The 286,658-nt window shown below is 43.0% G+C and overlaps 4 protein-coding genes across 8 annotated transcripts in view; 1 reads left to right on the top strand and 3 right to left on the bottom strand.

The window, feature by feature from the left end:
* Positions 1 to 7,624, top strand: part of lhfpl4a (LHFPL tetraspan subfamily member 4a) — a 41,921-nt gene extending 34,297 nt beyond the window's left edge. For 2 of the 3 annotated variants that reach the window (XM_034220732.1, XM_034220731.1), the window contains one exon: positions 6,275 to 7,624. In XM_034220732.1, coding sequence (XP_034076623.1) covers positions 6,275 to 6,279 — 5 coding nt within the window. In that variant the 3' untranslated portion in view covers positions 6,280 to 7,624. Of the gene's footprint in view, positions 1 to 1,435; positions 2,100 to 6,274 lie in introns of those variants that run through there. The other variant, XM_034220730.1, reaches the window with a different exon arrangement.
* Positions 7,625 to 48,822: 41,198 nt separating this feature from the next.
* Positions 48,823 to 97,318, bottom strand: setd5 (SET domain containing 5). The gene is made up of 25 exons (XM_034220729.1): positions 96,847 to 97,318; positions 71,355 to 71,610; positions 68,731 to 68,830; positions 68,106 to 68,368; positions 65,592 to 65,656; positions 65,305 to 65,492; positions 65,110 to 65,148; positions 63,861 to 64,151; positions 61,936 to 62,084; positions 61,695 to 61,812; positions 61,469 to 61,578; positions 60,956 to 61,205; positions 60,759 to 60,833; positions 60,429 to 60,590; positions 59,973 to 60,341; positions 58,492 to 58,752; positions 57,924 to 58,030; positions 57,477 to 57,732; positions 55,560 to 55,616; positions 54,953 to 55,432; positions 54,472 to 54,564; positions 52,284 to 52,540; positions 51,737 to 51,858; positions 51,538 to 51,617; positions 48,823 to 51,158 (listed from the first exon to the last, which is right to left on the bottom strand). The coding sequence occupies exons 2-25, from the start codon at positions 71,423 to 71,425 to the stop codon at positions 50,631 to 50,633; spliced, it is 4,491 nt and encodes a 1,496-aa protein (XP_034076620.1). The 5' UTR covers positions 71,426 to 71,610; positions 96,847 to 97,318; the 3' UTR covers positions 48,823 to 50,630.
* A 1,838-nt stretch (positions 97,319 to 99,156) lies between these two features.
* On the bottom strand, positions 99,157 to 104,344 carry si:dkey-19e4.5 (UBA_like_SF and PTH2 domain-containing protein). 3 transcript variants are annotated; one of them, XM_034220735.1, is made up of 7 exons: positions 104,102 to 104,344; positions 103,143 to 103,256; positions 101,832 to 101,903; positions 101,649 to 101,723; positions 101,158 to 101,255; positions 100,758 to 100,872; positions 99,157 to 100,595 (listed from the first exon to the last, which is right to left on the bottom strand). In XM_034220735.1, the coding sequence occupies exons 2-7, from the start codon at positions 103,248 to 103,250 to the stop codon at positions 100,509 to 100,511; spliced, it is 555 nt and encodes a 184-aa protein (XP_034076626.1). In that variant the 5' UTR covers positions 103,251 to 103,256; positions 104,102 to 104,344; the 3' UTR covers positions 99,157 to 100,508. The 3 variants fall into 3 exon arrangements, with proteins under 3 accessions (XP_034076626.1, XP_034076627.1, XP_034076628.1); XM_034220736.1 differs by having other exon boundaries at positions 103,143 to 103,284; positions 104,102 to 104,314; XM_034220737.1 differs by lacking the exon at positions 104,102 to 104,344 and adding an exon at positions 103,938 to 104,058.
* Positions 104,345 to 104,604: 260 nt separating this feature from the next.
* plxnb1b (plexin b1b) lies at positions 104,605 to 239,587 on the bottom strand. Its single transcript, XM_034220733.1, is given in 39 exon segments — positions 104,605 to 106,783; positions 107,385 to 107,459; positions 107,535 to 107,610; positions 108,136 to 108,200; positions 108,424 to 108,571; positions 108,665 to 108,825; positions 109,287 to 109,424; positions 109,426 to 109,454; positions 111,728 to 111,812; positions 111,903 to 112,006; positions 112,809 to 112,974; positions 115,359 to 115,505; positions 119,813 to 119,879; positions 120,141 to 120,319; positions 120,400 to 120,617; positions 121,236 to 121,336; positions 122,281 to 122,429; positions 122,534 to 122,713; positions 136,035 to 136,277; positions 137,002 to 137,212; positions 138,058 to 138,234; positions 138,459 to 138,595; positions 139,102 to 139,207; positions 139,422 to 139,573; positions 140,191 to 140,357; positions 140,602 to 140,695; positions 141,071 to 141,193; positions 141,532 to 141,666; positions 142,660 to 143,559; positions 144,262 to 144,370; positions 147,865 to 147,973; positions 150,369 to 150,525; positions 154,005 to 154,137; positions 155,809 to 155,909; positions 156,202 to 156,330; positions 163,070 to 163,252; positions 165,926 to 167,096; positions 210,295 to 210,365; positions 239,426 to 239,587. Coding segments are annotated over 38 exon segments (6,756 nt in total). The 5' UTR covers positions 210,321 to 210,365; positions 239,426 to 239,587; the 3' UTR covers positions 104,605 to 106,678.
* Between the last annotated feature and the right edge of the window lie 47,071 nt (positions 239,588 to 286,658).

Here is a 286,658-nt window from a genome sequence, read left to right as displayed (position 1 = left end):
GGTTAGCTAGCTGCACTAACGGCGGACATAAGGAGCTGTTTGTTCCACAACAAGCTGGAGGAGAGTCCTCTCCTCTCAGACTGAGAGGCTCAGGTGAGCTAAATGACTCTCTGAGTGTTTAGATAGTTAACTTTAGTCTAAGTTATCTCAGTGGGTCTCAAACGGTTTGGTCACAAATTATTCAAAAGATTATTTCCGCGGCACACCTTCATATCATCATCATTATCGTTATAAAACAAATAAGTTAATAAAGGAAAAATAGTTATGAAAAACTATATGGCAGTAAAACAAGAATACAGTTTGAAAGAGTGATTTGTGAAATATCCATAAAGAAAAAGAACATCTGCTTACAGTTGTGTTTCATCTGGATGTTGAGAGATGTATCCATAGATCTCTTAATGTTGCTCTTAAAGTGCACCAGATTGATGCTTTTAACTTCAATATTTAAAAAAAATCTTCCAGGGGGAGCATCCCCCCGGACCCCCCTAGAGGAGGTGAGGTCCGCTCCTCACTCATAAAAAATAGCACTTTACCCCTGCCTATATGCCGTGAGCTGATTATCGAGCCTTCATTGTAACAGTCGCGAGTGTACTGTGTGTTTGCGTGTGGGGAGTGTTGCAGTAGAACATTCCACTGCAGTGCCCCTGGTGCTCGCGCTTTTGTGCGTGCTCTATAGTGCCCGTAATAGTGTTCACTGGAGTCCAGCACCTCAGCACCCCCACTCAAAATACTTTCCCGCGCCGCTGTATACACTAGATTTTCAAAAAAATATAAAGAAATATACACTACAGTGACATCTGGCGTAGTTTTTGTAAGACATTTTCACTTCCGCATAAAAAAAGCCTCCCCATGTGACCTCCCGTGTGTGTCGTAACATGGGGGAGAGCGGCCGGTCTAACGTATGAATAAACATGGATCACAATGCTAGTTTTGACACAGAAGAGGTTGAAAATATATACGAATGCATATGATTATAATTATGAGCCTGCTAGGCGTCCAAGAGACCAGGAGCAGCCAAGGATTAGAATAAATAACGGCTATCGGCGAGAAATGGAGCTGTGGTGTGAGGAGAACCAGTGGAGAACAGGGCAGCTGTCTTGGTGAGTGACCGGTGTTCCGGATTAACTGGTTTCCCGATCAACTGGTTTACAGAGGTGGGGCACAGTTTAACCTGGGCGGATCCCATTTTTCCCTGGGCGGATCGCAGTTTATCACAGCTGAAGACTTCTTTACGCTGCTTTCAAACTGTGAGTAAACAACGCACGCTTCACTTGGAGGCTGTCTGAAGGTGTACACAGGTCTCAGATGGAGTTGGTATCACATTAAGAATGATATTCAGTAATTAATCTGGCAACAATAGCTGGTTTGAATGATTTATTGGAGTTTGCAATGTTTTGAACAGACGTCCCCAGTCAACTTGTTTTTCTTTTTGTAGTCCTCGCTGTTCGCGTCCGGATATCGCCATCGTAACCACAACCTCACACACTGGTACTGGATGTGCATCAAAGTCTTCCTACCGAGCCAAATATAGCAAAAGATGTATGTAAACGACAGAAGAAGCGATCGAAATGTGTATTACAGTCGAAGGCCACGCCCCCCCACCTCTGTAAACCAGTTAATCCGGAACACCGGCGTTAGCTACAGTTAATGTTAGCTAACGTCAGTCACATCACAACATTGTAAAGTTAGCTATCATATATCAGGCTATAACTAAAGTAGTATTGATAATATAGTTGTAAGAGAATATTTTAATCTGATCTTGATTGTATAGAGTGTGTTATTGCAAACATGCTTTGCGTTAAAGTCAAAGATCCTCTCTGTAAGTTGAGGTCACAGGTCAAAAGCTTCTCTGCCTTTCCTGTGGGGGAGGGTTTCCTGTCTCCATGCATTTGCGAGACAAACAGATCATTGTCCCGACATCTGCCATTGATTAGGTAAAACGCGGGCTTCTGTGGTTCCGCCTCTTCTCATGTTGGTGCGTGGTGTCTCTTCTTTGTGGCAGAGATGGCTTGGTGGCTGCACAGGGATGTGTGAAACTATGTAATCTCCCCGGCTGTATTAAATGTACTCTTAAATAAACTCTCAGTGCTGTGGCTAAAGACGATCCAGACTCCCTCATTTCACCACAACATTGCTACACAGAAGTTTTCCTCACAGATTGGCGTAACGAACAGGATACCAAAAGATTTTCAGAGCTGGTAAGTGTAATTTCAAATCTATATTTGGACATTGCCTTACCAGACTCTGTGATTGACGGTATCATAAAATTACCTGTGAAACTGGCAGATGCAATTTTTTTGGGTCTCTCTATTTACATCTGTGGAATTTTTTTATGATAACCAGGGGAATCGGTGTTGAATGGAGATTCTGTCCTGGCCGATTTTCCCTGTGATTGCTACTGGGGCAAGTGCCTACAGGAGCAAGCACAGCTCATGTAAAGAACAATAAGAATATTTGGGGCTAATAAATAACCTCGGAATATCGACTTTTACCGATTTCCTCTGTGTGTGTTTCCTGGAATTAAATTACCAGACAATTACACACGGCAAATATTCGGAGAGACCTTAAGGAGAGCATCAGTAAGGTGGAACTTCTGTTCAAAAGCAATGTAAGGATTTGTATTGAAACGAATAGCCGAATTCTGGAGATTTCAACGGTTTAACTAGTTAAATCAATCCACCTCGAGTTTCGGCTCAGCCTGCACGAAGGAGGGCGAATTTCCCCTCCCCCCTGTGGAGAACGGCACACGAGGGAAATATAGCACAGGGTGGTATTTTGTTAATTACACCATTATAAGTTTTGGAACTAAACAAAACAATTATTAATGGGAAGGGTGATACCAAATATTACATCACACTGTGTTTCATAAACTGATGGATTGTTGAATTTGGCTGTTGTTTAAAAAAAAAAAGAGTACTGAATTAATTAAAAAATCTCTGCTCTCGGACGGGATGAGCAGTCCACCGCTAAATTAGCATAGTGGTTTGATTGAGAATAAAGTAGTTATTGCTCTTCAACAGATTACTAGTAAATATGGCTGAGAAGAGCCCATATTAAACAGATATTTCAGTGCTCCCGTTGAGAACTCCGTAATTCGGATAAATTAAACTGGATGAATTTTGGCCAGGGCGCTGATTTTGTTGCGAGTACATGTTTGTTTGTCTAATTGCAGTGTTTGTTTTATTGTACTAACCGTTAAATATGGGTAATACTGCCTCCACAAACGATTCAGTTGGTAAGAGGAAAACTAATTCACGTACCAAGACACCATCTAAAGATCCAATTACAGACAGCCATTACACGCACATGTTTTCTCCTAACATGCCGTCTGGAATTGTTGGAAGAAGCTTGGATTGGTCTAAAGTTATGCCATTTACATCGTTGCTTTGTGAACACTCACAAGAGATTAATCAGAAAGGAAAGATTCAATTTGACTGGCCTCTAACAGGTAGTTTTGATATGGCTGTGTTGTGGCAAGCATTTAAACTGGTGGAAAATAATTCTAATTGCTCATGGGACATAAAATACATGACAGAATGTGTGAAGGCTTGGATGGCAATTGCAGAGAAAAGGGGTTATGACGAGCGGAAGAATGAAAAATCTGTTGGCACCGAGCGAGGCTCCATTGAGCTCAAAGCTTTGATTGATAAGGTTTCCAAATGTGCAGCTAGTTGTCATTTGCTTAGCCTAGAGGCTGCTTTTGATGTTAAATCAGAGAACATGTCCAGAATTAAGGAAAGACACGGAAAAGACGTTGCAGCCGTTGCTAAGTCAGTAATGTACGATTGGTTGAAAAGACAAGGGAAATCTCCCAGCCCGTCTCAGCTCATTTGCATTTTGACAGACGCGGGGCTGCTGGAAGGAAAGCAGGCTGTATCTCTCTGTACGAAAATAATTCCCGCGACAGAACTCTCAAATCCCGTTGTGAGAAACTCCGATGATGATCTGTTAATGACAGCTGCAGCTATCATGAATGAAAATGGGTTGAGATATCAGACAGGACAATATAGAGAATTAGATTCAGGACAAGAGGAGCAGAGTGCAGCGGAGGGTGAAGGGGATTTTTCAGACGACAGCCCGTTGCGAAACCCCCCTCCTCGTATTCCGCCACTCCGTTTACACGATTACCCAGGATCACCCTACGGCAGCAGTTTTCCAAAAAATGTCCAGCGTACAATTATCACGAGAATGCAAACATCTCAGAATAATAATTCTGCTGAAACTGAGGTTCCAGTTTTTAAGCCATGGACACCCGCTGAGGTCATTGATGTCACTAATCACGCTCCCAGTCCCACTAAAAGCCCAGATGAGTATCTGTCATGGTTGACTAATGTCTGCTCGGTTTATAACTGTTTGGTTCATGATGTTAAACAGCTGATAATCTTAACATACAAGGCAGATTGGCCCACGTGCAGAGACGAGTTTACATTTCCTGAGTGTACGCCTGCAGGTGATTGGCCTCCGACACAGACACGCGACATGTGGATTCAGAACATCGCTGCGTTGGCTATTAGAGCATGCGCTAAGACTCACACAGATTTTTCCTAAGTGATGGCTTGCGTACAGAACCCAACAGAAAATGTTCCAGAATTTATCCAGCGTTTCATGACAGTGTGGGATAATAATGCGGGCATTAAAAGGGAGGGCAATGATTTGTTTGCCATACAGACCTTGTTGCATAATTTAATCCCAGAGACAGCTCAAGCCTACATGATGGCGACTCCTGACTGGCAAGTTAAAACCTGGAAACTTACGATCGCCACAATGCGGGCCCTGCATAGGAGCCAGATATTTCTGACTCCCAGAATTGCCCAGCTGCAGCAACAATTGCCTCAAAATACACAGGTTTATCAGAGTGCGGATAACTCCCAGCAGTTTCAGGGACAAAACCGCACACAGCAAAATCAGGGAAGATCACAGGATTATCAAAACAAGAGCAAACAGCAGCAGAATACAAATTCCAAAAAGTTGATGCCATGTCATGTTTGCGGAGCAACGGACCACTGGGCGGGGCAGTGCGAAAAGCGGTGGGGGGTCCAGCAGCACACACAACCCCAGCCCCCCTTTTCCCAGCCCCCCCTTCCCCAGCAGCCCAGACATCCAGCACTAATGCAGCCCCCACACTATGACAGACAAACCCAACAGGGGCAAAATGGTCAGCAAAGTGGATTTAATAGAAGATAGGGATGCCATGGAGAAATAGGATCAGATTCACAGCATTTCCCCATTCAAGCAGCAACAATTCACCTTTCCAATAACCTGCGTGAAGATCCGATGATGCCCGTTGATTTTAGTGGTACGGCTGTAGATATTTTGATTGACAGCGGAGCCACATTGTCTGCAGTACGTACTAAGGAGAAAGTGTGTGAAGCCACTAATAATTTTGTTACAACAATAGGAGTTGCTGGCATTCCTATGTCCGAGCCAATTTCAGAGAGCACGAATGTTTCAATTGAAGGGTCAAATGTGCAACACTCCTTCATTATTTCAGATGGAAGTCCTATTAATCTAATGGGCAGAGATGGCTTGGTGGCTGCAAGTTGCTCTTTAATGGAGTTGTGCAGTGATGCTGGATATTAGCATCGCAAGAGCTTCCTCAACAAAGGAAAAGGGAATTTTCCATCGGATTTTGTCCAAAACATGTTTATGCTGCCTTGTTCGGCAGGATAATCCACACATCACACTACTTTATGTTTTTTTGAAGAATTTTGCGCAATTGCAACCGCCTGAATTAAAAGCTAACGTAAGGCTATAAAGAAACTACATCAGATGGACATGGCTGCACGTCACCACCGCTAAGCTAAAGGCGGCTAATGTTGGGCGTGATGACGTTTAGTCGTCTCATTTAGACACTTGTTTTTATGACATAAATGGCTTCACATCAGTGTTGTATTACTGACAAAATGTATGTCGTAGAGACGTACAACAAAACACTAAAATCTCTACTGCTAGCATTAACCACAGGCTTCCAACCAGAAACACGTTCCAAAAACCAGGAAACCAGAAGTGGTAAAGTGCTGACTCATTTCAGGACTAATTCCTGCAACACTCTATGCAGTTTTTCCAATGTTTTTAAAGGTAAAGCCAGCTTTATATACTACATAATTGATACGACACAGCTCAGTTGAATGAGTCCTGTCTCCTCCGTCCCGTGGCCCCCTCTGCTCTCCTCCTGATCCCCCTCTTCCCTAACACGTCCCTTTCTTTTGCCCAGCCTCAGTGCTGCAGCAGCCGTCCTGACACTGTCTCTCTTCTCTCTCTGTTCCTCCTGCAGATTGAAATCAGGGACACCAGAGATTCACGATTTGGAGTCCAGCGGTTTCACTGAGATTGAATAAAACATGGTCCTCCCCCCTCCCTCCACCCTGCTCCACTCTTCAGGCAAAACCCTTCACCTGGAGGCCAAATCCTGGCAGTTTATAAACCGACCTGCAGTGGAGTACCCTTGAGACTGAGGCTGTTGGAAGAGGAAACATCTTGTGAGCAAGGCTGGATTAGTACCTTTAGGGGCCCCCGGGCACTGAGAGCTCAGGGCCCCTCAACCCACGTACCAACACGCCTGCTATTGTTTAACCTCTAAGTAATTACATTCAATATATTTTAGAATTGACAGGAATTATACAGATTATAATTCATTTCAATACATACATTTAAAAAATATGAGTATTTAAATAAAATCAAATAGATTTAAATGCTTAAAAATAAACTCTACCATGATTCATTTCTGTGAGTGTGCCCAACATGACCAATATTTTTACATTTTCAGTCAATCTGGCATGTCAATCGCACACCTATTTGTCAAAAGCAGGGACGCAAATACATTGTTCAACCAAAGTAGGTCTAGCCTTTTGCCCTTTCAGTCAAAAATCACAAGACAAGGATACAATGGATAAGATCTCAAGACAGTGTATGGCTCAAGAAGACCTAGGTGAGAGTGAGAGAGAGAGAGAGGAGTGAGTGAGTGAGTGAGTGAGTGAGTGAGTGAGTGAGTGAGTGAGTGAGTGAGTGAGTGAGTGAGTGAGTGAGTGAGTGAGTGAGTGAGTGAGTGAGTGAGTGAGTGAGTGAGTGAGTGAGTGTATGCAAGCAAGAGAGATAATGTGTTTGTAAGACAATCCCTCAAATCAATGGATCTTACATTTTAGAAGTGTTTCTTCTTTGCAAAGTCTGTGATAAATTCATCAGAATCCTAACATTGCTCACTAGCTCAACAACATCCTCAGGCTCCGTGACCGTGACTGTTCTTTGTGGTTGCTGGCCTAATTCGTCACTTTTAGCTTTTTTGAAAAAGCAATTTATTGTTGGGAAATGTTGTAATGCAGCCGCCACTCTCTCTTGCTTTTCTTTCTTTTTCTTTCTTTTCGCTGCCCCGCTGGGCGTTCAGCTGCTACCGGCACCATACATTTTTTCAGCTCACGTGACACAATATTAATGTGACATGAGTGTCCAATTGTCAACTTTGTGATACAGTCTAGGATTACAAAAATAAAACATGTAGAGGTATCTATGGGAACAGGGTAAATAAAGACACTTTGAAACGTTGAAAATGTTTTTCCCCAAACATCAAACTTCGATGTGAACTGTGCAATATTAAAACCTTCCATTCAATTCATCCATCTTGAAAAAAGAGTTAGTGTGTGACTTTGAGCCTCCGTCTTCCTCCGGTCAGAGCGAGGTCCCTCCTGTCCTCAGCTTTTTCAGTCATTCACATTTCACTAGATTCAGTTTTAAAGAATCAGACTCTGACTCTTATCAGTTCGGCTCTGATTTAACAGAGGACCCCTCTATGGAGAGATAGTGCTCTGAAATACATAGACTTAAATATAATTATAGGCGGAGTTTGACATTTGCGCTTGGGGGGGCAAACCTTTTTTACTGACGTCAGTACACAGTCCCAACTACTGCGTGGGGTGCTACGGATACAGTAGCAATAAAGCCAGTGTTCACCGCACTGAGTATGACTTTTCCACATACGAATACAACTCGTCCCGTCATGCACGCCTCATGCCCGCCGTACACACATACTCATCCGGAAGGGGCGGTCTCTCCCCCCAACAACAGTGCATTACATAACTGTAAAACCGTTGACCGCAGCCAGTTCCGAATTCTCCTCATTGCAGAAAAACTTCTCTCTGAGGTGGCAGATCCGATAGGAGTCAGTGCCAACTGGAGCATCTTGTATACATTTGGATAGCTGTCCTTTTTAACAGTCTTTCGAAGATGCTCAAGTGCAACAGGTGCGACAGCAGAGGCTTTAACAAGGTCCATCTCTGCTCCAAGAAGGAGAGGGTGAATTTTGAGCGGCTGTGCGAGAGGTTCAATTCCATGCTCGTGCCAGGTCTATGGACTCAGCCATCTTTGACTCAAGTTTACTTATCAATACGAAACCAAAATTAAATGATACCTCCTTTGAAAGTCTCGTTTTTAGTCTTACGCATCCGACCTGGAAAACTTTGCAGCCAATCTTATTTGTTACAGTGTACCGTGCACCAGGTCCTTATTCAGAATTCTTATCAGAATTCTCTGAGTTTTTATCAACTTTGGTACTTAAAACAGATAAAGTAATTATCGTAGGTGACTTTAATATTCATGTTGACGATGATAAAAATAGCCTTACTGTTGCATTTAACATTAGATTCTGTTGGTTTCTGTCAGAGTGTAAATAAACCAACCCACTGCTATAATCACACTCTCGACCTTGTTCTGACTTATGGTATTGAAATTGAGCAACTATTAGTCGAACCGCATAATCCTGCTTTATCCGACCATTTCTTAGTAACTTTTGAAGTACTGTTACGAGACTACAAAGCATTAGTCAAAAGCTCCTGCAGCAGAAACCTATCTGTTAGTGCTATAGCCAAATTTAAGGAAGAGATTCCACCAATACTTAACTCGATAGCATGTCTGCATGTAAGGGAGGAAACTTATACAAAATGTACACCACCCCAAATTGATCATGTTGTTGATCGTGCTACAGATGCGCTGCAAATAAAATTAGACTCTGTTGCTCCTTTGAAAAAGAAGAAAATAAAACAACATAGATTAGCTCCATGGCATAATGCCGAAACCCGCAAAATAAAGCAAAAGTCGAGACAACTTGAAAGGATATGGCGTTCCACTAAACTTGAAGAATCTCGTTTAATTTGGCATATTACTCTCAATGAATATAAGAAAGCACTGCGTAAAGCGAGAGCAGCCTACTACTCTTCATTAATAGATGAGAATAAGAATAATGCAAGATTTCTTTTCAGCACTGTAGCCAGGCTGACAGAGAGCCATAGCTCGATTGAGCCTTCTATTCCCATAGCACTCAGTAGTAATGATTTTATGTGCTTTTTTAACGATAAAATTGTTACTCTTAGAAACAAAATTAATGACCTCTTGCCTTTGACCAGTATAGTGTTATCAACAGCTCCCGGAAGCGTGAGTTCTAATATTACACTAGATAGTAAACTAGAATGCTTTTCAGCCATAAACCTTGAACAATTAAATGCAATGATTCTCTCTTCTAAACCATCAACGTGTATGTTAGACCCAATTCCAACTAAGCTGTTGAAGGAAGTTTTTCCATTAATTAGCACTTCTTTATTAAATATTATGAATATGTCTTTATTATCAGGCTATGTTCCACAATCATTCAAAGTAGCACTGATAAAACCGCTTCTTAAAAAGCACAACCTCGATCCAGAGGTTTTAGCCAACTATAGACCTATTTCTAATCTTCCGTTCCTCTCAAAAATCATTGAGAAAGCGGTCGCAAAACAGTTGTTTAGGGATGGGTACCGAGCCCCGGTATTAAACGGGGCCCGGGGCTGAATTATTAAAGACCGTGGTACCGTTAAGCTCCGACGTTATCGGTCTTTTTATCGGTAGGCTACTGGAGACATGTAAACAATATGTCATGTGTATTATTGCTACACAAACATTATATTGCAGTTTTAGTGTCGCCAACTCCGTTTATAATACGCAAAAAGACTGCACAATGCATCGTTTTTAGTATTTTCGATCTCTCTCCCCCGCCTGCTTGAGAGGGGGCGGGGCAGTTTACACTCACGCAGCTGCTACATGCAGCCACACACACACACACGCACACACACAGAGGATATGGCGGAGAGAACGCGCTCCGAGGTGTGGTTAAACTTTACCCGTCTCGATGTGGACAATCCTCGTTACCAAAAGCACAATAAGAGTTTAGCATGTAAGGGCGGTAATACGAGCATTTGTCTAAACATTTAGCAAAAGTGCTCCACATCCAGACGGAGGAATGCACTGGGTTCGACTGTCTTTCTAGTAGCTCTGTAGCCCCATCCACGAGTAACGTTTCCACGTCAGGTGTTATGTATGCTAGCAGCAACACACGGAGTTAACTACATTATACAAACATGGGTTAATGATTAGAGGTAACTGAGTTATTTATTTTGTTTAAAGTTTCAGCTATTCTGTTTACAGTTCTGTCACCAGATTATTTAATACGATTTGTTAAAACACTGTTGTTGTTTTTTATGTGAAATATTATTTATTTTATTTAAACGTGGGGTAGGTAATTCTGGAGAAACCAGCTCGAGTGGCTCAAATTTGAAAATACACAACCCGGAAAAAATCTGCCACTTCCTTACAGAGCCCCTCCTCCAACACACACGAAGGCGCACATGACCAATGAGGGCACGAGATAAGTTTGTGCACAGATGGAAGGCTGACAGGCAGGTAGGCCATCCAGTTACTTTAGCCGGGCCGGCTCAGATGATTGGTCGTGCTTTTTACAGCGCCACCGCTTCCAGAGATGACATTTTTGTATGGATTTGTTGTCAAAGCGCTTCAGATATTCATTGCTATCGGGATGTTAAGAGCATTCCATGGAATATAACAAAAAGTGTATCTCGAGCCGGTTTCTCAAACACCTACCTCACCTTTAAATAAAAAGCAATGTTAGTTTTGTTCACAATTTGTTTATTTTCATTTTTCATTTAATCGTTTATTTGAATAGGGACAATGCACATTAATGAACACTTTAGACAAATAATGCTTCAAGTGCCGGATTTTAGCTTTGAGTTATTTTCGGTCCGTAGTCCCTGACATACAACATTTAGTTAGTTTACCTTATTTATTTCTCCAAAAGAACCGATAAAGGTACCGTTAAAAGACCGGACCGATAAGCGGTATCGATAAAAGTAGTAGCACCGTTAAAACCTTAACGATACCCATCCCTATGTGTGATTACTTAAAAAACCTGGGGTCCTCACACACTCAAAACATACATAAACATACATACAACAAAATTAAAACAAAACAAAACAGCTCATAATTTCATGCAATTTACAGTGAAATGAAGTGAAAACTAAAATGGTCATCCAATTATCGCCCTCCTAAGGCCAAACAAAAGTAAATACAAGTAAGTGTACATAATAATATATGCATACATAGCCACAGGCACGGTTCAAATTTACTTTAATAATTTGTTAGCAACCTTTTGAAATGTACTTGAGAATTTTCCTGAATGATGTGAACCGGTAAAGAGTTCCAGCTGATCACGGCTTTGTACTGTTTTCTGTCCCATATTTGATTTAGATTTGGGTAATACAAACCTTCCTTCTATTGTATGTCGTGTTTGATAGTTATGTTGTGCATATTGCGCTATAAACCTTTGTGATAATATATCTGGTGAGTGAGTCACTGTAATATTTCTGATAACATTTAATAAAATATAAGTTGACCTCTGTCTGACAGTTAACCATTTCAGTGTCTCCAGCATTTCAGTGACTTTGGTTCTGTAGGAGCACTGCAGTGCACATCGTGCTGCCTTATTTTGTGCTACTTGTAGTTTGTTTAAATCTTTTTCAGCAGCACTAGACCATATAACCAAACAATAATCAAGCTGCGACAAAACCAAAGCATCCAAAACTTGTCTACTGACATCCATAGGCAAATATTTTACAATTATTTTTACAAGTGACACACCCCTTCCCATTTTACATACAACACTATCAATGTGTTTAGAGTCAGACCAAGATAATTTATGATCCAGGGTTATACCTAGCAATTTTGTCTCCTTGACCTGTTCAATTTCAATATGGTTTAAATGTAGTTGCAATTTTGGTTCACCTTTTAACTGATGATTTGATTCACAACATTACCCTAGCCCTAAACCCTAACCATACCCCACACACCAGATACTAACTGGTTTTCGGACCCCCCCAGACCCCCCCAATAAAGCAAAAATGCACGTTTCAGAGTGGCCTTTTATTGTGGCCAGCCTAAGGCACACCTGTGCAATAATCATGCTGTCTAATCAGCATCTTGATATGCCACACCTGTGAGGTGGGATGGATTATCTCGGCAAAGGAGAAGTGCTCACTATCACAGATTTTTTCAGATTTGTGAACAATATTTGAGAGAAATGGTTATTTTGTGTATATAGAAAATGTTTTAGATCTTTGAGTTCATCTCATGAAAAATGGGAGCAAAAACAAAAGTGTTGCGTTTATATTTTTGTTCAGTGTAGTTCGCCCTTCCAGTCATCTGTCATTTGTGTTAAAGCGGTGCATGTGGAATGGCCAGGTCTGTAAGCATGTTGATACACAGTATTACGTTTGAAAATTATTCTCTCCATTATCTTTGCTAATGCTGGTAATAAACTTATTGGATGGCTATTTGTACCAGAAAATGGTCCAGCTGGATTTTTTGCAAGTGGAATAATTTTTGCTATTTTCCATGCCTGTGGGCAAATACATTTATCAATACTCAAATTTATAATATGACAGATAGGCTCTGCAACAAAATTAGCAACATATCTAAGAAATGTACCAACTAAATGATCCACTCCTGGTGGTTTATCTTTACATTTACCTAGTAGACATTCAACATCTGTAATTGTCACTTTTTCTATTTTAAATGTACACTTCTTATTTTTCATAATTAAATCCTTTATTAGAAATGTGGAGTTACTATTTATAGTTTGATTCATATTTCTCCTCAAATGTTTTACTTTATCAAGAAAATAATCATTCAGATGATTAGCAATTTGTACTGGTTTTGTCAAAAATGTCCCATCCACCTCAAGATATGTTGAGGTGGATTTCGGCTTACGGCCCATCATGCCATTCACTAAACTCCACAGTTTTTTCTTGTCATCCTTTATCTCTTTAATTTTATTTCCATAATACAACTGTTTTTTCTTATTATTTAATGCTGTAACATAATTCCTTAACCTTCTATAAATTTGCCCATCTGACTCATAACTTGATGAGAGATCTACATGTTTTGCATCATCTCTTTGTTTCATTAGATCCCTTAATTCCTCATCTAACCAGGGTGCTCTAAAGTTCCTTACAGTCTGTTTTCTAAGTGGAGCCTGTTTATCAATCACCTGCATGAATAACAAATTAAAGACATCAAGAGCATCATCTGGATCGACTTTCTCACAAACATGTTTCCAACATATCTTTTGAACATCCTGTATAAATGACTCTTCACTCAAATATTTCATTGATCTCCTCACAATTACTTTTGGTCCTGCTTTTGGCACCTTTGTCTTTCTCACGATAGTTATTAAATTATGATCAGAACACCCTACTGGAATTGATATTGCCTGAGAACATACATGGCTAAAATTAGTAAATATATGATCAATACAAGTTGCACTGTTTGACCCATCTTTCTTTATGCATATCCTAGTAGGTTTAGTCACCATTTGTACCAAGTTACATGTATTAATTATTGTCTGCAGCTTGTTTTTAAGGGCACAGTGCAACATATTCCAGTTAATATTTAAATCTCTGATAAAATAAATCTCTCTGTCAAGATCACAAACTTTGTCTAACATTTCACATCATTTGTTTAAATAAATTAAGTTTGCATTTGGAGGTCTGTAACAACATCCTACCAACAAAGGTTTCAAGTGAGGTAAATTAATTTGCAACCAAAGTACTTCAATATCAGCAGACATCAAATCATATCTCACTTTAGCTGGTGTTTGCTTTTGAATGTATACTGCCACCCCACCTCCATATGCATTCCTGTCCTTTCTAAATATTCTATATCCATCAATATCCACAGCAGCGTCATTAAATGTGTCATCTCAGTGAGTTTCAGATATTGCTAACAAATGAATACCACATGATAATATTTCCTCTATCTCAGACACTTTATTTCTTAGACTACATATATATTTATATGAGCCAATTTAAACCCTTTACTTGGTAACTTATTCAACATTAAGATGGCAATTTAAATGTTATCTCTTTTTCACTTCCTATCAAAATGAGAGCTGAACTAAAACATACATGTAACACAATTTCAACCGCACACACCATCACATACATAACCCAACATTTATCTGCACATAGATTGCTATAAATGTGCATACTCACTCGCTCAATTAGACGAGCCTCCCGGTAGCTCCCAAAACATTTTAAAATAATAGTATGAAATAGATTCATGGTAATGTCTTGCAACACTAGATCTAATCAATACATCAAAATGACATTTTAGGATGAATAAACAACAATAGAGACAAGTTTAAATTTGTGTCTATTCAAAATCTAATAAACATAAATTCATACTCGCAGATGATGAAGTAAATAACTTCAAATAAATGAGTAGATAACTCATAGACCAGTGAATATTGGCCTACAAGAAAATAAAACAATTGTGGAAATCACCAAATCAGCAAAACTGCAACAATTCCCATTTTCATAATACAATTAATTTCTTCTCCTATATGTATAATCATACCATCTATCAGGTCATGTCCATCAGTCATTTCCCACCTTCATTCTGGTTTGAACTGAAACCGGGCTTATCACTGTTTTATAGAAATGCTCAGCTTCACTACAGTCCCGATAAAGTTTGGTTTGTCCATTGAAGGTTACGATGAGCGTTGCGGGGAACAATAGTCCATGCCTCACCTCAGCCTTGCGCAGCTTCATCCTGACGTCATTGAATAGGGCTCTCTTCCTGGCAATATCCGGAGTAATATCAGGAAATATCTTCACTCGCATGTCACAGAAAAGAATCTCTCCCTTGCTTCTTGCCAGCTTCAAGATAGCTTCCTTAGCTTGATATCTCTGCATAGTGACAATCATAGGTCTGGGTCTCAAATCAGTCCCCTGCCCAATCCTGTATGCAATCTCGACTGCCGGTTCACATGAGAGCTCACTTCCGAACAAGTCCTTTAAAAAGTTTGTCACAAAGGCAATGGGATCTCTCTTCTCAATGTCCGTTTTCAGTTCAATCACACGTAGATTAAACTTTCTGCTTTGAATCTCCATCCTCTCTATTTTGTCTTTGAACTCTTTGTTTTCCTTCATTAGATTGCCATTTGCGGTTTCGAGTATAGCAACCCTACAATCCATGTCGGTTATCCCCTCCTCCATATCACCGAGCTTCTGACAACATGAGTCAAGTTCTCCCTTTAAAGCATCAAGCTGCAGCTGGAATTTCTCGAAAGCAGCCCCTATCTCCTCTCTTATTATGGAGCGTATTAGTACCGACAGCTCCGAGTGGTTCACCTGCGAGGCCCCGCTCTCCATGGCGTTCTCCTCTGCTGCTTGTGTGTCACTCACTCCCGAAAGACCGCTGCTCTCATTCAATGGCACTTTAGCCTTTTTGTTTGGTTTCTTCGGTGGCATTACATTCCCCACATCGTATTTCGCTATAAACTTTGAGTGATCAACTTGCTCATCTGATCATAACCTGATTTCTCAAAAAGTTTGCTATGGGAGCTACACGCTCTCAGACTTCACACACAACTTCCGCGCACGCGCATGAGTGTCCATCAGACATATCCTATTGCAAAGACTAGAGCACTTAGTTGACATAAAGGGAACTTTTTTAGGCTGGTTTAGGTCCTATCTATGTGAACGGTCTCAGTTTGTGTCAACGATGAATCTTCCATGCAAACCAAAGTTAGCCATGGAGTGCCACAGGGTTCAGTGCTTGGACCTATTTTGTTCACATTATATATGCTTCCGGCAATATTATAAGGAATCATTCTGTACATTTCTAGTGTTATGCGGATGATACTCAACTATATTTATCCATCAAGCCTGATGAAATTAATCATCTAAATAAAATGCAAGACTGCCTCAAGGACTTAAAAACGTGGATGACCTTAAACTTTTTTATGTTAAACACGACCAAAACTGAAGTTATTGTACTCGGCTCAAAGATTCTACCTAAATATATATTAACTATGGATGGCATTAATTTGGCCTCCAGTGAGACTGTAAGGAACCTTGGTGTTATATTTGATCAGGATTTATCTTTTAACGCCCACATAAAATTAATCTCAAGGACTGCCTTCTTTCATCTACGTAACATTGCAAAGATCAGGCATATCTTGCCTCAAAACGATGCAGAGAAACTAGTCCATGCATTTGTTACTTCAAGGCTGGATTATTGTAACTCTTTATTATCAGGGTGTACCAAGAAGTCAGTCAAGTCGCTTCAGCTGATTCAAAATGCTGCAGCTCGTGTACTAACCAGAGTTAGGAAAAGGGACCACATTACTCCTGTTCTGGCTGCCTTACACTGGCTACCTATAGAACACAGGATATAATTACATAGAAATCGCCTACAAAGCCCTTAATAGGCAGGCGCCATCTTACCTTAAAGAACTCATTACACCTGCGTTCCAAGAATGCAGGATTGTTGGTTGTTCCTAGAGTCTCTAAAAGTACAATGGGAGCCAGAGCCTTTTCTTATCAAGCTCTACTTTTGTGGAATCAGCTTCAAGTTTGTGTTCGGGCGGCAGACAGCCATCCGTTTTTAAGAGCACGCTTAAGACCTTCCTTTTTGATAAAGCTTATAGTTGATAAAATAATCTAATAAAGAGTGCATTGACATAGACACGTTGTGCCTCTTCACCTATACTCTTTTCCCTCACTGATGGTATAGATGTCATTTGGTTGTGTGTGTAGACAGTGGAAGCAGGGAGAGGCATACACGTAGGGATGGGTATCGTTAAGGTTTTAACGGTACTACTACTTTTATCGATACCGCTTATCGGTCCGGTCTTTTAACGGTACTTTTATCGGTTCTTTTGGAGAAAAAAACAAGGTAAACTAACTAAATGTTGTATGTCAGGGACTACGGATCGAAAATAACTCAAAGCTAAAATCCGGCATATTTACACTTGAAGCATTATTTGTCTAAAGTGTTCATTAATGTGCATTGTCCCTATTGAAATAAACAATAAATAAACAAATTGTGAACAAAACTAACATTGCTTTTTATTTAAAGGTGAGGTAGGTGTTTGAGAAACCAGCTTGAGATACACTTTGTTATATTCCATGGAATGCTCTTAACATCCCGATAGCAATGAATATCTTAAGTGCTTTGACAAAAAATCCATAAAAAAATGTCATCTGTGGAAGCCGTAGTACTGTAAAAAGCAGGACCAATCATTTTAGCCGGCCCGGCTAAAATAACTGGATAGCCTACCTACCTGTCAGCCTTCCATCCATTTGTTAACTCTGTGTGTTGCTGCTAGCATACATAATACCTGACGTGGAAACGTTACTCGTGGATGGGGCTACAGAGCTACTAGAAAGACAGTCGACAACGGTGCATTTCTCTGTCTGAATGTGGTGCACTTTTGCAAGATGTTTAGACAAATTGCTCGTGTTACCGCCCTTACATGCTAAACTCTTATTGCACTTTTGGTAACGAGCATTGTCGTTATCATGACTTCTGGTGATGTCAGAGGGGAGGGGGGGGGGGAGGACAAATTGAGGCTTAAAAATACGAGATTATCCATAATCTTCAGTGTGGTTAGCTGAATCTTCCAAAACTTCCAAATACCTTGTCCTGGACATCGTTTCTACAGTATAAACTGTGCAACAGTACAGTAGGCCCACACAAACTGCAGAACACCGGGGCTTTGGGAACACTCAAATGATTTAATTCCCATTTAAAATCAGGAGACTAAATACGAAGTGTGTGTGTGTGGGTGTCATACTTGCCAACCCTCCCGAGGGAGAGGGTGAGACTCCCGATTTCATTGCCCTCTCCCGGGGTCATATTTCTCCCGCATTTCTCCCGATTTCTGACAAAATCAGATTTACTCAGGACTGTTTCCACTCTGACTTTAATACAGCTACACCATTGTTTGGTTTCCATGGTAGCGCGTCTCTTTAGCAGCGCGCGCAACTCAAAGTCTGAGAGGGTGAGGAAGATAGTCACAGAAAACTGAACAAGAATCGACAACTCGACCCTCTGCTCACTCCTTTCCTGTAAAATACAGGTCCAGCCCACACATACTGTATGCTCCATGGTGCTACAGGCATTGCACTTACAACTACAATAAGCATGTAAATGTTAATCTACAGCTCCGGCGATCCACTAGCACCCGGAGTCTCCACCTGCAGACGCAGCCATCCTCATCAACTACTGACTGTAGCGTCACCTTGGATACGATTCCAAACAACTCACAGACTGCGCTGAAATTGAAATCAGCTGCATATTGGAGCTATCAAATCCTGTCTGTGTGTGAGTGGATATCAGTGTGGATAATCATGTGTGGAACAACAGAAGAATAAATATCATAATATGTAATAATAGTGTGCTTCTTGTCCTGCTCTACTGGGACCAGAGCAGGTCTGCGGCTTTGGAAAGACCCCCAGGGGCCTGCAGAGGCGTCAGAAGTCAGAAGCCAGCTCGGACTCTTTAGTTTTCAGTCTGCAGGTGTTTGTGAGTGACAATGGAGGACTTTACAACACAAATGCTCAGTACCTCTTTTTACTGTCTGTGGGTTGCTGTCTTAGCAGAGCTGGTAGACGGTGGTAAAGACCATCTGGACGGTGAGGATGAAGATTTCCACATGCTGACAGACCTCAGACCAGCCATCTGCTCCCTGTTTCCCTCCTGTCAGAACACGTATTCACTCATTCACTTCAGTGTGTGTGTGTGTGTGTGTGTGTGTGTGTGTGTGTGTGTGTGTGTGTGTGTGTGTGTGTGTGTGTGTGTGTGTGTGTGTGTGTGTGTGTGTGTGTGTGTGTGTGTGTGTGCGCCAGTGCTCTGATGGGGAAGACCTCACACAGGAAGCGTGTTCTTCTACGTGATTACTGGAACTCCTTCAGGTCCACAAGGCGATGTGTTTAACTGGACAACAAACAGCTTGGAAATACTTCCATGGGAAGCATCTCTGCTGATCCTGACACAGAATTCTAAGAATTAATAAAGACATGATCTCTCTACAGCAGCAGAGACTTTCATCATGATTCTTCAAACGGACTCACCTGCAGCGCTCTGCTTCTCTCTAGTGGAGAAAGACAATACTGATGCATTATGACACTGGAACTATACAACATGTGATTTAAAATAATGCCAAGAAACAGAGACAAAGAAATAAACGGCATGTGAAGAAAATAATTGTATATTATGTGGTTTTAGTTTAAATGTGAATAATTTAGAAGGGATTTTTTGTATTTTTTCTATGCCCCCCTTGTTTGAATAGGTTGCACAAACCTGTTTGTGTTTATGTTCTTACTGTATGTTATAGAAGATATGTAGAAAATAAACGTATTGAGGTACGTTCATAACGAACGTAATGTGGAAGAAAATACGTTTCTAGCTAAACGTAATTGAGAATGCAGTTTAGTTCTGTGGGAACGTCATTTTTAGGAGACAGGGTTGCACCACGTCAAATTCCTCGTACGTGTAAACCTGGTAATAAACATGTTTCTGATTCTGATATATAATAAGCGTTAGAAACATTTTGAAAGTACTTGATTGTACTTGTGCTACTAGTCCAAGTAGTACTGAGTTCAACAGTATCAATTTCACTAAGAACTTATTGCGAAAAATGATTTTATCTCTCATCAAAGATGGCAGAAAACATGCATTATTGTACTCAGGGGTGGAGTTTGACAAAGGATTACTCAGAAAGTACACAGTAAAAGTACTTGATTGTACTTGTGGTAGTAGTCCAAGTAGTACTGAATCCAACAGTACCAATTGTATTAAGAACTTATTGCAAAAAATCCTTTTATCTCTCATCAAAGATAGCAGAATACATTCATTTCTGTACTCAGGACAGGAGTTTAAACGAGTATTGCTCAAAAAGTACACAGTAAAAGTACTTGGTTGTACTCGTGGTAGTAGTCCAAGTAGTACTGAATCCAACAGTACCAATTTTATTAAGAACTTATAGCAAAACAATATTTTATCTCTCATCAAAGACAGCAGAAAACATGCATTATTGTAATCAAGAGTGGAGTTTGACAGTATTACTCAAATAGTACACAGTAAAATTACTTCATGGTATTTGTGGTAGTAGTCTAACAAGTACTGAGTCCAACAGTACCAATTTTATTAAGAACTTATGGCTAAAAATCATTTTATCATTCATCAAATATCATTGATTGATTGATCAAATATAGCATAAACTCTTGTAGCCTACTACCGTCAGCGCCGCTTCTCGGCGATTACCGTAAAGACGCTATTAATCGCGCACTCAAAAATGAAGCGCTGCTCATTTGACCAAGCAAATGCGAGAGACGGCTGAGTTGACCGCAGTATTTGAGAGGACATGTCTGTCAAAGAGAGGGGAGAGTTGGTTCTCTAAAGTACAATGTGTAAGATACTTAAAAAAACAGTATCAACAGACTGTGAAGAGGTGACAGTGTTAACGCCATGTTAAAGACTATTTTGTTGAAGGGAATGATATTAAATGTAGCTAGCATGCTAACTAGCTACTCCTGGTCCAGCCATGCTAATTAGCCAGCCCCCACTCAACCAGAGATCTTGTTTCTGCTCGGAGGAGCCCCTCTCTGTTTAACACCATATCAGAAAAGAAATAGGTTACCGTAAAGCAGGGGTGGGGAACCTTTTTCCTCTCAAGGGCCATTTCAATGTTTTCAACATCCTCCGAGGGCCGTACAAATGATTGACCTCTGCTTAAAAATACTAAAATCACAGCCCATTCATTTGCCTTTCTTTCATTCTGTGCAAAGAAAAAGCAACCTCTTAATCCAGATATCTTACCATGACTCGCGCATGCATTCACGTGCACGGTTGTGGCATGACCACCAAAACAGAAATATATGGACACAAGATGTGTGCAAATGTATTTAGTTTCATATCCATGTGAACATTATTTAAGTGAGGGGGACCTAACCTCCTCTAGGGGGGTCCGGGGGCATGCTCCCCCGGGAAGATTTATTTTTAAATGTTGAAGTTAAAAGCATCAATCTGGTGCAATTTGAGAGCAACATTAGATCTATGGAAACATCTCTCAACACCCAGATGAAACATAACTGTAAGCAGATTTTCTTTTTCTTTATGGATATTTTACAAATCACTCTCCTTTCAAACTGTATCCTTGTTTATTAATAACAACTTTTTTTACTGTCATATAGTATTTTATACCTGTTTACTTTATTCTCTTATTTTTTTATAACTATAATGATCATATAAAGATGTGCCTTTACCTCACTGGTTGTAGAAAAAGCTTCTTATATTCGTTAGCATAGCTAGCTAACCAGATGCTAATAACAACAAAGTTATTGACATCAGTATGACAGATCGCCACTGGGCTTTCAACTAAAGACACAGCCACGCAAAAACTGCGGCATGTGTACGGCTCCTTATGGGTACTGCAATTTTTGGAAGTGCCGGAGCGGAGCTGCGTTCTGGTGCTCCCCGTCAGAACTACACCCCTGTCAGACGAGACATATACCACGTGATGACACGTTTGGCTTGTGTTGTGTTCAAGGACCCTGACCTTGGCCAGGAAAAACAGGCACTCACTTGTTTAATTATTTTGCGGTCTAGATTTCTTTAATTTTTTTCTTTTTTGCGTGTGTTTATAAATTACCTCGAGGGCCACACCAAATGGTCTCGCGGGCCGTATACGGCCCGGGGGCCGGAGGTTCCCCACCCCTGCCGTAAAGGTATATATATATATATATATATATATATATATATATATATATATATTATAGATGTTATTTTTAAACCTAATTACCATAAATAGGTTTATTTTACAACAGTTATTTTTAAAGAAGTTATCAGGCGGCGTCGTTACAAACTGCTTGAATAAAGGGCCGGGTTAGCCTTGGGAGAATGTGTTCGGTTGGTGGTGAGGGGGTGAGGCATGTAATGTGAGATGACTGCCTGAACACGTCTGCAGGCTTCACTCCATTACTGATATAAAGTATACTTAACCTAATCTAACCTCTCTAGTGGCGCGTTTCCACTGCAGCGGGTAGCTCACTTTAAGCGTGCCGAGCCGTGCGGGGCCCGTTTTTGGTTGCGTTTCCACTTGGCCTAGTTTTGGCCCGGGGCTAATCTTTCACCTTTTTTCTGGCCCGACTAGATCGTGGTTCTAGGGCCAGGAACAACCAGGCTGAGTCGGGCTGAGTATGCTAAACTAGAGAGAGAATCGCTGGCAAGGGGGCTACAACTACAACAAGATGAACATATTTGACCGTGATTTAATTGTAATACACATTTCAAAATGATGCCGAAGTAACAACATACTGATACCGGTTAGTAAAAACCATGAATTAATGCGAGATGGTCCGCCATATTGGACAACGCCGGACGGCAACCCAAGTAGGACAATATTGACACAGTGGCTTTTGGCAAAGCTCAAAAGGAAAACTCGAGAGAGATGAGTTATTGTTATTACAACGTGACTTCACTATTATTTAACAACTATTTCTATTGGGTTCTTTTATTTGGGGTTAAGTACATTGTCAGAATAAGTGAGAAATTGATTTAACTTCTGTTAGACAGCTATATGCCATACATTTTTGCATACATTCACAGTCAATATTTATTCAGTATAGCTGTCTAACAGAAGTTAAATCCATTTCTCACTTATTCTGACAATGTACTTAACCCCAAATAAAAGAACCTAATACAAAGAGTTGTTAAATAATAGTGAAGTCACGTTGTAATAACAATAACTCATCTCTCTCTCGTTTTATTTTTGAGCTTTGTCAAAAGCCACTGTGTCAAGTGTCCTACTTGGGTTGCCGTCCGGAGTTGTCCAATATGGCGGACCATCTCGCACATGCGCACTGCAGATCGGGCAGAGCTGCAGATCGGGTAGTGACAAGGACATTTTACACGGCCAAATTCCGCAAAGAATATTAAATAATAACAATTGACAGTGAATGTATGTTAGTGGAACTGTATCAGGAAACTGAAGTGTTAATTAAGTAATGTTATTGAAGAACTGAAATGCATAACATTGAAAGTTAATATGTAGGCCTAGCATATCCCTCCGAAATATGGTCGTAGACTTTACTGATGATTTAGAATGTATTGAAACTCCAGACTCAATTTAACAGCTTGTACCTCTTCGGGGGGTGCTGGACGTAGGGTCCGTGACGTCACCCATAGGATTCTGCAGAGTTGCAGAGAAGCCCTTAGTAGGCGGAGTCGGCCACTAACGGCTCGACAGTGACGTCAGAGTTAAACTCCCGCCTGCTCCAAATAAGGGCAAAGAGGCGGAGCCGAGGCGGGACCTGCTGCCACACTGCCACCGAGCTGAAAGTTCCAGAGCTAGCTGAAGCTACCAAGCTAAGCTAACATGCTCCCCATCTACACTACAGGCGTCAAAAAATGCTTTCAACGCTTCGCCCATTCATTTGAATGGGGTGACGTAGGATATTTTCAAACTTCGCCGAACTGCATTGTGGGTAGCATGGCAAGGCGTTGCAAGCATCGCGAGCGTCTATCGGCGTCAAAAGTTGAACAATGTTCAACTTTTGAGGCTCGATGCTTGCTCGAAGCTGGCGTCAGCCAATCAAATCCCGTTTTTGCAAATCCCGCCAGTACAAGCGCTAGCCAATCAAACCGCGTGCAAGCTGGGAGAGCCAGACCGCAGTTCATTTCCTCATATTCCAAACGAGAAATTACGGTAGCAAATCACCCGGTTCTTTCCGACCAGAACTATTTACCGGGATACAAACCGGAGGAACCAGGCATGGAGGGAGGTGGCAGAGACAGTGGGTGAAACTGGTAGGTTTTCGCCTGTTTGGGGAGTTTATATCCAGTTTACTTCGTTTTAACATTGCTATTGCTTTGTATGTCGGGGGCGGGAGATTCATGTGATTGGTTGTTGGTCGCGTTGCTCGCAAAAAATCGCCAAGCTTCAGACACGCCCAGCTTCAAGCTTTTTCGATGCCTGTAGTGTAGACGGGCCGTAAGGTAAGCGGACATGAAACTATTCAGCAAAACTATAAATTCAATGATTCTCTCTTCAAAACCATCAACGTGCATGTTAGACCCAATTCCAACTAAGCTGTTGAAGGAAGTTTTTCCATTAATTAGCACTTCTTTATTAAATATTATGAATATGTCTTTATTATCAGGCTATGTTCCACAATCATTCAAAGTAGCAGTGATAAAACCGCTTCTTTAAACTATAGACCTATTTCTAATCTTCCGTTCCTCTCAAACATTCTTGAGAAAGCAGTCGCAAAACAGTTGTGTGATTACTTGAAAAACAATGATTCATCTGAAGATTTTCAGTCTGGCTTTAGAACACATCATAGCAAAGAGACAGCTCTGGTTAAAGTCACAAATGACCTTCTAATAGCCTCAGACAAAGGACTTGTCTCTATTCTTGTCTTGCTCGATCTCAGTGCTGCATTTGATACTATCGACCATGATATCCTATTGCAAAGACTAGAGCACTTAGTTGGCATAAAGGGAACTGCTTTAGGCTGGTTTAGGTCCTATCTATCTGAACGCTCTCAGTTTGTGTGTGTCAACGATGAATCTTCCATGCAAACCAAAGTTAGCCATGGAGTGCCACAGGGCTCAGTGCTTGGACCTATTTCGTTCACACTATATATGCTTCCGTTAGGCAATATAATAAGGAATCATTCTGTACATTTCCATTGTTATGCGGTTAATGCTCAACTATATTTATCCATCAAGCCTGATGAAACCAATCATCTAAATACAATTCAAGACTGCCTCAAGGACTTAAAAACGTGGATGACCTTACATTTTTTTATGTTAAACACGGCCAAAACTGAAGGTATTGTACTTGGCCCGAATAATCTACGAAACAAATTATCTAAAGATATACTAACTATGGATGGCATTAATTTGGCCTCCAGTGAGACTGTAAGGAATCTTGGTGTTATATTTGATCAGGATTTATTCTTTAACGCCCACGTAAAATCAATTTCAAGGACCGCCTACTTCCATCTACGTAACATTGCAAAAATCAGGCATATCTTGCCTCAAAACGATGCAGAGAAACTAGTCCATGCATTTGTTACTTCAAGGCTGGATTATTGTAACTCCTTATTATCAGGGTGTACCAAGAAGTCAGTCAAGTCGCTTCAGCTGATTCAAAATGCTGCAGCTCGTGTACTAACCAGAGTTAGGAAAAGGGACCACACTACTCCTGTTCTGGCTGCCTTACACTGGCTCCCTATAGAACACAGGATATAATTTAAAATTCTTCTTCTCGCCTACAAAGCCTTTAATGGGCAGGCGCCATCTTACCTAAAAGAACTCATTATACCCTACTGTCCTACTAAGGCATTGCGTTCCAAGAATGTTGGTTGTTCCTAGAGTCTCTAAAAGTACAATGGGAGCCAGAGCCTTTTCTTATCAAGCTCCACATTTGTGGAATCAGCTTCCAGTTTGTGTTCGGGCGGCAGACACCCTATCCGTTTTTAAGAGTGCGCTTAAGACCTTCCTTTTTGATAAAGCTTATAGTTAGGGCTGATTAGATCCAGCCCCTAGTTTTGCTGATATAGGCTTAGTTTGTCGGGGGACATCTTACTTCTTCCTTCTCTCTGTCTATACCTGTGTACTCTCCTGTTCCGATTAACCCAGCTTCCCCAAATTTCTTTCTTTTTGGTGTCTATATACGCTGGGATCCGGAGTCATGGATGATCCTGCGGTCCTCTGTCCTGGATCGCGAGCCCTGGATCTTGAGTCGTAGCTGTGGTCCTGGATCATAGGTCCTGGATGGATATCCTCGTGGATTAATCTTCCTATTATACACATATGCATTTCCAAACATTTGGACTACCTATGTTGCAAATGTATTATCTTTTCAATTTACACACGGCATCTATTGCACGTCTGTCCGTCCTGGGAGAGGGATCCCTCCTCTGTTGCTCTCCCTGAGGTTTCTCCCATTTTTCCCTTTAAACTGTGGGTTTTCTCCGGAAGTTTTTCCTTGTACGATGTGAGGGTCTAAGGACAGAGGGTGTCGTATTGTCATACTGATATTCTGTACACACTGTGAAGACCACTGAGACAAATGTAACATTTGTGATATTGGGCTATATAAATAAACATTGATTGATAAATAATAATGTAAGTTATTGAGTTTTTAGCATAATACTTCAGAATCTTAAAACCCCTTAACGTTTGTATGCAATTGTGCTAAATTCAACACTGGAATCAAGCGACTATTAATATGTTTGCATGACATTAGTTATTTATATTTTGATATCACTTAACTATACGTTTAATACATTTAAGTCAAGCTAAGGTACATGTGATGGTAGCTAGTTAGTGCTCTTACCTGTGAGGCCTCCTCCAAACAGCATAATAACCAGACTGTATCATTAAAACTAAGTACCAGTTCTAGATCCTTGACTTTAGACAAACAATTCAAAAGACAACATGTATTTAAAGACCAATCTTTATTTGAATGTGCTTAACCTGAGATATTAGTTATACAGTAATAGTATTGACAATCTAAAAAAACTGAGCAACTCAACAGTCAACTTTATGTTTCTTATTGTCTACTCTAAAGCATTTATTATTTTCTTTTTCCCCCTCTCATATTCAGTGTGGACGGATTGAGACAGCCTGGTGTCCAGAGAGCTGCAGAGACTTCAGGGAGAAACCTCCGTGTGATGGACGTCCTGTCTGTTGGTTTGGAGAGGACTGAGGGTCTTTCCTCTGCGAGGAGGACCAGGCCTGATGGAGGAGCCCATGCTGGGCACAGCTGATACCAACTGCACAGGCCTAGTCTGTCACTTTATTTGACTACATTTGTTTACTTATACACTTAATAGGTTTACACCTTCTGTCCATATGTGCTTTTTATTTAAAACATTTTTGATTAACTTTTGGTTCACATTTCAATAAATTGTATTTCTATTTGCACTCCTTTTGTCCATTATTCTTACTGAAAATGTTAGATTACACATTCACATCTGACTGAAGATTGGCCCCATTTATTTGTGACGTTGCAAACTCTGGGGTACAAGGCACAAGCGATGTGAAGCTCATAAAGTGAGGCAAATAGAAATAATCAGCTGATGGAGTGTAGATGTGGAAATAGCTGCATTCGATCAGCTGACTGTGTTTTCACAATAAAAGTAGTTTCTTAGTGAATGTCCTGTACTGGTCTTAAAATCTCATAACATCAGCTTTTAATGTTCCTCTTGGATGTTCTTCTTGACCCTCAGAGAAGGAGAAAATGTCGTGTCTTTCAGGCATGTCCTTTCCTAACAAAAATGACAGGAAACATAAAACATATTATTGCAGAACAAGTGTGTTATTTATGAAAGCGGTGTGTTTGTGTGTTTAGGGGCTGTAGATATCATTATTTTGTAATTGTAATGATTTTTTTTTATTTCAACAGTGAGCTACAAAGACGATCAGATTATGAATGAACAGTATGAAGTTCATCAACATTGAAATATATGTTATCAAAATAATATTGAACTGTTATCAAAATGTAGTGCAACTGTAGAAGCTTGCTCTGTTGTCTCACTGAAATAATCACTTTTACCACGTTTTTTACAGACAATATTGAGAGATAAATAGCAGCAGTTCTCACTATGTGTTAAATATCTTTGCCTTCAATACATTAAATTAGAAAGCTGACAAAATCATATTGCTTGTTAACATCTAAATGTAACTTTTTGCATGGAAAAACCCCTCAACTTAACTGATGTGTAGGTGATCTAGTATTTAGTATTGTTTAATGGAATGTATATCAGTGTATTCAAGTCAATACTTCATTCATTTAAACCAATATCTTTCTTGATTCTTTGTACAGTATGAAAAAAGAGTCTCTGTACCTGTGCTGAAGTTCACTGCTGTGAGGAGTCCAGTTCTGTCTCTCACTCTCTGGTCCAGCCTGTCTGCATCACCTGGACACCTTAAACAAACAGATATATATGTAAAGTACCATGTGTACAAACAATATAACTGATTCTCTTCTGTTGAACATGTTGGATTGTGTATTGTCCGAGTCAGGGTCCTTTTTATTTTACTGTAACTTTGGAAGTTGTGTTACCAATGATTACTGTTTATTTGATACCCATTTGGTAATGCAATTAATAAAAACAACAAGGTTTGGGTTCGTTCTTCAGATGACTGTGACGTTAACGTGTACGCTCAATAATGAACTCCAGCTCAACCAACCATATTGTAATATCTAAGTAATCATCTTGAAATATGACATTAATAATTATAATATACACACATCTTATTGTGAGGTTGATTTCACATACACTACTTTGACATTAGCTTGTCTACATACTTGAGCATAGCCAATTTAAATTAACCTTAGCGATGCATTCTTTCACACACACATACGGGTATTGGGCCGAGGGCGACACCGTACTTCCGGTATCCGCCATTTTACGCGAGGTGCAAGCAGGCCGAGGGTTTAGCCGTGTTACTTACTTGTTAGATACAATATTTTGAAGATGGTGAAGTGGTGTAGTTCTGGGACTTGTAGAAATCATCATTCAATGACAGATAGTGATGGAAAATCCAAGTTTTCTTTCTTCAAGTTCCCCAGTCACGAAAAACAGCCAGGACGGAGGGCCCAGTGGGCGAGAGCTTGCACTCGCGTCGATGCCATCACTCACAAGCCGTGGAAACCCAAGGACACCGTGCAATATGTGTACATCTGCTCGGCACACTTCATTTCTGGTAAGTTGAAGTTGTATTTCAGAACAACTACTATGTTTATGATTAATTTAAGATGTCCGCCCCTAGCTGGACCAAACTACTGTTTACCTTCCTCTACAGCAGAATCATAGCATGGTAGCATAACATCATGGTTGGTCTAGTCAGCCCCAAAATTGTAGTTCCTATCTACCAATGACAATGTACATACTCCCTGCTACTTTATTGTCCATCTTTCACAGAGTAAACTGAGCCACACATCAGCTATGACAAGTCATTAATGTGTGAATGTGGAGCTAAAGCGATGTCCAGACATTAACCAGTTCAAGAGGAAATACAGAGAAATTATTTTCTCGAGGTACAGGGATAGGGAAGGTGTTTGACTATGTGTTATGTGTGAGTATGTAGGTGTGCATATGTATGTGTACATATATGTATGTGTGTGTATGTGTATCAGAGTTCCCGTTAGCCGGTAATTACCGGACTGTGACCGGTAAAATATGCGGAAGTCCGGCAAATCTAAATCTCTCCGGTCAACACGTCCGGTACAAATATTTTGCCCTTAGCGCAAAAAGTGTATTCAAATAAACAATAAATAGATTTTTGTTTTTGTTTGTTTAAATAAAATTATCTTTTGTGTTAATAGGCAAGCGCACTGTAGGCCACGGCATAATGTGGAACAAACCCGTTACATTTGTTTCATTCAGTAAGATAAAGTGGGCGCACAATAACAACAGGACGACAGAGAGATGAGAATAATCGGACATGGCAAAACAAGCTAAGCTTAACAATTATTTCTTTAAACCAAGCAGATCTAATGATGATAATACAGACAATGAGATGGCGATACCGCCTGCTGTCAATGAGACCGCAGATGCCTTGGCCCCGGACAGAAAAAAACAAAAATCCCGCGCGTTCAGACTCGAATGGAAAGATAAATTCACCTGGCTGAGGTGCGACATTATAGATGGGGAAGAAATTATGTTCTGCTCGCACTGCGAGAACTCGGGGAGAAAGAACGGCTTCACCAAAGGAGCAACAAATATGAGAACCTCTGCGCTTATTGAACACAGCCAGAGCAATGAGCACATTTTGTCAGTGAACACAATACCACAACAAACCGCAATGAAAGGCCACTGTGAGAGGGCGAATTAAGCGTCCAACGTGAAGCTATGTTCTCAGCTAAAAGTAGTGTTTCACATGGCTAAAAACGACATTGCAGGTAATCAGTATGCAGGGTTGACTGAGCTACTACGAGAAGTGAAGGCTCCTGATTTTGTCACAGGTGATATAATTTACCGGCACAGTGATTCCGTTGATGACATGGAAAAGGCCATAGATGAAGTCCTGATTAAGCAGCTGAACGAAAAACTAAAAAAGAGTGACTTTATCGGAATAATAATTGACGAGACGGTTAATATCACTGTGGACAAAAGGCTGATAATATACGCCAAGTTGCAAATTAAAGTAAAAGTGGAGACGTGTTTTTTGGGAAACTATGATGTGCTCTCCGGGACAGCACAGTGTATATTTGACAAGGTGGATGAGGTGCTCCGCGAGAGGGATGTGAAACTGTCAAGCGTCATTGGCCTGGGCTCAGACGGGGCCAGTGTAATGATGGGCAAAGGTGCTGGAGTTGGTGCTCTTCTGAAGAGAGAGAGTGCGTTTTGTATTCAGGTGCACTGTGTTGCCCACCGAGCTGCGCTGGCCGCGCTAGATGCTGCAAAAGCTGTGGACCAAGTAGGAGTTTACAAGCGCACAGTATCCTCTGTGTACTCATTTTACAAGCACTCAGCCAGCAGGACCAATCGCCTTCGTCAAATGACAGCAACGCTCGGGGATGAAGATGTGAAAAGCCTAAAGCAGCAGTGCGCTGTCCGCTGGTTATCCTTGCACAGGGCAGTGGAGGGTATCAAGCTAAACTGGCCTGCTCTGGTGAAGGAGCTACATGAAGAGGCTGTTGGAGGAAATGCCCAAGCAAAAGGCATCCTTGGTCAAATCCAGCCATACTGCTTTATCGCCTGGACTCACGCACTGGCTGATGTGCTACCTGTTATGACCAAACTGAATTTGGTTTTCCAGAAAGAGGATGTCAATCTGGCCACAATCCGACCAATGGTTCACGCATCAGTTGCGGCACTCACACAGTTGAGGGATTCCCCCGGTCCCGAAGAAGAGAGATTTCAGGCATATTGCCAAAATGGCATGTACAGGGATGTGAATGTGACACACGCAGATGACCGGTCCCGGCAGGCTTTCAGTAATGTCCGCGTACGCTACATTACTCATCTTATAGATGCTTTACACAACCGCTTTCCTGAAGAGTCCCTGAGTATTATCACTTGCTTTGACGTCCTTCTGAACCCATCCCGATACCCAGATGCACAAAGTGGTAAGTAGGCCTTCCTAAAATGGTGTCACAAGTTATTTAAATGTGTTTATTTGCGTTACATAAAACAATTCATTATTTCTCCGTCCCTTCAGCGCTTCAAATATACGCTGAACCAGCCCTCAGAACCATTATTGGTCATTTTGGCCAAGGGATTGCCAGCGAGGATGACTCAGCGCAAGCCAGTGCCCCTCTCATTGATGCCACAAGCGCCCACAGAGATGCCATCCCCGTGATGACAGCACTCCGCGGATACGGAGGCTTGCATTTCTTAACGGCTTGCGAAGTCCTCGTAAGAGATTTAGGCAACATCTATCCTGAGTGGGCCACACTGGCCAAGATAGCATGCGTGATCCCAGTCTCCAGTGTGCCGGCAGAGAGAGGATTCTCTCTAGAACAGAATCAAAACAGCGCAGCGAAGTCGGCTCGGCGAGAACAAGGTCACACGGCTCATGCGCATTGCCAGTTGTGGAGAGACACTCGGGACCTTTGATTTTAAATCCGCAGCTACCCACTTCACAGGTCTGAAACAGCGCAGAAAGTAGGCTAAAACATCATAAGCTAGGCCTTTTGCTCTAGTTTTGTCAAAGAGTTTGTGTTACAATTTGTTTAAAGGCTATTTCATAACAAGTCGGCAGCTGCAAGCTTTTATTAAAATGCTCACGACAGGCCTATACTCTTTTAGTTTGTGAACAAATAATAATCGTTATGTTTTATTTTATCCGACTATATGTAGGCCTAAAGCTGAAGAACATGGGTTTTTTGTTTATTTTATTATGGCTTGCGTAATATAGGCTATATTTATTTATTTTCCGTTACGCACAATATCGGCAGAACTTGTTTGAACTTTTATTAAAAGTAACTTTTCAATAAAAGATTCATCTGAATGCCTTGATTATTTCATCCTTAATATATAGAGTTGTTGTCAATTTGTTTTAAAGCTCAATAAATAACAAAGAAGACCTTTGACCGGGAAATGTCCAATTTGTCCGGAAGATTTAAATCCTAACGGACAGGGTGACCGGCACACATTTTTTCTAACGGGAACTCTGATGTGTATATGTATATATATATCAATCAACAGGTAAAGCAGATCAATAATGATAATGACAAGAATAATAATGATAATTATAATTATTGCAGATCATAGATTATAAATAAATAATTTAGGGACATTTAGGGTGAGATTAAATAAATTATACTTCTTCTCACTCCTTTTCGAACACTAGACATGGCACTGTTTATGTTGCAAATGCTGTTGTTGTAAATGTAATTTTTTGTTTTGTTTTAATTTCTCTTGCATGACTATGCACTACAACATTTGTTCTGTTTAGTAAATTATTTCTTTTACTTGTTCGAAATAAATGTATCAATCAATCAATCAATCAAATCAATCAATCAATTATAATACTTGAGTTAGCTGTCGGGGGATACTAGGATCAGGGAATGTGTACCACCTCATTGACCACCCCAACCAACAGTCTCCCCGGTTGATATTCTGGGATCCCTCAATAAAAATATCCTCCCCTCTGTTATGAACCTTGGAGTGACCTTCAACAGCGCCTTTAAATTTGATAAGCAGGTTAGCACTGTAGTCAAGACCTGCTTTTTCAAAATACGACTATTGGCTAAGACCAAGTCGTTTTTTATCTTTTAAAGACCTAGAAAGGGTTATTAACGCCTTTGTTACCTCGAGACTGGATTACTACAACGCTCTGTATGTGGGTATGGATCAGGCCTCAATTAGACGCCTCCAGCTAGTTCAGAATGCAGCTGCACGTCTTCTCACTGGCCATAAAAAGCGCGACCATATCACCCCAATTCTGGCTTCATTGCACTGGCTTCTAGTTCGGTTCAGAATAGATTTTAAACTCCTTTTATTTGTTTTCAAAGCCCTAAATGGGCTGGTTCCTGCCTATATAGCCGAACTCCTCCATCGCTACACCCCAGGCAGAGCCTTAAGGTCGGCTGATCAGCTGCTGTTGATAGTGCCTAAGACCAGGCTTAAAACCGGAGGGCATCGAGCTTTCGCAGTGGCTGGCCCTAGGCTCTGGAATACGTTGCCCCTCCATGTGAGGTCGGCCCAGACCCTGGGGGTTTTTAAATCAACACTTAAAACTCACTTTTTCTCTCTGGCTTTTGTTTAATTATCTATTCATTTATTTATTTATTCATTTAGTTCTTTATTTTAATATTTATAACATAACATAGGATTTCATAAAGTATTTTTTAAATAGTTTATACATTATTCGAATATAGGAATAGTAGATAGGATTACTTAAAATATAGTACCTTATATTTCATATTTTTTCCCTTTGGACCCTTGTGGTTTATTCTTAAAAACCCTTACCCACCCCCCATTATCCCTCTGCTGGTCTATGGCCTTGTAGAGGGTAACGGGGTACAGAGTCGCTTTGATAAGCGGGGGAGTGCATCTGACGAAGAGATAGGTTGTTGTGATCCCTCTCTCTGTTTCTTATCCTATATCTAATAGAACTGCTCGGGTCTTGATAGATTGAGTGGGGAAGTTCATGAGATCTTTCTAGAGGGTTATCAAGAATAACTTTTATCCAATGACCTTTTCCCTCTCTGTCTGTGTCTGTGTATTCTCTTGTTCCGATTAACCCAGCCAAATCTTTTTTCTTGTTTTGTATCTATATCCACGCCGGGATCCGGAGTCGAGGCTGATCCTCTTGCTGTAGTCCTGTGTCTTGGATCCTCTATCCTGAGTTCTGGATTAAGTCGTAAACGTTCGGGTCGTGGCTGAACCTGTCTCTGCGGTCCTGCCTTGGGTCTCGTCATGCTGCTTCCCTGATTTTTCTCATACTGATATTCTGAACAATCTGTGCTGTTGTATTTGCTGTAAAGTGTCTCTACTGTAGGCTATTTTTATTTTATGTACAGCACTTTGGCTCGACCAAAAATCGTTTATAAATGTGCTATATAAATAAAACTTGATTTGATGACATCAGGGAGGTGATATATCTGTATATATCACCTCCCTGATGACACTTATCTTACTTTAGACTAGAGGAGGCACACTGATATGCATGACTCCAAGTTCTCTTATCTGTTTTTCAGGGCAGCCTTCCAAGGAGCCCGGCCATCCAGATTACATCCCGACCAAATTTGCTACGCCTGGGAAACTACCAACAGCTGACAAGTGCCAGAAACTGAGAAGGTTTGCGAAAATTCATCTATATTCTGATGATATGCCTGGCCTAAATCGAACACTGTAATACTGTTGTGATAGATGTGAAGTACAATTTTACAATAACATACCAGCTGTGGGTAGGTGTTAGTTATCACCCCTGGTAGGGCTGTGCAATTAATCGTATATAAATATAAATGTATCATTTATTTAATTTATGTTTGTATTGGTTTTTCAGTTGAATTATACGTTCAGGGTAATCAACAGTTAAAAAGATACTGTTCAAATTATTATTTGTATTTGTTTTAAAGTTCAATAAATGGATTTTTTCAAAGTCAATGAATAATCGTATTTAATAATCGTGATATCAATTATTGACCCAAATAATCGTGATTATGACTTTCTGTGAGGGTACAACAGCTTTCTTTGGGGCGAAGTTTGAAGAAGTCGAGCTGAAAAGGCTGAGCCCAACTGGCATGACTGGGTTGGAGGCAGCAAGAAGGGACACAAGGAAGTCTTCAAATCCATCAGAGGAGACGGATTGGGGGTCTGCTCGACGAGCTGGCGCGTTGTTGGCAACCACCTTCTCTTTGGGCTTATCACCATAGAAGTTGATGTCGGCCACTCGAGCTGGTTGCACACCTTTCATGCTCGCCTCGTTCCATGTGCAGAGTACATCAGTGCAGGCAGGATCTCTTGCTCCGCCGACTCTGACGATCATCTCCACCTTGTAGAGCAGACCTCCAATATGGGAGCATGACTCACCAAGCCTATAAACACACACATAAATCAACGTAAAAGTTCAACAAACTACAAGTCAATATTCTGGCATTGTTTTCTGTGGGAAAGACATCCACCAAAGGTGAAATGTTTTCATATTTCCAATGATGCCTATGTAATTTAATTGTTTTCGAAGAACAATATACAACAAAATCAAATCAAATCCAATCTTATTTCTATAGCACATTTAAAAACGATTTTCGGTCGAGCCAAAGTGCTGCACATGCAGATAATAAATAACACATTCCTACCGATGTAAACAGAAGACAATAAATTACAACATCAAATATAAAAATCAAACACAGGGAAGTGTCATGAGTCGTGCTCTGCTCTGATTAGAAGGCCAGGGTGAGATTTAAAAACCCCTAGGGTCTGGGCCGACCTCACATGGAGGGGCAGAGTGTTCCAGAGCCTAGGGCCAGCCGCCGCGAAGGCTCGGTGCCCTCTGGTTTTTAGCCTGGTTTTAGGCACTACCAGTAGCAGCTGGTCAGCAGACCTTAACGCTCTGGCTGGGGTGTAGCGCTGGAGGAGTTCAGCTATATAGGCCGGAGCCAGCCCATTTAGTGCTTTAAAAACAAATAAAAGGATTTTAAAATCAATTCGGAACAGAATTGGAAGCCAGTGTAGTGAGGCCAGAATTGGGGTGATGTGGTCACGCTTTTTGTGGCCGGTGAGGAGACGTGCCGCTGCGTTCTGCACTAGCTGCAGGCGTTTAATTGAGGCCTGGTCCATACCCACGTATAGAGCGTTGCAATAATCGAGTCTCGAGGTCACAAAGGCGTTGATAACCCTCTCCAGGTCTTTAAAAGATAAAAAAGACTTGGTTTTGGCCAATACTCTTAATTTAAAAAAGCAGGATTTCACTACGCTGCTGACCTGCTTGTCGAATTTAAAAGTGTTAGTAAAGGTCACTCCAAGATTCATGACAGAGGGGAGGATGTTTGTTTTAAGAGGACCCAGAATGTCAACAGAAGAGGCTGGAGGTTGGGGTCCAAAAAAGATGACCTCAGTCTTGCTCTCGTTAAGGTTAAGAACATTTCTGCTCAGCCAGGACTTCATTTCTGTCAGGCAATCCATCAACTGCTGTAGTGAGTGTTTGTCATTTCCTTTGAGAGGCAGATAAATCTGAACATCGTCAGCGTAGCAGTGGAAGGGAATGTTACGTTTTGTGAGGATTAAACCTAGGGCCAGTATATACAATAAAAATAGGATGGGGCCCAGGATAGAGCCTTGGGGAACCCCACAAGTAAGAGGGGCCTTTGCAGAGGAGAAGGCACCTAGCTGCACTGAAAAACTGCGGTCTGTCAGGTAGGACCTGAACCATGCAAGGGCAGAGCCTGTGATGCCAGCGGACTGTTCAAGCCGGGACAACAGGATGCTATGGTCCACAGTGTCGAAGGCAGCTGTTAGGTCTAATAGCACCAAGACAGCTGGGCTACCTGAGTCGGCGGCTAGGAGCAGATCGTTAAAAACTCTTAAAAGGGCTGTTTCAGTGCTGTGCATTGGTTTGAAGCCAGACTGAAACTTTCATGGATTCCATGTGAGATTAAAAAAGACTGCAGCTGGGCGTAGACTACTCGCTCCAGGGCTTTGGATAAAAAAAGGTAGCTGGGAGATGGGCCTAACATTTGCGGGAATTGAGGGGTCGAGATTTTTCTTTTTTAGCAGTGGCTTGACCACAGCATGTTTGAAGGCAGCTGGGATGCAACCTGAGGTAAGAGAGGTGTTTATGAGTAATAAAATACTTGCTCCAACTGAATCAAAAACATCTCTGAGAAGGCGAGAGGGAATGCTGTCTGAGGTGCAGTTTGTCGGCCGCAGGTGCTTGACAACATCCGAGAGAGAAGAGAGGGATAAAGGCTCAAAGTGGTCGAGGACAGCAGGGCACAGAAAAGGAGCAGAATCTGGGGTAGCACTAGTGTGGGCTAGCCTAAGGGCAGATACCTTTTCATTCAAAAATGTAAGAAACCTATCACAGAGAGTAGTTGATGGCACAACCAAAGAAGCATCACAGGGATTTATGATCGAGTTGATGACATTAAAAAGAACCTGAGGTTTCTGGCTGTTTTTAGAGATTAACAGAGAAATGTGCTCTGTTTTGGCTGCTTTGACTGCCGTCTGGTAGTCGGAAAGACAAGCACGAAGGATTTCTAGGGAGACATGGAGTTTATCCTTTTTCCATTTTCTCTCTGCACGCCTGCAAGCGCGTCTGAGAGCACGAGTACAGTCATTGAGCCACGGCTCTGAGAGTACTTTGGTGCGTCTAAGCGTAAAGGGAGCAACAGAGTCCAGTATCAGGGTACATGTCGAGTCAAACATGGAGATAAGCTCATCAGCACTAAAAGCACAGTTCATCTCTAATTTACAGATCGGAGAAACATTAAAAACATCAGAAAACTGTGAGGCAGTCAAGGGGTTAATCAAAGGCAGACGGCGCGCAGGGGCTCGCGACTCGACCCCTGCGGAAGGGATCGAGGTTGTAAACAGAACCGGAAAATGGTCCGAGATATGTGTTGCTGCACAGATTTCATCCACAGATACAGACAGTCCGAACGATAAAACTAAATCTAAAATGTGTCCTTTTTCGTGTGTTGGGCCAGCCACGGACTGAGTGAGACCAAAAGAATCAAGGAGATTTAAAAAGTCCCTAACCAGAGGTTTGGACTCGCAACACACATGGATATTAAAATCTCCGGAAATCAAGACACGATCATATTTCACCATGATCCCGGACAGAAAGTCAGAAAAGTCATTTATAAAATCCTTATTGCACTTTGGCGGACGATACACGACTGCGCAGCGTATAGGTGAGGCCGGGTTCAGTTCAAAGAGCTGCAACTCAAAGCTAGCTTAGCTAGTTACAGGGTGAAGCAATCGGCATTGGAGGCTAGCTCTAAACACTGATGCAATGCCCCCACCGAGGCCGGTGGTACGGGGGGAGCTGAAGAATGTACAGTCAGGAGGAAGAAGTTCAGAGAACGGTGTATACTCGCCAGCGTGGACCCAGGTCTCCGTCAGAAACATAAAATCCAGTTCATGAGAGGTGAAGAAGTCGTTTAGCAGGAACGTCTTGTTTGCTATTGACCTAGCATTTAATAAAGCCATGCAAAGTTTTTGCTCCGGGCTTGTCGAAGGTGTAGTGCGTCTCAGCTGACGGAGATGTGTGTGTTCAACGCCGCGCGGACCGGGAGCAGCCAGTCGGGCAGGAGAGGCTGCCAGCGGGCTCAGCAGAGGCCGCAGCTCCGGGAAGACGGAGCGAATCCAGCGCTCCCTCACATGGCGTGCAGCGGGAGGGCCGTGACGTCCGTGGTGTTGATACGTCCTGGAAGAAGCCGTCATGTGAGTTTTAAGATGGACCAGTGCACCACCACGCTTTCCCCGTCGTCTGAAGCGCTTTTGGCGAGGCGGGATGCAGGGCAGCCGGCGCAGGCAGGTGGGGATATCCAACAGCAGAGGCAGGGGGAACGGTCCCTGGCCGCCAGAAGCATGTCCGGGCAGTAATATAGGCTCCAGTGAGGGTCTGAGGTGGAGGAGAGCTTGGCGATCATAAAATAACAGAGCAGAGACATTCTGACAAACATAAAATAAAAATATAAACAGGATAGCTAAAAGCAGAGAGCTGGTGGAGCGGCGAGCCGACACAGGCGCCATCTTGAATTCCGTCGCCATCTTTGATTCTAGTGCAGACAAACAAGAATATGTTCATAGTAAAAATGTAGTTTCTACATAATGGAATCTACATACCCAGCTTTGCAGTCACAGTGAGCAGCAACCACATCGCCACGCTGGGTAACGGCTGCCCATGGATGATGAGGCGGTTCATTCACACGGAATGACGGTGTCACGTCAGCTCTCAGGACAGTAAGGGTTGTGTCATCCGGAATCATATGCCTCACTGTCTGCACCCAACCAGATTCCAGCAGCTTGTAGGAGTCTAGTGCTTTATAGTTCTTCATAGCTTCTCTAGTGTGGACACCTTGTTGAAACACAAAGGTAAAACATACACTGTCACCTTATAATTAAACATCAAACATAGTAGGATATACTACCTTTGATTTCACAGCTGGTAAGCATCAATGTAAGGCTTAACACAGTGACAATAGCTACAATACTGGTAGTACCATATTATATCAATGGCCAATGATGAGGTTATGTTTACAGTCCAGGGCCTGTATTACAGTCAGAATCAGAATACCTTTATTAGTCCCACAGAGGGGAAATTTGCATCGTTACAGCAGGAAAGAGCCACAGACAGCTTAATGTTACCTATGTTAAGAAAAAAGTACTAAGTTATGATATAATAAAATATAATAAAAAAACGTGAGAAGTAAGAAAAAAAAAAAGACTTTCCAAAATAAAAATCCTGTAATAGTCTAGGTGTTGCTAAGCTTCCTGTACTGAATATCATAGTCTATTGCCTTAATCAATATCTAGTCAACTCTAAAATACCACATATATGCAATGGCATGATAATATTATTGTGACAAGTGGGGTATTCACCTGGTGTTTCGAGGGTCGTTTTTCCATACATCTGCAGGCAGTCTGTAAAGGCAATCCGACAACCCACACAGCTCTAGTTTACGCTGGTAACGACCTAGAGCACACCCCTCAAGTCCAGAGATGTAATCCGAAGACATGCAGTGATTTCTTCAGTCGTTAATTCAGAAAAAAAACCTAGTGCGCTCTGCCTGGCTACGTTAGCTAGCTGTTTATATTTGCACCTCCAGGAAAATTGCATATTTCGCGCATTGCATTGTGGGTAGCTCGTGACGTCACTGTGTGTGAAATAATACAGTTCCTACCTACATAATAAAATATCTCTCTAAATTACAAGGATTACCTTATTTTATCAACCTCAACAGAAGCCGTTTGTTCTACAGTATTATCCCACTTAACGCTTAACACTTGTCTATTTCGTTTTAACCTTTATATTCTATTATTTTAACTTGGAGGCTACGATTAGCATCGTTAGCACCGATGTAGCTACCACTCGCTTACACGCTAACCCAAGCCTTAACATTCATTACGTAGCTGATAAGTACTCGAATTGTACTTACCGCAAAACCGCATTCATGCACCGTCTGTTTCAACCGCAGAGCGAGTCACAACAATAGTCCGATATATAAGCATGAAGAACAAACAAACACGGTCGGGGTCAAGTTGTGTTCCCTGGATGAACTGACCAGGCAGAGTGTAGCTAGCTTCACGGAGCAGCTAGCAGCAGCAGTCACTTGACAGAGCCGTCACTCAATGTGAATGTCACCCTAATTTATGCAAACACTTTAAGACCTAATATAAATAAAAGGGTCGTGTTAGAAAACAATTCACTCACAGATTCATAATCATGAAGGTGGAATCTAACTATATCGATAATAAAATGTATGGAGCCAGGGGTAGAAACATGTTTTTTTCTGCTGTAAAATTGGACATTTTAACATGGGGGTCCATGGAAATTGCTCCTTTCTGCAGCCATCGCCTATCGGCCAATATATGAACTGCAGTGTGTGGCACTTCCGTATTGGCGTCCCGGCTCTTCCCCAGTTTGCCGCTTGTGCTAAACATAAACTGTATTCTTTACTTTTGTAGAAGATATCAGATACCGTCATGTTGTTTCCATAGCAACAACAACTTCCTGTCAACAGCTCCTGTTTCACCTGCTTAATACCGTTATCATCACTGCTACTGTGGTCACCTATTAGAGCTGCTCATTGGCGCATGATGATAAAATGGCCCAACTTTTGAGAGAACGAAACGTCACAGATTACCCGGCATGCCTGAGAAGTACCCGTATGTGCGCTCATAGCGCATGCGCAACTTTAACCAAAATGCTCGTTCACATCAAGCACGTCAATTTGCGTACACGTAACAGCACCGCGCGTTCATGACAGCATGGTTATTATGATGGATTTGATATTAACGAGGCGGCAGTTAGCAGCTAGCGGCAAGCTAGTAATTATGCTAATGTACACATCAATCGTTATGTACATATATTACGCTGTAAGAGGATCTAGTGATATCCAAGCAACAGAGCTTCATTTAGCATGAAAGCATTATTGCACTGTATATATATATACAGTGCAATAAGCTTCTTAGTGCAATAATAAGCTACAGGGACGTTAATCTAACGTCGGTAATATTAACTTTATTTAATATAACATTTACGGTACAAGATTTACATCATACAGCCCATGAAGTATAATATTTTACAAATGATGAATTACAACAAACATGTGCAATATACATTATTACAGCTCCGTGGGCTGGCAGTAAGGCGATATGGGTCCGTTCTTATTGTGCATCCATGGGTAAAGATAAACTCATGTAGTGCTGAGTGCTGAACAGAGATGGGGTCGTTACTAAAAAAAAGTAATATATTACATATTAAATATTACTTTAAAAAAAAGTAATATATTACACTACTTCGTTACTCTCTATATAAAGTAACTCGTTACTTTACTCGTTACTTTACTCGCAGGGCCGGCCCGCCCCTCCCTACAGGCAGATCACGCAGACTGCGGCGCACCTACAGTGTGCGCGCCGCAGTTTTGCCTCTGCGAGACTCCACTTGCACCCCCAATTACTATTGCTTTAAGGAAGACCAGAGCCATATAATAGAAGAGTTACGACAACGGAAGTCCAAAAACGGTTATCATCACGTGGTTCATGTAGATGAGGATCGTTCCCCGGAAGTTCATGGCAGGCAATGTGAGTGCATTGATAACAGGAGATAGAACTACGATTTTTGGTAATTATTAGTGAATAAAGGTTTTGATTTGCAATATTTATACAACAAATCGATATGTGTATGTATTTACATCAATATGTTTTAAAAAATAAAATAGAATTTGCTAATATTAAGTGATAATATTAGGATTAGTGTGAACAACTAGTTTACATGTTAGGCTAACGGTGCCTTGGTTAAAGAGCCTGTTGCTGTTTATTTATAGCTTTGAATTCTTTAAAACCAATATTATCTTCTTAAACTTGTATGGTAGTCAGGAGCATCACTTTCTAATGTGTATTGATATATTTAGAGGGAGGGGATCTAAAGTAATGCTTTAAAATTCAGATTAGATTAATGTCTACCATTTTCTTAAATTCATGTAATTCAGTAATCCCATGGTAATTGAGGACACAAGTTATCTAAATGACTAATGTCATCTTTATGGCTTTCAGAAAAGACAGGAGACCGACAGGTGACTATCAAAGTACTAGCAGCAGCAGCAGCATGATGATGATGTTAAATGTGTTGTTTTAGGAACATCCATTGCAAATACATGGAATTCAATAAACATTGAATAGCATATCATGCAGTTTGTCTGTGCCTTTTCCTCCGTGTTGTCCTGGTTTGCTGTGCTGCCTCCTAGTCGCCACCATGGTTTGCTGTGCTGCCTGGGGATGCTCCAATCGCTCAGAGAAAGGAGTACGAATGTACAGCTTCCCCACTGACACAGAGCGGAGGAAGCAGGAGCAATTTCACGACCAACAGCAAAAAAATATGTGATTTATATACAAACACTGCATTTGCACTTTTTTCACAAAACGAAAACCACACCATTGGGAAAGCTTAATGTTTTGTTTAATACAAAAAACAGGGAAAGGCTTGAAAAACACTGAGAGTTGAGACTCAGGGTGCAGGGTGAGGGTCTCAGTGCAGGTATTCAGGCTCCATTGAATCCCCCTCTGGTTCTTGTGCTGAAAGAGGGAGTAACAGAGACAGGAGAAAGGGTTATACACACCTATATAGCACACCTATTGGATGGGAAATTGCCTTGGGAAGATAAGGTGTGGTCTTTGTTCCCAACTGAAGTTATGGAACTTTATTATTTGTGAGTTTAACAAAGTATGACAAATGGCATCAGTAACATATGTGATATGAATTTCTATAAAGTTGTCTCACATTCTTAGTCATATTGTATATACAGTATGTAATGAGTATAACATGTCCAGTAAGTATAAAGTGTTTCCTAATACTGTGTATTCAACCACTATGGAATATGTATGTGGGCAGACAAAACTGAGTTGTTCTGTGTGTGAAGTAACCTCAAGTCACTCCGCAGGCACATTTTGATGCAGACCAGTTTGTCAAGACTAAAAAGGGCAAGACTAGGCTGAGAGCAGAGGCTATACCCACCATCTTCGTGCATCGCCCTGTGGTCAAAAAGAGAAGGGCCCCTGCACCACGATTCACCCCGGGACCTGTATCTACAAAGCCCATAGCTCATGATCACAGCGATAGTGTGAAAGGTGACACAGGTATAATAAGTATGAACTCTTAGTAACAAAAGTAATATTTCTTATTTTTAAGTGGTATAATATTTTTAAATGTTCGAACATTTACAGTGCCATGTCTTCTACTTACATTAGTCTCAAAGATTGAGGGAAGAAGGGAAGGGATCACTGCCCTCCACCTGCCAGAGGAGCGCAAACAACAAAAACAAGCAAGGTGTCCCGTCATGTACCTGGAAGTTTGGTTTGGCAAAATGGAGTAAGAGAGGGACTTGAAAAACCTTGGTGGCTGTCTACTCATGTTGTTACAGTTGTCTTGGTTACAGCTCTCAAGTTTTTTTTTTGTGCCATTTCCACATCTTTAGAAAATATGAAAAAATGTAAGTGAAATCAACCTCTTCTCTGGAGAACAAACTTTGATTTCTCTGTCTTGTGAGTTTGCAGTCTTGCAGTTTTGCTCCTCCACCTGTAACATCACTGCCCCTCCACCTGCCATACAGTAGGTTACTAACAAGATTACTTATATAATACAGTGATATAATACATGTTTACTTATATAAAACAGTAGTATTAAACTTACCTTGTGTTTTCACTCTCACTTAAGTCCCTCTCCCTTTGCCATCAATCCAAATCAGCTGAGCTGCAACATTATACAGACAGGTAATAATCAACATAATCACAAGGACACAATATGGCTCTGCTAAAAACACTCACTCTTACACGCACCAAAGTTATATTTATCTAATATTTAACTCCCTCCACCCCCGCATACAATCCCGTTTAGAAGCCCCTCTTCTCTAATTCAACAACGTTGGACCAAATGACATTAAGAGAACGGAATTTACAATTAAAAGGCTGTTCAACGTGTGTTGCTAACTTGCTTCGGTATCCTAGCTTGATCTGTTATCTGTAAACGTTCCCTAAATCTACTAATTTAGGGATAATCCACTGACATCCTTTAATACACATGTTCAATTGAATCAGATGTACTGATAATATCCGCAATATAAATCTTTAAACTTCTTCTTACCTTTAAAAGTCCGTCACGAACGGTCTATTATGCTGCAACTCCACAGCTCTGCTAGCCTTGGCGCTAACTTCCGGGGAACGATTGAGAGGCTCCACGATCCGCCATTGCTGTAAAAAAAGTGGTCCATTGGAGTAAACGGAGATGTCATAACTCTTCTATTATATGGCTCTGAGGAAGACATAACACAAGTCTTTCTTTTTATATGCTCTAAAATAGGCTACCAGCCTACCACAACAAACTAACAGTCTGTGAAACGTCAAGACACTAATTAATGAAACCAGTTCAAGACGCATTATTCTTATCATTCTTTATGAGCGCAGTAACGGTAAGGTATCTAATGACTTATGTATTTAGTATTCCATAACTTAGTAACAGAGATGGTCAAACTAAAGTGGTAGAGACAGAATTCCTACAATGAAGCGGGACATTGAACTGTTCACCCGTGAGAGGGCGATCAACAAAAGAGAGCGAGCGGCCCCGTTGAGGGAGTTTACAGATAAAAAGACTCAGCCATGTTTATGCAGCACTGCACGTGGAGATGTGGTCTTGCAAATCGCGCAGATTACATAGGCCTACATGTATATAAACCTGCGGCGGAAACCCCTCTTGTCTGTCAGTGAGTGTGATTATTTAATAAAAGTAACGAAGTAACCAGGGTTCGAGTTATAAACTGAGCTCTATGGGGGTCTTTAAAACTAACGCATGCACCTTATGCGCGGGTGCACGCACGCGCAGGCGCGCACACAGTCACAGATTGCGCAATAATGTATTGCACACCTTGGAGGTGCAGACTCCAAGTCTCATTAAACATGCTGGAGCTCAGTTCTGCAACTTTCTTCGGAAGCACTTCTTTTAGTTTGAGCTCCGCTTTTTCAACAGCTCGTTTATGAGCAATATGTAAAAAATCGCGGTGTATGTAAAAAGATGTCCGCAAATGCTTCTGCACAGGGCTACTCACACAGTACCATTGGTCCAGGCATCAGTGGCGGTTCTAGACCAATTTGACTGGGGGGGGCCACTGGGGGGCCAGTTATTTTCTGAGGGGGGCACAATAAATGCAGGACGAAAAAGAGAACTAGACAGTATGAAGTAATTGCGCATAAGAAAACAATGCAATAGTTATTGGTATTTGTTTCAGTACACTTATTTATTTCAGATATATCTTATAGTTATTACTGTTAGCTTCAGCTTAGGTTATAGTGCAATGTTTGCACTAACACCATATTTATATAAAAATAAAGGCAATGAACAGTTACATCTCTACTTTACATAAGGGTGTCTGCACAATTTCACATTACAGCAACAAAATCCTGCGGTTTTTGGCAAACCGAGTACCAGAAAATATACATTTAAAAAAAAAAAAAAAATGTTTCATTGTTAGGGGTGCCACAGGGGGGTCAGAGGTCAGTGTTAGTGGGGCACTGCCCCCCCCCCCTAGAACCGCCCCTGCCAGGCATCCACCAAATGCGTTCCATATTTTTTCTCCGAAAGTAAGAGAGTCTTGGCTTCCTTACAGACGAGGCATCCAAGACCACCCTCCTTTGAAAACAGCCAGGGGTTTCTTTCTTTCCAGGATCTCCACTGATTGTGTCCCCAGTTAAGTAGTGGTCCTTCTGTAACAGTACCTCCTGCCTCCTCATGCCACTCCGCTTCGGAACTTTCTACGTGTGTGCAGGTGGTCCCACATTCAACAGCATCAGGTCCGCTAGCAAAGACAGAATCCTCCGTAGCAGCAAGGTTAGTGCTAGCTGCCACGCTAGCAGGTGCATTTTGGTTGTCAAAAGCTGTTTCTTTGTGAGAAAACCAAAACTAGCCAGGCTTGTAGACCCCGTCGGCGGCAGTGACCTTTTTTTGGGCGGCATGGTAATCGTCTGCTAGCCTACGGTACTCGTAGTATGTGTGTATCTTGTCAATATATTTGAATGTGTGTTGATATAACGGTTAATTCTTCGGGCGCGCGTCCCACAGCCTCACAGGCATAGATTGCGCAATATTTTATTGCGCACCTTAGAGGTGAAGTGCAGGCATATTGTCATTCAAGAGAGAATACGATGCGTAGTTCTTTTGGAAAACATTGTTTTGTTTGCCTATTTACCTCGTTAACGTAAATAATACTCATTACATTGAAAATGCATTATTTGTGATCAAAATAATGGTTGTTGGTAATGTATATTAGCGACCCCCACAGATGTTTGATTTCACTGGGTCCGTGGGAGCTCAGGCCCCTCCTTATGGGAGCTCAGCTCCCATTGGCTCCCACGTAACTCGAACCCTGGAAGTAACGCGTGTCGGGGCAATGTTAGTAACTGTAGTGTGATTACTACATTATAAAAGTAACGCGTTACACTACTCCGTTACCAACAAAAGTAATATTATTACAGTAACGCGTTACTTTGTACCGCGTTACACCCAACTCTGGTGCTGAACACGTAACATGAACGTGCCGGGCGGCGCGGTCCCGTGGGTTAGATGCGCGTTCATAATGCAGAGGGAAATAACTCTCAGAATAACGTTATTAGCACATTTTTACAACTTGAGGAACAAATGTTTTTAATAAGGGCTATACAAGTGTTCATACTGAGTAGTTTATTTAGTTTAAAAAAAATTATAGAACTCATTCTCAAAAAAGATAAACGCCATTCTTAAAATGTATAAACGAACATTAGTTGGATTAATATTGATTAGAGTGCTCAATAGAAATAAAATAATTGAGAGAAGAAAGAGATATATTATCTATCAAAACCCAGTTAGATTAACATTCATGAATGGAAATGACAATAAATGAAAATGTAAAACGAAAAAAGCGATCAAGAAAATGTTTCCAAAAAATGAGTAAAATGATTTTTGACCACTTTGTTGTTCACATATATCACATATTTGTAACTAAATGAAACATGAATTGAAACAAAACACGGTATAAACTGAGGAGTGACTCCCGTGAGGTTCATGTGTTTTCTTCACTCCGCTGGGAAACTGCTCTCATGTCAAGAAGCAACAGATCAGTGCATGCACTGCATCGTCCAATCAGTGAGTGATACACGGTAAGGGGGCGGGGCGAGTGTCTGAGGATTTCATCGTCTGGTGGTTCCTCGATTATAGCTCCTCCGTTATCGCTCCTCGCTCCTCGTTCCTCCGACAAAAATAAGGCCATTGGGACGCTACTCAAGATGGCGCAGACAAATCAACTTCCGGTGAGACCAAGGAAATGAAAAATAAGAGAAGTGAGAAAGTATCCTCGAGATTGAGAAACGGCCACGGTACTAACACCGGACGTGGTAAAAATGCTAACTTACTTCCGGGTTTTAGGACGCGTCACTGCGGTTCTCTATTCTCCAGCATTTAATCCGAAAGCGCCAACGCTCTGCCTCCGGCCCGGTACTAGTCCTTCCAAACCTGCTGCTGATGTTCCAGGGTTCTTGCATGATGACGTTTCACACTGGTTGTGTCCATCCTTCACTTTATGAAGTGGATGTTTTGGGAGAACCAAAGCCCCAAATGCTCAAATACAATCTGTAGATAATACTGATTTGTTTGTTTTAAGTTTAAGTTTTGGAAGTCTAGTTTTTGCTTAGGTATACTTTTAGTTTAGCAGTCTTAAAACGCCACACAACAGATTAAATATTTTTGTTTTTATCAGTGCTCCTCTGTTGACTAACTCTTTAATCCAGCCTCTCAAGAGCACCTGCCAGGACCCGCTCCACCCTTTATCTGTCTGTGAGATAACTCCTCAGAACCTCCACCCTCTGCCAGCAGCTTTCAGCACCCACCTGCAGATTCTGGCTAGCTCAACAGTATATTAAAGCCCCCAACCTCCACCTGCAGACAGCAAACAACTCGGCACACATTCTCAAACTTCACTCCTCTGAACTCAGGTGGTTGACGCATGTTATTTCAATATGTAACAACATCTTCGTTGTGTTTTTCTCCTCCAGATATAGCCTACCAGATGACCTAATGCCACAAGGACCATTTACTTCTACAGAAGCTGTGTACCGGAGCTCCTCCTCCCTTCAAACTGAGCGCCCCCCCCCCCAAATCAGTTTCTCCCCTAACATTTAAATGGATATCTGAAGGATGCAGACTTTAGTCTTTGTATTGTTCATAATGATCTCGATTCATTAGCATAAACACATCTGATGGCCATCACTGAGGCCCCTGCTGGCTGAAAGCAGGCTTTGCAGTGTGCTAACAATTAGAGCATTAGGGACATGTATCCATCCTCACTGACTGTTCAATGTAGTCCCAAACTAGGAAAATAAAATGCACTTGGGTAAGATATCTATATGAATTTTAAAAAACTAATTCTAAATAGCATTTCCTCCCTACTTGGATTGGGGTGACGTGCAAAACATACAAGCGAGTCCCTAAAATGACACATCACAATGGTAGTTTTCAAAATACATTACCATCATGATTATTTTATTATCAAAATGCATTACATCTCTTGCTTCTTAAACCTTTTGGAGGGGAACAATTTAATAGTTACTACTATGATCTGTGTAAAAATAAAACAAAGCAACAGATGGTCTTTACAAACAAAGAGAATGTTGAGTCTGCTGTTTGATCAGACCTGATAATCAGCTTCCTTCAGTATGACAGCCGGTCACTCGGACCCTAAAAAAGGAATATCATGCGATATATTCAGTGTACTATATGTTCTCCATACAAGTCTATATCACATTTCTTTCTATACAAGTACACAGGGTCATACATATTGTCCTGTTGTGTCTTTTAAGGTGCTGGTTAATTTTGGGTCAAAACTTAATTTTTTCAATCCGTCAAACATTCATGAAACATGAGTACCCTTCTGTGTTAGTGGGCTGTGGGTGTAGTAGTGGTGGTGAAGGAGGGGGGGGGGGGGGGGGGGAGTCTCGGTCCTTGAAGTCTTCCAAACACAGTTTTTAACTTCTTGTCCAAAATAAAAGTGTCAGAGGGAGGAGAGTCTGAGGTCCCACTACGGTGCCAGGAGGAACGCCTCTTTGTTACGAGTCCGTTTGTGAGGACAACAGTGAAAAAGAAAAATACAGCATTCTATGGGAGGGAAGCAGCTCTCACAGGAGAACATAGCAGCTTTTTACCTTAACACTCCCTCAGATATCACTTCACTGGTGTCCCACGGAATGCAAGGATTGGTCAGAAAAACATGTATATATATATATTATATAAATTGAAAGAAATCTGCAGGATAAAAACAACCCAACATTTTATATAGAAATTAAGTTAGATTATTCTAATGTCTTCCTGCATCCCAACACCATGTATGATAGATAGGAACTTGGAGAAAAATAAATGAGATGTAACCGATACAATGAGAGGATGAATGCAGCCATATGTGGGGAACATAACTGGATTTCAAATTTATTGGAAAAAACAAGAATGCAGCACCATGAATCATAAGACCGGTATGTTTCAAGTACAATGTCAGAGGTCTACGGCAGTCCTCAACTCAAACAGTCCAGTGGGGATGAGAGGACAGAAGAGAACCAAAACAAAACATTGGAACCAACGGAGAACCTCGAGAGAAAAGGCTGCGAGAACAATCATATGGAATGATCCCATGCAGGGAGTCGCCTCCTCCCCCTCTCTAATGCATCTGTAGAACGGATGAATAACATGTCCTCTCTGTTTGCATCATGTCCCCCCCCCCTTCCAAATTAAACATCTTTACTGCAGCACAGACTCGGCCACTCGCCAAATCAAAAATAAAACAACTCTTGCTTTCAGTTATGTATCTGAGCATTTATCATATGGCGACAGGTACGACTTTTTATGTACAGACATTTGTGTGGAGGTTTGAACTTCCCGACATTGGAGAGCCTGTTAGCACAGTCCGGCACATGAGGAACACCGGGGACAATTTCAAGTTACATGTGATTTCTGTTGTTTTTCAGAATGTGTTGTCTTAAATCGCTTTCCCAGCGATTCCCAATGAAGTCCAAAGTCAGTGATTAGCTTTGTGCAGAATGTGGTCATTCGTTTTCTTCTGAAAATAAAGAAAGAAAAGACTGAAAATAATAAAAGGAGGAATTCGTATAGAAGTCCTTGCTCCTCTTAGGTCTGTACATTTCCCCCCCCCCCCCAAACTCAGAGAGCCCCAACCTCACTGCAGCTCCAGGGGTTGGGGGGGTATGCAGCTTCAGCTTCATACTCACTCACACACACACTCACACATACACACACACTTGAACAAGGTCCTAAAAGCTTCCTGACTGTGTCCTAACTCCGGGCCCCTGAAGGGGAGAGTGCTGGAACTGACTGAGGCTCTGCCCCCGCTGTGGGTAGTGTGAGGGTCCGGGGGCCGACAGCAGCCTGGAGCTGGCCTGCCCCGCCTGGCCTGGGCTGCCCGCCTTTAGGGTGTGAGACAGCTGCTGCTGCCCCCCCCTGGAGGCCTGGGCGCCCGAGTCTATCTTAGTCTGCCCGTGGGCCCTGGGGCCCGGGGTCCCTGCCGGGCAGCTGCTGTTCAAAAGGCTCGCTTTTAAGTGACCGCTGCCGTAGCCTCCGTCCACGCTGCTGCTCTGCTGGTTTAGAGCTGGAAGCCTGCAGTCTGAGGAGGAGGTGGGACTGGAGGAGGGAGGGTGGTCCTGGGACGCTGGAGGGTGAGAGGAGGAGAGGCGGGGGTAGAAGCTCTGGCCTGATGAGGGACTATAGGAACCCCGGAATGGAAAGTTGGAGGTCTGCTGGAGGAAGGAGGGGCTGTCCGTCTGCCGCAGGCTTTCTGAGGACTACACACACACACACACACACACACACACACACACACACACACACACACACACACACACACACACACACACACAGTCAGTCTGAGGAACACTGGTGCATGTAATGCTGGTAAACGAGGGAATGATGAGAAATAGTGTTACTTAATATATGAATGCCATTGGACAAATCAAGACCGTACCTGCAGGTAACGGTGTGTCTACTAACTGAACAAAACACAAGCTGTGTACAATAAATAAATAATAATAAAACATTCATAAACATATGAGTTTATGTAAATATATAGGTCAGAAAATGCTTATTAATTCCATATTTACATTTAACTGCTTCTATTATAATCTTATTGTGTGGATGCTTGCCCCACTGATTGAATGTTCGTACCTGCTGAGAGTACACAGAGGGGCTGTTTCTGTGGGGGCTCGTCATGGGAGACACTGCCCCCACCTCATATCGATCTGCATCTGAAAACACAGAAAGGAGAATCAACTCAACATCTTTTTTTTATTTGTTTTTATTGTTAGTACATCATAGTTGTGGCTTTGTGATCGCAGCTTGTCTGCAGGTGAGTTTCTAATCATACCAGATTCCTTTTCTGAGGAGCCTTCACTCCTCTTGTAGCCGCGCTCCATCTTAATGCTGCGCAGCACTCGCTCCAGAACGCCCTGACCCTCCCTCAGACGCTCTACATCAGTGGGCACCATCCTGGAAATAAACACAAATCCAAAGATTAGCTGCCAGCTCTGATCAGGACCAAACCCTGAGCCCCATCACACACACACTACAAACAGAGATCATTGTCCAGAGGTGTCCAGAGTTAGTCATTGACAAACACCCGAGTTATTCAAAGCCAATGGTACAAGTATAATCCAAACTGTTTTTATGTTGCCATGCTGAGCTGGTTTACATTAGATGTCCTGGGCCATGAGGGGCTGAGGTAATCCCCTGACTGCCAATGTGTCACACAGTAAGAAACCGTTTCCTTTAGTATGAAATTCAGAAACTTAAGTCATGAGTAGCTTCAGGCTGAACTGTAAACTCAATTTGATGCTTGGTGAGCAAATCAAATAAATAACTGCTAAATGAAAAAATGATACTATATGTATATATCATTTATATATAATCCTCACCACTGGTTGTTGCTGTCCCGGTGTCGGGGGGGGCCTGACGAGCCCTGCTGGTCTGGAGGACTGAGTTCCTCCATCTGCGGGGCTGAGAAGGAGCTGTGTGGGGAGGGCTGCAGGTGCTGGTGATGGGGATGAGGGGGGTCCTGGCTGTAGTGGAGGCCGGGGCGGGTTGGGGTCCCACCCAGAGACGAGCTGCTGCCGGCGGGCTCCGAGTCGCGGCCGCTGCCCTGCTTCCTCTTACGGTACTCCAGCAGAGACACCTGGTGCAGCAGAGGGGGGGTTGATGAATGGGTGTGCTGTGCAGGTTTCACACACAGCTGCAGTCACACACACTGATGCTGAAACACCCGATGAAACTGATGATGGGCACACTGCATGCACCACACCAGAGCACTCACCTGCTGTTCAACTATTCAATGAGAAAAAGAAAACACAGCGGGATCACCATGGAAATGACACTGTATGCATCTCTGTTTCTGTCCCACACACACCTGCAGGTCGCTGTGTGTATTCTGAATGTTAGTATCATACAGCTTTGACGCAACAGCAGGCAACTGTAATGCACCACGCCATGATGCAACAACTACACAAACACTCATTTCAATGTCCACAGATAGTTTGAGCACAAACACACAACGTATACACACACCTACACTGTTAACAATGAGAGCAGTCATCCCAGCTTAATGTCATCATGACAAAGTTGGAATAGAGGGGGGGTATGAAGAGGCAGGGGGATGCGATGATCGCCTCACATATTGACATGGATGGATCTTTCTGAGTCTGTGTATAATATTACACACAGACTGCAGAGTGCGAGGTCAGGGTATGACGAGCACTGACGTCTTCAGTGGACACACTGCTGGAGGGACCCTGGTAGGGCTTTTTCACCAGCTGTTTCACAGATATGAATTTAGTGTGCATATGTCCGCCCATGTCAATCAAACCAAACCTATAGTTTTGATGTAAAAATATCTCCAACGACTTGCCTGTTACAGTACCATACAACATAGAATAGAGAGTTACAATTTGAGTTGTAGAAACAAGTTAATCACACTTATTTTGAAGAGGAAAAAAAAGGGCAAATGGTGAGGAAGAATCCATACTGCCCATTATTAATTGTCTTCACAGTTTACTGACATATGGTCTGTTTTAATGTTGACCAGATGTGCCTGGTAACTAGCTTTCCTGGCCTTTAGAAACATTTGAAGTGCGCTTACTTTTAGCTTTACCCAATATAGTTGAAATAATAAATCTATTGGATTATTTTCCACATGTCTGATCCAATGATCTGCCATGTGGCCACATAGTGTCACCTCAGCATTTACTGAGGGATGAACTAGGTTATTATAGCTGATAGAACCAGTTGGCTGGCATTGGTATTCAAATTGTAATGACCGTAGTTTTTATTTGAAGACTTCAAATGTATTTGTCTGCTGCCTGGATGACCCAACTCTGGCTAAAGTTATTTTAAGCCCTTTTAATGCATAGTGGGCAACATTTTCTAAAATGCAACTATACATCTGACCTTATAATAACTTATTTGACTGGTCTAAATGTCGCAGAGCATTTGATTATATACATAAAAGTAAAGTTGAAAAATGTATATTCATTATTTTGGCTGGTGAACATATATGCAAATCAATTGTAACTGCATGGCTATTCAGAATTGAAATATTGTAGACTTTGACGATGATGAGTTCTAGGCCACATGCAGTCAACCATTGGTTTGTGTCCTCAGTTACAGGACTGTGTGTGTGTGTGTGTGTGTGTGTGTGTGTGTTCAGCTGCATAAAGATTTCAGCTCAGTGTAATGTTACATTTGAGTGAAGACTGCTAAAACATCCATTGCAAGTGTTTTTGCTGTGAACCACAGTGTAAGAGTAGTTGTGTCAGACGTGGATGGAGCATTGATCGGTTTGGATAGAGCCATGGATGAGATGGAGCAGACATCTCAACACCATGACGACAACTCATGAACCTTCAGCCTCTCGTGTTCAAGGCGATGGATGAACCTTAACACTTCAATGGACTTGACTGAAATGGCATAATGACTGCTGCTAAAAATATTTTCATAATTCGATGTAGATTTGAGAGAGGGAGGGGCATGGGGTGGGTGCTGTATGCAGATGCAAAGAAACAATATTTACATGCACACTTCTAAAGATGTAGTCGTAGGGAGAATATTCACCATATTTTGTACTGGCTTGTATTCACTTCTTACAGCTATAGCCTGGTAATCTGGCTTCCCTGTCAGCAGACTAATGGTATGCTGGTTGGCCCTCTGCCTTGGAAGAAAAGTGGAAGAGAGACTTGGCAAAAAGTGTCAAGGAGCAGCGTGGGGGAGGAAGGGAACTGAGGGAGAGGAGGGGGAGGGAGGGGGGGTAGGGTCGAAGCTACAGAGTTGAAATCATTTCAGATATAAACATAAAATGGTTAAATATTTGTATTGCCTGTTGCTTTTTGGATTTGACCACCTGACATAAGGACCAATCGATATATATATATAAGACAGAGTCAACGAGCAAACACAGAGCAGGAAGCACATCATGATTGGCTCTTCAGTTTGCACACTCAAAGTCATTCGTGCAGCAGAAGAACAGATGAAACGCTGAGAAGCTACCTGACTTAAAAACATTTGTCACATTCTTATTAACGTGTTGAGAACTTGCCTTCTTCTTTTGTGGTGGGTTGCTGGTGTGAGGAGGCGTTCCACTGTCCGGGTAGCCCCCCCCGTAGTGAGACTCGCCGTAGGGGGACATGGAGCCGGGGCCTGCGTCTCCCAGCAGCCCCTGGCCGCTGATAGAGCTGTGGAAGGACTCTGCCGGGGAAAAGCCTCCCTCTGACTGGGAGAGGTGGCGCTCGGGGGCCACGGGGTTCCCCAGGTTTGCGTTGAGGGGCGAGCAGGTGTATATGAGGTTGAACTCTGTCCTGAAGGCCTGCTCCCTGTTTTGTTGTGAGGTAAGGTCTGAGGGACAGGACGCAGGATTCAGGGAAGAGGCCCCTACAGATGATTGGCCCTGGGAATCTGAAGGGCCTCCAGGAAGGGAAAAGTCATCGGAGGTCACAGCCACAGGGCTCTCCAGGCTGGAGGGGAGGGACAGGTCCGGGAACTGAGGCCGAGCGAGGTCAAAGTCTGTCTGGAGACACGGCTGCAGGTGGAGAGAGAGAGAGAGAGGACACAGTGATTAGACACAGCTGAGAAACAAGCAGCTGGAAGTAGTATTTAGCCGTTAGCCTCGGCAGCTAGGAGTTAGCTGCAGAGAGATGGGAGCGTACCTCAGGAGAGATGGACTCGGGCCGGTAAACAGGTGAGGCCTCAGGGGAGGATATGTTCTAGAGAGAAAATCAGAAGTTATTACAAATGTTAAACGCACAAGATGTCTGCTAAATATTAAATAGTCTAACACTGCCTGTAAATATAAAACGTGGTGCAATCAGTGGTTGCGTTAGACTTTTTCGTTGTCCGTCATTTTGACGGACAGGATCGTAACATTTCCGTCATAATCCATTATTATCCGTCAGTTTATTTTTCATGTTTTAATGATGACCCATTTAATATGTATGTGTGGGTACTGAGCAGCAAATGTTCATTCACTCATGTTGTAATGATTCATACAGAACTTTTAAGGGCATGGAGAAACAAAAAGATGAACAGAGACACCGACCGTGTGGTCACTTTTCATGTCAACACGAACATGAATGATTTATTTGTTCCTGCACTGACGGCACAGCAGAGGGGGCAGAGGCCGCTAAAAACACCGCGACCACTGTGCCTAAACAGGCAAATATGAACCATGCCATCGTTTTAAATGAGACAATTACAATCAAAATATGAACAAAACATTTACAAGAACAACTCAATTGACCTGCTGTAGCCTGAACGCTGATTTCTGCATCGTCGTGCACCCTCGGACTAATCCGTTACTCATTTTAGCTTTTCTACAGATGTCGCAGAATATTTTGCCATCCTCCCTCCTCAGCCACTTAAACTCTTGCTCCCACTGAACCCGGTACTCCCGCTTCAACTCCTTGCCACTTGCTTGCCCCTCTGCCGCTGGCTGAACGCTGTCAGTTTTAGTCTTACTGGCTTGTCCTTCATCCTCCACCGCATCAATCCCTCTTTTCACCTGGTTTATCCACACCATCACAATTACTGGGCTTATTAAAAAAGCTTCGGACGATCAGCTGCGATTGCTAAAGCCGGTTAAACAACGAGGTAATCAACGAGGTCAAAAACAAGACTAGACAATAGCTACTTAATATACACACACTCGCCACCAACTGGACAGGGGTGTGAATGACTACATAACAGTTACAGACTACAGTACAGTAGATCGCCCTCAGTCGACCTGGCCACTAAGGATGTAATATAATGTGGGCCGCTGGAGGACATTTTGGCGCTGTTCCGAGTTGTGTTCTAATTCGTCAAAATGACGGACTGCTTTCAGATTTTTACGTCATTGTTAGAAAAAATCCGCCATTGACGGAAAATATTCGGTTAACGCGACCTCTGGGTGCAATATACACTCGTGTGCAATATATCCTATAGCCATTTACGCTTTCTTTTTCTTCCTATTTATTTACAGTCTGTAAACAGTGCCAGCTACAGTCTCTTATCTGTTTTTCCTTATCGTCTTAATAACATGTGCCTCCTTGTTTTACTTAAATGCGAGTCTATTCTTTTTATTTGATCTGCACTCCTGCCGGTTTAATACTGGGAATATTGCTGTTTGCTCAGTTACAGAACATTGATCTCATTGGTATGTTGGTGTCGAAGTTGAGCCGCTCACAGCATCCTTGTATTTCATCCAAAATGAAGATTTAATAGCAACAAACATGAATTGTCTTAACACAGTGGTTTTTCTTCAATGATTAACAATGTTCTCCGAATATTATTTGGAATAGTTAAAAACATTGACTGTAGTCTATGGGATGTTGAATCACTGACCCTACTTTTAGACACACATGTTCACTTTTTAAATAGAGACTCTCATATTATTTACTATACATTACTATCAGCTTGTTAGGTAGAAAAGACCTGCCATATTGCCACAACCAAAAGGTCCATCTGTAGAGGTCATGGAGCTCAGGCCAAACCCCGGGATGGCTGACTTTAACACAGGGACTAAACTGGACTGACCAGGACATTTCAATGAGCCGTGACTGAAAGTGTTGGCGTGGCTGTTCTCTTACTTCAAACTGCAGGGGTGTGTTGCAGCGGCTGGCGGGCAGGGAGGGCATGGGGGAGAAGGCCAGGCCGTTAGGGAGCAGGGAGCCACAGGGGGTGAGGAGCTGCGAGTGGAGGGAGTCCTCTGGAAGCGGGGGAGAGATGGGGGACAGCGGGCGGAGCGGGTGGTCCGAGGGGGCGGGTGTCCTCTCTGCCATGAACTTGGAGCGGCGCTTCTTAAACGGTGCGTTGACATCTGTGATTTCAAAACAGGATATTTGAAAATATTACAAGGATTTATAAAAACAGGAAATAATAAACTACTAGTCACAACGTCAGGTATACAAATAAACAACACTTTCATGTTTTATTTTAGAAAGTTATAGCACCCAGTTCCCTCTTAGTTAAGATCTATAGATATTGACAAGTACATGAGTGATCAGATGGGGGTGTGTACATACCGCCGGACAGGGGGGTTAGGGGTGGATCTGCTACTGGTGCTTTGCTGGGAGGAAGTAGACTCAGTACCGTCCTCCACACTGGCTGAACAGCTCTCATCCTCCACCTGCTTTATCCACCTCTGCAGCAACACAACAGCAAAGTCAGGTTTCAAAACTAAGACTGAAACATCTGTTCAAAAGACATTCAAAAATATTCAGCACATTTATTAACCCATTGCCTCAGAAAGCCTTGAGTTTTTATAAATAAATGACAGCGTTTTAACATATTACAAGGTGATTTAAAGTCACATGTATTCATAAGTCAGAGGTCATATACGCTTTATGAACAATCTAATGTATGCTGGCAAACCAGAAATACAGATTTTTTAACTGAAAATAACCAAAAATAACAAAAATAATGAGCGTAAAGTAATATTTAAATATTAAAACATTGGATTCATGTTTAAATATTTATTTTTTATAGTTTTACAACCGTAAGACAAGCTTGTAGAACTAGCACTCAAAGTGAGAGAAGCTAGAGAAGACAGCATTGATTATATGTTTTTATACTTTTCCTATAATGCTGTTCTGCATCTCTTACCTTCTTGTAGCAGCCATAAGTGCCGTCCATCTGGAGCGGGCGGGGCCGGCGCCTCTCGGGGTTGAAGGGGGAGCCGAAGCGGACGTAGTGTCTTGGGGCGGTGCAGATGAGCGATGAGTGGGAGAGGCCGGGCAGCATGTTGAGGGTGGTGGCCAGCACCGTGGGGTCAGTGGTGATCCGCAGCGGGCGCTCGACAGGCACGTCTTGGTGGACCTTCTCTGCTCCGGGGACCTTATCATTCAACCACTCAGTCACCAGGTACTGAGGAAGGACACGAGTCTTAATAATTAGCTACTGTTACATTCATACTGTTAGATCTATTTATTGCAATGCATATATTATTTATACACCATAACCTGCTATTATATAAAACTGATTTGCTTTTAGATTCATCATGCAGCAAATCATGTGCTTATATTCTTGGACAGGATAATATATATAAAGCATGTCAGGTTTTATTTTTAAAGGTTCTTATATGCTAGTTTTGATCTTATACGTTTGTATGTACAGTGGGGCAAAAAAGTATTTAGTCAGCCACTAATTGTGCAAGTTCTCCCACTTCAAAAGATGAGAGGCCTGTAATTTTCATCCTAGGTACACTTCAACTATGAGAGACAGAATGGGGGGAAAGAATCCAGGAAATCACATTGTAGGATTTTTAATGAATGAATTGGTAAATTCCTCGGTAAAATAAGTATTTGGTCACCTACAAACAAACAAGATTTCTGGCTCTCACAGATCTGTAACTTCTTCTTTAAGAGCCTCCTCTGTCCTCCACTTGTTAACTGTATTAATGGCACCTGTTTGAACTCGTTATCAGTATAAAAGACACCTGTCCACAACCTCAAACAGTCACACTCCAAACTCCACTATGGCCAAGACCAAAGAGCTGTCAAAGGACACCAGAAACAAAATTGCAGACCTGCACCAGGCTGGGAAGACTGAATCTGCAATAGGTAAGCAGCTTGGTGTGAAGAAATCAACTGTGGGAGCAATTATTAGAAAATGGAGGACATACAAGACCACTGATAATCTCCCTCGATCTGGGGCTCCACGCAAGATTGAGATGAACTTTTGTTATTGACCAAATACTTATTTTCCACCATCATTTGCAAATAAATTCTTTAAAAATCAGACAATGTGATTTTCTGGGTTTTTTTTCTTCTCATTCTGTCTCTCGTAGTTGAGGTGTACCTAGGATGAAAAGTACAGGCCTCTCTCATCTTTTTAAGTGGGAGAACTTGCACAATTGGTGGCTGACTAAATACTTTTTTGCCCCACTGTATGTATAGTTTCTTATTTGTAGATGTTGATGAGAGCTGAATCCAACTATTTCATTGTACAGTGCAATTGCCTCTTATTCTGTTTATAAGACAATCAAATATCTTGAATTCCTGCATTTACTAGGAATACACAAAATCTGATATATGATAGAAGAAATCCTCAATTGACCACAGAAAAGACCCTAAAAGTCCTCTCACCTTCTTGGTCTTGGGGTAGCGCAGATTGCCTCTATTGATGCAGTTCAGACTGTCTCCATCGAGTAGATGCAGCCCGCTCTCTCCGTGGACGTGCTCAGCCCCGTACGGGCCCTGAGAGGCCTCGTCGTCCAGAGAGGCTCCCTGGTCAGCGGAGGCCGGCGTCACTGCCACGGCTGCGGCCGCTGCAGCAGCTGCTGCTGCTAGCTGGGCGTTAGCCTGGCGCTGCCGCCGGGCACGCTGGGAGGAACTGGACCGGTAGCGAGAGATCCGACTTTTGGTCCTAGGCTTGTTGGGTCGTGCAGGCTTAGGGGGGGCGGGGGGAGCTGGCAGGGTGGGTGATGAGGTCTTTTCTTCTATCGATGGCACTTCCTGATAGAGAATGATCAAATTGAATAAATAAAATGAAATCAACACATAAAAAAACAACGAACCATTATCACACAGATGGTCACTGACCATGACATAGGAGGTGCGTCGTGTGCTGACCCCCACTCCAGTGTTGGGAGGGAGAGGAGTGTTCCCAGCAGGGTTTCCTGCCCCGTCCTCACTTTCCCCACCCTCCTCCTTCACCTCTGCTCCTCCCACTCTCTTACGCCTCCTCTCCACACTGTGACACGTCTACATGGACAGACACAGACGGTGTCAGAAAACCACCTTACACTTATCTTTAATACAACTGATGTATTGCTGGAACTGGAATGTATTGCCACAGATAAATAAATATCTAGAAAAAGTCAGCTAAATTAGTAAAAACAGCAGTATTAGAAAATAGTTAAAATGCCTTACTCTTTTATTGGAGATGGCGGCCCCATTTTCATCCACCTCTCCCTCCTCCACCTTCGGCTCATCCTGCAGTCTCTCCTAATATCAGACAGGCAGCACATGAGCAACACATTTGACCCAGCTTGGAATATTAGAAATGTTTCCTGCTTTTTAGAAAACGTTGTCCCTTTGAGGAGACATTACTCTACCCTTGTACACACCTCTGTGTCGCTGGCCCCCTGCAGGTCTTTGGCCTCCTGGTGCTGGTCCAGGTTCTGGTTGCTGTCACCAGAGACGCAGCTCTCTATCTCTCTCCTCCGGGCCTTTCTCCGTCGGGTCTCAGCTCCAACCAGAGGGGAGGGGGGAGGCAGGGAGGGGCTGCTGAGCAAGTTCTCCCTTGGGCTCAGGTTGTGCTTCTGCACCGGGCAGTTCTGGTTGCCCTTATGGCAGGCACAGTCCACTTTGTAATTACTGTGGTTTGTTAGGAGAGAGAGAAGGTTGCATTAGAGAACAAAACAATGTTCTGAAGCAGCCAGTTACACTAGTACCCGCTTTGCAGCTGATTGAGCATGTGTTGTTTTTGAAGATTATGATGTTTCTCCACAGGACTTAGCCCACTTATACTTAATGTTCAGATGGTGAGAATGAACCTGCGTTTGTTCTCGCCGATGCATGATTTTTAGTGGATGGTTCAAAGGCCTGTAGAGAGATAGGAATGGAGGAGCAGTACTGACCAGCTGTTAAAGTCGTAATCAAATCCAATGGTGACCTCAGCGTCCTTTGTGATGTGACTGACAGCGTAGATACACAGATGGATCATGCCGTCAGCAATCATATGCCGGACCTGGAGACGGGAATAGATGCATCAGTTAAAAAGAGTCAACGATATCAACCTAATGAAACAGAAAGCCACGGAGAAAGGAAACAGCAGTGGCAGGAGTTGAGAACTTGTTGGCTGACCTCAGCGTTGGGTGTGCAGGACCTTCTGATGAAGCGGGCGTCATTCCCAAAGGTCCTTGCATCAACACACATCTCCGCACCATCAAACTTTGAGTAGAAGAGCACAAACGGGTAGGGTCTGGAAAAAACATGATGACAATGGCATCATCAGCGGTGAAACAACACAGTCTTTGTGTTTGGACCCAAACACTGAATGTATAAAGGGTTGCAGACCAGTGACAGCAATCCAATGATCTCTTACTTTCTGAAGAATTGCCCGTTGACTTCAAACTGCTGTTTGAGCATGACCTTCCCCCGATATTCAATGATGAGTGTGTCTGGTTCCAGGTGCTTGGCTGCGCGGAGGATCTTCCTGTGTTTCTGCACCCGAGTTACCCGCCCCAACTGGAGCTATTAACGGAAACCACAAAACAGTTATTTGCGACTGGACGTTTATGTTATTGAATATGGCATCAATACACAAATGTCTGGTTATATCCATGCAGGCAGAGCATGCCTGCAAACTTAGTAATCAAGATGTAATCAGACAACCTAAAATGATTCATGTTTAGTGCTAGGAAGAACTCACTCTTCCCGTTTGATTTTCAGTCTAAGATCACTGAGTTTGAGTAATTGTTTATATAATGTGTTAGTCTGCATTTTTAAGTTCTGGTTCCCTCTTCTTGAAGTCAACGTATTTTTGGTTGAAACCCTTGGAAAAAGGTCTGTTGTTAACCCACGTGTTTGAGCTTTTCATCTTTTGTTATACAACATAAAATATGTCAGTAAATACCCCACTGGTGAATGTCTGAAACTTCTTAGTTATAGCCTCCTTTGTTACAATTAAGTGGAGACCTTAAGTATCTTCAACATGCCACAGATAAGTCCATTGGAAAACAAAATTGCTTTAAGTCAAAAGAGCCTTTGCAAAGCTAACTTTTGGGTCAGCCTACAAAATAATGTCGTCATCATTGCACCAAAAAATGTTTTGACCGTTGGGGCTCATCCTAATGTTCGGCCTTGATGTAACAACATTCATAATTAAGTAAATCTAACACCCTTTTCACCCCGGTTACACGTTTCATTTGCCCTGTACGATGGGTGCTGTAAGTGATGAAAATGGGGGATGTTGGCTTATCTGGCGCCCGCAGCTCACAGCCAAAGTGCGAGTGAGCAGGGAGAAAGGGAGGGCGCTGTTGTTATTAGCATCTGGTATTAGCTGCTCTAACGGAAGAAGAAGATGTTTCTACAATGATGTGGAGGGAGAGTCCTCTCCAGTCAGAGTGAGAGGCTGATAACTACAGCTCAGTGAGGTAAAGGACTCTGAACTTAGACTAAAGTGAACTATCTAAACACTCAAACAGTTTGGTCACAATTGATGTAAACACATATTTCCAAGGCACTCCTTTATAATTATTGGGATGAAACAGGTTTGAAATCATTCCAATGTATACTATAGGACAGTAAACCAGACATATCGTTTTAAACTGGAGAGATAAAAAAATATGCATAAATAAAATAGTAAAATAAGATATGAATGAACAACAAAAATAAAATAAGTTACATGTATTTGTTATTGGCTATGTTAGGTTATTGGTTATGTTCACATACTTATTTAATTATTAAAATGTAAACCGATCTTTTTCATATGGGTGTTTAGAGTTGTACCCCCTAGATCTAGTCTCTAGTCATTCTGCTTAAAGTGCACCAGATTGAAGCATTTTACTTTAAAATGTTCAAACATTTCTTCCCGGTATGCCTGAGAAGGCAGATATGCTTGTTTTTCTCAACAAGAACTGTTTTTAAATGGTTGGACTGTTGCACTGTTGTAGCTTCAGTGGTTCTCAGGTTACAGTTAGCAGTGAATATAAACAGACTGATTCATGTGAATATTACTGTAAACTAACCTGTGTAAACGTTTCTCGAATAAATGTAATGTTTTTGGTGGAAGAAGCATGTATCATTTTTTTACCCTGCCCCTCAAAGAATCGGAATTGAGAACCGTTAAGAACCGGAATCGAAAAGTAGAATCAGAATCGGAATCGTGGAAATTCAAACGATACCCAACCCTAATTATGGCTCTTCGTTAATACTGGCCAGTGATGTAGCGTATTTTGCAAGGGCAAGGCTGTTTCCCATCATTGGGACATTAGGTTTGAATCAATATATTATTGGGTGGGGGCAGACCTGCATCTGTGAGCCCAGCACGGTGTTGTTGCAGGCCAGCTCCGTGCGGTTGATGGTGTCCATTGCATCGCCTGAGGCATGGAGCTGTGTGGTGCAGGGGGGGGTGGCGCTGCCGCTCTCCGCCTTAGACACGGTGTTGCTGGCGGCGCGGTGCAGCTCCAGCAGCGTCTGGACGTCAGCGCTGTACTGGTTGATCAGAGCCTCCTCGTACTGGTCCGTCCACTGGCGGATCCTGCTCTCCCAGCCCTCCGCTGTGTTCTCATCCAGCACACTGGCCTCCGTCGTGGAGTTCTACGAAGAACACAAGATGGGGAAGGATGTGTCAGAGGTTTCTCATTATATTTTTATCCAAAATAATGACGTTTTGTGGGGCTTTTGAGTTGGCTTTGCGTGGGCATGACGAGACTCTTCAATCAACCCTGGCATTTTCAGGGGATTGGTGGATTTAGTTTCCTCCCTGCACACTGTGCTGGAAGAGCACCTGAAGACCGCCACCCTTTTTAAAGGCACGTCAAAGACATACACCACATTGGTTTTAAGAATAAGACAAGTTACATCTTCAGCTTTTTGTATTGCTGTTGATTATACCGTTGTTCTGTAATATACATACATATCCATATATGATATATATATATATATATATTATAAACATTATTTAAGTGTTTGTACATAGTCCTCAGTCTTAAATGCTTGAATTGTTTATGAGGCATTACAATGTAAGACTGGTAAATGAACACTGAAAACGTTTTTGCATTAAGTCATACTGGGATGTTTGCATGTGGCACCGCCCTCCCTAGAAAAGATTCTACCAGCCGCCACTGTACTGTAGGTATATTTTGATGCTAATCATTTTGTCTGTTTACTTGAGTAACATTTTGAATACAGGACTTTTACCTGTAACAGAGTATTCCTACTCTCTGGTAATACTACTTTTACTCAAGTACAAGATCTGAGTATTTCTTCCACCTCTGTTTATAGAGCTGTGCTCTGAATAACCGAACAGCCCGTTCTAACAGTGCTCCGAGTTCACCAACGGTCCAGTATGGGCCGGAGTTCCACCGGGACACGGTGACTATAAACGAACACACTCCTAGTTAACGTAGCTGCTGAAGTTAGACCGCCATCCCTGAGCAGAATTTAGCTGACAGAGTAGACCGGAAGGCTCGAGCACAAAGCTTGCGCATCAAAAAAAAAAATGACACCCTGCGAGTCATGATTGCATCGACATATTGGTTAACGCCAATCTTACCTTCATCCTCATGGACTTCCTGGAGCCCTCTCTGAAAGCCTGAAAGAAGGGTAATGAACCCATAAGTATTCAATGTCAATGTGACGAGCTTGTAACCAAAAACAACAGCTCCAAAGTGGGGTTTGAACTAGGTGTGTATCATTTCGATATATATATCTTTCCTCTTCATCCACTCTGCTTCACACAGCGTCATACCTTGACTTTTTTGCCCTTTGGCGTTCCATGCGCCTTCTCTGTGCTCTTCTTCCTTTTTTTGGATTTGCTCCTTTTGACCCGGTTGACAGTGAGTTTGATGCTGGTGGGCGTATGCTGGGTGGCGGTGTAAGAGACGGTGGAGGGCGACACCTCTTCGTCCCCACTCTCAGTAGCACTGCTCTCACCAGCTATCAAAAACAACAACAGATAGAACAAAACACAGTCATCAGATAGCCCTTAAACTGTCATGGGGACATTCATGAACCAAAAAGGACAAAACAATGTACCTGAGACATTCTCAGTTTTTCTGTGTTGGCCGTCTGCTCCTTTCCTCCTGTCGAGTCCCCTGCCACTAAAATAGCAATAAAACACATCAGCACATAGCAGAGATGTTCACAAGTCTTTTTTTGCATGTCCAAGTCAAGTCTCAAGTCTTTGGTCACGAGTCCAAGTCAAGTCTCAAGTCTTTGTGGGGTGAGACTTGATCAAGTCTCAAGTCTTTGTTCACGAGTCCAAGTCAAGTCTCAAGTCTCTAAAAAATAAAAGTCTCATGTCTCTTCTGGTTGTAATAAGCCTTCTATTGTCTGCTGCTATCCAGTCTGTTAAGAATACTGCACAGCTATATCTAAGACATTCAAAGCATTTACTGTATTATTATCACTCCTATATCTATTAGCATACAGTATCAGTACTGATTAGTTGTTTGTTATATGATCACTTTAAACAGGCTATTGCAATATGAGGAAAAACATCACACTTTAGCTAAATGCAAACAACTTATAAGCAAAACACTTCAGAATCAGAAATCAGTATCACAAATACTTTATTAATCCCCCGCAGGGAAACTGTGTTAAAAGTACTTAAAAGTAAACATTTGTTCTGTGCCATTTGCAACTAAAAACTATTGCTGCAATATTATCTGAAATATACTGAACTGGTGATATTAAAACATGACCTGTTCCAAAAGAGATATCTACCATTAACATCATTTACCAGCCAAATGCTGGTAAATCATGCAAGTGGCAGGTACTGTATGTTGCACGCACCAGCCACAAATAACAATGGCAATCTATTGAGTGGCTGGTAACATTTCAACATTCACTAGGCTAGCCATTTGGCCAGTGGACAAAAATGTTAAAATTTGACCTCTGCAACCGTATTGTTTAATTACACTGGGTCTCTAATGACATCTTTTAAGTCTACTATAAATAAACATATTCCTCTATCCTCTCACTCAAACCCAGTGTAATGGTAACCTGATAAACCTGTAACATTAACGTTACGTGGTCAACAATAAACCTGTAACCTGCCTATAAACCGACAGATGTATTTATGTATGTAACTATGTATTTTTCTACGTTTAACGTTAGCCAGTAGATGGTGGCAGCGGAACATAATGATTAACGTTACCGACCTTTTTTATGTCATGTCAAGAGTTGGATGTCAACGCCACTCAACGCAAACAAGTGTGACAAGCAAACATTCACTCATCTTTTCAAATATTCAGTTACAAAGCTAGTAGCAAGCTAAGTTAACATTACATAGCTGATGCTGAGCTAAACATGTTTGCTAACCGTCCATATGCGTTAATGTGACTGACCTCTCCGGGTGAGTTTTCAAGTGCCTGATGAAATGTGACGTTGTTGCACCAGCATCCTTGATTTTAATATTGCAGACTTTGCAGTGTGCGCTCCTTTTGTTGGTGCCGCCGGCGTTTTGTTCGAAGTTTTTATAGTTTAACCTAATTACAAGCGGTACAGCTGCAGGTGTGCCGCCGGTCGCCATGGTGTTACCATGATGTTAATGTTAAAGGTGGGGTAGGTAAGTTTGAGAAACCGGCTCGAGATACACTTTTTGTTATATTCCATGGAATGCTCTTAACATCCCGATAGCCGGCCCGGCTAAAGTAACTGGATGGCCTACCTGCCTGTCAGCCTCCCATCGGGGCACAAACTTATCTCGTGCCCTCATTGGTCATGTGCGCTTCGTGTGTGTTGGAGGAGGGGCTCTGTGAGGAAGTGGCAGATTTTCTCCGGTTGTGTATTTTCAAATTCTAGCGATCTCGAGCCGGTTTCTCAAACTTACCTACCCCACCTTTAATACGCCAAAAATAGAAAACACAATGATTGTTCACGAGTCCCAAAACACGAGTCCAAGTCGAGTCTGAAGTCTTTTGAGCAGGAGTCCAAGTCAAGTCTGAAGTCTCTGTGTGTGCGACTTAAGTGGGACTCGAGTCCGAGTCACAGACTCGAGTCCCCATCTCTGGCACATAGTATACATGGGCCATAAGAGTGCACAAGTCAAATTGATGCTATAGTGCACATCATTCAATTGCTGAACAGACTCAAGGTTATTAGGAACAGTAGGATTTTTTTGACGGAACAGAATGACACATTGAGCATTGGAATATATACTTGCAGTTGAAAGGACAAATGGAAAGAGGATGACTACATGAATACATGCTGTATTTTGAGCAATTACAGTTGAGGGATGTAATAGTGTTCTCACTTTCTAATAATGTGTTTAGTTAGACACAAACAAAAGCATGTTTTGTATACAAATAATTAATAAAGATTATCTATCTTCTGACGCTGCTACAATCTGAACAGAGTGGGCTCTTATGAGAGATATAATAAAATGTGTGACATTTGACAATAAAATGATAGTGACCAGGATTTCCAATTGTTACTGCTTCTCTCAAAAGGAAGAACTTTTGCTGCCCTGGTAGGTCCTATCTTGCACTGTATAGAGCTGGAAACTACGCTCCATGATCCGGTGTGGGCACTTCCTCCCCCCCTCACCTGCAGTTGTCACACTTGATGAGCAGGCCGTCGGGCGTCAGGCTGCAGTGGCACCAGCTGGCCACAGCCCCCTCCTCCTCTGACGAGCTGTCGCTGTCCGCTGAGTTGTCCTCGATGGTGTCGTGGTAGCGGGAGCCACGTACCACGCCGTTGAGATCCATGCGGGGAATGATGGTTTGGGAGAGCGGGGAGGCGGGTGGGGTAGGGGGAGGGGGCGCGCCATAGTTGTGATCCTGACAACACACAACGGAAGACTGTTGCATCTTCAAACAACGGGTGTTCGGGCAAAAAGGGAAACGGAAAATGGAGACGAATGAAAATGAGGGCAAAAAACAGGTATGTGAAACAGTACAGCTGTTAATAACAAAAGTAGTCTGTGGTTATAGAGCGGGAAAGACCTAGTGACCAAACTACAAGCAACGCAGATTCTTAGCTGAATCTTGACTGAATTGCAAAGATTCGAAAAACAAGACAAGACTGGATAGATTTAACTGAGTTATTATTTTAGCTTAAAAAAGCTCATACTTGAAACCAACTTATATCTGACTGATAAGGAATAGTACATCCCATAGTAAGGCATGCCATAATTAGAATTGATGAATAGAGAAGAGCGGTATGAACTCACAGCATATGGTAGACCCCGATACCCATGACTCTGTGCACTCCCACAGCTGTGGTTGTAGTTTTTTTCATTCACAGCAGGGCTCGCTTCAACTGACTCAGGGCTGGGAAATAACCAACAGAAAGGGTGTTTTAGGGAATGATGACAAAACTACATTTAGAATTCATGTATTATACAGTGTATTTTCCAGGTCTGTATGTCAACAACTGTAATAGTAAGACATCAAACAGTCACTAGATGGCAGCACAACCCTGAAGTAGCTCTTCAGCCTGGGAGAACCAATGTAGGAAATGGAATGTGGGACGCCATTATGTTATGCAACTCATTCTTCTCTTTAGCTGAGGTCTGAGTGTATAACCTTGCATTTCCCCCCAAATATATGACACTTAAATGTAAAAAAAAAATATATATATACTAAGTTTGTATAAACATTTTAAATCCCAATATTTTGTATTTCTAAGAAAAGATGTTGCATGTCCGCCTAGCGTTTGGAGGAAACAAAAGGGGGCTGTGAACAGGGGGAGTGGAGGGACTGCATTCCACACAACCTCAGTCTCATGTGAGCAGGTTGACCTGCAGAGAGGTGACTACTGTTCTTACTGTGGACATTTCCCCAGACACTACCACCACAAAGCTAGGGCCTGGATGGAGATATGATACAAGCCTAGCCCTGTCCCAGAGATGGCAAATAAACATTTACAGAGATGATAATTAGTCTCTTGAGAGGGGCTCTTCCACCCACATAGAATGTGCAAATTATTACAAGATCACGGAAACGTTTATTACAATATAAAAAACTATTTGTCGTTTCATTACATGTGGCATTTTCACCCTGCACCCAGGCAGACTTTTTCATATCACAATTCCTTTATTAGGAATTTACATAACACGTAGTTTAACATTTATCAGAAATACTTTAACAAGTAATGACAACAATTGAGCGAGGTGGGTGGAAGTTTGAAGTGACTTTAGTAGGGTAAATAAAGCACCAGTTGTAGCATGTTTTATTTGAGTTCAGCACTCCATGAGTCGGTGTTACATTGCTTCATTTCAGACAGTTTTGAGTTCAAGTGCAGCCAGCTGACTGAAGCATAACATCCTGTACTTCCTTTATTTATGTCTGCTAAAGTTCAATCTTGGACTTAATCTTAGGTTTAATTGTGGACTGAACTTCACATCTCTTTGGGTCCCTACAGCAGGATGTTGGGAGGAAGCATATTCATCACAACCCAGGGTGCTACACAGAGAAAGGTGTCAAACGGGAGTTCACCAACAATGCATGGACATATTGCTTTCGACATAACCGTTTTAATACTGTATTAACAATGTACAGGATCAGGATGGGTTGAAACCTATTATCACCACAATATTTGTTTTCTAAAAAGGGAATAACTTAAAGCTAGTTTTCATTAGCTGGGGATCCCTGGTAGTTCCTCGAAACCACTGGAGGTTACTGACAGTAGAACTGGAATGTTATGGCGCATTTCCACTGCAGGGCCTCGCTCGGCTTAGTACGGTATAGTTAGGCCTTGTTAGGACTGACTCACTTTATGCTGCGTTTCCATTACAGTTTAGTAGCTGGGGCAGTAACTATAGTAACAAAACCAACATCAGCTGTTAGCTGTTAGCACTCAGAGCTCACAGCTCCTCATATCTGTTCAGAAACTAGACACAAGTGAAACAAGTACAAACCACAGACTGTCTGTGTCATGGTGAATACAGTCGCTGGTTTATTTATGTCTGTATAGGCCGTTGTTGTGAGTGTGGACAGTCGGAGCATATACTGCGTTAGCTTAGCCAAGCTCCATTTAGAAAACACGCATTTTAAAAGGTGTTTCTCTGCCGTCTGTCTGCAGACTTGTCAAAGCATTCACTCATGGATTTTACTAACCGGTATCAGTATGTTGTTACTTCGGCATCATTTTGAAACGTGTATTACAATTAAATCACGGTCAAATATGTTCATCTTGTTGTAGTTGTAGCTCCCTTGCCAGCGATTCTCTCTCTAGTTTAGCATACTCAGCCCGACTCAGCCTGGTTGTTGCCCCGACAGAACCACGATTTTATGGGGCCAGAAAAACTGTGAAATAGGACCCGCTAGCCGCTACTAGGCCAAGTGGAAACGCAACCAAAAACGGGCCGTGCACGTGGAAATGCACCATAACAGGAGAGGAAAGTTCCTCCTGTTAGATTGGCCATTGTTTATTTTGGCTGTTGTTTTTTCCCCTTAAACCTGATTGCTTGGATATGAAGATGTAGCAACATCAAAAGAACAGTTCATAAAAGGTTTGGAAATGACCAGCAGTAAACACAACAGTGGGTCAAAGGTAAGGTGGTGTTCAGTGTCATAGGACATTTCTGTTTCTTAATACAACATTCAGGTGTGTTTGCTTTTCCAATCCGATTTATTTTTGTTTATTTGGCTTCACACTAACCAACTGCATTACAGCAGACTTTCAGGTGGTGCAGGTGACCAGGTTGAACAGGAAGTGTGTTAACAATCTGTGACACTTGCTCTAGTTAAGCAAGGTTGCCACATCCAGAGATATCAGAAAGTACATTGGGGGTTAAACTGTTATAACAAGTCCAACTAGTCCCAGATCCTGGAGTTGTTAGTCAGTACTCACTCTGATCCAGCAGCCATATCTGAGTAAGACGTTTCAGGTGTGGTGACTCCCAGCGCGATTACTATGCTCATGACGTCCGGCACAGCGAAGCGTGGGAGGGGGGGAAGAGGGAGAGGAGGGGGTGGGGAGGGACAGGATGGGAAGGGGGGTGGGGGGAAGTTTGGAGAGGAATCACAGGGTCCCGAATGCAGCAACAAACCACTCCAGAGGTGGGGCGCCGCTGAGCCGTAGCCCACGGCTCACGGTCATGGGGGGCCTGAGGAGAGGGACACACACAGATAGAGCATCAGATACGGAAGTCAGAGAGAGGGCCAAGGCCATCCCCGAGATCTCACACACACACACACACACACACACACACACACACACACACACACACACACACACACACACACACACACACACACACACACACACACACACACACAGGTAGGGGTGCTGAAGACATCTCAAACGCGTATGGCAAAAAACCAAATGAAAACATTGTTATACGTGTGTGTAACATGCCTGGCGCCAGGCGTCCTACACACTCTACTTAGTGTCATCTGTACCAGCAGTTTTCCAATATGTGAGAACATTTCTGACACGGACCATCTCCTGCAGTGTGCTACGTGTGTGAAAAAGAAACTGATAATGTGCAGACCTGATTATCCAGTCTGCACAATTCCAACACTATAACACTGCATCATTAAGAAATGTGAGCCGTTATCCTGTGCTTTTGCTGCTATGAACTGTCAAAATGTTTGCCCTGAATCAAGACTTTTGGCTCTTCTCTTATACTTTCTGAAAAACTGGATATAAGACAGGCAATCAAGTCACATTATGACAACGAGTTGGTTGGTAAATGACACTCAGCACATTAGTAACATAAGAAACCATGTTGTGCCATTGTACGAGGAGTAGAGCTGCGCAGCGTTCAACAGGAGGGGGAAAGGTAAAAGGAATGAAGAACAACAGACATCATCCAAAAGGTGGATATTTATGGCCCAAATCGTGGACTATTATAGGTAAAATTCCACATCATTTGAAACCAGAAAAACAAACATGGCATAGGCTAGTCAGACACAACTCTGTGACTAGTAAATGACAAACAGAGAATGAAGGCCTGTTTGTCTTTGCTGGAGGTAACAGCAGTGCTCAGTTGAACAATGACAAAGGCGAACCCTCTTTACATGCCTAATGAGGAGCCACATTTGCTGACTCATGATGACAATAAAGGCTTTCATGTTAGAAGCAGCAGAGATTGCCCTAATGTGTGTAAAATGATATATGGTAGGATAGGCCTATCTCTCATTTGTACAGAGGCTCCCAGCATGGAGAGGGGCTGTTTTTTTCCTCTCAAAGAGCAGGAAAACAAACCGGGGCTTTTACAGCTCTGCTTACACTGAGCCTCCCATTAGGATGCAGTAATAAAGGAAACCAGCAGGGGGCGCCTTCCTCCAGACGCCTGGAGGGGTGAGTCACCCAACAAGAGGCCCAGCCCTCATCATGTGACCACATTCTGCTGAAACACTGACCCACACTCCTGTGCTCTCCTCGTCTCTCTCTCTGCCTCCCTCCCTCCCTCAGTGAGACGCAGAGACAGAAGCCACGCTGCAGAAAGAGGAACTGCCCTCTGTTCACACGCTGAGGAGACCATTTGGCTTACAGCAAGGTCATCCCTGGGGCAAATATGTGCAAAAACGTTACCTCACAAATCACCAATGATTGAATTGACTGTACATATCTAAAAAAAGATTCATTAGAATTTGAATTGGGAGGGATGAAACCCTCACACATGGTCACACATGTGTTCTCTGCATTTAACACATCCTAGTACCAGGAGTCTCGTACCAGGAGCAGTGGGCAGCTAGTGTACAGCGCCCGGGGAGCAAGGGAGGTGTCCGGTGCCTTGCTCAAGGGCACCACGGCAGGGCAGGAGGTGAACCGGCGACCCTATAGCTCCCAGTCCAAGCCCCTACTGACTGAGCCACTGCCGGACATTATAATAATGATGTAATAGTCTGGTGTAAGGAACAACAGGCACCCATTGCATGACATTTTGATAGTGCTGCCCTCACTCTCTCCAGCACCGGGGCAACCACAGCCAGGCCGGGGACTTCCAATAATGTCAAGGTCAGTTCAACAGTGCTCACTGACAAGCCTTATCCAGCTGGAGACACTCACTGGGAGGTAGCAACATAAATGTCAGCAAGCTTTGAGTTACAAGGGAGAACATTCTGCTACTGCCATTGCTAGCAAACAGTATTTTGAATGTGTTTAGAGATTTTCACATTTTGTTTTACGACATAACATACGTTCGTAAAATGTCTGAAGCCTCTAAGTGTTACAAAGTTGTCGGTTGCTAACAAGTAATTCAAACATCTTAACGTCATCAAATCGAAAATCAGCCCCCTCTATCGTCCTGGGGACACGCAGGCATGCAACCATGATGTTGTTCCTTTATGGACTAACATTAGCTTTTCACCTCGGACTATGACCGGTAAAATATGCTGAACACCGGCAAATCGAAATCTCTCCGCTCAAAATAATTTCCCCCAGTTGCGCCACTGTATGACAGACAAGAAGAGTCAATACGCTACATGCACAGTCACTTCCTTTCTAATGTCTGACATTTAATGTGGAGAAAGAAATCTATCCTCCTGAAGGGGACATTTTGACCCCTCATGTAAACAAATGCTTAATGCTGCACTATACTTTTGCCGCCACACCCTTGTTGCCAAGCAAGGTGTCCTTTGACACGCAGGCAGTCATATCATTAGCTAGAACTAATCGATATGGACATAAACGCGAGTGAAGTCTAACCGGACGGGAAAGAGAGAGATCAGAGATCAGATCAAAAGCTGCTGACGGAGACACGCAGCTCTGCATGATCACAGCTCCGACCACTGTAGAGAACACCCTCTCTAGGGACAGAGGTAGCAGATACAGCCAGCTAGCGCTTTGCTACCATGGCAACATAAGGATATTTGGTGTTTGTAATAGCTTTGGCTCGGTCTGAACTCTCTGCGAGTGGTGGAGGCTTACATGCTAGTGGGAGTTGGGTTTGCACTTCAGTCTTTTTTCTTTTGGTACCGGTGATATTCAAGTTCGGGTGATGTCTTTTCAAATGAGTGTGATGTATTGCCAGAAACCAAAATGTTCCCAAACCGGAGACTTCAATGATGCTGGAGGATTTTCGAGCTCAACTTTATCTGCGTTCACCATTTCGACAGTTCCTCAAATTACTGACTAAATTTGAACGCATCCCTGTGACCAGCTCTCATAGGATGCCTCTCGTCCAATGAAATGACTTGCTCGCTCTATGACGCGTTGAACCCAATGTGAGCAAATTACTCTGAATGCTGCGACGCAGCACCTGCGATTACTTCCAAGAAGTTGTTCACGTTCTCAATTGTTTACGTTTAACGTTATATTCGTTCGGCACACTTCGGTACACACGTGTACCGAACCGAAAGGCCCGTACCGAATCATTTCGGTACGAATACGTATACCGTTACACCCCTACTAGTTATAAATATGTTTATTCTTTACTGTCGGTTCACTCATTACTGGAACAGCCAGCTGCATGAGAGGGACCGGCTGTCAGGAGAGAGAGAGAGAGAGAGAGAGAGAGAGGGAGAGAGGGAGAGAGGCTCCGTTTATTATGCCCGTGTTATTATCCAAAGTTACTGTACACTTTTGAATAATGTAGTTAATCTACAGTAATCTAGTTAAGACCTTTGACCGGCACTTTTCTCATTTTGTCAGGAAGATTTCAACTTTAACGGACATGTTGACCGGCAAAAAAAGATTCTAACGGAAACTCTGGTTGACGGAGCCCTTTGCGTGCTGGCCAGAAGAAAAAAAGTCATCACTGCACTGCTCCATGGCCTCAATGAAAACAGAGACAAACAGGTGAGGACATACCGAAACAGATTATGGTAACAAGATCAAATGAAGATTTTGTTAACTCAATACAGTTTAAATATGAATCATAAGATACATGAACAGCGTGAAAGGGGCCGTGATGGCATTTGTAATATACTTAAACATGAATTCATATCCGGATCCTTTTCCAAGACCACTGGCTCTTTATTATCCCTATTATTGCTGCCTCACGGAAATAGCCACCTCACTCCTAGCAAACTCACAAAGGGAGTCACTATTTGGGCCTCTTCCAGAAGAACCAGACGGTGAACTAGGAAGGTACATTCCTACGAAGAAGGAAAGCCTTTCTTTACCTCGCTCCCTCCTCCTCCTCCTCCTCCAGCACCTCCCTCCCTTCCTTGTTCGTTCCTCTGGCCATGAATACTGGGCTCAAATTACCAGCAGGCTCAACAAAGTATTTTCACTTCCACCAGAACAGAGGCCATTTTGGAGACAAGTCCAAGGGGGAGACAGACAGAATGAACAGCAAAGGAGACCCTCTCTCTCACATAACTATCTCGCCTCTTCTTTTTTTGTAATACCGACATTAAGTGTTTGGTTAACGTGCTGTTTTACTATCCTTTAACATCTAAATGTATCTCTAGGTTGAATCAGTGAGTAAAATGAATATAGAGGAGACAAAGAAATCCAACCCTGAGAGCATATGCACAGCAGATCAAAGTCACATACACACAAAACCACACCTCGCCTGAGCAGACCTCAGAACAGCAAGTTCTGTAAGCATTAAACAACATAGTGAAAGAGCACAAATAGAAACATTATGCACATACAGATACACTAACCAGAGAAGCTATAGCCCACCACATTGATCCAGTGAATTACTCAAAGCAAAGTCTCACCTTTGCTCCTGAGGCCATAGATGTGAATATTACAGTTATGCAACATTGTCCACAACAGCAACAAATTACAATGACTCAAGTGAGCTGAATTCTATTCTTTTTCAACGCTGCTTGGACCAAAAATGTGGCAGGGAACAGTGACACTGTAATGTACGGAGGTTTTGGGACATTTCTAGAGTACATTTAGTTCTAGTTTCTATCATTCATATCTGAATATAACAACCTAATAAATACTACACAGGAAACGGAAACACCGACACATATGCGCCTCGGCAAAAATACCTCCGCACATTACGGAATCTCATCGTGGAGTTAAAGCTTTCATTTGTCGTTTTCTGAGCTCAGAATGATATTATGGCGCGTTTCCACTGCAGCCGGTAGCTCGCTTTAAGCGTGTCGAGCCGTGCGGGGTCCGTTTTTGGTTGCGTTTCCACTTGGCCTAGTAGCGGCTAGCGGGTCCTAATTCACAGTTTTTCTGGCCCCATAAAATCGTGGTTCTAGGGCCAGGAACAACCAGGCTGAGTCGGGCTGAGTATGCTAAACTAGAGAGAGAATCGCTGGCAAGGGAGCTACAACTACAACAAGATGAACATATTTGACCGTGATTAAATTGTAATACACGTTTCAAAATGATGCCGAAGTAACGACATACTGATACCGGTTAGTAAAAACCATGAATTAATGCTTTGACAAGTCTGCAGACAGACGGCAGGCGAAAAACCTTTTAAAATGCGTGTTTTCTAAATGGAGCTTGGCTAAGCTAACGTTATATATGCTCCGACCGTCCACACTCACAACAACGGCCTATACAGACATAAATAAACCAGCGACTGTATTCGCCATGACACAGGCAGTCTGTGGTTTGTACTTGTTTAACTTTTGTCTAGTTTCTGAACAGATATGAAGAGCTGTGAGCTCTGAGTGCAAGAGCTAACGGCTGTGTTGTTTTTCTGGGGCGCTCATTGAAGATGACGTCACGGCTCCGCCTACACTGCGTTACTATAGTAACTACCCCAGTTCCTAAACTGTAATGGAAGCGCAGCATTAAAGTGAGTCGGGCCTAATAAGGCCTAACCAAACCGAGCGAGGCCTGCAGTGGAAACGCGCCATTATAGGTCTATACATGTTGATACAAGGCTAGGCTGCTGCCTGACTCACTGCTGCTGTTTTGTTAGCCTTCTAACATGGACCAACACAATACAAAGGGAGCATGCACCTGAGCAAACTTATTCACAGTAAGGTTGCAGGGCAGTTTTGTCCCCAATAGGAAACTTTAAAGGGGCGTTATTATACTTTATTCCCTTTATTTCCCAAAATACAAGTAGGAACCTGAATACAAGCAAGATGGTGCCCCTTTACAGTATACCGTTGAAGGTAAAGAGATTGATGAAGGCAGCCTGTCACTCTGTAACTTCCATCAGCGGTTCAATGACCCTAATGTGCATCCGGACATCAGGTGAGATACCTCTACTACTTTCTGTCTATACTATCCTACAATCACAAAAGTCAAAGTATGTGTTACTAAAAAATATATTGTTATGACTGGAGAGGAATTATCCACAATTTTGAGATATAAATAAATAAATACATATTGTTTTAACCATCGAATAATATTTTCCCTAAAATGTATTTACATACAAATACATTTCCCATAGAAGAAAAGTTGCTGTTAATTATAGTTCTTAGAAAGAAAATTCTACAAATAAATTGTTATTTTTTCATAAATATATTCACCCTACAAAGTGAATGTAGTTCATAATCAGTCTTTTAATCTGGTCTAAAACATTAAATCAACTGGAAAGATATCTGATTAGTTAGTTGGATTGTGTCAATCAATGGCCAACAGGTCAGGGTCTGTCCACCATGTTGTTTCCACATTTAGCTTCAAAGTGACCGCTAGATGGGCTATACATACACACAGGAACATACTAACACAGTTTGGGTTTGAACACACTGTCCATGCTCGCAGTGTCCACCTGTGCCTCGCACAACCTCCACAACACTTCCAGTCCAGTGAGATTACACCCGCCCCCTCATTCTGCCCCCGCACACATGCTAGCTGTAGGAAGGATATGAATATCTGCCATTCCCCAGCACTGCGCAGGTCGAGCTGCAGTCTCAGAGAGCGCCAGGAAATTGAAGATGAATAACGGACAAATCAAGACAAAAATAATACGTGGCCAGAGAGAAAGCAAGGCTCATTGTAGATCTTATTTCTCTCACCCAAATATATTAACAATATGACAAGGAAAATATGACCAAACCAAATTGGATTGTACACCCTCACTACTACCCTGTTGCAAATGTCACAAATGATAAACATACAACTTGATGATATGATTTAGTGTGAGTCAATGTGAGAACAGGCCTTGATTAAAAACGTTTTGTTCTCAAAAATATAAACAACAAGATTGGTCTGCACAGACTATTGATGTGTGGGTAAAGCAGTCTTCACACATTACGAGATTTTCTCTTTGCTCACTGTAAGGCCTTGTGGTGAAACCAACTACTTAAGTTTGTTTCTATGGTTACATCCCAAGCGTTGTTGTGCAGCTTCGTACAGCTGTTATCTGACTGGTTGCTGAGGAAGGTCAACTGCAACAGTGCATGACATTAAGGATTTTGGGAGATGGCCCTGTGGGCCATCTAAGCTAATTTACAGATGGCCCTGAGCCCAATGGAGATTGCCCTGAAAAATGCGCGCGGATGAAATGACCCACGAAGGGTTTGGGGGGCTTCCCCCGAGAACATTTAGATTTTTGCAGGTCTTAGATGCTGTCTGGTGCATTCTCTAGACTGAATTATAAGATGAACCACCACAATATTATATTATACAATTTCAATGTTATTCTTCATTTCACTTGTTTGTTCTTGTTTGTATTTGCTCGCTTCATGCCCTGCATAGCTATAAGAAATACTTAAGTTGTTGGTCAAGACACTTTCCATCTGATGAAGGCAGATGCCTTCCCAGATGGAAAAAAGTAGAAAATATTACATTCAGTTATAACTGCCAAAACAAACATTATTTACACTATTATGGCCCGTTAAAAATGTTTGTAATATCTACTGTAAGTTGGTCGAACGAATGCCTCCTCATCCGGAAGCTGACCGAGCAGCAGTCGAGAGGAGCCGAGCGCATCCGCGAAGCACACAAAATGGCGATGTCAAGAGTTCCCGTTAGCCGGCAAATCTAAATCTCTTCAGTCAAAATAATTTCCCTTTAGCGCAATACCGCTTCAGTTGCGCCACTTATGTGACAGACAAGAAGAGTCTGTGACAGACCAGAAGAGTCAATTATAATGTCTAACACTTAATGTGGAGAAATAGATGTCCTGCATGGGTTGATTGTGCGTTGATCTGTTGGTAATGCCTCGGGGTTCCGGTGGGCATGTAAACAAATGCATAATGCTGCGCTATACTTTGCGGCCTCACCCGGTTGCATAGCGACACTTATTGTTTAGGTGTCTTTTAATAAGCAGGTAGTCCTATCATTAGCTAGAACTAGCTGGATCTGATCGATATGGACATAAACGCGAGTGAAGTCTAATCTGACGGGAGAGAGAGATCAGCTGCTGCTGATGAGTCGACACGCAGCTCTGCATGATCACATGCAGCGGTGAGCGGACAAAACACACACCAGGTTAGAATATCACACGTAGCTATTTTAATGACCTCTCAAACTACCGTAACTAGTTATAGATATGTTTAGTTTTACTGTCGGGTCACTCATTACTGATCCGCGAGCTGCATGATACTGGCATAATAGATTGCCCGATCGGGCAACCAGCAGGTGAGGCTTCATTGCCCGAGCTAAACACTAGATGGCCCCGGGCCATCGGGCAGTCCTTAATGTCGAGCCCTGTGCAATCAGGGTCAAAGTTGAAAGATAATTTGAACTTTGAGCACAGCGCTAGATAGGGCTGTGCGATATCATAATCACGATTATTTCTGGTCAATATTGATATCACGATTATTAAATATGATTATTCATTGACTTTGAAAACATCAATTTATTGAACTTTAAATCAAATTAAAATAATAATTTGAACAGTATGTTTTTAACAGTTGAATACCCTGAACTTTAAAGGTGGGGTAGGTAAGTTTCAGAAACCGGCTCGGGTGCACTAACATTTGAAAGTACACAGCCGAAAAGAATCCGCCCCTTCCTTCAGACTTCCTTACAGAGCACCTCCTCCAACACACATGAACGCGCACATGACGTCAGCAGACTGGTGAAAGTGGCCGCCTGTTGCTGGCGAGTCATTGAAGTACTGCTGCAATGCACGCCCAATGAGGGCACGCCCAATGAGGGCACGAGATACATTTGTGCGTGCAGGAGATGGAAGGCTGACAGACGGCAATCCAATCCGTTTAGCCGGCCGTACTTTTTTACTTCCACAGATTTTTTGTCAAAGCACTTCAGATATTCATTGCTATCGGGATGTTAAGAGCATTCCATGGAATATAACAAAAAGTGTATCTCGAGCCTGTTTCTGAAACTTACCTACCCCACCTTTAAGTATAATTCAACTGAAAAACCAATACAAAAATGTATTACATTTAAATAAATAATATCAAAATAATAAATACAGCTTTATTTATATAGCACTTTAAACCTCCAGAGTTTAGTGCTGTACAGGCAAATAAACACAACAAAACATACAAAAAGTAGTACAAGTAAAAACAATAGACAATTTAAAAGCAATAAAAGCTACGCTCTAAAAGATGTTAATACGCTAAGGAGAAGTGGTGGGCTTTAAGAAATAAATACTAAATACCAATAAAGAAGATAAACAAATATTTTGGAGTGCACTTCCACAACCTACTAAACATATATAGATATGATAACTAATGTCACTTACGACCTGTAATGTTTAATTATACTGCTACACGCAGTACTCTTATTTTGGTAACCCCTTATCCAGAAACAGCGAGCTAAGGTGCCGTTTACACGAGAACGCAAACGGTTGTATTCGCTACTTTTCTCTTTCGTATAGCCTGTTTGTTCACACGAGGCCGTAACGGAAACGGACACTGCAGTGTTTCCCCTAGGATGGAGTCATAGCAGCGGTGCTAAGGCACGTGGGCCCAACATAATGTGAGCGCGGAGCGCATGGAATTTTTTAGTGTGCGCACGTGCGAAGTGCGCCCCGCCAATTTGTTTCTATGTGTCTGCCAGCACAAGAAAGGCTCTTGAGGCCTAGTACCAGGGCCGGTTCTAGACAATTTGCTGCCCAAGGCAAGATTTTATATGTAAAGAATAAATGAAAAATCTCTACAAAATACAAATACACTACAAAAACGTATTGACATAGGTGATATACATCAAAATGGCTTCAAATGTATTCATTATTGTATGGATGTCACATCCTCTCGGGCAGTGGTTCTCAACTGGTCAGGCCTCGGGACCCACTTTTTACTTGGTCAATACATCGCGACCCAACATTTTGAAGCACTCAAATCTATTCAACAAAAAATCGTGCTGTAATATATATATATATATATATATATATATATATACGCTTTTCAGCATACAATATTAATAAAAGTGAAGTACAGTGCATATCCCTTCACAGAACTAAAGTATGCTTTTAAAAAGGTTTAATGAGATGATGGAATCAAAGCTGAACTATAGGCCTATAAAAGGCACGCATGCTGAAAACCCAACCCCAGCAGGGGGGTCTGGGGGGATTCTCCCCCAGGAGATTTTTAGAAATACTAACATATTAATAATATGTTATGCCATTGTTTGTTTTTCACTTAGTTCTGACATCTTGCTGCGAGAAGAGTAAAGAGGAGATAGTCTGTGTGACTTACTTTAAATTGTGGGTAAGGGTAGATTGCTCCCATTGTTCTGTGACCTGTCAGTCATCAGACCGGGGGTCATATTTCATTATGTGTTGATTTCTATCTGAAGTTGTAACCATGGATGTATAAAGAAGAGTTCTACCGCAAAGTTATTCTCCGTGGGAACTTCCGGCAACAATCTTGATTCTGATTGGCCAGAAGACTCGAAAAAACATCAGCAAAGATGTTTTATTGAGAAGATGATCACTAGTACCTCATTCACACCAACGGTGTTTCAGGGCCGGTTCGGAGCTGGAGCTTGAAAAGCACCGGGTTTTCCTGTTCACACAGCGGAGCAGCCTCTGAGCTCCGGAATCCGGTTCGTTTCAAGCACCAAAAAATTGTCCGGCCAGAGCAAAAGCACCACATACGTCACGCTTACGTCGAGGCGGGGGCAGGGGCAGAGACAGATCAACTCCTGAACAACAACAAAAAGCCCGCGTTTTATCCAGTTTGTACAACGATGGAGAAACTTAACCAGAGTTTCAGAGTTTCAGTGTTTCTGCCATAGACTGTATATATAAAGGTTTCTGCTCATGGTGAAGCAACGTGTCTGCGTGTTAAGGTGGAACCTGAGCATTCACGTTGATCACCTCTCATTATAACTCATTATAAATCTATAAAACTATAAATATTAAACTTTACTTCACTTGTTCATTTGAGAACAGCTGTTACATACCTGGGTGAAGGCTACAGTTGATTTAAATGAAAGATACAACGTAACTCCACACTCATGGTTCAGTCCACCTTAAGAAATAAGACCGACCTAGGAAGCAGTTGTGTTTTAAAAAAACCTTTATTGACATGAGTACACTTTTTTTATAAGAATATAACTAAACCACAGAAATGACTCCGGAAAAGCTGCAGATAGAGCCATAAGAAATGAATGCAACTGATTTCATCCGCGCGGTTTGGCTTTATGAAGCAGGCACGCAAACGGTTACGTCATGACGCAACGACGCATTGCCAGTCGGACTCTGGGCGGTGTGAAAAGAGCCAGAGCTAAACCGAAGAACTGGTTCTGAACCTGAAACGCTCTAGCACGGAGCTTGAACCGGAGTTGCGTTGGTGTGAATGAGGTATATGTGACAGAAGTTTTCAAAACCGTTTATGGTCTCCGGTACTTCTATTCCAACGCCGACTGCATGCACAGCGCTAGAAAATCGGGCCTTCAAAATAAAAGTTTGACTTTCCCCCCCCCCCAAAAAAAAAAAAAATTCCAATTTTTTTCCCCCCAATTTTTTTTTATTCACTCACACATCCGCGACCCACTCGAAACGGAAAGTGGGTCGCGACCCACCAGTTGAGAACCACTGCTCTAGGGGGGTCCGGGGTTATGCCCCCCCCGGGAACATTTTAAAGTAAAATGCTTCAATCTGGTGCACTTTGAGCACACAATTACTAGAGACCTGATCTAGGGGGTACAACTCTAAAACACCCATATGAAAAAGATTGGTTTACATTTTAATAATCAAATAAGTATGTGAACATAACCAATAACCTACCATAGCCAATAACAAATACATGTGGCTTATTTTATTTTTGTTGTTCATTCATATCTTATTTGATCTAGTTAACATTTATTCATGCATATTTTTGTATCTCTCCAACTTTAAACGATATTTTTGGATTACTGTCCTATAGTATACATTGGAATGATTTCAAACCTGTTTTTATTTATCCTAATAATTATAAAGGAGTGCCTTGGAAATATGTGTTTACATAGTTTGAGACCCACTGAGATAACTTAGACTAAAATTAACTTATCTAAACACTCAGAGTCCTTTACCTCACTGACGGCCCGTCCACACAGCGGCGTGCGTTGAAGCTTCCAACGCTTCTGCCCATTCACTTTGAATGGGGTGACGTCACTTTTAGCCGAACTGCATTTTGGGAAGCGACGTGGAGCGTTGCTGGCGTCAAAAGTTGAGCAATGTTCAACTTTTGACGCCTCGACGGAGGCGTCAGCCAATGAAATCCCGTTTATGCAAATCTGCCAGTACAAGCGCTAGCCAATCAAACCGCGTGTATGCTGGGAGAGACTACGCAGGTCATTTCCTCATATTCAAAAAAATGGAGGGAAAATTCATTATAGCGGTAGTGAATCACCCGGTGCTGTATGATCAGTCTCTGTTCATCTACCGGGATACAAACCGGAGGAGCGAGGCATGGAGGGAGGTGGCAGAGACAGTGGGTGAAACTGGTAGGTTTTCGCCTGTTTGGGGATTTTATATCCAGTTTACTTCGTTTTAACATTGCTATTGCTTTGTATGTCGGGGGGGGGAGATTCATGTGATTGGTTGTTGGTCGCGTTGCTCGCAAAAAATCCCCAAGCTTCAGATACGCCCACCTCCAAGCGTCAACGCATGCTGCTGTGTGGACGCTCCGTGAGCATCTCAGTCTGACAGGAGAGCTCTCCTCCACCCTGGTTGTAGAAACATCTACTTCTTATATCCGTTAGCGCAGCTAGCACCAGATTCTAATAACAACTGCGCCGGTACCGGTGCGCACTCTCCCTCTCACACTCGCACTTTGGCTGTGAGCTGCGGGCGCCTGATAAGCCAACATCCCCCACTTTCATCACTTACAGCACCCATCGTACAGGGCAAATGAAAAGTGTAACCGGGGTGAAAAGGGTGTTACATTTACTTAATTATGAATGTTGTTACATCAAGGCCAAAAATTAGGATGAGCACCAACGGTCAAAAATGTTTTTTCCCCTCCCAGAGCTACCAGCGCACCGCCCCCCAGATCTGGCGCCCTAGGCCATGCCAAAAATCGGCCCTGCCTAGTACATACAGTGGCAATGTCTCAACATTTAGCAAAAATACACCTTTATTGAACATACAGTAACACAATACTACAAATCCACATAACAAACAAAAATGAAAAAGGGTCATCACTATTATTGTAATAACAATTTTTTTTATTAAAATAATAAGTGGCGACCCTTTTTCATTTTTTGGGTACCTGGCTGGCAACCCCTAGTAGCGGCGCCCATATTTCAGCAGCGGCGCTGCGCCGCCACTATTTGTATATAGGGGAAACACTGCCCCGCAAACGATAACGGGTCCCAAGATGGATAGATCTGCAAACGGAACGCTCTGGGGGGCCAAGCGGCTCCGTGTGTACGTCCTATACGATCATTTCCTGATAACGATGAAGCCATAGCCCCACCTCTGCTGCTCACTGCTGTAGCTTGGTCAGTAGCTACTGGCTACTGCTACTGACCATGCTACAGATGTTAGTGCAAAATCTACAGCTCCTCTTCCACAACCATCAGCAACAAGTGGACATGGAGAACTACAGTTGCAAGAAAAAGCATGTGAACCCTTTGAATTCTCCACACATAGCGTTGTGTGTTCCTTCCAAACAACTCAACTTTGGTTTCATCTGTCCACAGAATATTTAGCCAGTAGTGCTGTGGAACATCCAGGTGCTCTTTTGCAAACTTCAAACGTGCAGCAATGTTTTTTCTGGACAGCAGTGGCTTCCTCCGTGGTGTCCTCCCATGAACTCCATTCTTGTTCAGTGTTTTACGTATCGTAGATTCGTCAACAGAGATGTTAGCATGTGCCAGAGATTTCTTTAAATCTCTAGCTGACACTCTAGGATTCTTCTTCACCTCATTGAGCATTCTGCGCTGTGCTCTCGCAGTCATCTTTACAGGACGGCCACTCCTAGGGAGAGTAGCAACAGTGCTGAACTTTCTCCATGTATAGACAATGTGTCTTACCGTGGACTGATGAACATCAAGGCTTTCAGAGATACTTTTGTAACCCTTTCTAGCTTTATGCAAGTCAACCATTCTTAATGGTAGGTCTTCTGAGAGCTCTTTGGTGCGAGGCATGGTTCACATCTGGCAATGCTTCATAAGAATAGCAAATTCAAAACTGGTGTGTATTTTTTATAGGGCAGGGCAGCTTTAACCAACACCTCCAAACTCGTCTCATTGATTGGACTCTAGGTTGGCTGACTCCTGACTCCAATTAGCTCTTGAAGAAGTCTTTAGCCTCGGGGTTCACATACTTTTTCCACCCTGCACTGTGAATGTTTACATGGTGTGTTCAATAAAAACATGAAAACATATCATTGTTTGTGTGGTATTAGTTTAAGCAGACTGTGTTTGTCTATTGTTGTGACTTAGATGAAGATCAGAACACATTTTATGACCAACTTATGCAGAAATCCAGGTCATTCCAAAGGGTTCACATACTTTTTCTTGCAACTGTACATGAACAGTTGAACAGTTGAACTACATGTTGCTAAATCCACCGCGGGGCATAAACAGAAGGGCAACCATGCTCGGGGGTCTTCTTCGCTACTTTTGGTGTATTGTGTGGCGAAAGTACAGCACCACTTACAGGCCCGGCATATGTACTACAGCGTCTCCAGCGCTCCTGAGCGGTCTCGTGTGAACGGAAGACTTTTTTGATATCGTATTTGGTTCGTTTGCGTTTCGTATGCGTTTGCGTGTAAATGGGGTCTAAGAGGCTCCGGCTTGACGAGGTTAGTGAAAGTTGACTGAACGCTAGAGACCGGAGAATAGAGACACGGCAACTAAAGCTTCCCTTGTAACGTGTTTATATGGATTTATTAAACAGACTGCAAGTCACAATACAACCTGGCTTAGAGGGCTTTTAGGGAGGGGTGAAAGCGCACGCACGGGCAGGATGTATAACGCAAGACAAATTGAGAACATCATTGCGAAAGGGAATGCAGCAAAATAATTGTTTTCTTTCGATTATGTTGTTTTCATGATCGTTGCATGGCAAAATCGAGATTAAAATACGATTAATTGCACAGCGCTAGAGTACAATCTTAATGGGAGAACAGAACCGATGGCAGTGCTATTTATGGCGCATTTCCACTGCACGGCTTAGTACGGCTTAGTACGGCTTAGTTAGGCCTTGGTAGACCAGGCTCACTTTATGCTGCGTTTCCACTACAGTTTAGTAGCTGGGGTAGTAATTATAGTAACGCAGTTTAGGCAGAGCTGTGACGTCATCTTCAATGCGAAACACAAAACCAACATCAGCCGTTAGCCGTTAGCACTCAAGCTCACAGCTCTTCATATCTGTTCAGAAACTAGACAAAAGTTAAACAAGTACAAACCACAGACTGTCTGTGTCATGGTGAATACAGTCGCTGCTTTATTTATGTCTGTAGGCCGTTGTTGTGAGTGTGGACGGTCGGAGCATATACAACGTTAGCTTAGCCGATCTGCATTCAGAAAACACGCATTTTAAAAAGGTTTTTCGCCTGCGGTCTGTCTGCAGACTTGTCAAAGCATTAATTCATGGTTTTTACTAGGGGTCGACCGATAATCGGCTTAGCCGATATTCCGCATTTGACCGATAATCGGTCTTTTTTTTATCAAATTGCCGATAAAACTTTGGCTCTGATGCGGCCGTTTCTCTGGCTGCAGTCACCACTCTGTGTCCCACAGCGCTATCTGATAGGCTATTACTGAAGATTTTCCGGGCGGGACCTTCTCAGATTACAGGCAGGTGCGAAAGAATGCAGACACAGACTGAAGCAAGCAGCAGCGCTGAGCGGCAGAGCCATACATGTGTTAAACCGAAGTTCAATAAACATCCCAATCCCCTATGCTGAAGTTGCAAAAACACCACGATCTTATGATCCAATTCTATCAGTTTCCCAGTTACACAGGGACGCGGGAAGTCAGTCAGAGGTGGGGGTGCGTGCAGCGTCTCGCAGCGGAACTGCGAGTGGAGCCTCGCAGTTTTTCAGGTTATATGTGAAGCTCATTAGCTAGCCAACATGTATCTAGCAAATGTTTAGCAAAATATTAGAAGTGAGGCTACTAGACTAACGTTAGGTCTACTGTGATAGCCTCACTTTTAATAGTTTGCAAAACATTAGCTAGCACTAGTGTTTTGCAGTTGCTAGCAGCTTATTGGGATTGTATGCTAGATAGACAGATATAATAAAGCATTATTGTTAGTTAAGCATGTCAGCCTGCAGCCCCACTTCTTGTCTCTCTCTAACTCATTGCAGATGACTGCACTAAAGAAAAGGGCACAGAGAGGAAACCAGTTGTAAGATGTTTAAAAGTTCATTAAACATAATATATGCTTAAATGCATTTCAAAGAAGTTGTGTTGAGTTGTGTTGGAGTTTGTGTTATTCTACATTTTGACACCAAGATTTTCTGATTTTACTGCAAATGTATATCGGTTCCAAATATCAGTTATCGGTCTCCTTGATTACTAATAATCGGTATCGGTATCGGCCTTGAAAAAGCCATATCGGTCGATCCCTAGTTTTTACTAACCGGTATCAGTATGTTGTTACTTCAGCATCATTTTGAAACGTGTATTACAATTAAATCACGGTCAAATATGTTCATTTTGTTGTAGTTGCCAGCGATTCTCTCACTAGTTTAGCATAACCGGTTGTTGGCCCGGAAAGAACCTCGATTTTGGAGAGCCAGAAAAACTGTGAAAAATACCCGCAAGCCGGAACTACGCCTCGTGGAAACGCAACCAAAAACGGGCCGGGCAAGCTTAAACCGCGCTCCGTGCTGTAGTGGAAATGCGCCATTAGATGATGCAAACATCTGGCATCACAGTAGTGTTGTCACGATACCAACATTTTGGTTTTGATACCGATACCAAGTCAAGAATTGCAATTCAGATTCTTTTTCGATACTTTTCTTTTATTATTTTCATGATCAATACAATTGTAGTTTATCTGTTAAGTGTTTTCTTACAACATGGTCTCTTCTTTATACTTGAGTTTATGCGATTTCTTTGATAGTTAACTTTATATTTTATTAACATGCAATAGTACAGTATTATACAGCGTCTTTTTTGTCAACAAGCCGAGGCGCAGCGGCAGTTGCACTCCCACTTGCAGCCACTTGCTCCCCGTTTTCTCACATGCTCTGGCAGCTAGCGCGTGCACGAAAGAGGGGAGGCACTTAGTGCGTGCTTGAGAGGGAGGGACTGCAGGCACGGCTGCAGTGCAGGGAGTGGAAGCAGAGCGCTGAACACACGGCTCTAATTAAAACAGCGCTTTCTCACCGGAGTACTTTTCCCCGTCATTCTTAAAGTATCGATACTAATGAAACGGAGGATATCGCGGTATCTTTCAAGTAGCCGTACACCGTGCAACACTACACCACAGTAAGAATTATTATTATTGTACTTTGAACTTTCAAAGGGGCCTGGGTTAGGGCTGCACAATATATCAAATATGAATCTCGAATCATCCGCCAGAGCAAACTAAAAGGTTGTCCATCTGAGGTAGGGCTGCACGATATTGGAAAAAAACTGACATCGCGATTTCTCCCCCCCCCCTGCGGTATATATTACGGGTTTTTTAACCTGTTAAGGCCCAAAGTCCCGGCGGGTACTTTACTTTTTTTTCACGACACTGTGTCTCAGGGGATCTTAATATTTAAGAACCTATTAATGTGTTATACCAGATTAACGGAAATAATCTCAGATAACTGACGATACAAACCATTTTTACCAAAACAAAACACAAGTCTCATAAGAAGCATCTAAATGACCCCTGAGCGAAAAATGCTAACGCACTTTGGCACAGAACTCAAGATAAAAGATACCCTTATTACTTATCGTAGCTGCATTTACAATATATCCGATTAAAGCTGAGGTTCCACAGATTATTTAGGTATATAGTATCATCACTGAGTGATCTGAACTCGGACAGGGGAAGCAAACACAGACATCACAACACGTACCTTCACGTAGCTTCTAGGGGAGATGTCTCACCGTAGCTGTCAATCTGATCAAAAGACGTGTTCAATGGCATTAAAACGAGAAAAAACGCGGCTGAATCGGTTAATCCATAGGTTTTTAACGTCTCTGTATAAAAAAATGATTTCATTTATAATACATAATTCCATTTTTATGTAAAGATCGCAGAGCAAAAGTTAGCTGCTAATGGTAGCCACCAGAGTGGCTGCTGCTTCCGGTCTTGGCTATGCGGCAGTCCAGCGCAGTCTAACACACACACATTACCAAATAAGGAGTGAGAGTGACGCGTAGCCAAAACCCGAAGCTGCATACACTCTGGTGGCTACCATTAGCAGCTAACTTTTGTGCTCCGATTTTTACATAAAAATGGAATTATGGATTATAAACAATTGCTTCAAAGCCACAGATACATTATTAACCTATGGATCAACCGATTCAGCCGCGTCTTTTCTCGTGTTAATGCCATTGAACACGTCTTTTGATCAGATTGACAGCTACAGTGAGACGATCTCCCGTAAAAGCTCCGTAAAAGGTACGTGTTGTGATGTCTGTGTTTGCTTCCCCTGTTGCGAGATCGGATCGCTTAGATACTATACTTAAATAATCTGTGGAGTCTCAGCTTTAAATCGGATATATTGTATGTGCAGTTTCGATAAGTAATAAGGGTATCTTTATTTTGAATTCTGTGCTAAAGCGCGTTAGCATTTTTTTTTTAATGAATAAAACCGCACGTCCCTGCGGTGTGAATATCGCGGTTATCGCCATGACACGGTATATCGTTCAGCCCTAATCTGAGGCAAAGGAACAAAAAGAAAACTCACTATAATGACGGACACACACGGACACACACCTTCCCCAGTTGTGTTTCTCATGAACATCAGATGGACAGAAGGGAAAAGCAGTCCAGCAAGAGGGACATTCTTCTACAAACACAACTTTGACATGAAGTGCTTTGATTTTAGAAGCTTTTCCCTGGTCGACTGACAGAACTTTATCGGAATTTATCAAAAATTGTGAGAACTAGATTATGACTGTTGCTCAAAATTATGGACAACCGGATGAGATTTATCTCTACTGGATAAAGGCATTTCCCCACTAGGGTAGTCACGAGTACAACGAGTACAACAACAACAACACGAGTAATGCTAAATACCTTACTGCAAAGATTTTGCATCAAAACTATTCCTACCAGTGCAGGAGGTTACCACTCGTCCAATAAAATAAAAAGGTTCAAATGCCAGGCAGTAGACCAACTACCACGATTCTATTGACCCAGAGCGTCATTTGGCAATCTGTCTGGAGGTAAATTGTTGTGTAGCCATTTTATTATTTTTAATATTAGTGGAAAGAGAGGATTTGATGACCTGCCTTTGTCAAAGTTGAAAGGAGAAATTAAGTTTGAAGTCTTCATTGGGAATACGGAGCTTCTGTTTTATGAAATGTTACTGTTGGATATGTCCAATCCGTACATTGCGTTTGATTTATGCCTTTATTCGCAGTGTGATAGATCAGAAAAATTGTCTTAGCCACGAATACTACTGTTTTGTAGTATTAATGACCAAAAACAGCAGTTCAAAAACTATATAGACACGGAAATACATGAAAAAAAAAAGCCTCAATGCTTCAACTGTAGCAGCGATAGGGCTGTTGAGATGCTGAGAGGCCGGTGTCCTGGGAGCGCAGTGTTGGTCGCCATTAACACAGCAATGTCCAGTTGCCTGAATAGACCGGGACCAGACTGGGGATAAGAGACACACAATGGAGAACAAAGGCCAAGTAGGTGCTATCAGAGGGGTGGGGGAGAGAGCAGTGGACAGCAGGGACAACGCGACACAAAATCAATCATCTGTTTCAGAGCAAACAAGCCAACAACCATCAGTTTGAGACTCGCAAACATACGAAAAAAGGAGAGACAACAATAAACCTAGTGTTGCTTGACTACCTTTCTTATTCACTTCTGACTTTCCATTTCCCTCTAAAGGAAAGCTAAAGGCAGGCTGCTTTTATATAAAGAATGAATCGTCATCATAAAAAAAAACTCCAAAACTAAAAAAGGTACGCAAATTAAACCTAGCCTAAATCTTCATTGTTGTCCATTTGAGATTGTTGGTAGACACACAGGCTTCACAATGACAGTACTCCCTGCAAGCCATGTTGTCTTCAAATATGGGGAGGGGAGTTTTCCAAGGACAAGTCTAAAACAGCCGTCTCGTTAGATAAGCTCATGCTCTAGCATAACATAAACCAGAAACACCCTGTGCCTGTCACACGTGATCTTCATGACAAACACGTTTACATGACATTTCCTGGCCGACTGTTTAATCAAAAGCGACAGAAAGGCTTGTCCTGGCTCCAACAACATTAGCAGAACAACAAACATATTGAGACTAACCAATACCAAATTTGTAAGGTGTCGCACAAGACAAAAGTCACAGAGGATTGGCAGCCATTTTGAACTGCTGTAGGGCTTTAACTGTCCTGCTCTGACTGTTACAGGGTCAAAAGGAAAACAACGACTAAAAGATCTTGAGGGGAAAAAAGTGTAAATGTGTTTGTGTATCTTCCCAACAACAACCATTTGATCAAGGTGACAGAGCAAGGCCCCTGTGAAATGGAAAAGCCTGGCCAGAGCCATTTGTTTCCTCTTTTGTTTTTAGCACTGCTGCTGTGCATTACAAAACAGGGCAGCTGTGAGCGCGTTGGTGTCGAGTGGCTTGACTTTGGTGCAAACGCTCTCCTGCTTGTTTTCTGCTGCCCTGCTCCTTATTTGCTCTCTCTTCCCCTGACAACACCCTCTGAGTAAACACACTTGGAAACGTGTTGCACATATTGCAATCTACGTTTCACCTTGAACAAAGTATGTGGTATTCTCGATCATTATTTGGTCTCCTTAGTTACATGAGAAAAAAAGAGACACACACAGGAACGGGGGAGAGGAACGAGAAAGGAATGTGGTGAAGCCTAAAATGTCTGCCTGGAGTTCTAAAGGTGGACCACTCTGATTATTACTGAGCTTTCTCCTGCTATAAGTTCGGCCAAGTATCACAAGAAAGCGAGACAAGCAGCGTGACAGTGAGAGAAAGAAAAAGAAATGAAGGACAAAACATAAGGGTGCAATGAAACAAGAACGAGAGAGAGAGAGAGAGAGAGGAGAGAGAGAGAGAGAGAGAGAGAGAGAGAGAGAGAGGAGAGAGAGAGAGAGAGAGAGGAGAGAGAGAGAGAGAGGATTACGTAGATTGCTTCCTCCGCCTCCTCCATTATTCTCCCAAGAAGCATTGCTTCTCGGCACGAAACAGAATTAACCAGCACAGCCCTCTGCAACACTGCTCCCCCAACGCAGAGAAAAGGCTGTGCCAATTGGAGCAGCTCCAGAGCTTCTGCACCAATAGGAATGCACCGAAGAGGCAGGCGTCAGAGTGACTTGTTTTTAACCCTGTTGTGCAAGTCGGACAGACACACAACACACAGCAGCTGCAGAGGGGAAGATGCAGAGAGGGCTGGGTACATGGACTGTTGCTATATCTATCCCCCATGCTTCTCATATGCAAAGAAAATACAAATAAATACATGAGTTGCTATAAGCCAATACATTTTAGTTAGGTTAAACTACAATTCAAGATTAAATGCACATAATTGATTTAATAAATGTAATATGTTTGATCCGTATACAATACCCACAATACTTGCTTGGTTGACTTGGTCACATACAAGACGCAGGAAACCTTTTTAACATATCAATAGCTACACCTGCTCTCAATGCAAGGATACAAAGTGTCATCAGCATGCAAATGAAAAGCTAAAAGGACAGGGTTCTCCCCCTCCCTTATTCCTCACAGCAACACCCCCTGCTCCCTCTTTTCCGACCGTCTGCACCAAGACAGAATCCTGTCTTCTCTTTTTGGAAATCAGCCAGTATCCTGCTTCGCTCTGTCTTTTACAAGCAGGAACAAAAACCGGGATTACAATTCTGTTGCGAGTATGATCCAGACACACTACAACACAGTGCTGACACATTCTACTTATGTTTTCAAGGGCATGTCACCTTGCAGTTACATTTCTTGGTTTGTAACCACTCTGTGAATGAGAGAGACAGGCTTTAAGTCTTTAGTAAACACAAAACTGGGCCAGGCTAACCCTTGTATGGTCCAATACATTCCTTAGATCCACAATGTTTTAGAGGCCCACATTGGACACACACACACACACACACACCACACACACACCACACACACACACACCACACAACACACGACACACCACACACACACACAACACACAACACAAACAGCACACACCACACCACACCACACACACACACACACACACACACACACACACACACACACACACACACACACACACACACACACACACACACACACACACACACACACACACTTTGAAAGCAGTCCTCTCTCAACGAACGTTGTAACCCAACACCCACAACACATGTATCTCACTCCAACACATAGTCTGAAGCTGCCTGAGAGCACTGGAAAACCAACATGGCGGGTCAGAGCAGCAACAAGCTGCCAAGCACTTCATTCTTAGCTTTCCCAGGGTGGCAGGGTGAGTTAAAACGGCACGTCAGGGTCAGGGGGATGCTGGGGGGGGGGGCTCATGTTTCCAATGGTTCTGAGAGGCCAGGTTTGCATGTTGCAGCCCAGTCTATTAAAAGATGTGAAACATATTCAGAGAATGTCAGTCGCAACCAATGAAAACAAGGATCAGTGCACTGCATCATGGCTTCCAACAGGCATCAAGATCAACCCAAATACTTGGTGCTGGCTGAATGCTCTCAGTGGGGCACAGGTGAAATATTTGTATTTATGGAGCAAGAAACACACAAATACATTATTTCAATCTCAAAGAGTTGATTTTAACCATGTTTTTGGGTGGTTCGATTATCCTTGATCAGTGAACGCAGTACTTTAAAGTGAGAATATATGAAATATGACTGTAACCGAATCACCCTGACACCAGGTATTGTGCAGAAAATAATTTAATCTAAACGAGGAAAGATTTCTGAGAGTATAAATTGTAATATGTTTGGATCTGAAATGATGACAGGTACGACACAACTATCTCTGCAGAGATGTAATCACACATCCGTGGGCACATGAATTGACCTAACCATGTCCGAGGTATTACAATGAGCTGGTTCTCCGTGTACCCGGGCCGTGCTCCGCACGATGCGGGGCTGCGCGCTGCAGCTGAGGGGAGAGCAGCTACAGGCGATGGCGAGGGCAGCCATTAATGCTCTGAAACCGCGGGGTCCTAATAAATATAAAAACTCACAAAAACATAACACTGGGCGCTTTCTAATCTCACAGTCCATTCTGCCCTGTCCCAAACCATGTAGTGGCTAGCTCACAGATCTCAGTGTTACATTTCAACTCGGAATCATTATCCACTATATTTCGGAAATGTATAGATTAATATTGAGAACCAAACTCAATCTAAAAATGGGAAGGGTTACATGTATTGCATTCTCTCATATCAATAAAGGTCTGAATAATGTAATGCCACGCAAGTTCTTTACAAACGCATCCGCTTCGAGGTCGCTAACTTGCTTGAAACTTGTGATTGCTGCATACCTACTCAACAATGATATTCACACGTTGAAATAAAAATGGAGGCTAAAAAAGGAAACAAGAGCTCCCCTCTAAATACCACCCATTTCTCTTAACCGCCACAGAGGCTGGGGGTTGGTAGGTGGGGGAGGTGAAGAAGAGCAAGTCACTACCCAACAGATCTGGTTTTCTGATTGCTGAATACCAAAACACACAGGGAAAGAATAACAAGCACAAATAGAGAAAAACACAACCCAGCCACAGCTCGATTCACACGCCTGAGCGAAATCAGGAATGTTGCCAAAGACAGAAGCATTAACATGAAGTAGTCGAACACCACCATGATGCAGACACTATTATTTCATAAAAATAAACGTATAAGTGCAAAAACCCACTGCAATAATAGATGCAGCTTAAAAAGTCAGGTTTAAACATAGTTAAGGTCCATGCAATGTCTGCAGAAAATAAGCGGTTCAAAATAAGGACACAATCAACTGGAAAACATCCAAAAAGTTAGCTTAAAAGCTAATATAGCATTTGTTGCCTATGGCTGGTCTGCTAACAAACACAGCAGCTGGCTGCTCAGCTAACATGAGTCGTCAATAATGATCTAATTGCAAGTTATGTCATTGATAACTTGAAAAATTCGACAATTTTGGCGTCCCAGAAAAACATTGAAGACATTAATGTCGAAAGGACAGTGCCCAAAATATATTTTGGCTTCCAACTAACAAGTTTGCATATTATCTTAACGATACTGCCTGATTCTGAACTTCCCTACTAAACACATCTGTTGTAGGTCTACCGTATTTACAGGCTCTTACATTTACTTAATTGCATAGATGTGCTGCTGGAGATGTTTGGTCTGTGTAACGTTAGTGTATGTTTAGGCTTTGCGGACACACATTATCGAAACTTGCTCCACAAAAAAAGATTAAAGCAATAGTTCAACACGACACCAATCCGTAGCTTAGAGGGTTTGTGGCAAAACACAATATCCCTATAACGTGTATTGGTCGTCCAGGTCGTACAACATTATAACGTTAACCAAGTGTGACTGGTTTGTTCCTGGTATGAAGACTGAGAAAAACTGAACTGCAGGGACCCTGAATGGAGCAAACGTTACACCAGTCAAACTCTCGAAAACTTGCAGGATGGTGTCGAAAGCTTTGGAGACATGTTTGCTTAAAATAATGTTTTAGCATGATCTATTATAACACTATTAGTGTTGTGGATTTCCACACTAACAAGCTTGCCATCAAAAACAACACGAGGAGCTGATCAAAAAGTCATGGAAGATCAGTCCAGACACAGAGCAGCACTGAGGCAGACCTTCAACATGGAAAGCTTGTTAGCAATTCACTTTAAAATGTGTAAAGATAGTGAGGACAACCAACTTGTTCTAATAAACTTATGTGGACGCTGAGGAGTTAGCCAAGTTGGTTAGCTTCATGGGTACGTTAGGGGGACTGAAAACATGATCAATACTTGTCTGTAAATGGAAGCAGTAACATACATATAGCACTGTTATATTAACAAATATTCAAAGTACTCACCTAAAGAGGCATTCCAAACTTGAACAAACGAGGCAAATGCATGTACAGTGGGAAGTCCTTAGAGTATCCCAACATCAAATCCAACCAGACCAGTAGGCCTGCAAATCGGCCTCGGAGTCTCCTGTATCCTTTGCCCTTAAAAGTAGCTCCCCCTCCAGGGGTAGGAAACAAACTTCTCAGCGTCTCCTACGCATAGGCGGAAAGTTAAATTCCCTGTCCTGTTCAGGTGCACTGCATCCATTGAGTGTCTATTATAGATCCCCGGTGGATAAATCCATGTATTTTAGTGTATTGTATATATACAGTCGCTATTTATAATGGGATATATGCTGCTGTATGTGATACAGGGCTCTGATTCTGTCTCGGGTCCTTACACTCGCAGAGGCGCCCATCCCCCTCCTCACCGGCATCGACCGCGGGTCCCAGCGAAACTGACACACAACCACGCCACGGGGTTTCCCTGGCGACAATGCAGGGGCTCTCTGGCTGGGCGGCCCTTGCTCTGATGTCCCGCCTCTCACTAATGATTCGATATCAATGTGTCAGTCATGTTACACACGACGTATACATGAGAGTCTTTGGGTAATTTACAGCGTCGACGTTTTTTTTCCGCTAACTACGTCAAACGGGGCGGGCTCCTTTTTCAGGAGCGGTACGACATTTCAGTTCCATTAAGATATGTGTTTACTGGTGACTGCAAGCAAGGAGAGCGAGAGGGGCTGAAATCGGGAGACGCTTTGACAACCAACTGAGGATCGGTGCCTCCTTATTTTCTGGAAATTATCGTTATAATATGAGAAATTCCATGGGATTTATTTTAACTCGTTAGTGGGATTATTAATGCTTTTTATTTGAGGGTTGTATGAATCTATTTAACGTGGAAGGAGCTTTCATAGACATTCAGAGTAGCGAGCGTTAGCTACACGGGGTCTCTAGGGCCCAGTTCCAGGGACACCAGAGTCAGGGTTGGCCCAATGGGTCAGCCCCACCTACGGCACGTCAGATGAATGGAGGATGAGGTGTCGCTGTGTAGCATCTGCTGAGGGGTTGGATAGGGAAATTGACCATTGCTCCTGAGTTGCATCAATTGATAACTTCTCCCTCCAGTCCTACCTCTGTTCCCGCTACCGAAATAAGTCTGTTCCGCACACTATGCAGAAATACTGAACAAGTGAACGACACTTCCCGTCAGCAGCGGCTCAATAGAACCATTTCAGGGAGTTGTAAGAGGAAATGGCCAGCTTTCTGTGATGTTTAGCGTAAGGAGATTTGAGACGCGCCCTGGTTTTATTTTTCATTAAATTAAAGTTATTGTCGAGGCTACTAAGCACATCGAATACATTATTTAACAGAAGTAATACATTGTTTTCATATAGCTTTTACAGTCTACTTAACCAAGCCACTATTATAAACAAATAGTGATAATAACGCGATTGGTTTCTTGGCCAGTCATGAGAATCGAGGGGCAACTCGGATTGGCTGTGGAAATAAATGCCAACGTCATTTGTTGCAGAGGTCTGACCATGGATGTATAATAAGAACGGTCTGACGAGCGACGACATTAGACAGCAGAATAATTGTGTTGTGGGGCTTCAATAATTAAAAAGATGTTCATGAATCTGAATCAGAAAAACACAATTAGGGACGTTTGCATTTTATACATTTGGGTATGAATGTATATGATAACGCGCAGGAAGACCGACCAAAGCAGTGATCCGGATGTGGTTTAATAGTATTACACGATATTTTACACCTGTGCTGTGACACTTGACATTAAAACAATGTGCTGTCAAACCATCATAATAGTATCACGCTATGGAAATGATGTAAACATTCACATTATCTTGCATTAGTAACAGGTGTGAACACAAGCCTGCTAAGCCACTGACGACAATGCATATTTGTAATAGATCAATTATATGAAATGAAGGCTACGCCCTACAGTAATAACCAACTTCCCTTGGTTATTTATACTTTCAACTGAATATGCAATTCTTTTCTAGGAATGACTTCCTCTCTGTGGTATCTACTCGGTTGTAGGTTACTAAATAAACACGATCTCCAGAGTTATTTCCAACTGCACGTCATGAGGTTAATATTTACAAACTCCCCGGCCGGACTCTCATGGTCGGCAAGGCCATATTTCACAATGCTGCCATTGTTACTGCGGTGAAAAAGCTATGTAATATGGCCGGTCCTAACCACGCACTGCAATATGCCATTGGCCACCCTCCCCCACACTGCTCCAGCCCCTCTCTCATATGCATTGTCTCTATGTTCAAGTGTGTAAGAACAAAACACGATTCAAGATGGTTGTTACTTAATCTGGAGGCATTTTAATTGTCTCCATACATAGTCTGAAGCACTCACACAAATGGCTGTAAAACATAGGAGGTATCAAAGTGTCGACATGTAACTAAAATTGACAGAACTTTGGGATTCCAACTTGTCTACTGAAATGTACATTTCATATCGCATGCATGCCACCGCCGTTTCTTTATGATCTGTTACAAATAAAATCGTTGACATTAAACCAGGAATTCTGGGAGTGGCAGCTCATGCCCGCAAATATTTGTAAATGAGAACATAGACACAGCTCAAACATCATTTTGTGTATTAAGATTAATAGTGTGCAAGACTATTCACCAAGTCTATAATAATTGTCATACACACAATTATCTGCATTTTGTCAAGCTGTAAATGTTACTTCATTAAAGTAACTTCATTAAAGTGAACTATCCCTCACAGGCAGTCAGTGCATACGTTAGCCCAGCAGACCTTTACTTCATGACGTTTTGGCTCCACATAACCTCTCGACCGCCATCAATTCCAACAGTAAATCCAAACATTTCAATTTAGAGTTTTCTCCCTTTTGCACAAAGAAAAACAATACAACAAAGTCCAGTAACTGCGCATATGGTTCAGGATGGCACACCACAGATTATACAGTATATGGCCCGCCAACAGGCAAATGTATACAATATATAGCCATTTATCCATAATGAGTAATGTTATTGATTCTATAGGATAGGGGTCTTTGGGGGAAACGTTGCATACAGACACAAAATCATTTAAACATCAAAATTAGTGTTCACAGATGATCAGTTAATAGTTTATCCTTCACTCAGGAATAGTGGATCCAACAGGGAAATACTACGTCTGCTATGGGTATAATTATAATTACATCGTGTATTTGTCTAAAGTACATTGCCCCTTGAATAAGCATATTGGTTCGGCCACCAACTCAACTTTTTTAACTTTGCCATATCTGAAACTGGACCACATACTCAAGGTGTTTGAAATGTTCTAATAAGACTTTAGTAAGTAAGTTGCCTGTGTGAAAAGAGAAAGGTCACCAGAAAAAGAAAATTCAACGGCCTACGCCTCGTTACCCTGTGAACAACCGTGCTCTCTCCCCTCCTGCTCTTAAGGCCGGCTAAGCGGCTCAGACAAAGAATGAAAGGGAAACAAATGGCTGAGGGGGTTTGTGTCTGGTGTTGGGACATGTCTGGATTTCCCTTGTTCTTCAGGTCTTTTTGTTGTTGTTGTAAAGGTTGCCGCTTGCATGCCAAGACTCTCCCTGCCGCTGGGAAATAATGCCTTCTGCTGGATGCACAGTGGCACTGCAGAGCAATGCCTCCCCCACCGTGGGGGTCAGCCCCTCAAAGCAGCTTCAGACTCCCAGTGACGTTGTTCACCATCTCTTCCTCCCCAAGAATGGCCAGCACGGTGCGCGACCCAGCTTCCACCTGCCACACAAAAAGGTCTTCATGTCAAGGCACTTGTTAAAACTGAAAAAATACATTTTCTAACCAAAGATTTTAGTACCAATAATTGGACAATGTTTTGCGAATAATTACTAGTGCTTCCGAAAGACAAGTACACACCATATTACTTAAAGAAGGTCCTACCTGGGTGAGCCCTGCATCTTGGACCAGGTAGGCGGGTAGACTGAGGCTCATGGCCAGGGCCTGCAGCTCCAGTAGATGAGCCACATTAGTCCCCTGGACCACCACCTTCTTGGATCTGTATCAACACCATGCACATTGATTTTCATCATTAATGTTCATTAGAAACAAATTCATTATTTAACAATATTATAATCATCAGAGCAATGATCGAAAAAGAAAAATGCAAAGGAAGTACATCTATCCCTACTCAGTTTAGGGGCTGCATTTCTTTTATATTCAAGAGACTAAAGGGGGACTAGCGTGAACACTCCAGGAACTGTAGCATTACTGGATAAACATTTGGGATTTTTGCAAACAGCAGCTGTAGAACATGCTTGCTCCTCTGTTGTGCAGGTCTTACCCACTGTGGTCCCACTTCCAGGCCATCTCCCTCCAGCTGTTCTTCTCTTGTAGAGCCTGGTACAAACCCACAGCAGCGTGCCCAACCTGGGCTGCCACCTGCACACAAACACTACTGATGTCACCACTACATGGGAATCTTTATTTAGGCCATACTGCAAATGGCCTTTATGTGATGTTTCAGACCAAGTTCAAACAACTCCATACGGGAAAACATAACTCAGCTCTCTAATGGAATGCAAACTGTTCAACTAAATTGATATGAAATCCCTACAATCACTGTTTCACTGCAACTGATTTGAGCATGAAATACTCCCACGCAGAGCAAAAGCACAGAAGAACATCAAATATTACAAAGTAACACAAATTAAAACCTTTGTAAAACACCCACAAATATAGCAGCTTTACATCACTGTAAAACCGAGATTCAAATGGAGCTACGCCAAAAAGCCCTTCCTTAGTTTTGGTGAGAGGAGCGGCATTGGAACCAACCTTTCCGACCCCCATGGCCAGGTCCATGTTCACCACAAACACCATCTTGAACATGAGGTCATCGTCCCCCTCTTCCTGAGAGTGGAGCAGACAGAGAGACACTGAGATTTGGCTTTGGACAAACTTCACAAGGTCTAATGTACCAAGGTGTACCTGTGGGGACTAAGGCTATCTTATGGGCACCTCATTCTCCAGCTTGTTGAAGTAGTACATTGCCGCCTCCTCGGCAGACACGTTCCGAGTGTGTAGAAGTGCCTGAAGAGAAGGAAAGGGAAATGGGCATATTAGTTTATAATAATGTGGCCATACCTGTCACTTATGTTGGTTGACAACTGATAAATACATATATTCAGTTATACCTCTTTCTTCATAACTGGTTCACTCACACTGCTCAGTTTATACTGGATCATTATTTAGGATATTCAATTATTGGTCGTTTTAATACATGACTTAGAAGAGGTATCAAAACCACAACACTGGAACCAGTCAAACATTACCACATGCTACCTTTCTAAAGGAACATCTAACAGTTGACCTTGCATGAGCAGCTAGGTGCCACTGGTATGTTAGGTGACGGTTATCTACCCTTTGCATTTGCATATCTATAGTGTTAAAAAGTGTGAAGGACAGACAGGAACAGTCTCGTGTGGCACACCTATGGTATATGCTATATACAAATCATTGTTTTAAAAGCTCACATCTTATGTTATATTTAATTTAGTAGTTAATTCACATGCTATTGCTAAAATGTAAACCAACGTTATTTTGTTTAATAACATAATATAGTTACATGATATTTTTCAGGTTTATAATTTGTTTATATTCATAATTATGTTCCTTTAAGAATCAATGTGTCTAATAATAATAATAATGTAAAACAGTCATTTCTTGCCTGAGACGGTTTTCATACAGGGACTATATCATACAGGTACAACCCTCATCTAAAGAAGTGTGCTTAGCTGCCCACCAGGATGCCAGGTCAAGGTTCACACTGTCGGCTAAGCTACTAAGTGAATACTTCAACTGTAAAGAAAAGAGGACTATGCTTTAGTCTTTTTGTATGTTTTGTTTTAGCTAAGTCTGTAGCTCTCTTTGGTAAGTCAAACCCATCACAACCTGTCCCTGAATACATAAACCATTCTGGAATCATCTGAAGGGGCTACAGCTAGAAACTATGCTCAGAATAAATGTTATAAGGGAATTCTCTATGTAACAGCGGTACATTTGAATGTTTAGCACTAAAGTTGTCAAGTAAAGCAGTGTTCACATCTCATAGTATCGATCAGGGGGAAATGTTGTGCATGATCAAGATACCATTACATTGTAGCCAATAAGGTATAATCAAATGGACGGCGAAGTGCTACCCACTCAGGTTTTCCATACATCTTTCAGTATTATTAACCATCAACACAGCTATGTCATAGCTTATAGAAACATGAAACATTCACAGTAGCGCACATCATTACATGTTGATGTACATGTGTGCTGTCCCACCTGTTTGGCTGCCTCCTCTGGGATGTCCAGCTCTCTGAGCTGCTGCAGGAAGACAGGGTTGACATCCTGAGAGCCGGAGTCTGGGCCTGCCTGCTCTGAAGGCTCCATTCTTCACTGGAACACAGGCAGTCACAATGAACACCTGCTCACAACCGACGCACAGGTCAACACAATCAAACTTTGGAAAAATATACATCCCGTCCACAATCGACAATATTTATATGAATGACTGTGTGCATTTTAGAGAGCACTTCTTATTCTAAAGGCTCTTTCATTGTGCAGGCCTCGAAACGCAAACATGATATTTGCGCACATTGCTGGCTGAATCGCTTACTAACACAAACTGTACAAGCTAATGTAATGATCAGAGGGCCTGCAGCGGTAACATGAACACTTTAAGATTTAAACACATAGGAGCTCTTCTGGTAAACTGACACAATGTACATAAAGTAGTTTAGTTAATGCATTGATATATATTATTTTGCAAAACGTCATACGTTTTGGTTATGATGTTACTTACCAAGCAGGGCCGCATTAATGTAATAAGATATGACACTTTATTCATACGCAAAGGGAGATGTGAAGGGAACGAATAATATCGCTACACTAACAAACAGCCACAAAATAGGTTTTAATGTTGCTAGCTCTGGCTGTTATTTACAGCTGTTAGCTCATGTTACACACCATTACAATTAGCATCGCAAACAAAGCACCTAACGTTAGCACCGTTTAGCTTTGGTTTATACTACCATTTCGAAATATTTCACCAATAATACGAATCACAAATTGCATTACGTTGCTTAACTTCAATGCTTTCAAACAGTCATGTAACGCTCAGGCAACCTTTATTGCTTAAAAGCCGTTGTTAAAAAGGTAGCTATGAGCATAGCATTAGCCGCTAACGCTAACTGGACTAGCTTCCTTCCAGTCAGTTGCAGAAGTAATCCCATGTCAGTTACCTGTTCTGCGCAGCTAGCTAGACAGCAGGAACAACGAAGGCGATTTCCTCACAGTGGTTTTTAGAAGTCTCAATTTTCACCCGCAACGCAACACTTTCCGTTTGAAACAGAGAACATTCAGCGTTACTCCATTTTGGACCCTGTGTTGGTTGGAGGATGCTGCCTCTTGACGAATGTGGCGTTCCAGATATTCTGCTGATATTAGTGATGCGGTGGTGGTCATATGCTGGTGCATTATGAATATGGGCTTCCCTTCATTAAAAACGTGAGGACGAGTGCTTGCTTTAGGAAACATCTATTTTAATAATCGAATCAAAACATAATGGTTGTTTTTACAATGACTGTCCATTCGAATATGTTAACCTGAATAAGCAACACCGTATATTATAGGCTAGGCTACTTGTTTATCCTGTAGCAGCTGAATAGCAATAAACTGTGAAAAGGTCTGTTTAAATGAAGTAGTACACAGAGGAGCCTGGTTTTTTTTGAAGAAGGAAAACAACAACTTTTAAGAATACTTTATTACATCAGCATCTGTGAGAATGTGCACCATCTCTTATTAAACAGGTTAAACCACTACAGTTACATTTTCAATCAATATGTACACTGATATTAACACACACAATAAGAAACATCCTTAAAACTGCTCATTGCAGAGCCTGCTCTACATTGCCAAATTTGTACAGCCTAAACAGGTATAATGTTCCTCTTGAAATGACTTTATTATCACTGAGCTTTTAGTCTTATCTGAAGTGACAGTGTATGACAGAACAAGCCATCCGTTCATGAGTCATTAGTTTCTGTATGTTAAGTCATGTAGTAATAAACCTACAGGCTACATTCTCACATGCCTGGACCCGGGAATGACATACACAAACACTCTTCATTCACTTTCATCGTTTTGGTCGCTGATGACTAACTAGGGCTGGGTACCACACCTCATTACTTTCGAAATCCACGCAGGGTCTGATTTCCTGTCTCTTTGGGTTTCCCCTTGTGTTCAACTGAACCCAGCCTCTAATATCTGCAATTCCTAACCATTACCGAATGGGTACCCAAATTAAAGGGCAGTCCAACCACACCCAGCCCTACTGAAAGCCACCTCGTTCTGTCATTTAAATAAGAAAAACATTTGCTCATGTATAAAAGGTCTCTGTGCTCTAACTGAACAGAACTGTGACAAGATCAGCAATATCTACTGAACCAGTAGTAATATAATCAATATATAAACTTGTATCAACTTGACAAAGCTAAATGCCAGACAGACCTTCAGCAAAGGAAGCGGTGCCACCTTGTGTTCAATACAAGAACTGTTTACCAGCCATGATGTCAACACCAAGAAACCTCAACACGTACCATCATCATAGCGTAGAGGTGAACCATGATTTTAATACATTGTTTAAAACTTAAAAAGGAATGTTAAAATGTACACAGTTAAAAGAAATATGACTGACTAACAAAATAAAGCACTGTGGTGTGCACTAAGATTCCACTTCATGGAGTTTCTTTATGGAATTACTTTTACTTTTCCTCTGACATCATTCCAGTGATTTGTACACTATAGACACATGAATAAGTATAAAGGCGAGAAACTAAAACAGAGTAAACTGACATTCAGTCGGGGAGCAAGTACCTTAAAATGCTCTAATGAGCTGGTTCTGATTTCCAATCTCAATTTCAGAAATGTGTGTGTGTTCGTACTGCGGCTGATGAGAATCTCCAGCTGGTGTTGCTCTGTGTCAAAGACGGCAGATGCTGCACTGCTATACTGGTCATTTTAGCTGCTTGAAATCTAAGTAGTAGTGTTGGTGTTGTGTCAACAGCATCACAGGAAAGCAAGGTACATCAGGCTGAGGTAGAGAGTGGCAGTGACTCAGCCGTTTTCTTTGATTAGAAGGGTGTAAAAACAATGTTGTGACCAAGGTTTCATTCTAAAACATGTCCATTTCAGAGAAAGAATATGGAAGCTTAGGTAATCGTTTTGTGAATACTGCAGTCATCTAAGTAAATAACCAGTTACATCAATGCTTTGTACTAAAAAACAGAAAATTGCCAATACAGAGTGTAGATTGACAAGCAGTGAAATGGACACGCACGCACACACAGAAATAACTAATACAGCAGCGACAAGCACACAAGGCATAAGAGGTACAGCTTCATAAATTCACTCTGAGGGACAACAGTTAGCACACAGCTGTGATCAGCCTGAAGATCAGCTGACTGCAGATCAGCTGCTGTGTAAGTCCAGCAGGTGTTCTTTAGAGATAAACACAGAGAAGTTTCGCTTTCAAATGTCTCTTCATTAGGTTAAGGAGAGCAGGCCTCATTGACTCCAGGGTTCTTGTCAGTGTCCACGCTCTGCTCCTCCTCAGAGCGCTCAGACCACAAGGTGCTTTCAACTCCAACCTGAGTCTTCTGATCCTTAGCAAAGCAAATGTTTTTTCAAAATCTCAGTGCTCCTTGACTTCCTCCTGAACAGAAGGATTCATTTCAGTCTGCCTGTGGCTCTCCTGCTCTCAGGTCCAGCTGCAGGGTGTAGGTCTGGTCCCCCCCCCCTCCCAGTATCAGCCTGCTCTGTCACAAGTCTGTGACTTTATTCTCCACGGCGGCAGCGATCTGCTGCAGTCTGTAGCCCAGCTGCATCTTCTGGGCTGTGGGGTCCTCCTCCAGCGCCGTGATGATCTGAGATCACGCAAGGATGGGAGGAGGGAGAGTGAAGAGGAGGAACACAGATGACAAACACCATCAGAACACAAAAGCACACACCTTCAGAAGCACACAAAAGAGTGTTTTCTACTTTAAAGAACCTTCTGTTTGTTTTCTCTTATCTTAACTAAGTCTCAGAGGGCAAGGGCTTCTGAGACACGTGTGATTTTGGGCTATACAAATGAGTCTAAATGTCAGTCATCTGAACGTTTATGAGAAGAATTACTGAAAGAAATGCAATAAAGAATATTTATACATTTGGGAAGATTACTATGCAGTGGGTAGGCTCTGTTATCCCCTACTGTTTCAGCTTGTTCAACATATTCATTAACAATTGCCCCAATAAACAGTCAAACAGGCAGCAACACATTATAACAACTATTTTTGTAATGTCTACGAAAGTGTCACAATGTTTAACAAAGTCAGATATAAACCTGATTGAAGACATTAAACATATTCTGCAAAAGAAGAACAAACTACCAGCTCCTCATCTACTGTTCAGGTATTTCATTCAGCGTAGAGTGTAAACACAAACCATACAACTGATAAACTGCTGAGTCACACTGAGGGTACACACCTGGTCGTAGTATTTGTTGATGTACTTGTACAGCTCGTGCAGGGCCACCAGGTAGTTTAGCTCCCCAGAGTAGTTCTGAAACACAAAGCAATTAGGTCACGTGTCCTGTGTGTGTGTGTGTGTGTGTGTGTGTGTATTCTGTGCACGTACCCGAGACAGTTCAGCCAGAGCAGAGTTCATCTCCTGGTCACTGGCTGAGATGGTCTGCCTGATGTCCGCATAGTACCTTCAATAACAGCAGTTACAATTAAAAAAGAATACAAAAGTTAAAAGATATCTTCAAATGCAAACCCCACCTGTAACCAACAGTATTTTATACTTCATAACATTTATTTTGTTTTATTACAGAGCATTAATATTAGACAATAACATTGCAACATGGATCGAATGTAAGTCATATTGTTCAAGGAACCGTTTAACACTATGTTTTAATGAGCCTAAAGGGTATTTGTTGGAATTGTGAAAGTTACTTTTTGCCATACTATGTAATCAAACATTTAACTCATCAGGTAACATTTGCTCTAACTCCTATTATTAGCCATAACCTGCCATTTTCATTTTGTGACAGCCAACAGGCTATCATGTCTCACCATAATCATCCCTTACATCACCATACTCATCAACAAGCAAGCGGCATTATCTTTTTTTTACTATACATATTGATAGTAAAGTTGATCTTTTATGCCTAAACTAACCCGTTAGTTAGCCAGTGTTAGTGTTGAGCGTCATCATTCATTCAACATGAACTCACCTTTCTACCATTTGCTTGTAGCGGGGGATGTCTCTGGCATACAGCAGCTTGTTGATGGGAGAGTCCTGCTCAGAAGGACAAGGAGATGAGAACACAAAGGGGGGAGGGGGGGAGCATTTACAGCTGTAACTGTTCCCCCTGTTAAAGTGCGCTCTTGTTTTTCATCTTCAGTCTCTTGTGAAAAAGTAAATACGTTTCAAACTAGACTGCCCCCGAAACAGCTATTGAAAATAAGAGCCCATATAGGATGAAAGTGTGTTCAATCTAAGCTCATGAAGCTCTGCTCACCCGGCCCAGCTTGTGCTCGGCGATGGTGCAGGAGTCCATGAAGGTCTGAGAGATGACGGACAGCACGGCGTCCACGTGGTCCGAGGCCTGCACGTCAAAGATGAACTGAGGGTTCTTCACAATGTTGATCCAGAAACGCAGAGGCAGACTGGAGAGGAAGAGGAGACATCAGACACCTGGCTCCAGCACCTCTGAAGGGCTTTGAGTTCATTGTGTGTGTGTGTGTGTGTCTCGACTGTACCTGTTGGTCTTCCAGATGTGTATGGTCTCCGGGTCGGAGATGCCGTGTTTGGCCGCCTGGTCGTCCAGCAGGTCGAAGAAGTATTTGACGGCCAGCGGGACAGGGCGGCTGGTGCTGAGGATCACTGTGAACAGGTCGTCCACAAACTTCTGCAGCGTCCCCTGGAGAGCGAGAGGGGGGGGGGGGGAGGAGGACGTTTGTTTGTTACTGCTTTCACTGTGTACCTGCAGTGGGTTCATGTTGCAGGATTTATACGTGAATGTATTTTTTATTTTGCACATGAAAACGTTGTGCATTGTGTGCACATATTAAGTCCCAGGCTTTTCTTTTAAACAATACAAATTGTGCAAGAAGAAACTGGATAAAAAAAAAAAATGGTGCAGATTATGTCACAAGACCTATGTGCAAGTAATGCAGATGAAGTAAACTATACATACAATAAATAAGCCAAATGTTCGAAGCGAACAAGTAAATGCAGGAGTTACATGTTAATATAATATGTACTTTATTATTGTAGTAATATATTTATTGTGAAATGCAAACAGATCAATATATCTAGTCAGTGTGTGTGTGTGTGTGTGTGTGTGTGTGTGTGTGTGTGTGTGTGTGTGTGTGTGTGTACCTTCATGGAGAGCAGGCGGGTGAGGTAGATCTCAGGGATGGCCTTGGCCCTCTCTCTCTCCCTCAGACTTCCTCTCCGGTGTTTGGGCAGCTCGGGCTCCTCGCTGGCCTTCACCAGGTGCCACAGCCGCACCCCCCCCCTCATCTGCATCCTCCAGCATCGGGGTCTCTGCACACGAACATGTTTGGAAAGCTTACATTATTACAGTTCACTGACCGGGGACCGTGCCCTGTTTCTCCTTCACATTAACATAAACAGAAAGATCAGCATTGTCATTGTGCACACTCCTTCACATTTCACTGAGGCTGCGTTCACACCTGATAGTCCGCTCTCTGGTGCGCACCAGACCACAGTTTGTCACATTGTTTCATTTCTCAGAAGGTTCGGTTTGTGTTCACACGGGCAAAACTCAAACGGACTATACACTTTAAACACAAGTCATGTGCACGGAAATGCTGTTCACCCATTGGTCAGACATTAAGGGGGTAAAACGCAAATCCCGGCAATTTCTACCGGAGCCTCCGCCATGGAGCATCGGCACTTTCGGCAGGTTATTCTCATGCTGCTGTTAATCTGGAGATCAACAGACGCTAGCGGCCCGCGCATATGATTATATAATCAGACAACGTGCGTTCAAAAACATTATAACACATATAATGAGAGACGTTCTGCAGTCAGGAGGTTTCACCGACGACTGTGTTCTTACTTTTATGTATAGTTTTTAGTTTGATAGTTGTTTTTACTTTACAGGACACTGTTCAACTCTTCATTCTGCTTCACTCTTTCGCTAACGATTTTGAAGACACCCGCGTTCTTGTGACACGTAAATACTACGCTTCCTATGTTTTGGTGCGGACTGCGTTCACACCAGCGATGACTAGGGATGGGTATCGTAAAGGTTTTAACGGTACTACTACTTTTATCGTTACCACTTATCGGTCCGGTCCTTTAACATTACTCTTATCGGTTCTTTTGGAGAGAAAACAATTTGGTAAACTAACTAACAAATTGTGAACAAAACTAACATTGCTTTTTATTTAAATAAAATAAATAATATTTCACATTAAAAGAAAAAACAACGTTTTAACAAATCATATTAAATAATCTGATGACAGAACTGTAAACAGAATAGCTGAAACTTTAACAAACTAAATAACTCAGTTTCCTCTAATCATTAACCCATGCTTGTATAATGGAGTTAACTCTGTGTGTTGCTGCTAGCATACATAACACCTGACGTGGAAACGTTACTCGTGGATGGGGCTACAGAGCTGCTAGAAAGACGGTCGAACCCGGTGCATTCCTCCGTCTGAATGTGGAGCACTTTTGATAAATGTTTAGACAAATTGCTCGTGTTACCGCCCTTACATGCTAAACTCTTATTGTGCTTTTGGTAACGAGCATTGTCGACATCGAGACGGCTAAAGTTTAACCACACCTCGGAGCGCGTTCTCTCCGCCATCTCCTCCGTGTGTGTGTGTTGCTGCATGGAGCAGCTGCGTGTGTGTAAACTGCCACGCCCCCTCGCACACAGACGGGGGAGAGAGAGATCTCTCGTCTGGATTGGAAAGATCGAAAATACAAAAAATAATCATAGACGCATTTTGCAGTCTTTTTGAAATATTAGAAACAGAGTTGGCGTTACTAAAACTGCAATGTAATGTTTGTGTAGTAATAATACATGACATATTTTTTACATGTCTCCAGTACCGATAAAAAGACTGATAACGTCGGAGCTTAACGATACCACGGTCTTTAATAATTCAGCCCCGGGGACCGTTTAATACCGGGGCTCGGTACCCATCTCTAGCGATGAACCGCTCCAGAGTTCACTAGCAAGCGCTCCCCGAGACCACCTATTTTAGCGGACCAGAGTCCGGTTGTTTAGTTCACTTCAGAGGTCTCGGACTGCGTTCACACCGACCCAAACAAACCGCACCAAGCGGCTAAACGCACCAGGGTTCGATTCAACCAGACTATAAAAGGCTGGTGTGAATGCGACCTAATATACACTTCAATGCCACAGACCTAAAGGAGCAGTTTGCGGTTAAGTATCTTGTCAAAGGACTTTAAAATAATTTGATAGCTTGGGCTGGGGTTCAAACCGCTGACCCTCAAATTTCCCCCTGAGCCACAGCCGCCTTTTCTAAAATCAACCAAACCAAAATGTGATTCTAAAATGATTCCATTAAAAAAATAAATAAAAGAATCTCAGTGAAAATTGTATTACAAAAATACTTGTTTCAGAAAAATAACTGTAATTTCACTGTGTATCGTTTAGAAGACGAGACGACTGGGAATCAACCCATGACAGGTGTGTACTGCTGCAGTCAAACAGAGGAGGTGAGTTAGGAGCTTATATGAAGCAAATGAAGGGTGTTGGATCACCATGAGGAGAACCTGCACTTATCATCCCACAACATGTTCTCAGGTTCACTCACTCTCTCCAGCCACGTAGTCGTGGTTGTCATGGTGAATGTGTTTGCTGTTGCGAGGGACCAGCGCCACTGTGGATCCGTCTGGGACCTGATGAACAACACCACATGTACAGTCAGCATCATTAGACCGCAGGGCCCTTTATAACTTGCAGTGTTTTAGTGAAGTGTGCACGCTCACCTTGTAGTGCTGCAGGGTGTTCAGGCGCTTCCAGTTCCCCTGCACCACTGACGTCAGGTCCTCGTCTGACAGGATGAGATGACCGGCCACTCCAGAGCGCCACTCTGAAATAGAGATAATACTTACTGAATATAATATATGTGCAACACATCTCCTATAGGAGTTATTAACAGCTCTTGGTCCATTATGAACGCATCTTTCAGATATACTTGAGTAACAGCAATATTTATGAAATATTAGTTTTGGAACTGGTAGGTCACTGGTATGATTATGTTTATGTAACGGGCACTTTTTGTGAATGAATGACATCAGCCTCCACCTGTGGGGGGGAGGCCTTACATGGATGAGAAAGTTGTGTGTTTTAGGGTTGGAAGGTGGAAGGCCTACAGTTTTACTATCACATTATTTGACACATTGTTCTATAGTGATCACATTATGTGGCACGTTGTTTTAAGCATTAATTTTGTCACCTTATTTTTGACGATTGCCTGATCACAATAGTGATATTTGGATTTTGGATATACAACTCAACTGAAGTTTATTGCTTGATTTATCATCATATTAATGAGCAGAACAAAACAACATCTCCGTGTGTGCCTTTTGGAAATGTGTGTCCCTCCCCGGACCTCATATGGAACTCAGGATTAGGCACTTCAGTTCCCTTATTTATTGCAGCTGCTGCTTTGGTAAATTATGGTTCTTTTTATGCTGTTGTTTGTGGTATTATTGTTGTCTGACAGTAGGGGGCACCACAGTTCAACAGATCTAACAAAAGCCCAGTGAGTGAGTGAGTGAGTGAGTGAGTGAGTGAGTGAGTGAGTGAGTGAGTGTGTGTGTGAGTGTGTGTGTGTGTGTGTGTGTGTGTGTGTGTGTGTGTGTGTGTGTGTGTGTGTGTGTGATCCTCACCCAGGTCCAGGGAGTCTGCGTGGGGCCGGTGGGAGAAGGAGGTGCCCTTGTAGACCTGGTCCAGCAGCTTCTCCTTCACCTGGGTGATGGTGTCACAATCCAGCACTTTGGAGGGCAGCGGCTGGCTCTCGTTCTCTGCTCCACCCTGCACCAGGACGTTCAGAGTCTGGGGGGGGGGCAAAGGGTGAGGGGGGGAAACAGGGAACAACACACTTTCCTGAAGGTCATGCTGGATATATCTAAATACTAAGAAGTGTAAAGAATCATAGTATTTGAACTTATAAAGAACAATGTCAGAAGACAGTAATAAGGAAACAAAATCTAAATATGGAGCACAAGTTACGAAACTCTGTAGATGAGTAGAGCCCAAAAAAACACATCTAAAATAAATCAGTGTCTGTCTGTCTTGCAAGTATGAGTGGGAATGCAATATCTTTTAATCAGACACCCATTTTACCCTTGTTGTTCTTTAATTCATGTTAGGGATGCTCCGATCGATCGGCCGCCGATCGATATCGGCCGATACTCACTCTCTACCGATCGATCGGTGCTCTCTAAAAATGCAGATCGCGAGAGCCGATCGCATGGCGTAAAATACATGACACTTTTCTCTGTGTGCGGCAAAACAAGCTCGCCAAAATGGCTTCTCCGGTCTGGCATTATTTTAAGGTGTCCGAAAAAGACAGTAAAATAGCGGCATGCAACGTGTGTGAAGCAGAAATCCTGCAGCTCCGCCCGCTGTGACGGACCGGTGAGCGGAGCAACACACACACACTAAGAGTTAGACCTAACACACTTAGCTATTGTATCTACCTCTGGAACTAGCTAAACTAGTTATACATATATTTATTCTTCACTGTCGGGTCACTCATTACTGGATCAGTGAGCTGCATGAGACGATACTGACAGGCTGTCAGGAGGGAGGGGGGGGGCGAAAGAGAGCGCTTCCGCTCATTTCTCCCATGTTATTATCCAAAGTTAATGTAAACTTGAATAATGTACTTCATTTGAATGTAATAATTATGTTGGTCAGGGACGTGCACAGATATTTTGGGGGGCGGGTGCTCAAGTGAGAAAAAGGGCACTTCCCATAATCATTTATTTAAAAAAATGTAATACAAAAAGTTAAATATAGTTGCACATCTCTGACTTACTGACCAATTTATTTTAATACCCTCACACTCACGCAATTGTTTAATACTCAACAGAATACTACAAAATAATCAGCTAACACAGAGACAATGGTCTTCTTTAGTATTCACTACGCACAAGAGCAGACAACAAACTAGTACAATTATTAGTTATTAAATGAGCAGCCAACAATCAAAATTATGAAGTTTCTGTTTAAGGACATTACAGGCAAAAATATCGTTTTTTCATGTACTTCATGTTTTCTTTCACTCTAATGGAAATAAAACTTCCAAGAAACACATAAATGGTGTTCGTTTTACTACCATGTCTGAATTCATCTATATATTTAAAGCTAATCTGCATTTAAACTTAACATTTCAGGGGGAAATACTGACTTGACGTAAGTAACTATCTGGAGAAGTTGTGAGGGGATGTGTTTTTTTGTTTAATCCTTTTCACCTGCAATGCCTTGGTAACTGCATGCAAATGTGCGCATTTTAATTAGGCCTAGTTAACGCCTAATTTGCATATCAATGTGGCGATTGTGATGACGTTATTAGATACACATTTTGCTGTATTCACTTTAAGTGTCTCCCCTTAAGTACATTAGCCTGTATGCCCTGATAAATTGCTTGAGCTAACTTATCCATTAGCTAGTAGCCTACCTTAGTTAACTATTTGTTATTGTCTTTTTGCCAATTAGCTGTAAACTCGAGGCACTGGCAGTTTAGTCATTTGTTCATCACCACTCACCTTCAAAATAAGACAAGAAAAGCCGGCATAACATGGGACAGTAAAGTGGGAGGTGCTGCTACCTGTCTGTCTGAAGGGACTGCTGATGTCCACACCACTGTGCAAGAGACGTGGGGGGAGGGAGAGCTATGGAACTTCACAGTCTAATCTCCCGACCTGATATTTTCTATTCAATCAATATATTTTTGGAAAGGGAAACTGTGCGCAAACAGCAGTAGATATATATTCATTTATAAAAATTTAAAAAAGGGGGGGAAAAAGGGCACTTTCTCTGGAGGAAGAAAAAAGGGCAGGGGCTCAAGCCCACTTTGATGTCTATGTGTGCACGTGCCTGGTGTTGGTTGTTGTTTGTGGAAGCGCCAGCGAATGAGCCCCATTAACTGAGTTTTAATCATCACTTTAAATGGAAGATCCCCATAGGCTCCGCCCACTCGATCGGATCGGCCGATACTGATTCCGGCGATCGGCCCCAAAATTGGCGATCGGAACATCCCTAATTCATGTATTTATTATTAGTGTTTCATATATATCTTTTATGTATGTACATCATTTTATTCTATTTTTGTTTTTGGAGGAAAGGAAATGTTTGTTCTTGTTGAATGTCGTGAATTCAAACCCCTACTCATTCAGTAAAAGTAAAATGATTCAAAGAAAAGCTCTCCTCACCAGGGTCTTGTACTCCACGTCCTCCCTCAGCAACCGGTTGTCGTTCAGAGTGTACTTGGCCTTCCCGGTCACAGCGTCCACCGGCCCTTTGTCCACCTGGTGCTTTATGGCCCTGAACAGCATGTAGAGAGACTCCCCCGCTGAGTCCTGCACACACACACATGACATGTCACTTGTTAGACGCTTTTATCCAAAGCGACTTACATACATTCGGTACTTTGGACAATCCCCACAGGAGCAATTTGTCTGAGAAGTGTCTCAGGGACACAACGACATGCTGACTGCAGTGGGACTCGAACTTGCTATCCCCTGATTTCAATTCCAGCACTCTATCCACTTAGCCCCACCCACACACACCCACCCACACCCACCCCCACACACACACACACATCTCGTTTTAAATATTTTATTACATTTCATTAAAAAAAGAGCAACTGTGATTTCCCTCAAGATAAATTAAGTATTCCGAGTGTGATTTTCACCAGAAATGAATTGACTACTTACTAGATATTGGTGGACAGAGACTCATCAGAAATGTTCCCGTGGCACTATATAGAAGTCATTTATTTGGGTCGCAAATTCATTTTCCTTTTAAAAAGCAACACAGATACATCGCTAGAGGGATACATTCATTTATTTCATATATTACCCATTATGCAAAGCAAAGTGAAGTAATAATATTAATAATAATTTCAATTTCTATAGCGCCTTTCACGAAACCCAAGGACGCTTTACAATGGGAAGTAAAAAAAAAAAAAAAAAAAAGTAATAATAATCATACAGATACATAGGCTGAAGAAAACAAAACAGGAACAGGTTGCTGGGTACCGCATATTAGTTGAGGCCAAAGGCCTGAGTGAACAGATGGTGTTTGAGGTGTTTGTTTTATTTTTTTTTGTATCTGTATCCAGTGGCGTTTCTATATGTACAAAAGTGGTGGGGCACAAAAAACTTAGATGTCTATAAGCTTCTGCAGTGAGGTTCATGGCTGGTGAGGCACTGGCACTGACTCTTCAGGTTTACAAATATTATATTTTGACCTAAATCTAATATTATTTTCAAAAGCTTTTTTAGTCTGATGCTTCAATTAATTTTAAACAGACAGTTCAACAGAAGGATACCCAAATGTTTTAATTGTATCATTTAAATATTGAATTGTTCTTTCTTAGTAAGATCCCATTTTCAATAAAATGGTGGTCTTACCTTGACTTGAAGATGAAGTCCATTTGCCTATCCTTCTGGACAAAAATCTCTATTACTTTTTTGTAAAAGTCCTCCTTATGTTCTTGTAGTTTAAAAAGTCTATCATAAATCTAAATGATGGATTTATGATTCGAAAATGATAAAAGTAGGGTAGACATGTGGATATTATCCGGCTGAACAAAACGTGCATTTATCTAACAGGTACGTTTCCCACAGATCTTATTTTGAGCTATTTTCTAAAATCCTATGGAGAAATCTCATTGCTTTTTTTGTCGAGGGAAGCCATGCGCAGCTTACTTCCTGGTTTTAGGACGCGTCTCTCTCCTCCTCTTCACACACCACACTTTTCGCGGCGCACGTACTTACAGCCAATCAGCTCTGAATGATGTGAGATGACGTATGGTGGGGTTGGCAGCTCTATGCCCCTATGGTCATTATTTTGTTGCCACACACATTAAATAGGACAATACTCTGAGCATGCGCAGTGTAGCTTTTACAGTCACCGTTCACTTAGACAGTGAGAGGGAGGGGCATGATCAGGTTTTGTCCCACATGGCTCTAAACAGCTCAATAGGCACACTGTAGACACTAGGGATGGGAACGATTAATCGAATATTCAAAATTATTCAGGTATTCGAATATGAGTTATTAATTTTTTATTTTTGGGAGGGATGCCTAAGTTGATTACATAGTATCAAATTGAATAATTCAATGTATATATATACGACAGTGCCATAGCTAAATGTGTGACGTCTAAAGGTGTGTTTTGCTCCGCTCACCGGTCCCTCACAGCGGGCAGAGCTGCAGGTGCTGATCTCTCTCTCTCTCTCGTGTCCGGTTATACTTCACTCGTGTTTATGTCCAAATCCATCAGATCTAGCTAGTTCTAGCCAATGATATGGCTGCTGCCCCTCCCTACACGCAGATCACGCAGACTTAAACCTCATCTTAGGCCCAAATGTGGCGCAAATGCGCTCCACAGCCGTTGCGAGGTTCCGGTGCTAACAGTTCATGAGCGTGCTCCCCCGCCCCCTGTCAACACTCGCGACACATGGCCAGCCTAAACAACAATAAGCGCTGCTTGGCAACCGTGTGTCGCGGCAAAGTACATAGACATTTTGACTGGAGAGATTTAGTTTTGCCGGTATTCAACATATTTTACCAGTCATAGTCCGGTAATTATTTACACTCCAAGAAGAGTCCTACACAACAGACATGGCAACAAAAAGGAGTAATGTGTGGAAATATTTCGACCAGGTTAGTGAATGCGGTGTAGAGGTCAAACTATGTCAAATTAAACTTATATATACATGCTATACCTTGCTATACCCGCAACCTCCGTTCCAGCTGAGAGGGTCTTCTCTACAGCTGGCCTGATTGTGAATCGCCTCCGCACATGAAAGCTGTAGGCCTATAGCTGTCAAACTGTGATCACCAGTTCAATACATTTGACAAATTCGACTTGGTTTCTATACTTATTTGAACATGTATGTATTTATTTCCAAAAGTTATTGAAAACATTTTTTAATTTTTTTTTTACCCAATTTTTTTTTTTTTTATAGGATATGTACTAGGGGTGTAACGGTACACATACCCGTACCGAAATTATTCGGTACGGGCCCTTCGGTTCGGTACAGGTGTGTACCGAAGTGTACCGAACGAATATAACGTTAAACGTAAAAAATTGAGAACGTGAATAACTTTTTGGAAGTAATCTCAGGTGCTGCGTCGCAGCATTCAGAGTAATTTGCTCACATTGGGTTCAACGCGTCATAGAGCGAGCAAGTCATTTCATTGGATGAGAGGCATACTATGAGAGCTGGTCAGAGGGATGCGTTCAAATGTAGTCAGTAATTTGAGGAACTGAGCTGAAGTTGAGCTCGAAAATCCTCCAGCATCATTGAAGTCTCCGGTTTGGGAACATTTTGGTTTTGCAGTTACGAACAAGGATGACGGACAAAGACAGGTGGACTGAACCAAAGCTGTTTGTCGGCATTGTTCAACTAAAATTGGTTACGCGGCTGGCAATACATCAAACTTGCACACTCTTGAAAAGGCATCACCCGAACGTGAATATCACCGGTACCAAAAGAAAAAATGACTGAAGTGCAAACCCAACTCCCGCTAGCATTTAAGCCTCCACCACTCGCAGAGAGTTCAGACCGAGCCAAAGCTATTACAAACGCCACATATCCTTATGTTGCCATGTTAGCAAAGCGCTACCTGGCTGTGCTACCTCTGTCCCTAGAGAGGGTGTTCTCCACAGCAGGAGACATTGTTAGTGCCAGCAGATCTGCCCTTTCGGCAAGCAATGTGGACAAGTTCATCTTTCTTTAAACAACATGAAAATACAATGACAAGCAAGTCATAATGTCAAGCTGGCTGCTTAGGTACTAGTACAGTTCAGTTCAAATACAGATTATTTCAGTTCATCGACATGCTGCACCTTAATGTTCATTTTATTATATTTTGTATTTATTTGAGTGAATATTCACAGTTTAATAATAATTAAAAACCCAAAACTAATAGTTTATGTTTTGTGAGTACTAGTCGGTAGTAGTACAGTAAAGTTCAAATACAGATTATTTCAGTTCATCGAAATGCTGCACCTTAATGTTTATTTTATTATATTTTGTATTTATTTGAGTGAATACATTATTCACAGTTTAATAATAATAATAAAAAAATATATATATATGTTTTGTTTTGTGAAAAAAAATGCTGCTGTACCGAAAACGTACCGAACCGAACCGTGACCAAAAAACCGAGGTACGTACCGAACCGAAATGTTTGTGAACCGTTACACCCCTAATATGTACAATTCGGTTAACCGGTTAACCGTTTTTTGGGGGGTCGAATATTCGAATATACATTTGCTTTCAAATTCCCATTCCTAGTAGACACTAATTAGAAGAACACAGACTAAAACAGCAATGTACAGACGAATCAGATGATTAAACATGATCTTAAAATATATTTTATATATATATATTTTTTTGTAATCATTATTTTTAATACTTTTTGCTGACACTAGGTGGGGCTGTGCCTAGTGTTGAGCTCAATATATATACAATCCTAAAGTGGGCCATGACGCATAAGGAATACTTTACTTTTAGTACTTTAAGTATATTTTGGTGCCAATACTTTTGTACTTTTACTTAAGTAAAATATTGAGGACTTTTACTTGAACTCTTTTGACTGACATTGCTTTTAGTTGTTTAGTTGTAGCGGGAATAGATGTGATGACTGACCCTGAGGAAAGCATAGAGGCAGATGGACATCCAGTTGGTGAGCAGCTTCTCCACCACCGTCTCCGTCCTGCAGAGAGAACACACAGAGAGAACACACACTGAGAACACACACTGAGAACACACACTGAGAATCCCTGCCAGACATCTCAAGCTTCAAAGTTCAAAGGCTTTATTGGCATATGCACAGATGCTACAGTGTAGATACGGCAACAGCTTAAGTCCCAAGCTCCTTACATAATATATATAGGACATAAAACAATAAAACAAAATTCTAAATATTTAAAATATCTGTGAACACCTTTAACCCCCTCACTCCTCCCCCTCTTACCGCCGTAGCATCAGTTTGGGGTTCTTGGCCACGTACTGCTCAACCAGGTCGTTGAGCAGAGTTTTCAGGATGTCGGTGAAGTACTCCAGCTTGCCGTGCAGCGACACGGTCAGCAGCGAGGCCACGTAGGCCCGGTCTCTGGGGGAGAAGGTCCGCTGGCTCTCCAGAGTGTGGATGAACTGAGGAAGAGAAGAGTGGGAAATCATCCCTCTGCTCAAAGGAAGTGCTTTCTGCACCTCCCGCTGGCGGCGAGGACTACCTTGGTGAGGAAGAGCTTGCTGTTGAGCAGGTTGGACAGCTGCACCAGGCCCTGCTCTACCGTCTGCCTCCGACACTCCTGCACGTCCAGGTCCCGCCTCAGAGGGGACTCCCGGTGGCCGGGGAAGAAGATCCGCTCAGCGTACCTCCGGTAGTCCAGGAACGGGATGCCGGAGCCCACCAGGTCACTGGACATGTCCATCATCTCCGTCATCAGGTCTGAGGCAGGGGGGGAGATATGAGCTTCTACTATTATATCATATTATAATATATACAACATTTTATATAATATATCTTTACTTTATCGTATAAATATTTCAGTCCCGGTACATGACTGTTACATTTTTACCTTGAGACTTGAAGTTATTTCTTTGCATTCATTTATAAGTTGTAACCTTATTAGTTATTTTGCCAAGATTTGAGGCATTCATTGTAAAACTCTATTATATAAATATTGTAAAATAAGCTATGCACTTGCTGCACTTCTGTTTAAACAAACTTTGTTTTCTTGTACCTTAACTGTACAGTTTATTTTTTTTTAAATAAAAAACCCCCATTATATTACATTACATCCAGGTGTGGAGGGAGGAGCTGGCTTATTGACAGGGGTTGCAGGCTTAAATTAAACTCCTGTGCAGCAGCCATGTGGGCTGTGAGGAACATGTTTATGGAGGTGTGATGTGATGACACCATCTCATGAGGACAGAGTGAAGACAAAGTGGATCTGTTGGCCTCCACAACTTCAATAAACCTTCTTCTTCTTCTTCTTCCATCTCTGGCTCTTCCCTCTGCTTCCTCTGTCCTGCTCTCTACTCCGTCATGTGATTGCTCTCTTACCTGTGAACTCTTTCTTGCAGCGGTCTCTCACGCTGGTCTCCAGGTTCTCCAGCTGGATCTGCACCTTCTTGTAGTCTCTCAGCGCCTGCTTACTCTTCCTCCTGACAGGCAGCAGCAGAGACAGGGAGAGAGGACATGTAAACCAGTTTCACACTGGATTAGTGGAAATCCAGAGTGATTGTGAAAAAGTTGAGTCAAGTAATTTGACCCAACCGGTAAGGATCAGGGTTAATCTGGGGGTCATGCTGGGTCAGAATGGAAACACTGGAGGATTGGGGTTACAGAGATGACCCTACACAGGTTTTCCAACACATGAAGGTGAAGGTGGAATGTTTAAAAGTCTGATCTTCCATCTACTAAAGGTCCTTACACACCGAGCCAATTTTCGGCATCGATAGATGTCGGGCTGTCGATGAGCGTCGTGTCGCCCTATTCAGATTGGTGTGTACTGCACCGTTGTGTCTTTACGGCCATGCCGAAACAAGGCCAAGACGCAGGAGACGTGAGGCGACGTTCCGTCGGGACGTGTTCTTTGGGATTCTTTGGTGTCAGTTTGGTGTGTAAGGAGCTTTAGTCCCACCTGGTATGACTGGTGTACAACTGCTATGTAAAAGACATTTGTCATGTGGGCATGACAGATTACATAGTTGCAGAGTATAATTTAATAAATGCCAACATGTTTGTAGGGCTTTGTATATATTAGGTATGCTAAGGTTATGTTTCTGTCTGCTTTTCTTCTGTTTTTTTTTACATCAGATAATAGTGCCGTAACGGAGCCTTCAGTGTGAATGGCCAAAACGTTTTGACCCTGTAACCCCGTTTTACTTATTTAATGCAGGGTTATAGCATTAACTATTAAGTCATCAAGCGGGTCCCGGACCAAAAGGTTTTGAATATTATGGAACTCCAGTCAGAAATAAGAAATCCTTGCGGACTAAGTAGGAACTTGATGGATTGAGTCCCTCTAACTGAATTATACGGTGATCAGAACATGGATTTTTTTATATTTCTGTACTGCACAGAAACATAACACCCCCCAACTGACCTGTAGATGAGCACGATGATGAGGACGATGAGGGCTACGATTGAAGCCCCCACCCCGACTCCAATCTGAGCCTCCAGGGGGAAGGTGGCCAGGCTGAGGGTGTCATACTGAACCTTACCCAGGGAGAAGTTCAGGTTGCCCATTCGGACCTGAAACACACACGCACACACAGTCAGCTTATACAGTCGGACCCGCTTGAGGGTTAAAGATCTGAATGGTTTCCTGTGTTTTCAAAGTGAAAGCACACACTCACTGTGAACTCAGGCAGATTGTCAGAGCCCTCCCTCTTCTTGCCGTTGGGTCCTGGTGGAGGCTGCTGAGGGGGGGGCTCGCAGTACAGGTGGTTTCTGGTCAGGGTCTTCACAGCACACACACCCTCCCCCACCATAACCTCCAGCTCGTCCTTAGTGACGGCCAGGTCCAGGTTCTCCCCCTGAGAACACATGCAGAAGGAACCTACAGTTTAGCTTTCAGAACTTTCCCCTAAAACTCTTCTTCAAAATGTTCAGGCTGCTCCAATTTTTAAATTGTTAATAGTGGTGTTATATTTTAATGTAGACTATGGTTTTAATTGACATAGTTTTTATTATATTTGTATTTACTTCTGTTTTGTACAACCACAATAAAACATAGCACTGTTTATTATTAGGGTTGGGAACCGAAACTCGGTTCCAGATGAGAACCGATAAGAAAATGCCGGGTACCGGGTACCCATACAAAATACACAATTTTGGGTCTGCTTAACGGTTCCTAAACGCGGTAGAACCTGTATTCCACTGGGTCCGTCTGCGCTGCGGTGACCCGGTGGAATACAGGATAACCAGGGGCGGACTGGCCATCTGTGTGTTCTGGAGAATCACAGAACGGCCGGTCGTCAGCGGGTCGTCGGCAGGTCGTTGACGGCCGGCTTGGTTCGCTGACGGCCGTCACCGCCCTTCATTTTTTTAAACGGCATCATGTAAGTTGCGCTGACAGGCAACAGAGGTCCACAGTTGCCCCGCAGCGAGGCTCCCCCGCCCTCCCATAGACAGTTCACAAGCTCAGTCACTTAATAACACCAAAGATGGGTCGCGGTAAACGCTCTGAAGTGAGGCTCCACTACACTAAAAAAGAAAAAGACAAGGCACAGTGCAATGCCTGTTAATAGCTTGCCACAGGCATAGCTCAGCTAAAATAAAGCACAGATATTGTGCAATACATTTGCGGAATGGTGGAATAAGCTCCCCATTGACATCAGGACAGCAGATAGCTTGCACATCTTCCGGCGCAGACTGAAAACTCATCTCTTTCGACTCCACTTCGAGCGATATAATTACTAACAAAGCACTTATATACTAACAAAGGACTGGCTTATCTAAAGCCAGTTGAGTAGCACTTGAAATGTTTAGCTCTATGAAACCTGATGTACTTAAATGATTCTGTTTTCTTCAAGGTTGTGTCTTCCTGGTCGAATGTACTTACAGGGGTAGACATTAAGGGTAAAATGCCACTGGCCCTCCGGGCCAATAATAAAGAAAATTAACACATTTGTTGCAATAGTAGCCTAATTTATGCACCAACTACATTACTACTTGTACTACAACATTTCAATCATCAGTTCTTCCTCATTTTCCTCAATTGTTCATATTTGGTTTATTAAAAATAATGATATTGTGGTCATTGTTAAAAAATGTCTGCTATTATTATGAGTATTATTATTTGTATAATGCACTTTCTGCCTTCCTGTCATTAGGAGTTAGACATATGGCTATGTAATTGATTTGATTAGAACCTTCATTATCCTATACTGCTGGGACATTTCGCCAATACCTTTATATTGTCTACTCTTCACTTACTTGTCAGCATAGGTCGGCATTGATGTACAGAGCCGACAGAAGACCTTGTTTATATTGGCATCATATAGAGTGGTGCAGTGACGCGTCCTAAAACCAGTAAGTAAGCTGCTGGTTCCCTCGACAAAAAGCAATGGGATTTCTCCACAGGGTTTTGGAAAATAGCTGGAAATAAGGTCTGTGGAAAACAAACCTGTTTGATAAATGCACGTTTTGTTCAGCTGGATAATCTCCACATGTCTACCCTACTTTTATAATGTTCGAATCATAAATCTAATCGATAGATTATAAAAGGGTTTTAGGATGCGTCACTGCACCACTAGAAGCCAACTCCATCGATCAAGCTGGCTGAAACTTTCTCTCCCTCTTCTTCTCATGCTCCCTGTCACTCTCCTTTAACTCCTCCGGTGACTTTCTTTTATTTGAAGATTGTTTTTTGCCCGGCTACTGCTGGTATTAAAAACATTTTGGCGAATGGTTAGGTGGCGCGATAGTCTGTAGTGAAGGAGCGCGCTCCCGCTCACGGGAGCCTGCTCGCGCTGGTCAAAATACCAATACCAGAGGACAATTTTTTTTAAAGAAATATTTTTAGTAGCCCGAGCGGGCAAGTGCAAAGTACGTTATGCTGGCCCGGGGTGTCTAAATAGTGCTTCCGGGCCAGCGGGCCATTTATAATGTCGAGCCCTGACTTATTGTAAGTCGATTTGGATAAAAGCGTCAGCTAAATGCAATGTAATGTAATTTGTATTGCATGTACATTTTTTATTCGTAAAAATGTCAGTTAAAGCTTAAAAGAATAAAGATATTTCTGTTATCTAAACCTTTGACCTCTTTCTTTTACAATTTTGGAATCGATAAGAACCGGAATCGATAAGAACCGGAATCGATACATTTCAGACGATACCCATCCCTACTTCCCTCAATATCTCTCTCTCTCTCTCTCCCTCACTCCACCTCTCCACCCTGTGTGCGCTCCTCAAGTTTGCCTGCGTGCTTGCCCAAGTTGGCACAGCGTTACAAATGTGCCACAATACCAACCAATGGATGTAGCCTACAATAAGACCATCAACAGCCTTATGGCAACCTAAAACCCCTCTGATTCCGTAACAACAATTCACGAGCGCCTCCCTCACCTCCCCCCCCCGTTGACAAATCAGATTTCCCGGGAAATGTAAGTTTCGGGGTGGCTTTCGGTAGCACTTGGTCTTTCCGGGACTTGAACTGGTGACCTTCCAGTTGCCAAGCCAAGTCCCTATGGACTTCGCCACCACCGCCCTAGTGTTCAGTGTCAACACTATGGACCTTACAGAGAAATAACACCTGTATCTCTCACTCCTCGCTTGAACTGCTCTGTTTGTTGTTGCGTCATGTGACCTTTTTTTAAGGAGACAGTTTAATACAGAGCGACAGTTGGAGTATAGAAAGCTTAGTGTTATCATAAAGATTTTACATTTCATAGCTGAATATTTTACTGATTTCCACAATGTGAAAAAGGCCAAGTGCCGAGTGATTACGTAACGAGACTTCTCATTTAACGAGACTTCTCATTTAGCGAGACTTCTCATTTAGCGAGACTTCTCATTTAGCGAGACTTCTCATTTAGCGAGACTTGGTTGGACACAGTAACAAACAGAGCAGATCTGAGTAAAAGCAAATAAAAACTAGAGAATGCAATTCCTGAAGAAATTGCTAGTGGGAATGCTTTTTGCTGAAAAGCTGACGCTAAACTGCTATGCTGAAATGTAATGTGCAAGAAGAAAGTGAAGAATTTAGATTAATTATACATGAACACTGGGGGCTTGAATGTGTGATGAGAGAAGAAAATAAATTACAAAGGCTTGGAAAAGCAGCAGAATATTTGAACTGCAAACTTTTGAACTAACTTGATGGCGAGGGATGGAAACGGCATATGATGACAACCCATAATTGACTTAGAGCTGTTGAGGGCTGGACCGTTAACCATTATTCAGAGGGATTCAGAGGGAGAGGACGCTGGCGCTGCTTGTTCGCCGCTTCTCAATCTGAGTTTAAATTTTAGTTTTCTGTGTTGGATCTCATCTTCAAACGTTCAACCCTGTATCTTCTGTTGACTGCATTTCTGTGTGGATTCTACCGGACCCATTGGATCCCAGCAGCCTGTCAGCCAAATTGGACCGCCGCCACCACAGCTGTCAAGCTAGCCGTCAAGCTAGCTGGCGTTAGTTGTGACCACTGGATGCAGCCGATTCGCTGCTCCTCCTCTACCAAGCGGGAGTTGTAGCCTCCTGATCATAAACCGGATCATCAAACTGCTGAGTATACTATTTCCCCACCTTTTCACATCATGCAGACTGTCAAACTCTTCATATGGATCGCTCTACTCTACACCGCCACGAGCGCCTCCCTGCCGCTGAAACACTCTGCAACGGAACTACTGCGTCTCAGATCAAACTTCAAGACCCCCACAGTTCTGCTTGCCCACCGTGACATTCTCCTCAAACGACCAAGATATGTCCATCGTGGATCTGGTCGAAACTCGCTGGACACACAACACAACAATAACACAAACATTCGCTCCTTCTGGTCCACTAAGCCCCGCCCCCCTCGCACTGTCACCTGCACTGTCAATCACACTGTTATCCCCACTGCCCAAAGCAGCCACCAATACGCCATTTGATTACTTGAAATTAGCTATTTTCAATGTAAGATCTCTCACCAATAAGGCCCTGCTGGTGTCTGGGCTCATTGTGGACAGAAAGCTCGACTTTTTATGCCTCACCGAGACTTGGCAACAGCCTAATGACTTCTCCCAGTTAAATGAAGCCGTTCCACCGGGCTTTGCCTATATGTGTAAACCCCGCAACACCGGGAGAGGGGGTGGTCTCGCCTCGCTCTACCGTAAGGCAGAGTCCTGCATCGGGTCGGGTACCGCGGGTACCGTCGGGTACCCGCGGGTACCCGACGGGTGACCCGCAAAAAAGGTGATTCGCGGGTGGTATTTTTTCAAACGCTTTTTTCCGGGTTCGGTTCTGGGTAAAACAAAGATGATGCGGGTCGGGTCGCGGGTATTGCATAATAAATATATTAAAATAATAATAAATTAGTTTAATGTTTAAAATCCTCAGACCTCTCCCCCGCGGGACCGCGCATAATCATAACCTCTGCAGCGCATCAATCTGCTGCTGTGCGCGCCACATTCGAAATGGCTGAGGTGAAGCTCTCTAGCGGAGAATACAGCATTTTAAATAACACTTCCTCAAGAGCGAAATCCAACGTCTGGGAGGCTTTTGGTTTCATCCTAGATGGAGAAAATAACTAACATCCCACGCTTTCTGAGACAAATATGAAACTGCGTGTGTTAATAATTGCACGTTTTCACTGCTCATAGGCTATGCGGGTTCGGGTCGGGTTGCGGATCTTGTGCCGACGGGTCGGGTCGGGTTGCGGAACTAATTGGCAATATGTGCGGGTAGCGGGGCGGGTTCGGTATTGCACGTCGCGGGTGCGGGGCGGGAGCGGGTCTTGAAAATCAGACCCGTGCAGGACTCTGCCGTAAGGACATCAAAGTCACTGCTGTCACTGTCCCCCATCACTCTTCCTTTGAATGTCTAGCTGTTAAACTCTCAGGCCCAAACCCATCATTATTGTCACCATCTACAGACCACCAAAACCCTCTGCTGTTTTTCTCACTGAATTTTCCTCATTATTAACATCTGTATGTGCAATGTCCCCCACTGTTATCCTCACTGGAGACTTTAACATCCACATTGACGACCCATCCAGTGTTTTTGCCAATAACTTCATCTCACTCCTCGACTGTCTTAGTATCACACAACATGTTAACTTTCCTACCCATAATAAAGGTCACATACTGGACTTGATCTGCTCCACTGGCATTACTCCTTGTAATGTCACCGATGCCGAGTTTCCTATCTCTGACCACAAAGTTGTGCTCTTTGAGGTTCACGCCCCCCGATCAAAAGCTAAAGAAGAACGGATCATCTCCTTCAGAAATATCAAACACATCGACCCCACAGATCTCACCACCCTGATCAACTCCTACCCCATCCCTCTTGCATCCTCTTCCCCTGCTGACTTGGTGAGTCACTACAATGACTGTCTGTCCTCCTCGCTTGACGCCCTGGCCCCTGTCAAAACCCGCACAGTCTCCTTTGCCCACACCGCTCCTTGGTTCACCTCCGACCTTCGACGGCTCAAAACAACTGGTCGTCGACTTGAACGGCTGTGTAAAAAGACCGGACTATCAGTACACACCCAAATCTTTGCTGATCACCTACATCGCTACAAGAACGCCCTCTCCACTGCCAAATCCACCTACTACTCCAACCTCATCAGCACTGGCACCGGTAACACGAGAGCCCTTTTCTCAACAGTTAGCCACCTACTTCAGCCCCCCAGAACCCTCCCTCCTAATATCTCCCCTGAATGCTGCACTGACTTTCTGCAATTTTTCTGCTCCAAAGTAAGCAACATCCACCTACAGCTGGCCTCATCAGGCGCCCCCTCAACGGACCAACTCTGGATGGCCACCACGGTCCAACCACCCACCAGCACCCTCTCCAACTTCACTCCAGCATCAGAAGCCACCATCTCCAAGCTCATCTGCAAAGCCAAATGCACCACCTGCCAGCTTGATCCCCTCCCCACTACCCTCATCAAAGCCTGTCTGCCGTCCATTTCCCCCATGATCACAAAAATAATTAACTCCTCCCTCATTTCTGGAACTGTACCCCCCACCCTCAAAATGGCTGCAATCACACCCACCCTCAAAAAACCCAATGCTGACCCAGCTGACCTTAACAACTACAGGCCCATCTCCAACCTTCCCTTCATTTCAAAAACCCTTGAAAGGGTGGTCGCTCAACTCCAGTCCCACCTCGACTCAAACAACCTCCATGAACCCTTCCAATCTGGTTTCCGCTCAATGCACAGTACCGAAACAGCTCTGGTTAAAATCACCAACGACCTCCTCCGTGCAGCTGACTCTGGACTGCTCACCATCCTCATCCTCCTCGACCTCACCGCTGCCTTCGACACAATCTCCCACCCACTACTCCTGGAACAACACATCCTCACTCCCAGGTCGGCCTATGTTGACGTTATGTCAAGTCCCCTGTCGGCTTTTTCCAACGCAAGGGGGGGGGCCTTAGCGTCCATTTTCAACGCAAGGGGGGGGCCCTTAGCGTCCATTTTCAGCTTTCCGGGATGTCCATATGCTTCTATGGACGCTCATGGAAGCACGGCATTCGTTTGTGTCGGCTGCCCTTAAAGGCAATGTGAGCGTCCATTCTCATTGGATAACGGAGAATTGTACACCCGGAAGTAAGTATTCCCCTTACTGTCGATTGATTTTACAGTGATATCTGCACTACTCATCGACGAAAAAACACCAGATTATCCTTGTTAATTACACAACATTGATTGGTTTAAATTGTGTGCAATGCTTTTGTATTTTTCCCCTTCGATTCGGAGAAACAAATATGTTTTTGGAGTAAAGGATGGCAGAAGACACTACCCAGAATCCCCAGCTATCGTTTGGACTACACCATGTGCTCTGTTTGACGTCACGTGATCTTCAAATTTCTCCCTGCAGAAAAAAAAAACATGGCCGAACTTCGTTTTATTCTCGATGGAAAATGCCTATTTTAAAGTTAGTTTGGCCATTAAAATGCGTTTTGATGTCATTTGATGCGAGAAATATGAGTTGTTATTTCAGATTATGTGTGCAGTGGATGTACATGATCTTTAGTTTGCTAGTTATTACGAAGATTACTTCAGGAAATTGCGTCCATAACGTTTTCATTGTTACCAAGGTGGTTGCTAGGGACGCTGCTATCGATATTATTTCTGTTATGTTGTGTAACTGTTTAATGATGTTATCTTTATTGCTACCCCCTTCCCCTGTGTTGGTCCACAGCGCAAACATATTAGTTTAACAAAATCCGCATCTAAAGATAGCCTACGTTATTTCCCCCTGTGCAATTCCAGTCTCACATCTCACAGCACATCGTCATTAACAAATAACGGAAACAGACCGAAAACATTTAAAAAAAATTAGGGCCGGGACTTTAACGCGTTAATTAAGATTAATTAATTACACAAAAATTAACGCGTTAAAAAAATTAACGCATTTTAATCGCACTTATTTTTGCACCGCGGAACGTTTCTCACTGGATGAGTTTCAGGCGTACCGATTATACTGGAGCACCAACTAACGTTCATGACTTCAGACAACAACAAACCACAGTGAACAACAGTGGGAAATGTTGTTTTAAAAAACGGACGGATGGAAGCGTCGATAAGAGCACGGTTGTGTGCAAATTATGCAAAAAGGAATTCGCATATCACCGCAGCACATCAAGCCTCAAGTATCACCTCAATGCAAAACATATAGCAGCTAGCGTGGACGTTAGCCTCTTTTATCGCGTTCACACCATACAGTCTATGGTTCACACCAAAAAGAGCCGGTACTCAAATTAGTTCATGAGAACCTTTTTACCCCCACGAAAGTCCCTGCTAGAGAGCAGGGACTTTCGTGCGGCTCTCTTGTGAGAAAAGAGCTATATTTCTGATTGGCTGGGCGGATTGCAAACCACGCCCCGTAAAACTCCCAAAAAGTTTGGTGAAGCCGCCATTTTATTATCCTCGCATTAGCATTATTAGCATTAGCCCAGCGCAGAAACGCAGAGAGACTAACTTATGGCAACACAAAATAAAACATGGGAGCGGTGGAGATGAGGAGGTGTCGGCGTTCTGGCGATTTACTCGGAAGGCTTCAGTAGAAGCTGCTGGGACTCCCAGCAGCTTCTACTGAAGCCAGTCCCCAACTCCGGGGACTTCCGGCCGGGGACTTTGGGCGGCAGTATACGCCGTGAAGTGGTTTGCGGCCTGCCAGTAAACCCAAAGCAGAAGAAGAAGAAGTGACGTCAGCGGCTTCATTTGTTCTCATGAACTAAGTTCTCATGAACCTTTGTGGGAAAAGTACTGCGGTGTGAATGCGCCTAATGGTATACTAAAATCCATGTGAAAAAAATTGCTTCTCACTGTTCTCAGGTCAAATATTTATATGCGATTAAAAATGCGATTAATTTCGATTAATTAATTACAAAGCCTCTAATTAATTAGATTAATTTTTTTAATCGAGTCCCGGCCCTAAAAAAAATACAATAATACTTTATTCCGAGTGTGCTTGCTTTTCTCTTTGAAAGTCATCACATAACGGCATTGTAATACACGGTTCGGCTGCATTAAATATTACATATCTGCCGTAGTTCTGTATTTATAGAGCCCTGATGAGAAGACTTCTAGACAAACATGAGGAACTGAAAACGTGACGTGGATCATAAATATATCAGCCATTAAACAACATCTTACATTTCTTTTCACACAATACGTCTCCTTGCAGTATCAACACTAATTCGGCTGACTTTTATATTTGATCCAATTGGTAGATAGGCTGTATTTACACCATAAAGGTGCACAGCTGATATAAAGGGACACCTAGTGGTTAAAGCATGTTATTGAATTTCATTATTTGTATTATTAGATATTAATAGGATCCCTATAAAGTATATTAATTACTCGTTATTCTCTACTAATAGTTAATTAAAGACTGTATATAATGACTATTTTGCACATCCCTTTCAAGATTTCAAGATTTTCTAAGGTTTATTGACATATCATATAGGCCTACACAACTATGGTGTAGTTATGCATTGAATGAAAAACTTGGGTCGCAGGTTCCTCAATAGTGCATTACAAGACATCTATCAATATTTGTGCGTACCTCCAGCAATGTTAACTATGTTGAAGCACTTATTTTAACTGATATTATACATAATGTATTATACTCTTATAAGATGTATGTAGATATTTCATCTCCGACCTTGTCAGGTATTGAACAATCAATAAATAAAGAACACAGAATTGTTGAATATAAAACACAGAATTTGTGTGATTATACTAAAGGATTTACAAATAAACACCACTGCATATTTAACTGTTACACATGCTGATGTAATGCAAATGTTCCAACTTGAGATCAATAAAGTATATCTTATCTTAAGCTGATTGATGGCTACTGCCATATTTGCAAAATGTGCCTCTGAACCTTAACAAGTGCATGTTTCAGGCTTATCAATTAATGTAATGTAATGTTATCAATTAACAACAGGGGTCACAAACATAAGACCAGCTGTTAAATAAAGCTCTTCTGACCTTAGCTGGCATGTGTGTATATATATATATTAATGCTGCCCATTATGGGCACAAGCAATTTTCACCCATTTATTAATTATATGTTTTAAATGTGAGTGTTTCCTATCCCCTAAACCTCCAGGGATGTACACAGTTTAATACTGGAAACTTCTTATTATGGGAAATACGAAAACGTCTTTTAAAACTACAACTCCCAGTAGAGACGTGCCATAGATACAGAACATGTTGCGAAACAGAATAGCCAGCATTTGTAGTTCTGGGGACAGGGTGGGGGAGGGGGGACGCGGTGGACCCGTTCAAATCCAGTTTTGGACAGTCTGCCATGATTCCATCCCATTTCAAGTGCTGTTCGAGAATCGGCGTAACCCTCGGAGCACACTCTCCAATCACAGAGCTTGAGGACTATCACGGGGTTTGTCAAACAGAGCACATGGTGTAGTCCAAACGATAGCTGGGGATTCTGGGTAGTGTAGTGTCTTCTGCCATCCTTTACTCCGAAAAAACATTTGTTTCTCCGAATCGAAGGGGAAAAATACAAAAGCATTGCACACAATTTAAACCAATCAATGTTGTGTAATTAACAAGGATAATCTGGTGTTTTTTAGTCGATGAGTAGTGCAGATATCACTGTAAAATCAATCGACAGTAAGAGGAATACTTACTTCCGGGTGTACAATTATCCGTTATCCAATGAGAATGGACGCTCACATTGCCTTTAAGGGCAGTCGACACAAACGAACGCCGTGCTTCCATGAGCGTCCATAGAAGCATATGAACATCCCGGAAAGCTGAAAATGGACGCTAAGGGCCCCCCCCTTGCGTTGAAAATGGACGCTAAGGCCCCCCCCCCTTGCGTTGGAAAAAGCCGACGGGGGACTCGACATAACGTCAACATAGGCCGACCTGGGAGTGAGGATGTGTTGCCTGGAACGCTTGGCTGACATTGGGATCACTGATGTTGCACTCTCCTGGTTCTCCTCCTACCTTACCAACAGACAACAGTTTGTCCAGCTGGGGAACCACAGGTCAGGGTGTTCTCCTGTTTCACTGGGTGTCCCCCAGGGGTCAGTATTGGGTCCACTCCTATTCATCATTTACCTCCTCCCACTAGGCACAATCCTCCGTCACCATGGCATCCACTTTCCCTGCTATGCTGACGACACGCAAGTCTATATCTCAACCAAACCCAACACCGCCCTCCCGCCCACCTCCCTCACCACATGCCTCCAGGATATCAGGAGCTGGATGAGCAGGAACTTCCTGAAACTAAATGGTAGTAAAACTGAGGCCCTGCTAATCGGCTCAAAAAACACCCTCTCCAAAATCGTAACTACCCCACCCCCAAGCATCATGATCGACGGCTTCCCTGTATCCTTCACCAGCCAAGTCAAAAGCCTTGGCGTCATCCTGGACAGCACCCTTTCGTTTGCACCACACATAAAAAACATCACCCGGACTGCCTTCTTCCATATCCGCAACATTTCCAGACTCCGCCCATCGCTTTCAAAATCCAGCACCGAAATCCTGGTTAATGCATTTGTCACATCCCGGATTGACCACTGTAATGCTATCCTCTCTGGCCTACCCACAAAACTACTCAACAGACTCCAAATCATTCAAAACTCGGCTGCCCGGATCATTACCTGTACCAAATCGTCTGACCACATCACCCCCATCCTCATCCAACTTCACTGGCTCCCTGTTCAGCACCGGATTGACTACAAAAACCTTCTGCTTACATACAAAGCCCTCTACAAAGCCCTCAACAACCTCACCCCCACCTATCTCTCAAACCTCCTCCAGGAATACACCAACACCCACTCCCTGCACTCATCCTTAGCCGGACTCCTGACTGTCCCCACCTCCCGCCTTAGCACCATGAGAGCCAGGGCTTTTAGCTGCACCGCACCCAGGCTCTGGAACTCTCTGCCTCCACACATCAAACAGTCTGACTCCATCACGACATTCAAATCCCACCTCAAAACCCACCTGTTTAAACTGGCCTACTCACTCTAAAACACATTCAACCTGCTATCACGGATCCTCCTCTCACTCCGTCACTCCACACTCTTGTCTTGCCTGTTTTATGCTTTTATGCTGCTGTATTGCCTTGTCGGTTCGATTAAATTGTGTTCCGTTTTTGTTTTAGCTGTTTTAACTTTTAAATGCACTGTAAGGCGACCTTGGGTGTCCTGAAAGGCGCCTCGAAATAAAACGTATTATTATCTGAAGCCTGGTGCTGTTTTGACCCTTTTCATAGATGTTACGACAACATCGTGTTTTATGGCGATGGATGCGTTTCCATGGAAACGGCATATGGTGAGATGTCAGATTTGACGTAGAGCTGTTGAGGCATGGAGAGGTGATATACAGGTGAAGATTGTGGGACGACCGGACCGTGTCCATTGGAGCTACAGCGACATCGTGTTGTATGGCAAGGGATGCGTTTCCATGGCAACAGCCTATGGTGAGATCTCAGATTTGGCGTAAAGCTGTTGAGGCATGGACCGGTGATATACAAGCGAAGTTTGGGGGACGATCGGACCGTGTCCATTGGAGTTACAGCGACATCGTGTTTTATGGCGAGGGATGTGTTTCCATGGAAACGGCATATGATGACACCCCATAATTGACGTAGAGCTGTTGAGGGCAGGACCATTAACCATTATCTGAAGTCTGCTGCTCTGAGCATGTCAGTTGGAGTTATGACATCGTGTTCCATGATAAAGGTGTTTATATTTGAGCTAACGACATGTCCAGAGATCAAAGGTTTCCATGGTGATGTGCAGTAATCAGTGAGAGGAGAGCATTTCCATTGTTCTGAATGAGAGATAAACCTCTTACATGTGAACGTTTTGTTGAAGAACCGTAACAGATATCGGTGAAATTTCAAAGCGCGAAGCATGTTAAGGAACTTGAGTATCTGAAGTGTAATTTGTGTGTACTTTCGGGTTAATAATGTGGCCTTTTTGGCAGTTTAACTAAAGGTGTGCGGCTGCTGTGGTGGGGAAAGGTGAGGCTGAATTTACAATGGGCTTTAATGGAGGCATGTTGAAAGTTTTTGTCACTTCATGGCTTCAAGAGGCATTTTGTTTAATTATTTTTGCTTAATCTTTTTTAATTTTTCAAGCTACGAGATGTTTTCCTACGTTTGTCATGAAAAATGATGTCTCAGAAATGTAGGGTTTGGGAATTATGGAAGGTTTAAAAGAAAATATGAAGGCAAAATTAAATCTGTCCTCCACTCTAGCTGTGACATCATGCACTCTAAAATCTGAAGAAGGCCTCTATAACAAGGTCTGAACAATGTTTAATATCTCTAAAAGTACGAATCACATTAAAAAGTTGTGTTGCACGAATAATGTCAGAAAGATGTGTAACATTTTAAAGTTCGAATGAGGTTTCTGAGTGAAAGTATGAAGGATTGAAGAGTTTCTCCATCGACTTCAATGGTTAAAAATGTGATGTATTATGGGATGTATCTCTGGAATTATGAAAGTTATGAATGAGAAAAGTAAGAGCCATCGATTCCCGACCGAGCTGAACATTTTGATGTTTGAATGGAGTTTCTGCGATGTGGAATGTGGGAGAAGAAGAGGTGCAAAATAACCCTTCGCAATAATAAAGAATTTTGTGCGTAGCATAACAGATAGTTGGAATGCTGTATCAGCATTCCCACTAAACAAGTGCCCCCCCCCCCCTGACCTCCAGCTGGATGAAGCTGCCGGGGTTGTAGCGGTATGCCTTCAGAGGGTCCAGCTGGTTGAGCGGGTGCAGGACAGGGTTGGGCTCGTAGCTGAAGCTCTGGGGGTTCAGACGGCTGAAGTCGAAGTGCAGGTTGTCCAGCAGGAACTCTGCGGTGACCTTTGACCCCCAGATGGAGGAGTCCACCATGGGAGAGCGGCACAGGATGAGGGAGGAGGAGTTCACCTCGCAGCGCTCCGAGAACTGATCCCACAGGGAGAAAGGAAGACGTTTAGTAAAGGAAAGAAGTTTATAAATAAAAAAGCAACACACTCACACAGGCTTGGGGGACGAGAAAACCCATTACATACAAAAAAAAAAAAGTGTAATCAGATTACTGCTACATTTATATAAAAAAAATGTATATTTCATAGGTAGACGTAATGCTTGATTGTTCTTTTTTTAATTTAGGCTACTTTTACATTTCTTCAAATGCAGTTCATGAACAAACACCTGATTTATTAAACAAAAATACTGTGTTTAATTAATGTATTAAAGGGGACTTATCATGCAAAATGCACTTTTGATGTCTTTTATACATAAATATGTCCCCCCGGTGTGTCAGGGAACTCACGCAGCGTCAGAAAATAAAACCCTCTCTTTTCCTCCGTATTGCCTAAAAATAGCATGATAGGTGACCTTTAAACTAAATGAGCAGTTTAACTATACTATTCTGGAGGTCTATCCCATAAGAGGAGACATTTTTGATTCTGAATATCTTGTTTTTTCTTTCCTAGGGTCACATTGTTCTGTTGTCTTACATAATACACTTAGGTAAAACACTTCTTATTGATATTTATTTTCTCTTGGATTTATTTGCATTGCATTTGAAATTGAGGTTGTCAAAAATTAACGGAAAGTATTCAGATTACATTCCTTTTATATTGAAACATGTTTTTACAGGTAACTAGTTATTACACACACATACCTGTTTGACAGAGCAGAGGGGGTCTCTAGGACAGCTGCGTTCAGGAGTCTTCCCCCCGTGCTGCTCTACACTCCTCCTCCTCTTCTTCCTCCTGCTCCTCCTCCTCCTCTTACTCTGGCTGATGGACTGGAAGGGGGAGACGGAGACGACCATGCGGGGCTCCTGCACCACATCCAGGTTGTGACCCGACACGTAGATCAGCCGGCCGCCACTAAACAACAGAACACGCTATCATTACACTGCACACTGCTCTGTCAGCTCATACTGTCCTATTGTGAACCAGGAAATGTTGAGTACCCCAAAGTTAGCATCCGGCATAGAAACGGTCAATTTAGACATAACCAAGTTAAAAAGGCAAGCAAGCCAATAAAGCTCCTTTTTATAGAAACTGCCGGATGCTAACTTTCATACAGCTCTGAAAAAAACCGAAGAGACAACTCCACATTTTCCTTAAATCTAAATCTCATGTATGGCAGCGATTCCATTCCAGTGTCTGTTGAATTTCAACACGGAGAAATGTTGTCAGTAGTTTATAGAATAATACAAATGTTTAATTTAATCAAACACATAACTATAATTAGTCCAACCAGAGAAACTGATAATGCTGAAGTGGTCTCTTCATTTTTTTCAGAGCTATATACTGGGCAATTTGCACAATTAGCATAAGCGCGATTAATTCACATTAATTAGCATTATAGCCTATGTTGACAACAGTAACAAAAAAATGGCTTGGTCGATTTAGAAAATGTTGCAGTGGTTTTGAGGGTTATTGAGGATGTTGAATCAATTTCTGAAATGTTCAGGATAAAAAATGGCTGTTTTAACCAGAATATGGCGATATTTGTACTCTGTGCGCTGATTTGATTCATTTTGGGTCGATTTTGAAGTTTTAGAGGACGCTGGATCATTTTGATTGGACAGACTGCTTATTTATTTGAAAGAAAATTGTCCGCCATAGAGGTAATCATTTTCATCTTGTAGTTTCTATATCCAATGGTCTCAACACTTCTCATGGTCGTCAACTGTACACTGTGAGCAGCTGATGGTCAGACTCACTCCAGGAAGCTCTTGGCAGGTGAGGCGTGGGTGATGTTGGGGTTGTGGGTGTAGCAGTAGGCAGGGGTGTGGAGGTGGCGCTGGCTGCTGCTGTAGTGCAGGCTGACCCGGTGGTCTCCGGTCTTATCACTGCTGCCCGTCACACACTGAACACTGGAGCTCTGCACCTCCGACACACTGAGGAGGAACACAGGAGAGACACATTCAGAGAGGAGGTGATACCTCACTACCTCACTGCCCCCCCCCCCTCCCCGCCCTCAAACGGAGGTCAAAGGTCAGGCAGACAGAGGGAACGATAAACGAGGAGGTCTTTATGGTGACAGAGATAAGAGCAGAAACAGCAGCTTTCACATGGAAGCTACTTTGAATCGAGTGTGTGTGTGTGTGTGCGTGTCCCTTACATCTCGCAGGGCACCCCCCCCACTGTGATGGTGAGGTCAGAAGGACGTCCTGTCAGCAGGTTTCGGCCTGTGATGGTCAGGGATGTCCCTCCAGCTTTGGGCCCCCGTTCAGGAGACACCCCCATCACAAATGGGTCCTGAGAAGGGGGAGAGGGTGGAGGGAGACGACTGTAAGTAGGGCTGCATAATGAATCCAAAATATTGTCAAAATTCGCGAAAATGGACTTCACAAAATCCAATTCACAGTCCACAGTATTTTGGATGGCAATATATGTGGAAATATCTGAATGAAGTATAGTGATGCTGCAAAGAAGTACCAGCCTACAAACTGTATTCAACAGGCATCATTTTAATATACATGTATTTTTTATCGCAATGTGAATAATGTTTTAAAAATGATAATTCCCTTCGCAAATCATATCGCAACTGCAATGTTGGTCAAAATAATTGCATAACTTTGTATTGCTCAATTGCCTCGACAGCCTTAAAACTTTATCAACCTAAATACACATTTTCAAACTTGTCAGATTTCCGATTTATCATACTCTATAATATGTTGATGGTTTATGCTGCTCTGCAACAACACAGCAAGGTCTCACCAGACCTCTACTGATCCACTGTGATGTAACTTAATGCGGTGTACCTGGTAGCTGAAGGTCTGGGGGGAGCGCCCTAACTCTCCCCCGCTCACGGTTACAGACACAGGCCCCGCCCTCTCTCCTCCACTGGCTCTGGTCCTGCACACAATCCTGGAGACAGACAGCAGTCCCTGGTCAGATGCTCTTAATAAACATGCATACATGCACCCTGACAATGTTTACTAAAGTCAATCATTCTTTTACAATGACATTTTTCTTGTTTTGTAGTGTTTACTTTAAGAAAATCATTTCTCAATTCTGATGATATCAAGTTAAAGATATGAACATTAAGACCCTCCACCCCCCTGCAGAGGTTGGTGTGTACCTGGAGGAGACCTCGTAGAGGCTGGGGATGACGGTGCAGGAAATCTCTGCGACTGACACAGAGTGCAGGATGTCTTCTGCCTTCTGGCCCAGGTTGGAGCCAGAGATGGTTACCATGGTGCCGCCCTCCAGCAGGCCAGAGAGGGGCTCAATCTGAAGAAGTCATAAAAAAGCTTCATTAAGCTTTCCGGAAGCATGGCATCTCTTAACATTAGCGATTCATCTGTACGTGCCGATTCATTCAAGTTTCTAAACTAATGGTGAAGAAAAAGCTCTATAAGATATATGAGTTTCCCACAAACCTTTAATAAACAATAGGTTACTTGTCATTCTCGTAATGAGAATAGCAATAAATAAATGACAAGGAATTGGTTAAAAGATAATAACTTCATTTACTAACAATGGAAGAATATAGTAAATACAATTTATGGAATGGAAAAAATAACAATGAGAATCAGAAACAAAGTTAATATCTTTAATGAAAGATGGAAAAATGTCTAAGTTATAGAACACAACACATTTATAATGACCAGGTGGTAAGATGTGACAATTCATGTACTTATGAGTAATATATTAATGTTGTATCCATTATGTGTAAGCTATACCTTTTTTATCAATTTGTGTGATTTCTTTCCTCTCTTTTCCTGATTTGTCGATTGTTATGTAGTTATTTTATGTAAGTGTTTCTTTTGTTGTGTATGCCTTGTAATCAAATCATTTTTTTTAATGCAAAAAACTTAAGAACAGTGAGGTCAAGGGTCAGTACTCACCGAGTGGATGACGGGGGCGGGGCATGTCTGCTGCACGGGTTCACTGCAGGACTGTGAATACAAGCAGCTGGCCTGAGCCCCCCCACACCACACACAGCCGTACTTATGGTCTGCGGTGTGGCAGCGGCTGCAGTCAGAGCGGCCCACCGAGCAGTTGTACAGAGTCACTGAGAAACAGAGCACAGGCAGGTCAGGGGGGGTGTGTGTGTGTGTGTGTGTGTGTGTGTGTGTGTGTGTGTGTGTGTGTGTGTGTGTGTGTGTGTGTGTGTGTGTGTGTGTGTGTGTGTGTGTGTGTGTGTGTTGTGTGTGTGTGTGTGTGTGTGTGTGTGTGTGTGTGTGTGTGTGTGTGTGTGTGTGTGTGTGTCAGAGGAAAATACATATTGAGTGTAAAACATTAGAACCTGAACTCACCATACAGATCAGGAGAGCTGTCCACATGGAAGGTGTCCCTCCTCTTCACATACACCATGGCATTGTATTCCTCCACCGGAGCAGAATATGTGTACTGGACAAACAACGGTTTCATTTCAAACGCACTGTGACTAAGTATACACAGTTTAATCCTGCCTAAAAAAAAATCACGAGTTTATCATCATAAATGACATTTACTTGATCAAAGCCTTACACCTGTGTTTGTGAGGAACATATTGGATTTATCTCTCTCACATTGTTGCATATTTGTTGTTATTTTGACCAGTTTTCATTTTCTGCATTCTCTAAATGACAACATTTCAATTTGGTTGAAATATCATCAGTAGCTTACAACAGTTAATTTCCTTCAAGCCTATACATATTAAAACCAGATAAACTGATCTGTTTGCAGTGGTCCCGAGCTTTGAATACACATGGTCTTATAAAGCGTGAGTACAGATGTGCAGACCTGGTGCAGTTGACAGGTGATGTCAAAGTTGGATGGATTCATGTCATCAGTTTCTACGTAGGCGTCCACCACCACCGTCTGCCCCTCGATGACCAACACACACTCATAGTCCAGGTCTGCATCCTGAACACACACACACACACACACACACACACACACACACACACACACACACACACACACACACACACACACACACACACACACACACACACACACACACACACACACACACACACACACACACACACACACACACACACACACACACACACACACACACACACACACACACACACACACACACACACACACACACACACACACACACACACACACACACACACAGTGTTTAGTGACAGCATCCACAGAGTCATCGCTTACATGAGTTGAGGCTGAGAGACAGAGAGTGTGTGTGTGTGTGTGTGTGTGTGTGTGTGTGTGTGTGTGTGTGTGTGTACCTGGTAGAGGTGCAGGTTGCGTGCCAGTAAGGTGATTTTCCTCTCCACTCTGACAGGGAGCAGCGCTGAACCCTGGACCTTCTCCACACAGGGACACGCTGAGGACCCCCAGCTGACATAGGAGCCTTCGTCCCCCTGTAATACACACAGAAACACTCATTATGAGCCAGTGAGGTAGCACAGCTGCAGATCTATTAACTAACTAATGTATGATGTCCTTTATTGTTTTATGTGGAACCTATATGCTGCAGGTCTCCCTTGAAAAAGAGATCTATGATCTCAATGGGACCAATCTGATTAAATAAAGGTTTGAAATGACATGAAACTGTTTTGTATTCATTTCTGATATGTATGTAATATTGTAGTAACAGTGCACTGGCCTAAAGAAAAGCTCCACTGATGTTATACATCCCTCTGTATCCCGGAGTTTTGGAGTTATACTGCACATGTGATAAAGAAGTATAAAGGCTTTAGTATCTCCAGAGGGAGCTGTGATGTTACTTGAGTCAGTGCCGTCTGGGTTTGTAGTTTGAAAAGTTAAAAGTGAGCTAACAGACATCTGTAGTCTGCACATGTTTGCTGCAAGAAACATTAACAGAACACACCTGAATCCAGAGGGTCCAGATGCAGACTCCCCACATGACTTTGCAACACCCTCCCCCCTAAGATGTTTCTCAACTCTGAATGAGATACTGTGTGTCCACAGATAAGTGACAGGAGAGCAATGTTTAATCATTTCATTTCTTAGATATTCCTAAACATGGAGGGTTTGTTTTATCCTCTTTCCTTACACTGAGCCATGTTGGTAAATATTGTGTTAATGTTAACATATTCCATCACTGCAAAAACACACAGCAGAAAACATTCCAAGTCAGTTTGTAAAACTAATACTGATCTGTAAATGTAAAAAGCATGAAAAAAGGAAATGAATGGCTAAAAAACAGCTGCAGCAGAACACACTGGGGCAGCTGTGTTTTATTCCATAGGATCAGTATAAAAAGCAAAAGGAAAAAGAGCCAGGTGTCAGACAGAGGAAGAACAGGAGGGTTTGAGCTGTGATCCTGTCGGTGGAGATTTGACAGGAAGTAGAAGAAGAAGAAGAAGTAGGAGGCTGGCGGCTGAACTCACCGGGAGGAAGGCGTCAGCTGAATCATACAGGTAGTCCAGCTCTGAATCAGTATCCAACAGGTGGGGGTAGGACGGGGGGGCGTGGTCCACCTCACCGTCACCTGAAAGCACGGTGGCAGCAGAAAATGTTGCCGTGTCGTTTTCTGACAGTGCAGTGCTCTCAGTGTGGACGTCCTCTTCTTCTATGGGATCGAGGAGAACCTCAGTGTCGCTGCCTGGGCCCCCTGCCTGAGTGCTGGAATCCTGCGTGGGCATCAGAGTAGTGGTCTGGCTCAGGTCAGGAGGGGGCTCTGAGTCGTCGGGGTCACCCACAGAGAAGGGTGTGGGCAGGGGGAAGCCAGACGAGGCAGGGGTGGGGGGCTCGGCCAGGCTCAAAGCTCCCTCGGCTTCCTGAGTGCTGCTGTGGGGAGACCCCGTCATCACCTCCAGGGGGGTGGAATCCTCCTCATATGGGGGGAGGATCAAAGGCACCACAGGGTCCAGGTCTTCCTCGACACCGTCAGCAATGGTGACTGGCACCAACTGCGTGGCTGCCACGGTGACACTGGGTGTGACACTTTGGGAGACAACAAAAAGCTCCTCCTGCTGGTGGGTAGTGAGCTCTGCGGGGGTGGGTGTTGTGGGTGGAGCCGTGGTAGAAGGGAGGGTGCTGGCAGGCAGAGGTGGGGTGGTAGGGGGGGTGGTTGGCTCAATCCTGGTGGTGGTTGCAGGTGGAGTCGTGGGTGCAGGGGGGGTGGTTGGCTCCTGAGTGGTTGCTACTGTGACGGGGGCGGCGGTTGTCGTTGTTGTAGCAATAGTTGTTGTTGTTAGGATGGTGGTGGTTGTCATGGCAGCGGTTGTGCTAGTTGTGATGACTTTTATCGGTTTGATAGTGGGAGGAGCTGAGGTGGGGAGTTTGAACTGGGAGGGGGGAGGAGGGGGAGACATGAGGAGAGGGTGAGACAGTAAAATAAAAGTAATGGGCTCAGGGAAATGGAAATAAGCAATGAGTGAACTTAAACATGACGATAAACCCAACCTGCTGTTATTGTGTTATTGGTGCTAATGACACAGCATGGTGTGTTGCTGTTGGAGGAAGCTGGGACTGTAGCTGTTGTGCTTATGACATAAAGCCTTTGAAAATAATGAGGCTTTTAATGGCTTACGAGGTACAACAAAACATGTATGGGCGCTGGGGAATGCAAGCATCATATCAGAATAGGAAAATGTACCAAACATGTTCTGATGCATCCAAATTCTCAGAACAAAACACTCAAGTGGTTTTAGTTTAATAACTGAACAGACACTGAAGCGGTTTATGTTTGCTTTGTGTTTTGTCTTGGATCTGAAATGAGTGACTGTTATGTGAAGTTGTTGAATGAAGAGAACGTGCACTAAATAAATAAATACATTTGTATCATATGCTCCAAGACTCCTTAGCTAATGGCTAATTTCTCAGCAGGGGGCAGCAATGCATCAGACAATTTGCAACCCCCCCTTTTGCTTGTGTGCAATCAACTTACAGCACAACTCTTCTCCAAAGATATTAACACTATGCAGGCTGTGTCTGTACGGAGCTCAGAGTGCACTCTGCATCAGATATCTATTGTTAAATGAACTTACATATTGGTTGTAGATGATCACACCCTCCTCACAGGTGGGCTTGTGGGTGCACAGGTGCTGGTGAACGCACCAGTTACATCCCCACCGGCTCAAAACACAGCCCCGGCATCTGCACACACAATAACAGCTGGTTAGATAAGAGGCAGGAAACGATAGACTCTGTCAAAGGTTGAGGCTGCAAGGTGACAAAACGTAAAAAGGGGCCGGGGGGTCAATGAAGCTTTGAAGAGAAGAGCGAGAAGATCAGGTTTAATATATTTTATCTACAAGATAGAAGAGGTGGAGAACAAATGTATAGAGATACTAACAGGCATTTCACACACTGATGTTTAGAGGCCATTTTCTCAACGTCTCTTCACTCTGTTAATAACAATAATAATAGATTTATTTTGTTAGCGCTTTTACAGGTGCTCAAAGACGCTTTACAGATATAGTGAAAAGAAAAGAACAACAAATAAATATATATAGTTAAAGTTAAAGTCAAATAATACAAAAACAATCACACATTAAAAGCCAGATTGAAGAGGTGAGTTTTTTGAAGGTGGTGAGGTCAGTTTAATGGACGTTTATTCGGAATGATCCTCCGCAGCAGAGGAGCCAGAAAAACTGCAACAGTCCTTTAATTTATATCTGACGGTCATTTATGCACCAGTGCGAGTGAATTCTAGCTACATTACCATTATTTAAAGTAAAAGTCACCTCAGGCCAATAATCAGTGGCGTCTTCCGAGAACAACTTGTACGAACACATTTGTTCTTAAATGACACATAAAAATGACATGAGAGAATTTACGGCTTTCACCAGTTTTCTGGCACTGAATGTTCTCTCAGAAATGAATGGAATTCTTGAGCAGTCCAGACCTGTCAGTACAGTGCCTCTCTCCTCTGGGGAAGAGCACTCCTTGTGACTGTTTGAGAATCACAGGCCCTGCATTCACACCCTGGAGGACAACTTCTATACTGAACTGTGAAATCAAATGAGTCTTTTATAGCACTCAGTAAATGGACATGCTATGCTGATGATATGATTAACAGAATACAACTTTGTGTAAACTTATATGAATATAGTATAGCTATATACCGTATAGTTGTATGACAAGCCAGTGAGAAGCTGAGCAGACCGCATCACTCTGTGAGGAAACTTTGAGGAGTATATATAACTTAGTAACTACAGAAATATGACTGTATACAGTTATTCTGTCACCTTATCATCATCATCATCATCATCATCATCATCATCATCATCATCATCATGGCTCGGCACAGAGGTGTACTGTAGGCTGCAGTCCAGTGGACAGAATGTTCTGGTCTTTATGCAGATCTCTCTCCACATCGAGTGTCAGATGGATCATTTGCATGAATGAATTCCTCTTCACTCGTCATGTCTCACATGTACAGCACCACATGCATAGTGATTTTATTTCCTGCATTAAACCCATCCTAGTATTAGGAGCATGTTTTAAAACACATTATATAATGATAACTGTGTCTGACATTGCACCCCTCCCCTGGGCCCCTCATGGTCTTCCTCATAAGCCTCCCACTGACACACAGGCAGCTATAAAACATTATATTATACAGCTATTATACAGCGTCCGGAGAGCAGTGTTGGGGTTTGGTGCCTTGCGAGGCCCAGTAGATGAAGACACAGGACTTGAAGGCAACCCTCTGGTGCCCAAGCCAAGTCCCTACTGAGCAGTTGCCATCCCATCAACACTGTTGGATATGACTGCATCAGCTGTTAATGTGTAACATTATCACGTCCATCTCTGTGACGGTCACATCATGTCCTGAGACTTTGGCAGCTGCATTAATATCTTCTAATATCAAACAGCTAACTAAGTGATGGTGTTCTAGGTTGATGTCATGCTGACACAGAGTGTGACAGGTAGCCTTACACAGCAATTCATGGGAGTCTGACCTACTCAACAGCCTGAACCTGCAGGTTTTTCAGAAAAGGTTTGGTGAATTTAAACTTAGAACGCATATATATATATATATATATACATACATACACATATACATATATATATACACACATATATATATATATATACATATACATATAAATATATATATACATATGCGTATATATGAATACTTAAATGAAAAAATGTTGGGTAAATATTAGGGCCGGGACTCGATTAAAAAAATTAATCTAATTAATTAGAGGCTTTGTAATTAATTAATCGAAATTAATCGCATTTTTAATCACATATAAATATTTGACCTGAGAACAGTGAGAAGCAATATTGTTCACATGGATTTTAGTATACCATTAGGCGCATTCACACCGCAGTACTTTTCCCACAAAGGTTCATGAGAACTCTTTGAACCTGGGGGTGGATTAGGCAAATGAAGCCGATGACGTCACTTCTTCTTCTTCTGCTTTGGGTTTACTGGCAGGCCGCAAACCACTTCACGGCGTATACTGCCGCCCAAAGTCCCCGGGCGGAAGTCCCCGGAGTTGGGGACTGGCTTCAGTAGAAGCTGCTGGGAGTCCCAGCAGCTTCTACTGAAGCCTTCCGAGTAAATCGCCAGAACGCCGACATCTCCTCATCTCCACCGCTCCCATGTTTTATTTTGTGTTGCCATAAGTTAGTCTCTCTGCGTTTCTGCGCTGGGCTAATGCTAATGCTAATAATGCTAATGCGAGGATAATAAAATGGCGGCTTCACAAAACTTTTTGGGAGTTTTACGGGGCGTGGTTTGCAATCCGCCCAGCCAATCAGAAATATAGCTCTTTTCTCACAAGAGAGCCGTACGAAAGTCCCTGCTCTCTAGCAGCTCTCTGCTCTCTAGCAGGGACTTTCGTGGGGGTAAAAAGGTTCTCATGAACTAATTTTAGTACCGGCTCTTTTTGGTGTGAACGCGATAAAAGAGGCTAACGTCCACGCTAGCTGCTATATGTTTTGCATTGAGGTGATACTTGAGGCTTGATGTGCTGCGGTGATATGCGAATTCCTTTTTGCATAATTTGCACACAACCGTGCTCTTATCGACGCTTTCATCCGTCGGTTTTTTTAAACAACATTTCCCACTGTTGTTCACTGTGGTTTGTTGTCTGAAGTCATGAACGTTAGTTGGTGCTCCAGTATAATCGGTACGCCTGAAACTCATCCAGTGAGAAACGTTCCGTGGTGCAAAAATAAGTGCGATTAAAATGCGTTAATTTTTTAACGCGTTAATTTTTGTGTAATTAATTAATCTTAATTAACGCGTTAAAGTCCCGGCCCTAGTAAATATATAAAAAGCATGGAGCCTAATATCTTTTACTTCTTTCGTGATGGAGGTCTATCCTGAACAAAGCCAGCAGCATGGTATTAGCCCAGTGAGCGGAGCAGATGAAGAGGGGAAGGACTCAGAGGACTGCAGCCTTCACAGGCACGCTCTGATGAGATATTTAATTTAGGATACATTGGAACGAAAGCAGCCAGGGTGTGTATGAAAGGGTTCAACGTATTAGAACCAGGTGGGCAGTTGAGAAGAAATGGAAAACAGACGTGAGACAGATGGGTTGATGGACAGAATAAACAGGGTACAGCATGGGGCCTCGGACAGAGAGAGACTGGAGTACAGAGGCAAAGAGATCACGGAGACTCACGGCATGCTGCCAGACAGCTGCTTCACAGCCGTACAGTCGTAGAAGGTGAAATCCCTCGATGTGACCGTGACGTCGCCGAAGCGAAGAGACAGAGGGACGGTGACGAAGTCTGCAGAGAACCAAACACAGAGAGGAAGGCGGCATGAGGAAGAGCTGGAAACAACACAGAGCAACATGGGCTCGGGAAATATTTGGCCAATTTAACATCTCTGATTCAGAAAGTCCCAGATAAGCACGATGTTTCTGTAACACGGGAGAGAAGGTGGGAGAAGGACCGGCCTAATAGAAGCCATGTGCAGCACACAGAAGCATGGATGCATGATGGAATAGTGAATGTAGGTCTTGTTTTCATAGTTACAACAATATTGTGCTCCTTGATTACATTTCTGAGGTCATGGAACAGGAACATATTAAACAGTCAGGTGATCAGACAGAACAGCAGTAATCCAGATAATGTCAATTCATTTAGGAGATAAAACTATAAATACACCCAAACTGTTGGCAACAGTTCCTCATCCGCAAGTGTAGGAAGAGAAAGTGGAAGCAGGAAGTTGTTTTTTTAAACTAAGATTATTGTTTACAACAGTTTGGGTCATTTTACAATTAGCATCTTACAAATAAGATCATTTAAATTCCAACTAATCGGTCTGTATGCTTGTGTTTCTCAGAGGCGTGCTTACAGCATGGTGATTTCAGTTATTGGCAATAATATGAATGATGACTCAAAGTACAGAAATAAGAAGCTGTATGAAAACAGAAAATGTACACATGCCAGACACAACATACAGTAGCCCAGTGCTCCTGTTGCTGCTTAACACACTTTTAATTGCATTTTAATATTACAGCCATGTGGTCCATTTTCATTATAGCAACATTAATGAGTGCATTTTAATCTTCCAGCCCGTTGTGTCCCTGTGGATGGAGGAAAGCCCCCGCTGAAGAGAATTTGGATTATCTAATAATGTTAGTGAGATTGTTTCATAGCAACCATAATCTGAGATTTTGACCCACAGCAATATTGGGCCTATTTACACTTGAAAGTGAAGGGAGACAACATAATGTATTATTTTCAATAAGCACTTTTGTATTTTTCTATAGTTTATTGATTGATATACTTTATTAATCCCCGTGGGGAAATTGTTTCTCTGCATTTGACCCATCCTAGTGTTAGGAGCAGTGTGCTGCCATTTTGAACGGCGCCCGGGGAGCAGTTAGGGAACGGTGCATTGCTCAGGGACACCTCGGTAGTACTTGGTCTTGCCGGGACTTGAACTGGTGACCTTCCAGTTGCCAAGCCAAGTCCCTATGGACTTCGCCACCACCGCCCCGAATGAACCTGAAAAACTGATGTACTGTATGTTAATGTGCAATAGCATGTGAAGTTATGGTTACAGTGAGTAAAGCTCACACAGAGGGCAGCACAGGGGTCCTATTGGTGAATTGCAGAAGAGTTAAAGGCATCATGTAGTAGAGCGAGCCCACAGTTGGCAGACACGTAGCAGAGATATTCTTGTGTTTCTGTATTTTTAGAACAGAACAAAGTTAAAGCAATGTATCTTTAACTTATGCACGCCTGGAAGCCGCTTTTGTTTCCAGGTGTGCAACAATGTTTTGCCTATTTAAAAGTGTTTAAAACATTTTCTGCTAGAGGATGAGGACCCAGTCCAAAACATTTAGAACTTGTGAGAGAGAAACATCAGCAGCGAGGTGAGAGTCTGAACTTCATCTGTAGAGGAACTGCTTCCTTTACAGGGCTTCAGTCCTTTTCTTTCCCAGTGAGCGCTGGCACTAACTCTCTGAAGTTAAGGTAAGCCACAGCTAGATCCTTAAATTCAGCCTGTGTGTCCATATCTCAGTACACCCCCCCGGGCTGATTCTCCCTGAGCCCCGCACCCTGAGAACCACAACAAGCTGCGAGTTTCAGGAATGCAGGCATGGGAACCAGCGTCTGGGGGGGGTGTGTGTGTGTGTGTGTGTGTGTGTGTGTGTGTGTGTGTGTCCTGTGAATGTTTGGGTGATTGTGACCTCTGTAGAGACTTCCATTTTTATTTACAAGCCCCTAAATCTTCTTTAATTAGGCACCGTTCCCTACACTGCTCCCCGGGCGCCGTTCAAAAATGGCAGCCCACTGCTCCTAACACAGGATGGGTCAAATGCAGAGAAACAATTTCCCCACGGGGATTAATAAAGTATATCAAAATTTAAAAAATATATATATATCATTGCCGCTGACTTACTGTAACAGACGGCACACTAAACAATCTCTGAAACTTAGGAAAACTAAATCACGAAAGCATAAAGGATGAATTAGATTTATGGGCACTGAGATTGAATTTATACGCGTACGGTATGTCTGTGCATGCCAACACACACGCAGAGATTTATCTCATTACAGGAAAAACCCTTAACTCGCAAAGGTGAAAAGTTCTCAAAAGCAGTAATTAAACAGCAGCTTGATCTTCTCTGTTCCAGAAACAACAACAGTCAGGGTTGGAGTCACTCACCCTGTCCTGGGGGGACCCTGGGCACCCGGCCTCTGTCAGGAGAATGGCAGGTGGCTCCGCCCTCAGTGACGGAGGCAGGACTGTGGCTGTCCTGGAAGAAGCAGGCGTAGCTCTCTCCTTTCTCCAACACCGGGAGTCCTGCGACGGACACTGACACCTGCAGAGACAAACAGCCACTTCAGGAACATATACTATAAGCAGGGGTACACATAACTTTTTTGCCCTGGTTCTCAAAGGAGCACCTGGAGATGTTGCTTGGTGCTCATCCTTAAAATGAAATAAACTGTAACTTTTGAGGGGGTCTTGACTTTATTTGCCAGACACACGGCACTGAACACACATGCAGAGGTGAACACAGAACACACATGCAGAGGTGAACACAGAACACACATGCAGAGGTGAACACAGAACACACATGCAGAGGTGAACACAGAACACACATGCAGAGGTGAACACAGAACACACATGCAGAGGTGAACACAGAACACACATGCAGAGGTGCACACAGAACACACATGCAGAGGTGCACACAGAACACACATGCAGAGGTGCACACAGAACACACATGCAGAGGTGAACACAGAACACACATGCAGAGGTGAACACAGAACACACATGCAGAGGTGAACACAGAACACACATGCAGAGGTGAACACAGAACACACATGCAGAGGTGAACACTGAACACACGTGCAGAGGTGAACACAAGACAACATTAGCACGACCAGTAATCCTACAAGCTGTCATCACTACCCTCCTGACTGTTCTCCTCACTGTCTTCCTCTCTGTCAGACATGGTAGCTGATGATGTAGGCCTACTACTTTCTCTCTGGTTGAGTCTGTGATTAGCTGCTTGCATCCACAAGTCAACAGCTGGGTTTGGGTCGAAAGTCTCTGTTGTCATCTTAGACAAGTGGATGTAATCAAATAAGTATGTGAACATAACCAATAACAAATGAATGTAACTTATTTTATTTATGTTGTTCATTCATATCTTATTTTACTTAACATTTATTTATGCATTTTTTTTTATCTCTCCAGTTTTAAAGGATATGTTTGGTTACTGTCCTATAGTATACATTGGAATGATTTAAAACCTGTTTATCCCAATAATTATAAAGGAGTGCCTTGGAAATATGTGTTTCCATAAATTGTGACCAAACCGTTTGAACTTAGACTAAAGTGAACTATCTAAACACTCAGAGACCTTTACCTCACTGAGCTGTAGTTATCAGCCTCTCAGTCTGACTGGAGAGGACTCTCCCTCCACATTATTGTAGAAACATCTTCTTCTAATATCTGTTAGAGCAGCTAGCACGGCACCAGATTCTAATAACAACAGCGCTGGTACCGGTGCACCCTCCCTCGCTCACTCGCTCACTCGCATTTTGTCTGTGAGCTGCGGGCGCCAGATAAGCCAACATCCCCCACTTTCATCACTTACAGCGCCCATCGTACAGGGCAAATGAAAAGTGTAACCGGGGTGAATAGGGTGTTACATTTACTTAATTGTGAATATTGTTACATCAAGGCCGAAAATTAGGATGAGCCCCAACGGTCAAAATGTTTGTTTCCCTCCCAGAGCTGCCAGCTCAGCGCCTCCACAGATCTGGCGCCCTAGGCGAACATCTAGCCAGTGCTACGGGCCGGCCCTGAGTTCATATGCAACTCGCAAATATCTTTCTCTCTCTCCTCTCTCCTCTATTTTCTCTTCTCCCTTCTCTCTCTCCCTCTCTCCCTCTCTCTCAATGTTGGTATGCAAATGCGCTTTGTTTCAAATGACCCGGTGCTCTTTTTTTGGCGGAGGTGCGCATGCGCTCTAAGTTCAGGGAGAGCTTGATTTGTGAGCAGAGCATGCAGTTTAAATGCATTTTTGTAAAGACCTGGTCCACTCGTGATGTCGATAGGCAGTGACTGTGTGTGTTAGTGAGAGGGAGAGAAAGCCATAGAAGAGCAAGAAAAGTATAAAGCTCAACTTCTGGCTGAGGCTGGCTGCGTACAAAAGATTACACTATTACAACAATTTGTACTGGATATTTACGATATAGGATTCGAGACATCCTCCGTAAAGCAAGCGGCAATACTTTGATGAAATACATTGCCCAGCCGTATCATGTGGTAGACACCAAAGGTCTCAGTCAGATCCATGTATGCAGACTGTTTAAGAACCTCATGATTATCAAGTGTGCTCTCAGATCAGATATCTAGAGTTTCTTTCTGGCCTTTACCCGTGTTGTTTGACATGACATCACAAGATCTGCGGACAGCAATGGTCTAGCAGCAGACTGGTAGACATACAGAACAACATTCCCAACTGCAACAGGCTGTTATTATGAGACAGGAATCTCTGCATTACTGAGTCTTCTTCATCTATCAATCACATAATTGTTTAGTTATTTCCCCCCCAATTGATCATCTTGTCCGTAAAACCTCAGGAAATGATGAGAAATGCCCATCATTATTTCCTGAAGCCCAAAGTGATGTCATCAAATTGCATGTTTTGCCCACAAGTCTCCCCTAGGGGAAAGGTGACTTTATGGTAATTACAGGCAATTTGGTGCGAAAATCATGCATTCATTTAGCCTATTCTTTAAGTAGTTTATGTAAATGTATAACACAAAATAAATCTCTGTGCTCCCAGCTTTCAGATTCTGAACACCACTTCCATAGTACATACACTGCTGACCTGCAGTATCCTCCTAAGATCCCCTACCCTTCCATTAAAAAACACTCAAATAGGTTCAAGGGTATCTAAAACTCAATACTTATATAATGTATTTGATGTTTAGTCCATGAATATGACTACATTTATTTTAGTATGGGGCACTTCTTTGCTGAATCTGGCTCCCTCATTAGTCTGAATTAACAAATCTCTTATATTTGCTACTAAAGCAGGGTCAAGATTTCTTTGTACCAACTTCCAGAAGCTGCAACGTTAACTGCAGGACTTGAATATCATATCCATGAAAAATTACATTTGGCATAAAACCCTAACATGAAGCCTATTGAGTTTTCTGTTTATACTGTATTTACACTTCCAGGGAAAGATGTGATCCCATCTGCTGTCATTTACACCCACACAGAGTATTCATACTGAAAGTGGAAATGTTCTCTAGTAGTCTCTCCCATGATGGAACACTGTGTGTATTGTGTATATATGTTTGCCTCTGCTGTTATCCAAAGGCACCATCTTTCACAAACATGACTGATATTCGGCTTTTCTCAGTGGGACATGACAGGACAGAGCTCTGATCACTATCTGCTCCTGATGCCCTGATGCCTAACAAAGTCATGTATACACACTCTCTCACACACACACACACACAGACACACACCAGCTAGGCTGATAAGGAACAGTTGGAGGAGTTATGGGGCAGTGATTCATAGGCCCAATCCAAACCGCCCCTACACACTTCCAGTCCGTTGGCGTGTTGGCGTGGAGGATCCGCCACATTAAGAGCCCTTCCGATCCAACAAGTGTTGAGTAGGAGTGGGTTATCAAGCCCTCCAACAGCGAGTCTGCATTGGCCCTGGCTTCACAAAATATGTGCTTCCTCCCTGAACACCTGTGTCAGGATGTGTACAGATGGGGTGAACTATAACACTGGATCTGCTCCTCTGCTGTATCAGACTCACCGTCCTGCTCTCCTCCCGGCTGATGTTGGAGGGGTGGAGCTCCTGCACCGCCAGACACTGCTGCTCCATGTCGAAGCTCCACAGCCACTGACCCGGCTGCTGCCCCCGAGAGCACTGCGCCTGCAACACACACCTGCAGGGAGAACACACCATGTCTGTGAGCAGGCTCTCCATCTGTCTCTCACACTCTATTAAATGCCAATAAAGTCAACCTGAAGCATGAAATCCATCAATCCTACAGTGATTGTACAGCTGCACACCAACCGGATTGTTCACATGTTTTTCTAAATAGTTAGGATTTTCTAGTTTCCACTCAACTATTTACGTAAGGAAGGTGTACAAAAATGAACGTAAAAGATATACTGTGAGTACAGACTGTGTTGAAGCAAACAGAAATTGAAAGGATGAAAGGAGAGTAAACACATCCAGGTGGGGAGGCAGGAGGAGGAGGCCAGGTGTGGAGGCAGATGTGCAAACACACTCCCAGCAGAGCACACACGTTCCTTTAGGGTGACTTGGCAAAACACCATAACGGCAGCACAGAACTTTGGATTTCAGTGATATTCTTTGAACTAGCCGTGAGAAAATACATATTACTGACAGTAAACATTACACAGCAACACAAGGAGTTCATTTGGACTTGATTTTGCATTTTAGAATTCTTAAAAACACATAAACAAAAAGGCAATTCTGCTTAAAATAAAACTTTGAAGTCAAGATAAGTGTAAATAAAGCACTTCTGTACTTAAAAAAACAAGAAAAAACATTCTTTCTCTTGAATTATAATTCAAAAATAATGATTAACAATGATGCATTAACTTATTTGAATACATCTAGCTAGACTTGAAGGTGCTAATGCTAGCTACTGTTAGCAAACCTTAGACATATACAGTATACCTCACTGTGGCTGATTTTGCCACAACAGCCAAACCACTATTGTTTTTAAAGTGAAAGTGTGTGTGTGTCATTCTGTGTGTGTCTGTGGGCAGGTTGTTTCACCAGCATAGCGAATGTTGATTTAGAAAATGGCTGTGGTCTGAGCAACCAAGAGGTCATTTAAACGAGACTGAAACAAAACAAAAGTCAGAAAGGACAGTAAGCAGCAAATCTTTCATATTCCACCAGTGTCCACTCACTGATGTGTGTTTTAATTGTTATTTTAGTCATTTATATTTGTATCTATATATTTCATGCACGCCTCTTTTTTGTTGCTGTAACAATGTAAATGTCCCCTCTGTGTGATGTAACAAGGTATTCTGGTTCAGTCAGCCTGTAAAAACTGAAATGTCTTAACTAAGACATTTGGTTCATATATTCACATTTTCCTTAGGCAAGGCAAGTTTATTTATATAGCACTTTTCTGTACGCGACAATTCAAAGTGCTTTACAAAACAAATTAAAAGACTTAGGAGGAAGTGTTTCATTTTGATGATGATTTTGATGTCTTTTCATCAAGAGTTATCATCGCATTTAAGATGGTAATTTTTCTAATACTTAGACTCATGAGTAAATAACTTCAGAGTTAATACCATGGTGATCATGGTAAACTAAGCACCTGCATGCTTGTTAGCCAGTCCCCAACAAAGTTGTTTGCAGCCTGCCAGTAAACCCAAAGCAGAAGAAGAAGAAGTGACGTCAGCCGGCTTCATTTGCCTAATCTTCCCTCAGGGAACTTATTCCGGTGTGAACGCGATCGGCTCTTAGTTCCATGGGGGAACTAAGTGCTGGGAACTATGTGCTGGGAACTAAGTACGGCAAAGTATTTGGTGTGAAAGCGGCTAAGGTAGTTTGTGGTTGCTCTCACCTGCCCTCCAGGACACACCAGCCGCAGTAGGGGTCGTGTGCCAGCAGGCAGGAGTGGCAGTCTGGGTGCTGCTGGCATTCAGCCACGGGCCTCTTCTGCAGCTGGAAGCAGGACAACAAGCATGTTCAGTCGGGCAAAGCGTGCTCACTAAGCTCCCAGAAATCTGATTAAAAAGAATAGGTGGCCCACTTTTTCCACTGGAACAATGCAAAATGGAAATATGGTCATTAGACTAATCCTAACTACAGGCTGCTACTGGAAGAATAATTGGGGCAGAAACAGAAAAACAAATTCCTTCTCTTCAGCTTTGTAACGGCAATACAGAAAGGTCACATCTAGAATTCAAAACAGGAATGAAACTACAAGACTGCAACTACTGTAATGATGAAGTACCATGTTTTGAGTCATGATGAAGAGATGTTCCTCTTTCTGGTCCAGGATCAGGTCTGCCCCGATGGCTGTGTTCGGCTGAATGGAGATGACTGAAAACTCCTCCACTTCTCCGTTCGGCCCCAGAAACACCTGAGTTAAAGTACACATACATACACACCAAGGTTCAGACTACAGTATGTGATGATACATAGGACCGCTGAGTAAACATTTGCACTAAGCTGAAACTCAAATGCCTTTTGTTATGGCATAATTTCAAACAAAAACATAATAATAGAAAGCTTATTTATTTTTCCTCCTTGCCATCTTCAACACCTTGACATCACATTTGAAAGGACATTAACGGGGGCGGCAGTAGCACAGTCTGTAGGGACTTTGCTTGGGAACCCAAGGGAACTGCCCAGGTGTCATTGAGCAAGGCACCGAACTCCAAACTGCTCTCTGGCGTCAGAACACCGGTAGCCCTTTTGCTCTGCCACCTCTTCCTTAGTATTTCAGGGATTATGTGTGTAATTGTCAAATAACAGCAGATTGAAAACCTGAATTTCCCCTTGGGGACGGTTAAAGGGGATCTTAGTAAACATTTTACCATATCCATTTTAAGTAGGCTATAGTAAGAATTGTACTTGACACATGCTATGTGTTGAGTGTGAAAGGCAACAAATCCATCTCTATCGCAGCTGAGGAACAGTGTGTGATATGGAAAGAAACAAGCTAATAAGTAGATGTTGAGTTAGATGTTGTTATGGTATAAGTATAAGCAGCTCAATCTGAGAAAAACAGAACTCATTCAGTACTCCACTGATGTAGCACTGCACTCATTTGTATATAGCTGTGTCATATGTTAATGTTAATTTGTTATAATAGTTTTTTAAAATAGGTGTCCTAACAGTCCTGTTTTTACTGTATTTGGTGTTGCTACATATTCTTCTTTCTGTGTCTTTGTAAGCACCACATATACCAAAGCAAATTGTAAACCTACTTGGTAACAAACCGGTTCTGATTTGGCATGTTCAAAGTGTTCATGTTCACACAATGGAAAGTAAAACATAAAAAAGGATCCAAATTGATGCAGGAGAACCAGAGAGAATTCTTCTTCTTTGCCAATAGCGGCTAGCATAATAATAATAATAATAATACATTTTATTTCTATAGCGCTTTTCTTGAACCCAAAGACGCTTTACATTTGGGAGGGAGGGTAGACAAACAAAACAAAAACAAAGCCAAAAAGAAACAAAGAAACAAAACAGAAAAGCAGTCAGGAGGAAGTTGGTTGAGAGGGGGGGGGGCTTATGGATACAGAGTTGAAGAGGTGGGTTTTGAGGCGGGACTGGAACAGGGTGAGGGATTCAGACTCACGGAGGTCTTGGGGGAGGGAGTTCCAGAGCTTCGGGGCTGCCACAGAGAAGGCTCTATCCCCGAAGCTCCGGAGTTTGGCCTTGGGGATGGAAAGCAAACCGGCTGAGGTGGATCTGAGGGACCGGGGTGGTTGGTAGAGGATGAGGAGGTCAGTGAGGTAGGGGGGGGGGCCACATGGTGGAGGGCTTTGAAAGTGAGGACCAGGAGTTTGTAATGGATGCGGTGTGAAACGGGGAGCCAGTGGAGTTCTTTGAGGACCGGGGTGATGTGATGCCATGATTTGGTGTGGGTGAGGAGTCTGGCGGCTGCGTTCTGGACACGCTGGAGTCTACTGAGGGATGTAGTGCTGATGCCGTAGAGGAGTGAGTTGCAGTAGTCAAGGCGGGAGGAGATGAAGGCGTGAATGAGTCGCTCAGCTGCAGGGCGGGTGAGAGAGGGACGGAGTTTGGCAATATTGCGGAGGTGGAAAAATGAGGTTTTTACAACTTGACGGATGTGGGGCTCGAGGGAGAGGGTGGGGTCAAATATAACGCCAAGGTTGCGTGCCTGGGTGGAGGGGGAAACAGGGGTGCCATCAATGGTGACTGTCAGGTTGGGGGTTTTGCTGAGGGTGGATTTGGAGCCGATGAGGAGGAGTTCAGTTGTATTGCTGTTGAGTTTGAGGAAGTTGTGTTGCATCCAGGATTTTATTGCAGTCACACAGGATTCGATGTGGGTGAGGGGGGGGTTGTGGGGGGATTTGGATTTGGTGGAGGTAAATCTGTGTGTCGTCAGCGTAACAGTGAAAGTCCAGGTTGTATTGGCGGAGAATCTGACCAAGGGGGAGGATGTAGATGATGAAGAGGAGGGGGCCGAGTACTGAACCTTGGGGAACACCTTGGGTGAGCGTAGCCTGGAGCTGCTAGCTACAGAAAGATCAGCAGCGAGCCAACTCCACATGTTTTTACTTTTCATACCTGTAGTCAATACTGAGTCAAGTGGTATAACTCTGAAGATACCAACGCCTTTACAAAACTTAACACATACATACAGTTTAACTCCACGATTACCGTTAACATACTTTGATGTATACAATGAATGAACACTCCAGAACATAAAGAAAGATTCAGATTATTGTTCCCCAAAAAAAGGGGTTATTTTTTTCATCAACCACAAAACAAACTAGAAATGGAAGTGATGAAAGAAATATAACCAGATAAGAGGTCTTGCACGACAGGATGTTCAGCCAAATGTTGTACCAGAGGTCAGAGCCAGTACACAGCAGACAGCGTCAGTGAGCAGTCTGACTGGCTGTTGGACATGAAATGCTTGTTGCTGCACAAACCCCGCCTTCTTCCACCATGACACACTGAGCTGACCTGAACAAACATCATGGGATGGAGTCCTAGCTGCTCAGCACTGCATCTTAAAAGAATAGTTTTCAGACATTAGAAGGACCCTAAAAACATATTGGCTCCGCAGCTTAACTTAGTTTAGCCAATCACAGCTCATCCTTTCTACAGTCAAATTTTTTTTTTTAAATATTTGTTTTAACCCACAGACATGTCTAAGAAATACTTCCCACTCCCATCTGTCAGTACAAAAAAAACAATCTTTGGCTGACTGTAGACTGAACATGACAAACAGTTCCCATGATTTCAAAAAAGGCTAGGTATTAAACAAAAAACAATGATCCATTCGGCTCTTATCATTTAAATGTGGTTGCACACACCTTCCCATTTATACTCCTATTTTTTGGCCACAGTCTGGCCTGATCCCAGGTCTGTTAGAGTGGCACAGTAACGCTTCACGCTTGGCTGTACTGTTTCCACATATCTTGTGTGAATGTCAACAAAGCTTTGGAATGCAGATACAGATGGCAGATAAGAACTAGAAGAAGATGTTAGGTTTATTTTCCACTTGAGGAAACACTGGACGTTGACCTGACAGAAGAGCCGACAGCAAGCTGTGATTTATTGTGAGAATGAGACAGCACACAAAGTGTAATCCAGAGAGGAGCTGCTGTAATCAGCGGGGAAATAAGTGTGACTCTCCAACAACAACAACAAGCACAGAGTACATTTAATACTCAAATACAGGGAAACAATGGCCACTGTACTCCCTTTATGTGCACTCGGGTACACATCGTGTAGAATCCAACTGTACCAAAACACGAACGTGGACTGTTTCTAACTCAAGTAGCATTTTTCAACATCACTGCTCTTCAAAAAAAATCTGCATCAGTGGCAAGCACGCTAATCTCATCCACTGAACTCTATGGCTCTGGATCATTATTTTTCTTTAAATAAAGACAATTATCCTTCTCTCTGAACTTAACATTATACAAGACTTCAACGCGGACATATTTGAATATCAATGTATACGTTTTTTATAGTTTATTTCTGTGTCACTTTGATTATAACAACCACTAGAGGGCATATGCTGACTGTGAAAGAAGAAAAGAAAGAAAGAAAGAGAGAGAGAGAAAGAAAGAAAGAAAGAGAGAGAGAAAGATCATTTTACACATAGAGTACATGAGGTGATGAGTTAGGGAGCTAACAGAGTTTGAATTGACGGTTCCTCTGAGGAGGACACACTGACAAAGGTTCCATTAATGACGGTGACATGGACAAGCACACTGTGTGCTGCCATGACCCATAGCTCTGCATCATTCTCAATGAGTCTCTGTGTCAGGAAGTGCATGCGTCTGCCAGTCAGCGATGACAGTGCACATCACAAGTACGGAGCTCCGCGCTCTGGCTTGGTGTTAGGCTGCCTCTGTGACGAATCTGTGTAGAAATACATTAATGGCCATCATTGTGCTATTTCTGCATGTGCAGGAGGCCTCTGCCACAGGCCACCATTGACAAAAAATGACACAAAGAGCATACTGTGTGGAGGTGAGCTCTTAGTAAACTCCTCATTTCAAGGGGCCGACCCCGACTCACCACTTAGTCCAGGAGCTAATAATCTAAGTATATATATATAATATATAAACAAGCACAACTCCTGTGTGCTTTTATGCTTCCCAATTGTTACACATGCTCAGCTGACCTCTTCTATTCTCAACATATATGTCTGTTCTCTCTTTGATTGGCTCTGATTTCCTTCTAGAGCAGGACATTCCTTGTCTCCTTCACTGAGACTCCCTCTGACCCCGCAGAGACACGGCCGTGCATGACCCCCCCGACAGCCATGTTGAGGACGATGTCATTTCAAAGGAGCTTCACATGATCCAGCCACAGAGGGGACGCTTCCAGGCTGTCCACCATGAGGGACAGACAGTACTGTTCAGCATGCGGCCAACAGGGACGCCCTATAGAACAGGGTCAGCTTCTGTTACACAGGGAGAAGTTACAATTTACTACTTCCTGTATTCCATAATGGCACTAAACCACAAAAAAGCAATATTGTCCACTCTCACTTCCATAATGGCGGTTGGTGTCAACCAAAATCTAATTTGATAGACTTTAAAAAGACTGAATCTATTAGTACTGATTTACATTTGGTGTAACCAGGTGTCGCTTACCGAAGAAAAAAAACACCTCAAAGAAATATAAACCAAAAAGATGCAACATTTATATAAATAAAATAAGGTAAATATAGTGTGAGAGGTAAGTTAAGAAACTTTAGCATTCAAATATCTGCCAACAATATTTTAGTACATTTTCCTCCTAAATAGACCAAGCATTTTTAACATGCAGGTCAAGTGGCATCTAAATCCAGTGGGCCGCCATAAGCATAATTCATATAAAACATCATAAGGTAAGGGTCAAAAGAACCTTGCTACACTTAGAACACCATAGGCACTGATTGACCAGGCTCTGATGTTTTTTTCAGAGGTCAATGTTCTGATCGTTGTCTGAATGTTGAATTCTTGAGTCTACCACAATGTGAGTCAACTCTCTGCTCCTGACATTATGTCTGGCTCGCTGAGTTCCTCCTGCCAGCCTGTGCACACTGAGTCTGTTGAATGGCTCATGAATGCAGAGCAGCGTGGAGGTGACAGTGTGGAGTTCATGTGGATGTTTGCTGTGTGGTCTGTTACCCAAATACAACTCAAAATGCTGATAAATGCATTCATACATCACCTTATTTGCTTTTCTACCACTCAAATTCATACACTGATCTTATCTAAAGCTTTCTCACACACATAAATGATTAAGCACCTCTACCCAAGTAGTCGAGTAGGCCAGAATATTACTTCATATCTCCAGCAATAACAGACTCTGCATAACATCACAGTAGAGTGTGTGTGTGTGTGTGTGTGTGTGTGTGTGTGTGTGTGTGTGTGTGTGTGGAAACAAATTGGAATGCAAGCTGACAACCTGGGTGTTTCTCAATGTCGAGGAGGCTTGCATGGTAGCATATGTAGGTCTCCGAGTCACTTGCTTCAGAAGCGAGGCAAGAATCCTTCCTAACCTCGGAAAACGAAGAATTGTGGAACAGGCTAATAGGTGTGCGTCATATGCGAGGCCCCGCCTTAAATGGAGCGCGATTTCCGCAAAAGATTTGGAAATTGGTCCGTGCGCAAAGCATTGTGGGGATTTTAAGACCGCGGAGTCTACACATGTGCAGCCTCGAAATTTCCCGCAACGAAGTATGCCGGCCTCGGTAGAATTCCAAGTATCCTGGACATTGGAACAGTCCTTCGGCCGGACTCAATGACGTAGTATCCTTGAAATAGTGGCTCTGGAGGAACCTTCCTCGACATTGAGAAACACCCCCTGTCTGTGCAAGTCTTACACTCACAGATTGTGATTTGATTGGGGTCTTACAATCACAACAATAAGAGCAGACACACTTCGACCATGACATTAAGGAGCATGGGAACACTGGAGTTGTTGTCTTTTTTGTTAACAACCACCATTGCAGCTGAAAATGTATCCGTCGTGACTCAGTCACAAATCATGTTCCCAGACGAGCTGATGTATTGAAGTTTTGTAGCCAAGGGTTACGAGTTACGAATGTTAGAAAATAACGAGGAGGCTTGTTTTTCCAAACCAAGAAGGCAAACTCATATTCTGCCACATTAGGACTGCATGACATATCATTAAGCATCAACATGTTTGCATTCATCATCAATTATATCCATATCACCATAGTATATGAAGCGCAACATTATTCTTAATGTTGCTTACAAAGTGGACAAGATTGATTCATTACGTTTTATAATTTACAAAATATAGGGTACAACTATTCTTCTTCTTATTGCATAACATGTATATTTTAGGCACACAGCTACACTCCTTACATTTTCAAAAATAAAGCCCCATAGCAACCAAAAATCATAATATTAAAAATCATAATTTATCATAAACGTGCGACGATAAGTCAACTTATCGCCAGAACTGACGACTATTGGTGGAATAGAAAAATCTTTAGCCTTTAGCATTGTAAGACAAATAAATGAATTTGATAATATTACAGATTTTCGGAGTATGAACATTGTGGGAAATATTGAGGAAAAAGTATACAACTCAACAAAATATATAAATAAATGATGGTAATATAAAGTGAGATCTTAAGTTACCTTGTGCAGGTTCCCTTTGGAGTCTCCCAGGAAGGCGATGGTATGTCCCGCCCTCACGCTGACAGCCACAGCAGTGAGACGGGCGGACGGACTGTCCAATATGGTCTCTGCTTCCACGGCCGTCCTGCTGGCCATCGGGCTGGGGGTGTGGTCCGAGCCGCAGGGGTACGCTTCCAGAGTGTTCTGATAGAGGAACACAGGTTAAATAACAAAAGAATATATAAAATGCATCCTATACCATATGAAATGTAAACAAACTATGATTTGATTGTGGGGAGAAGCCTCTTTCAAGTCATTTGTTTTCAAATGTTCAGCATGAAAGTCAGCAGTGTTTTCCCTGTGGTTATTAAAACCCTGCCGAATGTATTGTGGCGGGGTTAGGGTTTGACATGTACTTCCTGCTTTAAAGCTTACAGACAATTTGTTTTTGCTTCCACAGTCTGGCAGAAGGGAGTCTTTGCTCTGGCTGCAGGCCGTGTTGTTTTTTGTTCCGGGCAAGTAGAGGCAATGAACTTGAGAGCTGAGCCTGTTGAAGGCTGCTTGTTTTGATGGATTGCATGAAGATGGCCGGTGTGTTGCTATGAATGGATCTGAGGTAACAGAGACTATTTATATGCAGCAGGAAACTGTTCAACATCAAACTGCTGTAATAACAAAGTGTCCACATGTTAGTGCATATTGATAACGTTTATAGAGCCGTTTAGTCTATATTATGGGAACCTAACCATTAGGAGAGAACACACAAGGGTGACTTGCATGCTAAGAATAGCCTAAATTACATTTTGACTTCTAAAATAGTTATGAAGTTATGTCTGGGAACAGGGCCGCTTAGCGTGTCACTGAGAGGCTGTGATTACACTGTACTGAGTGACACACGCAGGCTGCAACCATATGGACATCCAGCACATACACTGAGGGCAGTAATAACTAGAGTTGCATTTAGGCCACTAATATTTCTTTTGAGTCCTGAATCCTGACCACCAATAACAAAGCATGTTCCACACGGCTCAGCGTTTGCGTGAGAGTCTGTCCTCGGTGCAGATGGGCTGTCCTGGCAAACCATGAACAGGGATGAAGCTGCTTTGCTGTTTGTGTGCAAGGATCCAATTGAGCTTTCAAATCTTAATGACACTGTAAATCTCTCTGCAGATCCAAGTATTTCATAACAGTCTCCCTCTTTGTTTTGATTCCCTTTTTTACTTTCAAAAAGCATATCATTCCTGTCCACTTCCTAGCTCCCATTTTCATATTCTTTCCCTCCTGCTCTGCTGTTCATCTGTATCCCTTCATTAATGTGTTTGTCTCTTTCTCCTTCAGAGCCTTGTCTCTTCCCGCTGTGTCTTTATCCGTCCTTGTCAGGCCTTGTTAAACATTACCCTCAACCCCACCCCACTAATTATGGCTAATGCCGCCGATCGATGGCTCCCTGTCCAGCAATCCTATTAAATGACACTACCTTCTCCCCTACAGCCAATCAGTGTGCGGCTGCACAGGTTGAGGGGTCAGTGCTGCTATGTGTCCTAAACACAGGAGGATGTGCTAACCCAATGTGCATTCAAATGCAGTTTACATGCAGAATTCACGTGTACATGAACACAGCATATACAAACAGGATTCCCAGAGTTCCTCTAATCACAGGGTCAATCTAATTAGGTCCCTCCTCCACAGCATTACAACTGGCTGTTACAAAGAGTCAGATAAAAGTCATCCTCACTGATACAAATGACACTTTGCTGGAATTGGACAGATGAAAGGCACAAGATTTGTTTTGGTATAGTAATCAAAGGGGGAAAATCACTCTAAAAAAGTAATAATGATGTTTATCTTCAAAACATAAATATCTCAAAATCCTAATTGTGTTCACTGTTTGAATGCTGCCAGGGAAGACAACTTATTTGTCTTTATTTTAATTGTATTACTAATGTGTGCTTTTTCTTAACATGTATTATTTTTAGGGCTGTCAAACGATTCAAATGCTTAATCAGATTAATCACAGCTTTAAAATGAATTAATCAGATTAATCACCATTTGAACTATGTCCAAAATATGCCATTTCTTTATGTATATTGTTGTGGGAATGGAAAGATAAATGAAAGAAGGCGGATATATCCATTTAACATACGGTATGTATGTTTATTATAACATTTTTCTGCGTGTCAAAATGAAAGACAGCCCACACACCTATCAATCATCAAACCGTGGGGTCTTAATTCATTACGGGTTGATTTCTATCAACACGTAATGTTGTATCGATGTATATAATGTACTACCGCAAAAGTATTCTCCGTCGAGACTTCCTGCAACAACACCACGCCGTTATCTTGATTCTGATTGGCCAGAAGACATTATCAAAGATGTTTTATTGAGAAGACGATCACTACGTGACAAAAGTTTTCAAAACCGTTTCTGGTCTTCGGTATTTCCAGACAAGTGGCTACTGAAATCAATCTTACTAACTGCTGTCTGTGCAATTTACTCTGCGCGAGTTGATGGACTTTATTTTGCTTACTTTAACATCATTGTTCATGGTGGGGCTAAGCCATTTCTTGGTATGGGTGTAGCCTACCCCAGCCATACCCAGGCGCTGCCACTGGTGGGATGTATGGGGCGGGCCATTCTGCACATGCGTTAAGTGCGTTAAATATTTTAACGCAATTAATTCAAAAAATTAATTACCACCGTTAACGCGATAATTTTGACAGCATTAATTATTATCTACCTTTTTTACCTGCTGTGTCACTTTTGATGTATTGCTGTAAATGTCCCCGCTGCTGGACTAATAAATGAGCTCTCATTTCTGATTTCTAACAACTGAATGACAGGCAACACAGAAACAAGCATTCCATCCAGACTCACCTCTGGCAGGTTGGCACAGTTGGATTTGACTTCATACTCGATGTAGGCTGCCTCCAGTCCCAATTCTTTACCCATCTGTGTGTAGCACAAGTCTCTGGTGGAGTTAATCCTGAGGTCCACATCTTCCAGGTTAAACATGCAGAGGGCAGAGTCCTCACTTGGTTGACTAGATGAAGCCGAACGAGTGGAGAAGACACCAAGAAGAACTTCTGATCCCTGACTGTCTGTACCGTCCTGGGTGATCCCGAGCTGGACAGCTTGCAAGAGGTTGTAAACTTTCCCTGCCCTGGAACGGCATGTCAAGGGAACTTCCACGTATGAGTAATAGGCCTGGTCGTCCAAACAGACACGGGACACGTAGGTGCGGTACTCGCGTGACTGTGACTTTAGGTCCCGTCTGTAGAAGAGGAAGTACACGTGGTGACGGTGGGCAAAGGATGCTACAAAATGATGGTCGTATTCTGAGAGACGGCCAGCCACAGCCAACTTAGCGGTCTCCTCGTAAGAGAAGACTGAACCCTGGGCAAGGTTTCGCGTGGAAATGGGTGGGTGGCTGCTAGTGTAACCCCGCCCCACAAACAGTACTGGCTGCCTATCAGGATGAGAGCGAACAACCAGTCCCACAGTGCTGACGTTTGGGTGGTTAGCTGCTACGTATTGAGTATCTACTGGCCTCTCTGTAGAGAAAAGTACCAGATTCACTGAGTCCAGACTTCGTTTCTGGCAGATCCCTTGGTTGACGCTCCCACAGGTAATAAGTTCCATGGAGTACGGGTCCACCAGCAGGAGCTTGTTGTGGTTGCTGGTGAGCTTAGCCTGAGGGCAGTTGCTGTCGGTTACAGGAGGTAAGCATTCCCTGCTGTCTATGACAGGTCCCGTGTCCTCCTGAAGTTCAGGTTGCAGGAATCGATCCAACTGGAACAGGTGATCCCGGGCCCCGATGTAGACCAGACCCACAATGGGGTCTGGATGCAGGGCCAAGTGCTCGAACAGAGTGTCATTCCTGATGAAGGTGGGATAAAGACTGGAGGGGGAAGAGTCTGATGCTTCAACAACACCTCTAGGTACTGAGATGAAGGGCCAGCCGGCGGCTAGCAGCAGGAGAGTCAGCAGTGTTTGGACTGCTAACACCGAAAGACGACACCCCATCCCAGGAGGCATGGCAGCAGAGCTAAGGGACAGAAGAGAGGACAGGATGTCAAAGAGATGTCGCTGTTCACTACAAAAAGTGGTTTTTATGGATGGTTTCCATGTCATAGACCCCCAAACTGATGCTATGGATCCCAATACAATCAGACATTTTGTTGCAGAAACAGTTTCTTGTTGAATTATTATTCATTTCTGTTTCGATTATTTATATTGTGCCAGAGTCTCACTTGACGCCGCTCCACAACAGTATAGTGTTTTTTGACCTTGTCCTTCATGCTGTGTTCCTATAACTCAGGGGTGGGGAACCTCCGGCCCCCGGGCCGTATACGGCCCGTGAGACCATTTGGTGTGGCCCTCGAGGTAATTCATAAACACAAGCAAAAAAGAACAAAATTAAAGAAATCTAGACCGCAAAATAATTAAACAAGTGAGTGCCTGTTTTTCCAGGCCAAGGTCAGGGTCCTTGAACACAACACAAGCCTAACGTGTCATCACGTGGTATATGTCTCGTCTGACAGGGGTGTAGTTCTGACGGGGAGCACCAGAACGCAGCTCCGCTCCGGCACTTCCAAAAATTGCAGTACCCATAAGGAGCCGTACACATGCCGCAGTTTCTGCGTGGCTGTGTCTTTAGTTGAAAGCCCAGTGGCGATCTGTCATACTGATGTCAATAACTTTGTTGTTATTAGCATCTGGTTAGCTAGCTATGCTAACGAATATAAGAAGCTTTTTCTACAACCAGTGAGGTAAAGGCACATCTTGATCATTATAGCTATAAAAAAATAAGAGAATAAAGTAAACACGTATAAAATACTATATGACAGTAAAAAAAAGTTGTTATTAATAAACAAGAATACAGTTTGAAAGGAGAGTGATTTGTAAAATATCCATAAAGAAAAATAAAATCTGTTTCATCTGGGTGTTGAGAGATGTTTCCATAGATCTCCTCATGTTGCTCTCAAAGTGCACCAGATTGATGCTTTTAACTTCAACATTTAAAAAAAAATCTTCCCGGGGGAGCAAGCCCCCCTGGACCCCCCTAGAGGAGGTTAGGTCCCCCCCACTTAAATCATGTTCACATGGATAGGAGTCTAAATACATTTGCACACATCGTGTGTCCATATCTTTCTGTTTGGGTGGTCATGCCACAACTCTGCACATGCATGCGTGAGTCATGAAGATATCTGGATTAAGATGTTGCTTTTTCTGTGCACAGCATGAAAGAAAGGTGAAATGAGTGGGCTGTGATTTTAGTTTTTTTAAGCAGAGGTCAATAATTTGTACGGCCCTCGGAGGATGTTGAAAACATTGAAATGGCCCTTGAGAGGAAAAAGGTTCCCCACCCCTGCTATAACTAGTTATCTAATGCTGGCCTCGAACCCCTCCCTGCTGGGGCCATTTTGTCAATGCCTCATTAGGCAATTAAAGTGTCATGAACTCTGAGAGACATGGTAGATAACATGCTGGACTCAACCAATCATAATCTACCATTGTACGTGACCCGTTTAAGGCTCATTGGTAAGCAGGCAGGAAATACCAGACTAGTACGGTTTAATTGGCAGTACAAAAGACATCATTCCTCATTACAGCTATGCGTGGTTAAAGTCCCTGTGAGCTTAGAAGTCAACAACATACAGTCAAGCTAGGCAAGGCAATGGTGGGTGGATTACACCAGACGTTATCAGGTGAATAACATCTAGCATTTAGTAAAAAAAAGAACAGAATCACTTGAGTTTCTATAGAGAAAGTCTGGTAGATAAAGCCTCTAAACTGTGAGATATAAAACCACACTGATGGATCTACTTCACCTAACCCAACAATCCAGGTAACAAAAAGGTACCAGTGTGTATTCAGTCTCTATAATGCACTGAACAGTACATGGGCGAAGCAAACTTATCCACTTTCACTAAGTGGTCCTAGAAAAAGGGTACTAACTTGTACTTTTGACCTTTTTGATCTGTCTGTCAGTTCTTTCTGCAGATTCACAGTGTAAGAATAACTAATTAAACTATTGGAAGACAAGAAGACATTCTTTTTTGTAACTATGCCTAAACCAATTGACATCCAACTAAAAAGACCTCTGGAGGATACCTCAAGCTAAGTAATTAGGTCAATCTGGGACATTGGATCCTCACCATTGGTTTCCAGCGGTGTCTCACAGAGGCATGTCCCCTCTTGACCACCCAGCAACTTGGGTTAAACACATCCTTCTGAACACAACCTGCAAAAAAGGGGAAGGACAATATACATCAGCACAAATCTTTTGGATACTCAGTGGCAATTTAAAAGAGACGGCATATGATTAACGGAGCGTCCACACTACAGCTTCAAAAAAAGCTTGGAGTTGGGTGTGTCTGAAGCTTGGGGATTTTATTCGAGCAACGCGACCAACAACCAATCACATGAATCTCCCGCCCCCGACATACAAAGCAAAAAACTCCGGGGATTTTATGCGAGCAATATATATATATATATATATACTCCCCAAACAGGCGAAAACCTACCAGTTTCACCCACTGTCTCTGCCACCTCCCTCCATGACTGGTTCTTCCGGTTTGTATCCCGGTAGGTGAAGAGGGTCTGGGGTCATACAAAACCGGGTGATTTGCTACGGCGATAATTAGTTTCTCCTCCATCTTTTTTTGAAATATAGAAATCAACGGCGGGATATCTCTCCCAGCTTAGACGCGGTTTGATTGGCTAGGGCTTGAGCTGTCAGATTTTCAGAAACGGGATTTGATTGGCTGGCGCTGGCTACTCCGGCGGAGACGGACCGCTATGCTACCCACAATTCAGTTCCGCGAAAAGCGAGGCAACGTGACGTCACCCCATTCAAAGTGAATGGGCAGACGCGTTGGAAACTGTTTTTAAAGCTGTCGACGCTGTAGTGTAGACGCAGCGTAAGGGTCACACAAGAAAATATTGTTGGTAGTTATTAACTGAAATTGCTAACTTTAGCTAACAGCACATTGACGACAGAACTCGATTAAAAAAGCATTTGCAAAGTGCCACTATTTGCCATGCAGCAATTAGCTTTGTTCATACATTCATGAAAACATAGATATCAAAAACGATATTACATTTCCCAAGGGCAATACTTTGGGCAGCTATATCCTATGCTAAGACCCCAGGTGTGATATGAAGCAGCAAGTGCAGAGATGAAAAACCTCGGCCATGAAGACATTACCACAAGCCTGAGTGTTTGCTACAAACACAGACCCCAATGGTCCAACACTTTGTATTTTCTTTTGCCTCTCTGCAGTCCACTAAGAGTCGTGGGAAGCTTGTAGCCATTGAAATTCCTGTCAGACCTGTGTGTGACTGACTACATCCGTTTTTGCGTGTAAAAGCCCCTCAGCAGAGGCCAAGTCGAGTAGTGTCAGTCCAAGAGGGCTTTCAGTACCGCACACACTCTGTACCAGCATTCAATCCTCCCTCATTGCTAGGATACAGGGAACAAAACCCTCTGGAGTCCCTGCCAGATAAATAAGTTGCTGTGAGGTAAAAGAAGATGGCATGAGAACCTTAAAAAGTGCACTCGTTTGAGCACTTGAACCTCTTGGCTAGCTGTTTCTTTGTGAAATACTATAATATTAAACAGTGAGTTATGACACTTCATTCTTTTTTTCACTCCATATACAGTAAATCCTCCTCTTCCCCTCCCTTTTATCCCCCTCTTTTTTCTATCCACCTCTCCTCCTCCTTCGCCTCCCAACACCATCACTGGTACAGAAGCAGGATTATCTCCTACGAGTTCAGGCAGATCTCCAGTAGGCTTATCCAAAGGGAGGTTAGGAAGAAAAGACACGCACACACAAACACTTTGTTGTGGCATCTCCTGTATGTGGTAATGGGGGTAAAGGCATGGCACAATGCCAACAATGAAACCCAAGGACACACAAAACAATATACCAGAGCACATTAAGTATGATCAGTGTGAGAAAAAGTTTTTAGAGAGTACTTGTCCATGGACAAGTGAGTTTGGAAATTTACTTGTCCGAATACCTTTTTCACTTGTCCAGAATGGACAAAAATTGGGGCCACTGAAATATTCTTCTTCGCCATCGTATTTTACATTTTACCACGGTTTTTACGACAGCGCTAACGTAAGTGAGCGGTAAGATTTGACTGCATCACACATAGGGTTGGGTATCGTTTGGATTTTAACGATTCCGGTTCTGCTTTTCGATTCCGGTTATTTTCGGTTCTCGATTCCGGTTCTTTGAGAGGATAAAAATAAGTCCCATGACAAACTGGGAGAAAAATATATTTATGAAAACATTAAGTCAAATCTGTATTCCTATTTACAAATCACTTCATACTGTTTAATTTCTTACGGTTATTGAATACAATTATATAAAAATAATCTCTGCATTGTTTAGTTATTTGTGTGGTGCAGTTTGAGAATGTACAATTGGCCCAGTCTCCTCTGATGTTACACTGCAACCTGCCTGTGAGACAGAGTTCAACCACACATGTCCAACACATAGGCCTAATAATAATAATAATAATAATAATACATTATATGTATAGCCTATAGGCCTAGCGCTTTTCTACAACTCAAAGACGCTTGCACGCTTACACATGTCCTGCAATACACATGCTGCAGCTGCCCAGCTGCTCACTGTTTGTAAAAGTAAATAAATAGTATTTTCATTTCAATAATGTACTTTCTATACCCTGCTTCATAAACAATACTGACATCCCTGTGCTCCTCCGAGTCTGGGGGTCCGGGGATGTGAGGACAGCGCGAGGACACAGACAGGGAGGCTGCTTCACTTCATAAAGGAAATGGCGGTCAATATTAACAACACAGGAGCTAAAACGCTTAATAACCTTCATTACGTGTTAGAGAAAGAACATAAGAAAGATGAGGCTGTTAAACGGGCAGCGGATCCGCTGTGTGTAGAAAGAGAGAGAGACGCTGAGCTGCACCGTGCAGCGATCAGCTGATACGGAGCATAGAGAGAGCTGCGGTCCGCGGGGCTCGGCCTCGCCTCCTGTCCTCACAACTCTTATTAATCCCGATACCGGACAATTGTTATTTGTTCCTATTCGGAACCGAGTTTTGCTTCCCAACCCTGCCACTGTGCTACACTTCCCGCCCCGCCCCCGTCTAACTGTACAGAAAGCGGCGAGATGCATTTCCTTAGGAATCAACAAGCAAAATAGAGATGGCAAATCCGGATCCTTTTACGGACTCAGGGTCTTCTGAGTCAGTCATTGAAGAGATCCGGATCATACGAGTCATTTGAGTCATGAGTCAGCATCACCATGACCGTAGTAATCCTATCGGTGAAAACGAAAACTTGTTGCATTTCACGAGCATATTAAACTGACGTTACATTAACCTCCGCTACACAGTGTCTTTTGCTTTAATAAAAAATGTTGATCACAAAAAAAAGGGTTATTTTGCGATTTTGCGAATCTGAGTCTGCTGTTGACTCGTGCATGAGGACGAGTCTGCTGGATCTCTGGATCTGCTGCTACGGTTACGGCTCTGAGTCCGCACGAGTCTGCTGTGTTTTGCACAGTGAGTCAGGATTTGCGAATCTCTGAGTCTGCTGTTGACTCGTGCATGATATAGCTGCGGGAGCCGGGAGCCGGAGGAGGGGCTGCAACATGTTACTGTTAATCTCTCCCCACTTTTGGCCACACCCCCTATGTAAAATGTCTTCCCGGCTGCAGCTATGCTCGTGCACATGACGAGTATGGATCTCTGGATCTGCTATGCACGGTTAGGAGCTGAGTTCCCACGAGTCTGCAGGAAGTTTCACTGATCCGCGTCCCCTCCCCTGAGCCAAACGATAACTTCTGGAAGCTATCCTACTTGCTAAAGGGTAGGCAGATGGACTGGGGTACGTTGTAATGTTATTTTACATGTTATAAGTAGAGTGACGCAATTTATAGTTTTAATTTGTACGTCACACCAGGTGTAGGACTCAAAGGACTCGGGTTAATGGAGAGGGGAGACTCGTCACGACCAGCTCATTTCTAGGATCCGGGTTAATGATCCGGATGAATCAGGACTCGCCCATCTCTAAAGCAGAACCGAAACTAACATTTCTAAACGAACAATGGCGGACACGTACAATTTGCGAATGAGTTCTGCCTTTTGTAAACTGAATGTATCAATAATTTGTCAATAAATCAGGGCGAAAAACGTCACTTGTCCGCCCGACAAGTCAATTGAAAGATCTACTTGTCCGATATTGTAAATAACACGTCCCGGACGGTGGGACGTGTACTTTTTCGCACACTGATGATCATCGTTATCTATATCATTTCAGTGGGAATTAAGTATAAAACTCTCACTTCCTTGCAAATGTTTGTTTTTCCACTCAATGATACCCAATGACCACACCTCAATTTATCAAATCCAAACCACAAGAAAGACTTGCTCCTCTGACCCTCCGGGGTGCGGGAGGGAGTTCTCAGTCCTGCACTCTGTGGTCAGTGTGTGACGGCTCTCAGCAGAGATGTGCTTTACAGTCCTGTGCAGATGGTCCTGACAGAGCACCAACCCAGAGCCTCATGGAGCAGAGGCAGGAAGGACAGGCATGTGAACTTATAGAAGCATAAGAGAAACACAGAGCTTCCTCCTCTCGGACAGTGTCAGATTTGAGCTAGACGTGTCTTTCTCTCAAAACCTGCATGCTTTCGCTCTGCTCATCTAAGAGTAACAGTCCAATCAAGTGCTCATCTATCTTCATTTGCCGAAAGCTGCAAATCAAAAACTAGAGTTCACTGGAGAACCATAACTCTGGCCCGATCTCAGTTGGAAAAGGTTTCTCTTTCCCGCAGCGAATGATCCAATAAGGATCAACTTCATTCAGATTTTGAGACACATGAGAACAAGAGAATGGATTTCGGATTCAATTCTGTGATGGTAAAAATCTCATTTCACCTATGGTGACTTTAAAAGGCTAAAGGTATGGATTTGATGTGATGAGAGAGCAGGAAATGTGGGATTGGAATTGCCTTCATCTAAATGTTCCTTTGGGTAATGGACTTCACCTTGTTCCTGCACTTTCTGCAGAAACAGTACGTTTGTATGATATAGTCGGTATTCCAACAAAACACCAGAGAGTTTGACAAATAGAACAAGATTGTGTGCATTCCTAAAACAACTACAATGTATTCCATCTGATAAGCAACTAAATATAGCTTTCCTGGATTTCAATTTTTAAGCACTAGAAGAAACGAGCCCTACCAACACTGCACCATTATTTGAACACTTTAAACACGCAGGGCTGGTTGTGGTTAATGCCATGGAAATGACTAAGTATGTGCAGAAGTCTTGCCTCCATGTGTTCCCTCCAGAGGGAATTTCTCTCCCACACCCTGCCAGAAACGCTTATGTGACATAGTGACATCACTAGGTTACACTCGCCCTACTATTCAATATATATATTATTGAATAGTGTCAATGTGTTGGAATGCTATTATAGCCAGGGGTGCACATAACTGGTACGCAGGTACGCATGCGCGGCAACAATCTTAAATGCGTACCGTCACTTGTGTCACAAAGCGCATTTGTGTACGAACGTACTTGTGAAGCTTTTCCAGAAGGCGGTTAGATCACCGGACGACAGAGTCGGTCTCCCCCCCCCCCCCCCTTCACTGGAGAACTGCGCTAAAACAGCTGATCACAATGTTCACACTCTGTTCACGAAGTACTCCACTGCCCCCCCCCCCCCGTCGACTTTCCTGAAGTACTCCACTAGCACCCCCCCTCCCGTTGACGTTCGCGATACAGAGGGCTTCATCAAATAACTTGGAGTGGAGCCAGAAGTTGGAGTACCAAACACTGACTCCAGGTACTCATCTGAGTACCTCACTGAGAAAGTTATGTGCACCCCTGATTATAGCACTCCAACACATTACAGGTAAAGGTGCAGGACATCTCTAAGCGGTTGACCAATCCCAACAGAGCCGGCCAGCTAACCAATCAGAGCAGACTGGGCTCTGGTTTCAGACAGAGGGTGAAAAGAGGTGCTGCAGCACAGGCAGTATGAGAACAATAAAGAGCTTTTTGAACATTAAAGCGTTGAAGCAGATATCCATTCAGTCATCCAAATGACAGAATGTTTTCCCTTAAGGAGAGAGGGCCTTCAGAGTGATGACAGGTGAAAGGCTTCAACAGAGCGTTATGCCTAACTAGTGCATTACTGAGACACATGTAGTAGTGTAACCTGTAGTGGATGAACAGGACCAGCAGAGTCAAATCCTTCTTCCCCAAAATCTACCAAGCCCTACCCACCACAAATGGACTGGAGCCTGAGCTGCGGCCAAAAGACTCCAAACACAACGGAGCATTCCTGAGAGGCACATTCAATTGAGCCATCATCCGCTTCACTGAGTCCAGCCTTTCACTCATTCTCAATTCAACTATCCTATATTCTGGAGGAGACGGAGAAGGGGGCAGGCAGGGGGACAGAGCGTTTTGAAGGGAAAAGCTGGCAGAGTGACATTGGTGGATAGAAACAGGGCTGCAGGAAGACAATGGTGAAAGGGGGAGACAGGGGTGTGGGGAGAAGGGGGGATACAGCAAGGGAAATGGTCACAAACAAGTGCTCGCAAGCCTCAATGCTCACTGAGTACTGATGGAATGTGACTAATGATAATAAGCGAGGGAGAGAGAAAGAGAGAGGGAGGGGGGGGAGTTGGGGGCTGTAATTCCAGCAGCTACCCACAATGCCCCATTCAACACCCTCATTCACAGTATGAGGGGGAGGGGAAATGAAGCAAGTTTCTAATTAGTGACATGATTGGGAGTATAAACACACCAAGGTGCGCGATCACACACACGCCTGTAACGAGGAGTCACCTCCTCTGCACACCTAAAACAAATAAACAGCAGACTCGAACACACACACACACACACACACACACACACACACACACACACACACACACACACACACACACACACACACACACACACACACACACACACACACACACACACACAATCTGTTTAACTAAAAGCACACCAATTATTGTTTTGTTCTTATCCATATTGAAATCATTGTTGAAACGTTCACGTTGTAGGTTAGGGTGTGAACCCCGAGACTTTAACAAAGACAAACTGAGTAAGGAGGAGTAAGCAAACATTGTTTTGATCACTGAAACAAGATTAGAAGTGTTTTTCCAGCTACTTTATAATAATGACTCAAACCCTAGCAGTGGGCGCTAAGCAAGCAAAGATGCCTCCAAAGGCCAATGCAGGATGATCAATGCAATAAAAAGAACCCCAGAGTCACAGCTGAAGGCTATAGGCCATAGGGTCCATGGAGGAAGCAGCTGCTTTCCAAAAGTACACCACTGCACTCCTGCAGTTTGCCAAAGAGCACTTTAACTCTGCATAACGCTACTGGGAACATGTTTTGTAGTCTGATTGAACTAAGGCTGAATTAAAGGGGAACAACACGCAGCACTTTGTATGGCAGGAAAAAGGCACTGCACACCAAATAATAACATCATCCCAAAGAAGACATTCTGTGGAGGGAGTATCATGATTGGGGGCTGCTCTGCTGACTCGGGCCTGGACAGTTTACCATCATCCAAATAAATGATAGATATCTCTATCTCTGAGTGTGGTCTATGTGGCAGCAATCTGCCACATAGACCACACTCAGAGATAGAGATATATATCTATCTCTGAGTGTGGTCTATGTGGCAGCAATCTGCCACATAGACCACACTCAGAGATAGAGATATATATCTATCTCTGAGTGTGGTCTATGTGGCAGATTGCTGCCACATAGACCACACTCAGAGATAGAGATATATATCTATCTCTGAGTGTGGTCTATGTGGCAGATTGCTGCCACAGACTGTAAATCCTTCTGACCTTCTGCTTCACAAAAAATATTTGTAGGAAGATTGTGAGTTAGTATTCTAATGACAGTTACTGTACGAATGTCTGCCCGGCTGGCTGGCTGACAAGAAGTTATTTATAGAGAAACCCCTAACAATTGCCGAACACATTCCTCCTCGGCAGATGAACTTCAGAAAGGGGGGTGAGGAGGGGGAGGGTGGAAAATCGTCCTGCGCTCTCTTCCGGAAAACCTCCTTCCAGAAATTAAAACATTAAAGTCCCTTAGGTTCCCTTAATCAGGTCCTTTTAAGGAAGTCCCTGGATGACATGACAGTGGGCTCTCTGGACATGTCTCAGTGGACAGAGCAGAGCTGGGTGGGTAGAGGAAGTTCCCATGGTTGTTACATGTTATGGCCCTCAAGGAATCACCCTGGGGTGACAGAGGTTGAGCCTGGATACAAGACGGATATCCGGATCTCAGGGATCACCTCTACGCATTGATAGGACTTTATCTTTGACCGACGTGTGCATACGTCTCCTGTCTCCTCCCCACCAACCCCTGCTGCTCTCTGTGTGCAGGCTGCTGAGGGCATCCACAAAAAGACACTTCTCGCTTCATTTGAGCGGTTTCCTTTTTCACATTTCCTCATTTTAATGTTTGCTTTGGCACCATCAAATATACTGAACCTCAAGGCTCGGGACTTTCTTTGAAAATACCCACTCGCGCAAAAAAAAAATCAGGCGTAAGAAATGAGTCAAATGTGGCCGCAATAGTCCTTTAAGTGATGTCACCATGATGAAGGGCACACTGTGGTGGAATGAGATGTTATGGGGCATAAATGAGAGCAAGTAGCGGGTCATCAGGGCTATCAAACAGTCCCAGCTGCCAGACAGGAAGCTATTACAGCCTGCAGACTTTATCTGGATCGTAACTCTTATGCGGACAGGTGCGCCTGCCAGCGCACATCATAAAGTATCTATTGTGGTGCAAGCAATAACTTCTCAATGCACTCAGGCAGAGAAACAATAATGCTTCAGGGGAAGATATAACTCTTTCACACTGACATTCTGTTGCTTTGAGACAAAGTATTGGAGGTACCAACGTTACCATTTACCTCTGCAAACACCAGCACACTCCAGAGGCATGACTGTGTATCCTATGGGGAAAATCGAGTTTACTGTTTTTGTTCATTTTACAAACAGGGAATTTAAGTGATGTGAAGCAAAACCAGCAGTAGCGTGAATTTGTTCAGTTATAATTATGGGTGCATTGTTTCTGATAGGAAGCCACTGACTGAACACTCTGGAGTAGGGCTGCACGGTATATCGTGTCGTGACGATAATCACATCGCGTGGACGTGCGATATTAAGTAGGCAAATTAACTCAAACACGTCATGTTACAATTATTTTGCTGCTTGCTACAAAAGGAAAACTCACGCGGCTCTCAGGTCAGGGGTACTTGAGTGAGTGACATGCAGGCTCTGCATGCACAGCAAACCACCGATCACAATCAAATCTCCAAAGCAAACGGACCCGGTGATTAAAGGTAGAGACACTGAATAAAGTGGTTTCATGTGTTTCTCCAGGGCAGTTCGGCGCTGCTAACCGAGCTAGCTCAGCTTGTTGCTCTGATAACTTAAGATCCAGACGTCCGGGACTAAAATCCTTCATCCGATTAAATATAGTTAAAGAAATACTAATTGTATAGCATTAAAGTTCAAGAAAGGATGGTTTGCGGAAAAACCCCCGGTATTTTCTTCAATTCCTGTATTTTTTTATAATATATATCACAGGGGAAGAAATCGCAATGTCAGTTTTTTCCAATATCGTGCAGCCCTACTCTGGAGTGATGTAAGAGAATAAAGTGAGCCGGCAGGCCACACACACATGTTGCTGTGTGTGAAAGTGAAAGAAAGTTATGTAGCAGACTAAATAGAATAATAATGCAGTTATTCATTCAAAATAATTGAATTTGTACAAATAAAAAGACAATGTAATGTGATATTGAATTGCTTTGAAACAGTTCAAACTTTTTTATAAAGAGTAAATGAACAAAAAAACATCTACAGGAACATTAATACATTTGTGTGAAAGAAGTCACTGCGGAGAACTGTGCCGTCAATAAAGAACGTCATTTATCTTAGATCATTTTTTGAAAAGTGATGATCTTTACTAGTTTCCACGTATTAGTTCTGGTTCTATTCAGAAAACTAATATGAGTTTTGTGTACTGCACACAGCTATGATGTAACCTCCGCAAGACAACGGCTTAGGGTAGAGGTGTGCGTGCGTAAAATCCCATTGTTCGGGGCAGTGGTGGATGGCAGCTGTCCAATGGGACACTCACATTAACACAGTGTAGCAGGGTGGGGACACAGAGACCCACACACAGGCTATCATTAGCAACTTAGCACTAAACCCACTCCTGGACTTAACTGCTTAAAGGTCTGAGAGGACGGCCATTAGAGCTGGCCAATATGACCAAATACTTCAACAAAATGACAGAAAAGTGTCTAGTGTGTATTTTCTATCACACCTATCTCTCACTTTCACTCAATATTGGAATGATCATTTGCAATAAAAGTTCCTAAAATGAGAAAATACGGAGAATGACAATTTAATCTAAATTTTCTTCAGTTTGTTTTGTTGGAAGAAAATCTGTCATACGAGAACGCTGAGCACTGAACAACAGTAAACAAACTATTTGGGTCGAGTTTTGTTTAAATCATTTTCTCTTCCAAGTACTTTTGGGTGGCAATCTTTAAGATCCATGACGCTGGTAGAAACGGTACATTTCTCAGGATCATTTCTATACTTATGCTATAAATCAACACCTGCATATCTCTCAGGAGAAAAAGCTTGAAGTCTCTAAAAAGTCTGACATCAGCTGTAATCATGCTCACAATATAAAGTCACGGTGGAGCACCAACGTGCTGGGCAGGGTCAAAACTGAATATGTGAGGGCCAATGTGAGCACACACTGTGTTGCAGAAATGATATGTTGGGTTTCTACATGCTGATTATGGCGGGGAGAAATATGCACACATCAGAAAGAATGCAGAAACTCCTCTAACAGAGGAAAGTAGGGAGGTCAAAGGCTATTTTCTCCTGTTCCCTCATTGTTATCCCAAGTTACACAGCACAGCAGCAGCTGCTTCTACAGACTGAGAAACAGCTATTTACTCAGACTAGATTCTGAGTTTTGATGTTTAATGGTGAAACTCAGTGAAGCAGAAGTACAACACCATAAGAGTACATTATTCAGTCATCAGTCCCTAATGCACCATTCTATTCATATACACTGCCACTGTGAGTCTGAGCCACAGCATTAACAGTATGTGAAAAGTCATACTGAAAGCAGTAAGTCCTCCATGGTCAGTCCGCCTCTCTCCGATAATCAGTGGCAGCTTCACAAGTCTTCACAGGTCGGGGGCATCCGCGTGCATCAAAGGAACAGTTGTACCACCAGAGGTCTAATATATATATTTTTTTTTTTTTAATAATGATGGGGAAAAAGGGGCTGTCAATCATGTTGACGGATTAAAACAGAGTATGTACCACTGTTTCTTTGAGGAGCCTGATGCAGTCCTGATCAGAGTCTTCACGACTTCTGATCACTGTTCAGGCAGAAATGCTCCCCTCTTCAAAACTTTGGCTGAAGGGGCGCTGCCGACTACAGAACAAGCCCAAACACAATTAAAGAGACCATGAAAAGTCAACTGTTCAAGGCATATACACACATTTCTTTGCAAAACTTCATTGTTAAAATGTGTTTATGCACAATGGCCGCTGTGTTTTTATTAGCATCCAATGCTACAGCACAATACAAATCATTCTCTCCTGTGTTGGGATGAAGAGTGAAACATCATTTCTGTTCATCTATTCCCTCCATGCCCTCATAATCATGTTCTGAAATCTAACCATAACAAAAAGTGGAAAATGTTATTAAATATGCGTTATAATCATTTCAAAGGATGAATTCAAATGAAGGATGGTAATGGACTATTACAGACATGTTAAGACCCTGTCGATCACCGTGTACGACATTGACTCTGATCACCTCTACATCATGCTGCCTCCCTGAAATCTCTTCCAGGATCCATTCCGTTGTGTGACCGAGTTATCTTGACCCATTGAATCTTTAAAATGGGAACAGCAAAAATTCAGATGGTTGGTCTCGTCTCAAAGGCTTTCACGGTATCACTCAGCTGTGCACAGAGGTAGCTGTGTGAAGGATGCTACACACATACTGAGCCTTTAGCCAAGCAGCATGGCAGACTGGCAACCAGGCAGGCTTTTCACTCAGAGAATGCACACAATTATCTAGGCAATTTAAAAACAAAAAAAACAAGAAGTAGCTGTTCAACATCTAATGAAAGTTTGCAACAGGTTTTTATGGTAATTCTATAATTCACTTTTTTACCTGCCCATCTTCCTTATTTATTATCAAGAAGGGCAAACGTAATCTTATAAATGTTGCTCAGTATCAGTAACACAACTGTTCACATCATCAGTCCACCTGGTGCACACACCCTCCACCAGCTCCTCCACATCATCCTGGTTCAGAGCTAGTAATTGGAGGCGCACTCACTCTGACTTTTGTTTGATGCGCTGTGTGAGTGACTGAATAAAGCCAGAAGCTGCTTCATATTCATGACTACACACACAGGAGAGGGGAACACACACACAGCCCTCAGGTCTTGACAGCTTGTTAATGCTACTTGGCCTTGCACTACAGGATTTCATGCCGTCAGCACAACGCTGACTCGAAGAATCGAACCGCGAGTGTAGCTGCGAAATCAAGTATGATTGGAGGTTTCCTAGCAACAGTGAGGAAGACAGTATCCCCAGTAACACCAACATGAAAACGTTCCTGTCTCTGCCTGCTGATGACACACACACACACACACACACACACACACACACACACACACACACACACACACACACACACACACACACACACACACACACACACACACACACACACACACACACACACACACACACACACACACACACACACACACACACACACACACACACACACACACACACACACACACACACACACACACACACACACACACACACACACACACACACACACACACACACTGAACTAAAACTGCATTTCAACGGAGCTGTACTTGGCTGTTTCAGAGTCTTATAAAAACACTTTGGTAGACTGCAGTACTGTAAGAGCCAGCTGTCTCCAAGTTTGTTGATGAATCTGTGGATCCATGTAAAGATGACATTTCAGAGATCAGCAGCAAAGACGGGCCACTGCAGACCAACATTTGCTTCCTGTGACATCATTGCTAATATATCATCAGCCATCAGCAGAGTTGGGTGTAACGCGTTACTGTAATAATATTACTTTTGTCGGTAACGGAGTAATGTAACGTGTTACTTTTATAATTCAGTAATCACACTACAGTTACTAACATTGCCCGACACGCGTTACTTCTATAAAATCAGTAATCACACTACAGTTAGCCTACTAACATACATAATTACTAGATTCTCCCTTTGACAGACAAGAGGGATTTGCGCCGCGGGTTTATATTTACGTAACATTTGCGCGACTTGTGCGTCCACATGCAGTGCATAAAAATGGCTGAGTCAACAGCAATAACTTTCGAAGGGTGGAGGTATGCCCAGGGCCGGCCCTAGACTTTTGGGGGCCCCAAGCGAGCTTTGGCTTGGGAACCTCCCTCACTCTAGCGCATCCTCACTACACACAACACAGAACCAACTTTTGTCTTATGATGTTAACATAAGCCCACATATTGTATAAATAAGAATGTAAACACCGTGGACCTAACCTCCTCTAGGGGGGTCCAGGGGCATGCTCTCCCGGAAAGATTTTTTTTTAAATATTGAAGTTAAAAGCATCAATCTGGTGCACTTTGAGAGCAAAATTAAGAGATATATGGATACATCTCTCAACACCCATATGAAACATAACTGTAAACAGATTTTTCTTAATGGATATTTTACAAATCACTAGCTGTCAATAGGAATATCATTCAGAAGAATTATAATTTCATGCAAAAATCTGTCACAAAAAGAGGTTGCACATTTAAATGCAGGTGTTGTTATGGCAACGTCAGTGGCCAAACAGCCACATTTACTGCTGCAAATACGTTCAAACATGCTGTCGACACGTAAAGCAGTGGCAACTATGCCCCCATTTCAGCTGGCTTTTTCTCAGAAATACTGTCACATAACATCCATATATTTCAGTGCTAGGTTGATGCTTAGCTAAGCTAACTATGAAACACTTTAACTGACAGGACTCAGGATCAACTGTGTAAGGTAGCTTCTAGCTTCATGTCGAACAGTAAGTCAACATTTTCCAGAGAGCTTTCTTTGAAATCACCAGGTAACGCTAAAAAACATTACATTTAGATTGTATGACAGTGTTCATTTAATATCTGGCTAGCTATAGCTACTTGCTAACGGTTTAGCTTACCCCCGCGATTCAAAGTAACGTCAACGTAGCTGTAATTTATGCTTTGCTTACATGTTCGCATAACTTGGATGTTTACTGACATTTACATACCTTGTTTATCTGGCTCAAGTGGTGGCTCTGGGGTTGTTGTGTGAGCCACCACTTGAGAATTGTCGTCTTTTTTAAGAAATGTTTTTCTTATGTCCATCTTCAAAAACTCTGAGTCCGACTGACTGTTTAAACATTGTCACAGCTCACAGGATAGGTACCTGTCAGCCAATAAGACAGATGTTTATTTCCATTCAACTCTCTGGTTGGTCTGGTGTCTTGCCTCTGTTGCATTCACTGAACACAGGAAATTACAATCCTGCCGTCCTCTCTAGTGTCATGATGAGGTTCAGGTAAAGCACGGTTAATGTATTATATGATTGACTCAATCATATAATATATGACTTTGAGAGTAGGCACTCTAGGCATATTAACAAAATTAATTAAACATACTTACTGAGATTATTTAATTTAGGGGGCCCTTAGTGGCTGCGGGGCCCTAGGCGGCCGCTTATGTCGCTTAATGGGTCGGGCCGGCTCTGGGTATGCCCATTATTTTGAGTTTGTCCGAAGAAAGGACAGGAATGTGACGGTGAGGTGTAATGTGTGTCCAGGCCAGAAGCTTTTATCCACTGCTGCAAACACAACGTCAAACCTCAACAAGCACCTGCAAAGACAACATGCTAACGTGAAGCTAATAGCTAAGGAGGACCTCCGAATCCAGAGTGAGGATGTCGAGTAAAGTAACGAGTAACACTGTAGGTGCGCCGCATTTGCGCTTCAGATGAGGCTCCCTCCGCAAAATGAAGCACCCTCCGCAAAAAGGAGGAGCCTCCACAGTCTGCGTGATCTGCCTGTAGGGAGGGGCGGCCCTGCGAGTAAAGTAACGCGTTACTTTATGTAGAGAGTAACGAAGTAAAGTAATATATTACTTTTCTTTAAAGTAATATGTAATATATTACTTTTTTTGAGTAACGACCCCATCTCTGGCCATCAGTATACCAAACTGAACATACAATGAAATAATAAACAGTCAGGGTTCCCAGAGGATGTTTCTTGATGATAGAGCCCACCAGCAGTACAACATGTCAATATAAGCTGGCAGTGAAGTACAGTTGATCCGATGGTGCTTAGATCCTGTCAATACTCACCTCCAGTTATGTTGATTTACATTTGACTTCAAGTGAAAGGTGTAAATGGGGGCTTTATCACTGTAGCATCATGGCATCTCCTCATGCTTTCTGGGGAAATAATCTGACCGGTTTAGTCTAGTCGTCTTTTGTTTAGACAGTAAGTACCACCAATGACATCATTTGAACTGATATGGAGAGCAAAAGAGTGAGATCATCTTTTCTGAACTGCTCTGGTCAAACTATTCTTACTCATTCTGTTGGTTCATCATCATGTTCAGTTTTCAATGATGCTACAACGAAGGAGTTTTAAGTTTGACAATGAGATTGTCCACGGTCTGCTAATAACAGCTTGGTCTTTCATTTGCTCATGAATGCAAAACAACATGAAATATTTATAACACTGAGCCTGTTTTTTCAAAGTATGTTGCGGGTTGAATACTGCCGTGGAAAAAGACCCTGAAATAGATCTCCAGACACCTGGGGTCTCCTTTTTATTATTCAGCATTTAGTGTGTCACTGTGGCATTAATATTTCAGATGCACACAAAGCTGACAGCTGAGAGATACGTAGAGACTCATCACAGCAGCTCATGGCCGAACTGTTCAAACTGACATGAATTCAATCAGTTCTTGAATCAACAGAATATTAAGGGTCATTAAGATTATTTCTTAAGACTTAAAGATATTTACTTACATCAGCATCTGAAACTGTTTGCGGTCATTACAAAGACTTCATTGTTCACGTTTTTTTTAAATTGATAATGTCGCTCGTTCTTGGTCCGTTTTGCGACTTGAACCAGCGACCCAAAGGTTCCCAAAACAAGTTCCTAAAGACTTAAGGCGCATTCACACCACAGTACTTTTCCCACAAAGGTTCATGAGAACTCTTTAGTTCTCATGAACTAAGTACAGATCGCGTTCACACCGGAATAAGTTCCTGGGGGAGGATTAGGCAAATGAAGCCGCTGACGTCACTTCTTCTTGCTTTGGGTTTACTGGCAGGCCGCCAACAACTTCACGGCGTATACTGCCACCCGAAGTCCCCGGAGTTGGGGACTGGCGTCCGAGAGTAAATCGCCAGAACGCCGACACCTCCTCATCTCCAACACTCCCATGTTTTCTTTTGTGTTGCCATAAATTAGTCTCTCTGCATTTGTGCGCTGGGCTAATGCTAATAATGCTAATACGAGGATAATAAAATGGCGGCTTCACAAAACTTTTTGGGAGTTTTACGGGGCGTGGTTTGCATTCCGCCCAGCCAATCAGACATAGGAACCTTTTTCTCCCACGAAAGTAGCTGCTCTCTAGCAGGAACGGAAAAGGGGGTGAAAAAGGTTCTGATGAACTAATTTTAGTTCCGGCTCCTTTTGGTGTGAACGCAACATTTCGGAACTATATCGGAACTAAAGTGGGAAAAGTACTGCGGTGTGAACGCGGCTTTAGTTACTGCCTTGCCTTAGTTCACAATTAATCGTGTCATCAAACTCAACAATCTTGAGCCATGGAGAGAACGAGATGTTTGGACTCTGCTGGAGCGGAACCATCAAGTCAGCCGAACAGAATCTATTATTGGAGTCAGTAGTGGGAGAACAGATGGAGGCAATGAGAGATGGAGGAAGGACAGGCTCGGCCCTCTCAGGGGAGAGGTGGACATTTTGGACAGAGATAATAAGGAAGAAGTTACCACAATGCTGCACATGAACACAAACACACTCATGGGAAGCCTGGTTCCCACTGCACTGGAACGACGAGGGTCTGGAAGCTGAGAGAAACTATTTTAGGAACGTCACCAGGATTGACTTCCTTGAGCTGCCTCCTTATTTCCAAAACGACCGGCCTGGCCGATTATCAGGGCCGATATTCCGCATTTGACCGATTATCGGTATGGGCCTTTTTTTTAAAATCAAATTGCCGATAAAACTTTGGCTTTGATGCGGCCGTTTCTCTGGCTGCAGTCACCACTCTGTGTACACGAGCAATGTCCCGCCCACAGCGCTATCTGATAGGCTATTACTAAAGTGTCAATCAACACTGAAGATTTTCCAGGCGGGAGCCAGCCAGAGAGGCGGGACCTTCTCAGATTACAGGCAGGTGCGAAAGAACGCAGACACAGACTGAAGCAAGCAGCAGCGCTGAGCGGCAGAGCCATACATGTGTTAAACCGAAGTTCAATAAACATCCCTATCCCCTATGCTGAAGTTGCAAAAACACCACGATCTTATGATCCAATTCTATCAGTTTCCCAGTTACACAGGGACGCGGTGCGGACGGTGGGGGAGGGGGCTGCGAGTGGAGCCTCGCAGTTTTTCAGGTTGATATGTGAAGCTCATTAGCTAGCCAACATGTATCTAGCAAATGTTTAGCAAAATATTAGAAGTGAGGCTACTAGACTAACGTTAGGTCTACTGTAATAGCCTCACTTTTAATAGTTTGCAAAACATTAGCTAGCACTAGTGTTTTGCAGTTGCTAGCAGCTTATTGGGATGTTATGCTAGATAGACAGATATAATAAATTAAGCATTATTGTTAGTTAAGCATGTCAGCCTGCAGCCCCACTTCTTGTCTCTCTCTAACTCATTGCAGATGACTGCACTAAAGAAAAGGGCACAGAGAGGAAACCAGTTGTAAGATGTTTAAAAGTTAATTAAACATAATATATGCTTAAATGCATTTCAAAGAAGTTGTGTTGAGTTGTGTTGGAGTTTGTGTTATTCCACATTTTGACACCAAGATTTTCTGATTTTACTGCAAATGTATATCGGTTCCAAATATCGGTTATCGGTCTCCTTGATTACTAATAATCGGTATCGGCCTTGAAAAAGCCATATCGGTCGATCTCTAATTCATTAATTTAGAACAATAAATATAACCGTTTTAAAAATAACTGATGAAATGTATATTGACTCAAATGAATGTTGCAACTAAATCTAAATAGTTCTAGAAGGTTTTTTAAAAACTTTAATTAATCCTGATCTTGATGCAGAAAATTCATTTGAAAGTATAAAATGTTCAAACATGCTTGTCCCTATACTCTATTCACCTACTGTCATTATTGTACACAGGTAGATGAGAGAAAAAAAAGGAAAGTAAGAAGCTGGTCTGTTGCTGCAGGCAGCCGACGTGAACATTGTAAAGGCCCGGAGACACCAAGCTGACACCAAAGAACTCAAACAGACGGACCCCGACTGTTGCGTCGCCTCGCATCTCTGCGTCTGGGCGGACGGAGCACTGGAACACACCGCAAAGACTTCAGCCGACGCCCAAGTTGCACGTACGAACTGCGCATGCGTGAGTGGCAATAACTCTCCTTACCAGCAGGCGGCGGTAGTGTGTATTCGTCATTCAAAAGAGGCAACAACCGGAAGACAGACTGCGTGATAACCGAGAGAAGAATAACAGACTGCGTGATATAAACAAACAACAAATAGCGTGTGCGTTCCATTTTCACTCAACAGCGAGAAGCTCACGGGGCTTTCCCGAACCTGTGTCGAGAGCTGGAGTTCAATGAAATCTCAGATTTGCCTTCTTAATAGTTTGTTTGAGTCCCTCACTTCCGTTTCGCTTCTCATGCACTGATTCGCTAGCTGAACAGCCAAGCAGAGTGATTTATTTTGGCGACTGCCTTTGGCTGACTGCCCGCCGATCAATTTTCTGCCGAAAAGGCGTCGGCACGGCTGAAAAGACACGACGGTGCGGGACACACCAATCTGAGTAGGGCGTGTCGACGCTCATCGTCGGCCTGACGCCCATCGACGACCAAAATCGGCTTGTGTGTCCGGGCCTTTAAGCTACTAAAATCACTTTTTATTCAAACTTTGGTTTCAATATTTGGGGAAAATAGTATTCTAAATGTAATGACCAGTTCAAATTGAGATTTTCAGTCCAAAAGCCTTGTGGTTCACAAACAGTACCCTGCATGCATAATGTCAGCCTCCTACGGCAAAATACCCAGACCTGTGGCTGCTGAAGTTTGGGGAAGTTTTTGTTGACCTGCTGGTCGCAGCTAAAAATGGAGGACGCTCGTGAGCAGAGCTGTGGTCAACACCAACTGTATAACCCCGTCTCACTGCCTCCTCAAGACACATTGCAGTGTGGGAAAATAAGACTGCTGAGATGTGAGACTAATGGATGGACATCGCTGGGTTGTGTCAAATTCCTTCTAATGAATGACTTACTTTAAATTCACTTTTAGAAAATGACAGCCCAAATATGTTTAGTCAACTAACCCTAACCCGTGAATAAGAAGGCACTACAATAGTTGTTTCTAAATCTAAAACCAGTACATGAAGTTAAGTGTGTGTCTTTTCAGCATTAAAGCAAAACAGCACAAACAGTGGAAGCTAGTGAAAGACACACCCACTTTACACAGTGTATGCTAAAGTATGACCATGGAACAATGAAGCCAATATATAAAGTGGGCAGTTGAACCATATCCATGAGAAAATGAAAATATTGGATTCAGGATGTTCCCTTTCCACACTGGAAAAAACTTGAATTGTGTCTAGCAAAAGATAAATGTTTAACAGACATTTCTAGAAAAAATAACTATGGACACTGGATAAATCACACACCACAAGCACTGGTTAGCAAGCTACATCAGCCCCGACGAGAAATAACATGTGGACACTTACAGATGTCATGGTAGTGAAGGAGTTAACAAGGAACTGCAAGGCCGTCACTTCATCGTTCACAACAGGCACCCAGGAATTAGACTGTGACCACTGATGGTGGGTTGTGAGCAGAGACAGAAGGAAGTGTGCTGCTAAAAGATTAGGCTCTGAAACACTGAGCTCCTGCAACACACACACACACACACACACACACACACACACACACACACACACACACACACACACACACACACACACACACACACACACACACACACACACACACACACACACACACACACACACACACACACACACACACACACACACACACACACACACACACACACACACACACACACACACACACACACACACACACAGTGTCTGGGCAATAACATAACAAGGGCAGTGCAGAGAGTGAAGGGTAAATGTTAGTATGACTGCTGTGTTGTCTGCTCCTCTGTGTGCTGTGTGCGTGTAAAACACAGAGCTTCACAAAGAGCCTCTTTGTGGTCCCATATGCCTAATGCTGCTTTTCCATAGTGTTACCTTAATAAAACATAAGGGTGTGTGTTAAGGTAAGGGTGTGGAGCCAGAGTGTGTTGGCCAATAAAAACTAAATGAGCTTCTCCAACAGCAGAAGAATGAAAAAAAGGAGTTGGAACCCAGAAGTGCTGCCAGCCACTCCACAGTTTTGACAAGCCGTGAAACCATAACGAGCCTCGGGCGTTCCCCAAGCTGTGTGCCAGATAATGGGATGATACATGGATAACCACCACAAACATGGAATCAAGGGCTCACACAGTCAGAGGCGCTGCAGGGCCCAAACAAATATAACCCATTATTTGTTTAGCAATAATTTAACACTGATTGCTATTGATCAAACCACACTATCAAACATCTATTGGACGTGTTTCATCGTATCTGGCCACTGTTCAACTGTTTATGATTAGCAGCCTGTGCCATAAACAAGCAAAGTGCTATATTTTCTAGAACAGGAAATTAAAACTAAATAAAAAAGGCACATTTAGACCAACATGCACTGATGGCACTATGCTAAACACACCCTCCTGTTGACTTCCACAGCTTGCACCTCTCTTCACCAGGCTCTGCTAAATACCCAGGATTCCTCTTGGAGGTGAGCATCGTCGTGCTGCTACTTCACCCAAGCATTAGTGCTCCAGTTTAGGGAAAGAATTAGACCAACAGCCTTATATGGAGCTCAGGAGGGGGGATTTTAAGAGCTGCTTATAATGCAAATGTAGTAAATATTTCTGGATAACTCATGGGGGAGGGGAGACAGTGAGCGTGCGTGCGTGTTCGCACTTCTGTTCTGAATATCTATGCAAGTTCATATTATCCAGAAACGCCTTAAAGGTAGGTTTCTGTAGAGATATACAGTACATGTGTATGCCGGTGTGTGTTTGTGTATTTCTAGATATCCGAGTAAGTTCATATTGTTCGGAGAAATTAATGCGTGTCTTTTCAGCCGGTGTCACATAATCTGATGTAACACCATGACAACTGTGGCGAGTTCCCTCTCAGGGCAGAACAGAGTAACTCTGTCTGAAGCCATGAGTCACATCAGAGCAAACCTGCTGTGCCACAGGAGACCACCCTGAAGGGGGGGGTCTGCCACCATGGTTTGGGCCACCCTCTGTGAGTGTGCCAGCTTGAAGCAGCTGCTGGCAAAGCATGCTGGTCCAATAGACCTGACACTAGGCACGTCATGGAGACATGTGTGTTTGTGTTCTGGTGCTTCTCTCAACTCTGCCTGTTTTACAAGCAGGAGGTTTTCAATAAGGTGCTGAAGGACACAGGCATCAGGCTGGTTATTACACTGCTGAGGGATGGAGGGGTGGAGGAGAGGAGGAGAAGAGGGGTGGAGGGGTGGAGGAGATCCTTCCACTCACATGTCGGTCAGTCAGTCCCTCTGACAGTCACAGAGCTGCTGGCTTTGCTGAAAACACTGAAAATCATTTGGTTTTCAAATACTTATTTGTATAGTTTATAAATGCTATGATCAATATGTAATTGTTTTAATATATAGTTGATATTACACTGATATCATTACTAATGATAAGTAAATGTTCTTTATCATCATTGAATTGTTGAAAATAACTTTTAACAAAAGCGTAAATAACTCATAAAATGTATGAATGATAGTTATTATACAGTGTTACTCACAATGACAATTTGAGGAATCACTGATTGAACTTCAACATTATTTATTACGTATTAGTTGAACATTCTATTCTGATTGGTCAATTTGGACATTCCAGAGGTTGTTAATTATTGCTAACAGATGCTGCTAAGCAGGATCAAGGGACGATGTGCAGTCATATCAATCCACATAAAGAAGTCCGGTGAATTTAAGGTCAGCTGGGAGCACATGAAAAGGAAAGTGGTTAAAAGACGTCAGAGAAATCAGCAGAAGAAGACAGACAGACAGGAAGTAAGGCAAGGCAAGTTTATTTATATAGCACTTTTCAACACAAGGCAATTCAAAGTGCTTTACAAAAAATGAAAGACATTAAGAAAATGGCATTTAAAATCAGTCATTAAAAAGAAAAGCTAATAAAATAAACATTAAAAGAAAAAGTACATGGATCAAAGTTACAGTGCAGTCTAAGATATGAATAATTAAAAGCAGCGACAACAAGAAAAGTCTTCAGTCTGGATTTAAAAGTAGTCAGAGTTGCAGCGGACCTGCAGGTTTCTGGGAGTTTGTTCCAGATATTTGGAGCATAATAACTAAATGCTGCTTTACCATGCTTTACCAGTAAACACTAAAGGGAACACGGTACGGTCTCTGCCAGTGTTTAAAAGAATACTTCCTGGCATTCGGAAAACGAAGAGTGGAACAGGCGAGCAAGTGTGCAGGTGTGCGTCATATGAGAGGCCCCGCCTTACATTTTCCGCCACAGATTTGGGGAAATTGGCCCGTACGCAAAGCATTGTGGGGATTTTAAGACCGCGGAGTCTATACATGTGCAGCCTCGAAATGTCTCGCTACGAAGTACGCCGGGCTCGGTAGAATTCCAAGCATGCTGGACATTGGAACAGTCCTTCGGCGGCACTCGATGACATAGTATGCTTGAAATAGTGGCTCTGGAGCACATTGAGAAACACCCCCTCTCTCTTTTCCTCCGTACCCACATCTCAAACAATGGGGGGTGCTAACAAGCAGATCCTGAATTTTCGCTCCTATCACGTCATTGGTGAAATCCGGTCGACATGACACATCCCGACCTATCGTCTCCGTATACAGTCGCAGCTATGTGTCTGTATATTTAGCAGGATGTCTGCTGGAGGCTTAAAGTAAAGTTGTTATATATATAATACATATAATGGCACTGTTCTAGCAGTAAACACTTAAGAAAGAACATGTCAAGCTATGTGCTGTATCAGAAACAATGCGCGGCGTAATATGCTGTGTGTTTACAATACATTAGCAAGCATGCTAACACTCAGAGCTAACCATGGAGCTAACGCTGTAGGCTACTGGAGAGAATATGTGTAACGTAATGTCCTTGTGGTAAAACCTGCGAGAGAGAAAGGTTTGAGCTCCATACTGTTTCAGAAATAAAGCTTGAATTGGTTAGGAGCATAACATGGCATTTAATCACCGCAGTGTTTAGCTGAGATCTCCCGGTAGAAATCTCTCTAGCAGGGGAAAGCTGCGTGACGCTACAAAGGGGCGTGGCTAGCAGCAGCCGTTCCATTTAAAGCAGAATCCGCCTGTTTGCAACAGGGCTGCAAAAGAGGGGTATGAGCAGTATGAGGCATGGCTACAATGGGTGACCTGTTTGGTATTTTAAGCAAACAACTTCACAGACATTTGTATAGGTAAGGCCCTACAATACATGTTTCCAATATAGCATAATAGGTCCACTTTAAGTTACGTTGCTGTCGCAGCAGTACAGCCGTTGGTTGGCAGTGGAACAGACTATTTCTCTCTAAGCGGAAGGAATACGATCATTTTCAACCAATATTATGTTTTCGGTTTATTATGTAGGTAGCCGAGTCGGGGATCCTGATCAGAAAGTCTATCTTCATTTTTTATTAATGACCGCCTCGCTGAACATGATCCTTTACTTATCTATCAGGGTGAGACTCACTCCTCTGAACCCCTCTCTGCCGTGCCTTTGGGCCCTCAGAGCTGGCAGTACAGATGCAGGAATGCCCCACACCCCGAGCCCAATGCTCTTTCTTCATTCCCTCCCCATAAATAATGCTGCATCTCTGAAACTCTTCACATTCTCAGTTAAAGGCGCACACAGGGAACCGTTCCCTCCTCCAGCCTCACCTCCTGCTGGGAATAAACAGTCAAATGTGCTCGGCACAGCACGCCTTTAATGGTGAACCGCAAGGAATGGGGTTTCAATTATTTCGGTTTCACTAGACAATAGGTGAACGTCAAAATGTAAAAAGGTCTTTAAAATGTATCTACGTTTGAAAAGAGCATGCCTGTCTTGCTGTGAGAGGCCCACAGTGGAACAGCCTGTTTTAGCTGAGGGTCACAATGTTGTGGATCATGTCAGTGAGTTTGCTGGCTATTGCAGTGGTATGGGTAGAAGAGGACCCACAGTTTGTGGATATGTTCAGGGTTAGGGTTACTGCCCACCGATTCGACCCCATCGGTGGGTTTTTGGCCGAAAAGGCGTCGGCACGGCTGAAAAGACACGACGGTGCGGGACACACCAATCTGAGTAGGGCGTGTCGACGCTCATCGTCAGCCTGACGCCCACCGACGGCCAAAATCGGCTTGGTGTGTCCGGGCCTATAACTACGATTGTAACTGACAGCTGAAAAATCTGACATATATATATATATATATTGCTCGCATAAAATCCCCGGGGTTTTTTGCTTTGTATGTCGGGGGCGGGAGATTCATGTGATTGGTTGTTGGTCGCGTTGCTCGCAAAAAATCCCCAAGCTTTCAGACACGCCAAGCTCCAAGATTTTCAAAATTTTTGAAAAGCTGCTGTGTGGACGTACCGTAAATTACTCCGTTCTCTGCTTGTAATTATGCCGTCAAGCTTCAAAGTTGTATTTATCATCTGAATTTGCCGAAACAAGTTTAATATTCTGAAAGCCAAGACTTTGTTTAATTGAAATCAGATGAAAACAAACTAACGGACCCTGCCGTGTTATCTATGATTACTATACTCTTACATTCATAATTTCAGCCGGAGGGAGGGGGAGCAGCGCTGCGGAAGAGCAGATTGCGAGTGAGAGGTGCCTGTCTTCGTCCCGTTACAATAGTGCTGTAGCGACGCGTCGACTTCAAAATATCGTCGACGACATATTTCCGCGTCGACGCGTCGCTACACACACGTGGGTCACCCAAAGCAACAAGCAGTTCGCAATCGCACTTCAAACACAATGGAGACTGAAACGGCTACCACCTCCTCCTCACAGGATTGCGCACGAAGCCCCCAAACGAAAACATCTCGCCCTAGGTCTTCAAAAGCATGGGAATATTTTTAAATTAGTCCAAAACGCAAAGATATTTATATATTTATATCTCACTGAGACTGCTGCATAGCCTAGCAGAAGCAGCAGCTAGCTGTGGTGGCTACCATTAGCAGCTAGCATTTGCTCTCCGATTTTTACATAAAATGGAATTATGGATTATAAATTCAATCATTTTTTTATACATAGACGTTAAAAACCTATGGATTAACCGATTCAGCCGCGTTTTTTCTCATTTGAATGCCATTGAACACGTTTTTTGATCAGATTACGGTGGTGAGACGATCTCCCGAGAAGCTCTGTGAAGGTACGTGTTGTGATGACTGTATTTGCTTCCCCTGTCACGAGTCCGGATCACTCAGTGATGATACTATAGACCTACATAATCTGTGGAGTCTCAGCTTTAATTGGATATATTGTATGTGCAGCTACGATAAGTAATAAGGGTACTTTTATCTTGAGTTCTGTGCCAATGTCCGTTAGCATTTTTCGCTCAGGGGTCATTAAGATGCTTCTTATGAGACTTGTGTTTTGTTTTGGTAAACATGGTTTGTATCGTCAGTTAGCTGAGATTATTTCCGTTAATCTGGTATAACACATTAATAGGTTCTTAAATATTAAGATCCCCTGAGACACAGTATCGTGAAACAAATGTTTTTTACATTACGTTTTTTTTACATTACGTTTTTTATGAATTGAACAACAGAAAAATAATCGTTAGATTAGTCGACTAATCGATCAAATAATCGCCCGATTAATCGTTTTCAAAATAATCGTTTCCCCCCCAGCACTACGTTACAAGCATGTATTTATCGTGTGATTTTGGAAATAAAAGTTTCATATTCTGAAAGCCAAGACTTTGTTTGTTTAAAATCAAACAAAACACCCCAACCCCGAAAAAATAGTTTTTTACGTAAATCCACGTTTATTTTGAAATGAGCCGTTGCGACTTCCGACTGATTTCGATAGAGCGGGTCACATATGACTGGTATAGGTGCGAAAATTAAACACTTTTTGAAAGAAATATTATGATAAAATATTTTTATATATTTATAATTCTGCAAATATTACGATAAACTCACAGCTATTTCGCGGCCCGGCAGTAACACCTGGACCGGGGGTTGGGAACCCCTGCTGTAAAGTGTGTGTGTGAGGATGTTTTTTGGATAGTCAAGAAATCAACAGTCAAGTCTCACATCTGCAATCTTACGGTCTCATTTATCATCGTGCTGCAGACAGCACAAGGGTCTCTCACACACAAACACACTGCTCTGAATTCACCCACAACATCACTCACATCTAAGGTCTGTGTGACCTGACCTTGGGAGGCAGGCAGCACTTTGCTTTCATCCAGCCCGGAGGTTTAAACAACACCGCACAGTGCAGAGCGGCCGCCAGAACATATACAGCAGCTATTTCATGATATCAACCGAAATATTAACAGTAATCAGGGGGGGAAAAAGGGTTTGAAAAAACAATCTGACCATATCCACTGTGTTTCATCAATCAGAGGTTAGTCCCTGAACACAGAGAAGAGACCTGGAGATCCAGATGTGAATGGTGGCAGGAGATGGCACTCATCGGTGAGAGGGGACTGTTTATACAAAAGAAACAGAGATTGTTCTCATCAGTTTCTCATCTATGGAGTATAAATGCCACTTAAAAATCTAAAACATGGGAGAAAAACAATTGGTATCTTAGGTATTCACAAAGCAACCAATCTGCATGTTGTTCCTGAAAGAGGGCGTGAAGAGACTGGCAAACTGTAGAAAGTGTAGCGTCTTATCCATGAAAAAATGAAATCATGTCAAATATTGCTATGAATCAAAAATAAAAAGGAGACATTTAATAGCACCCACATGACCATGCGTGGCTTTAGCATTTTACATGACAATATTCTTCTACATTCAACCTTAAATATTTGATAGGTGTACACCTATAGCCTGCCTCTAACACTCAATTCTATTTTTTGTAATGCCAGCGCAGGGCTAACAAAGGCCCCGCCTGTATGATGCAGCTCTACCAAAATGACCATACAGTTGAATCTGCACCTCTGTAAAAACATCACCTTAACCATCCTTTCGGCTTGGTGTACCTTAAAAAACTGTCAAATAAGTGTATGTTCCCAACAGGTTGAATTGTAAAAAAACGTCAGTGTTGATACTGACTAGGATGGTGATCACAGTGTACACAATACCTGCCAAAAATCAGTACATCCGTTTCCCCTGTCTCTTCTAAACTGAGTTGAAATTGTCCCAGTATCTCCTTACTAGACACACAGAAAAATGAAATCAATCTTCATACACGGGTATTTCCCAACAAGTTGTGATGTGTTTCTTTAAAAAGGTCACCTATTATGCAAAATGCACTTTTTTATGTATTTTATACATCAATCTGTGTCCCTGGTGTGTAAGGAGACTCACAAAGTGTTATAAAATACAACCCTAAAAACGGGGGTACAACAATACAAGTAAGAGCTAGATTTGCTGCGTCATGACGACATTACTAAAATCGCTAACACTCAGAGCTAACGCTGTACTGGAGAGAATATATGTAAAGAACCAGGATATAAAAGGTTCTGTCCTTGTGGTAAACCCACAAGAGAGAGAAAATGTTTGAGCTCCATACTGTTCCAGAATGCTTGATGTGGTTTGGAACATAATGTGGCGTTAAATCACGGCAGCGTTTAGCTGAGTCTCTGCTGGTACACAGCCTTCTCTTCACAGAGCTCACTGCTTGCATGTGGACACTACAAAGGGGCGTGGCCAGCAGCACAAAAGGGGCATGACCGGTAGCACAAAAGGGGCGTGGTCAGTAGCAGCTTGGTTACATTTAAAGGGCCAGACCCAGAATCAGCCCTTTAGTAACAGGGCTGAAATACAGGGGTATGAGGCATGCTACAATGGGTGATCTGTTTGGTGTTTTCAACAAAACACTTCAGAGACATGTTTTGATATGGCCCTATAATATATTGTTCAAATATAGAATAATAGGTGAGCTTTAAAACGTCCATATTCTGAAGTGAAAAGCTATCTGTGCAACATCATTGTTGGTAATGGAATCAATGAGATGAAACAGCGTTAGGTACACAGCTGCCCGGGCACTGATAAGATGGGTAAAGTGTCACACACATACACCACACACACATAGTTCACACTCCGTTATGACAGGCGGCCCCTTCCCACCGGGGAGGTTAAACCCACAGCTCTCTGAGAGAATAATCCATAACTGGATAGTTTCATAGAGCGAAGGGGGGCTGGTGATCCTCGCCCTCCATCTGCACGTAATGACCGTCCCAGGCTATTCCCAGTGCAGCCAGTTATACCAAGAAGTAAAGACAAGATGCATATCTGTGAGGTGTGTGTGTGTGTGTGTGTGTGTGTGTGTGTGTGTGTGATGATTAGGAGCTGCGACAGGCATGATTTATGACTTATCCCAACCGTCGTGGTGCAATCAAACTGCACCAGTGGTCCCATTCTGCATCCACCTCCTCCTCCCCCAGTGGCAGGGCAAAGGAGGCTGGGAAAAACGTGTGTGTGTGTACTGTTTGAGCACCTCTCACCCCTTCTGTTACAATGCAGGGGATGAAGAGCTACATTAAAAACACAATAGGCACCTCCCTGCCCCCATCAGTCTCCTGCTGTCTGCACCTACCTACCTACCTGCGCGCGCGCGCGTGTGTGCGCGTGCGCGTGTGTGTGCGCGTGCGCGTGTGTGTGCGTGCGTGCGTGCGTGCGTGCGTCAACTGTCAACAAGTTTTTATTAAAGGTCCCATGTCATGGCCATCTCTACTGATCATAGTTCCATTGTTGAGGTCTACTAGAATAGATTTACATTGTTCAATGTTCCAAACTCACATTGGTTTCTCAAACAGCATCTCTCTATAGTATGTGTGTTCACTCTCTGTCCTACACGACTTGTTAGAGCTTGTTAGAGTAGTTCTGGCCTACAAAATGCACATAATGGGGCAACAATAGACATCCAGCCAGAGAATTAAACCACACCCAGAGTCTGCAGCGACTAGACAAGAGCAGACAGAGATGTGTTTGTCCATACTGGGGCAGGGGGGGTTCTGCTCTTAAAGACACATTGTATGACACTCAATCCTGATTACTGCTCTCATTTCCATTAGTGTATACTTTTTTTTCTTTTAAGTGTACTTCTTTCTATACTTACATGTCCCACTACAGATCTTACTGCACCCCTGCTACCAGATGCCATCGGTTTACAGCTTGAGCTAAATACCTTTCCCCCTGCTGATGTCTACACAGACGTGTTCTTCTTGATGAAGCATTATTCAGGGGACCAATCCATAGATAGTTTACCGAGTCCCAATGCTTTCCTATCGTGCCCAGGAGGCCATTAGTCATTCTGTGCTACCTTCACCTTCGATGCTGTAGACAAACCTATTCAGAAGTTTGGCATCGGCTTGCTGCCAGAGTTCATGAACCAGGGACCAAAAAGGAAAACACTGAGTTAGGGACGTTAGGGACCGAAACCCGGTGTGCAGCCCAAAATGTGTGACTCTAAGACTGTGCGTTAAGGAAGCGCACAGACCGTGCATGCTCTCGTTTGGTTCTTTACTCCAGGCCAGTTGGTGACACTTGTAGCTGGTTTGCCACGAAGAAAAAGTGAACAATCGAAGGAGTTTTTTTTTTAAGAAGGATAATTTGCCTTAAAAAGGAATACAAAGACAGACACATGTCTGAACTCCTGGCTAGCAATGTAGAATGTGGATTGATGAATAGGCATTAAAAAATGCTGGACCGAATCGCAGTGGTCAATGGACACAGAGAGCATGTACGAGGCAAACACACGTCTGCATCTGAAAGGGTGGGACTATTAGACCTGGTCCAAATGCTCTGGACCAAACAACAACACAAGCAAGAGTAGAATGCTCAATTGTTTGATCTTGGGAAAGAGCAGTTGGTACCAGTGAAAAGCTTTAGTCTGCACCAAGTCTCTGCAAATAAGACATTTTTCTCAGTGTCCCAAAATCAGCAAGACCTAATTAAAAGGAGCTTCTCTCTGAAGCACTTTTTGTGGTGACATCAGTGTTTATTTCTTCTCCGTCTGAAACGCTCGAGGGGCAGAGAATATTTAGATTGCCTGTAGAGCTCCAGAACAACTCCCCTACACTTCATCCTACCCCTCTTTCTATGTGTGTGTGGGTTCAGGGTGCTGCAGTGGTTATGGGAGTGATATTGAAGGACTGACAGTCTATTTCCGCAGGTTCCCCCACTCACTGTTATCAGCACAGTGTCCTGACAGCAGTCTAAATACGAGGCATTACTCCTCCTTGCTAGACAGAGCCAGACACACGGCAGCAAAACCACCCGGACTGATATCTCACAAATGTCGGCACAGAAAAGCCTATAATACACATTTCATGAACAGAGACTTTAAACTCCATTCCTGTTTTACGATACTTTGTTTAACTGAGGCTATACTCAGCAGTTGTCAGTTATGGCAGAGCTTCAGTGGCAGTGAGTCTGGATGTATGAGTCTCCTCATGCCGTGTTGTGGATGTGTTTGCTGGTCGTTTGGTGGGCTTTGAAGGTGTCTGGTAACAGCTGCACAAGCTGGCATTAAACTAGAGACAGTAATTACACAAGCACACACAGACATCTAATGATCGTGTTAGCACAAACGCACACTACAGTGCGGCTTCAAATCCCAAACGTCTTCATTAATTCTCCCTCACAGCAGGTCAGGTATGTCCTCCCAGCTCTGCGGCCACAATCAAAGCTCTTTATGACCAAAGAAGAGCCACTCCACAGCTAATCAGCTTCCTTCCATCGGCCGGCCCGTCCCCCTTGTCAGTTTCAACAATCTGCGGGGTGGCAAGGTCGCTATGGAGACTCAGTGGCACCCTGCTGTGAGGGTCCCGTTTAAATGCCCCTTCATGCTCACAACCTGGTCTGGGACGTCCCATTTGTATAAATGCGTTGATAGTTTCAAGTGTCTCTGGGCAAGATTCTGAACCCCAAATTACAGCTGAAGGATGTGCCATTGGTTTTGTGTGAATGAATGATTTATTCGATCCCGATGGAAGCCCTGCCATCAGAATGTGTGTGAGAATGTTGACATGTAAAGTAAAACGTTATTTGAAAGGTAAGAAGATGAGCAAGGCTCTACATAAAGACAATATGAATGCTATAGGTTCATTTATCATATTTGGGGCAAGGCACTGAATGAGCAAGTCACATATGTGTAACCAACAAGCCAAGTCCTAGAAGGACTTTACTGTTAAGGCTTTAAAAGCAGCTTGTTCAAATTATTGAAATGATCTTCGGTACATTATAATCCTCATTTGCATTATGGAGTTCCTGCAGACTTTGCACAGCCTGGACGAGCCTTACAGTGTACACTAATGAGGATGAGATGTTTACTTGCCGTAACAGAGACATTTTCAAAAGAAGATGTAGTTTAACTGTGTGGCAGTTCAGCATTTTATTCAAGGTTTTTGGTAACATTGCCGTCTCCACAATTTCAGACTGCGTCTTTTTCATCTCTGCATCCAGCATCTGACCTCTGTCAATTAAGGAAAACATTTCCAAAACCCATCATAAGGCAAACTGTACTGTATTAGAGCTGGCCTGTTATTCCTGCTCCTGTTCTGCAGCCGCTTTTACAGGTCGCCACGCGGCAGGCTGTGAAGAGCCACCAGAAGGCGAGCAGCTGGAACAACTGGACTGGTTTTCCATTGCAATGGGGTGGAGCAAAAGCCCTGTTGGCTTGCTCCCTTTGATCACAGAGCGACACAATTGTCCTGTCGTTTAAACAGAAGCGTTTAGCATGGAGCCCTCTGCACTTACCCTTCTTTTTTTTGTATCAACTTGAGTTGTATTGCTGCCTTGCTCAGCTATTCTCTAATCAATGTGATGCAGCAGTGGACATCACAAGTGGTATACATCTGACCGCACCGGGCCCATGGAAACATCCACAGAATTAAAACCCATGTTTTTGCCCTAACTTGGTCATTTGGGTCAGTCGGCAGCTTCTCCTCGAGTTTCCCTGCTTAACACTTTCTCTCCCAGTGAGGACAGATTCCAATTGGTCAGCCACCTCGACCCCCAGAGACCAGGGATTGTGTAAATGTGTATGCAGTGAGGAGGGGGGAGGCTGCCAAATGGGGTGTGTATTGTCCTTTACTCCCCTGAGGCAGGTGTGTGTGTGTGTGTGTGTGTGTGTGTGTGTGTGTGTGTGTGTGTGTGTGTGTGTGTGTGTGTGTGTGTGTGTGTCAGGTCTACTCCCTGGAGGCGGGCTCCCCTTATTGATCAGCCTCCTGTGTGTTTAACTGTACCCCTCTGGGTATCATCTGGCCTCCATCTCTAATATGTCTATTGTCTAAACCAATCTATTCTTTCTCCTCATCTCATCACCACCCCCCCCACCCCCACCCCCCCCGGCTCATCCATTTCCTCTTCGCCCCCTTTGTTTCTTTAGCTTGCTGTCTCTCTGCGTCTTTGCTCTTTCTCAGTCCGTCTATTAATTTAGTCTGTCTTGGATGGATGGGGGGTGGGGAGAACAGGCAGAGGACGGCTGGTTGAATGAAAGAGAGGATACGGGGATTATTGAGAAGGAGAGAAAGATAAGGACAGTCACATTGGTTTAGACGTGTCTGGAAATACTAGAGTGTAATGATCTTAAAGAGACAGCACACCTTTACTGTTCGGAATAGTATGATGACAATATCGTCACAGATGGGAAAACTATTTCACACAGCCGCTGAGCCAAAACCTCAGCAACGAACAAGCAAATAATCCAAACCAAACAAGAAAAAACCACAGCATAGCTCTAATTTTAATACATTTGCATAGCAAAATCTAGAATGTGATGCCCAGCAGAGAACACATCATTAGGGATGGATCTAAAATGAGGAGTCACATTTCAGTGTTTTTGTTGTTTCTGTCATCGGCTTTGTTCTCAGGGGTTTGGAAAAATGTGCATCCATTCATTGTCGCGAATGACAAAGACTAAAGTCAAATGCCTTCGTAGTTGGGCACGTGTTGGAGATATTAGGGCTAAAGGTCATTCTCTCCAAATAATACTTGTTTCAGCATTTTCAGAAATGGAAGGGAAACCCGTGCATGACCCACTTTTTCACAGCCTCCCCCACCACTGACAGCGGAGAATTCCAACATCAAAAGTGCTACACCCCAGTAAAAGCACTCTACCCTACTTGGGTCCATTATCCTCAAAGAGCAGAGATCTTCTAGGAGAGGAGTGGGCATTAGAAAGGGAACTAAATGGGGAAAAGCTTCAGGCAGCTGGAGAGCATGAGTGAATGTCATGGAAGTGGTCAGGTAGTGATTGAGATTCTGCACCCTGCTCTGCTGTCCGGGAAGCTCAAGATGAATGTAGGTGACTTTAGATTTAAAAAAAGAGAACACAATCAGTGAAATGAGTGAGTGAGTGAGGGCCCCCCCCCCCCTTCTCATTCATAGAAGTCATGTGAAAACACAGACAGAAAAAGGAGGAGAGGTCGACTAAATGACAGGATTTGATTATATTGTTGTGCATGCTGCGAGTGCTCGGCCGCCTCAGGAAAGTCACCTTGTCTGGCTGACGGTGGGTGGGGGGGGAGCTTGGTATTACATCACCTGTTTGTTTAACGCTTTCATGTTCTGTCAGAGGAGGAACAAAGAAAAAGACTCAAAAGCTAGGTTAACGTGGACGGACAGAAGACAAAGAGGAGTAGGGGAGCTTCTTTAACAGGACACCTGCTCTGGTTAATATGTGAGCCGCAGCCCGACTCTTCCTAAAGACTTTGACATCAGGGACATTTGGTCCCAGGGAACAAATGGCCTGCCAGTGATTTACAGTCCTCCGGGGAATGGATTTATCATTAGCAACCACTTTCTAAGATAGCCACATCCTTCTGGCGTACCCACAACAACACACACATCGAGTGATAATGGACCGACAGAATTAAACTCACTAAAAGACCAATTACAAACGTCATTACATCCCTCATGCTCACCTCTGGAGGGAATGCTGCCATTTGATGTTTTTGTTTGCCCCTCCTTAACAGACTGTTCATGGATGAACCCTGCCATGCTTTTCATTCGGATCCATTCCATCATACAGAGCAACGTATTGTCTGTTCAAGTACACATCTGGAATGCATAATGTTACTTAAGTTGAAGTACAGAAGTAATATCAGCTAAATGTGTACATACATCATCAAAAGTAAGTACTCAATATTGCACAATGGCTCTTGATTGTACCTATATTTTTATATAATATTATATTATCCTGTAACATGTAAGGCATTTTATGTCAAGCCAATTTGAGATACTCTTTAAAATACTTTGTTGTATTTGTGTAGTAGAGTGCTGCATCTTATGATGTAAGAGTGTTTAATAAATGTAGCGGCGTAAAAGTACAAGATTTGCTTCCAAAATGTAGTGGCGTAGAAGTATGAAGTATGGTACTTGAGTAAATGTACTTTGTTACTTTCCACCATTGTTTATCCAATTCAACCGTCATGACTTATGGTGTGGTCAGCAGCGTCACTCCTCTATGTGTCTACAGTTTGCATTTGGTGCACCACACCCTGTCATGTCCACTGCTGGAAATGTAAGCTTTTCCACTGGGAGCCTGAAGGCAGCCTTCATTCATCCACACAGACGTGAGAGGAGCACACCTGTTTACAACCAGCCATGCCATTCAAATCATAGGGCTTGTCTAAAATAAACAGTGTGGATACATTTATCTTTACAGGTTATTCCTATCATTTGAATGAAAACTCAGTTTCAGAGAATGATGTTTACCTCTGCTAAATTCTCATCTTCCAAGACAAAGTGAGCAAAGTTTGAACAGCCCAACAACAGCAGATGGTGGAAAAAGTGATGGATGATGAAAGAAATCAAATCACTTCCACTCTGCCTAATTCACCTCAGCTTGGAGAGGCTCAGCCCACAGACCGACACCCTCTTTCCAACAGGAAACAGAGTTTTTGCACCGGTATGAGAGAGGCCCTGCCGCATCACTGCCGTCATCAGCAGCTCTCACCTGGCTTTGAGTCACTGACACCGTCACTGGCAGCACGGTTTAAGCCTGAGAAAACGTTTCCGAACCTTCTCATGCTGATCGGGATTCTACACCTTCTTTAGAGTCTGTGTACGTAAATCAATCAGCGAAAACCCAAAAGCCATACACATTGCAAAGAAGGACCTGCAGCAACCAACAAATGACCCAACTAACTAGAGATGACAAAAGTACACACATCCTTCACTCAAGTGGAAGTACAGATACTCCTGTTTAAAAATACTCTGGTAAAATAGTGAGTAAACTCAGTTGAAATAGCTTTGCTTGCTCCTGGCGCGGTTTGAGATAAGACCCTGCACAGTGGCGGCTGGTGGAAATTATTTTAGGTGGGGCTATTGTAATGGTGAATAAACCACATGGGTAACAGTTTGAGAAATGACCCCTTAAATGATGACTTCTGGTGATGTTAGAGATATGAGAAGACTGATCAATACCTCCATAATCTTCAGTGTGGTTAGCTATGAATCTTCCAACACTTCCAAACACCTTGTCCTGGACATCGTTTCTACAGTAAACTGTGCAACAGTACAGTAGGCCCACACAAACTGCACAACACCGGTTCTTTGGGAACACTCAAATGATGTGATTCCCATTTATTAAACGTGTTTATTTATCACGGGCACATAGTATCTGTCCCCGGCTGTTTGAAGAGCAAGCATGGGAAACAAAAGACAGCGTTTACCTGTTTGCATCCAGCTAGTCACACACAGTTACAATCACACTCCCTGTAATTGACATCATTAATAGATAGTTTCGCTTCTCACCATCATTTGCTGTGGCCCACTGATGTGAACGATCGTAACTGAAAGGCTGCCTGTCAAACGTAAACATTCAGCCACGTGACTCGCAAACTCTCGCGAGAGTTTTACACAAGACGGATCCTTTCTAGCCATAACCCTGCACCGGGCGCTGAAATTGGCGCCCGGTGATCATCGGATCCGACGACGCTGATTGGCTGAAATTATGTTTCGGAGGCATAGTTTACAGATAGCAACAGTCAGCTGCTAGTGGCTGCTGCTGCACTGGTTGAGGGCTCCTCTCTTAGCGCCCAGACGAGAGAGGGTAATGATACACGGGCAAGGCCAGGCAGGAAACATGTGACTTATCAGTAACTTTAGACATCGTAACACAATTTTAAACGAGATTTTATTGTAGATTATACATTTTACTGATACCAATTATATAATATTTACCTTGTTCATTAAAAATTAAAAATAAAAATATATTTTTTAAATATATATATATTTTTTTTTAAAAATGTAATGTGGGAAGAGGTGGGGCGGCACCCCTAGTGCCCCTATGGGCCAGCCGCCACTGGCCCTGCAGTAGCTTCCTGTGACTGCCGTCGTAGGCTAAGCTCCGAGGATGCTGGGAAACGCCTCGAGCTGAGTTCTCATTGGTCCCTCTTTTTTAGAGAAGACCAGGAAATTATGGATACACGGATCGTGTTTTCTGTTTGACATTAGATTGAAAAATGGTGCGCAATGACTAAATAATAATGATCACGCCACAAAATGCGAGTAAAAATAAAGTAACAAACCTGTTTAAATTGTAAGAAGTACAGCGTACAGGCATTTGTATTAAAAATGTAAGGAGTAAAAGAAAAAAGTTGCCAGAAAAATAAATAGTGGAGTAAAGTACTGCTACCAGAGAAATCTTCTTGTGTACTGTAACGAAGGATTTGTACTTCACTACCTCCCAGCTCTGCCGCTAACACATACTAAAGCTAAAAGTCCTAACCTCCGCAGGCTGTGACCCTGCACCATGCAGAGTTCTGATGGAGCTTGTGACTTCAGTTCATCTGTGTCCGCAGTATGGGCTCCTTTAAGCAGGTTTATTTGGTATCACTCCAGATTCTTTATGAAACCCCCTAATGTTAGTTAAGATGCCTGATACGCTTAAAACACACTAATCTGCACCCCCACCCACTATCCGTCAGATGAGCAGTGCGAGGGCCGGGCGTCTATAAGACAGCAGATAATAATAACTTTATTTATATGGCACATTTCAAACAGAGGATACGAGATGTGTTTGAACACATGTTCATGGTGCAGGCTAAAGAGCCGTTTGTTCCTGAGCCATAGCATACCACACATGGGCCAACATTTTTTTTTTGGCAACAGCTGTTGATTTATGCCATTGTAGCAATCAAAGCAGCATGTATGGGAAAGTTGAAATGAGATAGTGACTGGCTAACAGGCACACAGTGCCTTGGCTTGGTGGATAATAGAGGACTGCAATGCTGATGGGAAGGTTGTGGTGCCATAATGCTAAAACCACAGGAGGAACGAACAAGGGATTGCGAGTGTGTTACTAAAAAATAAAAGATTACCAAGTAAGGGACTTTTCTCTTATTTCTCTTCACCGTCCTGTCAGTAATAATCTTACAAACACAAAAATAAGTTAAACTCAAAAACGGTAAAGGAAACTTCAGGTTTTTCTACAGGTCAGATTTATATGACTACCTTACATAAATAATAAGCTGTAATTAGTCTTGTATGCACCCATATGCTAGCACCCGTGCTATAGCAGACTGTTACTTAATGTCTTTTATCATATATTTCCAGGTGGTTTTCATTTGTTGCACCGTTGTCAGTGTTAACACAATACTTAAAGCTGACCCCGCTAATTATCTAAAAGATTATGTTTAATGCTCAGCAAATGAAGGCAGGCATCAGTACTGAAACTCAGGCATCTTCATTCTAATCTAAATCCAGCCCTGTGGCTCAGGGCTGCACCAATAAAAGAAAACAACAATGTCAGACGATGTGTGTGTGTGTGTGTGTGTGTGTGTGTGTGTGTGTGTGTGTGTGTGTGTGTGTGTGTGTGTGTGTGTGTGTGTGTGTGTGTGTGTGTGTGTGTGTGTGTGTGTGTGTGACCAGCTACTTAATGGCACCATGCGATACAATACGACACACCCCACCCCTGTTGCGATACAGTTAGATACGATTTGATTCAACATGATGTGATTTGGCGCGATACGATGCGATTCAACACGATGCAAAATAATGATACAACTCAATATGGTACGACAGAGGCCTTTGTTTTATTCCTCATATGCAGCAAATCATAAATCAACAAAAAAGTGCTTTACATATTTGGTTCTCTCTACTAGTGCATCCCATCATGCCGTTTCTTTTTGACCTTAAACAAAACAAACACTTGGACCTTTCACAAACAGGCCTTTTCACAAGTGTAGTAGTGTTCTCTGTCTCCAGAGTACAGTTCAATGTTATAAGACCTCACAGTTAAACAATTTAAGGATGCGTTGCCTATGATTAACGATGTGCAAATAACAGCTACCATAGAGCAATGCCCATACAGCTGCCAGCCTGATGTGCTTAACACTCATCCAGAGGCCAACTCACCAGTGAGCAGAAAGCACTGGGTTCTATATGAACAATAAAGAATACAAATAACCTTTCACAAACAGGTATTTAATAACTGCTTACAGTAAGGAAGACATTTAAACTGTTATTGGCCGTCACAGGCTGCTGTAAACTAAACACCACTCTCTCTGACAGAACACCTCACTGAGTGATTTCACTCGCGTCTATCTTTCAGGTTTCTCTTTTCAGCCGCAGACCCCATGTCGCCTCTTTATGTGCGTCGCTAAGTTCCTCGTACTACTTGTGTACTTTAAAGCAGCTCGGCATCGTTTACAATTTGCGAGCGATTTTTCAAGTTGTCCGTCTTTCTTGAAAAATCCGAAGTATTGCCAAACGTTTGATTTGTAGGTATTTTTTGGTGCGCTGTGTTTCTCTTTCTCCTCGACTTCCATGTGTGTTGATCACTGAGACTCTCGGCCTCCGTAGCACAAAGCAAAGATCAAAGATCATCTCTGCTGAGTGTTGACAGGATGAGAGGATATTATATGAATGAATCGTTTGTTTACCGATGCAAAGACGTTACAATCATTGCATCGCGAGTTCAACCCAAACTGTAGCCGATGTGCACTCTTTCAACCGGTGCACTCGCATTTTGAACATTTATGCCGGTGCACCGATGTGACCATTCCTACCGTCTACCCATCCTGATCATTTCCCTGTAATCTAATGCTCGGCTGCTCATCTCCGTTTTTTCTTAGCTATGCCTGTGCATGTGTGTGTCACCATTTTATTTTCTGAGAACAATAGTAAACCAGTAATTCACCAATGACGACGACGACAACAACAACTTCAGCATTTCCTTAAATAACAAAGTACCGAAGTGTGTGTTTGTGTGTATAGGCAAGTGTAAGGGATTGTAGATTTAAATGTTTTGCATTTCACATAAGGTCTAGTGTATAACATGTAACAGTGTGTGAAAAACAGTGTACGTGAGGTAGGATAAATGAAGTGAATGAGTGTGTACTGGTCAGCTGATTTAACCCGGTTGGTTGAGTTTGTATGTACAGATGTTTAAACCCCAGCTACACTTACTCTTAAATCACAGGCTCAGCTGATTGCCGAGTTATTGTGGACTTGAGGCGACTCAATCATGACCTCTTGAGAAGTTAGGTACCTAAATATGACCATGTTTAGAAAGCTGGTGCCAGTGAAAAAGGAGCTAGTTGAAGCAATCTGACAACAAGTAAAGCTGTGTTATAAACGAGACATTAGCTCACTCAGCCAGACTACGTCAGAATATGATGCACAATCCCTCTTTTTCTTCTACGAGCAACAAGGGCCTGGGCCTCAGCCTTGCTACTGCAGCTGAAGGACAGCACTGGGCCGTCTGCACCCTGTAACAGCCCGGGCTGAATGATGGCTTTGGGTTAGGGAAAAGCTGCTGACAGTGAGATGGGACGCTGCTCATTTCAAACAGCTGGCTGGATGCACAGCCCACAGAGACAATATATGAGAAGACATAAACAGTTCACCCTCTAACACCATCTGCCTGATTCAACCACAAAAGCTTCCTGGCTTCGTCCTCACTGGCTTATCCTCCAACCGGGTCCTCGGCACTACCCCGGCCTGGGAAGAAATAGTCCTAGCTCCAATTTCACAATGTAATCAAAACACTGGGCTTTGTGGGAGCGCCCAGAGGATAGGAGCCGGGCAAAGTGGTGGGACAGGGAGGAGGAAGACTTGGACAGGGAGGAGGAGAAGGAAGGGGATCAGGCCTTAGTTTATGTAACCAAGGTCAGCTGGAGGAAAAACACAATAATCTTTGGCTGAGGCAAAAACAGTAAAAGCGCAAGAAAGGAGGGCCGACCGAGGAAGGGAAATATGAAAACAAGCAGATAAAAGTCTCAGTGGAGAGGGCTCCGTGTGCCTGGCCTGAGCTTCTAGTTTGGCCTGGGGAGGAGTAATTGGGAGCAGCCGCTGACTCTTTAAATAGCTGCGGAGTGTGGAGGGATGCGGTTAGGAGGGAAGTGGACTTGACACCGCAGGAGGAGGAAACAAATCCCATGAGCCATTGTGTAATTCAGATGAATTGAAGGAAATAGTTTAAATGGCTTGAGTGATCACCCCCTGGACACATATGGCTATTTTAGTGTTAACATCAGCAAAAGGCCAAATAACTATCTCCTCATATGGGAATACAAATGAGTGAAGGCTACTTTTCCTCTGTATGTTTAATTGCTGCATGAGCATTAGTAGGAAAGAAGGAGACATTTGAATTCACTACCTGTAGAAGTTCAGTATTCCTATCATGCTCTTTCCAATCTTTCCATGGCTCCCATGAGGATGTGGCCAAACCTGGGAAGGAGACAAGGCGTTAGAAAATTCCACAGAAAGAATTTTAACAGCGTTATTCCCTAAAAGCCAAAAGCTGGATATAAAGTTCAACCCAAACGCTCTGAGGAACCATAATGTAGACCAGGATAGGAGTGAACAAATGGAAGACTACAAACAGGGCTTGAACAATTTGCAACACCCGACATATCTTCTGAATTCATGCTACACAGGCCTCTGCTTGGCACAACATGACACAGGGAAAATCTATCTTCTAATGGAGTCAAAGGTGCATACTTACGTATCATTCAAAACAACATGAGTCCAGAGAGTTTAAAATGACCTGTACTTCAGAGAAAACTTGCAAATGAATATTGAGGAAATGTTAATGTGTTGCTCATATATAAAATGCTCTCATTCCTTTCAGTCATTGATTACTTATAGAATAAGCACTTCCTAAGTTAAATCCAAAATGCTTGCCAACAATAACCCTTACCCCCAGTTTCCACTGGGTCCGTCTGCGCCGCGCTGCGCCGCATTACGGCTGCGCCGCGGTTTTGGTCCGACCTCCTCTAGCGCCATAACCCACCGGACGCGTCCCAGAAGCGTTTCAGAAGCGTAGCGTCTGAACAGTTTAACGACTTTCAAAAGATGTTAAACTACTGAATGGCTCTGTACTGTACCTACAAGTATTAATTAACTTTAAAACATTAATATGTAGTTGTTACCTTCCACTCCACAAACTGCAGCGACTAAAAACCAGGCCTTGTCCTTTCTGATGTTGTCCTTGTAGTAAGCATTGGTTACATCATATAAAATAGTGTGTTTTTCCACTTCCATGATGAAAACCTCGTCGTCCATTGTGCGTATCGTAGTGGAGGTGTTGTGATGAAGGAGGGGGGTCTGCTAAATTAGTATATGTGGGGGATGGGCCTGGCCCGGATGCTCACCTTTCCACTTCCTGCGAGGGGGGGCTGCCTGCCCGACCTTATGTTACGGCTGCGCCGCGGCAAAAATAGGATTCATCCTAATTTTAGAGAAGTGCTGCGCCGAGCCGCTTCTGGGACGATTCTGGGACGCGTCTGAGCCGTAAAGCGGCGCGTGTGGTGGAATAGGACCCATTGACTAGAGTGGCCGCGATCCTTACGACTGCCGCGGCGCAGCCGTAACATGGCGCAGCCGTAACATGGCGCAGCCGTAACTTGGCGCAGCGCGGCGCAGACGGACCCGTGGAAACTGGGGGTTAGATAGTTTGTTGTGATTGTTCAGGGCTTGCAAGTTTCCTCTATTTCCTGTTTACAATGACAACAGCAACGGTCTTGTTTACCAATAGGGCAACAAGGTCTGCAGTGTAGAAAGTGTTATTTTATTATTATCTGTTGATACATAGCGCATTTTGAATCAAAAATGATTTCAGGTTAAATATCACACTTGTCCCAAGTTCAAACAATAGCTAAAATAGAAAATCAAATGTTGCAGCTTTAGTCTGGACTATATTCAGGCTCATGGGCTAACTTCTATATAAAAAGCAGACAAAAACGTTTCTTTTTGGCTTTGGCAGCCCTTGTAAACTCTCAGTTTACGCTTTTCCGTAAGCACAGGCTCCTGAAGCTGTAAAGCAGCTCCATTCCAGCCACAGGAGATCCAAATGACTGTCATTGCCTAGGAATGCTGCCTTAACTTGTATGAAGCTTGGTCAAACTTCTAGCTTTTTTCAATCTACCCTCAAGGTTGTAAAAAAAAGGAAAAAGTGTTTTTTAGGCTGTATAGCCTTCTGCCAGCTACTCCTACCTCTGCCCTCTGGCCAGGATTCCTTTGGGTCTCGTTTTGGGGAGAGTTCCTCAGGTGAGAAGCTCTCTTCGCTGCAAGATGCTCACTAACTCATGTATTGTTCCCATTAGTCTTTGAGCCAGACTGCGAGGGTGAGGACTGAAGCTGAACTGTAGGAAGACAAGTTTCAAGTTGAAAGCTGTTAGGTGAAGTTGTGTGTGAGATTGATGGGCTGATAGGATTGATGTGACGGGAACAGGAAGGATTGTGGTCATGCTCTGATGTTTGTTCCCCTCAGTGAGTTTCCTACTCAGTGATTTAAATTGACCTGCATCACACAATGGTTCTTCAGGACAAGTAAACAGAGGACAGATAGCAGAGTCTGCAGCACCTTTACTTTGACAACATTAGTGGTAGGGCTGCTCGATTATGGCAAAAATCATAATCTCAATTATTTGGGTCAATAATTGATATCACGATTATTAAAAACGATTATCCATGTACTTTGAAAACATCCATTTATTGAAAAAAAACAGTATGTTTTTAACAGTCGATTACCCTGAACTTTAAGTATAATTCAACTGAAAAAACAATAATTTAAAAAAAAAAAAAAATCGTTTTATTTTGATTATGTTGTTTTCATAATCGTTGCAAGCCAAAATCGTAATTGCGATTAAAATACGATTAATTGAGCAGCCCTAATTAGTGAATGTGTTCAGTTTTGTGCCACTAGCTCTTTTAAGGCCAGGCAAATGAAGAAAACTTATGTAAGGGCATTCACACAATTACAGCCAAGCGCACTCTCTCACGTTGAGGGGCGACTTGAATCCGGATGCATTTAGGCCTTAATAGTCCCCTTTGTGGCCATGAAAGAGACTGTGCCAATTCAAGCCAGGCCTCCTATTGTTAGGTAATGTACAGTGACTCAACTGGTGACATGGCGTGTTCACTCACCCTTGCCAAAAACACTCACCAGCCAAAAAAGGCGGTCAAGCATAAACAACCCCCAACCCGACCAAAAAACTCAATATGGAGAGACATCACACTCAGAGTCCCCTCAAACACTTCTACGGCCCCAAATACCTGGGAATCTTATAAAACCCAGACAAGAAAACGCAAACTCAAATCAGGATAAATTGGGAAACAAAAAGATCACTGCCACAGCACAGCACATATGTTCTGTAAACAGGAGGCTCAACCTTCAAAGTAAGTACTACAAACTAAAACCGTCACTAAAAAGATTCTAGTGGGAAAAACAAACTTCAAAAAGAGGTCATTTCCAGGCATTATATGTCCTAAAATTAGTGTGAGCTTTCATCCTTGACTGGTCGGCCATGGTGTTGAAATTTGGTAAACATGCTAGTACCATAATGTTCTTTTTCGTTTTACTGCCTTCTTAATTTTGTCAGTTCAGTAGAGCTGGAACATGAGTATATTCCAAACACATAAAAAAGCCGGCTCTTCACAGAAGGAAATGACACAACGTCACCGAAACCAACAGTGCCACCATTCGTGAGGTTGCTAAGCTGTCGGCCTTAAAGCTACCATTGACAGGCTGCCTTTGGCTGTGGCCGCTCTGTAATTAAATGCCAGAAATTTCATCTTTTTCCCCTCTCTTTCCCTTGGAAAAAATAAACAGGGTTTAAATACAACTACTGACTCGCAGGCTTGTGGCAGCGAGCTGATGCCATCCTGCTTCATTCCTAAATCCACATCTGGTCATTCAACCTCATAATGAACAAAGGTTATATCAACAAATCCCACCATAAAGAGGCAGTAAAGGCAGCCTAAGTGATCAACTGAAACTGAAATAGTGTTGCGGTCAAATTCCTTAGAGCCAAAGTCGAATGTGTCACTGAATCCAAATGGCAGAAATCTTCCATGGAATTAATCTTTTAACTTTAAAGCAAACTAATGAGACCGGGCTGCTGTCGCTAAGCCTTAATGAGACAGAGGATGAACGCTTTCCAGTGACAGCTTGGTCATTAAGTCTAATGGCGCATTTCCACTGCAGGGCCTCGTACGGCTTAGTACGGCAAAGTTAGGCCTTGTTAGGCCCGGCTCACTTTATGCTGCGTTTCCATTACAGTTTAGGAACTGGGGTAGTAACTATAGTAACGCAGTGTAAGCGGAGCCGTGACGTCATCTTCAATGCAAAACCAACATCAGCCGTTAGCTGTTAGCACTCAGAGCTCACAGCTCCTCATATCTGTTCAGAAACTAGACACAAGTTAAACAAGTACAAACCACAGACTGTCTGTGTCATGGCGAATACAGTCGCTGGTTTATTTATGTCTGTATAGGCCGTTGTTGTGAGTGTGGACGGTCGGAGCATATACTGCGTTAGCTTAGCCGATCTCCATTCAGAAAACACGCATTTTAATAGTCTGCAGACTTGTCAAAGCATTAATTCATGGTTTTTACTAACCGGTATCAGTGTGTTGTTACTTCGGCATCATTTTGAAACGTGTATTACAATTAAATCACGGTAAAATGTGTTCATTTGTTGTAGTTGTAGCCCCCATGCCAGCGATTCTCTTACTAGTTTAGCATACTCAGCCCGGTTGTTGGCCCGGAAAGAAGCTCGATTTTGGAGAGCCAGAAAAACTGTGAAACAGTACCCGTTAGCCGGAACTACCCCTAGTGGAAACGTAACAAAAAACAGACCGGGTTTGGTACGGCACGCTTAAACCGTGCTACGCGCTGCAGTGGAAATGCGCCATAACTGTGTTCTCACACATGACAGCCAGCATACTGTGTCTATGGCCATTTCATTCACTTGCCCCACCATGTTTTCCTAACAGCATGCAAAAAAGGATAAGCCCATAATCGTAATCTGACAACAACACATGGTATATGTGTGCCAGTTCCCCCAACTCATATTGATCATGATTGATCTTTCTTTGATTCAGTGGAGGAAACGCACACTCAGCTATTCCTGCGATGCCTACTTCATTATGAAGGCTTTTAAAGCCTATAAATGTGACAAACATTCCTTAAATATAGAAGGATTCAGATATGTTAAGTATCTCTTATCTAGACACTCCACCTCATCAGGGGTCTAAATATGATTTTAAAATAATGCTGAATTTGCCCCAATCCCATTTCCTTTGGCAGGCTTAGAAACACTATTCTCTGAAACATACCCTTAAGGCCCAAACATACCAAGCAGATGTGTTGCCGCTGTTCAATGCAGGGCCATCAGTGAGCGTCTGTCAGAGTTACCGATGGAAATGATGACCAAAACTACGTCAACACGTTGAGACTTCAGGCATGCTGGCAGCTCATGAGGCAGTAGTTAGGCACAGTAATTATCTTATTAACCAGTTGCGTCTTAGCCTGCTGACAATTGCTAATTACTAAACTAGTACAGCTGAGGCTAGTGTTCTTAGTTGTTCAGGTATTTGTTCATGAATCAAAGCACTGGACACATCCCATCCTGACGGTGAACATGTTTGTGAGTACCATAATCCATCCAACATTTGTTGAAACAGTTAACCCAACACAACAAGTGACAAGCTTTAGTCTTATAGGAAAAGCCGATAGGCTTCTTCCTCTGGGGAACATGAATATCAAAATTCCATGGCAATCCAAATGTTGTTGCAATGTTTAATCTGGACAAAGTGACTAAATGGGACTAACACACATATTGATCTTACTTTTGTAATAGAGAAAGGCTTTTCATAGGGACACAGGGCTGCAGGTTAATCCCGCACTGACAGGGTCAATGATCATCATCTGACCTGGCTCTGCAACATCCTCCCTGCCACTGAACAATGATGGCTTTGGAGACAGGCTTTACTATTTGAAATGGTAATTGACTATCATGTCATTTGAACATTTGTGCAGCATCCTGACTCATTTAAAAAGAGACAGGAAGCTAGAACAGGTTTTCAAAGAGACAGAAAGAAAATAAGTTGTTAGGCAACAGACAGAACCTGCATGGATTGAGCAGAACTACACTTGCCCATTGGATGGTGATGAAAAGATACCTGTGTGACAGCAGCAGTCTCATATGAAGGACTGTGAATGAATAAACGTGGGTTAAATCAACTCCTCTCGTGTAAAGAAAGCTTCAGTAAAAACACTGTCGCACTTTTTCTAGCTCAATTTTTACCGTCTCATGGATTCTCTGGAAACTTCACTGTCACACATCTGCAGAGACTCAAATTCAAAGAGTGAAACCCAGCCCCCATCGCAATTCATGCAAATAGAGCAAGGATGAAGCAAGTGTGAACTTGTTCTTTGCTTTAAGATGACGCTCGATAATGAATCGGATATGAGGGAGCAGAGGCCCAGGGGCAATCAATGAGGATATCCCCCAGTGCCACCGTGCCAAACCCAGGAAGCCTACTGTATTTAGAACAGCTGTTCACCAGGCTAGACTCTGTACATATAGAGCTGTGTCAGTGAAAATTCAACCGTTCACTTTTAAAAGAAAAAGCATTTATCATGATTCATGTTTTCTATGCATATAAATGATGTGTTTAAAGCAGTTTGAAAAATGTTCAACCCGTTTCTTCTCCAAAATCGGCCCACAGTTGACTTGCATCCTAATCTGTCTGATTTGGAAAAACACAGCCAGGCCGACGCCTAATTCACTACATTTCATGGATGTTTGTTTTCATTTCTTCTTGATTATGGGAAGAAAATGACATCACGTCCATGCAATGTTTCCACTACGGTCAATCAGCGGGGGCAGCCATGTCTGAAAGACTACCCAACACTCTTGTTGGATTTTATTATTTAACATTTGATGAAATCCCAAAAGCACATTCACAGGTTTTTTTATCCACTTCTGCTTTTGAAGAAAGTGAGACTGTAAAAAAAAAGGTAATAGAACAATATTGTTTAAAAGGATAAGACCGTACTCTTGCATGTATATCTCTATATCTTCTTCCTCTACAAAGCTCCAATGTTGTCCAAAAACTTAAAAAGACATGGGCACTGTTTTTTAAGATCATGTGATATAATTCAAAGCTACTAAATGGACCTGGAGGTGAGATGTTTTGTCATCTGCTGTCAAGAATGAACTTTAAAACTCAACTTTAAAGCCAACATGGACTTTGCAAATTCAATTTCCGCTTTTATTTCCATTAAAAGATTTGAAAAGCAAACATTAACGGATCAAATCTAGCAGAGATTAGTGTACTGCAATTAGTACGAGACCTAAATGAGGCCATCACTTTCTAATTGAAAGGATAAAGGGTCATGGGGTCATGGGGTCCTTCTAGTAATCAGTTTGGTGTCCATGATCAATAGGCAGCAGACTGCACATGTGTGGTGTGATCAATAAGGCCCGGGTGTCTCTGGTCTGAGCACATGACATCAGCATAGTGCCAGCTGTGGGTTTCAGTATTTGGAGGGAAAATGCTGTCTGACATACAGGTCAATCTGAAGGAGTTACTAAAGCTCAACAGTTTGGAAAACATTATAGTTTTTAGATTTACATTTAATATGCTGATGGTCCAATTAATTCATCAAAACTTTTAGAAGCACAGAACCAAAACTGTAAGACATTAGATGGCTTTGTCACATCGGTTTTACTGTCTCATTCATCAAATATTAAAGGTCCCTTTGACTTGGCCATCTCTACTGATCATAATTCCATAGTTGAGGTCGACTAGAATAGATTTATAGTGTTCAATGTTCCAAACTCACATTGGTTTCTCACACAGCATCTCTGTATAGTGTGTGTATTCACTCTCTGTCCTAAACGGCTTGTTGGAGCTCCTGCCCCCCCCCCCTCCCTGTGAGCCCAGTGTGCTCTGATTGGTCGGGACGTTGCGAGGCTCGTTGCTGTGAGGAGCAGACAGGTTTCCGGGTCGGCGATACAGCGAGAACAAGCAAAACTCATCCTGAGCACACAAGCACTCACAGCCGAAGTAAAAACAATAAGTGTGGCTTGATATTGAGAAAGAAAAAGGTTTATAACGCTGTGAGAATGGGTCTGCGGAGAGCATTTCTCCGTCATCCCAACTCGTCTATTACCAGCGTTCAGGGAGCTCTATGCAAGTCAATGGGGACTCCCTGTTAGTTAGCCAAGGGATCCTGGTGTGTGTGAGGTGCTCCGCGGATTGGTCCATTTGGGCCAATCCGGTCATTTGTTGTTGATCTGGGTGTTCACACGTCACAGAACCCAAGCAAACAATGGGAAATGAGAAATCTCCAACGAGGCGTTCTGGGGCAGCATAGACAGGTCTTTTCTGTGTTCGAGTTTTACTCGCTACAGGGTGTACTTTGAGGGTTTGTGACTCTGCAGACTGTTTACATGCAGAGAAACCTTCATAACACACAAGGGGACGGGTCATAACCAGAAAAGCATGACATAGGACCTTTTAAGAGGTTTTATGAAATACGAGATGATATCCGAGAGGATTATATATCAATTACATTACAGCCAAAAATATCTGCAGGGTTCTCTCAGCATGTGAAGAGTGATTAGTCTCAGTTGTTAACATAGTAAGGGTTAACCCCTCAAGCAGAGTAATGGGATTCACCAAAAGCATTCCTACTAATGGATAGTAAGAAGTGTGTGTGTTAACATCAGAGACAAGTTTCTTATGGAGGCCCCGGCACCATCTTCCTGCTACTGAGATGTAATGCTGTGTGAGAAGTCAATGTAACATAAGCTCATTCTCAAACAGTGAACATAAAGGCAATAAACAATCATTCTGAGCTACTCCAGTGGAAACAGCGTTTAATGTGTTTGTGTTAAACACAGCAATAATGTGAAAACAGGAGGTGATTTGTGCTGTAAAACTTTTACAGCTCCTCCGCTGATCATGGTTAGTGCAGGGTAGCCATGAGGTCAACCACCAGCACAAAACTTCTGTTTTTATAACAATACATAGTTCTCAGCCTGCATCAAATAGAAGAATGTACTATAACCATATCAATACAGTGTGCCCACAACAGTCCACTGTTTATCTCCTCTGGGGGGGGGGGTTCATTGCTGACAGTCTACTATCTGTCAAAGGGAACCAGGAAAATAAAAATGAACAAGAATATGAAAAAAGGGCAGGCTTCATAAAGCAAACATTTGGAACAATTAAATACAAATAAAGGATAGATGCATGTATGTATGGAAATACATTCTGACAGCAATGTTGCTTCAAGTCAAACTCTGGCTAAATCAGGTAACAGAAACAAATAAATCTAAGTTCCAAAGCTGTATTCATGAGTCCTTTAATGTTATTCTTGTAACATCCAAAGACAAATGAATGCACTTGTGCCTGGCTGTGCAACAATGTTAATATTAACAATGAATATTGAATGTTTTAACAATTAAATCAATTCTTTTTTGTTTTTTTAATTGAATACATTTGCAAGGTAAAAGCTGCTAGGTTTGGAATGGCACCATTTTCACATTAAAGTAGAACATGAATAGTCCATGTGCATAATGAATCTATCACTAGTGCAATGAGATTAAAAACAATAGTTTATTACAAATCGAATTCTAGAGTTATTCTATGCTAATATGCTGCCTAGTTCCTTCAGAGAGAGGCAGAGGGGGCAACCAAACCGCTTTCAGTAGAACAGCTTACTAATGAAGGCAGAGGTAACAATAAAGTGTTCTTTGTGTCACCCAACTACACTTTTATCAGCGTGCTGTAATCCGTTATAATGCTCTGACAACTAATTGGCATCACATTTGTGTACCACGTGAAGCAGCAAGAAGAACGTTTGGACAAACTGGACATGCAGAGTGCTGCATAACCCTGGAAACAGAGGCCTGGTTCATTTGCAGCCAGATTAAAGATAGTGAGGTGGAGTGGGTGGAAAGATTATTCCTCGTAAGCAAGAAAGAAAACCTTTAAGCTCCCCATTAATAACATGAAGAGGGTGTTATTTATGAAAGCTGCCTCGAGGCTCTTTGCTATGCACACAGAAGTCTAGTATGTTGTAAGCCATTACATTACAACATCGAGAGCGACTCGAGGCCAGCGAAGTATCCACATACTGTAGATTGTGAAGTAGTCGCACAGTGGTTCTGGTTTTACTCAGCAGGATTAAAGTACAGTAAACCAGGAATGGAACCAAAATGTCGGATCAGCTTAAGGAATGTCTAAATCAAAGCCTTGTAAATCCAACCCAGTGGGGCAACAGTACAGCCTGTATGCTGCAACACTGTGTGCCACGGCTTGGCTTACCAGCAAGTGGCACAGGTTGCCAGGAAACACTGTTGGGCTCACAGGGCGTTCACTTTCAGACTCAGATGCAGTCACATATTCTTAAAAACACTTCACACGTCTCAGTTCCTCTGTGCTGCTAAAGGATTCTTGGAGAAAGACGTTTTGGGGATTTGGGGAGAGAATCTTGTGTCAATGCAAGGATAACAGAGAACCTTGACCCCTGACCCCAGTGGGAGTGGGAACCCACAGGAAGTGTCATGGTAAGACACATGATGGGTAGATTGTACAACTACTGCTCTGCTAAAGCAACATGTCTACTGTGTGTATAAATTACAAGTGACATTTAAACAACATGAGGCGACCAATTAGGGCTGTAGCGATACACTAATCTCACGATATGATACACAGCTCACAATACGATATATATCACGATATTCAGCCAACGATACGAGTCGATTCGATATAATTCGATACACTTATATCATTTTCTGAAAGATTTTAAAGGGACAGTGTGATTTTGGTGACATCTTGTGAGTGTTCCATTGACTTGGATTGAATTAATTCAACTGAAAACTGAAAGCATCAATTATACAATATATGGCTCTGACAGAGAGTCTACAGCTTGCACATGCTGGACAAAATTAGTTTTATTTATTGAAACAGTGCAAACTGTAGCTTACAAGCCTTTGAAACGTAAGTACATAAAGTGCAGTATCACAATGGAGAATTAAAAGGTGCAGCAGGTGGCGGAACACGGGGGATTTGAATGGGACTTGTTAGAAATTAAAATCAATGTTTTGATGGCATAAAGTACCTTAAACATACCGTCAGTTTAAATGCTGTTTTATACTGAAAACCCAGAAGTTCTTGTGCACAACCAGTTGTTAAGCTTTTATTCTGAAAATCCTTCATCGCCGGTTAGCATTTAGCATGTGGCTAATGTACCATTTACTATAGAGGTGAATTTAGTAGCGATATGACACGGAGTGTTGCACACCGAAACCTACTGATTTCAACACTACAACTATAGACGTCGAGATATTATTATTGTTGAATATTAAATGAAGGTACAGTTTATTTGAATACGTTTGTTTACAGACGTGGGTAGCATGAGACAACATCCGGAACTACCGGAAATGATACCAGCCGTGAGGTATTTTTGGAGTATTGATTACAGCGTTTAAAATGTATTAAATGAAATGTCATGAAAGAGATAAGGAGGAGAAAAGGCATGTTTAGTTATATATTTAATGTACAATGTCTGAATCCTCTGTAATGCGCAACAACGAACATTGGAGACGTGGAGGGCCGGCCCCCAGCAGCGCCAACCGGCCCACAGGGAGGAGCCAGCAGAGGATATTTAACAGCTGGAAAGATGGAGCTCGCTCTCTTCCCTTCGCTCACGAGAGCCAGAACACAGCTGTTTTTCTGACTGAACCATCTTCTGCTTGTAACATTACCGCGCTTTTTATTAATTAAAGTATACATTTGAACCTTCTCAGAGACTCAATCAGTCTCCTTTTTAAAGCTTCTCTCCTGGACGCGAGAATAACGAACACAGTTATCAGACTTAATGTATCGATACTAGGGGTGTTGAAAATAATCGTTTCTACGATGCATTGCGATGCGGACGTGGACGATTCGGTATCGATGCAGTGACGGAAGATAATCGGTTATAGCGTAGTAACGTTGCTTCCTGATTTTCCGGCCGCGGCTTTACTATAACGTTTTTTTTTCTGTCACTTTAATATCAAATCGGTCGGTGACGCAGAGATCAGGGAACAGACGTGACAGCGGCACAGCGGCACAGCAACACCAAACACGGAGCAGTCTGCTTTATCCACCAACACAACACCACCAGTCCAGAACCAACAGCAGAAGGACCCGCTCTGAATCACTCCGTGTCGCTGCAACTCAGAGACACAGGGATTTATGTTTTTCAAAAATAATCGCGTTACAATCATGTCAGGTTTTTGGTGGATTTAATTAAGTCTTGGATTGCAGAGTATGAATGTCCTCTAGCAATTTTCAGACGATATATACGTGTGTAAAGTTTGTGAAGGCAGGAGGAAAAAATCTTCCGCGATCACCGTCTCCTCTCTGTTCCTCCAAACCCCGCCCTGAAAATAATGAGTGACAGGCTGATAGTGACCCGATAGAAACTTTATTATTCACTTAATCACTGAGATATAATGAAGCTAACTTAATCTCATACATTCATGGGATTTATATAACAGTAAAACAGAGAATGTAAGTGTGCACCCACATGCAGTATTTTTGTTTGTATATGCTGTTGTAAATACTCCTGTTGTCTGCTGTGTTCAGACTCAAGTCCTGTGTGTGATGCCACATTCAGGACATTCAGTGTCCTTTTTTTAACAGAAGACCGTTGCTAGAAGCTGCAGCTTGACTGCAGAAGCATTATTTTTTTTGTTTTTGAGGATGGAACAACTTCACACACAGATATAGGGAGGCTCAAACTCATGGGTTTGCTGTCCTGGCTCCAGGATGGTGGAATGAGCTCCCCATTGACATCAGGACAGCAGAAAGCTTGCACATCTTCCGGCGCAAACTGAAAACTCATCTCTTTCGACTCCACTTCGAGCGTTAGAACTATTAACGAAGCACTTTTATACTAATAAAGGACTGGCTTTTCTAAAGCCAGTTGAGTAGCACTTGAAATGTTTTTGCTCTATGAAACCTGATGTACTTATATGATTCTGTTTTCTTTAAGTTGTATTTTGTTGGACGAACGCACTTATTGTAAGTCGCTTTGGATAAAAGCGTCAGCTAAATGCAATGTAATGTAATGTCTCATTCACTTAAGAAAAAACCTAACATTATCATAATATAATATAAAAAAAAACATGGCTTCTGTTAGTACTTGTGGGGGAAACTTCTGAAGCAATTGGAAACAAGACTCAGAGAGACACGAGGAGAGCTGGAGCTTTGATGTCAAACACTGAGGGTTTATTTGGAGCTTCGGCCGGAGAATTCACAAAACATATCGTGAGGTCGTCTGACCACACGGATGAGATGCCACAATCAATTCTGAAGAAACCGTCCTCTCGTAGAAGTTTTAACTAGTTTGGATGAGGGTAATCAACATTCTTCACTAGATAGACTAAACAGCTGGGGACACTGAATTACTTGCAGTTGACGCTTATGGCCTCGAAGATGTCACACCTTGGGTTCATCAAGCCCCAAGAAGGAAGCGTTCCATATGTCCCCATAACAATAAACTATCTTTGACTGAGCACTGCCCGGTCATAAACTGGTAACAACAACAAAATGCTAGGGCAGCCCCTCCTTATGGGAGATAGCGGCTGCCCAAAGCTGGGCATCTGTGTCAGAGGGCGAAAGATGACATGCAAATGATTCCCTGACAGTACTCACAGCTGTGAACCTAGAATGTTGGTTGTGAAAGACTTTTTCCATGTGCATTGAGTGCATATAACATAAAAATACTACCAAAATGAATTGTCTACCCTTGCTCTAACTTAAGGGCAACCCAAGTCATGTTACCATCGCAGCGTGACTTGAGTCACTACACCTCAGTGTAGGTGGGGCAATGGATGAAAATTAGGGGTGTAACGGTATCCGTATTCGTCCCGTCACGGTTCGGACGTCACGGTTCGGCACATGCAGTCACACGGCGAATACGCCTTTTCTTTACGAGTGGGAAAAAAGTCTGTCATTCAGGGCAGTATCCACTACACTATATATAATCCAGGGGGCGGTATTGCGCCTAAAAGCTGTTTGCCAGCTGCCCTTAAACAACAAATGAAGAACAAGAAGAAACAACAACAAAACGAACAAAATACAAGAAGAAGAAAAGTTAGTATGGCGATTTCAGATAACACACAGGAGCTAGAACCCACCTGCTTCTTTTAAATCAGCTGTGTGGGAACATTTCGGGTTCCCTGTGGACTACAATAACGATGAAGTGTGCGAGTGGTGGATCGGACGAGGATGGTGTGTCGCCGTTGTTCTACAGTGGTGCGGTATGCTAATGGTAACACACGCCAAACATGCTAAATCACATCAGAAGACATCATCCAGATTTGCCAATCACCGGAGCCCGGCAAAAGACAACAGCAGTTCAGCAGCTGATCCCCGCTGTTTTTAAGAAGCCAATAAACATGAAGCCGTGAGACCAAAATAAATGGCTTTTGGCTTATTATTTATGATGTAATATTTTCAAGACATTCTTTTTAGTTTTACAGCTTGATGAAACCTTTTTGTTTGACATCAGCCATTATAGATAATCTGGCCATCTGAGTGTGTGTGGTACTGTTTGTGGTTTGTTTTTAACTGTTAAATACAGTTAATTATTCAAAATGTCAGAGTTCCTTATTTTTAAACTGAAACTTGCACTACTGTTCAAAATAAATAACAACAAACCTGGAATTATGCATTTGGGACTTTTTTTTGCTTTTTCTTGTTGTACCGAACCCGTACCGACCCGCGACCCCCAAACCGAGGTACGAACCGAACCGTGACTTCTGTGAACCGTTACACCCCTAATGAAAATGTATACTTTTTAAAACAAAAACAAATGTGTCTGTCAGATCCAACCTCGAGCTCGCTGCTGTCACCTCCATACATAGCAGATCAAAATTCTCCAGCAATATTTTAGCCGTTTCACTGGTATGCGGACAACACTCTACCTCTCCTCAAAGACCATGGCGGCATACCTGCCCTACTCTCTCTGCCTATCTAACATTAGACCATGGGTCCAACAGAACTTCCTTCCACTCAACTGCAACATATCAGAAATAGTAATCAGTGGCCCAAACTACCTCACCCATTACACCCAATCTGTTTTTCCGCCTTCAGCTCCTTTACCCAGGTCCACAACCTAGGAATCATCCTGGCTAGGGATGTCCCGATCACCTTTTTTTGCTCCCGATCCGATTCCGATCATTTGATTTTCACAATCTGCCGATACCGATTTTTCCCTATCCGATCTTTATGCAATGCATTAAGAGAACAAAAAAGAGAAAAGTATTCAAGTTGTCCCTTAAGGTTATTTTTTTATTTAAATGACAGTACCCAACTACCCATTCTATCCAACATGGATATAGCTTATTTTTCTCACAGCAGCATTGGATCAGTTCAGTTGTGCAGCATTGGATCAAAACAAAATAAAGCTTATCAGTGGTCCACCACAAAATAACCATGTAAACAAATTGAGTGCAGATAGTGCAGTAACAAAACAAAAATAACTCTACTGGAAAGAGGTAGCTTGACTAGCTTCACAAGTTCACATTCAGTCACAAATAATAAAAAAATAAAAAAATGTGGCTTAGTGCAGAATTCTAGCCTTAAGACTAACTAGTCTAGTATTAATGCAATGAACAACAGCAGCTTAACATTTGTTTGGCCTTTTCACTGTTCTGGGGCAGTTTCTCTTTCCTTTTAAAAGTCTCTGAAAGTGTCGGTTGTTTCAGTGCCGTTACCTGAGTGGCCGCTGTGTACTCGTCGTGTTGGTGTTTGTTTCTCAGGTGGCGTATTAGATTGGTCGTGTTGAACGTAGCTCTGTTCTTTCCACCACGCGGAACCTCCGCCTTGCAAACATTGCATCTGGCTGTTACACTGCCTTCGCTTTCAATTTTATAATACTTCCAAACTGCTGACATTTTCTCTGTCCCGACTCCCGAGTCACCAGCTGAACGTAGCCTCTCGTTAGCTTACTGCTACTATTAGACACTGCGCCAACTCTGTTGCCAGATTTGAGAGAAATAAGCAACCAGGTCTATGAAAACAAGCCCAAAAGAAGCAACACTTACATGATGTTGTGTAATTTTAAACCAAAACTAAGGCCTCAGGATGACTTTAAGACGTGAACATGGTCCTTTTTGTTTTGTAACATTAAATAAAAGAATACAAATATTTTCAAAACAAATTTTTTTCCCGATCCCCGATCTTTTTCTCCTGATTCCGATCTTTTGAAAATCACGTGATCGGCTCCGATCCCCGATCACGTGATCGGATCGGGACATCTCTAATCCTGGCCCTAACCCTCTTGTCCTTCCATATAACAACCACATCATCCAAAGTATTTTACACATCAGGAACAGAATCAGAAACAGGTTTATTACCAGGTAGCTTGCCACGTACCAGGAATTTGATTTGGTATTGTGGTCCATACATAAAAGTAAAACAAAAATTACAGACTATTTTAAGAAAACTATAATAACATTAAAAAATACGGTAAAATATAGCAGTATTTACATTGAAATAGAGTTGGAATAAATTATGTGTAATGATAAAAAAACAAAAACATATTGGGTACATTGTGTGCATTGTCTGCCTCCAACACTCCTTCTCTTTTGCTGCTGCAAAACCACTCCTCCATGCCCTCATCACTTCCAGAATTGACTAATGCAAGTGCATTCTCTACTGCTCATCTCACAAAATCACAATTTAACTTCAATACTTCCAGAACTCCACTACCCGCCTGAATACCACCACTCACTGTAAACACCCTGTAGACTATAAGGACCTTCTCCGCAGCTGAAAACTCCTTCATGCATATCAGACGGATAAATGCCTACCATCCTTTATGATGTTGAGCTCTGGTCATTTGGGATGGTCATGTGTCATTTCTTGGTTACACCTAAATAGTAAGTAGTTCAATTGATCATTTATATATCAATGCATAAAACAACAACATCAGAAGCCTGCTAGGTTTAATACCTTCTTCTGTTGTAATTCTAAATTGAGGCGATCCTGACTTCTCACATTTTCTTTGACTGAAGGATTATTGGGCCCACTAGCACAGTGCTTCTCAAACTTTTACCAGTAATGTACCCCCTTTGAAACATTTTCTCAGCCAAGTACCCCCTGACCGACCCCGAACATTTTTGATAGAAAAAGCCTATATAAATAATTACAATATAGTGATGTTCCATCAGTGTGTGATTTATTAACTCCTTCATGCATGAATTACAACAAAGTAAGGATATTTTCATCTTTATGCATGAAAAAAAAGAACATAACGAAAAAAATAAAAATAAACTGATTTTTCCAAAGAGTTTTTCAATTGAAGTAATATATGTTTAACAAACCAATGAACAAAATTATATTTTATGAAAACTATAAAATACAATACACAAATTTGACATGTGTATATGAGGACTCCCTTGGTGGTTTTATGAATATTTTATATAAAAATGTGTTTTCCATTTAACTTATTGTACTGCATGGTATTTTTTTACTTTATTTTTTATCTCACGTACCCCCTGCAGTACCCCAACGTACCCCTAGGGGTCCGGTCCGCGTACCCCCATTTGAGAATCACTGCACTATAGGTTGGAATAAATTGTGACCATTGTTTATAAGACCGTTTTAAAGTCAACTGAATCATTTCAAAAGGGCATGGCTTTTCAGCGTGCATACCTTAAGCTAGGTAAGGTGCTTTCAGACATCCTTGGAACATTGTTCTGTACTAGTGGAGTCCACCAGCAGCCGAGCAAGGGCTTGAACTTTTAACACGCCTGTCCAACATTCATCTTGGGCTTTCCATAGCAACCCCCTTTTCCCAGGACAGAGGGTCCCTCCCCCAAGGGTGTTTAAAGGGAGTGAAGGGGGGAGGTGAGTCAATTTAGTGGGAGCTGTCTTGAGAAAAAGAGCGTTTCTAGGGTAACTGAGCACTCACTGTTCTCCAAGAGCTTTCATGGTTGCCACTTGGCAACAGTCAGCTGTCGGTATTTCAAAATGCTTCTTTTCACGCTTGCCTGCATGCCTCGGAAAGCCACACACACACACGAGAAACAAAATGTGGCACCAAAGCAGATGCCTCTTGTATTGTTGCCTCTGGTGTCAAAAGCCAAAGCTAGCTGCCTGACGTCATGTAAATGATATTCAATTTCAAGCGCGCTTCTAAGTCCATTCATTTGAAATCACAAGCCAGGAGGAATTGGCCACCTGTCTAACTGTAGCCGTGCAATGCAAAGAACAACTCAGCAGAGCAAAAGTGAAGCCAGAGATCCCCAGTTCCTCGATCTGCCCATAAATCTCCAAGTTTCCTAATTAGAAAGTACCATATTGGCTGAATTTCAGGATAACTTCAAAGTTTATTTTCTAAAGGAGTTGTTTGGATGCCGAAGCATCGACGCTGAAGGTTATCTTCCAGATGGTGGACACTCCCTTTTTCGCCACACCCACTCACCTGTCCTTCCTCAGAGGAGACAGAAAAGGAGTCTGCAGTAAACACCAGCTGCTCCCCAACTGATAGACAGGGGAAGAGACACTCTCCCTCCCCCTCCATCGCTCTCCTCGAGGTACGGCTTCACCTCTCTAAACCTCACAATCCCCCTCTCTGGTTGGCCGGTCTTTCCAGCCTCCTCTTTAACAAAAGAAACAAAAGGAGGCAGGGACACTTTTCCTCTTCCCCCCCTGCAGAGAGAAGGGGAAGGGAGAACAAGACCTGCAGACCACCCCTACCAAACATGCAAAGCACAGCAAAAAGTGTCCACAAGAAATAATGTTGCAAGGCATGCAAACAACTTTCCAGCTTTTGACAGCATCTCTGAGAAGTACATGAGGAATGTGCAGGTGCAGAACTGTAACCTCCGCTTCTTTTGTCTACCGCCACCTTGTTTATACAGGGATTGAATGAAAATCGTACCAGAGGATGCACGTGTGTGGTATGTTGTGTACTAAAGCTGTGATAACTGGTTGGAGTTTGGACCTTGGGAGAGAGGATGTTTTTGTGGGATGGGGCTTATATTTTGGCAGCTTTTCCCATGTAGTCATTTTCCAGTGTAAGGCTGTGTGAGGTGGTCACACACAGTCTTTTCCACTGTAGGAACTTAAAAACACACATAACATGAAGCCATTGTCTCTAGTTGTGCTTTCCTCTCCACTGCTCTTGCCCTACTTACATGAAGAGTTAGTGAAACTAACTTTGGGCTCTGCTCAAGAGGTAATGTCTCAGATACTTTCAGAGGTTGCTGACTGAACTGTTGACTATTGAGCAGATGTGTTCTAACTAGTGGTGCACGATAATTATCGGCCCGATAATTATCGGTCCGATATTAGGAATTATGACGTCATCCCGATAAACCCGATAACAGTATTAATAGCCCCGATAATATACAATATATTTTTTGGGTAAAAAAAAAAGAAAAAAATACTGCGGTGTGGGTGGATTGGGATGAGGGGCGCTTGTTTTTCACTCGGCTCCTCCCGTTTTGCCAGTACTGTGGTATTAGTGGTTTAGGAAGAGGGGAGTTTTTCACAAATCCAGCGCTCCCTAACTCATGCCTGGCTGTGACGCAAATGGTGTGAAGCCAGGACAGTAAACAAACATGTCGCCGGTAGTATGGGACTATTTCAAAGTTTCAGAGTTAGATAGTTCGCTTGCTATTTGTATTAACAAATGCAGAAGTTCCACGAGGAGGGAAAAAGGCAACGAGCTATAATACTTCCAACCTGATTAGTCACCTGAAACATCGCCATCGCTACGATGGTGTGTAAAAAGCATACGAAGACGCCTGCGCTGCTAAACTAGCGGCGAATCCAAAGCCAGCTGCAAAGGCACCGGGGCTTTTACCTATCGACGAGGCTTTTGGAAAAGGCAAGAAGTTTGCCACAGACGACCCCAGGGCTAAAACGATCTCTAACTTCATCATAGAAATGATGGCGCTTGACGAGAGTCAAAACTGTTCTTGGCTTTGTTTTGTTCATAGGAGTAATGCTCATGTCATTTGCTCACTACTAGTCTTTTTTTTTACCACCAGGTGTGCAAAAACTACAGGTACATTTAATATATATATATATTATATTATTATCGGTTATCGGTATCGGTCTTGAGAAGCAGGAAGTTATCGGTATCGGTTTCAAAAAACCAATATCGTGCATCCCTAGTTCTAACATCACAATGACTGCTACAACAACATTAACAGCTATACCATCCATTTCTATACTGCATCTGCATCAAGGAGGTCAACCAATGAAGATCAATGGATGGTCAAATGAAAACATCCAGTCCCTCATTAGTAATTGGGAATGGAAACTGTAGCCAACGGTTGGATAATAAGAGATTCAAAACAAAGATGAAACACAATTACAGAAAATGAAGGATCACAGTGGATACAGAGGAACAAAGACCATAAATTGTTTGAAGTGGCAGTCACTGTTTTGGGCCAACCACCCCTTTCAGTGTCAATGTAGAAGCAGATCACCATCAGCTACACATCTACCCTTGTTGTCTGCCCCAAAACCACTGACTTGGCCTACAGAAACAAAATCACAATATAGTTATAGTTGAATAGATTATTTTAGAAGTGACAAGTGTATGATCCTTATTTCAAACTACAAAATTGGTGATGGAATGTTTTTTAAATCATCTTTTTGGTTAACAGGTTTAAATAAGGTTGTTCTTGTGTTTTCAGTAGGGCTGTCAGTCGATTAAAATAGTTAATCGCGATTAATCGCAAATTAATCGCACATTTTTGATCTGTTCTAAATGTACCTTAGAGGAATATTTTTTCAAGTTTTTAATACTCTTATCAACATATGAGTGGACAAATATGCTTTATGCTAATGTTTATTATCATTTGAACAATGACAAATATTCTCATGAATATTAAACACAACAACCTCTGAACATTACAAATATTTGCCTCAATTCAACCTGGAACCTCTCTCATACAATAATACAATACAAATGGTGTGTGTGTGAGCGTGCGTGCGTGCGTGCGTGCGTGCGTGCGTGTGATGGATCGTTGGAGCTATGTGCAACTCAAGGCATATGCTCGAACGGGAGCTGCCTGGACGCTGCGATCATGTTGCGCGCACTATCCGTGCTGAATGTGCTGACTTTTCGTACAATGTCCCACTGTCTGGCTTCCTGCATAAAGTCAAGTGCTCTGCGCAGTTGTGGCGAAATGTCGCTCCTCTGTTTTCATTTAAACAGCTCCATGTCCGTTAGCACAGCTAGCTAGCACCAGATTCTAACAACAACAATGCACGTAAGGTCTCTCTCTCTCTCGCTCGGGCCACACATACACACACCCTCCCGGTCCTCCCAACAGCCAGTCGGTGCCTGCCGGTGAGCGTGGAAGTGTGGTCTGCCACAAGCGGGCGGCAGGAGCGGGGCTGTCAGCATCAGCTTGTAGATGGTATTTTAAACTCGATGCGCTCTGAAACTACGGGGCGGCCGAGGAAAAAAAAGACATGCGTTAATCGCGTTAAAATAATTAGTGGCGTTAATTTTTTTTTTGCGTTAACGCGTTATTAACGCGTTAACTTGACAGCCCTAGTTTTCAGTCACAGTACAACGCCTGAGGAAGAGCTCGGAATCAGTTGTCTTGTCTTGAACCAAGATTAACACAAGGAAACTATAGTGCCAGATATTGAACCTAAATACTTGACAACCTTAAAAGTGTTCATGAAGACAAGTACAGAATCTATCTGCCCTTGTGTCCGCATTAGGTCCATCCGCACCAGATTTAGATAAAGCTATGGCTAAATCTTAGGTTAAAAGTTGAGGATTTGATGTCTTCAAATTAAGGTAGGGTAGGTAATTCACTTCAGAAACACTTTGTTATATTCCATGGAATGCTCTTAACATCCCGATAGCAATGAATACATTAAATGCTTTGACAATAAACATATACAAATATTTCATCTGTGGAAGCCGTGGCGCTACAAAAAGCTAGACCAATTATTTTAGCCAGCCCGGGTCAGATAATTGGATGGCCTACCTGCCTGTCAGCCTTCCATCTCATGCACAAACTTATCCCGTGCCCTCATTGGTCTTGTGTTGGAGGAGGGGCTTTGTAAGGAAGTCTGAAGGAAGGGGCAGATTTTTTTCGGTTGCTACTTTCAAATGTTAGCTTACTCCATTCTTACCTACCCTACCTTTAATACAGAACAACCATGTGCATGTTCAGTGTCCCCTCCACCCTCAACGACCCCGGGTGGAGGTCTCGTCTTCTCATCATAAGTGCGTTAACAAAGCTCTTCTCATCAATGTCACCCTATCTCACTAGCCGGGCCTCTTTCTCCGAGAGCTTTTTACAAACGGCTGCTTCAGCTCTGCAGACAGAAGGGAAATGATACAGGAGCATGGGTGTGCATGAATGCAGGAGCGAGGGAATACTGAGAAAATGAGAGCTGCGGGAAGTGTCAAGTTTTGAGCTAGGAGCGGTGAATGTGGAAAGGAAGGATAGGATGAAATTGCTATAGAGAGATGTAAGGAGCTTTTAGAGGGGTGTGAGAGAGAAATATACTGCAGCATGTATGCAGGAGGTGAGGAAGAGAAAACTGAAGAAAGGCTGATAGAAGCCACTAGTTTGGGAAGTGTCCCCTAACTATACATTCACATTTCACTATGATATTATCAATGGAAAACAATAACAGACATACAGTTGACTGCTTTTGGCTTAGTTTTCTTTATCTCAACTTCATTTTTTCTGATTGGTACAACGAATGGCTCTAAATACAACCATGTCCAAGAACCTCAAGGTCAGGATATAATCAAAATCCCACTCAGATATGCACTTTTTTAGTACACTGGGTGTCTGCATTCATTCCTGCGGTCATACGTGTTTGGCGGTGCATACAGTACATGTTAAAGTCATAAATCTTGTGCTAAACACAGACAGCCTGTGCAGAAACAGACACTTTGGGGGGCGGTGGACGTCAATTTTTAGAATTGAGCCGCCCCTTTATAGATACTATCTCTTTACGTTTTAGTGATGGGAATTCCGGCTCTTTTTAGTGAGCTGGATCATTTGGCTCGGCTCACTAAGAAGAGCTGGCTCTTTCGGCCCCTAAATGGCTATTCATTTTACCACAGTGCCTCAGTTTCACCGCTGCGAGGCTCCGGCGCTCGCACCCCCGTCAAGGCTCGCCGGCAGTACACTTTCCGTCACAGGAACACACTTTGCTGGTGGCGAAAATAATCCCACCATACTCCTTTGCCCCTCCAACAGAGGGATGTCTTTGTCCTTTTCTTCATTTCAAGCGATAAAAACTCTCGATCTTCTCTGAATGCCCAGGCCAGGCGACGCCACTGACACTGACCTTAGGCAAACGCACCCGCTTCATTCATGACGGAACAATTACAGAGCAAACACACATGCATACACAAAACATGGGCTGCAGGTGGTGGGGGCATGCAGCGTACCCTAAGGAGTTAATAATTTACACTTGTACACTTGCTTCTTCAAAGAGAATTCAACACTCTAATCTATTTTACAACCCTCGGCAGGGCATATATCTGGGTCCACATTTACATATCTGAATAATGAACAGGCTACCCAGTCTAATTAAACCCTCAGAGAATCCTGAGCAGCGTTATCACTGTTCTTGTTATCAAAGAGAATCCTCAGTCCAAACTAAATTAAGCTTTGCTGATTCAGATAATGGACAGAAAAAGACGAGAGCTTCCTTCTGACCAGTTTGCGGTTAAGATTTGCAAAGCAGTAAGCATAGAGATCTGAGGGAATCCAAATGTGACTTCAGCCAGTCACGTCTGAGTCTCCAGGCACAGCAGAACACCTCACAGCAGACTACCCAGCACTGAGATACATCATATATTCATGTCTTTAAAGAGCCTGAACACTACATCAATATGCAAAAACCTAAATCAACCCGTCTGAGTTGTCCTTGTTATCTCAATGTTTGCATGAATGTGCATAATCACGGCATGAATCTTTCACAAATCTCTTGAAGTACAAAACAAATGTACAGTGAACCACAAAGCATGAAAGTACCAACTCTATTAGATGATGCATTAAACACACTCAAATGGAAGTCAACAACAGACACTATAAGATTCAGACTGTGCTCAAATTAGGCTATATTTAATAAGTACTATCTTGAGGTCTCCTACAGAGTGCTGGGGGTATCTGTCGGGGGGGGGGCTCGTATCAGATTCCATGCCCCTCTTTTATCCCTCGTCTCAAGGTTTGCAGCACCAGCATATTGTCCCTAATCTGTGTGCATCTGTTGGTTCTCAAAGCCACATTAAACAGCCAAACCACTCTGATAAGTTTACTGACTTAATGCTCAGTGACATAATTAAATTGAGTATTTAATCTAGTCATGGGAGATGAGGAGCTCTTGACCCCCTGTCGGGCCAGAAGAGCCGGTTCTCTGGTCCTTTTGGGGTGATGCTTTCCAACTGGCAAGATAAAAGCTGGTTGCAGAGAATGTTCACCAATATAGAGTTACTGCCAGATGAGTTCACCTGGTGGTTTCCTGTGAAGCCACCAGAACGTAAGATGTTTGCGAAACAAATGTTCGTAGGGCCAAACTACACATCTATGTCGGTCTGTGATGCCATGTGGGCCTAAACAGATTTAAACAAGGCAGAGGTTGCGCTAGACTTTTTTGCTGCCCGTAATTTTGACGGACAGGATTGTAAAATTTCCGTCCGGGGGGCGCACGCTCGTGAACTGTTATCGCCGTGTTATGCATGCCCACTGCACCTCGCGGGAGCGCTCACAGCGTAAAGCCAAAAGTCAGACATTTCAATGATTTGTACGGCAAAGTTAGGTTTGGAAATGGTATCATTTCCTTTTTGGCAGGCATGCATAACACCGGAGCCTCGCTGCGGGAAAACTTTGGCACTGTTCCGAGTTTGTTCTAATCTCTTAAAAATGACGGACTGCTTGCAGATTTTTCCGGCATTGTTAAAAAAAAAATCTGTCATAGACGGAAAATATTCGTTTAACGCGACCTCTGCAAGACCTAAACAAAAAAATCCAGATATGATCTGGGGATTCTTGTTCTCCAGTCAGGCCATTTTGGCATCATGCGCCACTGAGAAACTTTGATCGTTAGGAACAGGCCCTCACCGCCAACACTGTTTCCAGTTCTTTACATCCATGTTTCTGGTCCATAGTTATCCTTTAAGAAAATTAAATAACTTGAGATTCTTACACAATAAAAAAAAAGGTGTAAAATATGGGGTATGCTTAAAAAGTGTAAAGTGTAAGTGTATATTCACCCTTAATGCGATGGAAGTTAAACACTGTGAATCAAAGCACTTGGAGGAACCATGTGGGATTTGTTCCTTTTCATAATGGAGCCAGTATGTTTATCACAGAGGAAGGTGGATTAAGCTGTCAGAATGCTTCTACAGCACTTCTTGTCTGGAAACCGACTCCCCCCACAAAAGTCTGACATCAGAATTGGTGGGGTCTATGTCCTGCAATTTCTATTACTTTCAGAGACCAACAATCTCACATTAATGTTAACTTTTCTCCATGATTGAGAAAGGAGCAAGGTTTTTCACAAATACAAAGCTATACAAGTCGTCCAGGACCCAACGACTGAAAAATCTGCAAAGTTATTCCCACATTTAAACTAATTCCCGTCTCCAGTGTAGCTGTCTGAATATCAATAAACACATTTCGATTTCAAACCAGACACCACCGTTTGAGCCTGACCTTGCAACAACAGCTCTGTCCTGGCTTCAATGTTAACAGCAACTTGGTCAACAACCATCTCCTCCCCAGCCAGTCACACTATCAAAGCCTCAGTCCATCCTTCATGTCTCCCCAGCTGTTTCTCACTAGAATAACTGCATGAATGTCAAATTGGATGCCAAACAACACAAATCCCAGAAGTGTGTCCTTATCCTCTCAGACACCGGGTGCCCTCGCTAGGCTGATGACAGTAGATGACTTCATTTTGTATTAAGGATGTTTGTTTGGTTGGAAGAGGCAGTGATGAAAGGTTTGGAAACCACATTCTCCCTGCAGGCCCTCCAGCTACCAGACAGAAATGGACACCCTGCCCCTTGCAACTTTTGACCTTTGGCCCCTTGACTGTGGCAGAATTTGTGAGACGAGTCTTTTTTATTGCAGAGACACTTTACCACCTCTGCTGTCACAAAAGACTATCAGTTACATGCCGACATCTGTGAAGGTAGTTGCTACTTAGAAGTCAATGGAAATTAATTCCATGTTTAAGTATTCCTTTGCTCAATGACATAAATGTAAGAGTTTACAACTTGTAAAGTCTTAACCTAAAATGTGACTTATTTGATTACAGATCAAGAAATGGATTGTAACTACCCAATCATGCACACATTAGTTCAACTTTCTGGGATTCGTATCGTTTTTCTTATTTTATTTAAATGAGTTCGTATATCTAGTCTTAATTTCGAAGATGGAAATGTACTGTACAGTGTATTAGTTTTAGCGCGCATGTATGAAATATGCTGTGATATAATGTTAATTAGGTTATTGAATTGTATGAGCTGTATTTTGTGTTGACCTGCCCAGGGACTGCAGATGGAAATGAGCAAGCTGCTATCATTTTGTAAAGCATCTTATCTCTTTGAGATGTATGTTCTTTTTGTACATGGTCCTTGACAACTACAACAATAAACTCAACTAATCACCCATGTTATTCCAATGAACTCCACAGAAGATAATATTACCATTGTTGATTCTTGAAGAACCAATATCCTTCTTCATTGAACTTGCACCATTTAAAATGTCTTCTTTTTCCATCTCAGGCAAATGCAGGTCAAGCCTGTAAAAGGTCAAATGTGCACACCATAATGATGGCATTTATAAACGGGGCCAAAGGTCATTTCACAAGTCCAGGCAGCTCTGAGACCTGGGGTCTGACTTTCACCAGGTACAAGAACATGCCGGCAACTAGCAGTCATTCACTTCAGGGGAAATGAAAACATGTGCTCCACTTAAGACTCAAACATCCATCTCGCTCAATTGCATGCACTCAGATTCTGGCATAAACCACAACCTTCACTTGAGGAAGCACTTAAACTTTACTCATACTTGTCCCACTTGGCTGTTTTTCAGTAGATGCAGCCTATCTTTACTCTAGAACAAAAAAAACAACTAGGGATAGTTTCATGTGGGTCCAACACAAAACTAACAATGTGACAATGCACCAAATGATATTGCTACAAGGGCTCTGTCTGCAGTTAAAAGAAGCTTAGCCTCCAAAACTTGAGAAACTTTAAAACGGCAATGCAATGGCCAAGTGGATAGGTTCCATACCACATGGGTGCAAATGCCCCTCATTCTCTTTTACTATCAAATGAAGGCTCAAACGGCCCCAAAACTACAAATGTTAAATGAGCTCCATTAAGATGTGCAGACAAATCATTCAAGTATGCGCAAGAGCACCATGTCTGGGAACAGGCTTATGTTCACAATGCCACCAACAACCTAAAATAAATGAGCAATCATCATCATCATCATCATCATCATCAACGGGAGGGGATATTCCACATCATTTCCTGGCTTATACTAAGCCACCAATTCTGTTATGGAGGCAAGAGGAGCAGATGGCCATGGGTTAAGAAGGCACTAAAGTGTGAGCAGACCCTCACCCATGGGGGAGAAAACCACAGAGGTCGCTCACTAGCAACCCCTGTGATTGCCTTCAACCAGGACACTTGTAAAAGTGTTAACATAATGAAATACAGTTACGGTGTTAAGAAAATAACAAGAAGACCCCCCTCTGACCTTAGACCTGGAGGAGCATGAGCATGAGCCCCAGCAGGAGTTCCTCCTGGTCATTTCTCATTGCTTAATAAACTCACACCAATATGTATGCAGTTTAACGATTATGAATATGAGGGTTTGGAAAATGAGTAGTAGCACTAAAAGAACCGTCCTCCTTAATGGCGATTCTCTACTCATGTGAGTCTTGCTAAGCTATTGACAAATGAATAATGATATTAAAAGATAAGGTATTTGACGCATTATTTAGATTGTGAACTTATTGTATTAGGATGCTTTGACAAACAGAATATATCTCATAATAAAAGCTGGCCATTCATGTTTTGTATTTTATAGAAAAACGTTGTTATAAGTTCCTTCTCTAGTACATTTTGCAAACAGATGATACAGACATAATAACATGATTTACAGTGATGTAAAGTAACTAAGTAGATTTACATAGGTACTGTACAATATTGAGGTAAATGGTGTACTTTTCCTCCACTACATGTATTAATACCTTTAGTTACTTCACAGATGTGGATGAATGATGTGAAATATAACCAAGTGTTAAATCAGACTTTAGTTCCACCTGGAGTAAATCCACCAGCTACCCTGCAGTATACAAAGTCATTCAAACTAGCTGCACCTTCACCAGCTTTGAGAACACTTTCATGATCAATCATTATAAAACATATCATATATAGTATTCTGAGATGGACCAATCTGCACAACGACTACTTTACTTTTGGTACTTTAAGTATATTTCGATGCCAATAATTTGTACTTTTACTAGAGTAACCTTTTGAATGCAGGACCTTTACTTCTAACAGAGTATTCCTACCCTCTGGTACTTTTACTCAAGTACAAAATCCGAGTAGTTTTTCTACATCTGATGATTTAAAAAATGGATGCATGTGGCTGGCGCGTTAATTACACAATCCTGGTTCATCTCCATAGTAAATCGCAGTGTGTTGGAGCGGCTGAATGCGACCGCTTTCAAGGAGAAGGCAGCTTGTTTTCGGGAAGGTTCTGTTGGATAGACTGGAGTAAGGATTTTGATTTGGTTGTCTGATCTCTGAGCTGTTGTGCCAGTCTATAAAGACATGCTGACCAATGTTGTACTAACAGTATGCCTCTATCAAAGAAGTGTTGAACCGCTTCGCATTACATACCGTCACACCTCATTCTATCAATGATAGCTGGTGCACAGAGCGCCTGGGTGTGTATTGGACAAGTTAGCCAACTATGAGAAGCACTGAGAAGTTCAACAGAAAGTCAGCTAGCTTTAACCAACTCAGTTAATGGAGTTATTAACGCAAAGCCTGGAGGAGAACTCGGTGGCAAAGGGTTGGAAAAGCGTCCATTGATATCGCTTTAGACATGATAGAGAAACGGAGCACGTGGAAACAGGCAGTTTAATCCGAACAGATAAAAACCTGAGTAAAGCGGAGCGGAGGCGGACTACACTACACCGGCCAGACTGCACTCACCTTGCCCGGTGAACAGCTCTCAGTCCCCGGCTGCTCACTCCTCGTTTCAGCGAAGCTACCTCCTCTTCACCGTTTCACTCAGTATCCCATGTATCTGTAACCGGTGCTTGTATGCGCAGACACATTAGCTAAACGTATTTTAAGGTTATTACTCGTCGTTACGAGATAACAGATTCCATTTTCGTTTAGTCCAGACTTGCAACTGTCCACTTTCAACTTTCACTAGTTCACACACCTACCGCCGCCGGGAAAATCTGTGCAGTTATTCCATGCAGTAAAAAGTAGGCTACTGTTAAGTGTAGTTTCTGTCCTCCTGGGCTGCTGCTCCGGCTCTCCCCCACATGTAGTAGCCGGTGAGCGGTGGAAGGTTTGGGGCTGCGCTCAACTCTCAGCAGGGGGAACGAGAGGCGGATATATCAGGCTGCATTCAAGTGCTCCTCGTTTTTTCTATAACCAAGCTAGAAAGTAAAGTAGATACACCGTTTTCTTTTCGAAAAACAGGTAAAATGTGTTTTAAAAAATAAAATGAACACGAGCTGTGTTTATATATCTGCTTGTGTGTGAATGCATAACCTATAATGGTCTAAGAAGCAAACTGTGATATATTAATGGCTGTTTAAAAACTACAGTGGTGTTACCAAGTTGGCAGTAAATACAGTATATTTTGATTTGATCTAAATGTGCCAACAAACCACCGCGAGCACACCTCATGGACCATGGCCATGGAGGGAAACAATAATGTAACTTAATCTAAACTTATTCTGAGCTGTGTCCACGGAAAGCTTTTTTAGCTCTATTTATTTTCCAAGACTGTTTAGGAAATACGAGCATTTACGGAAATCAGTTCCTTTCTTAAGCTTCTACACTTTTCCACTGTGTCAATATGGGCTGCGATGTATCCGAAGTCTAATATTTCCCCTAGCACGTGAAGGCAGCATTACCCACAGGAGAAATGGCTGGTGCATGGTAGACCCCTGGTGGACAGCTGGAGACACGCAGCCCACTTTAGACTGTTAATCACAGCTGGGATGGCTTGATTCCCACAGCTTTGTCACTTCACTGACATTTAATTACACGGGCTTACAGTCTTCTACGTACCCGTCCAACAGCATTGCCTTTTATTAAGAGAGATTCATTGTATGCCTCATTAAAAGAGTGAACGCTATGATGTTAATACTGGTTGAATTGATTACCATTAACATATCCCTCAAGCACCCTTGGGGGTGCATGCCCCACAATACATCCCACTGTGAGTTTCTAAGCTCTGCTGATAAGTTAGCTAAAACAAAGAAACAAAGGAGACCAACAAAGATAAGGTTTTGCTTTTTTCAAACAATCACCAATCTATAATGCAGGATTACACAAGATTGTTTTAGCATAAGGCTGGGATGGCTGGAATGAACATTTTCTGTACTCCATGCAGTGATGGAAAAACTGTTCACATTTGTTACCTGAGTGATTGTACTTAATCCTGATTGTTTTCAAACTCAACTTCAAGTAAAAGTACTGCATCAAGAATCATATCCAAGTAAAAGTATTTAAGTATGATTAGGAAAATGTATTATTTTATTCAAGTAGTCATTGCAGAAAAATATTTTTAAATTTTTTTTTTTTAAACATTCTAAGCACAAGCAGGACATGTTCAGATTTAAGAAGCTGGAACCGTGAAATAATATTATTTTTGAACAAAAAACCTGTTTGCAAAATGTCTGCCAATTACATTTCTTAACCCACTCATGATTTTAGTTACTTCAACATACAGTTGTATGGTTTAATCTATAACAAATTATCCTATTTTAAACGGTTTGTTTTTTTCAAGTATTGTGTTCCAAAATCTGAATACGTTTTAATTAATTAATTCTCCTCCATTTACAGAGGACATGTCATGCCATGACATTAATATCAAAAGAGACCACACAGAGATCGCAAAGCCTGCTGCAAACGGTTGTCTTCCAAAGGCTGCTGGTGTATCTTTGGTCTCTCTTGTGAAAAGAAGCCTTTTATCGCCTCGCTTCATTCTCCTGTGAGGAGGACTGACGCTCCATAATCTTCACTCACTTCAAAGTTTACTCAGCCCCCCTCCACTTCAAAGGCAAGGTGACTAAAGGTCTACTCTGGAATGAATGAATATTTTATGATCACACATGTACACAACACACACATTGAAGTTCAACCCATCTTTGTAGCAGCTTTATACGTGCAGAGCCAGGGGCCCCAGAGCCTTGCTCAGGGACACCTCGGCAGGCCCCAGGAGGTGAACTGGCAGCTCTCCTGGTTTCCAACTCCCTATAGACCAGTGGTTCTCAAAGTGGGGGGCGCGCCGGCATGACAGAGGGGGCGCGAGAGACCAGGAGGAAAAATGTTTTTTTTTTTTATTTAAAAAAATCATATTTAAAAAAATTATTGATTCGAAAATAATATGATACAGTACAGTACTACTACGTCTGGGTCTCTGTGTTTCATTAAAGCTCGGCTCTGTGTGTGTGTGTGTGTGTGTGTGTGTGTGTGTGTGTGTGGTGTGTGTGTGTGTGTGTGTGTGTGTGTGTGTGTGTGTGTGTGTGTGTGTGTGTGTGTGTGTGTGTGTGTGTGTGTGTGTGTGGTGTGCATGCGTGCGCGAGCGAGAGAGAGAGAGAGAGAGCGCACCGGTACCGGAGATCGTTGTTGTTAGCTTCTGGTGCTAGCGAGCTACGCTAACGGATATAAGGAGTTTTTTCAACAACAAAGTGGAGGAGAGTCCTCTCCTGTCAGACTGAGAGACTCAGTGAGCTCAAGGACTCTCTCTGTGTTATCTCAGTGGGTCTCAAACGTTTTGGTCACCATTAATGTAAACAATTATTTCCGAGGCACACGTTTATATGATCATTATAGTTATAAAAAAATAAGAGAATACATTTAAAACAAGTATGAAATACTATATGACAGTAAAACAAGAATAAAGTTTAAAAGGGTGATTTGTAAAATATCCATAAAGAAAAAGTAAATATGTTTACAGTTCTGTTTCATCTGGGTGTTGAGAGAGGTATCCATAGATCTTTTAATTTTGCTCTCAAAGTGCACCAGATTGATGCTTTAACTTCAATATTTAAAAATCTTCCCGGGGGAGCTTGCCCCCGGACCCCCCTATGTGAGGTCCACACACCACCAATAAAAATAGCATTTTACCCCTGCTTACACCTATATGCAGTGAGCTGATTATCGAGCCTTCGTTGTAACAGTTGCGGGTACATTGTGTATGTGCGTGTGGGGAATGTTGCAGTAGAACATTCCTCTGTAGCGACCAGTACATTAATGGGAAACCCTAAATGTTTGAGCACCCTCTATGAAACGTCAAGCTACCCCACAGCACCCCCAAAAGAAATCTCTGGCGCCGCCACTGAGCCTGACTATTTGTGTTGGGGGGGCCCGACTTTTTTTTTTCTCCAAAGAGGGGGCCTGACAGAAAAAGTTTGAGAACCACTGCTATAGACTGAGCTACTGTCCTGTCCATCCTCTCCACCCGCTGTGGATAGACAACAGAGCTTCTTCTTTACACACTGATGTAGCTCCTCTCTCATTTTGTTTAACCAGACTCCACTCTGTTTGGCTCCTTCCATACTTTGTACAATTTGCACGTATTTAAACTCACACTATCACACTACTGCATTTAAATTAAATGAATAAGTTAAAAAAAACACTTTGCAGAGTAGGACATCATTTATCTATCTACACTGAAAAGAATATAACTGCAACACTTTTGTTTTTGACCCCATTTTCCATGAGCTGAAATCAAAGATCTAAGACTTTTTCTATGTACACAAAGGGCCTTTTTCTCTCAAATATGTTTCACAAATGCATATAAATCTGTGATAGTGAGGACTTCTCCTTTGCCGAGATAATTCATTCACCTCACAGGTGTGGCATATTAAGATGCTGATTCAACAACATGATTATTACACAGGTGTGCTTTAGGCTGCTCACAATGAAAGGCCACTCTAAAATGTGTACTTGAGTCTCTTCTGGCCTCACACAGTGCAACACATCTCCTTCACATAGAGTTGATCAGGTTGTGGTCTGTGGAATGTTGGTCCACTCCGCTTCAATGGCTGTGCAAAGTTTCTGGATATATGCAGACCCTCAATGGGTCTCATGTCCTCAAACTGGGATGTTTTCAGCCTCCAGGAATTGCGTACAGATCCTTGCAACATGGGGCCGTGCATTATCATGCTGCAACATGAGGTGATGGTCGTGGATGAATGGCACAACAATGGGCCTCAGGATCTCCTCACAGTATCTCTGTGCACTCAAAATGTCATCGATAAAATGCACCTGTGTTTATTGTCCATAACATACGCCTGCCCATACCATCAACCCCCCGCCATCAGCTGACATCAGCAAACCCACAAGGCCCCAATACACGCTGTCTGCCGTCCTCTTCACGGATGGAAAGTGGTTTCTAACCGATTGTTGCAGCATCTGACGGGTGGCTGGTCTCAGACGATCTTGCAGGTGAAGATGCCCGATGTGGAGGGCCTGGGCTGGTGTGTTTGTTACACTTGGTCTGCGGTTGTGAGGCCGGTTGGATGTACTGCCACATTCTCGGAAAGGCATTTGGAGGCAGCTTACGGTAGATAAATTAACAATCAGTTCAGGGGCAACTGGTGGACATTCCTGCAGTCCATTGCACGCTCCCTCAAAACTTACCACATCTGTGGGATAAAAGTGCACGTTTTAGAGTGGCCTTTCATTGTGAGCAGCCTAAAGCACACCTGTGCAATAATCATGCTGTTACATCAGCATTTTGATATGCCACACCTGTGAGGTGGATTAATTATCTCGGCAAAGGAGAAGTACTTGCTAACACCACATTTGTGATCAATATTTGAGAGAAATGGGCCTTTTGTGTACATAGAAAAAGTCTCAGATCTTTGATTTCAGCTCATGAAAAATTTGAGCAAAAACAAAAGTGTAGTGTTTATATTTTGTTCAGTGTATCTTTCTGTCTGTCTCTCTATCTATCTATCTATCTATCTATCTATCTATCTATCTATCCATCTATCTATCTGTCTCTCTATCTATCTATCTATCTATCCATCTATCTATCTGTCTTTCTGTCTGTCTGTCTCTCTATCTATCTATCTATCTATCTATCTATCTATCTATCTATCTATCTATCTATCTATCTATCCATCTATCTATCTATCTATCTATCTATCTATCTATCTATCTATCTATCTATCCATCTATCTGTCTGTCTTTCTGTCTCTCTATCTATCTATCTATCCATCTATCTGTCTTTCTGTCTGTCTCTCTATCTATCCATCTCTCTCTCTCTCTCTCTCTCTCTCTCTATCTACGTATCTATCTATCTACATATCTATCTATCTATCCATCTATCTATCTATCTTCTTAGTGTTCATTATCTAATATTGTATATGGTGTATCTGAACTTGCCTGTGGGTATGGTTGCATATGTCTCAGTGTGTAATATCAGGTATTAATACAGCATATAATATGAGAGGTATAGAAAGCCAGATAGCTAAAAGCAAGTGAAGAAAGCATGATAACCCAAATTCCAGTATCAGAAAACCAAAGGACACTCAAGTTCACACTAATGGATACACACAGTAGTGTAAATTAACTAAGTACATTTACTCAAGTACTGTACTTACATGTAAGTACAATTTGGAGGTACTTACATTTTTTGCTATCTGTACTTCTACCCTTTAATTCAGAGGTAAATCGTGTACTTGTACTCCACTACATGTATTTAATACCTTTAGTTGCTTCACAGATGTGGATGAATGATGTGAAATATAATCAAGTGTTAAATCAGACTTTAGTTCCACCTGGAGTAAATCCACCAGCTACCCTGCAGTATACAAAGTCCTTCAAACTAGCTGCACCTTCACCAGCTTTGAGAACACTTTCATGATCAATCATTATAAAACATATCATATATATTATTCTGAAATGGACCAATCTGCACTATGACTACTTTTACTGTCGCTACTTTCACTATATTTTGATGATAATACTTTTCTACTTTTACTTGAGGAACATTTTGATTAGAGGACTTTTACTTGTCACAGAGTATTCCTACACTCTGGTACTTCTACTTTTACTCAAGTAGAAGATAGGAGTACTTCTACCTTTACTTAATTACACATACATTAGCTCGTAATACAACAGGGCGGAGACTTGCCACCATTTGTCAGCTAAATAAAAAACACTCTATGTGGGTACAGACCGTCATAAGAACTCTGTGGGGACCCCTCGGTCTGCACTGTGTGTGTGTGTGTGTGTGTGTGTGTGTGTGTGTGTGTGTGTGTGTGTGTGTGTGTGTGTGTGTGTGTGTGTGTGTGTGTGTGTGTGTGTGTGTGTGTGTGTGTGTGTGTGTGTGTGTGTGTTTGTGTATATTTCTCAGCACAGGCCTGTATTCATAGCAGGGCCAGAGTGAAGTGAGTCTGAAAAGTGTCCATTCATGTCCATGTGAAAAACACTAAGCCATTCAACCCACCACCCAACACACACCCACTTATTTGAGAGGAGACGGGGGGCTAATGGGAGGCTGGGAGCAGAGGATTGCTGGTTGGCAGTGGATGGTGGGGGGAGGTGTGGGTCAGAGGATAGCAACACCCCCCGCCCTTCAGAGAATCTTCTTCATCACAAACCCAAACACTCCCCAGTCTCAGCTCTAATGTGCTTTAATACATTACTGATGGGAATTCATTTAAAGGGGCACTTCAAAAAGCTGTTTCTCACCACCTTCTGTCCCTGAAGTCTCCTGGAGAACTTTATATGGGGAAAAACTTAGTTACAAGCAATACATCAACACATTTCTAAGATGCCCAAATAGTTTAAGAAATCCCTAAAAATGCTGGACAAACATCTTGTTAAATTGTAATTAAATCAGGCGATCCAATTTATCGCGAAAATGTATAACACCCTGCTAACCTGTCACTGACCTTCAAGCTCAAAATATACATATATATATCTTTTTTTTAAAGATTCAATAATTTTCCAAAATGAAAAAGACATTTAAAAAAATCTACCTATATCCCTCAGTTGCTTTTGCCTGTGCTCCTACAGGCCAATCACGCAGGCTGCATAGGGTCCCGCCTTGCGCAGGGGGGCCCGCCCAGAGGGCCTCAGCTGCTGTGCGCAGTTGTATTTTGTATGGCTTCGCATTCTAACGGAGCGTCCACACTACCATGGCCGTATCTACCATTGAGGTCACCGAGGTCCGGACCTCGGTAATATTTTCCGAGCTGTGTGACAAAACTTGTGAAATAATTACACTAAACGGGGTTCTTTGTAGTACTTCCATTTACTGACCATGGGGGCGCTGCATAACTACGTAGCCTCGATTAAAGCAAACAGAAGAAGACGTCATGTATCAACAAATCACCGCAGCCCGGACTTGTACTGGAGCAGCGGAGGAGTGATGAGGTATCTAGAGATCTGAGTCCAGCGGGCTGCTTGTGTTTCTGCTCATCAGGACATCATATGACCAGCAGATCCTGTGTGAACGCTCTACGTTAGTCAGTGGACGTCCGACAACATGCACACTAACTTATATTGCAGATATAGGCTATACTTTGGTTTAAATTGCGTGAATAAACTAGCTGGAGAGCTAACGTTAATTACATTCATCCAATGTCAGAAGGATTACCTTTTAACAAACGTTGTAATGCTTTTCTTTTATTTCAATTTGAGTAAAACATTGAAGATATAACATTGTATTGTTTTCTTTTTACACTGACTCAGATATAATGAAAAGACTACGTCAGCTCAGCTTTGGTAAGAGAGAGAGAGAGAGAGAGAGAGAGAAATATGTAATGTGTCTATAACAATAGTCTTGTGATGATGTCATAATAACATACAATTGTATAAAACACAATTTGCTTACATCTTTGTTCTCTTTTGAGAATCAAACAAATCAGATTTAAATAAAAAAAGAATGCAAACAAACAAGTGAAATGAACTAAATTGCTGAATTGCTTTTGATTCACTGGCAGGAGCGACAAGTGAAGAGGAGCAAAAAGTGAACAACGAGGGAGAGATTGAACAAAGAGAAAGCGTAGAGGACAGAGAGAGTAATGAACAGGAAGAAGACAGAGAGACTCAAGAAGATGGAAGAGAGGCTGTAGGTTATGGAAAGGAGAGAGACATGGAAAATGAATGTTGACCAGTGGCGAGCCGTCAGGGCCCTCTGTGAGGGCCTAAGATATTCTACAAAATAATATTTAAAAACATTAAAACAAATTATATATTTTTTAATATATTTTTTTAGTTATATTTTTCATTAGTTTTACCAAAATAACTTGATTTAATTGTAATTAAAATAACATTTCCAAAGAAATAAATCCTTCGAATCTGCCTATTCAGTTTCTGTTGGAATGTAAAGAGTTAAATGAAAGAAGCTCGTCTCTGCAAGTTACTGTGAAGAGAGGAGCTGTTGGACGTCCAGGCGGTCCAGCTATGAATTCACAGAGGGCCCCGCTATAGTAACTGAACGAGAGAGTAATGTCAAATGACAATACAATTGACCAATCATATCTTCCCGCTAAATGGGTGGGTGTTATTATCACGGACTTTATGACAAGTTCCGCCCGCTGTGAAACGTTTCTTGTTTCCATAGCAACAACAACTTCCTGTCAACAGCGTTAACTCGCCTTCAAAATAAAAGCATGCCAAATTACACTTAAGACATACAACTGCAACGAAAGTAACAAACACAATGCAATATCCTTTTCAATTTCAAAGAACACAAATAGGGTTATTTACAGGTGTTGTTTTGTGTGGTAGAGGGTCGCTTTCATTGATGCGTTTTGCACCCCGGGCCGTTGTTTTGATATTCCGCTGAAGTATAGGTTGATGATATTCGCTCTTCTTTTTCTGACTCACCTATACTCACCGCTGGGTCACCAGACCCTCCTTCCACCAACACACTAACCTCCTTTTCCCCTCTCTCTCCAAGTGAGGTTCTTACCCTCATTACTTCTGCCCGCCCTACCACCTGTCCTCTGGACCCTATCCCTTCAAACCTCCTTCAGACTATCGCTCCTGATATTCTACCGTTTCTCACCCATTTCATCAACACTTCTCTAACTTCTGGTCACTTTACTAACAGTGTCAAGGAGGCAAGAGTAAACCCTCTCCTAAAGAAACCCACTCTCAACCCGTCTGATGTTATAAACTACAGGCCTGTCTCTCTCCTCCCGTTCCTGTCTAAATCACTTGAAGGCGCTGTCTTTAAACAACTCTCCTGTTATCTCAATCAGAACAACCTTCTGGATCCGCACCAGTCTGATTTCAAGGCAGGTCACTCCACAGAAACTGCTCTCATTGCTGTCACGGAGGAACTGCACACTGCCAAAACTGCATCCCTCTCCTCTGTCATCATCCTGTTGGACCTGTCTGCTGCATTCGACACGGTGAATCATCAGATCCTCCTTCGCACTCTCCAAAAACATGGAGTTTCAGGCTCTGCTCTTTCCCTCCTGACCTCATACCTGAAAGACAGTACCTACAGGGTGATTTGGAGAGGGTCTGAGTCCGACCCTTGACAATTAACTACAGGGGTCCCTCAGGGCTCTGTTCTTGGTCCCCTCCTCTTCTCCCTGTACACAAACTCGCTCGGATCAGTCATTAGCCCGCATGGTTTTTCTTACCACTGCTACGCTGATGACACCCAATTAATTCTGTCCTTTCTCCGCTCAGAGACCCAGGTCGTCGCACGCATCTCTGCTTGTCTAGCTGACATCTCTCAGTGGATGTCTGCTCACCACCTCAAGCTCAACCTTGACAAGACTGAGCTGCTCTACCTCCCGGGAAAAGATTGTCCCACTCTTGACCTAACAATCAACATCGGCACCTCAGTTGTTTCCCCGACTCAGACTGCAAGGAATCTGGGTGTGACCCTAGATAACAACCTGTCCTTCACTGCAAACATCGCTGCTACAATCCGTTGCTGCAGATACACGCTTTACAACATCAGGAAGATACGTCCCCAGCTGACACAGAAAGCGACTCAGGTTCTGGTCCAGGCTCTCGTCATCTCACGCCTAGACTACTGCAACTCCCTCCTGGCTGGTCTACCTGCATGTGCCATCCGAACTCTGCAGCTCATCCAGAATGCAGCGGCTCGTCTGGTCTTCAACCTTCCTACATTTTCCCACACCACTCCGCTCCTCCGCTCCCTTCACTGGCTTCCGGTAACTGCTAGAATCCACTTCAAGACACTGGTACTTGCTTACCATGCTGCGAATGGATCTGGCCCTTCCTACATCCAGGACATGGTTAAACCGTACACCCCAGCGCGTGCACTACGCTCTGCATCAGCCAAACGACTCGCTGCGCCCTCGCTGCGAGGGGGGACCCAAGTTCCCATCGGCAAAAACACGTGGGTTTGCTGTCCTGGCTCCAAGATGGTGGAATGAGCTCCCCATTGACATCAGGACGGCAGATAGCTTGCACATCTTCCGGCGCAAACTGAAAACTCATCTCTTTCGACTCCACTTCGAGCGTTAGAACTATTAACGAAGCACTTTTATACTAATAAAGGACTGGCTTACCTAAAGCCAGTTGAGTAGCACTTGAAATGTTTGGCCCTATGAAACCTGATGTACTTATATGATTCTGTTTTCTTCAAGGTTGTGTCTTCCTGGTCGAATGTACTTATTGTAAGTCGCTTTGGACAAAAGCGTCAGCTAAATGCAATGTAATGTAATGTAATGTATACGCTGTGACGTAATAACTCGAGGGAAGGGGTGGGGGTCAGAGGGCCTAGGTATAAAAGTCACGGCTCGCCACTGATGTTGACAATGTTTTGTGATCATTTTAGCCTCTTCTGCATGTCCAGATCATTAATAGTAACAATCAACTGATTCTTATTATGTATTACACTTTCAAAATAATTGATGCTGACATTGTCAGCCCACTGACATGGTTTGAAATCGATATATTATCCAATTTGTGACCCCCCATAGGACTTAAAAAGCACCATAACTAGATCATGAAAATCCCAAAAATCTCGGGAGGTATCCCCCAAACCCCCCTAGCATGTTTGGACCTCGGTATTTAGGAAATCCTGGATACGGCCCTGCCTGCTGGTACTAACCTGGTGATAAAAGAGTGCCAATTTCTATTCTATTTCTATTGGCTGGGGCGAATTGCAAACCACGCCCCGTTAGACTCTGAATTTGTTTGTTAGGCAGCCATTTTTTTTCCTCGCTACAAAACCACATCCACACCTGAGCGAATAGGTTGTTTGTACTTTAAAAGCATGACTACACGTACAACACCGGAGCGGTGGAATGATGAGGAAGTGTCGGCGCTTCTGGCAATTTTACTCCGAGGACGGGATGCAGCAGCTTCTACAGAAAGCAGTTCCCAACTCCAAATGTTTTGAGCGATGTTCGCAAAAGCTACTTGAGCTGGGAATCGTGCACAGTGCACACGGATGCCGGGTAAAAATAAAGAAACTCAGGCAGGACCTATAAACAAATTAAAGACCACAATAATAAGAGTGGTAACGATTTTCTATTGTTATTATATATATATATATATATATATTGCCACTGTTTTTAATACTGACACCTAACTTGCACTAAGGTGTGTATACCCCCTCCGTGTAGTTCTTCTTCTCTCGTTTTTTTTTGTACTCGCCGTGAAGTGGGTTTTGCGGCCTGCCAGTAAACCCAGAGAAGAAGAAGACGAAGTGACGTCAGCGTAATCTTGCCTCAGGGAAAGTCCTGCGGTGTGAATGCGGCTATGGCACTAGTCCCCTGGCGGATTCAGTGCCGTGGTACTTTAGTGCCGGCACTAAAGTACCGCAAGTCCTGCGGTGTGAAAGCGGCTTATGATGATGGGTGGAATGCACCAGCAGCAGCAGAGCCTGGGGTAGCAGTGGCTCAAGGTGCAGAGGAGGAGGGCACTGACATCAGAGAGGGTTTGATGCGCTACCTGAATACCTAAATATGCATTGTATCGTATTCATTGTATTGAACATAAATACATCTTTTTTTTTTGTTTGTCAAATGTCTTAAACAAATGTTGTTATCTGAATTGAATATTTAGTAAATATTTGAATTTCAAGCACCATAATAAGAACATTTGAGGAAATATCAGATCATGAAAAGAAAATCTTTCTAATCAATTAAGCGAATATCAAAGCTAACTATAAACATAAATACTAAAGTGTAAAACACAGCAAAACTATATTCATAAATGCAAGTGTAAAATAGTGTGGACAATTGTAAACATGGATGGAGGCTAAAGTATCCACAACATAAAATAATATATTAAAATATAACCTCAATCTTTCTTCTAGACATGTTAAAAGCTTGCTTGAATGGGTTATAGGTTTCTTCTTTTGTTCTTTCGTCTTTGCAATATATAAGGAATGTGTTGTTTGAGTCTAGTAGAACGAGGGTATTACAATTGAGCAATTTCTACTACATGTATTATGTATTTATCATGTATTCTTAATACTATTACAAAATAAATGTAATAATGTTTTAGAGGAGGACCTCAAGCTAGCAAACTCAATTTCTTGCTTTAAATCTCTTAAAACTAAGGGGCTTTTTCCTAACTGATGGTGTTTGTTATTGCTTTATAAATTCATGTATGTTTATATCTTCTCTAAATCAAGATTATGTGAATCAGATGTTTTTCTGTTGGGTGCAATTCATTATCAACAAGAGATAAGATAAGTCAAAGAAGTACTTTATTGATGGCAGTATAAAAATACAAAAAAAATGTTTTATCGAAAAGGCATGCCATTAAACAATATAAATAAAAAATGTAAAACTGTATTGCAGCCAGCATAAATATACATGGCATTGTAAAAATAAATATAAAATGCACATTTTAAAGAAAATAAATAAGAAAGTACAAATGTTGCATTTAAAAATTAACTAGATAAAACATATATAATATGTACAATAACTATTAAGGTTATTTGAAGTATCACGGAGGAGACGGGCCACGTCGGCTGCCACGTCGGCTGCCACGTCGGCTGCCACGTCGGCTGCCCAGTCCCCCTAGCACCTCGCCAAGAGTGCGCAGGAAGGCTAGGTTGAAGGTCTCTGCTTGAGCGGCCTCCTCCCTTCTCAAGACGGCCTCCTCCCTTCTCAACTCCAACTCCAACTCCCATCTCCGCTCAGCAGACGCTTTGGCCCAGTCCAAGTGCCGTTCCTGCTGGGCCATGTGCTGTTCATGGTGCCGTTCCTGCTGGGCCCGATCCTCTCCTCCTCGTTTCCTCTTGCCTGGGTGACAATAAGATAATAATTAGCAATAAGGAAAAAACACTGGACAGGTACAGGTCACACAAGGATATAAGAATAACATGTATAAACAGAACAACAGTAAGGTGAACTAAAGAAAGTTCTGGCCCTAGATGTTTACAATGATTGTGAATTACATTATGTCCAGCCTGTTGATAATGAATATACATATATGTATATGATAGGATGTCACACACAACTGTACTAGCTGATTACTAGCTAAGACTTTACTTGTAACAGAGCATTTCCACACAGTGGTATAGCTTATTTTAATTACTGACGATGGATGATCCAAGGTTTAAAAAAACAAAACACAATTCCAGTCGTTTTGCCATTTCTATTTCTTACCAAGAACCACACGCTGCGGTGTCGTGATGGCACTCGGCGTTGGTGGTTGAGTTGGTGTCGGTTCTTCGGCTAGTGTCTGTGGTCCGTTCTGGATTCGATGACGATGTTGTGGACGGAACACAGCCATCACCCGTTGTTCGGGAATGTTCCTCCTCACTAGTCCCAATGTAATCATCTAGAACAGCAAAATGACTTGTTAATTCCACAAACTACTGCAGCACAATACTAAATAGCAACAACAACTATAGAAAAGAAAAACTGAACGTAAACAATGGCACATATGGTGTTAGCAAACAATAGCTCTAGCTAAGGCTATCTGCCTTAGCTAGCTATGTAGCTCTTCGGAGCTCCATAAAAGCATGGGTTGTCGAACATTAATGTAAGGATTAAAATAGACTTATTTGTTAGAAGTGAGCGTACCTTGCAGGGACTCCAGTAAAGCCGTTGCAGAGTCCAGGCCTCCCTCCCTCCCAACGTTGGCCGGTCTATGGCCGTAAATCTGGTCCAACAAGTCGAACCACTTCCATTGTTTCCTACCCGCACCACTCGTGTTATTGTTGTCCTTTACTTGGCGATATTCACTCTTCATCTTTTTGAGTTTTTCCCTACACTGCAGGAAAGTCCTCGACAATCCGCGTTCGGACATCTGTGCAGAGACATCCTGGAACACTTTCACATTTCGCGTTGTTCCGTCGAGCTCCCGCTGGATTTTATCATCCCCAATGACCACGGTGTGCTTTTCTTCGACGTTGCCATTTTTGTAGCTCCTCCGTTTACAAAATGCTGTTTGCAAGCTTGCTTCTAGATATATATGCGACGCTAGGGATGATCTCGCGCGCGATCTTGTGACGATTCTCTCTGACCAATCAGCAGTCGAGAGTGTTGACGTCACTAGTTCAGCCCTGGCCTGTCCTGATAGAACCACGTTTTTATGGGGCCGGAAAAAGTGGGAAAAAGTACCCGCTAGCCGGTGCTAGGCTATATGGAAAGGCCACCAAAAACTGGCCTGGCCGCTTGAGGACGGTTAAGGACGCTTAAACGGGGCTACCCGCTGCAGTGGAAATGCGCCATTACATCGCCTTCAGAGCTGGAGATCCAGCTGGGCTGAAAGCAGCCAGGGCTCACCTGTCCCGTGGCATCAGGAAAGCAAAACAAGAATACACCCAAAACATTACAGGACATTTAAAGGATAGCAGGGACTCACAGAGCCTGTGGCAGGGTATAAGGACCCTAACGGACTACAAACTACCGCCACAGACCTGTGACAGTCACACCTCCCTGCTCAACAACCTCAACTGCTTCTTTGCACGCTGTCATGGCTTGGCTCTCAGCCACAACAAACGCGCGACAGAAAACTAGGACGTGAATAGGAAACAAGAGTTTATTCACTGCTGCCGAAGGACACAAACAGGCGAAACAAACTACTAAACAAGAGGTCAGCTGGTCGTGGCTGCTCTTCGCGCTGCGTCCTCCTGCCAGAGCGAGAGCGAGAGCGAGATCCGGCCCGGTCCTTTATCCGGCTAGCTCCAGCCGCCAGGTGTCCTCAATCCCAGCTGATAGACCAAAGGGAAAACCTTAAAGGAACATACACACACCAGAGATAACAAGGCAGGGGTCGTCACAACGCTTTGAAGCACAAAACAACACACCTGCGCAGAAAACCAGCCAGTGTGAGGAGCACACTACTGAGGATTAACCCCCAACAACATTCCTGGTCGTGTGCTGAGGGACTGCGCAAAAGAGCTCACAGATGTCCTCACAGACATGTTTAACATCTCCCTGAGCCAGGCTGTTGTTCCCTCATGCTTCAAGGAAACCACCATCATTCCAGTGCCACAGAAGTCATCTCCATCCTGCTTCAACGACTACCGCCCCGTCGCACTAACTTCTACCATCATGAAGTGCTTCGAAAGGCTGGTCATGAAGCAGATCAAATCCAAAGAAAACTGTGACCATCAAACAGCAACAGGTTACAGATTAAACGGATGAAGTTTCTTTCCCTCCATCGCTGGACCCATTTCAGTTTGCCTACCGAGCTAAACGGTCCACAGAGGATGCAATCTCCTCCGCTCTCCACCCAGCCCTCACACACCTGGACACTAACGGCCCGTCCACACAGCGGCGTGCATTGAAGCTTGCCGGCAGGGGGGGAAAGAAACTCGACCAACAACCAATCACATGAATCTCCCGCCCCGGACACACAAGCACGCGGTTTGATTGGCTAGAGCAGGGATGGGCAACTTTGATGGTGGTGGGGTGCCACATCATTGATGTACTGGCCACCAGGGGGCCGCAGATTCACTTGGAACACACACACACAACAATTCCATGTGTTGTATGTAATTATTAACAAATATACTAAGTCTGACATCTTCATTGACATTTTACAATCAAAGGGAACATCCCCAAAAAGTGGGAACATCCTCTAATAAACTCACTAAACAAATATCAGTTCACAGACATTTTATTTCATTTTTACAAGTGGCATGTTTGTATTGAACAGGTTATTAAACAGTGGAATAAAACTATTTTAAACTATTAGAAAGCACGGAAAATGTGTGTGTATTGAGATTAACCATTAGATGACATACACATGAAGTCATGAACACTAACCCAGACATTAGTTGTTTAACTTGAACCTAAAACACTTGTAGCCAGTCTTTGCATTCCCCTTATTCCACAATAAGGGGAATGTCAACACAGACACCTGTCAGCCCGCACTCTGCTGTTCCTCAGCACCACTCCCCCTCCCTCCCGCTGAAATTATGAATGAAAAGTGTAGTAATCATAGATAACACGGCAGGGTCCGTGACAGTTTGTTTTCATCTGATTTCAAATAAACAAAGTCTTGGTTTTAAGAATATTAAACTTGTTTCGCCAAATTCAGATGATAAAAACAACTTTTAAGCTTGTAAAGGCATAATTACAAGAGGCAACTTAACGTCACAGCAGGCATAACAACAGCCGGTGTTTCTTGTGAGTTTTTTTTTAATTAATTACGTTGTTTATAAATTAATCTGAGGGCCGCAAAAAGAGGAGGTGGGGGCCGCATGCGGCCCGCGGGCCGCGGGCCGCCATTTGCCCATCCCTGGGCTAGAGCTTGTACTGGCATATGATTCGATTGGCTGACGCTTCCGCCGAAGCTTCAAAAGTTGAACATTGCTCGATTCGCTCCCACAATGCAGTTCGGCGAAGCGTGACGTTACCCCATTCAAAGTGAATGGGCAGAAGCGTTGAAGCTTCAACGCACGCCGCTGTGTGGACGGGCCGTAAGGACGGGCCGTAAGGATATGTTAGAATGCTATTCATAGACTTCAGCTCAGCATTCAACACTATCATCCCCCAGCAGCTTGTACAAAAACGTACAGACCTGGGCCTCAGCCTCTCTCTCTGCAACTGGTTGCTGGACTTCCTCACAGAGAGACCACAAGCTGTACGGGTCAATAACAACACCTCAAACACCCTCATACTGAGTACGGGGGCCCCCCAAGAATGTGTGCTCAGCCCCCTTCTCTTCACTCTGCTGACCCACGACTGCAAACCCAACTTCAGCTCCAACCACATCGTGAAGTTTGCAGACGACACTACTGTGGTGGGTCTCATCAGCCACAACGATAAGACTAACTACAGGAAGGAAGTGAACCAGCTGGCCCTGTGGTGCCAACATAACAACCTCTTCCTCAACCTGGAGAAAACAAAGGAGATACCTGTTGACTTCAGGAGAACCCACCGTCGACCCCCTCTCCCCCTGACCATCAACAGTGCTGCTGTGGAGCAGGTGACACGCACACAGCCTCCGCTCGAGCTCCACCAGGCTGAGGAACAGCTTCCTCCACCAGGCGGTCAGTCAGGATGCTGAACTCTCTCCCCTCCCTCCCTTAAGATGGCCAAAAGATTATCTGCTCTGAAGCTGCTGACTCTCTCCACCGTAGTACCATTGATGGCGATGGGGGTGTGTCCCTCTCTCTGCTGCTTCCTCTAGTCCACTATCAGCTTCTTGGTTTTGCTGACGTTGAGATGGAGGTTGTTATCCTGGCACCAAGATGTCAGGTTTTCGACCTCCTCTCTGTATGCCGTCTCGTCGCCGTCGGTGATCTGGTCGATGACGGTCGTGTCGTCAGCAAACTTCACGATGGTGTTGGAGCTGTGTGTGGCCACGCAGTGGTGAGTGAACAGGGAGTAGAGGAGAGGGCTGAGCACGCAGCCTTGAGGGGCTCCGGTGTTGAGGATCAGGGTGGAGGATGTGATATTTCCCACCCGCACTGCCTGGGGTCTGCCCGTCAGGAAGTTCAGGATCCAGTCACAGAGGGCGCTGTTGAGCCCGAGGTCTTTGAGCTTGATGACCAGCTTGGAGGGCACAATGGTGTTGAAGGCTGAACTGTAATCAATGAATAGCATTGTCACATATGTGTTCCTCTGGTCCAGGTGTGAGAGGGCAGTGTAGATGGTGAGGAATATGGCGTCGTCTGTGGATCTGTTGACTCTGTAGGTAAACTGCAGGGGGTCCAGAGAGTCAGGGAGGGAGGAGGTGATGAATGATTTGACTAACCGCTCAAAGCACTTCATAATGATGGAGGTGAGTGCTACTGGGCGTTAGTCGTAGAGGCTGGTGATTTTTGTCTTTTTGGGGACAGGAATTTGGAATGATGGTGGAGTGTTTAAAACATGTGATCTTACTAATGTAAAATGGCAAATATTAACCATTTGTGTTGTTTATATTGCTTGTAATTGGGATGAAGTAAACATCTGTTGAGTATTTTAACATAAAATAGTTTGATTGTGTTGAATTGAAACCCAAAAAGGCAGCGGGTTCACCAGACCCACGAACACTGGCTGAATAACAAAAATATGAACACCACACAAGGGTTAAATAGAGGAAGTACTAGAATCCAATCTAAATACCTGTGTCTATTGTGTACAGACTAGTATTAAATTCAAAAAGTGATTTGAAGACATTCGGTCGCATGACAGAGAAGCCATTAAAAAAAGAAACTGAATATTCCATACCAATATTAATATTAAATAGAGGAAACTTGTACTAGAATCCAATATAAAGAGGTGTGTCAATAGCGTGGTGCAGGGATGACGTATTTTTGAAGGCCGACCCGGATATAAACTGCACATGGGTTCCCTCGACAAAAAAGCAAAGGGTAAGGATTTTGGAAAATAGCTAGAAATAAGGTCTGAGGAAAACAAAGCTGTTTGATAAATGCATGTTTTGTTCAGCCGGATAATATCCACATGTCTACCCTAATTTTCTAATAATAAATCTAATGCTAAACGTTATGCTATAAAGGAAATACAGCCGAGTACAGCAGGGTCGCACAACTTCAACGTCACGCCAACTTAAGATCCATATTCAAACATACAGATTCAACATTTTACAAGTTAAAGCGTTTGTTTTAACACTTTGCAAGAGCGCAGGTACTGGCTTTCAAGCAGAACAGGGGTAAACAAAGTTAGAGGAGTGTGTACGTGTTCGGCGTAATCAAATCAAATCAAGTTTTATTTATATAGCACATTTATAAACGATTTTTGGTCAAGCCAAAGTGCTGTACATAAAATACAAATAGCCTACACAGTGGCGTTTTATATGTACAAAAGTGGTGGGGCACAAAAAACGTAGATGTCTATAAGCTTCTGCAGTGAGGTTCATGGCTGGTGAGGCACTGGCACTGACTCTTCAGGTTTACAAATATTATATTTTGACCTAAATCAAAATATAATATTATTTTCAAAAGCTTTTTTTGTCTGATGCTTCAATTAATTTTAAACAGACAGTTCAACAGAAGGATACCCAAAAAATGTAATTGTATCATTTAATATTGAATTGTTCTCTCTTAGTAAGATCTCATTTTCAATACAATTGCAGTCTTACCTTGACTTGAAGATGAAGTCCATTTGCCTATCCTTCTGGACAAAAATCTCTATTACTTTTTTGTAAAAGTCCTCCTTATCTTCTTGTAGTTTCAAAAGTCATAAATCTAATCTAATCAATAGATTTATGATTCGAAAATTATAAAAGTAGGGTAGACATGTGGATATTATCTGGCTGAACAAAACGTGCATTTATCTAACAGGTACGTTTCCCACAGATCTTATTTGGAGCTATTTTCTAAAATCCTATGGAGAAAACTCATTGCTTTTTTGTCGAGGGAACCCATGCGCAGCTTACTTCCGGGTTTTAGGACGCATCACTGCAGCTCTCTCGTCTCCTCTTCACACACCACACTTTTCGCGGCACACGTACTTACAGCCAATCAGCTCTGAATGATGTGAGATGACGTATGGTGGGGATGGCAGCTCAGTGCCCCTATGGTCATTATTTTTTTGCCACACACATTAAATAGGAAAATATTCTGAGCATGCGCAGTGTAGTTTTTACAGTCACCATTGACTTAGACAGTAAGAGGGAGGGGCAGGATCGGGTTTTGTCCCACATGGCTCTAAACAGCTCAATAGGCACAAACTGTAGACACTAATTAGAAGAACACAGACTAAAACAGCAATGTACAGACGAATCAGATGATTAAACATGATCTTAAAATATATTTAATATATTTTTTAATTAATTGTTTGGCTTTTTTTGTAATCATTATTTTTAATACTTTCTGCTGACACTAGGTGGGGCTGTGCCCCACCTGCCCCTAATGACCAGTCGCCACTGAGCCACTTTACAGCAAATACAACACCACAGATTGTTCAGAATATCAGTATGAGAAAAACGACACCCTCTATCCTTAGACCAGTGGTCGCGTTAACCGAATATTTTCCGTCTATGACGGATTTTTTTTAACAATGACGGAAAAATCTGAAAACAGTCTGTCATTTTGACAGATTAGAACAAACTCGGAACAGCGCCAAAGTTTCCCCGCAGCGAGGCTCCGGTGTTAAGCATGCCTGCCAAAAAGGAAATGATACCGTTTCCTAACCCAACTTTGCCGTACAAATCATTGAAATGTCTGTGAGTTTTGGCTTTACGCTGTGCGCACTCCCGCGAGGTGCAGTGGGCATGCATAACACGGCGCTAACAGTTCACGAGCGTGCGCCCCGCCCCCGTTGACAGTTCACGACTGTGCTCTTCCCCCCCCCCCCCCGGTTGACAATTCTCTCTCTCCCCCCCCAGAGTGTAAAGGCCGACGGGTAATACTGAATTTTGACGGACATTTTACGATCCTGTCCGTCAAAATGACGGGCAGTGATAAAGTCTAGCGCAACCTCTGCCTTAGACCCTCACATCGTACAAGGAGAAACTTCCAGAGAAAACCCAGAATTTAAAGGGAAAAATGGGAGAAACCTCAGGGAGAGCAACAGAGGAGGGATCCCTCTCCCAGGACGGACAGACGTGCAATAGATGCCGTGTGTAAATCGAAGAGATAATACATTTTACAGCATATAGACCGAATGTTAGGAAATGCATGTGTCTGTAATAAGAAGATGAATCCACGAGGATTTCAACTACAATCCTGTGGAAGCCATCAGGGAAGCAGCATGACGAGACCCAAGGCAGGACCGCAGAGACAGGTTCGGCCACGACCCGAAGTCCACGACTTAATCCAGAACTCAGGATAGAGGATCCAAGACACAGGACTACAGCAAGAGGATCAGCCTCGACTCCGGATCCCGGCGTAGATATAGATACAAAACAAGAAAAAAGATTTGGCTGGGTTAATCGGAACAAGAGAATACACAGACACAGACAGAGAGGGAAAAGGTCATTGGATAAAAGTTATTCTTGATAACCCTCTAGAAAGATCTCATGAACTTCCCCACTCAATCTATCAAGACCCGAGCAGTTCTATTAGATATAGGATAAGAAACAGAGATAGGGACGTACAACGTCCTCGACAACTTCTGTAGTCATATTCAGCCACTTGTCAAGTAAACTTGCTGATGTATTTAATGTCGTAGGACAAAACGTGATCCGTCTCTTACATTTGTGTCAACCACAGACCTTATTTCCAGCTATTTGGCGAAATCCTATGGAGAAATCCCATTGACTCTGAGACGAGGGAACCGGTAGTGGTAAAATGCTAACTCACTTCCGGGTTTTAGGACTCGTCACTGCACCACTTTATTGTGTAAAGACTAGTATTAAATTCAGAAAGTGATTTTGAGTGATTAGGTCACATGACCTGGAAGGTATTGAAGCAATATGCTCATTTTCCCATACAAATATTAATATAAAATATTTTGAGTATTAAAATGCAACAAAAATAGGTGTGTCCTATGCAGCAAGTGTCGTCCTTGACCCAGCACTGATTTTGAGTGAATCGGTCACATGACCTGGAAGGTATTGAAGCAAAATGCTCATTTTCCCATACAAATATAAACAATATTTAGAGTATTACAATGGAATAAAAAGAGGTGTGTCCTATGCAGCCAGTGTAGTTATTTGACCCAGCACTGATTTTGAGTGATTAGGTCACATGACCTGGAAGGTAGTGAAGCAATATGCTAATTTTTCTATCAAAAATATTAATATAAAAATATTTAAAGTATTCAAATGCAATAGGTGTTTCATATGCAGCAAGTATGGTTATTTGATCCATAGCTGATTTTGAGTGATTAGGTCACATGACCTGGAAGGTATTGAAGAAATAAGCTCATTTTTCCATCAAAATATTAATATAAAAATATTTAGGGGGTAAAAATGCAATAAAAAGAGGTGTGTCCTATGCATCAAGAGTAGTTATTTGATTCATAGCTGATTTTGAGTCATTAGGTCACATGATCTAAGTTATTGAAGAAATATGCAAATGTTTCCATCAAAATATTAATAAAACGTATTTAAAGCATTAAAATGCAATAAAAAGAGCTCTGTTCAAGAGTGGATTTGCTTCACATTCACTCGATCGGGAAGCTGTCGATTTATTAAAAAGAACATGTTTCTTGTGTAATTGAAAAGTCATTTGTTGATGGTCCCTTAGTGAAAGCCTCGTTTCGCGGAGAAGATCTCCAGCAGCAGGTTAAAGCTGACGCTGCTGTCGGGTCCGCGAATGTCCGTCGAATATCCAACCTAAAACTAACTTCACAGCAGAGAGTTTTTTTATGTTTTCTGTAAGATGTGAAATATGACCAAGCCAACAGTTTATGTTGTAACCCCCTGGGTAAAAATGGCATTTAAAAACAGTCATTTAAAAGCCAAGATATTAAAAATAAACATTAAAAGAAAAAATACATGGATAAAAGTTACAGTGCAGTTTAAGATATGAATAGTTCAATTAAAAGCAGTGGCAAAAAGCAAAGTCTTCAGCCTGGATTTAAAAGTAATCAGAGTTGCAGCAGACCTGCAGGTTTCTGGTAGTTTGTTCCAGATATTTGGAGCATAATAACTGAACGCTGCTTCTCCATGTTTAGTCTGGGGACAGTTGACCAGTCCCAGAAGACCTGAGAGTTCTGAATGCTTCATCATTTAGCAGGAGGTCAAAAATGTATTTTGGGCCTAAACCATTCAAAGCTTTATAAACCAGCAGCAGTATTTTGAAATCAATTATTTGACAGACTTCAGAACTGGAGTGATGTGATCCTCTTTCTTAGTGTTAGTGAGGACTCGAGCAGCGGCGTTCTGAATTAGCTGCAGCTTTTGTTACGAACTTGGATACACAAGGGAAAAAAGGACTCAAATGCACGACCCGAGAGCCAGTGATAAAGTACAAGTAATATACTTTATTTGCCAAAAAGGATATTAAAAAAAGATAACGGCACTCTTCACGAGGCGAACTAAAATAGGTTTCACAAAGGCACAACAAAAAATCACTCACAACGTGAGGAACAAACTTACAATAAGTTTCAGGAGCATGAATAAGGCATGTAACAAAAAGAGCAACCGTTGATGAGCAGAGTTCTGGCATGAGGACAGGACAAGACGAACTGACACTGAACACTGGGGGATTTAAACACTCGACAACAAGACACAGGTGAAAACAATCAGGGACGGGGCTGACGCTGATGAGCGCGGGAGAACACATTAGGAAAGGGAGTCAAGGAACCTGAAATGAGACTTGACAAAACAAAACGAGAAGTGAAAAATAATACAAAAATAACAACATGAAACATGACTGACTTTCTAATAGATTTTTTAGTGAGACCTGTAAAGACACCATTACAGTAGTCCAGTCTACTGAAGATAAAAGCATGGACAAGTTTTTCCAAATCCTGCTGTGACATTAGTCTTTTAATCCTAGATATGTTCTTTAGGTGATAGTAAGGCAAGGCAAGGCAAGGCAAGTTTATTTATATAGCACTTTTCAACACAAGGCAATTCAAAGTGCTTTACAAAAAATGAAAGAGATTAAGAAAATGGCATTTAAAATCAGTCATTAAAAAGAAAAGCTAATAAAATAAACATTAAAATAAAAAAAAAAAAAAAAAAAAAAAAAAAAATACATGGCAGTCAATTAAACATTAAAAGAAAAAAGTACATGGATAAAAGTTACAGTGCAGTCTAAGATATGAATAGTTCAATTAAAAGCAGCGACAAAAAGAAAAGTCTTCAGCCTAGATTTAAAAGTAGTCAGAGTTGCAGCGGACCTGCAGGTTTCTGGGAGTTTGTTCCAGATATTTGGAGCATAATAACTGAATGCTGCTTTACCATGTTTAGTTCTGACTCTGGGGACAGAAAGCTGACCAGTCCCTGAAGACCTGAGAGATCTGGATGGTTCATAATTTAGCAGGAGGTCAGAAATGTATTTTGGGCCTAAACCATTCAGTGCTTTATAAACCAGCAGCAGTATTTTTGAAATCTATTCTTTGACACACAGGAAGCCAGTGTAAAGACTTCAGAACTGGAGTGATGTGATCCACTTTCTTAGTGTTAGTGAGGGCTCGAGCAGCAGCGTTCTGAATTAGCTGCAGCTTTCTAATAGATTAGTAGGCTGATTTAGTAACTGTTTTAATATGACTGTTGAAACTCAGGTCAGAGTCCATGACTACACCTAGATTTTTGGCTTTATCTGTTGTTTTGAACATTGCAGACTGAAGCTCAGCGCTAACTTTTATACGTTCTGCCTTGGCTCCAGAAATCATTACCTCAGTTCTTTGTTTCATTGGAGAAAGTACTGACACATCCAGTCATTGATTTGTTCAATGCACTTACTCAGTGTTTGAATTGGAGCATAGTCTCCTGCTGAAATGGTTATGTAAATGTGTCTGTCATCCGCATAGCTATGGTAACTTATTTTGTTGTTTTTCATTATCTGAGCCATTGGTAGCATGTAGATGTTAATGAGAAGAGGCTCCAAAATGGAGCCTTGAGGTACCCCACATGTCATATTTGCAGTGTATTCTATATGTACAAAAGTGGTGGGGCACAAAAAACTTAGATGTCTATATATATAAGCTTCTGCAGTGAGGTTCATGGCTGGTGAGGCACTGGCACTGACTCTTCAGGTTTATAATAAAAGTAGGGTAGACATGTGGATATTATCCGGCTGAACAAAACGTGCATTTATCTAACCGGTACGTTTCCCACAGATCTTATTTTGTGGAGGGAAGCCATGCGCAGCTTACTTCCGGGTTTTAGGACGCGTCTCTCTCCTCCTCTTCACCTGCTCTTCACACACCACACTTTTCTCGGCACACGTACGTGAGATGACGTATGGTGGGGATGGCAGCTCTATGCCCCTATGGTCATTATTTTTTGCCACACACATTAAATAGGAAAATACTCTGAGCATGCGCAGTGTAGTTTTTACAGTCACCGTTCACTTAGACAGTGAGAGGGAGGGGCAGGATCGGGTTTTGTCCCACATGGCTCTAAACAGCTCAATAGGCACACACTGTAGACACTAATTAGAAGAACACATACTAAAACAGCAATGTACAGACGAATCAGATGATTAAACATGATCAAAATATATTTTAATTTATTTTTTGCATTTTGTTGTAATCATTATTTTAATACTTTCTGCTGACACTAGGTGGGGCTGTGCCCCACCTGCCCCTAATGACCAGTCGCCACTGCATATTTGTCTACTCAGCTGTGTATTTACCTATAGAAACAACGTTTTTTCTGTCCTTTAAGTAGGATTCAAACCAATTTAGAACTGTTGCCGAAAGTCCCACCCAGTTTTCTAGTCGGCATAAAATATTAGAATTACACAAATTACAATTTACAAAATGACCCATCCAGATGGACCACAATGGGTAGGCCTACAGTTACAGTATTCTTTTCAAATAAGTGTAGCATGTAGAAGTAGTAGGAGTGTAACGGTATCCGTATTCGTCCTGTACCGTCACGGTTCGGACGTCACGGTTTGGCACATGCAGTCACACGACGAATACGCCTTTTTTTTTACGAGTGGGAAAAAAGTCTGTCATTCAGGGCAGTATCTGTAATGATAGGTGTTTATGCTTTAGTTACAATGCATATATGTTACCACTAGGCGGCAGTATAACATCTATGGACATAGATGTTAGCAGAACAAGATGTGATGTGACTGCATGTTGGATAATAAAGTTGGCTAGTAAAAGCTAGTCTAAAGATACAAGAAGATGTCTTATTTATAACCAATAAGAACATTACATGGTACCAGGACACGGGTAACACTTTGTCGGGAGCAAGAAGCAACGCAGAATGGATGCATTAAAACCGCCAAGTCCGTTAAATCTGACTGGAAATGTGGATGTGAAATGGAGGACATTCAAGCAACAGTTTATGCTGTACACTGCAGCTGTCGGAGTGGATACTAAGTCAGATGCTAGAAAAATAGCAATACTGCTAACCGTTGCCGGACCAGAAGCATTGGAAGTCTACAATACTTTTGTGTTTGCTCAACCAGAGGACAAAGATAAGTTGGATGGTGTCTTAAAAAAGTTTGATGAGCACTGCCTATCGAAAAAGAACGAAACATTTGAAAGGTACGTCTTTCGCACAAGAATGCAGCATCAGGGAGAGACGTTTGATAACTTTCTCACAGACCTCAAGCTAAAGGCAAAATCCTGTAATTTCAATGATCTCAGAGACTCTATGATTAGAGACCAGATAGTGTTTGGGACTGATGACAGGAAAATCAGAGAGAAATTATTGAGGGAAACAGAACTCACGATGGAGAGCGCCATTAAAATATGCCACGCCAGTGAGCTAGCGCGCCAACATGTACTGACATTTAATGAACCTGCACATGGAGCAGCAAGCCAACATGACGAGGGAGTGAACGCTCTGTCAGTTAAAGCAAAACAGTGGAAAAGATACAGAGATAAAAAACAATGATGACGAACAGTTGCAAGAGATGTGGGGAAAAACACAATCCAAGACAATGTCCTGCTTATGGGAAAATGTGTGCAAAGTGCAAAGGACAAAATCATTATGCAAAGATGTGCCTCTCCAGAGAAAAAAATAAATGGAATAAGGTGCACAGAGTTGAAGACTCAGATGACAGTGATGATTTAAGTGAAACATTTTTCATCAAGATGGTGTCACATGACGAAAATGACGGCTCACAGAGTCCAAAAGGTACTGTAAATGCTGTATCAGATGACAAATGGATTGCACCAATCCTAGTAAATGGGACAATTGTGCCATTTCAGATTGACACTGGGGCTAAAGCTAATTTAATTAATGTGAATGATCTCAAGGCACTAGAAGTATCTCAGAAAAGAACAAACCACTGAAGGCATACAACGGGCAGCCAATTTAGACAAAAGGTCAATGCCGACTCAAGTTGATAGTGAAAGGCAAACAGTACAGCCTGTTGTTTGTCATTGTGCCTAATGGGCATGAATCACTCCTGGGCGACAAAGCTTCAGAGGACCTAGGACTGGTTAAGAGGATCTATCAAATAAACAGTGGGGACATAGTAATGGACAAACAATGCAGAAATACAAACCACACGCAGTTTACTGGAACAGTTGACATTGTAAAGGAATTCCCAACCGTTTTAAAAGGACAAGGGACCTTGCCGTACACTTACAAGATCCAGCTCAAGGATGATGCCAAGCCTGTAGTGCACGCCCCAAGAAGAGGGCCAGCACCACTACGAGCCATTTCACAGGTTATCTCCTCACGTTTTGGGATTTGGTAGTGTTCTCTTTTGATATTCTCATTCAGATCCTTTGGATCAAGGCAGACTCTTAAGTCACCAGTTTTCTTTTTTACACAGGTGATGGAGTTCACCCAGTCAGTAGGCTCCTCCACTCGGTACCACACATTTCACACTACAACAACAACAAGAAGGTGCTGGATAATAAGAGAGTGAAGCTCAAGCTCAAACAGTAAATGAACTATGACAGAGTGACAAGGAGACTGGAACCTCTTCGGGAAGGGGATGTTGTGAGAATTGAGGGTCCTGATTCCTGGACCAGGAAAGCAACTGTCCTCAGTGAAGTGGGTCCCAGGTCATTCACTGTGAAAACGGAGAATGGTCAAGTGCTTCGGAGAAACAGGAAGAGTCTGTTGAAGACTCAGGAGAACATTGAGGAAGTTGGTCAGGAGACTGAAAAGGGAGTTGAGGAGACACCAGACTTGCAACATAGTGAGCCTCCTTCACCTTCCCCAGTAACTGAAGCACCAGATCTGAGAAAATTCACAAGACATAGAAAACCACCTGACAGACATATAGAACAATAAACTGTTGACATGCAGTTATAAGTGACTTTAAGAAAAGAGCATGGTTGGCATTTATTTGATATTTGTGTCATAAGTTTTGTTCACAATAGATATTTTATTTAGAGTAAATAGCAAGTTAAAAACTGCTATACTTTCTTTACAGTATGTTTAGACATTTTGAATGTTTAAAATGTTTACATTTGAAGACTGTATGTTCCAGAAGCTTTATAATTAAGAAATGTGTTATACTGACCTGTTTGGAAAGGGGATGTAATGATAGGTGTTTATGCTTTAGTTACAATGCATATATGTTACCACTAGGCGGCAGTATAACATCTATGGACATAGATGTTAGCAGAACAAGATGTGATGTGACTGCATGTTGGCTAATAAAGTCAATATGGTCTAGCTGCGGTGTCAGTACCAGATATGTTCGGGCTACCAGATATGTTCGGGTGTATTTCCGTCGCATCCGTCATCCGTCATATCCGTCTACTCACCTCCCTCTGCTCCCAGCGCTCTGCTGCCACACACCGGCTGTCTGCGGAACTGCAGCCGGAGGAACTCGGTACAGCTTGTTATGTGTGAACGATCTAGATCCCTCCGCTTCCCCATAATGACCGCGAAATTCTTTCCAATGAAAGTAGCTAGCCGCAATAGCTCCAAGATTGCTATATCTAGTTTGTAGGTCGCCAAGTTGGCATCATTGACAGTTCGTCTCTTAAAGCCTCTAAAGCTCTGCAACAAAAAAGGATCATTATGAATGTAAATACTATACATGGTAATGCAGCAGGGCAGAGTGCGATGAGGCAGGCAGGCAGAACCAGATTTATTTCTAAATATTTGTCGATCAATATTAGGCTCCACTAATATAAGGCTACTAGTATTATAATATTACTGCAATAATATTCCAGTGGTGGCTGCTTAAGGTTGTTTCTGGCTCGTTTGATCCAAACATTGTCCAAAGCTCAAAATGTATTGTAATAGATGTAAGAATTCTCAAAACGTACAATATGTTTTGATCCAACACAATATTCTGATTCAATCCATATATGTTAGGGTTTTTTTTTTTCACCACAATAAATAGACTGCCTTCTCTCCAGCTCACCGCACACAAAGGGGGGCATCTGTATTAACGGGTCAGTCTATAAGCACTCTAACAGCACCATAAATTACATTTAAACCACAAAAAAACAATTATTGTTTCCGATATTGATTTAACATGAGATGCTGTTATAACATGGAAACGGCTTAATTAAAAAAAAATAAGCTTAAAAAATGTTTTATGAAGCACACTGGGTACAGCCCTGTAATACATGTGTTCCGTGTGTATATAGTCTTACGCAAGAAACACATAGCATGAACAGACTGCAACAAAACCAGTCTTATAAAACAGACTTCTGCTAAACTGGTGCAGAAGCAAAGCATCTGCCTTAGATGAAGTTCACACAGAACTGTGGAAAAGGGAGAACATCTGTACTTGCTTTCAACGACATGATCAGGCTTATATATTATAAAAGTGTTGGCTAAAGTAACGCAGAATATATATATTTTTTAATTGTAAATAATTAGAAACATTATTTATGTGCACAAGTACACACACATAACAAGCTGTACCGAGTTCCTCCGGCTGCAGTTCCGCAGACGGCCGGTGTGTGGCAGCAGAGCGCTGGGAGCAGAGGGAGGTGAGTAGACGGATATGACGGATGACGGATGCGACGGAAATACACCCGAACATATCTGGTAGCCCGAACATATCTGGTACTGACAGCGGCCGCTGACAGTACACGACGGTACACGACACGCCCACCTGACACGACACTACGGTGGCTGAGAGGCATGGCAGATGAAAAGCGAATTGACGACACTACACGACACGCCCCCTACGGTGGCTGAGAGACCCGACATGGCATGTTATTGTCGCATTTTAAGCAACTATTAGGCAAATAACGACGGTACACGACACGCCCACCTGACACGACACTACGGTGGCTGAGAGGCATGGCAGATGAAAAGCGAATTGACGACACTACACGACAAGCCCCCTACTACGCCGCCTACGGTGGCTGAGAGACCGTACATGGCATGTTATTGTAGCATTTTAAGCAACTATTAGGCAAATAAATTAATAACCTATCTGGTTGAGAACCCCTTGGAACCCCTTATCCCATTTTGATGGTTGACATCTCATTTGAACAGTGAAAGCCAGAATGACAGCAGGGGTGAATTTCATTTTATAATTTTGCAATAAGTCAAAGATATGTTTACTGTATATTATAAAAATGCTTTTCATGTAGGCATACTGAAGGTACCGTTCCAATGATGTATTAATAATAAGATATATATATAGCGCCTTTCATGAGACCCAAGGTCGCTTTAAAAAGAAGAACAAAACAACAAATAGATTTGGCCCTTTTGAAGGCGTCAAGCGTGGGGATGTTGCAGATCTCCGAAGGGAGAGCGTTCCAGAGAGTGGGGGCTGCCATACTGAAGGCTCTGTCCCCGAAGGATCGCAGGTTCCGGGGTAGGGCATGTGGGAATTGTATTGATTTGATACAAGCAAGCCAGTGTTTCATTGTGTACTTTCAACTACAGTATATGGTCCGGCAAGTTCAGCATTCACTGTGATGTATATAAAATAAGACACTGATACCGTTTTCCTCAATGAACAGAACATCATATGGAAAATCAGAGCTGGTCAACTTAAAAAAATATTGACCTGCAGGAGTTTAAAGCCTATTTAAAAACTCCTCGGAATCTTTTACAAGTCCTTCAGCCTTTGGTGCGCTTCCTCACTCATGTTCTTGGCGAGGTCATGAGAACAAAGTTCCATCTCACTGATAAGACAAGATGGTATAAAGAAGTCATATGTAATATTATAAAATCACATGCATCAGGGGTTGTACACTTTAATGTGTCCATTCACTAACCGACTCTTTAGGAAGGAAGCTGTAAGGCCTCTTGTTATAGGAGTGGTCCTCATCAGTGTCCAGGGGCATCAGACAGTCAACCATTATTTTGACAGTGCTTTACATGCACGGTTTAACTCCTCCAAAAATGATCCAGGCTCGATTCAGAATGACACAATACCACACAAAACAAATGTTGCATGTACCATAAGTTCTATGTAGTATGTGTTTTAGGAGTAGTAACCCATTCTGAAACAGGCACACAGGGTCATAGATACGTTGAGCGATACACTGACCATGGTGCTGCTTGCATGCGTCCTTTTACGACTGATCCTGAATGTAGGTGGGACATTGTCGCTAAGGGTCGCCCTGCCTTCCTCATTATAGTGAGCAAACTTCTTTCCATACCTGCAATTAAGACACATTTTCTTTACCAGAAGGTTGAATTTTAGAGCCAGGTGTTCCCCCCAAATCTTCTTGATAATACAATTTCAAATGTTTTTGTAGCACTGCAGCATACCCTTCCAGTCCAAAGATTTCCACCAGGATAACACACCACCACCTTCTCAGGAGAGACATGTCATGCTAAAGAAAGAGCATCAATTTTCATTAAGTTTATTATAGCATTTTAATGTGACTTCTTTCCTTAATACTTACAATGCTGAAGTCAAAGCTGGCCTCCATGACAAAATACTAGGCATACTGTAATGAGAATTGTATTAGCACATGCAAGACATAATGTACACGTGACGGCTTATAACTCAGTGAGAAAGTAGTCAGCTTCCCCAAATGTCTTTCTTTTTGGTGTCTGTATACGCCGGGATCCGGAGTCATGGATGATCCTGCGCTTCTCTGTCCTGGATCTTGAGTCGTGGCTGTGGTCCTGGATCATAGGTCCTGGATGGATATCCTCGTGGATTCATCTTCCTATTATACACACATGCATTTCCAAACATTTGGACTACCTATGTTGCAAATGTATTATCTTTTCAATTTACACACGGCATCTATTGCACGTCTGTCCGTCCTGGGAGAGGGATCCCTCCTCTGTTGCTCTCCCTGAGGTTTCTCCCATTTTTCCCTTTAAACTGTGGGTTTTCTTCGGAAGTTTTTCCTTGTACGATGTGAGGGTCTAAGGACAGAGGGTGTCGTATTGTCATACTGATATTTTGTACAAACTGTAAAGTCCACTGAGACAAATGTAACATTTGTGATATTGGGCTATATAAATAAACATTGATTGAATGATTGATTGATAGTCACACACCTCCAATAAAATGTGGAGGTGATAACGCCACAAGAAAGATGCACGAGAGGCCTACCTATACGTGAACATTCCTTAAATCCTTTTATTATTGCACACCTGTTTATTTGCAAGTGCATAATGTGAGAGAACATTGGGATTCAAACAGAACGTTTGTCAGGTCTAAGTGGTGGTGAATCACTATTGCATGTATTTACAAATGAAAGGTGTTAAGGAGCAATCAATTGTGCCATATCACGGCCTTATCCTTACTCACCATTATCATGAAGACACCACAGTCATTCCCATGGGTCTGCTTCGGAAGCCCCTGTATGAAGAAAAGTTAGTAAGAGCATAATAGCCAATTGTGACAATACGATAGTGACATTGCAAACACCTCAAAATCCAGAGCAGTCTTCTCTGTCCAGGATCCTGCAATGATGACAGGGGAGGAGGCTGGGGGGCGGCCCCGTCGCGGAGGTCGAGCCAGCACCACAGGCTGGTCCAAGTCCAGGTGAGCAGCCTTCACCCGGTCCACCGAGACGTGCTCGGCCTTGCCACCCAGGTCGACCACCAGGTGCTTGTCCCCGTGCTCCAAGACCCGGAAAGGCCCATCATAAGGGGGCTGCAGGGGGCCTCTGTGCGCATCGTGCCGGATGAACACGTGCTCCGCCGAGCGGAGCTCTGCGGGAACCTGGGACACCTGAGTACCGTGCTGAGTAGTAGGGATCGGAGCAAAGGCCTCAGCGGCGTCACGCAGGAAAGCCCGCTGGGCCGACGCCGACCATTTGGGAGGAAATCCCCCGGAACTCTCAGCGGCTGACCGTAGACCATCTCCGCTGTAGAACACTGCAGATCTTCCTTAGGTGCGGTCCTCAGGCCCAGCATCACCCAGGGCAGCTTGTCGACCCAGTTACCGTCCGTAAGGCCGGCCTTGAGGGCCGCCTTCATGGAGCGATGAAAGCACTCGCAGAGGCCGTTAGCCTGAGGGTGGTAAGCGGTAGTCCTGTGCAGCTTAACCCCCAAACCGCCTGCCACAGCGTTCCAGAGCTCGGACGTGAACTGAGAGCCCCTGTCTGAGGAAATGTCTGACGGGGTGCCAAAACGACACACCCACGTTGCAATGAAGGCCCGGGCAACGTCTGCGGCTGATGTCGAAACGAGCGGAACCGCCTCCGGCCAACGGGTCGTTCTGTCCACCATGGTGAGGAGGTAGGAAAACCCCTGAGAGGAAGGCAACGGACCAACCAGGTCAATGTTGACGTGATCAAACCTCCTCTCAGGCACCAGGAAACGCTCCAACGGGGCCTTCGTGTGGCGGTGCACCTTAGCGCGTTGACAAGCCACGCACTCCCTGGCCCAAGTCCTCACGTCCCTTTTCAGTCCTTGCCAAACGAACTTCGCCGCTACCAAACGCACCGAAGGTTTAACGCCGGGGTGTGACAGGCCGTGCACAGCCTCGAACACAGGACGCCTCCAGCTGGCAGGGACGACAGGCCGCGCCAGGCCCGTAGAGACGTCACACAGGAGAGTAATGCCCGCATCGCCGAACACCACGTCCTCCAAGCGCAGCCCCGCGCTCTCCACCTTCAGGGCCTGGACGCCGGGATCTGTGACCTGGTCTGCCGCCATGCGAGTATAGTCCAGGCCCAACTGGACGGCACCGATGACGACCCTGGAGAGGCAATCAGCAACCAGGTTCGACTTGCCAGCCACATGCTTAATGTCCGTAGTGAACTCCGATATGTAGGACAGCTGCCGCACCAAGGCTCCACCACTTTTGACATGGCGAAGGTGAGCGGCTTGTGGTCGACAAACGCCGTAAATTCACGGCCTTCCAGCATGAAACGGAAGTGCCGCACGGCCAAATAAAGTCTGAGGAGCTCCCGGTCAAAGGCGCTGTATTTGCGTTCTCTAGGCGTCAGCTGGCGGCTGAAAAAGGCGAGCGGCTGCCAAGCGCCCTCCACCCACTGCTCGTGCACTGCGCCGACCGCGTAGTCTGACGCGTCCGTGGTGATGGAGATGGGAGCCGTAGATGATGGGTGTGCCAGCAAAGCCGCCTGAGCCAACGCGGTCTTGACCTCAGCAAAAGCGCCGTCCGCCTCTGCTGTCCAGTCGATCTCCTGGACGGGGGTCTTGCCTTTCAACGCTTCATACAGCGGCCGCATGATGTGTGCGGCCCGGGCGATGAAACGGTGGTAGAAAGTCACCATCCTCAGAAACTCACGGAGCGACCGGGCTGTGAGCGGGCGAGGAAACGCCGCAACAGCCTCCACCTTCGCTGGCAGAGGTGTCGCACCGCCCTTGGTGACGCGGTGCCCCAGGAAATCGATGTCCGACACCCAGAACTGGCACTTTGCAGGATTGATGATTAATCCGTGTTCGTTGAGCCGTGTGAAAAGGGCTCGGAGGTGGGACAGGTGCTCCTGCACTGAAGCGCTGGCGACGAGTATGTCGTCGAGGTAAACAAACACAAACGGCAGGTCCCGCAGCACCGAATCCATCAGGCGCTGGAACGTCTGAGCGGCATTCTTGAGTCCAAAAGGCATCCGCAGGAACTCAAAAAAGTCCAAAAGGCGTTATCACTGCTGTCTTGGGAATGTCCAGGGGGTGCATGGGCACCTGGTGGTATCCACGCACCAGGTCCACCTTGGAAAACACCCCCGTACCGGCCAGATGCGCCGAAAAGTCCTGAATGTGCGGCACCGGATAGCGGTCAGGCGTAGTGGCGTCGTTGAGTCGGCGGTAATCCCCGCACGGGCGGAACCCGCCGTTCGATTTGGGAACAACGTGCAGGGGGGAAGCCCAAGGACTGTCGGAGCGGCGGACAATGCCCAGGCGCTCCATGTTTGCGAACTCCGCCCTCGCTACAGCCAGCTTAGAAGGGTTCAACCGCTGGGCCCTGGCGTAGACAGGAGGCCCACCGGTAGTGACGTGGTGTTCCACGCCATGCTTAGTGGTAAGCGCAGAGAAGGTGGGTAGCGACAGGTCTGGAAACTCGGCCAACAGTCTGAGAAACGTGTCTGCACCTGACAGCGAGCCTGACAGCCCGTCGTACGCTGCGCTGCCAAGTGTGCACACGAGGGAAGAAAACGTTAAGGCATCAACCAAACGCCTATTCTTAACGTCCACTAAGAGTCCATGAGCACACAAAAAATCTGCTCCGAGGAGGGGAAAAGAAATGTCCGCTGTCACAAAATCCCAGCTGAAACGCTGTCCTCCGATGCACAAACACATAAGCCTCACGCCGTACGTGCGAATGGGACTGCCGTTAGCCGTCGTCAATCGCGGTCCGTGCCCCCCACGGGCGACGTCTTCACTCGACGCTGGAACTACGCTCCGTTGAGCGCCCGTGTCACACAGAAACAAGCTCCCCGAAACGCTGTCGCTGACGAAGAGGAGCCTGCACGTGCCGCCGACGCTCAGAGCCACTACTGAGCGCCGGCCCCTCCGTTTCCCGGGGGTTTGTAGCTGCACGGAGCGATGCATCTCTTCGCCCTTGTCCCGAAACGTGCGTGGTAAACGCACTCTCCGGCATCTCCACGCCGGCTAGCCACAGCCGTGTCCGGCCTCCGCCACGCTTTCTTGACTGCCGGTGGGCCGCTGAGCGTCGCGGCTAACGTCTCTGCCCCGGGCTGTTGCGTAGCCAGGAAAAAACGATCCGCTTCCTCAGCCAAAGCACGGGGCTCCGTGACAGGCGTGTTGGCCAGCGCCGTCTGTACCCGGGGAGGCAAGTGACGCAGGAAAATCTCCGTGAATAAAATCCGGGGATCTTCCCCCCCTAGCAGATTTAGCATTTTCTCCATTAGCTGGGATGGCTTGCTGTCTCCTAGGCCTTGAATGTCAAGTATCTGGCGGGCCCTCTCCTTAGCAGATAAGCTAAATGTCTTAAGGAGAAGGGCCTTAATCGCCTCATATTTGCCATGATGTGGGGGGGCTGCGATGAATCCCACCAACCTGGACGACGTGGAGCTCCCCAGCGCTGATACCACATGGTAGTATTTTAGGTCCCCGTCACGGACCTGTCGGCAGGCGAAATGTGCCTCCACGTGTGCGAACCATGCCTCCGCGGCGTGCTCCCAGAATTCCGGCAGCTTTATGAAAACATCGCGCTCAGCCATGTTCGTTAATTTTCCGGAAACTTTCTCGGAAAAGTCAGGGTCACCAGTGTAGTGCCGTGAAAAGAGAGTCGGAGGCGGTGTATTAAGAATGGAGTTCCAATCTTTATTATCCATTACTTTCAGAGAGGTTAACACATGCACTGCTCTGCCTGATGAGCTAGCAGGAATGGCAGCTAAAGCTACAGGTGTTCCCCACTAAAGGGTCCGTGTGGCAACACAATAAGCAAGGTGAATTATGTCCAATAACGTGTCACCACAATGTGCCTCTTAACCTGAGATATTAGTTATACAGTAATAGTATTGACAATCTAAAAAAACTGAGCAACTCAACAGTCAACTTTATGTTTCTTATTGTCTAAAGCATTTATTATTTTCATTTTCCCAATCTCATATTCAGTGTGGACGGATTGAGACAGCATGGTGTCCAGAGAGCTGCAGAGACTTCAGGGAGAAACCTCCGTGTGATGGACGTCCTGTCTGTTGGTTTGGAGAGGACTGAGGGTCTTTCCTCTGCGAGGAGGACCAGGGCTGATGAAGGAGCCCATGCTGGGCAAAGCTGATACCAATTGCACAGGCCTAGTCGGTCACTTTATTTGACTAAATGTGTTTAATACATTTAATAGGTTTACACCTTCTGTCCATATGTGCTTTATATTTAAAACATTTGATTAACTTTTGGTTCACATTTCAATAAATTGTATTTGTATTTGCACTCCTTTTGTCCATTATTCTTACTGAAAATGTTAGATTACACATTCACATCTGACTGAAGATTGGCCCCATTTATTTGTGACGTTACAAAACAAGGTACCTGTTGTGAAGCTCATAAAGTGAGGCAAATAGAAATAATCAGCTGATGGAGTGTAGATGTGGAAATAGCTGCATTCGATCAGCTGACTGTTTTTACAATAAAAGTAGTTTCTTAGTGAATGTCCTGTACTGGTCTTAAAATCTCATAAAAGCTTTTAATGTTCCTCTTGGATGTTCTTCTTGACCCTCAGAGAAGGAGAAAATGTCCTGTCTTTCAGGCATGTCCTTTCCTAACAAAAATGACAGGAAACATAAAACATATTATTGCAGAACAAGTGTGTTATTTATGAAAGCAGTGTGTTTGTGTGTTTAGGGGCTGTAGATATAATTATTTTGTAATTGTAATGTTTTTTTTTTATTTCAACAATGAGCTACAAAGACAATCAGATTATGAATGAACAGTATGAAGTTCATCAACATTTAAATATATGTTATTATCAAAATAATATTTAACTGTTATCAAAACGTAGTGCAACTGTAGAAGCTTGCTCTGTTGTCTCACTGAAAGAATCACTTTTACCACGTTTTTTACAGACAATATTGAGAGATAAATAGTAGCAGTTCTCACTATGTGTTAAATATCTTTGCCTTCAATACATTAAATTAGAAAGCTGACAAAGTCATATTGCTTGTTATCATCTAAATGTAACTTTTTGCATGGAAAAAACCCTCAACTTCACTGATGTGTAGGTGATCTAGTATTTAGTATTGTTTAATGGAATGTATATCAGTGTATTCAAGTCAATACTTCATTCATTTAAACCAATATCTTTCTTGATTCTTTGTACAGTATGAAAAAAAGAGTCTTTGTACCTGTGCTGAAGTTCACTGCTGTGAGGAGTCCAGTTCTGTCTCTCACTCTCTGGTCCAGCCTGTCTGCATCACCTGGACACCTTAAACAAACAGATATATATATGTAAAGTACCATGTGTACAAACAATATAACTGATTATCTTCTGTTGAACATGTTGGATTGTGTATTGTCAGAGTCAGGGGCCTTTTTATTTTACTGTAACTTTGGAAGTTGTGTTACCAATGCTTACTGTTTATTTGATACCCATTTGGTAATACAATTAATAAAAACAACAAGGTTTGGGTTCGTTCTTCAGATGACGGTGACGTTAACGTGTAAGCTCAATAATGAACTTCAGCTCAACCAACCATATTGTAATATCTAAGTAATCATCTTGAAATATGACATTAATAATTGTAATATACACATCTTATTGTGAGGTTGATTTCACATACACTACTTCGACATTAGCTTGTCTACATACTTGAGCATAGCCAATTTAAATTAACCTTAGATGCATACAGTTCTACCTACAAAATAAAATATCTCTAAGTTACAAGGATGTAACCTTATTTTATCAACCTCAAACAGAAGCCGTTTGTTCAACAGTATTATCCCACTTAACACTTGTCTATTTCGTTGTAACCTTTATATATACAGTCTATGATTTTAACTTGGAGGCTACGATTACAATCGTTAACACCGATGTAGCTACCACTAGCTTACATGCTAACCCAAGCCTTACCATTCATTAGTGATGGCAGTTTGACACTGAAGCTTCGAACGGAGCTTCAACCCTGGACTTCCTATTCCATAGAAGCAGTGCTTCGAAGCTTGCTTCAAATCACGTGACATATGACGTCCGAAGCAGCAACTGCTTCAAATCACGTGACATGTGACGTCCGAAGCAGCAACTGCTTCATTTCCTGAATGAATCACTTGACTGGTTCACGGTCCATTCACGCGATTCAATGCACTGCCTCGTCTCGATTCTGACAGGTGACAGGTTGAAACAGTTTCAAATTTGAGCGCTTCAACACTTTATGACCGCTCTAAACAATGCGCAATGTGTGGGTTGTTGTCGTAGTTTGCGTTGTTGCTGTTGAGTTGTTGTTGGTATTGCATTTGAATTGTAGTATCATTATAGAGCAAGTCAGGAAGTAAGATAGGTCGTTCTGGCTCGGGAAACACTTCGAAATGTGGAGAAGTTGTGAACAAAAAGACAATGATCAGTAATATAAAAACAGTTAAATATTTCAAGCAATAGATAGTCCAGTGGGTACAGCCGGCGGCCCGAATGCGGCGATGTCCTCCGCGTAGCTGGTTCAAATCCCGGAATGGACGTATTTTAATCATTGCTTTTCAACTTTAATAACTGATAAAAGGCCCTCTCCACCCAAAAACATGTCTGGCACTCTCTAGTCTCTTCTCAATAACCCAATACACACAATTATCGATCTTTAATTGCAAATAGAACATGATATTCAGTCTTAGTGTGTGTGTGTGTGTGTGTGCATCGAATATTTTTCAAGGCAATGATACGTTAAACCCACTGCAGCCTTGCACTTCGCCAGGAGAGGTCGCTGTAACTGAAGCTTCGAGAAATGAACCTATTTCCGACACAATTGTCCAAGTGGTTCGACGCTTCATTCAAAGCTTCATTTTGCCATCACTACCATTCATTACGTAGCTGATTAAAATCATTAACATCATCATCATCATCATCATCTTTTATTTAAAGAGACTCTTGGTCCATTATTACAAAAACATACAACACTCAAATATAAATTAAAAAAGGCAGTTATACCAATGTTTCCACAGAGGTGACTGGTATCGTACAGCACTGAAACACGGATTTGAAAGCAGCATAATGACAGAGTTATGAGAAACATTCAATCGACAGATGAATTTGTACATTCGATTTCTCAAAAGAGCATGGAACGTGTTGACTCGTGCGTTACAGAACATTTCACTTGCACTGCACCACCTTGGTTTTCTAAGCAGTATACGCAAACAGTCATTATATGCAACCTGGAGCTTCTTGAGGCTTGCCTTCTTATACTTGACCCACAAGGGGGCAGTATAGAGAGGAGTGCAATAAGCTCTAAAGAGGTTCACCTTAACCTTATCTGAACACCAAGAGAGTTTTCTAGCCAACATGTTGGCTTGCATATATAAGACACGCCGCTGTCTATACATGTCATCATCATCAGCCATTTCATCTGTGATGATGTGTCCCAGATACTTAGTGTTACAGCAAACAGACAGCACCTGTCCCTGATAGGTAGAATGTTGGAAAACAAAGGTTCTTATCCCCTTTTGCTCTGCAGATCATTACAGCGCTCTTCTTAGCATTGTATTTAACGTCAAATTTGACTCCGTAATCAGAACAAACATTTAGCAACTGTTGAAAACCAGCACTGCTAGGAGAAACAATAGCCAGATCATCGGCATACATAAGATGGTTTACAATCACATTACCAATCACACACCCTGTTTTACAGACACTTAAATCATCTGATAGATCATTCATATAGATATTAAAAAGGCATGGTGAGAGGAGCCCCCCCTGGCGGACTCCATTACCAACACCAAATGGCGCAGAGACTGCATTCCCCCATTTGATCCGCATGCTCTGGTTGGCATACCAATAAGCCAGGATCCTAATTATACTGTTAGGCACACCCCTTTGTCTCAATTTTAAAAACAGTTTATGGTGGTTAACTCGGTCAAAAGCCTTAGAGGCATCAATGAAACCAATCAGAACAGTGGAATTCTGTCTTCTATATGTTTCTACCATTTCCTTCAAAGCATAGATGCATAGCTCAGTACCATGCTTAGCCTTGAAGCCAAACTGGTTATCTGAGGTACATAAATAGGAACATAGTCTATCTAACAAAATTCTTTCCAAGACTTTGGATAACACACTGGCTAGAGCAATTGGTCTATAGTTATCCAAGCTCCCTACCTTGCCCGCTTTGTCCTTAATGACAGGCACCAAAGTAACAGTCAACATGGAGTCTGGCAACATACCATGAGTCATGAGGCCGGTAAAACAAATGGCAAGAAGAACGGCAACCTTCGGGCTTGCCAGTTTAAGGTGCTCTGCAGTGATTCGGTCAGAGCCGCATGCTTTATTATCAGCTAGCTGTGCAATTGCTCGATAAACCTCTTTAGCTGTAATTCCCACTGTGTCACTCTTCACAACATCACCAACTTTGTAGGGGTCACTTTTAACACAATTAAGTATATTAGAGTAATGTTGCCTCCACAACTCAGCTATGTTATCGGCTCCAGATACTCCCTCTATGGTACACGGTAATGACGTACTGGCCCTGTTCAGAGCTCTCACCTCCTTCCAGAAGCCAGTCACATCATTATGAAGCAGCTTTTCAGCCATAGAGTCCGCTCTCAATGTTTCTGTGTGTTTGTTGACATAACGAACTGCATATTTATATCTAGCATTTGTACGCTTTTTGAGATCCAGGACAGGCCCCTCTCTGGGCCTACCTGCCTGGACCCAGGCCCCAAAAGCATTCTTGGCTTCAGCATATTGATCAGCCACATGTTTATTCCACCCTGGCTTGACGTTGTGTCTCTTCCTAGAGTAGGTACAGCACGGTCTACTGGCCTCCCATACAGCTCCCACAATACAATCATACATGTTACAGAGGTCTTCACGGTGAGAGTTTTCATTACAACCCACATCAACACACAGAGTTGCCACTTTGGGTAGATATACATCACTCAATAGGACATCAGTTCTCCCATAGTACAATAGCCTATCCTCATTTGTGAGCTTGGACCAATCCACTTTAGTGTTACAGGCATTTTTAACCTCCTGAGACATCTCAGGGAGACTATCACAATCTAGTGACATTATAAAAGGAATGTGATCTGACATTGATGCCTCATACACAATCTCGATTGATCTTACAGTGTCATGGGCATTAGCAGTGCTTATGCAATGGTCAAGCCATGAAGTTGTATGCCAGGCCTCGCTTATATATGAATAGCTATCTGTAGGCAGAAGTATTTGGCTTGATAATATAAGATTGTTATCATCACAAAACTGTAGCATATGCTTAGCAAACAAGGACCTTTTGTCTGATATGTCAGCATTCATATCACCCACTACAAAAACACTGGTGGAATGATTATCAGCAATAAAAGAATGTATAAAAGCAAGTCTGTTCAGGTATTCATCTTCATTATGCTGTGACTCATATGGTGTATATACATTGAGAATGCTAAACTCCTTGTTATTCATTTGGATCTGTACAGCAATACACCAGTCAACTTCAAGCCTGATGACATTAATGACAGTGTCCAGCTTTTTGTGCCACAGGATAGCCACGCCCCCTGCTATCCTTCCTCTCACTATTCCCAGAGATAGGTCCGTAGTGGACTCACCAGCCCCGTGAAAATTGTCATTAAGAGAGTTCAACTTTCCCAAGTCCTGCTTTGGTAAGAAAGTTTCTTGCAAGCATAAAATGTCACATTTTTGTAGCAAGTTGTCCACCACTACACGTCGGATCCTATCAGCAGCGCTGTTGCCCAGGCGCAGCCCGCGACAGTTAAATGATCCAACCCGCATAACGTTTAGCTAAGCAGCTCAGCCGTAGCCCCATTCAGTACCCTCGCACCAGCAAAAGGTCTACCTCTGCTAGCCCCTATCACCTCCGCTTTACGTGGTTCATAGTATCTTCTCACAACTGAGCCTTCAGGCCAGAGTTCTGGGTTAAACATCTCCGCAACTTCATTGCACTCAGCACACACTTTAAACGAGCTATATCTGCTGCTTGCAGTGTCAATACGGTGACAGTTAACATCACGGCCGAGTTGTTCAGTTAGATATTCGGACAGTGTCTCAGCATCAAGGTCTGGCGAGAATTTGGTAGCAAAAACACTCACCAACTTCGTACGGATCACTTTGATATTCCCTTGTGCAGCAGTGCCAACAATAGGCTTAGGCATCCTCCGTTCAGGTTTCCCAACAAGCTGTTTAGATAAGGCAGACTGGCCCTCGGCCCTATTCCTCCGACCTCGGCCCTGTTTCACAACTTGACTCCATACCTGCGAATTTACCGCAGTTCCTCCAGGGCTCACACAGGCACTCACGGTCCCTGACCCTGACGCAGCGAGCGGGTCAACACAGTTGGGATGTACTACATCAGTAGAAGAGCCGGGGGGGCTCGCATCCTTCACCAACACCGCACCATTACCCTGAGCGCTCCCACAGGTAGTTTCAGCGTCACTTGGTACAGCCAGTCCTCCACCATGACTCGGCTCCAACTGGCGTTCTACGGCAGCAACTCTGCTGTCCATGGTCGCAGCCACAGCACGCAGGTCCTCACCGATATCTGCCTGAACTTCCACTACGTGTCTTAATGCGCAAACCTCGCTGTGCAGTCGCTCCATCTTGCTCAGCAGGTTGGACACATCCAGGTTGTTAAACGTAACAGGCGGCAGCTCATCCAGGTAGTGGGAGACAAAACGGGGGATGTTTTCACCGCATTCATTTAGCACTTTTAGGCAGCTTTTAATATTGTTTGCATCCTTCTGGTTGCCTTTAAAGGCCACACACCGCTGCTTGGTTTCAGGACAGAGTTCAAACAACGTCTTTTTAGAAGTCTCGATCCATTCGGAATCGAAGGTGTTAGAGGCTACAAGGACTAGCTCGTCCTGGGTCATAGTTTTAATTTTAACCGCCAGGAAGTTGAGTAACTCATCCTCTACAATAACTAGGCCGTCAACAGTCTTATATATTGTAGGTTTTAGTCGAGGCCGGTGGTTTGAATCGGGAGCTACCGAGCCATAACACACACCATCAGCCATCTTGTAAGACTATCAGCATAACACATAAATAAAGCACTAGAATTTCACTTACCGCAAAACCGCATTCATGCACCGTCTGTTTTAACCGCAGAGCGAGTCACAATAGTCCGATATATAAGCATGAAGAACAAACAACCACGGCCGGCTACAAGTTGTGTTTCCTGGATGAGCTGAGCAGGCAGAGTCCCTGTAGCTAGCTTCACGGAGCAGCTAGCAGAGAGACAAGAAGCTAACAGCGGCAGGCACTTGACAGAGCCGTCATTCAATGTGACCACGCCCTAATTTATGCACAAACTTTAAGACCTAATATAAATAAAAGGGTCGCGTTAGAAAACAATTCACTCACAGATCCATAATCATGAAGGTGGAATCTAACTATATCGATAATAAAATGTATGGAGCCAGGGGTAGAAACATGTTTTTTTCTGCTGTAAAGTTGGGCATTTTAACATGGGGTCTATGGAAATTGCTCCTTTCTGCAGCCATCGCCTATCGGCCAATATATGAACTGCAGTGTGTGGTACTTCCGTATTGGCTTCCCGGCTCTACCCCACAGTTTGCCGCTTGAGCTAGAGCCTTCTCAATAAAGTTGGCTAGTAAAAGCTAGTCCAAAGATACAAGAAGATGTCTTATTTATAACCAATAAGAACATTACAGTATCCATTACACTATTTATAATCCAGGGGGCGGTATTGCGCCTAAAAGCGGTTTGCCAGCCGCCCTTAAACAACAAATGAAGAACAAGAAGAAAACACAACAAAACGAACAAAATACCAGAAGAAGAAAAGTTAGTATGGCGATTTCAGATAACACACAGGAGCTAGAACCCACCTGCTTCTTTTAAATCAGCTGTGTGGGAACATTTCGGGTTCCCTGTGGACTACAATAACGATGAAGTGAGCGAGTGGTGGATCGGACGAGGATGGTGTGTCGGCGTTGTTCGATAGCGGTGCGGTATGCTAATGGTAACACACGCCAAACATGCTAAATCATATCAGAAGACATCATCCAGATTTGGCAATCACCGGAGCCCGGCAAAAGACAACAGCAGTTCAGCAGCTTATCCCCGCTGTTTTTAAGAAGCCAATAAACATGAAAGCCGTGAGACCAAAATAAATAACGGAAGCTTTTGGCATTTATATTTCAACGACTATGCACTCTTGAAACACTTTCTTATTATTTATGATGTAATATTTTCAAGACATTCTTTTTAGTTTTACAGCTTGATGAAACCTTTTTGTTTGACATCAGCCATTATAGATAATATGGCCATCTGAGTGTGTGTGGTACTGTTTGTGGTTTGTTTTTAACTGTTTAATGCAGTTAATTATTCAAAATGTCAGAGTTCCTTATTTTTAAACTGAAACTTGCACTACTGTTCAAAAATAAATAACAACAAACCTGGAATTATGCATTTGGGACTTTCTTTTGCTTTTTCTTGTTGTACCGAACCCGTACCGACCCGCGACCCCCAAACCGAGGTACATACCGAACCGTAAATTCTGTGAACCGTTACACCCCTAAGAAGTAGTATTACTGAGATAACAGTAATGCAAGTAAAAGTATTCCATTAGAGATTTGTATTGTTATTGTTATTACAGTTTGTGTTACAGTAGTTGAATAGTCTAACTAAGAAATAGCATCCATTAATAATTAGTATTATTGCACACAAGTGATATTGCACAACACGTGTTAAGGTGTCAAGTTACTTTAAAACTGTTTGGCTGTGTGTGAGGTAGGCCTTTAGTTAGCTTTAATTCTGGCCCCTCTGAATATTTACATTTAGTTTAATAATTAACCTTCTGTGCGACCGTATGGTAGAGCACTCTTTGAGTCACTATATCTTATGTATATGTCTCCTATTATACTATTTCTATACTATTAAGTGTTTTGCTCAAAATACCAAACAGATCACCTATTCTAGCCATGCCTCATATCCCTCTATTTCAGCCCTGTTACAGAAGTGCTGAGTCCGTAGCTTTATAACAAAATTAAATAAAAACAAGAGCCGAGACGAGAGCTCATTCAGGAGAATTCTACCCAGATACTCAGCTTAATGCTGCCGTGATGAAATGCCATATTATGTTCTAAACCACATCTCTGAAGAACCAGCACCTTACCGTGGTGGAGAGGTTTGTGTGCCCTGATGAACCAGGGGGCTGTGTTGTCTGGAACCTTGTGTTCTTGGTAGGGTCTCCCATGGAAAATTGGTCTCAGGCAAGAGGCCAGACTAAGATTGGTTCGAAGACCACATGAAAGACGACACAAGAAGTGAGGATACCCGGCCCCTAGGAAGCCAGGGGTCGCCTTCTGGAGCCAGGCCCAGAAGGAGGACTCGTCGGCGAGCGTCTGGTGGCCGGGCTTGCCACGGAGCCCGGCAGGGCACAGACCGAAAAGGCAACGTGGGCAACACCTCCGCTTCTCCGTCCCGCAGGTCCACCACCTACGGGAAACAGCGATGGGGTCGGGTGCGCTGCCAGAAGGGTGGCAGTGAAAGTAGAAGGTCTCGACGGACCAGACCCGGGCGACAGAAGCTGGCGTTGGGGACGTGGAACGTCACCTCTCTGGGGGAGAAGGAGCCGGAGCTTGTGCGGGAGGTGGAGCGTTACCAGTTTCATCTGGTTGGGCTCACCTCTACGCACAGCGTCGGCTCTGGAACCTTACTTCTGGATAGGGGTTGGACTCTATTCTTCTCCGGAGTTGCCCAAGGTGTGAGGCGCCGGGTGGGTGTGGGAATATTCACAAGCCCAGTTGGGTGCTACTTTGTTGGAGTTCCCTACACCTGCGGTTTATGGGGGGGAAAACTGACTGTTGTGTGTGCTTATGCACCAAACAGCAGTTCAGAGTATTCGGCCTTCTTGGAGACCCTGGAAAGAGTCCTGTATGGGGCTCCTGAAGGGGACTCTTTATTCTTGCTGGGAGACTTCAACGCACATGTGGGCAATGATGGAGTCACTTGGAGGGGCGTGATTGGGAGGAACGGCCACCCTGATCTGAACCGGAGTGGTGGTTTGTTACTGGACTGCTGTGCTAGTCATGGATTGGCCATATGACTTATGAGCCATTATTGCTCATAAGTGTACGTGGTACCAGAGCACCCTAGGCAGAAGGTCCATGATCGATTTCGTTATCGTATCATCGGACCTGAGGCCGTATGTTTTGGACACTCGGGTAAAGAGAGGGGCGGAGCTGTCAACTGATCCCCATCTGGTGGTAAGTTGACTACTTCCCCCGTTCAGTGGCGAGGGAAGCCTCTGGACAGACCTGGTAAGCCCAAACGTGTAGTGCGGGTGAACTGGGAGCGTCTGGTGATTATGATTCAGCCTTGGGTAAGACTTTTATAGTCTATGGCTAATGCTAAACGGGAGCAAATGTTAAAAGGGGACCCAATTATCCCAGTGGTGGCCACCGGAGTCCGCCGGCCGGAGCTAACAGAGCCGCAGGGAACTAGTTAGCCCCCTGTGGCTCTGTTAGCTCCGGCGTCCCAGCGGCGGAGTCCGGCATTATAACTGGAGATCAAGGAATATAGCGAAACGCGGACCTGATTCGCCTGCAGCCCGCTGTAGTATTAGCTAAAGAAATTATGTTGAACAA

Source organism: Gymnodraco acuticeps, unplaced genomic scaffold (genome assembly GCF_902827175.1).
Source record: "Gymnodraco acuticeps unplaced genomic scaffold, fGymAcu1.1, whole genome shotgun sequence".
NCBI lineage: Eukaryota > Metazoa > Chordata > Actinopteri > Perciformes > Bathydraconidae > Gymnodraco > Gymnodraco acuticeps.
This window is presented reverse-complemented; position numbering and strand designations above follow the sequence as displayed.

What these genes read in the sequence shown, in the direction of transcription:
- setd5 (XM_034220729.1), bottom strand. Translation starts at nt 71,425, where the DNA reads ATGAGCATAGTAATCGCGCTGGGAGTCACCACACCTGAAACGTCTTAC. An exon ending in CCTGCACACCCAACGCTGAG is followed by an intron (nt 61,579 to 61,694) that starts GTCAGCCAACAA and finishes TCCCGTCTCCAG; the next exon opens with GTCCGGCATATGATTGCTGA. An exon ending in GACGCACCTCCTATGTCATG is followed by an intron (nt 60,342 to 60,428) that starts GTCAGTGACCAT and finishes ATTCTCTATCAG; the next exon opens with GAAGTGCCATCGATAGAAGA.
- si:dkey-19e4.5 (XM_034220735.1), bottom strand. Translation starts at nt 103,250, where the DNA reads ATGGAGCCTTCAGAGCAGGCAGGCCCAGACTCCGGCTCTCAGGATGTC. An exon ending in CAGAGGAGGCAGCCAAACAG is followed by an intron (nt 101,904 to 103,142) that starts GTGGGACAGCAC and finishes CCTTCTCTTCAG; the next exon opens with GCACTTCTACACACTCGGAA. An exon ending in AAGATGCAGGGCTCACCCAG is followed by an intron (nt 100,596 to 100,757) that starts GTAGGACCTTCT and finishes TTTGTGTGGCAG; the next exon opens with GTGGAAGCTGGGTCGCGCAC.